Below are 288,358 nucleotides of genomic sequence, written 5' to 3'. Positions count from 1 at the left end.
ATTTTGCCCATAGTTTCCACTTAGAAATCTACACACACACACACACACAGACACAGACACACATACACACACACACACACACACACACACACACACACACACACACACACACACATTCTCTCCTCCCTCCCTCCTTCCTGTCTTTTGCTGCCCTCAAGAATATAACGTGATGTTGCACAGCTATAATCCCAGCACTCGGGAGACAGAAGCAGGTGGGTCTCTGCGAGTTCAAGGCCAGCCTGGTCTACAAAGTGAGTCCAGAACAGCCAGGGCTACACAGGAAAACCCTGTCTTGAAAAACCTAAATAAACAAAAACAAACACAAGAACATATTGTCTACATTAAAGTTAATGGTCTATCACAAGAATATCTTTCTTTCTACAATTAGTCAGCTGCAAACTACTGATTCATGCAACACTACCATAAGAAATTTCCAAATAGCTATAGAAGCTGTAGCAAAGGCTGCCTCCCTAGCCACTAAAGGTATCTTCTCCAACACACAGTTCCATTCTATACTTCAGGCTCCACACAGCTGGAGATTGACTTCTACAAGGCGGATTTCAAACCTGCCCCATAAGAATACCCACCGTCTTCTCTCCAAGGGCTTTTCCTTCAGTTGTGGGGAATGAACAGGCATGGAGGTTTTGGGCAGCATATTTAAAGTGGAGGTGTCACAGTGTCCAGGTGCCCTGGGTCTCACAAGAAAGTTGGTCATGGAATTTGAAACTAGGATATTAAGTATTTCTGAGGCCCAATGTGCTAATAAGCATCCAGGTGTATCTGCAATCGGGGATCCCTGAGCAAAAGTCTGCAGGAGTTCTTTATTACTTGAGAAACTGTTTAGGGTGACAGCATTGAATTAAGACCTAAAAGATACAAATAAAATTGCAAGCAAAGCCAGGAGAGGTGCTTTCCGGGCAGAAGAAATAGGAAATGCATCCCAAAAGAAGATTCCAGCCAAACCAAGTATGGCTTCAGGAGCTGCACACAAACTGCTGGGCTCCCCTGCCCCAGTGACTCACAAAAGAGCAGATTGTCTCTTCATTTCCAAGCCTGTGCTGAGCAGGAGGACTATGGAGAACTGATCAAAGCTTCCATATGACTTCAATTTTGTTAGATCTATTTAAATCCAGAGTCTGGATTCCTTTACACAATCTGTTTCATTTACAACTTAGAAGTCTCAGTGTTTTGGCCTTGTGGGTTCATTTTTTTCTCTCTTCTACCCTTCTCTACCCTGATTTACCCCCCAACACTAGGTAGGATTGGAAAAAGGATAGAGGGGAAATAGGATAGATTTAGAAGATAAATCTAATAAAACTAATTTATAAAAAACTAAATTTCAAATTTTTTAAAAAGTCCCACAAATTTAATAAGTCCTTCAACCTAAAATTGCAAATGAAAAACAGATAAATCAATTTAAAACTTGAATTGACTTTACAGGAGTCTCATTTAACACAACTGTAAATATCTTACACATCAACCTTGTATAAATTCCAGTTAGTAGCCAGTAGGAGATTATTAATACTATAAAATTACATGCTTCACTCTCTCTCTTCCTAATTAGACATACACAATTTTTGTCTAATATAGACTGATATTTCTTCATGATCAGGAGCTTTCTGGTGGGAAACAGACCATTAATATCAAGTGAATGATATCGTCCTATGAATAGGTTTAAATAATATATATAATACATATGTTATATGTAATATGTATAACATTATATATATTATAATGTGTGTGTATGGATGGATGGCTATGTGCTTATGTATATGTATATACATATTTGTTAAAACAAGAGGATTCTCTCCACGTGCTACACTATCATTAACTAAGCAGGCCAGAGCACTGAGACGGTTAGATTTAAGTAGACAAACTTTCTTCTACTCAAAGCCACGCTGGGGTGCATTTTAGGCATGCCATCACTTTATAACACTTCACTGTCTTCCAGCCTAACTTGACAGCACTTGGTAGGCATTCGGTTTTGTTTCCTTTAACCATACCACCTGGTGGTTTTCTGCATTGCTTCCATTTCCCAGATAGGATGCCAACTGTTGAGATGTTTCATTATTTAGTTAAGCTCCATTTCATCCGTGTCTTTTCTTGTCCTGAGGTCACCAATCTGACCAGATGTGGAAGTACTTGTTGTCCTGATGCAACATATTGTTTGGTTTGTGAAGTCTAAACTAGTTCAGATAGCTAATCCCCTGTGGATTTATTATTGATCTGTTCATTCTAGAAACAGACATTGAGAGACTTCTGTGTGGTATGCCACAGGATACAGCAGTGAATAGAACCCAGGCGTTTCACAGACGATTGTTCCTTCTAGTAGGTGGGCCAAGCCTGTGCCTATATAGAAGAGCAAGAAGAAGACAATGCTATAGCAAGTGAAGCAAGTAGACCAAAAACCAAACAGAGGCTGTGGTGTAACTGAGTCAAACATGAATGTTCAGAGCATGTGCCTTCTCCATATGTGTGGGATAGCACATCATCAGGAAAAGAGCAAAGAAAGTACATTTTAAGTAATAGAAAAATTATTTCTTAAGCTAAAAATCCCAACAGGGAAAAATGTAGCAAATCACATAGGAGAAAGTCTGGGAAGATCTACCTCCAAGGATGCTAAAAAAATGTAGACCTGCATGTCTAGCTTACAACATGAATGTTGGGTCAGACTGTGAGGGGCCTTGAAGTCCTTTTTTGCACCAATAATGTACAAAATGTTTCACATTTGGCATGCAAAGAGACAACGTCAACACATACAGGCACACAGGGAATAAACTACTTTTCTCCTAGTAAGAAACAAGTGTCCCAAAGGGCTAGTTGCTATCTATTCCAAAAGTCACTTCTCACAAAAATCAACATACACCCTGATGTATCCACACAAACATGTCTATACACATACATACATGCATGCATATACACATGAGTGTGCACATAAACACATGTACATGTGTACATATTTATGCACATACAAGTATACATACATACCCAGATGTAACACAAACACTCATGTATGCCCTCAGATTCTTCAGAGAGCAAGGGAACCAATATTCTGTCATTCGTTCACCCACACAGGCCATGTTACTTGGGATGCTCTACTGGATGGTGTGGAGTGGTGAATAGATTTAATCTTGAGGAAGATAGGATCTGATTCAATTTTCTTTGAAAAGTAACTCAGAGAGAAAAGGCTTTATGAGGGAAATCTCTGTAAGGAAATGGCACTTTAGATGGAGATTATCCTCAGAAGCACAGAACGAAAAGTAATGAATGATGTGGTTATAAAAAAGAAAGAAGAAAGGAGGAGGAGGAGAAAATGGTGTTTCAAAAGAGAAATGTCTACAATTGTAGAAGCAGATAGTAAAAAGGAATTATAGGGAGACATCAAAGCCAACAAGTATTTGTCACTTGATTTATAGAGCAAAGTAAAACACTGGCTAGTCATAAGCAAGAATGATAAAAATGGATTGGATAAACCTGAGTAACTGTAAGAAAATACTTTACATGGGACAAGAATTCACTTAGAGTTGTTGAGACAAATTCTATGGCTGTTTTCAGCCCTATACCTTTTGGAGCATTATTTTTATTCTTTCAGCCATTCTCTTCTGCTTCATTGACCTCAAAGAGGTTCTAGAATTTATTATCCCATTATTTAAGTATTACACAGTCTTAGGAAATTCTAAAGTGGAAAGAAACTGTCAGCAAAGATTACAAGAAACACTTCATTTCAGAAATCTGAACTCGCAGGGGGAACAAAAGCCAAAAACACAGGCAATAAGAACTCAGAATAGGACAAAAAACACAGACAAGGGAGATTTTTTTTAAACTGTGTTTTGTCTAGACTAATATGTTGCTCCAGATGAGGCCAAGAAAACTGGCCAAGGTCTTTGATCACCAGTGAATATGAACAAACAATAACTAAAATGTTACAAAAGCTCAGAAAGGTACTTCAGTAAAGACACTGTAGTCAGAGGCCCTTGGTAGCCATTCCATCCAGTTATTAAGCAGGTGATGAAAACTAACTGGTGGGATAAAAGCATTTCTAACATTGTGAAACAAATGCAACTAGTGTAGCTTTCAGAACTGAGAAAGTTCAGAAAGAAGAGAATTGCTATTAAAGATGAATGTTGCAAAAGAGAAGAAAAAAAACTTATTAGTAGATAGGATGATGTGTTTTTCTAGTCCCAGCAGTTGGGAGGTAGAGAAAAAAGGTCACCTCCTCAATGTCAACCTCATCTGCATAGGTGAGGTTGGGCTACATAAGATTCATCAGGAAAAAAGAAAGGAAGGAAGGAAAGAAAGAAAATAAAAAGGCAATTGCTCTTTTCTAAATACTAGAAAGTAAACACTCAGAGTGCATGTGTTTGCTTGAGATAAGGGTGGTGTGAGTAGCTGTGTTACTGACATCTTTATAGGGATAAGAGAGCTCTTGCAAAAGCAAAGCCAAGAGTAAAGGCTGAGAATAGTAAATACCATCATCAAAGCACATCACAGGACATTGAGCAGCATCCCAGATGCAAGAAGCAAAGACAACACACTAAATCATTCAAGGTCTAGGGAATCCTTCAGGACTAACTAGAGTAAGCATCTCCCTGCATCTAAAAGAACAACACTGAAAATATTAAGAAAAAATCACTGCTTGTGTATCCCACAAAGAGGACATAGTCATCTGCCAAGTGACCTGTGGAGTGACTAAAAATATGAAGAAAGGCGAAATCTCACCCCTTCAAAGTTCATGGTGCTGGGAAAAATAGAGAGCCGAGACAAACATCAGTGCCAATCAGAAATTAAAGAAAAGGTGAACAAAGCACTCTGGAAGGTCCCACTTTCCTGCTCCCTTATCAGCAGCAGCATCCAGCCAGCCTACGCAGCACCTCCGGGTAATTTGAGGCTGCAAATTCTTCTCCAGTTGAGGTTTTTTTTTTTCCTGAGGAGAGTGTACAAGGGGTGTGCTCAAGAATGATATTGCTGGGATTTTTACAAATGTTCTCATATCACCAAGAGAAAAAAATTCTGAAATATGAAAAATCAATAACTGAAGAAAATACATTATCAAGAAAACCAAAAAGATAGCCACTGTAGCAGTGTTGGGGAACAGGGCATTGAAACTGGGTCTTAAGAGGGGTGAATGTTTTGCTCAAGAAAGAAGACTGCTAGAGAGCAAGCCCACCTCTTCAGGTTTTGGCATCTCTTCCTCATGGCTTTCCCCTAACACAGGACTGATGAAGCAGTACAAAAGCCCTTAGCAGAAGCCTCCAGAACTGTCAACCAAACAAAATTCCATTTCCCTGATTCTCCGATCTTAGGTATTCTGTGATAGCAATAGACAGCCACTGTATGTGTCTAGACTCTGTTTAGGATGCTCTGCATTTGCCTTGAAGGCCATTTCTCTCTTGCCTCCCACCTTGTTGCCCAGCGTAATGAAAACTGAGGGATCCCAGCGAGAGTGGAGCTGCTTTCCAGTTCTCCATATCAAATTGCCACAGACATCAGTTCAACCATATCAGAGCACACACCAGAACCTGAGATGAGGAGGGATGAGATGGAAGTGAAGAATGTCCACTTGGCATGGTTGGCCCAAGTCACAGGAGGTAGTAATGACCACTGGGCTTCTCGCACCCTGTCCTCCACTATTCCAGCTAGTGCTGACATGCTGTGGTGCATTTCATTGGTTCTATATGCTTCCTGTGTTTACTTTTGCCTGCTTGCTGGGAAGCAAAAGGCCAGAAGCATCCTAGAGCCATAACACATGCAAGGGAACAGCCATGAAGATGCCATTATGTCATCTGCTTATTTCAAGCCTTGTGTGTGGGGGGGTGGGGGGGTGGGGGGTCACAATGTTTGTTTAGGCATTGGTAGAACATCTGCCCTTACTGCCTCTGAAATCCTCAATGTGTTAAGTCACTGTCAAGTTCCTTTGCATGGCAGACACAGCATGGTGCCCACAGGCACCCAGGGTGCTGTGAATGCCAAGCACACAACCTTGGTTTAGCACAGCAGGCCATGCCTTCTGAGAGCTCAGATTCCTCTGACAGAAGAAAGGTGGCAAATTAATGGCAATGAGAGTACTGTGTCCCCTACTAATGGAGGAAGAGATGTATTGTCACTTAGTTCTGAAATGACTAGTCTCCCCTAAAGGCCCCTGTTCAAATAGAATGCCGCAATTCTCTTTGAATGAACTGAATGGATATCCAGATTGCTTGTATAGGAATCAACTCATAGAACAAGCAAATTGCCATGCCATTGAGGAATAAGAAGACAAGGTCAGAGTAAATATTCAGGGTCTGGGATATAGCATAGTGACAGAACACTTTTCTAGCATGCAAGAGATTCTGAGTTCCATCTTTGGTGTCACAAAACAAAAGGAATAATAATAATGAATCTAGCAACTGGTCCTCCTCTTCCTGAATTTTCCCTTTTCTCTGAGCTAAACAAACTGTCCATTAGTTCAGTGACAAGACAACAAGCAGTGTGGCTCAATCTGAGATGAAATGTTTACATTCAGATTAAGTACTGGTAAATATACTTAAAACTGTGACACAAAGGACAGCTCTAATAATTTCTAGACATGTCTGCACTTCAGCACTAGGACACATCACAATTCAAGGCTAAACTACAAATCGAGGTATAAGATTTCTTGTCTGACAGCACCATCCATACCTAGAGTTTCTGCTCCCTTCCCTCAAGCCTAGTTAGGCTGACTGACTGGAGTTTAATTGGCATGTGTGACTTTTTGGGCTGTATCATAGGAGATCATACAGATTCTGCTGGGCTCTTTATCTCTGGCTGCTAATCCTTGAAATGAACTACCAAGCTTCAGGGGAGCCCAGGAGAGGCTGCTGTTGGAAGCAACAAGACTTCCTAGCCTCAGCTAAGCCAAGCAAAGTAACAACTTCTCAGCCAGGTGAATAAGACACCTCAGAAGCTGATCCCTTAGCTCCCTGCAAAGAGACCCTGGCTGACAGAGTGGTGCAGAAATGATGCTTTCCTGTTGTTCTAGACTCCAGTTGTCAATCATGAGCAGATGTTTTAAATCAATCCTATTGGGTGTCCCATCACTTGTTAATGCACAACTCCACAAGCCAGCTGCTTATGTTCCTACTGCATGATGAGGTTAAATGATGTACCACAGATCCCAGGCTAGGCACTTGCAAAGTTGGAGTATAAGACAAGGCCTGCATGATAAGTAAAATCAAGTCATGAGGATGGATGCAAGGGTTTTACCTGTATTTGTGACTTCTGGTTCTTAAAATCAAAAGAAATTTGAATAAAATAAATTGAAATGTTCACAGTCTGTTTAATTCTAACAGTAGGAACATAAAAATCTCTTCCTTTATACTAAAATGTTCTGGGCATTGTAAGTATGTTATAATTTATAAATAGATTTTAAAAAATAAAAACAAAGAGAACTTATCGAATTCTTAAATATGCCTAGTTAAAACCAAGCAGGTCTTTTATTAAAACTCAGAGATGATGCTGCAGAGACCAAGATGACCAGGAGACTCTCCAGTTTCCTCAAGAATGCCTAAGGAAGGGAGTTGGTGCTGATCATGCCCTCACTTTAGTCATGTCCTCACTTGGCCTCTACACCAAGCATTCTGTGATGAGTAAGCAAGTCACAACCTACAACTACCCAGTATCTATCTGTTCAATAAGAGAAATGTGCCCAATGTGCCCAGCCTAAGGACCCTAAAGCCAAGCCTGGACTGGCAAAAGAACCTGTGAATGCTTCCACACATGGAAGAGGCTCTCTTTCCTGTGACCCCAATAAAAACAATGAGAGAAACTCATACATGAAAATTGAATTAAAATACAAATTGCCATATTTTATAAACTGAGAAATATGCTTAATGTGATATCTTGGTAATAAAAAAAAAGAAACTTGTTCCTATCTGCCCAATTCTTTTTACATATATTCTACATTTTTGGTTCAAAGGAATTTAGAAAATCCAAAGAGGTACAGATACAGTGGAAAAAATGGATGCCAAACCATAGAGAAGGATCCACATATCAATAACACCAGAAGCTCTTCCATGAAGAATGAGATGGTCAAATTTTGATTGCCCTGGCCTTGCCTCAGCTACTCAAAGGAAGTGAAAGGGTGAAGTAAGTCAGCAGTTGACAGGGTGGCTATAGCTAATCAAGAATTCAGTAAAACCTCGAGGTTCGCTCATCTGTCTCTCAGTCATAGTTCCTGAAAGTATTACTTTAAACAAGCAGTTCTAAGTCCAGAGGTCGCAACCCCTATGGAGGTAGAATAACCGTTTCACAGGGGTCTAGAGTCCAGTGCTCTGTGTGCCTGTATACCTGTTAATAAACTACTGTTGTACAACCAAACCTTAGTTCAGTGGTTCTGACCCTTCCTGATGCTACAATCCTTTAATACAGTTCCTCATGTCCTGGTAACCCCTAAGCATAAAAATTTCTTTTGTTGCTACTTCATGACTGTAATATTGCTACTTTTCTGAACATAATGTAAATATCAATGGTTTTTTTTAATGGTCTTAAGAGATCCCTGTGAAAGGGTTATTTGACCTGCATAGGGTTGGGACCTATGGGTTGAGAAGCACTGGTTTAAAGTAATACTTTCAGTTTAAAAAAAAAAAAGAATAAATTAAAGATTTGAGAGAATTGTATTATAAGGCAAAAGGAAATTATAAGCATGATTATAAAAATTAGCATTTCTCTGGAGACTACAGGCAGATTCCTAGGTGTCCAGAACATGGAAAGTTTCAAAGGTTGTAAGGCAAATGATTATTTATTAGGAATAGCCTGAGGATAGAGGTGTGGAGAAAACTGTGTGATGTCCCAAACGTGTTTTCAATGTGCAGCAAATAGTCCAAAGAAGATAAAACATGGATCTTAGCAACCAAAAGAGAAATGTATTTTGAGATTTAAGGAGACACATTATTTCAAACTTCATAGTATCTCAAATGGTCACATTGTTTTTTTTGTTTGTTTGTTTTGTTTTGTTTTGTTTTTTAACTGAAATCAATAACAACTGTGACTTTTCAGGCTCTAGAAGCTCAGGTTATCTGTCTGCTTAAAATTCCCCTATATTTTTAGGAGCCCTTAAATACTAAATATTCACTTCTCCCACTTTGCAGGAAACAGGTTTTTATGCATATGTAGACTACTTTAAAATTTAGTGTTATGTGCATTTCCATTTACGCACTGATCCAACTTGGGCTGCTGTATTTCAGTTGATTTCATAGGTGGACTAGACGCGCACTCCCACTACCAGGATCATGTTGAGTTAAAGCCTGTTAAACCTGTAAGTAGAGGTGAGAACATGTGCAAAATATTAACCCATCTAACCTGGCCTAAACTAACCAACCCTGAAGTACTTTGGACCTGCTACACATCATTGCTTTAATTTTCACTCATATTAAAACAACCTTTCACGTGTAACCCAATGTCATATTGTTCATTCCAGAAGGGACTTGGTGTAGGTGATGTGGCATGTACTTCTAAAGTGATGTTCTTGTCTAATTTTTCTCATTAGCAGTTGATTTATTGCATTTGGGAAAACACGTTTATTTATTCTACAGAAGTGGAGACTGAAGGAGTCTCTAGGCATCACTGCCGAGTAAAAAGGAGGTGGAGAACGTGGATTAGAGTCTAGGCTTACAGAATACAGGTACCTTGCTCAACTTGTCTGAGACGTACATCATCTGTCATGTGGCTTTGTGAGAGAAGGGTGGGTGGTTGTCGGGAAAGAGATAATCTTCAAAAGCACAGCTCATATTAGCAGTTGCTTCTAATTTTTATTTACAATCAACATTATTTATTTTAAAAACCTCAGGAATAAGTTTTCAATATTTATTCCCCAAGGACATGGAAAAAGTCAACAACAAAGTGACCAGTATAGAACTGTTCCAATTTCAGATTCGGGAAGGAATATTGGTCACTGGATTGATAAAAATCATAGAATATAACAAAAAAAGGCTCCACAATTCCACTGTTGCAAAATTCAAAGTAGAAAATTAACAAGAATATAAAGTAACAGCTGTCCTATGCTAGCTGTGTTGCCTGCATTGTCTCATCTAATTGTAGTGAAAAGGTATATTAATATATATTAATCACTATTCTCATTTTATGAATAAGGAGACTGAAGCTCAGCCAAGAATTAGGGAGCTTTCTCAATACATCTGGCCTCATCTGTAGGTAATGCAGGGTTACTTAGCCTGACTTAATAGACATGTTCAGATGGATTTCCTGTATGTTGTGCACAACCTTACCTAATTCTATGGTAACAGGCACTATCCAGTGAAGCTGTTGGCAGTACACAACCACATAGCAAAGACTTCATGGCTGTCTTATTGGCACTTTGGTTCCCACTCAGATCTGCTGCGCTTTCCTAGCACTTCTGAGGACTGAGGTCCTGAGAACCCTGCAAAGGAGAATTGGAATTGACAGAACTCACACACCATCCATGTTGGCACTGTGCCCATCACATGATAGGTGTTTAAATAAGTTTTGGATTCCTGTGGTAAATGCAAGTGGAAAACATCTGCTCTATTTGATTTTGAATGATCACAAATGAGGTGCCCCCAAAGTTGGTATTTGTGGGTTGAGGAGCTTGGCAGGAGTTATGACAATTACCAGAATGTTAAGTGCACTGGAAACGAAAGAGAACAAAGACAAAGCCTGGTGATGGCTGGAAAAGCCTCCATATATTGGTTACATAAGAGGGTGATTAATGGACTCTTTAATCTTACCATGAAAAAAAAAATAACTCTACAGAGAAATTGCAGTGTGAAAAGCACTGCTGTGTAAGAGAGTATATTAGGAAGGTTATTAAGAACTGTAATTGATTAATGTTGATAATAGGAATCTCCTTCCTCAAGGGACTTTAAAGAATGGATTATTAAATACCTGTGCATCCCTCAAGGTGTGTGTGACTATGTCCTAGGGCAAGTGACTTCCTTTTATGTTCCCTGAAGTCCCTTCATCTCTGGGAATCGAGACCATATAAAGCATCCTCTTAAGATCATCTACCAGGCTTTGATCAAATCCTCTATGTCCTCAAAGGGTTTTCTCACTGTCCCTGTTCACTGCTGAACCTGCACCAGTTCGGTGGGGCATTAGCATAAACCACAGGCTGCAAAAAGCTACAGGACATGACTCTGCTTTGACCCATTATCATGTCATATGAATATGGAGTGGCTTTCAACTATGAAGAGGGTGGAAATTTGACAGATCAAACTAAGCCTGCATTGAAATTATTGTGCATAGGAGAATTTTAAAAGTCACTATCTGTTACTCCCCAGTATGCAAATATTTCAGAATTGATCCAATGGGCATCACTCAGATGCTTGGTTTCTTTACTAAGGCCTTTTATACTAGATTACAATGCATCCAGCTCAGCTCACTGATAATCATATTAAGTACACATGCACACATGTGCATGTACACACACACTCACACACATACACATACACACACACACACACACACACACACACACACACATCAGCTTGGAGAAAACTCTAGCTTTCTGTACTAAATTGATAAAGAGGAGACTGAAAGCTCGGCTGATTTTAAACTTTCATTAAGTCTGTTCAATTTACATGGAGTATAAAGCCAGATTTCATGAGGAAGTGCCTTTATTGAGAAATTCATAAGACTCCTCAGCATATTCCCAGACATGTATACATGAACAGGTGCCTTCCTGTTGAAAAAGAGTTGCAAAAAGCAGACAGCCATTCATAGGTGGCACTGTTCAACTGTATAGGAAGACTCCATACCCATGTATCAGCGTCAACTTATTAATGGTCAAATTGGGTGTCTATATATATATATAGCAGAGCACAGTTGTGATAGTGATGGTGTAGTTCACAGATGAGGCTGGCTTTTTGTTCTTTCTTTCTACAGTAATGATATCAAGCCCCATTGATGAATTATATCATTTTAATTCTATTTATACTCATTAATTGATTGACTGCAATGGTGTGAACCACTCACTCCCTGGGAGCTGGGGGTAAAAAGATAAATAGCAATTCAGTATTGGCCTCTAAAGCTAATCACTCAGGGGGAGTGACCTACATAGAAAGAAACCAAACATAAAATTATATCCCCAAGATAATGTTTTGCCCAAATGAAAATGGCTGTGTTTCCCTTAGTACAGAAAAGCTTCACTGGGAAATGACACTGAGAAGACCATGGCAGTTGACAGTGGCAAGGCCATGTATGAATATGGAAAATCTCTATACCTTCCTTTGAATTTTGTCATGAACCTATGTGGGAAGAAGAGGATAGGGTGGAATAGGAGGGGGAGGACAGAGGGGAGGAGGAGGAGGAAGAAGATGGAGAATGCCCCTCATATAGAAGCTCAGAAGTCCATAAACTTCTAGAGCAGGGATTATATATGCTCAACCATGTTCCTAGCGGCCTTATTCATAATAGCCAGAACATGGAAACAGCCTAAGTGTCCCTTAGTAGAAGAATGTATAAAGAAACTGTGGTACATTTACACTATGGAATACTACTCATCTATTAAAAACAAGAAATTCCCAAAATTTGTGGACAAATGGATTGAACTAGAAATTATCATAATGAGTGAGCTAACCCAGAAGCAGAGAGACTCAAATAGTATATATTGACTTATATCTGGACACTAGGCCAAGGGGTATGTCCCATGAAAGTCTTCACTTACCAGGAAAATGGGATAGTGGTGAGGACATCCTAAGGTGAGAGAAATATAGGAGCTAGGGAAATAGATGGATCCAGAGGGTCCTAGAAACCTACAAGAAGAACACTATGATGGGCAGATCTGGGCCCAGGGGTTCTGCTCGATCTAAGGCACCAACCAAGGACAATACATGCAGTCATCATCAAACCCCTTTCCAGATCTAGCCAAGGGACAGAACATTCTCCACAGTTAAGTGGAGACTGGGGACTGACTTTCACACGAACTCTGGTGCCCCTTATTTGTCCATGTCCCCTTGATGGGGAGGCCCGATGACACTCAGAGGAAAGATAGCAGACTACCAAGAAGAAACTTGATACCCTAACATCATTTCAAGGGGAGGAGGTTCCCCTCAGTCACAGTCATAGGGAAGGGGAATGGGGTGAAAGTGGGAGGGAGGAAGGAATGAGAGGATGCAGAGGATGGGATAGCAATTGAGCTGTAATAAGAATGATTTTATTTTTCAATAAAACGTTTTTATTTTAATAAAAAATATCTATCTAGACCTATACTATACATTCTTGACTCCCAACTTTTTCACTCAAGAAAATTTTTATATGATAACACAGTTTATAGATGGGTATACAATTAAACATTTGCTAACTGATAATAAATTGTAAAACAATTATTTGGCATATGACATTTTACCATTAAAGACAAAACTGTGTATAGCAATGAGAAGGACAGGTCTATTTTTGCATTAATAACTAAATTTTGGATGAATATGTGGGAGCACAGGATATAGAACATCATCACTATTTCCAGAGTTTATCAATGTTTTGGTTTTATTCATTTCTGCTGAGGATACCACTTTGAATAAGTGCATAATAAAATTGTAGAAATATTTTTAGGAACATTTTAGAAATTGCTAGAAGTTCTGTCCTAATCCAAAACCAAAATTTATTTAGTGATCTTTTATAAAACACAAAATGAAATCTTAAACAGCAAATTTTAAAGGTAAACATTCAAATACAGCACCATCAAAGATATGCTAATTTGGCACTCACCTGCTAAAGGGTGGCAGTAGGGAAATACTAAGTCTCTGTGTTCTGTAGTTGGATCATGTGCTTCTGTGACCGCAGAAGACTTGTAGAGTAGAAACACAGTAACTCATGTTGTGCAATCTGCATGTTTTAGGCAGTGGTTGTTGTCATTATGTAGTATGTTTGCTTGTACAATGCAAAGTGTGCTTATTATGTGTTCAGAAGTAGACCACAGTAATACAGCTCAGATGAGTGCTTCCAGAAAAGCTCCATATTTGCATGTTTGATGCTGAATTAAGTTTTGATCATTGCACATTCAGAACGCCTTTACTGTTACCAAATCACTTATGACTCCCAAATCCAGTGATACAACTTCACAATGGATGTAATCCACAGTGTAAGAAGCTGGATTCTAGAAGGCAAGGTCCAAATTCATGACTCTTCAATCCTATATCTGATGTTGTGCTTGCATAAAAATGAGAAAATCTGTAAGAAAGAAGGTGCTAAGGTGGAGCAGGCACCCTGGCAGTTCTTAGTGAAGACACCAAGCAAGAGCAGCCACTCTCATACCACTATCTTCACAGCTCTTTATGCCTACAGATATCATAATGCTTTCAGTAGGGCTTGGAGAAATGCCTTAATCAATAATAAGCATGACACACAAGCATGCATACCTGAGCTTGATACCTAGCATTTATTTAAAATGCTAGCCATGAAAGCATAGCTTATCACTAATCCTAGTGCTTAGAAGGTGGACATAGGGCTAGGGATTGATGGCTAGAAGAGCTCAGTAAATTAGTGGTTGGGGTTCAATGATGGGCATTGTTCTCCAAAACAAGATGGAGACCATGTTCAGTGGCACACACCTTTAATCCCAGCACTAAGGAGTAAGAAGCATAAGTGAAGTGTCTGTGAATTCAAAGTCCAGCCGTGGCTACAGAGTGAAACTATTAAATAAATAGAAAAGTAAGTGAGTAAATAATTAGATAGATCATAAAAAAATAAATGGTAGGTGAATGAGGAAGACATTCAATGTGGACCGGTGATGCCCTGAAACAAATGTACACATATACATGAGCATACACACACACACACACACACACACACACACACACACATCTATTCCTACATGCATCAGATATAGATATAGATATAGATGAAATACTTTGAGCGGTTGTCTTCTGAATATAGCTTGCAAATGTGGAACAAAGGTCAGAATTTGCTTATGCCTGAGTACATCATTTTGCCATAGCTGACGCAGTGGGAGTAACCTCACATTTCCTCCCAGTAGGGACTTTACCGGAACCTCTGTGGCTACTAATCACAAAGGATTCTTCCTCTGCTAAAGGCAAAGAGCAATAACAGCTCTTGCCTAAGAGGACCAAGCCCAGGGTTCTAGAGGCCAGCTGGGTGTTGAAGAAGCATTTACACATTGGAGGCAATAATGACAGCAAGGGAACTGGGACAGCAAAAGCAAATTTACCTTTGAGAAGAAAAATAGTAGGGCATAAAACCGTCTATGACAGTGAAATGCAATTTCAGAGAAAAACATAATGAGCGACTAAATTAAAGTTTGTCAAAATCGTGACTCGTGTATTTTCATTCAAAAGGCAGCATCTGGATAGCAGGAAAATTAAGTTCCATGTAGCAGTAATTCTTCACATAAAAGTAATTAGAGCAAGGCAGTTTATCAAAGAAAGATAGCAGCTGCATTCCAGAACTGTGCTGTACACCAGAAGAGGAGGGCGATCAGATTCTGTTGGAAGCATCCAAGAGGAAGACACCCGTGGCTACAACTTAGAAAGGTTTGATGAGGCTCTTTATTCCAAACTTGCCTGTCACTTAAAAAATTTTTCTAAGACTTCCAAATAAGAACCTGACTTTTCTGTAGTCTCTTGACTTGTCTGATTGCCTTCCTTTGCTGGAGACTAATTTTTCTTCACACACACACACAAAAAAAATGCTACGTGTCATGTGACCACTACTGATTGAGTGTCCACAATTGCCTTTGAGTGCTAAAATGCAGAGGCACCTAATCCCTATTTCAAAACACTATTTCAGCATGCTCTAGATAGGTATCTTTGTTGCCTGATTATTTTTTCCTCCAAGAGTCCAGGCCCACAAAAAGTGCAGGTGTCTATTTGCTCTTCCCTAAGAACATCACTTTTCCATCAGTAGTGGTACCACTGTAAGTTGTCTCCACTCAAGATCACTTTGTATTTAGTGTCTTGATTGAGCTCCAGCTAGTAAGACACAGTCACAGGTGTGCCTGGGTTGGGGGAGGTGGGTAAGAAGGTGGAATAATGGATTTTCACATTCTTATTTTTAAAAAACACCTGTCACCACTCCAGCCAGGAAACCAGGTTGGCTAACATCAGACCTTCCCTTCTGCTTCTGCTCCATCAAATCAAATCCCAAGTCTCATTCCCAGCTCTGTAACACAACATCTGCTTGAGACTCCTTTCCACCTCATTTAAAAGATCCCCACAGATCTTTCCTCCTAGCCTCTGCCCCTCAACTCATTGCTTTGTCCCACCACACAATTCCAGCAGGAACTGCCTGGAAACCCACGGGCCACTCGGCTAGGGAGGCAAGGAAGCAGGTGGGCTGACTGAAGATATTCACCTCTCTCCCTCTGCTCTCAACCTCCCAGTCTCCTCAGCACTGCACCAGAACACCTGCTGCAGCCTTCCTTCCCACTCCTGAATACATCTCCAGTGGATCACACAGAGCGCCCCCTCCAAAATTCCTCCCTGCAACTTATTAGTTTGACCCAGCCACTTCACTTCTCCCTCCATGCCTCTACGTCCAATCCCCCAGTGTCATTCCCAGCTGTTTAGCAAATCTTCTGCAATGGCCTCTCCTTACTCTTTGACTCCATTACCAGGGGACTCACTAAGCAGAAAAACAACACAAGAAATATCATGGAAAATATTTTCAACAAAATTATAAAAGAAAACTTCCCTGACTTAAAGAAGGAGATGAGTAGCAAAATACAAGAAACATACAGAATACCAAATAGAATGGACCAGAAAAGGAAGTCCTCTCAGCACATAACAATCAGCATACTAAATGCACAGGAAAAAAAGAAAGAACATTAAAAGCTTCAATGGAAAAAGAACAAGTAACATATATAGGCAGACCTATTAAAATTATACCTGACCTCTCAATGGAGACTCTAAGCACCAGAGGTGCCTGAAGAGATGGGCTGCATACTCTAAGAGACCATGGATGCAATCCCAGACTACTATACCCAGAAAAACTTTCAATCACCACATATGTATAAAATAAAACATCCATAGTTAAAAATGTAATAATAAGCAAAATCTGTCTACAAAACTAACCCTACAGAAGATACTAGAAGGTAGACACCGACGTTACGAGGTTCACTACATCTAACACAGGGAATAAGCAATCCCAGACTAACAAAATCAAAAGAAGGGAATTTCTTGAGTATACACACACACACACACACACACACACACACACACTCACATACACACACCATCACCATCACCATCACCAACATTACTACCACCACCAAAAAAAAAAATCGCATGGATGAACAAGTATTTGTCATAGATATCTCTCACATCAAGGATCATAATCCTCCAATAAAAAGACATAGAATAACATAATGTTTTCCAAGACAGAATCTATCTTTGACTGCATACCCAAAACATAACTTACCATCAAAGAGAGATATCACCTCAGCTGAAAGGTATGGAAAAAGTATCCAAACAAAGTGACCTAAGAAACAAGATGGTAAAAAATAAAAAAAAATTTAATCAATAAAAATAAAATAAAATACACAAAAAAATGTGTTAGCAAAAAAAGAAACAAGATGGTATAGCCATTTTATTTATTTATTTATTTATTTATTTATTTATTTATTTGCCCATTCATTCATTTACTCACTTTACATGCTGATTGTAGCCCCTTCCTCTTTACCTCTCGGTCCCACCCTTGCTTCCTCTTTCTTCCATCTCCCTTCCCCTACTCCTCTGAAAAGGAAAGCCTTCTCCTATTGATTCATCTGAGCACATCACGTCCCATCAGGACTGAGCATATCTTCTTCCCCTGTGGCCTGGCAAGGCAGCCCCACTGGGAAGTGATTGAAAAGCATACAACAGAGACAGCTCCTGCTCCCCTTACTAGAAGATCTACATGAAAACTGAGCTGCCCATTGGCTACATCTCTGTAAGGGCCTAGGTCCAATCCACTTGGTATAGCCAATTTAATAGCTCACAAAACAGACTTCAAACCAAAACTAATCATAAGAAATAGTAAAAGTACACTACATACTTATCAAAAGAAAATTCCAAAGAGATATTTCAATTATTAGCATTTATGTACCAGACACAAGGGCATTCAAGTTCATAAAAGAAACTATACAACAGCTTAAATCTCATATTGAACTTCATACACTAATGGTAGAAGACTTCATTTCCCCATTTTTACCAGTAGACAGATCATCAAGACAAAAGCTAAACTAAAACTTAATACTGGAGCTAACTGGTGTTATAAAGCAAATGGACCTAACAAATATTTACAGAACATTTCACCCAAAACCAAAACAAAATATCTTCTTCTCAACACCTCACAGTGCTTTATCCAAAATTGGCACAATGCAAATCTCACGAATACAAGAAAATAGAAATAACATCTTGGATCCTATCTAAACACCATGGATTAATGGTGGAGCCTAACAACAACAGAAAACTTCAAATTCATGGAAACTGAACAAATCTGTACTGAATGAAAAATGGGTCAAGATAAAAATGAGGAAAGAAATCAAGACTTTCTAGAATTGAATGAAAACTAATACACAGCTGGGCATGGTGGCGCACACCTTTAATCCCAGCACTCAAAGCCAGAGGCAGGTGGATCTTCTTTAAAAGACTGGTAAACTTCTACTGTAAAATCATCTAGCCCTGGGATTTTTTTATTGGTATGCTTTTAATGTCTGATTTTATTTCATTGATGAATATAGGGCTGTTTAAATTGCTCATTGGAAAGAAAGAAGTCAAAGTATTGCTATTTGCAGATGATATGATAGTGTACATAAGGAAGTTCCACAAGGGAACTCCTACAGCTGATAAACTCTTTAAGCTAAATGTCTGGATACAAAATTAACTCACAAAATCAGTAGTCCTCCTATATACAAACAATGAAGAGTTTTGGAAATAAGTCAGTGAGACAACACCTTTCACAATGGCCTCAAATAATATCAAATATCTTGGAGTATCCTTAACCAAGGAAGAGAAAGACTTGTGTGATTAAAAACTTCAAATTGTTGGAGAAAGAAATTGAGTAGGATATCAGAAAATGGAAAGATTCCCCATGTTTGTGGATTGTTATTATTATCATAGTAATAAAATTACCATTTTAGCAGCAGCAACCTACAGATTCAGTGCAATCCCCATAAAGTCCAACATAACTCTTCATAGATCTTGAAAGGACAGTTTTCAGCTTCATATGAAAACACACACACACACACACACACACACACACACACACACACATGAGAGCTCAAAAAAAATCTTGAATAATAAAAGAACTGCTAGAAGTATGACAATTTGTTTTTAAGTTGTATTATAAAGCTATATTAATAAAAGCCACAAGGTAATGGAACAAAAAACAGACACATCCATCAATGAAACTGAATTGAAGCCTCAGACATAATTCCACATGTTAAATATAAAATATGAGACACAAAACATATATGGTATAAGATTGAATGTAGAATCATGAGGAGAGAAGGGAGGGGTAGAACCCAGGATGACAGAGAGAAAGAAAGAGAGGGGGGATTTTCTCTTTTTATATCCTGGGCAGCTAGCCCATCTAGTGGCAGGCACATAATGATGTCATAGGTTGCTAGACAGACTGGGGGCAGTATACTAACACCACACACCTATGGATACCTGATTTTTTTATATGGAGGCAAGAAATACACACTGAAAAAAAGATAGCATCTTTAACATTGTGCTGGTCAAACCGGGTGGCTGCATATAAGAGATTCCAAATAGACGTATTCTTATCACCTGAACAAAGCTCAACTTTACATCGATCAAAAACATCAAAACAAAACCAGATACAAGACAAAGTAGGGAATAGCCTTAGATTCATTGTCAAAGAAGACTTTCTGAACAGAACACCATTAGCTCAGGTACTAAGATCAACAATTAATAAATGGGAGCTTATGAATCTAAAAAGTTTATGCATGGGAAAAGACAGTGTCATTCAGACAAAGCAGCATCCTACAGAATGGGAAAAGGTTTTCCAACCCCATATGCAATAGAGGACTAATATCCAAAAGATATAAAGAATTCAAAGAACTGGAAATCAAGAAAACAACCCAGCTAAAATGTGGGGTACAGATCTAAACAGAGAATTCTCCCTAGAGAAAACTCAACTGCCCAAAAAACTCTTAAAGAAACATTCAACATCCTTAGCCATTCAGGAAATGCAAATCAAAACTACTTTGAGATTCCATATTATACCTGTCAGGATGACTAAGCTCAATAAAACAAGTGACAACTCATTCCGTCAAAGATATGGAGTAAGAGGAAAACTCTACCCTTCGTGGTAGGAGTGCAAACTTGCACAGTTCTATAGAAATCAGTGTGGCAATTCCTCAGCAAGATCTACCTCAAGATCCAGAAATGTCAGTCTTGGGCATATACCCAAAGGACGCTTCATCCTACCACAATGACACTTACTCAACCATGTTCATTACTTAGAGCAGTGTACCAATTTCATAATACCCAGAAATCAGAAGCAACCTACATGTCCTTCCACAGAAGAATGGATAAGGAAAATGTGGTATAATTACACAATGGGGTATTACTCAGATGTTTAAAAAATGACATCATGCAATTTGTAATCAAATGGATAGAACTAGAAAAAGTCATCCCCAGTGAGATAAGCCAGACACAGAAAGACAAATGTGGTGTGTATTTTTTTTAATATGTGGAAATTAGCTATTGAGTCAGTGATAGCCAAGCCACAATCCAGAGAACCAGAAAAGCTAGGTATAGAGTAAGGGACTAGAGAGAATGAATCAATCTAGTTAGGAAAGAGAAGGTATAATAGACAGATTGGGGCCCAAGGGGGTCCTCTGATGGGAGTGTCAAATGGGGAGGAGGGGAGTTGTGGGAGGGAACAGGTAGAGGAGACATAGGTAAAATTAAGGGGTATTTGAGGTGTAGTATATAAACACAATATAGTAGAAACTTCCTAAAATGTGTACTTATATGAGGGCAGTTTAAATGAAATTGCCTATGAGAGAGACAGAGCTCCAACTGGGTTATTCTTGTCACCAAATGAAGCTTCTGGCATTAGAATTCAGGTACATCTGATTGAGTTGTTCTCCAAAGGGACCCTTCAGGAATTCCCAAACAACCCAGGCTTTTGCCAAGAATGTAGGTTGTTTTCCACAAACTGATAACATAGAGATGTCTACATAGAGCCTTCACAGTGACTTTGGTACAGGAAGGTACTCTGCATGCTATCAAAAAATAAAGGTAAACACCAAGCTAGCCACAAACCCTTTGATCTACAATGGAGTGTCACCTGCTCTAAGATATGCTAGTGCAATGGGAGCACAAACCTTGTGGGAGTAACCAAACAATAACTGATTTGACCCAAGGCCCATTCCACAAGATGGAACCCATACCCAACACTGCTTGGGTGACCAACAGCCAGAGACTAGATAGTCCAGGGACCTAGGGTAATACTAAATAATACAAGTCTACACAAAGAAAATAAATGATTAAATTACTTTTAATGATATTCTGTTATACTCATTGATTAGTGCCTTGTTCATTAATCAGAGAAGCTTCCTCTTGCAGCAGATGTCAACAAGTATACAGACCCATGACAAGACAGTATGCATAGAGTTTTGAACACTCCACCCTAAAGGAGATCCCCTTAGAGCTCAGATGACGCTGTGGAGGAGGAATCACAGAGAATGTAAGAGTCGGAAGGGATAGAGGACACCAAGAAAATAAAGGAGTTCATATGAACTCACAGAGACTGCACCAGCATGCATAACGCATACTTGAGTCTCTACCAGATCCTCTGTGTGGCTTCCAATTTAGTGTTTTTAATGGAATTGTTGTATTGAGTTTTTGTTTGTTTGTGTGAAAAGGAACTTAAAGTTGGGTATGTAGAGAAGAAGAGAGGATCTGGTAGAACTTGAGAGACTGGAAAAAATATGATCAAAATATATTTAAATTTAAAATTGTTTTAAATAGTAAAAATATAATAAAAAAGGAAGAAAAACTTTCAGTAACTAACTATGAACATAGTGGTTAGAATAGACTAAAGATGAATAAATGATAATTATTTTTATGTTCTCTGCATTTGTTCCTGATTGGCTTTCAAAGCTTAATATTTACCCAGAGAGTGTGTTCAGCTATATCAAATCTGCTTGCTCTGTTCCCTGTGGTACACAGAGCACTCTTAACTGAGATCTGCTCATAGGGATTGCTGTCTCACTCTTCCCGTTGCTGAGCATGGAGGCCCTCTCACTGAGAGCCACCATCAGCCCCTGGGAATGGAAGGCACTTTCAGAGATATTAAGCTTTGAGAACTCTCTTGTTTCTTTTCTTTTTTTTTTCAATTTTATTTTTATTTATTCAGTCACTTTATAGCCTGATCCCAGGCTACGCCCTCCTCTCCTCTCAGCCCCACTCTCAACCACACTCCCATCCTATCCTCTTTTTCTTCTCATAGAAGGGGAGGCCCCTAAGAGATACTAACCCACCTAGAACCTCAAGTCACAGCAGGAAGAAGCACATCCTCTCCCACTGAGGCCAGACAAGGCAGCCCAGCTAGGGGGAAAGGCAGGCAACAGAGTCAGAGATAGCCCCTGCTCCAGTTGTTATGGGACCCAAGTGATGACCAAGTTCAACACACTAGAAGGAACACCAAGAAACTTAGAAAACAACTAGAAAAACAAATCACTGAAAGCCTACCTTGAATACATTGGACTAGCATCATTGTCTTCTCATCTGTTTGCTCTCTGCTTTGGATCAGAGTTCATCAGACCTCTGCCTGATGAGCTTTCTGCATGCACCTACTTAAAAGCAAGGGGGCATGGAGAGGCACAGCTTTAAGGATCCAAAGTCAGCACCTAGACCTATTGCGTACTCATAACATTAAAAATGGGACAATGGGATATTCTGTGTTTTTGGATATATCATGTAAGAAATGCATACATACAACCACGTACAAGGTGCCTGTTTGTAAAGTCAAGTGTGACCTTGAACTAGTCTTTTGGTAGAATGAACCAATTCTTGATGTGTATAAGTAAGAAGAAATTTAATTATGGGAAAGTATTCATAATTCAAATAGGTTGAGGAGACATAATGGTCAAATATAATGTAGATTATCATTTCAACAATTCTACTATAATGAGGCATTTCTAGGTAATTGAAGCAATACAGATATGAAATATATTAAATGCTAATAAGAACTGTGGTGGTACAGGAGAAAGCTAACCTCTGACACTATTAACCATAACTGCTATACTTGCAAACTGGAGCCTAGCATAGCTGTCCCCTGAGAGGCTCCAACCAGCCGTGGATGGGAGCAGATGCTGCGACCCACAGGCAACATGTGGCCAAGCAAAGAGAGTCTTGTGGAAAAGTGGGAGTGGAAGAATAGAAGGACCAGGAGGTGACAGGAGCTCCACAAGACCAACAGAGCCAACTAACCAGGGCCCCCAGGGGCTTGCGGAGACTGAAGCACTAACCAAGGACCATGCATAGACTGGACCTAGGCCTCCTTCACAGATGTAGCTGAAGGGCAGCTCAGGCTTCATATGGGTCCCCTAGTAAGGAGAGTGGGGGCTGTCTCTGACATGGATTCTATTGCCAGATTTTTGATCACTCCCCACTGGTGGAGCCGCATCTCAGCACAGGGGAAGAGAAGGAGCTCAGTCCTTGTGAGACTTGATGTGATGGGATGGGTTGGTGAAGGAGGGGTTCCCCTTCTCAGAGGAACAGGAGAGGGGGCATGAGGGAAAGGGAGGGAAAGTGGGACAGGGAGGAGAGGAGGGAACGGGCTGCAATCTGACAATCTGAACGTAAAGTGAATGAATGAATAAATAAATAATAAAATTTTTAATTAAAAAAATCTGTGGTGGTAGAGACTAGGTAAAAGTAAGCACACAAGTAGGTAGATAACTTCTCACAGTCAGGCATGTTGTCCTAGTGTCTACACTTTGGTGTTGGGCCAGGTAATTCTTTGGGGCAGGCCTGTTGGACTGTGGAAGGGTTATCTTGCGGCATCCTTACCTTCCACATAGTAGATACAGTAGAATTCCTGTTTTTATCCACTTCAGCGAGACAAGCTTCTTGTGTTCACAGAAAAATGATCATTAGAATCTGCACTCTTCCTGCTAACTTAATACTGTACAGAACTATAAGAATCCATTTTTATAATCGCATCTCCTTCTCTCCCTGTGGAAAGGGCTGTTAAAATGCAGAGTGAAAGGATTAGACTTAGGGGCTTCCTGTTCAAACTCCAAAGAAACAGAGGCATTGAGTAAATGCTATGGGATGATTCCAGATGACCAGGGGGCCTAGAGAGGTGTGCAGGGGGAAACATCATTTTTAGGGAGAAAAGAGGCACAAAGAAAGAAAGAAAGAAAGAAAGAAAGAAAGAAAGAAAGAAAGACAAAGAAGGAACGAGAGGGAAAGGAGAAAGTTGGAGATATTTAAACTATTTCAAATTATTGCTGAAAAGTCCATTTGAAGTGATAGAGTCAATGACTTGTGCTAGTGGCAGAGAATGTTCTAGACAGGTATGTAAAATTACTGTGTAACAGCCTCCATTGCTGGGATGGGTATGATTATTTTGGAAGGAGACAACTCACGTGACTGAGGGAAACAGGATAGAGTCACCAGTGACAGTAGTGGCCACGTGCTGCACACAGGGAGCTGTAGGGCACCCATGAGTTCTTGTAGCAGGGTGAGACGCAGCATGACTGGGTACCAAGAGAAGTGTTCAGAGGGGCCTGCTGAGAAGGCTCAGCAGTTAAGAGCACTGGCTGTTCTTTCAGAGGTCCTGAGAGGCAGGCGGATGGCTGTGAGCTCGAGGCCAGCCTGGTGTACAAAGCAAGTCAAGATCAGCCAAGGCTACACAGAAAAACCCTGTCTCAAACAAACAAACAAACCAACAAACAGAAGTTTCCAGAGGCCAGTTTCCACTGGGCTGTCAAAGGAGAGTAAGGTTTAGACCAGCTAAGCTTTCACGGGAGAGGGAGAGGGATGGAGAGATCTAACACACGCCCCACGAGCTTTTATTAGATGCTGGCTGCGAAGGTAAGGTTGACTTTGTGCATGCACACGTCGTTCAGATCCTCCCATTCCAAAGGCTGCAAAAGAAGTCACATCTGATCAAGATGTGGACAATGGGACAATTAACGCAGGATGGTTGTGGTACTTCGGGTTTGTCAGAGAAGCAAAATTTACTTTGGTGGTAGTGAGTACGGGCCCTGCTGGAGAGGGCGAGGAAAAAGACAGAGAAGTAGGAAGTCAAACAGGGAGGCGGGGAGGAGAGAGGAGAGAAGTGGGAGAGATGTCAAGAAATTGGCTCTTGCAGTAATTGACCGTGCCAAGTCCACAATCTGCAGATGAGGCTGGCAGACTGGAGAGTAGGGATAAGTCAGTGCTGCAAAGGATCTGGCTGGAGAATCGTCCGTTCCTCTGCGGCGAGGCCTTCAAACGATCCCACGAGGCTCACGTACACTGTGGAGCAAAATACACTTTACTTAGCCTATTGATTTAAAAGCTAATCTCATCTGAAGGACACTGCCAGCGTTTTTTTTTTTTTTTAATTCTTTTCTTTCCTTCCTTCCTTCCTTCCTTCCTCCTTCCTTCTCCTTTCCACCAAATATTTGGCACAGTGGCTAAGGCAAAAGGCCAGGGTAGGCTGTTGGTAAGGGAGTCGGGTCCACGGTTTGTCTCAGACCAAGACCCCTGTTAACAATCTATAAGGAAGAGGTTGGGGCGCGGGGCAGGGTAGTAAATTGAGGACGGTCTACTTTATCCTACAATCTTGTGACTGTCAGCTGTCTCCCTGTCTTGTTTGCCACTGGCTGATCTGGAAAGCCGAGCCTTCTGCCTTCCTAGAGCCTAGTCAGACAGAAGCAGGCCCACCCTAAATTGCTTTGCATTTCAAAAGGCCTGGAGAAAGGGACAGGCTTTTCATTTATCAGCGCTGAAGTTCTTAAAAGCAATTCATATTTTCTTTTTCAGGTCGAAATAAGTAATGACATTGACTCTGAAATGCGGCTCCTGGACTTGAGTTAGGGAACAAAGCACCACTGGCCTCTAGCTCTGGGGATCCTGCAGCGTCACCTTCCTCCTAGACAGCAGGACTGCGCCCCCTGCCGACCAGCGAACACGGAGCTGCGAGGTTTTTTGGTCTCAGCCTGTGTAACAATAGCGTTGTTTGCTAGATGCAGATGCGTTCTGGGTGCTTGGGTGGGTATTTTTTTAGTCATCTTCTTATATGAGCACTTGTAAATTGTAAAAAAAAAAGTAATAATAATAATTTTTAATTTTTTCTTAATTTAACTTGAGGCATGTAAAATGAAAAAATATCTGTGAACATCTCCTCCTAATAATTTCTAAGGGGCCTGTCTGTTGTTGAACTGTGACATCCAGGTTGCAGGCCCCTGAACTCTGCTAGGCTAATGGATTTGTGTAAGCAGACTTTGCCTGTGGGCATGAGACACAAGGGTAGACCCTGTGGCAGATTGCACAAAAACTGGACCCATTTTCAAATGTGTTTGGATCACTGTTTAAACAGCACCAGAAACATGGAGTCATTTGTTCTGAATTTCCAAAGTCTCCACAAAACTGTTATGGCTATTTATATTTTCATATTTATGCATATGTTGTCCTCATAATATTGTAAGATGTGTGTGTGTGTGTGTGTGTGTGTGTGTGTGTGTGTGTGTGTGTGTGTGTGTTTCTATGCATTGTTGAGTACAACAAGAGAGAAATGCTGAGTGGAAGCCTGTGCAGGGAGCTTGGCTGTCTCTGAGGTTCATATTTTCTGCTCTTTGTTTCACTCCCAACCCCAATGTCAGACCTAAAACATACAGCTCAAGGGCTGTGGGACAGAAAGCACAGCCATAAATCTATAGCCGGGAGCTTTTAGGGATATTCAAAGGGAACATTCAAGTGCTGTGGAATTCTCTGCAGAAATCTATAATGAAAATATTTATGTTTGAGTTACATTAGTTTTTCTTCTTTCTCCCACTCATCCTAATAACCAAGAAAATTATGTGGGAAACCTAATTTTCTAAGGGTGAAAAAAAATCCATCTTGAAAAAAACTATCACAATTCTGGGGCCTTTAAATTTTAAATAAAATATACATATGTGAAATGCATAAAGTTAAGGATACAGTGTGACTAATTCTGAGAAATGCATAAACTGAGTAACCAATGCTCCAACCAAAATACAAAACATAACCCTTTAGGAAACTACCTTAGGTCCCCTTTTCCATCAGTCTCCATCTTACCACTGACCCCCAACACATACCACTCTATAAACTGCAGAATGCTTGACTTACTCTGTCAATTTAAATGTTAATCTAATCTGGTTTTGACCAAATATGTGGACACTGGGACATGACCAAATAGATCCATAGAATCTGACTTGCTTCTCACTGCTGAGATGTTCCTGCTCGCCATGTAAGGCGGGTGCTTGTCTCTCATCAGTGTTTTCCTGTCTCTCCATTAGCCCCCATGAGAAAATCATTCTGCTCCTTTTGTGTACACATGAAAATGAAGTTTTTCCTTCATCAAGGTTCTGTCTGTTCACTGTTTGCTCCGGAGATGGTCCAATGTGGCTCGTGCATCTCTAAGGCACCCATAAACCACTGGAATTGGTACAAATTTCTTCATGTTTGTGAAAGCCTCTCTGTGCCCTTTTCTTCCTCTTATGTACATAAATTTTTCATGAGTCTGCTAATAATCAGAATGCAGTGCAATCACCTCTGCACTAATGCTTCTAAGGTCATGTCCTGGGTGGTGTTCGTTCAGTCAGCTGACACTAACTCTGGCTAAAGTGTATCCTTCAGACTAAACCTAGATTCTAAAAGGAAAGGAGCTTTTGGAACCTGAAGGGTGGTGCCATCAAATGCCCATTCTGCAATGGAACAAGCAGGAGCCCTGGGTTGTGGCAGGGAGTGAAAAATGACACAAGCTCAAGTCTTCTCTCCAAATCACCACGGCACCAAGCTCTGTCATTCATGGCCAGCCTGGCCCCATCCTGTTCTTAGGTTTGAGTGATGACTCATCCTTCCTTTAGGGCCTTCTTCTATAGTATGTGGCAACACAGGAAGCTGGGGTGCCACCAGTTTATTTATTGGAACTTCCAATCATGTTTCAAAGTCATCAAAATTTGGCAAAAGAAGGATGAAAGGATTAAAGAACTCTCAGACACAAAATGTCCTGGGCATAGAACATCAGAGAAAAACTGAAAGAGTATGGTTTCCAAGGATCTTAGTCTCATTCCACCCACCATGCAAAGGTAGAAGATGTTTCTCTGAAATAAAACTATGTCTCCATACTTCTCAAAGCCTTGAATGTGGTTGGTTCACTTGTTTAGAAGACAGCTTGGCACCTTGTTCTAGCAAAGTATTGATCCATTTTCTTATTCCTTCTGAAAAACATGTTCTGCTGTTCCCATTGGCCTACATAAGCGAGGCCTCTATCTTTCAGTAGCTGAACTTGACAAGATATGGCAAGGCCGCTGGCTGTTTCATCCAATGAACAGTCTGCTCCTGATAGAGAAATGTGTCTCCATTAGAATCAACTACAATGTATGCTCTGAAGCTGAGGAAAACCATCATGACTGCTAAATCAAGGAACAAATAAAAACCAAAATTTCACTTTCCATCTCTGAAAATTAGAATCTTGCCAAAAATTAACAGACCTTCACTTTATACTTGATACATTTCCATGATGGTCTCACTGTGGGAAACATTCTGGATGAGTGGTTTTTAAAGCAAATACTTATCACTTGTGAGTCACTTTAATAAGGAACTTGGAAAAACTTTACAGTTGGATTAGAACGCACTGTTCTGACTTGACATTTTAGTCCAATACAGTATTTACTTTCTTTCAAGAGTGGATGAATAAAGTAGAAAAAAATAAAAATAACTGATGTGTTGTGGACTGGCCAAGCCCAAGACAGGTATTTATAATCTTGTGTGAATCATGTGGCACCCAGAAAGACAGTGGGTACATTTTAAACATTTGAAGAATACACTTATTGAACTAAAAAAATTCTCAAAGGTGAAGAATTAGAAAGATTCATATTTTTTGTGAGTAGCATCTCTTTTTTTCCTGAAGAAAGTTTAGAGAAAATGCCACTTCTACAAGGTGGATAAATCCTCTTAAATGCTGAGATTTGGGGGCAGGGGTGGTGCCCATGGAGAATTAATCATTTTCTTTGAACTTGCATTTATATAAAGGGCATGAATCCTATTAAATGCTAAATGCTTAAAAAATGAAATATTCAAAGAATCCAAAATATACTTCATCTTGAACTAGAGAGAGAAGTTAAAGAAGAACAAGAAGAGAGGGAAGAGAACAAAAAAGAAAGAGCAGGATAGGAAATGGGATGAAAGAATCAAAGCTGAAGGTTACCTCATTTTGACCTGGACAACACCACTTTTGCTTGTTTGGCCAAATGGCTTTGTTTGTTTTAACTGAGTGAAAACACTGAATTACTATCCACTGAGATCACACTTTCCCCTTCCTCTTCAGAGCTGATAAGAACCAGTCTGAAGAAATTGATAATCTTGGTGGTTTTCCTCATAGAGTCTGCTTTTATGGATAACCACATCAGTCTACTTTAGGATTAAGTTGAACCACAAATGACCTTCACCAACACTAGCAACAGATAGCAGCTTAACTAAGATAGGTGCCTATGCCTCTTCATTTTCTAAAATTCTGGAGACAGTCAGCAGAGATGGGAGCTTCCTAGAGATCTCCGCCTATTGTAGCTTCATCGTTTGTGGCTTCCCACCCAAGATCATAATAATATTCAATATAACTGCAGAATTTTATGTCTTTAGTTTTTCAGTTATAGCCAAGGACAGGGAAAAGGCAGAAAGAATGATTTCTTTCACTTACGGACAAGTTTCAGAAGCTGACTCATAGTATTTCTACTTACATGATTTGCTGAAGTGTGGTCTACCATGAACCTTGCTGCAAAGAGAGCGAGGCGTATTTTAGATGATACTGTAACCATCTAGAACTAAAAATACTAAACATATACAGAAGAATACAAAATTGATGCTTCCATGCCCTTCAAGAACACCATCTTGCTGCAATGGAGGTCTCAATATTTTTAAATTGATATAGACTACACAAAAAAGAGACATATACTTTCCAGTATTATAAAAATTTGTCACTGTCAGCCCCATGAAATTAAATTTTCTCCTTCTTGTTTCTTTATCTGGTTTGAAAGAAACCCTAATGTATGATACTAGATCATTCCGTGTTTCCTTAGTTCTGAAGAACGTATTTTGACTTCCCTCCCCTTGCAAATGATTCTAACTTGAAGAGCCAGTCCAATATAGGGCTCAGTCCATACATAACAGCAAATTCTTCCATACATAACAAGTAAATTCTTCCACTGTAAGACAGCTGAGCTCTACTACACAAGATTTTCTAAACTGATCAATAAGGCCTTTATTTTATTTCTATTTAATTCAAGAAGTACTTAGAGTATATAGTGCTTAGGAAAGTGGGTCAGGACAACTCACTTAGAATACATGATCTTTTGTACAGGTTTACCTTGTTCCTGATTTTAGTGGAATTGCTTTGAGTTTCTCCCCACTTATCTTTGTATTCTGTTATTTTCTCTTTGTTAACATGGAGCTCAGCCAAACATGGTGGCACAGGCCTAATGACCTCTACTATGCTGGAGGTTGAGACTGAGTGAACACAAATACAAGAGCATCCTAGGTGGCATAGTGAGAGTCTGTCACAAAAAGTAAAAGAAGAAAAAAAGAAAGAGGGAAAGGAACAGGAAGAGAGGTGAAGAGGAGGAAGAGGAAGGAGAAGGAGAGGGAAGAAGGAAGAGAGGAGGAGGAGAAAGATGCTGTTGCTTTTGAAGTCTAAGGGTTAAAGGGGGTACTGGAAAGGTATTTCAGTGGTGGAGCACATGACTATCGTTGAACCAGAACCCTAGATTCAGTTACCAGTACTACAAGAATTAAAATGAAAAAGAGTACAATTCTCTCCACTTTTTTCCTGAAAAAAAAAAAAACATTATTCTTGAGAACCTTATAATTGAGGAAAATTTGAATTTTTTTTTTTATTATTAGACTTTATTGTACCTTCCTCCCAGTCTATGTGTTCCAGGTACTATTTATTCAACAACACTCTAGGAAGTGATTTCAATAACTGGAAAGTGCTAGTTATACTCTCCCTGGATATAAAGTGCTTACAAATCCAGCTAACATGACTGATAATTTCAAAATGATTAGGTAAGCTGGGCATGAGTATCAAATATCTGGAGTGTGGCACTCAGGAGGCTGAGGGAGAAGAGTTGCTTGAGCCCAGAAGTATAAGATCAGCCTGAGGAGCAAGATGCCATTAAAAAATATCTAAGCAAGAGGGGCTAAAAAGATGGATCGGATCGTTGATTAAGTGTGTACTGCTTGCCTGCAGCCCTGGCAAAGGACCCTAGTTAAGTTCCCAGCATCCTCGGCGGTCAGCTCACAACTGCTCATAATGCTAATTCCATTGGATCTCATTCCCTCTTTTGGCCTTTGCAGGCACTTGCACTCATGGGCACACACTCACTCATGAGAGTATGCTTTCTCTGCAAGCTAAAATTATAGCACTGTAAAGACCTGTGGTGTTGCACTGTGCCAAGGAGGAGGCCATTGAGGCTGGACATAGCAGTGGCTTCACCTGGTGCCCTGTAAGTCTGTGAATCAGTCTATCTTGCTTCCTCTGAATTCATTCCATGGCTGTCTTCTATAGAGTCCTTGCTAACCAGGCTTTAATTGGCCAGCTGTTCTGAGAGGACGTTTGATGCAGATCTGTATGGTCCTGGGCATTCAGGTTGCAGGCCACCTACAGGAAGACGCACGATACTGGCCTGCTCTGTATCACCTGCCTCTGCTTTTTTTGTAGCAAAGTCAATAGCCAGAGGACATTTGTATTCTCTTGGATTTGTTTTGGTTTTTTTGTTTTGTTTCATTTCTTAGTTTGTTTTCTTGATTTCACATTGTCTTCTCAGGGTGTAGAGGAATTTTAGTGCAGCAACATGGCTGCTGTGATCACATTCAAAGACCTTCTAGGCCTGTGTAATCTTGCTGTAATACAGACACGTCCTTAGGTCACACCTTGAATCCCAAACAATGAAGGTAAAGTGAGTTTATAGAAAGAAGAAGCCATGTTAAAAATTATGTCTAATTGAGGGGCAGACAAAGTGATGAATTGGAGAAAGATTTGACTGAATTGGTCAGAGATAGGATATGTTCAACTTTCATGAGAACAGAGAGGAAAAAGAAGCTACCTGAGAAAGTAGCACAGGAAGAGAGAAGAGAGGCAGTTTTACCAGGACAGTTTTACAGAGACATCTTGTAGAAAAAAAAAATAAGCTAGGCACAGGTGAAGACAGATGAGTGAGAGAATGAGAAGGAGCCAGAAGATTAAAACATATTGCTAGAACTAGTTTGAGGCCAATCAGAGCAGAGAAGCTAGTTTAAATCAGTCATCTTGGAGAGTTTCAGTCAGAACTTCTGAGTTGAACCAGCTAGCCAGAGTTCAGAAAAGAGCTAGAAAGAGTGAGGGGTTTGTTAGCAGTAAGTTTCAGAGGCTGGAAACATTCTAGGCCCATATTAGATGATATGGAGACTAGAAGCTTCCAGTACTAGGCCTATGTTAGCAGGCAGAGGCAGTAAGCCTCCAAGGTAACAATTGGATCACGTGAATAAAAGTTACTTTTACATGTGGTGTAGTCAGATAGAAATGCTCTGGGTTCAGCCCAGGCCATGTATTACTAAAGCTTGGGCACAGCTCTCATCTCATCCCCTACCACCCAAGTTACATTTATGTCAGGAAAAATTTTTAAATCACTGTTTTTCCGCTTTCCTCAAGACAGACCAGCTTGGTCTCACTATTCCTTCTTTGTTCACTTGTAGATTAAACACAATTTTGTGTGCTCTGAACAAACTGCACCCTCTGTTTTACCAGACAGCACACAGATAGTTTACTTTTCAAATGTTGGATGACATGTCCTGGGGAAGTGAATGTGGTAATACATTGCTTAAAGTCCCTTTTTGTACTACTTTACAGTTGCATTCTTCCTAAGCCTCCTTGCTCAAAGGAGATCACTGTTTTCTTTCTGTTGTCTTAAATTTATTCTAAACAAAAAGTATATTCACTGACTGCAGTTTTAAAAAATAGTTTGGAAGAACACCTGCAGTCTCATATGAAAGCCAGAGCTCAATAATCACAGTTATCACTGCTGAATTTAGGTACTGACAACAGGAACATGTATTGTTGTGAATATTAACCAGCTTTGTAGTTCCTTCATCAATACCCATTCTATGGACTTTTCTTCACTTTGCCTGAAGTTATTATTATTATAAACTGTCATTTTAAAAAATCCATTTACTCATCCAATATGGATAGGTATCTAATTGGTTCTCTATAGAGTTTCATCTGTATCATGCTTGTCAGATTACACCACTCCCTGGGTTAGGTCTTACATAAAGTATAGTGTGTGGAGTAGTAAGGCAAATGTCTTATTTGTTTGTTTATTGTTTATATGTCGAGGCAGGGTCTCAATATATATCCCTGAATGACATGAAACCCATGTTCACCCACCCACCTCCCTCGCCTCCTGAGTGCTAGGACTTAAGACAGGCACCACACTTCCCAGCCCGCATGCTAAATATCCTTAATGGTAGAACTCACGTCAAGTCCTGTGGCTCACTTGTTTGTATAGGAGACACAAAACTCATTAGTTCATTTTATTGTCTTTAAACTACATATTTCACTTGATGAATTTAAAATATCAGTTGGTGACTGTTCGATTTTTTTTTTAATAACATAGAGAAAGGTATGGATGACAGACCTAAAACTACATGAAATATGGCCCAGAGATCAAAGTCTCTCCGCTGGCTGTAAAATGCCCTGGTGGTTTTCGGTCCACAGGTCTGCTTTAACTCAACCCTTGTCAAAGTAGCAGGTTTGGGTAGTGATTTCAACAGGCTGTAGGCTAGTTTCTTTATGTCTCGTTGGTTTCAGGGCCTGTGGCCACCTACTTTCCTTGACTTCCTCCATGTAAACCTTGCATTTCCATACCCGTAACTTAGGAGCTGCATAATAATTACACACAACCTTTAAGAAAGTGGAGTTTTCATTAAAGTTCTGCTGCGGATCTGAGCTGCCAGATGACAGATGCTGCTACAAGCCCAGAGTATTATTAGCATCAGTAATAATTGTAATAAAAGCATGCCTCGCTTTCTTTTAAAGATGTAGATGTTACTTTTTTTTTTCATTTCACATAACTCAAGGCAAATGTGGGTGTGAACACTTCAAAACACTTTCACATCCTCAAGGGAAAACCCTGAAGTGAAGAGCATTAAAATTAATATCCACATCAGTTCCTAGAGCAAAATGCCTGACACAGACTAACGAAGCAATTTCTCATCCTCTCCTGTAGCTTGTAAGTGAGAGTTCCCAGTGAGAACCCCTGGGCTGGAAACAATGAGAAATTTCTGACTTTGTAGGATTGTCTAAGACTTCTTACATATGACAAGAGCCCTGCTGCCTAGCAACCTCCTACATACACAGCAGAACCAAGGAGTAAAAGACAGACAAAAAGGTCTCTGTCACTCCCAGTAGGTTTTTTATATTCCACATTCTGAAATTCTTAAGTTCTCTTCTTAGGGAAGCTCTCCAACCTAGCATTTATTATTCTTCATTAAAACACAACTCGGCCTCATCTTAGTAAAATAATTTTCAAGCACCCAACAAAGTGCAGGAAAGATAAGAGGGAACTATTGCATAAACTACATAAGAATCCTGGCAACTATTTCAAACATGGTCTCTGAAAGAACACGAGGAAGAAACTAACGTAATAACCCGAACTCTGGTATATGGACACATGTGAGGTTAAAACTGCTGTAACATCGACTAAAGGTAATAGTGCACAGCTCTACAAAGCAGTGTTTTATTCCTACTATGGTAAACCCAGATGTTGGTTAAAATCATGTCTGGGTGTTCCTTAGTTCTCTTTCACCAGTCTTACAATTATAATCATTATTGCTTTTATCTGAATAAGATGCACTACTTTTGGCTGTGGGTTTTTTTTTTCTGATGATTACACAGACCTTCATTGTCTATGTTTCTTAAATGTACCATTGCTGTTTGTAGCATGCAGTGGTCCCACTGTCATGAGCATCTCTGATACAGTTAGGTTGATATAAATCTTGCTTGGTCATAATCCTCTCCAGAATGGCAAAGCTAAAGACACTTAGGGTAAAATACAAGGCATAATTAATATCCAGACATGCTCCCCCATCAGAGCCACAGCTTGGTAAGAAATTATCTGGGATGGAGGAGGATTTAATTTTCAATATTCAACTTCCTAATAATAGTTTCTGAGAATTATCCCCTGTGATAAATTTTCCTTTACCTTGTAATCACCAAACTGTCATCTTGGGTGTTACAGCATAGTTTTCTTAGGCACAGACTTCTCAAAGTCCTGAGATATTTCACAGAAAAGGTGAGGGTTCCCCCCAAGCATGCCACATTGCTCTGGCATGCTCTATCCCTGCTATTCAAGAGTCTGGCTTACACCTTGCTTCCGGTATATTTTCACTCTAACAGTAATTGGTAAAAGAAAATCCATTGACAGCTGCCCACTGATGCATGGCTTCTCATTCCTGGATTAGTCAGATTCGCACTTTGGTGTATAAAGCTGACCACCCAGGAACAACTACTGATAGTAAAATTGTATTGCAGGTTACTGCTATACTTAGCACTTTTTTCAATCCACCAGCATACCCCAAGGAACAGGAGGTTCTATGCACTCTTTCAAGCCACACCATGCAAATTGTGGTGGCAAGCTGTGACTGCTGGCTTTCTCTCAAACGCTCCTGCAGAGAATTTCACATGAGTGAGACACTGTCCATGTATTCGAGAAATAAAGCAAAATAACAGCAGAGAGTCTGTTATTATAGCACACAGTCTAACAGTGATGAGATATATTAATTCACAAAGTCTCAAGAAAAGAACATTCTGGAACATCTGGGCCCTGGAAGAAGGTGTGGGGAACTTCCCTCCTGATATATTCTGAACTCTGGTGGCCAAGGAAGATGGTCAGCCTAAATGCAGCCTTCCTTCACTGCCTTGGGATGCTTTCAATAAGCACTTGGCAGGAATATGCTTATGAAAGAAGCCTCCAGCCCATGTGGTGGGATGGGACAATGAAAACTAAACAAATGACTGAATTTTTTTGAGAAGCTAATCATAGGCATCCTCATAGCTTTGGGAAGGCTTCTTCCTTCACAGAGCTCAGCCTTTGACACCACCTATTTATTCTGTGATGCTCAAGACACTGATGTCTGAGCCACCTGTACATTTGAGCATGAGTGCACCACATTTGAAAATAGGTGCCCTATCACTCAGGACCCGACAGACAAATCTGAGGACCAGTCAACTGCATCACACAAGCCAGAGCCAGCCAGCCCACCATACTCCTGAGTTCTCATTAATGTAGGCCGTTCTTCAGCCTCTGCCAGTCTAAACAACTATGCTTGCATCAGCCACACACAGATACACTCTAGTTACCTCTGTGGTCATCTGAGAGTGCTGCCACAGGGCCTGGTCTGATTGGATATGAAAGAAGCCCAGCAGAGGCAACTACACATAAGAGAACTGCCTGGGGAGCAAAAGCAGTGCTCAGGGAGAGTCCCCAGAGGACCCTGGTATACTTGGAGGTTTGCACATAGCTGTTGCTTTGATGTTATTTCTGACAAACTACGGACTATTAGTACTATCATTGAATTAAGATGGAAATATTGAAATGTCAAGAATGATGCTTAAGTCTTCTTTTGTTGCCTTGACAACACAATGAGTATGTTCTCTCCTTTGTAACGCCAACTCTGTCATCTTATAGAAAGGAGTGGAAGCACCCAGAGGCTCTTGCTCCAAGTCTACTACTAAAATGACAGCTCACAGCACCTTCGGTCTACTTCCAGTTGCTTTTAAACCATCTACATTTTTACCAGCAGAAGTATTTGTAAACAAAAAACACCTGTCGTTAATAAATTCTCAGATTGCTTGCTGCCCAAGATGTCTCTCAAACTTGGCACTGGAACTCTATGTAAAAACCTCAAGTGATATTTTGTATTAATATGAGTTTCTACTGTCACATAACACTGTGAAGTGACTTCTCTGTATACTAGAGACTTTTTCTATCATTTCTTGAGCTACCAGGTGAATTAAATGAAAATAAGTGAACTCTATTAAGAACTGCCCTGTATTTGGTAGCCTGTGGGAAAATGTGTCTTTTTTTCTTATACATACTGGTAACACGACTTGTTTTTACAATATTACTTTTTACATAACTGTGCTGATACCTGTATATTATATTCTACAGTCATCAAAACATGTCATTTAATGTTAATTTCTCTCTGAACACTTTGATTCTGAATAAGTTTACAAGTTATATGTAATAAGTTATTATTTTCAACCGTGAATAAAGGTGTACATTGAAATAGAAGGTGAATGCCATTTTTAATGATTCTCTTTGTAAAATGGTTTCATCTTTAGGAATCCCCAAGTCCAAAGTCCAACACATTTTTAGCACTGACATGATGCCCTCCAGACCACAAAGTTTTGGTTCACACGCAAAATTAGCAAAATAAGTAATATGCATATGTATAAGATTACTTTCAGAGGCATAGAAATCAAAGGATTTTGTGTTTAGTCTTACAGTTTATCCATAATTTCACTGTGAAAATATGAATATTCCAAAATTTAAGACCTGTGCTCCTGGGCACTTCAGAGAGGGGTGGCTCCCCTGTCTTGTGTGTTTGTAAAAGAAGTTTGGACAAGTGTGCATCCTCAGTGTTCCTGTATTCTTCCGATTTCAATCGCTTACACTTCATACTTCTCTCTCACAAGTGATGAAAGCCACCGGCTTTTGCGACTAGAGGAAACCCGTCCCTTTTCCAAGATGCCCTGGAAAACCTGAAGCCCTGTAAGCCCACTCTGCTGACTTGCCACTGGATGTGGCTAAGCTGGATTCTCAGCTCATACCTCTGCAGTTCAGCCTAGCCAGCCTCCTCCAAAGCAGGAAACAGGCTCTCATCTTGGTTTCCATGCAAAGTGAACACAAAGCCCTATCAATAACTATACCGAGGTTTGATGATGACTGTATAACTACTTAGAGTACAGACCAGGGAAGAAATGCTTAAAAAGTAGGCCTCGGGGCCCAGTGTGCTGATCGTCACACTGAGTTCTCCCTCTTAGCAAAGCCTCTCTTCCCTTCCCCTCGTCTGTTACCATGTCGCTACCAGGAAACCTACTCTTTCTAATTTCTTCACCTGTCTTTGAGTCAAGTCACACATGATCCCCTCCAACCAACCTATCCAGGGACCAATAACCCCTTAACACCAGCATAATTTCCCAGGTGTAAAAGAGTGTTAAATAGCTGATCTGAGACACTTCACTCTGTGATTCCATTCCTGGGCACAGTGAATGAATTATCCTTGCAGTGGCAACCACTCTTCACCCTGAGGTCACCATCATCAGATAAAAGGAAGGCGGGGATTGCACACTGCATGGGAAATCTCTGCGTTACTTTCATGGTATTCCTCTGGTTCTGTAACTTATTTAAAATGGAGAAACTTGCTTTAGTAACGCTATGGTATGGATCTTAAATGTCCCCTTAAGTCTGTCCAGTGTACTGTGGGAAGATGGTAGAGCCTGTAGGAGATGAAGCCTGCTGTGCTGTGGGGAGGTGAGTCTTAGGTCACTGGAATAGTCCCCTTGAAGGAGATAACATGACTCCAACCCCCCTCTTCTTTCTCCTTGCTTTACTACAAGCTGCTGGCTTTTCCCTTCAGCACCTGCTCTCACCCCGATGCCTTGCCTCATCATGAGCACAGAGTTAACGGGGACAATGAGCACCACAACTGCGAGCCAAAGGAACCTTCCTTTCCCTGTCACTGATTTGTTCTAGCTGTTTGTCACAATAGCAGAAGGATGACTAGCGCAGCGACATTTCCTTAGCAACATAAATATGACACTAAAAAGCATATGTCCCTATCTCTGTTGATCAAAGACTAAAATACATTCTAATCTCAAAGCGCCAATCCAGTTCAAGTCAAAATAAAAACCAAAAGTATCATGTTGGGTTTCCCTTGGCTAGATATTTAAATTCTTACGTTTAGTTGGGCAAATGGCAATGACACATCTGTTCCCATACTTCACCAAGGGTGTGGATTTAAACCACAAATTCTCACATATAGTCCACTCTCTCTTCTTTGTTTTTTTTCTTCTCTTTTCTTTTTCTTTTCTTTCCTTCTTTCTTTTTTTTTTTCCATAAGTCAAAGTAGCTTTAACAATATCTCTCATTTCCTAGCTCCTATTCCCCAACTCCACCACCTCTTCTTCTGTTATGGGTCTCATTAAATGCCTTTCTAATGGAGAATTGAGTGTGCCAAATTCATTCCTCCCTCGCCTCCATTTCTCCTCTCCTCCTCCTTCCTCTCTCTCTCTCTCCTCCTCCCCTTCCTCCCTCCCCCTTTCTGTCTCTCTTTCTCTCCCTCCCTCCCTCTTTCTTCTTCTTTCTCTCTCTCCCTCCCTCTCCCTCCTTTCCTCTCCTCCCTCCCCCTCTGGTCTGACCTTCTTCTATCTCACACTTCTGAGGGTGGGAAGAAAGGTGCATGCTTCTGCACCTGGCAAGGCAATGCTGTATTTCTAAAATAACAAATCTGAGCTTTGTTTGCTTAAAATGTTGTAATAGATGCTCAGTATGGAGGCACATACCTGTGATCACAGCCCTTGGGAAGGTAGGGCAGAAGGATCCACATGAGGTCAAGGTCACCTGAGCTACACATCAAAGGCTTAGGAAAGTCCCAATGGAGTTAAAATATAGAAACAGAGATAAGAACCAGATGGAAGAGCTTCATCTTGGTGTTCGAGATCTTCCTTGGCCTGACACAACCTGTATTATTAGCCCCTTATCTTACTGTCTCCCTATTCCAGCATGAGTCCCTGTCTGGCTTTTGTCAGACAGACACCCTCCTCTTCTCTCACCTTTCCATGACTCTGCATATATAATTCTTCCCATCACTTGAGTTGCCCCCTGAAAGTCATGTAATCTAAAGTCAACCTCTAAGGTAAATATTGAAAGGTGGTTCTCCTGTGCAATGGTCAGGTCAGGAGAGGTCTGCCTTCACTAATATGAAGTAGATCTGTTATAAGGGCAATACTGGAGGATAATAGGGGGCCTAAATATCAGGATATACATGTATGAAAATAATGTAATGAAACCTATTATTTTGTACAGTTAATATAAGCCAATACAAAATCGCAAAAATATGTTATTCAGGTATGAACATGCCCTCAGCAAGTGACACCTCAGCAAGAAGTTTTCACAGCTACTACCCTCAAGAAATATCTACAAGAACTGTAAGAAATAAGTCTCAGTGCTTTATAAATTCCATAGTCTGTGACACTCTGTTAAAGTAGCACAAAAGAGATAAAAATAATGAAACAACCTAAAACCTGAACAAATATATCTAAATACTGATTTCTAAAAAAAATAAACAACAACAACAACTTACCAATTATTATACTCAGGTTTATATGATATGGAAATTTTTCAAGATTTTATATCTCAAAAAGATTAACAAATAATTATTACCAAATTATCACATAAATAACATCAGACAAGGCCCAGTGAGTCCTCAGAATAAGGGTCTAGACAGCATTAGGTCAAGAGCCCTTCTGAAGCACAGGCTCTTTATCTATCTGCTTTCTCTAGTGGAGGCTGATATATTAATGCTATGAAAATGCTACTTTTCTGATCTAAGATGTTCTGTGTTCTGTCATAGTAGCTCCAAAGTCTATCATTGATTTTGTAAGATATTACAAATTATATGTTAACATCTTTCTTGAGATTTTCACTAAATTTATAGTTGATGGTTTATAAAATCTGCTTACTTTTGCTTTTATAATAATTCATTTTGTCTTCTGGTACCTGTCTCTTCCTCTAATATTCTCCAACTTCACTAAGAACACTGGTTTTACCTGCACAACTAGGCATTCAACACTTTAAATAGTAGTCATTGAATCTTCAGAATGTTCTGGGCACCACACTGGGCCAGAGGTTCCTTTAGTCACTCAGACAGACCATATTGTAATTTTCTGTGCATTAAAAGATAAAACATCAGGAAATCAGCTACATATTTATTCTTCAATTTAAACTTGAAGCAAACTAGTAAATGCCAAAAAAATATTCTTAGCTCACCTCAGCAGGTCAGATTTAAAAACTGGGAAAATATAGGATGGTGCCTGTGTAGGAATAACGTGTTGCTCCCCTAACATATCTCATGCTTTAAAAATATAAATAGGATCGAATTGTGATGATAATGAGTGCCATTAAAATTAAAGGAATTATATGATAAAAGTTAAATGGATATTAATTACAAGAAAAATGTAAACTTGGAACAAATTAGTAAGCACATTAAAATTAACTCCTTTTAGACTGCTCATATCACCCTTCCAAGTCTCATAAAAAACATCATGAAAGAAGGGTGGAAACCATGATTCATTGTATTATGGGCATGGCATGGTCAAGGCACTTGTGAGCTCACAGTAGCTGTGATGGCCTGCATGGGATCTTCAGGAAACTGAGCCCATCTAGGCTCAGTGATAGCTGCAGAGGCATTCTAAGAGCCCAGCCCTGCCCTGGAGAGATATTGGCAACTGAGGGCTACTGAGGGAAAGACAGTCACTGTTTTCAGTAATGTAGCTACTGGTGAACCACCCATGCCTGCTAGGTAGATATACACCAATGCTCATATGTTCAGCCTTAGTGAAAATTAATGGGTCATAAATCAAAAGCAATAACCAAAAAAAAAAAAAAGGCATTAAACTGGGATGGGAACCTTGCAGGAGAAAAGGAGGTTGTGAGGCTGGTGATGACATAAGATAGGGTAGAGAAATAAGTGTGGCTAGAATCTATTACTTTATACATGTATGAAATTGTCAAAGAATAGATTAATTTTTAAAAACCTGTTCACAGTGCTGTCAAAAGTGAAGTGAATGGTGTGACAGACAGGAAATGGATATGGTAAGATGGAGGACAGGCCTTGGCTTCCAGAGTGCCTTCTAGGCCATATAACTCTTCTCTGTGAGTGGGCCACTGAGCTAAAACCTAAAGAAGGAGCAATCTGCAATGCAGATAACCTTAGAAGTTGCCTTTGGACTTGAGAGAGGAGCAAATATGAAATATGAGGCTATATGGTGCAAAAATAGGAGGGAATATCTCAGGAACTGAAAAGGGTCTTCTGTGTTCAGAAGCCTTAGAGGTGGCAAAGTCAAGGGTTGTTCCTCAGAAATCACTAGCCTATGTTTGTTTTTTGTCATTAATTTTTAAAGTTAGTATACAAAGTAATGGGTATCTTTATGGCATTTTCACGCATCTGTGCTCATTATACTTTGCCCTAATTTGTCCTCTCCTATGTTCCATGTTGCACTCTTACGGGTTCGCTTCCCTCAAATAGACAAACCCCTTCTGCTTTCATGCCACATGGATCCTATTTCTGCTCTCTTCCCTGACACCAAACATTACGTCTTATCACCACTGGGTAAATTTAGTGGCCTGAGATGATGCCTATTTGTTAATAAGGTAAAAGAACAACAACAACAAAAAAAACCTAGTAACTACCAAGACTTGGATGTATTTCATGTTTGTTGTTGTTTGTTTGTTTTGAAGACATGTTTCCATCTATAGCTCATGAAGCCTTGAACTTGGGTCTTCCTGTTTCAGCCTCCCCAGAGCGGTAACAATAAGCTAGTACCACTTCACCCTATTGCATGTACCTTTAAGAGCCAGAATACTTGGCAACAAATACAGAGACTGCATTCTTCCTCTTACTAAAGCAGAAATTAAATTTATTTTTTTCCTTCATGTAAGGCATTCAAACTGATACCGTGGTACCAACACACAACAAAGGACACTCTTGGTCATCTCACAGTGAGGCGTAAGAATTTGACATTCGTCGATATGGAAATTCAATCACAAAAGACGTTTCTGCCTGCAGACTGTGTCAAAGTGACTTCATTAAATGAGCTTTCACAATGCAGCTCCCCTAAAGCTGCCATCTCCTGTAAGAGTTGTGTTAAAGGTCTTTAGCGAGGAAGCCTAGCATTAGTGATGCTTGATTCTGGTTTTGTCATTTTGTTGATGAGAAACAGAAGGTGATGGCACATCTCCAGTTAATGCAATCCATTTAGAACTCTGAATACATCTTTAAGGACAGTATGTCCTGGGGAATAAAAACTGCTGGCAGTGGTTTTCTTCGTTTGCAGTCCTGGTTGCAAAGTGTACAAAGGAAAAGAGTGGTGCTCTGTCACAGCCCACACCTTCACTCCCCTCTCTCCTTTCTGTCCTTTGCTTTTCTCTCAAATCTGTGCTTTCTGCATTAAGTGGTCATCATTCTCAATTACCCCATATTATCCTAGTACCGAGCCCCGCTAATCGTTAGTTTTTCACTTGCGTCATTGACACCATTTATAAATAATTGACTTTTATTAATCTGAAATTTCTGATAGATAATAGAACTGACCCCCCCCCCACTTTATTACAAAGAGGGAAAACACACAGAAAGCAGATAAGACAGACCCTCACATCGGAAGAAGACTTCCACAGATCTTAGTGTTTCAGCAACCACCCCATCCTTCAAACGTCCCTTTCTTCTCTTCACCTGCCGTGCCACAGGGCAGCATGCTTCTCCCCCCACTGCCTGCCCCCAAACACATCTCAGTTTGGCATCCAAGGGCTGGAAGCTGCAAGCAAAGAATTCACTGCACTTAGAAGCATATTCTAGCAAGCAAAGGATCTATTTTAGTTTTTATTTCATAGGCATTAAGGGGTTTTAAGGAGATTATCAATCTAGCCAATGAACAGGACATTCTCCACAGTTGAGTGGAGAGCGGGGACTGACTTTCACAAGAACTCTGGTGCCCCATATTTGACCACATCCCCTTGATGGGGAGACCTGGTGGCACTCAGAGGAAGGACAGCAGGTTACCAAGAAGAGACTTAATACTCTATTAGCATATACAGGGGGAGGAAGGCCCCCACAGTCACAGTCATAGGGGAGGGGAGTAAGGGGAAAATGAGAGGGAGGGAAGAATGGGAGGATACAAGGAATAAGATAACAATTGAGATGTAATATGAATAAATTAATAAAAAAAGAGATTATCAGACTCCCTCCACTGATGAAGTAATAACATTTTTTAAAAGGCGAGTGAAGCTACCTACAATGAAACTGAATCCCGAGCACATGTTTATGTCTTTGACCTGCCAGTAAAGATAAAGCCAAAGCACACATGTGCTTAGCTGGGCCATGAAGTACGCTTCTCCCAGTACCTTCCCAGCAAAGCTCAGGCACCAGCCTTTATTGCATGGCTGGCTTTGCCTTCATGGAGGATCTTGGAGTCTTTTGCATCCAGGGGTTGGAAGGTGGTGGAGTGGTTGCTGAGGCACTTGGATCTGGACCAGGCTGGAGATGAACTGCATCGCTGTGCCCACACATTGCCACAGCCATGCCAGATAGCAAGGAAAGGAAAACACAAAATGTCGATAGGGTCCTGAAAGAAAAGTAAATCGAATAGAGTCACTCAATTACTTTGCCTCAGCAATCGTATATAAAAGCATTTCAATTAAGTATATTTTCCTTTGTAATTATTATGGTTAATATTGGGAGTTTAGTGATAGTTACAAAACTTAGAAGAGTTTGAAAGAAATAAATTGTCCTGAAATGTTAAGATTCCACAGAACAGTAGAGACTTTTAAGCATATCTCAGAGATAACTACACATTCATGCTTATTGCTGCACTAATAACAGCAATGATACAGAACCAGCTGAGCGGCCCGTCTAGATTTTCATACATGTCCATACATATGGCATAAAAGCAAGGACGGCTATTTGAAGGGAGAAAGGTGATCTGTAAAAAGAGGAGGAAGGATGGGCTGGATGATAGGAGGCAAAACTAAACAAAAGATAATATGTAAAAAAAAAAAACATAAACTATTGAAAAAGCAATGATGGTGAGGGTCTTACTATAAACCTTTCTATACATTCTACAAGATCAAACAGGTCACTAAGAAAGGGACGAACTCGGTGCACAATGCTTTCTAGGGCAGTTTCTCAACTAGTGAGTTGTCAGCCATAAAGGACCAAATGATCCTTTCACAGGAGTCGCCTAAAATATCAGAAAACACAGATATTTATACTATAATTCATAACATTAGCAAGATTACAATTAAGAAATGGCGACAAAAATTAAAAATAATTGCATGATTGGGTGTCACCACAACATGAGAAATTGTATTAAAGGGACGCAGCACTAGGAAGGTTGAGAACTACTGCTCTAGAGGAACCAGCAGCCCCCTCTGCAACCAGGAGAGAAATCTGTCACCCTTTTCCATCTTTCCATATCCCCTCAGTCTGTCTACACAGTCATTCAGCTACTCAGTCATCCCTCATGTGTGGCCTTTGGTATCATGTCTGCTTGGACCAGAGGTTAGAGTGAGAGGCTGCAGGGGAGGAAATATGCCAGAAGATATTCCAGATTATTTTTCCTTTAAAAAAGTGTTTCTAGGACACTTTTGGCAGTGAGAAGGGAAAAACCAACGCCCTTCCTCATCACCATCACTTACGCTCTGTACCAAGTCCTGATAGCAAGCATTTCTCTAATAGAACGACAAACAAGCGTCAGCCAGAGCTCAGAAACACACTGCCTAGCTTCATGTTGCTTTGTCTCTTTGTCATCCCAGACATTTTTTTTTTGTAAACTCTCCTTTCAGTGCATTCATGACATGGGGTTAGCTGCAGATTGCAATATTCGTGTAAGTTTAGAATGGTGTGTTGACCTAAATAAATAAATAAACAAACAAACAAAAATGCAGGCCCCTCTGCTTCAGCAATACTTTGACAGACATCTCACAGATGTAGTCACACATATATAAAACAAGTGATTTATTGTTTTGCTTGAAATCTTGGTAGTAAGAGAAAATTAGAAACAATGCAAATGCCTATGCAGGGAACCGCCCAGCTAGTCATAAGCAGCACGGACCTGGCCATTACGCGATATTAGAAGCAGGGGAGGAGGAGCTAGCTCTGTGCACTAGGTGACTGTGACTCCTGAAACAGATGATGGGAAGCCTATGAGCAGCAGGATATGCAGTGTACATGATCATGGTTTACATCCTAATCTCTCCTCAGCGACTCGGATGCATGCTAAAGCTCATCTGCAGGCTATGGGGAGTATTGGCTGATAGCAGCAGCTTTAATAGATGGAGCAAGGTAGAAGGAAGTGGGGTTTTTGGACCGTGCCTTTGAAAGAGATGTTGTAATTCATTGCTCTTCCATGAAGTGAGTGTCTTCCCTGCATGGGCTCCTGCCAGAACATTCAATGCCACCAAAGGCCCTAAACCAATAGGGCCAAGTTCTAGACGGAGGATTACATGGTTGAGGCTACAGACGAAGGAAGCAGACAATTTGGACTTTTCTTACAATCCAATTCAGAAAAAAAAAAAAGCAAAATAACAATAAAATAATTATTATATTTGAAGGTACTCTGGCCACTGTGAGCATGGCAAACATGGCTTTGGCAAGCCCTGCCCTTCTCCCCCATTCCTTCTGCATTGCTAAAAAAAAAAACATGAGGTTACATTCTTAAAGCTATCAACCACGGTCTATTCTTTTATTTGGCCACTTCCTCCTCCTGAGGCTTACTGACAAACTCCAGCTACCAAAGTATTAAAGCTCAGCAATCAAAACCCCCTTTGGTTCGCCTAATTCATAGCCAATTAAAATTAAACAACTCAAGATAATATGGGGTTTCCCATTTTACCTTTATGAACTGCCATTTGCCTATGGGCCACATCTGTCTCCTCTCTATCCAGAGGCAGTTCTTTGCCCCCAGCCCTTACCCAAGGCAAATGCCCCTGCTCCCTTTCTCTTGTTCCCTTTCCTTTCTCTCCTATCCTCTATCTCTTGTCTTGGGCCCTCATTTTTTGACCCTTTGTCCCTCTGGGGCAAATAAATCTCCTTTGTGCTAAGAACTTCCCCTCTTATACCAGCAGTTCTGTAAGCTATGGAGAGGAGCCACAGCTCATACTTTGAGCTAATGCATTTTGGGAAAGGGTTATGATCTTGAAGCTAGTTTGTGTACAGCACTACCCAGAAAAATTGTGTGAGCCACATGATCCATCCTCCCTTCAGCCTCAAGTGGAGAGTCTTTACTAGGTGCTCACTTGAAAAGAAAATTGAGATTTTTCTTTTACTAATAAGGTATAAGAATGTTTTTCATGGACAAACATTACTTTCTTATGTTTTTTTTCCAGCTTGTCTATAGCTCAGGAAAACAAAAAGCAAAAGTAAGCGAAATACAAAATTAAGTCAATGGCATTGGGGTATTAACTTTGCTATTAAAGCCATTAACTTGCTACTCCGGATCTAAATATTGACCTAAGACTTCGATGATTCTGTGAAGTTTTTACCTCAAGTAGACAAATCCAGAATAAGATCATGTTTGACAAATGTCAGAAACTGCTCCCAACTGGCATTTTCATGAGTACATCTTTATCCTTAATAACATGAAAGGAAGTAGTTTCATAGATGCTTAGGGATGTATCAGGGCTCAGGGAAAAGCTGTTGGTTACGTAACTCTACAATTAAACCAATAACCCTCAATTAGATGGGTGTAGCTGAGGCATCTGTTGCATGCTTAACCTTAGTGGATATTTCAGACGTCCCCTGTCCTCCTCAGGACTTTATTACAAATAGCTGCAGAGTGTGGGCTGGGTAAGTTAAAGCTAAGAAGACGAACAGCAGTGTAGGATCCACCCTATGTCCCACACCTGCAAGGAATGCTATTACAGAGGCTGCCAGCAAAAGGGAAAGGGGACCTCATTCACATGGCCTGGCTTCTGAAGCCTCAGTGTGGACCAGAATCTGAGCATGATCAGAAAACTGGCGGAGGCTTTCCTGATCCACATGAGAAATCTCTTGGAGTACAAGGTAGAAATGAGACTAGGCCCATAGAAAAGTCACGGAGAAGAGATGGGTAAAAGCAGTATGAAATTGGAACAGAAATTGGGAGAATGATCATTTCACAGTGTGTGAATGCATGAAAACCTCAGGCTAACGATGTTTTTCAGTGGTTAAAGCATTTACCTGGCATGCACCAGACCCTGGAGTCAATGCCTAGTACCCCCACAACATGTGTGTGTGTGTGTGTGTGTGTGTGTGTGTGTTATATATATATATATATATATATATATATATATATATATATATATATATATATACCTTATATATGTACAATGTTCATTTGTCAGTTATCCATCAATAAGGCTGATTTAAAGATCAGAGTAAATCTAACAGGGTTGCGAAGACTAGTCCCAAGCCAGCAACTTCAGAGGCTCTGGGGAGTTGTTGAGAGTAAGCCCATTTTGCCTCCTATTGATGAATGGGAAACTTGGGTGCCCCAGTGGCCCACAGGGTAAAACCATCCTTTCCAGGGGAATCAGTCTCCACCAGCCTTCCCAGCCCCTTGTGGGGGACCCCTGGAGACACCTTCTGCTTGTTGCCCTGTTGAAGTCCACCTGTGTTAGACACCCCAGCAGCACAAAAACCTATGTAGAACTGCTAGAAGCTGTCTTCTGGGTAGTCGTAAGACACACCTGTTTACTGAAAGAAATGCTAATAAGACATCGCTCCATTTAAAGAAGGGTATGGGAAGGAAGTGTTTCTAGAAATTAAGCTCAAAATGGAATTTGAAAATTGCCATAAAGAAAGGGGTGGGGCTAGGCAGGAGACATAAATTCAGATTCAGTTCTGAGGGAAATATATGACTTGGGATATTGAGATGTATCCGTGGATAAGAATGGAGTAGAGAGCAAAATTCACCCCCTTCTGAAAGATCTGGGGCTCAAGAAGGAAAGGAAAACTAATTGGGGGGGTGGGGTTCATCTGATGCTTCCTGAGGCTGTGTCGGGTCACGGGTGGTCAGATCCCTTGCCTTTGCACCTACAGCCATATCTACGTGTCACCATCTTAGATAATCCACTGGGTATAAGAGCTTATCTGAAAGTCTCCTGGCTTCCATTCATGCTTCCTTTATTGTGCGAGTACATGTGAGATATGAATGTACTATAAATAAAAAGTGTTTACCTATACCTGGTATATTTTCAACTTATCACATAAATAGGATCTTTTCTTTATTTTTTATTTTATTAATTTATTCATATTATATCTCAATTGTTATCCTCCCATTCCTGCCTCCCTCCCATTTTCCCCTCCCTTATGACTGTGACTGAGGGGAACCTCCTCCCCCTGTATATACTCATAGGAATAGGATCTTTTTTTTATAAAAAGGAAAGTGGGGTAGAGGAGAAGGAAAAGAATCTTTGAAGTGTAGATTACAAAATCCAAGTGTATTTTTTTTTTACAGTGAAAGAACCCCCCTGCTTAACATTATAAAATTAAAATGAAAATAGCATCTAATGGCCTACATTAATTTTTTTGGTGCTTTTTAAAAACTCAGACTTAAGGTTTTCCCTGCATGTGCTAATGGATTTGTATGATTGTGGTAGAATTGTTAGAAATGAGACCATGAGCCCAGTACACTTTTCAGTATGCCTGATGTCCAGAGCCACTGACCTCAGCACTTACCTACTGTATATTATGAGAAGCTTTAAACGCCTTCGGGTTACCAGGTTCTTGTCATTCATTTTATGAAAGAGTCCATCTGGAAGCCATCTGTGGAAGGGGGTCAAATTCCTCCCAAGGTTAAGAGTAAAGTGAGTGCGCAAGGCAAACGTTAAAAGTAGGCAAATTTTCCTTTAAAGATACTGTAATTCAACCCTGTAGCCCAGTGCTCAGGAATCTGATGGTTCACGCATATTCAGCCCCGTCGGGAGTTTTGCTGGCATTGAGCACGTAGCTCTCCCTTTATTTATGAGCCACCAGACATATGCAGACAGTGATATAGGACAAAATAAAGTTCTTGTCTTCATACAAATTGCATTCCAGGTAAGGAGGCAGAAAATAATTACATGAACAAGTAAATAAAATTATATTAGAAGGTTTTATATACTGTGAAGACAAATGAAGCCCAGGCAGGAGCAACAGTGCCAAGAAAAGATGCTACACAGTGTTCAGGAAAGATGCCCAAAGCAGGCAGGAAGGAAGCAGAAATCAGATTTGGGGGCTGAGCAGTGTTGGAGGAAGGTCAATGTTCAGGTACAAAGTGAGGAAGAATGTGGTGGCTGGAGACAAGATCCTGTGACCTCACAGGCCAATCTACAAATCAGGTATCACTCTGAGTGAGCTAGGAATCAGTCACAGAGCTCATACTACAGGGTAGGAGGAAAGGAGGATTTTTTATTTTTGCTAATAAGAGGCTAGTGAAGGAAGTCAGTATTGGGTGAGGAAGCTGAGGCAGTACTCTCTCCACAAAAAGATGAAGGTGGCTTTCCTCTCACAGCAGCGGCCACAGTGATAAGAGATGACTGATGATCTAGCCAATGGACAGGACATTCTCCAACAGTTATGTGGAGAGTGGGGACTGACTCTCACATGAACTCTGGTGCCCCACTTCCCCTTGGTGGAGAGGCCTGGTGGCACTCGGAGAAAGAATAAGCAGGCTACCATGGTACCATGATGAGACTTGATAGCCTATGACCATATAGTAGGGGAGGAGATCCCTCTTGGTTACAGACCTAGGGGAGGGGAATAGGGTGAAAGAGGGAGGGAGGGAAGAATGGGAGGATACAAGTGATCGGATAACAATTGAGCTGTAATCTGAATAAATTAATTAAATAAAAAAAATTTTAAAGAAGAGATGACTGAATTCTCCACTCACCAGATATTCTAGCTTACTTTCCGTTGCTCAGATAAAACACTGACCCAAAACAACTTAGGGTACGTGAGAGTTTGTTTGGCTTACACTTCCAGATCATAGTTCATTTTTCAGGGAAGTTGGGGCAGGAAGAGTGGCAGGAACCGTGGGAGAAAGCTGCTTACTGCCTTGCTCCTGACTCTTTCTGATCTGTGGACATTTTTCTTTATCAGTTGCACTTTGGAGGTACCCTAGTCATCAAGTCATTCGCATGCCTATACATTCACTTGGGTCCTACGCAGTGTGGAACCCAGGTGTTGGGTGACATTTGTGGTTCTTCATCCTGTAGTACGCTTCATGTCTACTTTTCTTTGTTCTACCATTCCCACCATCAACTGTTGGTCCCTGATCCAGTTCTCTTGCTGGGAGGAACTGTGGGTGGTAATGCTTGAGTTGGACTTTCTGCCACTCAGCTTTCTCAAGAATGTTTTTCATGGCTATTAGTTTCTTGTCACTACGCTGGTTCACTTATTTGGTTTCTAATGAGAATCTGAAGATGTTTGGACACTACCTCCACATTATAATCCAACAACCTCAAGGAAATGTAGTTAATCAACCCACTAATGAGATGGACCATTTACGCTCCTAACATGGTATTTAGTAAGGTCAGATGACAGTAACAGGGTTGATGGGATATTCTGTTTTCATTTTAAGGTAGATGTTTCTAATTATCAGTAATGTTACTATCTTTTCAGAGACTGTTGACCTTTTCTGTGTCACCTTTTGAGAAAGACTTGCTCAAGTCTGTTGTGCAGCTATTTCCTCCAAGGCAAAACTCATATGTTGGCAAAACTTACAAGAATCTGGAAGTTCAGAAACTTATAAGATTCACAAGGCCCCTCCCCAATGTCATACAAGCAGAGGACAATTGCTTGGGGGGAAAAAAACCCGATTCTCATGAGAGGAGCTGCCTGCAACTTGGACAGGAAGCTTTAAAAATCTTCTGAATTGTCCTTCGCACTGGAGTGAGATTTTCAGCTATGCAGCTGCCTTTGGGTCACCTACGTTTCTATAGGTAACCCCAATAAACTCCCAGAAGTTCTGTAACCCCTCACCCAAGCAGCTAAAAAAATAACATTAATAAACCTTGGTTCTCCAAGCTTGACTTGGGTGAAATTCTTTCTTTTTTTTTCTTTTATTGAAAATAGATTATTTCCATACAATATATTCTGATTACGGTTTCTCCTACTCATACTCCTTCTAGTGAGGCCACCTCACCTCCAATCCAGGTCCATTCCATTTCTGTCTCTCATAGAAAACAAACAGGCATCTAAAGAATAATAAAACAAAATAAAGTAAAGTAAGAGAGATTAAAAACAAACAAATCATACTATGACAAAGCAACAAGAAGAATCTAAGAAAAACCATAAAAAATGCACATATACATAGATACACACATGTTCACCCACATAGAAGATCCCCTCCCCAACAAAGGAAAACTCAAAACCATAATGCAATGAAAAAACTAAAACAACAATAAAAACCAATGCCCTGACTTAACGTTATGAGACAAAGAACCTCCAAACATGCCATTGTGCTTGTGTGTTGACCAGCCACTCCTGGCCATGAGTCTGACACTTCAGAGTGGCTAGTTTCCTGAGTAAGACTCCCCTGGAAAAAGACAATTTGTCATTTATAAGAGCCTTTCAGATGGAGATGGCTTCTGAGGTGGGAATGGGGCATGCATCCATTTCTCCTTTCAGCTCTAGGAAGAACTCCTCTGGTGCAGACCTGCGCAGGCCCTGTGCATGCTGCTTCAGTCTCTCTGAATTCATATGGAAATCAGCCCTGCCATGTTGTGTTGAGAAGGTGTTGATTCCTTGGTCCTCCCTTTTCCCTGGCTCTTACACTCTCTGCTGTCTCTTCAGCAGGATTTCCTAAACTCAGAGGGGAGAGATTATTTTTTAGTGCTGAGTGCTCCAAGGTCTCTCATTCTCTGCTAGTGCCTGGCTGTGGGTCTCTGTATTGTTCCCATCTGCATAGGGAGGAAGTTCTCTAATGATGGCTGATCTGGGCACTGATATATTAACATAGCAGATTGTCATTAGGAGCCATTTTATTGCTATGTTCCTTTAGCATTGTGGTTCTCAGCCTTCATAATGCTGTGGCCCTAGAATATAGTTCCTCATGCTGTGGTGACCCCCCACACCCATAAAATTATTTTTATTGCTATATCATAACTGCAATTTGTTACTATTATGAATCATAATGTAAATATCTGATATACAGTATATCTGATATGAGACCCCTGTGAAAGGGTTGTTCGTCTCCCCCCAAGAGAGATTGCATCCTATAGGTTGAGAATGGTTGCTTTAGCAGAACAGTAGTGTTTGGTTTTTACCTAGATCCCTGGCCTATGTAGTCTTATATTCTTGGTCGCCCAAGCAATATTATGTATGGGGTCTATCTGATAGAGTGAACCTTAATTCGAATAAGCTACTGGTTAATTACTCTAACAAGCTTTGTGCCATAGTTGTCACAGTAAATCTTGCTGGCAGGTCACTGTTGTAGATTAAAGAGTTTGTAGCTGAGTTGCTGTTTTGCTTTCTCCTTTGGTAGCATGCAGAGTAGCTTTCAGTACCATGAACACTAACTAGTCCGTAAGGGGGAAGGCTCTAGGGAAGTGCTAGCTCTGTCTCTCTGTGTTCAATGAGTTGTGTAGGCATTGCCTTCAGCAATAAGAGCTCACCATTAGTTTGAGGAATGCCACCAATAGCCTGTGTTGTGTGTGGCTTCCCATGGGACCCCTTTGGCCTACAACTCAATTACTTGTAACAGAATCTTAGTCCTGGAAGATTCCTTTGGTGTCATGAGAAGAGCAGTTGGGAATCAATCTCCTCCATTTTTTGAAAATTTCATTTGATCACCTTTGTATATGTATGTGTTTTAGGAAGCTTCTACACTATTGTTTCTATACTACCTCTTCAATGACTTTTAGTTTTAGTTGTCCCCCCATATTCTCTCTCTTGCTCCCCTTTTCCCTCTGCCTCTGTTTGACCTTCTCATTCCAGTCCTTCCCTTTGTTCCTCCATCACTATCCATATTTCCCAAATCTCTTATTGTCTACCTAGCCTTGTGGTTACAGATTGTAGCTTGCTTATAATGACTTAAGAGCAAACATCTACATATAATCAAATGCACATCATATTCTTCTTTCTGCAAGTTACCTCACATAGCGTGATTTTTTTTTTTCTAGTTCTATCCGTTTACCCATGAATTTCATTTTTGTTTAAGCAGCTGAGTAATACTCCATTGTAAAAATGTACATTTTCTTTATCTATTCTTCTGTTTAGGGGCATCTAGGTTGTTTCTGATTTCTGGGTATTATTTATAGATGAACAACAAACATGTTTTGGGCAAATGTGTTTGTGATAGAATAAAGTGTCTTATATGTGTATTCCCAAAAGTGATCTAGCTGGATCTTGGAGTAGATTGATTTTTATCTTGCTGAGGAACCACCACACTGATTTCCATAGTGGTTGTACCAGTTTGCCCTCCCATCAGCAATGGATAGGTGTTTCTCTTGCTCCACCTCCTCTCCAGCATGACTCATCACTTTTTAAAATTAATTTATTCAGATTACATCTCAACTGTTATCCAATCCCTTGTATCCTTCCATTCCTCCCTTGCTCCTGCTTTTACCCTGTTCCCCTCCTCTATGTCTGTGACTGAGGGGGACCTCTTCCCCCATTATATGGTCATAGGCTATCAAGTCTCATCTTGGTAGCCTACTATCCTTTCTCTGAGTGCCACCAGGCCTCCCCACTAAGGGGAAGCGGTCAAATATGGAGCACCAGAGTTCATGTCAGAGTCAGTCCCTGCTCTCCATTTTTTTTTTTGTATTGATCTTAGCCACCCTGATAGGTTTAAGATGAAATCTCAATGTAGTTTTGATTTGCATTTCCCTGGCGACTAAGGATATATTGAGCATTTCTTTCTTTTTTAATTTGTTATAATTTATTTATATTACATTCCGATTGTTATCCTCCTAATTGTATTTTTCTGTTCTACTTTCCCTCCCTCTTCTGACCTATTTCCTTCTCCTAGACTTCTGATAAGGAAGCCCTCCTCCCCCGCTGCTGTCTGACCCCAGCTTAGCAGGTGGCATCTGGATAGCCTGCATTCCTCTCCTCTGCATAGTCTCCTCGAGTAGGGGAGGTGACCAAATCAGGAGCACCAGAGTTCATGTCAGAAGCAGTTCCTCACTCCCAACAACTGTGGAGAATGAGCTGGCCATTGCATTTCTTTAAGTGTTTCTCATGTGTTTGAGTTTCTTTCTTTCTTATTGTTTTTTTTTTTTTAAAGAATTCTCTATTTAGATCTGTACCCCATTTTTCAATTGTGTTATTTGTTTTCTTGGTATCTAGGTGAGTTCTTCATATATTTTGTATCTTAACCCTTTATTGGATATGGAGTTGGTAAATATTTTTTTTCCATTCTGTAGGTTGACACTTTGTCCCAATAGAAGCTTTTCAGTTTCATGAGTTCCCATTAATTAGTTTTTTTTATTAGTGCCTGTGCTAACAGTGTTCTTTTCAAAAAGTCTACTCTTGTGCCAATGAACTCAAGACTACTCACCACATTCTCTTCTATCAGGTTCAATATATCTATATTTGATCCATCTGGAGTTGAATTTTAGGCAGAGTGATAATATGGGTTTACCAAAATTATTTTTTGATTTGTTATCATTTCCCTACCAGAGGTAAATACATATTTCTTATCATCTCAGAAGAAGAAGTAACATAGCAACGCCCTTTGTTTACTCTTTAATTGGATCTTTCTCTCCTGTTGTTACTAGGTCAGTTGGCGTCCTCATATACTTAGTGTATTCTCTCCCTACCATGTGCATGGCATTCAAATACTTTCTTCCATTTTGTGGGCTTTCTTTTTACTTTACTGAATATTTCTTTCTCTTTGTTGGAGCTTTTTTGTGTGATACAGTCCCTCATCTAGCTCTGCCTCTTTTGTTTGGTTTTTCCATTGAGCTTATCTATGCCAAGTTCAGTGTCAAGAAGCTTTCTCACCACATGTTTTCTTTAAATAGTTTTAAAGTCTCAAGTTTTTAATTTTTCTTGAGTTGATGTTTATATGGTATGAAGTGGAGATCCATTTTTATTCTTCCATAGATTGATACCCAATTGTACCAACACCCTACCTTGTAGCATTTGTTTTTTATCCATGTGTGTTCTTCAGTATCTTCATCGAAATTCACTGATTGTAAATGCATGGACTTATTTCTGATCTTGGCAAGAGTGCAAAGAAAAAAAAACTCACTCATATATTATCTGTGTAAATAACAGTTAATTTAGCCATTATGGAGAAAAATGTGGAGCTTCCTCAAAAATTAAAAATAAAAATACTATACGAGTCAGCAATCTTACATCTTGGAACTTATCCAAAATAATTAAAATTAATGTCAAAATCCCTGTGCTCTGTGAAGTTACTGCAGCACAGTTCCCAGGAGCCAACATATGGCATCAGCCCAAGTGTTGATCAGGACATAAATAAATACACAAAATTTAGTATAATTGAAAAATGGAATAATATTCCGTTATTGAAAAATGAAATCCAGTCACTTGTGACAATGTCCTGAAGGATGTTATGCTAACTATAAAAAGCCAGATGCGAAATACAAAGACACGGGCAGTCTCAGGAATGGCATGATGGACAAGTTCTCTAGAAGAATGAAATTGATAGAATGTGTGCATAATTTATAAAAGAGGATTTAGTAGAATGACATTCAGCTAACAGAGAGGGACTGCAGAGTGGCTTACTGTAGGGTTTGGGAGCCCAGTAGTTACTCAGTCCACAAAGTTGAATGTCTCAGCTATTCTAAAAGGCTTAAGTGATTCCTGGAAAGCTGCTAGACTGTGGCCTGTGTTGGAAAGGTACAGAAGTTAAGAGTTTGATGCCAGTACGGGACAGACATGCTCATAGAAGGAAGTGAGAGCAGACAGGTAAGCACACAGCTTCTTCCTTAGACCCCTTTTAACTGGGCCATGTGCCAGTAGGTACCAACTAGTGTGGGAGAGTCTCTTCAGTAAATCAATCTTTCCTGGAAACACCCTCGTGAACCCACCTAGAGGTGTATCTCTCAATTGATACCAGATCATGTCAAGTGGCAATCAAGATTAATGTTAGTGAAATCTTTAAAATGTCAAACTCACAAAAGCAGAAACTAGAATATGGATTACAAGAAGTAGAGATTCAGAGCAGAAAATGTGGAGATTTCTTTTAAATGGTAGAAAGTGTATCTCAGGAAGGAGAAATACATTTTTAAGATTTATTGTATGGCTGAGTGACTACAGATAACAATAATATGTATTTTGAAAGAGCTAAAAGAGTGAATATTAAACTGCATGCCACAGACAGGTAAATGAAGGATGTAAGTAATTAATTTGACTTAGTTATTCCATATTTTATACATATATGAAAAATTACATTGTATTTCTGTCTTAGTGTACTATGGCTGACCGTAACCATGGCAACTCTTATAAATGAAGGTATTTAATTGAGGCTGGTGTAAAGGATCAGAGGTTGAGTCCATTATCTTCATGGCTGGGAGGATGGCAGAATGGAAGCAGACGTGGTGCTGGAGAAGTAGCTGAGGCTTCTACACTTCTATCTATAGGGAGCAGGATAAGAGAGAACCACTTGACCTGGATCGAGCTTTTGAAATCTCAAAGCCCGCCCCCCAGTGACAAGCTTCCTCCAACAAAGCTACACCTACCCCAACAGAGACAAACCTCCTAATGCTTCCAAATAGTGCCATTCTCCAATAAATAAGCATTAAAATATATGGGCCGATAGGGACCATTCTTATTTAAACCACTACATAATCCATATAGACTCCATAAATGATAGAATTATCATTTGCAAGTTAGAATTGATAGTAATAATTTTTAAAAAGAGTTTATTTTGATACCTTGTGAAAATGGTGCCTTCCAAAGAAGAAAACCACACCAAATGCAATCAGAATAGTTACAGAAGGACTTAAGATCACACACAACTCTTGTGAAAACTATTGGTAACCTTGAAAATGAGGTATAGGAGGTAAAAACCATCTAAGTCCAATGAAATATATCTGCAAGAATATGGTGGTAGTAAATTTTCAAATAATATGTATAATAACACTTTCAAAAGTTTACGTGTAAAACAGAGAGAATGTAGGCAACAGGATTTGGCTTTGGTTTAGTTTGGTTAGTTAATTAGTTGGTTAGTTAGTTAGTTATGTAGACCTGGCTGGCCTCAAACTCAGATATCCACCTGCCTCTGCCTCCCTAGTGCTGGAATTAAAGGCATAAACCACCACCACCCAGCAGTCAACAGGATTCTTAACAGCTGGAGATGATGGCTGTGTGAAGTGGCAGAAGCCTGTAATCCCAGCACTGGGGGAGGCAGTGGCAGGTAGATCTGTGAGTTCGAGGCCAGCCTGATCTATAATGGGAGTCCAGGAAAGCCAAGGCTACACAGAGAAACTTTATCTCGAAAAACAAACAAACAAACAAATAAACACAAAGTTGGAGATGATACACTAAATATAATGGATCACAATGATTCTGCATCTAAGGAGAGATGGTAGTGCAGGAAAATCACAAGCTAGTGTGATGCTGTATGTTGCAGCATATGAAAGCTGAGAGGAAAGGCAGGGAATGCAGTGAGTGTGCAGGTAAAGGCTTGCAGGCATTTCCTAGAAACCTACAAGAAGACCATTAAGGCTGGCAGATCTGGACCCAGGGGGCTCTGCTCAAACTACTGTACCAACCAAGGACAATGGATGCAGTAAACCTAGAACCCCTATTTAGGTCTAGCCAACAGACAACACATTCTCTACAGTTGTGTGGTGTGGAGAGTAGGGACTGACTCTGACATGAACTATGGTGCCACCTATTTGACCATTTCTTCTTGGTGGGGAGGCCTAGTGGCACTCAGAAGAAGGGTAAGCAGACAACCAGGATGAGACCTGACAGGCTGTGATCATATGGTGGAAGAAGAAGTCCCCTTCTGTCACAGACCTTGGAGAAGGGAATAGGGTGAAAAAGGGAAGGAGGGGGAATGGGAAGATACAAGTGAGAGGATAACAATTGAGATGTAATCTGAATAAATTACTTAAATAAAAAATAAAAGTAAAAAGAATTTTTTGTGTGATATCTCTAATTTCTCTATCAAATAAAATTATCTTAAAATAAAATGTTTAATTTTTTATAAAAAGTAAAATAAATAAATTTCATGTCATAATGTTAAGAAATAGTACAGCAAAAAAAAAAATCAATATAATCAATATTAGCTGTCAGGCTTTGGAATGTAAACACGTTCAAATGCCCCAGCCAGAGGCCTGGAAAGATCTGGAGGTTTCTTGAGGCCCTAGTTAGAAGGCATGAGGCCTGCACTAGTGAGACCTTGAGATTTTCTCATTACCTCAGCATCAATTCTTTCTCTGAGGTACTCTTCAACAGTAGGGCACCTTTCACACTTTGCTGGGTACCTGGAGGCTCTAAGGAACTTTCCAGGCCTTCCTGTCTGGAAGCAAAAACAAAGGCCCAGGTCAAGTGCACTAGCAGAGCAGCAACTCTCCCCAGCACCTGAGGCCATAGTTAAGTCGCTGCTCTGAGAAGACACACACCGAAAACTGAGAGCCCGCAACCCTAAGTCAGTTCATTACATCATGTCGGTATGCAAATGACTCAGTGCCCCCTTAATAAAACCTGAATTCCTTATTTGTGCTAAAGACTCAGCACACAAGTTTATTATACTATAACATATAACAAATAATAATAGATTATGTATATGTGCATGTACACGCATGTGCATTGTGACAATAAGATGATAATTACAATAAAGGATATTATATATTTATGTATAAAATGAATATATGATAAAAGACCAGTCCTTTGACATCATAAATAGCTCAACAAAATGAACAAGTATAAAATCCACAGACAGAAATCAATAGAATGCTGGTAAGACAACTCCTAGCCCTCTATTCTGAATAAAACCTGTTGTAAATGTCTTGAGAGGTCTCATTTTCATGAGCTCAAGGAAAGTAATTTAAAACTTTATGTTGAGTAAAGTAAGTAAGTTTCATTGAGAAATAGCATTGATAATAAAATAACCAGTTGCAGTGAAATACAGATATGAGATGCCTTATAAAATTAAAAGTATAAAAGTTATATATTGTCCTATCAAAAAGATACATTTGTTTTGTGGGTATGGCAGCAGGCATGGACCCCGGAAGTACTCAGGAAACTGAGGCAGGTAGGCTGAATATTTGCAGTCAACCTGACTATAGGGGAAGACTCAACCAGGCACAAAACTACGAATAAATCATAAAAATGTGAGTTTTTTCTCAGCTTAAAGTATAAGTCCATTGAATTTCTATTAAAATCCTTTCCGCCTTTAGAGACTTGGAAAGGGTGGAGTTTGATAAAACCATTGGAAACCTGACCGTACCATATCACAACAGGTTTCCTTACTCTTATTCTGCTTTGTTGTGTTTGGGGTGTGTTAAGCTGATTCTTGCTTCATATTCATAACCCATTTCTCTAGTGTCAATATAACATATTCTTCCCTTCCTTAATTATACACAAATGCTTCCCCAAGAATGAACTAAATTATTTTAAGTAATTACAATATTTTAGTTTGTTTTTATTTTAATTTGTGCTTAATCATATGTTAGTATAGTATCTTTATAATACAGACTCCATTTTTATTATTCATATATATATATATATATGCATCTGCATCCAGATGGGCAAGTTTATGGTAGTTCTGTCTCGACATTTTGAGGGGGACATAGCCTTCAAAAGACCTAATAGTGACACAGAGGCAGTTCATTGGTACAAAATAGAACAGTTGCCTTGATATATATATATGTATATATATATATATATATATATATATATATATATATATATATATATATATATATAAATTTTGAGACACTCAAAACACCACAAGCTATTGATACTGTTCCTGGATGTTTACCATGACTAGATGGTAAGATCTTATTGCCAAGACACCATTCACCTTGGACTTGGAATGTAAAAAAATAAACCATGACCAACCAGGAAACTCTCCTCTGCTGAGGAACATACACAATTACCAGAAAGTGCTAAGGAGGAACTCTGCTCCCTGGCCTGCATGGCTTCCTTTCTTATATAATTCAGAACCACTAGCCCAGGGATCAAGCACTAATCTATAAGTTCCTCATAGACATGGACAAAGGCCGATCTTGGCAAATCTGATGTAAGCAGTTTCTAAACTGTGATCACCCCATCCTAGGTGACTATAGTTTGTGTCAAGTTGACAAAACTAACCACCAATGTATATTTATAGGGGAAGAAGAGATGAACTTGAGAGGAGGCTGTGGGAGGCATGGGATGGATATGTTGAAAATGCATTGTATTTATGTATGAAATTCTCAAAAAGGCATTAAAAATAATTTTAGAAGCACAACACTACAAGAGAGTAAAAGGTCTCACTTCAGTTCTGCTCATTGTCTGCCTAGTGTCCTCCCTGATGACCTGGCTCCACCCCGCCACCAACACTGAGAGGAACTGCAGCATGTTTCTCTCATGTTGAGAGCTGCAAATAAGGTAACTTTAAATGAAATTATTTTTTTCTATCTACTGTTCTTTGCTTACCTAAATAAAAGTAGAAATTTTTATTTACTTAATTTATTCAGATTACATCTCAACTGTTATCCCATCCCTTGTATCCTCCCATTCCTCCATCCCTCCTGCTTTCACCCTATTCCTCTCCCCTATGTCTGTGACTGAGGGGGACCTCCTCCCCATCTATATGATCATAGGGTATCAAGTCTTATCTTGGTAGCCTGCTATCCTTCCTCTGAGTGTCACTGGGCCTCCCCATCCAGGGGACGTGGTCAAATATGGGGCACCAGAGTTGGTGTGATAAAAGTAGAATTTACATTAAAACAATAGCTGGTGGGCAGAGAGTCTGCATCCAGATGGACAAGTTTATGGTAGTTCTGTCTCGACATTTTGAGGGGGACATAGCCTTCAAAAGATCTAACAGTGACACAACAGAGGCAGTTCATTGGTACAAAATAGAACAGTTGCCTTGAGTGGCCAAAGTTCCTGTGGGCTTGCTCTGGGAGGACCTGGGTCTCAGGCTAGGCACACATATGAGTATGTGCCTGCAGCATAGAGGCCAGGCCTGCCAAGCTCATTCACAGTAGCAGGAGTCTCTAAAGGATGGCCTGAAACATTGGAGCAGGAAAGAGTCCTGATATCACAAAAGCTTCTGTAATGCTCGCTGACACTCTGGAGGTGAGCACTCCCAGGAGAGGAAGCATTGCAGATCTTGTCGTTAAGAGTGAGGTCCTTCCATCTGGAAAGCATGTGCAGGTGTATCAGGGCATCCTGAGGTTGTCAAAGAGGCTCCACCCAAGAAGATGCAATGGCAGCAGTGCGTAACAGATCTCACCTTGCAAATGGCTCTAACAGAGCCATGATGAATAGAAGATGCAAAGACGTTTGCTCTTATAGGCATTTACATCCCTAAGAAAGTGTCATTATTCTACCATCCTTCCCATACACATATGAGGGGACTAAAGCCCAATCGTGGTTGAATTGCTTGTCAAAACTCCTTTTCCTCCCTTCCTCCAAGTCTAACCCCCAGGCTCATCAGCAGCTCTATAGAAGACGATCTATTTGCCTTCTCTTTCTCTCATATCCCCATCTCCAATGGTGATACAAAGCTGACTTTCCAACCTTCCTTCCCCCAATTCATCCATTATCCCAGCGTCCAAAACCAGCAGGCATTCCTTAAAAGCATGGCTGCATAAAAGCAACACAGGAGGAGTTGTTTTGTATCTATATTTCAGAGGTTACAAGGATAAAAAGAAAGAAAAGCATCATCAGAATGAAACCTATGTTGGGTGAGGTGGCACATACATGGATCTCAGCAAGGGCAGGCAGGCCTCAGTGAGTGCCACACCAGCTGAAGCTACACAGCAAGACCTTATCTCAAAAAGACAAAACAAACAAATATACAAGGTAACATTTCTTGTGTGCTTTATACATGTGTCTTGGTAAATTATCATCCTACGAGGCCTTGACACTTGGATGTATTTGTTTCATATTTTGTATACATAGAAAAATGTTTAAACAAATAATGTCCAAAGTGCCTTTAAGTCCCTGGCCTTCAAGGAGAGGGAAACAGATAGGCTTACTGCCTAAGTTTTTCCTCTCCCTCCTCTCCTCCAATTCCAATCCCCTAGTCTCATCCTTTCGTGGTAGTAGGCCACTTGCTGTGGACTCACCTCCCTACCTGCTTCTTCTCCTGTGGGTCACACAGATCTTCCCCTCCAATCTTTGTCCCCCATACTCCTTGCTTCATCCCAGTCCCCATCTCCAGGCAGCATTCTCTGGGAACCCAAAGGCCACTGGCTAGGGGAAACTGCAGATCTTCTCCAAATCTAAATCCCTGAGTCTCAGTCAACCCATCTCCACTGCAGACCAGCTGCTGTGGCTTCACCTCTTTGCCCCATCTCCAGAAAATCAGGTAGGTATTCTCTTTGAGCCTTCCTCCCAACTCCCAACCATCCCATTACCCAACCCCAGCAGGCATTTTCTAGAAACTCACCAGCCAAGCCTGCCAGAGAAGCAAGGAAGCCAGCAAAGCAGCTAGGCTAGTTTCAGACCTTTACTCTTCCTTTTCGTGTCCATATCCAGTGCCCCCATTCAATCCCCACTACCTGCTGGGGGCTTGCCTCATTATCTGCACCCTGCCCCCCACTTCTTAGGGTACTGAGCAGATCCTGGTAGAATACCTTGCTTTCCTCCCTCCTGTGGATCACCTCGGCCCACCCCCATTCTTAAGTATCAGGTCCCAATACCTGGAAACACACTTGACCCAGAAACCCTAATGGCCAACCTATCAGGATACCAGAAGAATGCCATGCCAGGCAAGGCACAGTCACCATACTTTCCTAAAACCAGAGAGGTCAACAGAAACCAAGGAAGAAAACGTCCACCAGACAAGAAAAAGCCAAGGTATCAGCAACTAGAATTACAATCTTCTGAAACCCAAATGACAATGTAAAACCTCAATCAATGACAATTATAAAAATATGTCTCTGGTAGGAGTCGTGTTGCATCTCCTAGAAAAAGTGCATGTGCATGAGTGTTCTGTGAGTGACCTCCTCGAGGCAGGGCCCTTGGGGAAGACCAGCCAAGTACCAGAGGGAATGATAGCCAGAACAACTGAATCAATCCTCAGGAGATGGGTCTATGAGTCCTGCTTACTTAAAGGTTAAGTAAAGCTATGATTGAGCAAGACCTTTGAAAAAGATCCCTTAGTAGGTGGCCTTAAAAACTGGTAGGAACATAGGATGGAAAAAGAAAGGGCTTAAGAATGTCAACTACTTCTTCTGAGGACATAAGTATGCCAATTCATTGGACTAAGGGAAAGTTCAAAAACAGCTAAGAGGGGGGATTCCAAGATGGCGCCGACCAGTAGGCACCATAGCTGATCTTCTCTGAGGAGACCAGGGACTTGAATGGAACCACAGACTGCTGGATTTTGAGAACTGTAGGTGAGTGGGACCCCAAACTCCGCAGACCACCAGGGGGTCCAACCCCGGGACAAGCGACAGCCCCGAGGGCTAAACGCACTCCCCAAACTCTGAAAAGGAATCCACAATCAAGCTGTAGCCAGCACAAAAAACCCAAATTCGCCATTTGGGGAGGAGATTTTCCGGAGCCCCAAGCCTGAGGAGTCTCAGCGAATAGGGTGAAACTACCATTGATCCTGTACATCCACACCGCGCCGAACTGCGGACGTCACCTGCCTAACCCGGGTGGAAACACAGGTGGCGAGTCTCACCAAAACCAACTAGATCTGGGGACCGCGTCCGCGTCCTGCGCTCAAGCTGAAGCCAGACACAAAGGTTTGACCCTGCAAACTGGGGCAGTTAGCAACCGGCGTGGTCTGCTCCCACAGCCCAGTGGGTCCGCCCACGTTATAGGGAGCCGAGGGTCACGCTTGCAGGGACTAACTACTGCCCTAAAGGGAACTGGCAGTACTCCGCCAGGAGATTCACGCCAGCGGTCTGAACTGCCTTTGGCGCCAGCTGCGTGGCCCGACTGCCGGCAATCCCCAAACAACTGAACTAACTGGGCCCATCTTTGTGGGCCCGCGACAGATCCACCCAGGTTATCGGGAGCTGTGGGTCTTACTGGCAGGGAATAACTGCTGCCCTAAGGCGACGCACGCTGCCTTTCTCTAGCAGAAAGGGAAAATATAGGAGATTTGTCGCCAGCCGAGGGGAGGGGCTGCTGGCTCTGACTGGGCTCTACCTGATCAATAGACCTAGCAGGGGTCATTCTTGCGCACCCTCGTTAGGACCGCCCACTTTATCCGGAGCTGTGGGCCCTGCTGGCAGGGAATAACTGCTGCCTTAAAGCGTCTGGGAGCGGTCTAACCTGCTTTTGTCCCCAGCCACGGGGACGAGCTGCTGGCTCTGACTGGGCTCTACCTGATCAATAGACCTAGCAGGGGTCATTCTTGCGCGCCCTCGTTAGGACCGCCCACTTTATCCGGAGCTGTGGGCCTTGCTGGCAGGGAATAACTGCTGCCTTAAAGCGTCTGGGAGCGGTCTAACCTGCTTTTGTCCCCAGCCACGGGGACGAGCTGCTGGCTCTGACTGGGCTCTACCTGATCAATAGACCTAGCAGGGGTCATTCTTGCGCGCCCTCGATAGGACCGCCCACTTTATCCGGAGCTGTGGGCCTTGCTGGCAGGGAATAACTGCTGCCTTAAAGCGTCTGGGAGCGGTCTAACCTGCTTTTGTCCCCAGCCACGGGGACGAGCTGCTGGCTCTGACTGGGCTCTACCTGATCAATAGACCTAGCAGGGGTCATTCTTGCGCGCCCTCGTTAGGACCGCCCACTTTATCCGGAGCTGTGGGCCTTGCTGGCAGGGAATAACTGCTGCCTTAAAGCGTCTGGGAGCGGTCTAACCTGCTTTTGTCCCCAGCCACGGGGACGAGCTGCTGGCTCTGACTGGGCTCTACCTGATCAATAGACCTAGCAGGGGTCATTCTTGCGCGCCCTCGTTAGGACCGCCCACTTTATCCGGAGCTGTGGGCCTTGCTGGCAGGGAATAACTGCTGCCTTAAAGCGTCTGGGAGCGGGCTAACCTGCTTTTGTCCCCAGCCACGGGGACGAGCTGCTGGCTCTGACTGGGCTCTACCTGATCAATAGACCTAGCAGGGGTCATTCTTGCGCGCCCTCGTTAGGACCGCCCACTTTATCCGGAGCTGTGGGCCTTGCTGGCAGGGAATAACTGCTGCCTTAAAGCGTCTGGGAGCGATCTAACCTGCTTTTGTCCCCAGCCACGGGGACGAACTGCTGGCTCTGACTGGGCTCTCCCTAGCTGTATCCCACAATATAGGGAGCTGAGGCTCATATGTGCAGGGTATAACCGCTAATTTATAGCAAGCTGGGAGTGGCCTGGCATACAGGGGCGTGGAAACTGCTACCTCCTCAGATACTGCCAGTGGCCTGAAACCGTATGGTTACAGGCACAGATCCTGTAATCTCCAACAGGCAGATCCTAGCTGTGTCAGCTCCTGCAGACCCAGCAAGAACTCCCAAATTCATGGGAAAGGCTGAACGCTCCTAAGACAGCTACAACCCAGAAGATCTGATCCACCTGGGGTCTTGGCTACAAAGCAACAGGAAAGACAGACAGCTGGGATCAACCTACACAACCAGAGAGCTTGTGTGCTGACCTTACTCTAGATCCCAATACTGCTGACTTGAGATACAGCAGTAAGGGGAAAAGGCCCAAACAGAAACCTACTTCGCGGGACTCAGCCTCGAGCCTAAGGTGTTGAGAAAAATCTACAGGAGTAGAATCTGAATCACCAGCCTGGTCCAGGGAAGTACTCCCTGTTCCCCACAGATAAGGGCACCCTACCTATAAGCAGACATCAACTATCCACTCCCAAACAGGGAAGGTCACTACAAACCACCTCCCAACATTAGAGTCACCAAAATGACAAGGGGACAACGAAAGAATGCTAACAAAAACCAAAACAGGATGGCATCTCCAGATCCCAGCAATCCTAATGAAAACAACCTGGAGAACCCAACAACAATGGATATAAATGAAAACCACCTCAAATCCTTAGTAAGTAAGATGATATTGGAAGAATCAAATAAATTTTGTAAACAAATGCAGGAGGAAGCAAACAAGAGGGCTGATGACTTAAAAGAGTCATATAAAGAGGCATTTGAAGAATTTCAGAAAAACACAAATAACCAGATGAAGGAAATTATTAAAACAGTTCAAGACCTGAAGATAAAAATGGAAGAAATCATAAAAGAACGCACGGAAGAAAAACGCGATCGAGAAGCATCAGAAAAGAAAGCAAACATCTCAGAGGTGGCCTTATCTAACAGATTGCAAGAAATGGAAGAACGAATATCAGGACTTGAAGATACAATCGCACAATTGGAAACAATCATCCAGGATAATGCTAAATCTGAAAAGTTCCTGACACAAAGCGTTCATGAAATAAAAGACAACATGAAAAGACGAAACTTGAGAATAATAGGGATAGAGGAAAGAGAAGGTAACCGACTCCACAGCCCAGAAAATATCTTTAACCGAATAATAGAAGAAAATTTCCCCAATTTGAAGAAGGAGATGCATACGAACATACAAGAGGCCTACAGAACACCAAATAGAATAGACCCAAAAAGAAAATCTTCCCGCCACATAATAATAACAACACAAAATATACAGAACAAGGAAAAAATATTAAAAGCGGCAAGAGAAAAAGGACGAGTAACATATGAAGGCAAACCTATCAGAATCACTCCTGACTTCTCAGCAGAGACCATGAAAGCCAGAAGGGCCTGGACAGAGGTTCTGCAAACGCTAAGAGAACACAGATACCAGGCAAGACTACTATATCCAGCAAAATTATCAATAACCATTGGAGGTGAAGACAAGATATTCCATGACAAAAACAAATTCACACAATACCTAGCAACAAATCCGGCTTTACAGAAGTTACTAGAAGGAAAACTCCACCCCAACCGGTCAAACTACAACCAAAAATACATAAGAAATAAATAACTACACCATTGCAAAATCACAACTTCACAAAAACTCGATTGTTATAAATACCAAAAATGAAGGGACTTACCAATCACTGGTCATTAATATCTCTCAACATTAATGGTCTCAACTCTCCAATAAAAAGACACAGACTAACAGAGTGGATGCATAAACACGACCCAACATTCTTCTGCATTCAAGAAACACATCTCAACCACAAGGACAGACATTGCCTCAGAGTGAAAGGTTGGGGAAAAATATTCCAAGCAAATGGTCACAAGAAACAAGCTGGGGTAGCTATTCTAATATCTAATAAAATAGACTTTCAACCAAAATTAGTCAAAAGGGACAAGGATGGTCACTTCATACTTGTCAAAGGTAAAGTCAACCAGGAAAACATCACGATTTTGAACATCTATGCTCCGAATACAAGGGCTCCGACATTTGTAAAAGAGTTATTAACAAAGCTTGCCCCATTCATCGATACCCACACATTAATAGTGGGAGACTTCAACACCCCACTTTCACTCAAGGATAGGACTTTGATTTCAAAACTAAGCCGGGAAATAACTTCATTAACCAATGTCATGAATCAAATGGATCTAACAGATATCTACAGAACTTTCCACCCAAACGCAAAGGAGTATACCTTTTTCTCAGCACCCCATGGAACGTTCTCTAAAATTGATCACATAGTTGGTCACGAAGCAAACCTCAACAGATACAAGAAGATTGAAATAATACCTTGTATCTTATCAGATCACCATGGTCTAAGGCTGGACTTCAACAACAATAGAAATAACAAAAAGCATACCAACACGTGGAAACTAAACAACTTTCTACTTAATGACACATGGGTCACGGAAGAAATAAGGGAAGAAATAAAAGACTTCCTGAAATTCAATGAAAATGATGGAACAACATACCCAAATTTGGGACACATTGAAAGCAGTGCTAAGAGGAAAATTCATAGCACTAAGTGCCTTTAAAAAGAAAATGGAGTCATCCCACATAAACAACCTAACAACACATCTGGAAGCCCTAGAAAAAAAAGAAGCAGAAACACCCAAGAGGAGTAGACGCCTGGAAATAATCAAACTCAGAGCTGAAATCAATAAATTAGAAACAAAGACAACAATCCAAAGAATCAACAAAACCAAGAGCTGGTTCTTTGAGAAAATTAACAAGATAGACAAACCGTTAGCCAATCTAACTAAAAGACAAAGAAAAGCTATCCAAATTAACAAAATCAGAAATGAAAAGGGAGACATAACAACAGACACCGAAGAAATACAAAGAATCGTAAGGACCTACTTCAAAGACATTTATGCCACAAAATTTGAAAATTTAAGGGAAATGGACAAATTTCTCGACCGATTCCATTTACCAAAATTGAACCAAGACCAGATAAACAAATTAAATAGCCCTATTTCGCCTATAGAAATAGAAGCAACCATTGATAGTCTTCCAACCAAAAAAAGCCCAGGGCCAGATGGTTTCAGCGCAGAATTCTACCAGTCCTTCAAAGAGGAGCTAATACCGATACTATTCAAGCTATTCCGAAAGATAGAAATGGATGGAATATTACCAAACTCCTTTTATGAGGCCACAGTCACATTGATACCTAAACCCCACAAAGACCCAACAAAAAAAGAGAATTTCAGACCAATTTCTCTTATGAACATTGATGCAAAAATACTCAACAAAATACTCGCAAAGCGAATACAACAGCATATCAAAGACATCATTCACCATGACCAGGTAGGCTTCATTCCAGGAATGCAGGGATGGTTTAACATACGGAAATCCATCAATGTAATCCACCATATAAACAAACTGAAAGAGAAAAACCATATGATCATCTCTTTAGATGCAGAAAAAGCATTTGACAAAATCCAACACCCATTTATGTTTAAAGTTCTGGAGAGATCGGGAATACAAGGCACTTTCCTAAACACAATAAAGGCTATATATAGCAAACCAATAGCCAACATTAAATTAAATGGAGAGATACTCAAGGAAATCCCTCTAAAATCAGGGACCAGACAAGGCTGCCCACTTTCCCCATACCTCTTTAATATAGTTCTTGAAGTTCTAGCCAGAGCAATAAGACATCAAAAGGAGATCAAGGGGATCCAAATGGGAAAGGAAGAAGTAAAATTATCCCTATTTGCAGATGATATGATAGTGTATATAAGTGACCCCCAAAATTCCACCAGAGAACTCCTACAGCTGATAAACACCTTCAGCAAATTGGCAGGATACAAAATAAACTCAAAAAAGTCAGTAGCTTTCCTATATACAAATGACAAACAGGCAGAGGAAGAAATTAGAAAAATTACTCCCTTCACGATAGCCACAAGCAATATAAAATATCTAGGAATAACCCTAACCAAGCAAGTGAAGGATTTATTTGAAAAAAACTTTAAACCTCTGAAGAAAGAGATTGAAAATGACATCAGAAGATGGCGGGATCTACCATGTTCGTGGATTGGAAGAATCAACATAGTAAAAATGGCCATCTTACCAAAAGCAATTTACAGATTCAATGCAATCCCTATCAGAATACCTACTAAATATTTTGTAGATATTGAAAGAACAATTCTCAACTTCATATGGAGAAACAAAAAGCCCAGAATAGCAAAAACAATCCTTTACAATAAAAGATCCGCTGGAGGAATCTCCATACCTGATCTCAAGCTGTACTATAGAGCAACAGTAATTAAAACAGCATGGTACTGGCACAGCAATAGGCTAGTGGATCAATGGAATCGAACTGAAGACCCAGAGATGAATCCACACACATTTGCTCACCTGATTTTCGACAAAGAAGCCAAATCCATTCAATGGAAAAACGACAGCATCTTCAACAAATGGTGCTGGTCTAACTGGATGTCTACATGTAGAAAAATGCAATTAGACCCCTATTTGTCACCATGCACAAAACTCAAGTCCAAGTGGATTAAAGACCTCAACTTAAAACCACAGACATTAACCCAGTTAGAGGAAAAAGTGGGGAAGAGTCTGGAACTCATAGGCACAGGAGACAACTTCCTGAACAGAACACCAACAGCCCAGGCCTTAACATCAACAATTAATAAATGGGACCTCATGAGGCTGAGAAGCTTCTGTAAGGCTGGTGACACTGTCAAGAGAACAAAGCGACAGCCTACAGACTGGGAAAAGATCATCACCGACTCTTCATCTGACAAAGGTCTAATATCCAAAATATATAAAGAACTTAAGAAATTAAACACCACCAAACCAAATAACCCAATAGAGAAATGGAGCGCAGAGCTAAACAGAGAATTCTCAACAGAGGAATTTCAAATGGCTGAGAAACACTTAAAGAAATGCTCGACCTCCTTAGTCATCAGAGAAATGCAAATCAAAACGACACTGAGATTCCATCTTACACCCATCAGAATGGCTAAGATCAATAACTCAACTGACACCTCATGCTGGCGAGGGTGTGGAGAAAGAGGAACACTCCTGCATTGCTGGTGGGAATGCAAACTAGTACAACCACTTTGGAAAGCTATCTGGTGCTTTCTCAGAAAAATGGGAATAGGGTTCCCTCAAGACCCAGCTATTCCACTCCTTGGAATATACCCAGAGGATGTACTACCACACAACAGGGACATATGCTCAACCATGTTCATAGCTGCCTTATTCATAATAGCCAGAACTTGGAAACAACCTACGTGTCCCTCAACAGAAGAATGGATAAAGAAACTGTGGTACATTTACACTATGGAATACTACTCAGCTATTAAAAACAAGGAATTTCCAAAATTTGTGGACAAATGGATTGATCTAGAAATTGTCATAATGAGTGAGTTCACACAGAAGCAAAAAGAGCTAAATGGTATATACTCACTTATATCGAGACACTAGCCCAAGGTGTACGTCCCCATGAAAAACTGTACCTACCAGAATAATGGGTAAGAGGGGAGGACATCCTATTGAATCTTTAGGTGTGAGAAGCCTGGGAGAAAGAGGAAATGGAAGGATCCAGTGGGTCCTGGAAAACTACAGGCGAGTCTGGGCCCTGGGGTCCTCCGCAAACTGTGGCAACAGCCAAGGAAAAAATAGGCAGTAAAAACCTTGAACCCCTACCCGGACTAGCCGATGGACATTCTCCACTGTTGAGTGGAGAAGAAGATCTAACTCTCACACAAACTCTGGTGCCCCATATTTGATCATGTCCCTTGGATGGAGATGCCTGGTGGCACTCAGAGGAAAGATAATAGGTCACCAAGGAGAGACTTGATACCGTATGAGCATATTCAGGGGGAGGAGATCCCCCTCAGACACAGACATAGGGGAGGGGAGTAGGGGGGGGAAGTGGGAGGAAGGGAGGGATGGGAGGATACATGGGATGGGCTAACAACTGAGATGTAATATGTATAATTTAATAAAAATGTATTAAAAAAAAAAAAAAAAAAAAAAAAAAAAAAAACAGCTAAGAGAAGATAGGGCCTAAAGAGAGAGGGCCTATAGGTCAACAGTAAAGAGTTCATCCTCAGGATAAGTTAGTTTATTTTTAGGACAAACTAGTAAGTAAATTTCCTGTGCTCTTAAAAAGAAATATAAGTTGGATAAATTCATGCTTGCTTTAAATAAGAGCTTATATGTAAAAGGGAAAAATGGTATGGATTGATTAAAAAATGTTAACTGTTCATTTTTGTTTGATGAAAAAGCTTTATAGGGTAAGACCATACTGTAAATTAGACAGCTAAAAATGGTGTATAAGACAACTTAAAACCTATTGTGAGCATATCAAATTAGACTGTGATAACATACAAATATTATATTGCTGTTAAAGTTTTCACTTGGATTTTAATTGCTTTTACTTTGAAACAGCATGTCTGCTACCAGCCTGCACACAAATCAGACTGATTGTGCCTGGTGAGATATTATCATTTGGCTTGATAATTTAGGTATGCCTATATCTGACATAATCATTTGTATTATAATACTATACTACCTAGATATGAGTAAAGTTTAATCCCTGACAACAAAGGAAAAAGAGAAACTTAAAAGTGTTTATTGAAAGTTTGGATAGTGATTAAAGGTAAATCTGATACTGCATATGTTTGACTGCTTTAAAATTCTGTATAAATAAAGAGGGTTCAAGCTATTTGGGGCCTACTGGCTTGAACTTCATCTTGGTCTGAGTCTTCCTTTCTGCCAACTCCACATCTCCATCTCAGGTTACTGAACTGGCCTGATACAGACTCCAGCATGTCTCCACTAGAGCCCAACAATAGTCAAAGCAGTTGAAGCACAAGAAAAAGATTGTAAGACAGTCTTTATGGATATGATACAAGTCCTCAGAGAGGAAATTACTATATCCTTTAGAGAAGTCTATCAGAACACATACAAAGAGTGGAAGGAAATGAATAAAATGTTGCAAGGCCTGAAAGTGAAAATAGTATCAATAAATACAAACTTAAGGAAATTTGGAAATGAAAAATCTAGGAACTTGAACAGCAATCTCAGAGACCAGTCTCACTAACAGAATACAGGAGATGGAAGAAAGAACCTCAGGAATGACAGAAGAAATGGACACCTTAGGTAAAGAAAATCTTAACTCTACAACTATCCTTGCAAAAAAACAACCAGAAAATCTGAGACACTATTAAAAGACAAAAATCTAAGAATAATAAGAATAGAGAAATGAAAAGAAACAAAGGTCAAGGATTTAGAAAATCATGGAAGAAAATTTCCCTAACATAAAGAAGGAGATGCCTATCAAGGTACATGAGCATACAGAACACCAAATAGACTCAACCAGAAAAGAAAGTCCCCTGGATACATAATAATCAATGCACTGAGCATACAGAACAAAGAAAGAGTATCAAAAGCTGTAAGGAGAAAAGACAAAGCAACATACAAAGGCTGACTTATTAGACTAACACTGGACTTCTAAATGGAGACTTTAGGGAATAGGGTGAAAGTGGGAGGGAGGGAGGGAGAAATGGAAGGATACAAGGAATGGGATAATAATTGAGATGTAATCTGAATAAATTAATTAAATAAAAAAATTTTAAAAGAAAGAAAAATAAATTAAACAAAACAAAATAAAAAAAGAAGACAGAAGGACCATGATACATATTCTATAGATCCTAATGTTCTGGTTCAGAAATAGTCAAATACTGAATACCATTCAAACACCAGACTCAGATTGATGGATGTTTATTCGAATGCTGAACAAGAAATGACCAGTCACGGCCACAGCCTGTAAACTCAGACTATGACATTGGAAACAAGAACTGACCAGTCAGGGCCGTGATCACAACTCAGATTTTAGACTGTGAAATTGGTCGATCTGCTTCTAAGGAAGGCTTTTTATAAGAAAAACTGTAACCAGGTAACCAGGTGTGAAGCAAGGAGCAGGGCAGCATTGCATCATTTTGATTAGCTAAACACAAGAAGAATCGATTTTGTTCTGAGCACAATGTGCCCAGGTGGCTAGACAAAGCATTTTAAGCTGATTGGCTTTAGGGCAGGGGAGCACTTGGGGCTTTCCAGCTCTCTGGGAATAAGAAACATAGGAGGATGAGTAAGGAAACCTGAAGGATGTTGCAGCCTTAACTCTAATGTAATATCATTTATCTTTAATCCCAGTAGAACATGCATTTATCATCTATTGTTTTCTTCTAAGCATCAAGCATTGAGCACTCCTGGTTTAAGGTACTTAGGCACTGAGAACTTGAACTTAATTTCACCTTATAATCAAAATGGAGACTTGGAGTAAAAATGATTTCTAATATGTTAAGAGCTGGTGTTGGCAAAGGAGCTACAGTCATGCTAGGAACTAAAGTAGATCTTAATGGAGGAGCTATAGAGTTTAAGCAGGTTACAACACCAAGAGAACACTAAGATGCCAGCCCAGTCTACTATACCCAGCAAAACTTTCTATCACCATAGATAGATAAAAATAAGACATTCCACGATAAACCCAATTTTAAGCAACATCTGTCTACAGTTCTGGACATCCAGAAGATAGTAGACCTAAAGAGGTGAACGACACCCAAGAAAATACAGTAAATATCCCCAGACCAACAAACCAAAAGAGAGGAAACACACACACACACACACACACACACACACACACACAGAGAGAGAGAGAGAGAGAGAGAGAGAGAGAGAGAGAGAGAGAGACAGAGACAGAGACAGAGACAGAGAGACAGAGAGACAAAGAGAGACAGAGAGACACAGAGACACAGAGACACAGAGAGAGAGAGCAACAACAAAATAACAAAAATCAACAACACTGCTCATTAATACTTCTCATTATCAACTATGTCAATTCCCCAATAAAAAGACCCAGACTAACAGAATGGAAATGAAAATAGTATCCAGCATTCTGTTGCATAAAAAAACCACACTACAACATCAAGAATTACCATCACTACAGGTGAAAGGATGGAAAATGGTATTCTGGGTAAATCAACCCAAGAAGGAAGCTACTATGGCCATTTTAATATCTGAAAAAAAAAATAGCCTTCAAACCAAAACTATTAAAAAAATTAGTGAAGGACAACAAATACTCACAAAAAGAAAAATCTACCAAGAAGGCATTGCAATTCTTAATACCTATACACCAAACACAAGGGTACCTAAATTCATAGAAGAAACAACTATTAGTTTTACTCACATGTTGACCTTCACATCCTAGAAGGAAAGACTTCAACATCACACTTTTACCAATAAACAGGTCATCCAAAAACTAAAGAGAGAAATGCTGGAGCTACTTGATGTTATAAACAAAATGGACAAGGCTCCCTGCCAGAAGAGTGAGGGGAGGATAGAAGAACCTGGAGGGGACAGGAACTCCACAAGAAAACCAACAGAGGCAACTAACCTGGGCCCAGAGAGGTTTGTAGAGACTGAAGCACCAAGCAAAGACCATGCATGGGCTGGACCTAGGCCCCCTACACATATATAGCTGGTGGGCAGCTCAGTATCCATGTGGGTCTCCTAGTAAGGGGAGCAGGGGTTGTCTCTGACATGGACCCTGTTGCATACTTTTTGACTACTTACCTCTGGCGACGCTACCTTGCCAGGCCACGATGGAAGAGGATGTGCTCAGTCCTGATGAGACTTGATGTGCTGAGGTGGGTTAGTCAGAGGGATGGGGGGACTCCTCTATTCTGGGGTGTAAAGGAGGGGTATAGGGGGAAGAAGAAGGGAGGGGACTATAATTGGGATGTTAAGTGAATAACTAAATAAATAAATTAAAAAGTAAACCAATGTACCTAACATATTTACAGAACATTTCAAACAAACACAAAAGAGTATACCTTCTCTGAACCTCATAGAATTTTCTTCAAAAGTGAGCAGATACTTGGATACAAAAGCAAGTCTCGACAGGTACAAGAAAATTGAAATAACTCCCTGCATCTTATCTGACCACCATGGTTGAGTTAAAGCTGAAAATAAACAACAGGAGGCTTGCAAATTCATGGAAATGAAATGGGTGGGTAAAGATAGAAAATAACAGAGAGATCAAAGACTTTCTAGAATTGAATGATATTGAAATAAAAACAATATGCCCAAACTTAGTTCATAGCACAAAGTTCTTATTCAAAATTTGGAGAGATCTCATACTAGTAACTTAACAGCATACCAAAAATCTTTAGAAGAACAAGAAGAAATCACACCCCAAAGTGGTAAATGCCAAGAAATAATCAAACTTGGGAGAAGCTTTTTTTTTTAAATAGAACACTTTTAGAACAGGCACTAGTAATAACAATTAATACATGGGAACTCATGAAACTGAAAAGTTTCTCTATGTAAAACAACACTGTTATTTGGACAAAAATGGGGTACAGATATAAACAGAGAATTCTCAAGAGGGGAATCACAAATGGCTGAGAAGCCCTTAAAGAAATGGTCAACATCCTTAGCCATCAAGCACCTGCAAAACAAAAGTGCTTTGAGATTGATTTTGTCTTACACCTCTCAAAACAGTGTAATTGTGTCAGATCAATAACACATATGCCAGAAAAATCAATAAAAACCATGTGCTGGTGAGGATGTGGAACAAAGGGAACATTCCTCTGTTGCTGGTGGGAGTGCAAATCAGTACAGCCACTGTGGAAATCTATGTGGTGGCTCCACAGCAAGTGGAAGTCAATCTACCTCAAGACTCAGCTAGACTACTCTTGGAGATAGACCCCAAATCAGCTTCTACCTACTACAGAGACACGTATGCAACCATGATCATTGCTACACTGTTCACAACACCCAGAAATCTGAAACAACCTAGATGTCTCTCAACAGAAGAATGATAAAGAAAATATGGTACATTTTTTATAATGAAATATTACCAGGCTGCTAAAAATAATTAAATTTACAAGTAAATATATAGAACTAGAGGAAAAAAAAAAACCTCATCCTGAGTGAGAGAACCCAAACCCAGAAAGACAAATATGATATGAATTTGCTTATATGTGGATATTAGCTTTAAGTCCATGATAACTATGCTACAATCCATCTATCCACAGAGGTTAGGTATAGAGTAAGGGACTGTGGGGGAGTAGCATATACATCTCCCTAGGAAAGAGAAATAGAATAGATAGTTACACATAGATATGCTGGGCTGGAAAAGGAGAATCAAGTGGCAGGGGGATGGGAGAGGGTGAACAGGCAGGGGATCTGGGGAGAGACAGCTCAATTGAAGGGCCATTTGAGAGGTAATATAGGAACAATACAGTAGAAGTTTCCTAAAATATACACATATATGATGGCAATCTAAGTGATATTGCCAAATAATTGGTCAGACAGAACACCAACTGGCCATCTTTTGTCACTGAAGGAAGCTTTCAGTGCCAGGATTCTGTCACATATAGTTGAGTTCTTAGCCAAAGTTGAAATCCCCAAACAACCCAGGCTGTTGCCAAGACTATAAAATTGCTCTCCACAAACTGATGGCAAGGCCCCACTGATGAAGACAACATGTATACAAGGCATTGAACACAGAGAAGACAAGCTGGTATCTAAATAGAGCCTTCACCACTCTGCTACTCTCTTTGGTGCACTAAGGTACTCTGTAAACTACCAAAGTAAAAATGTCAACACCAACCCAGCCACAAACCCAGTGATCTATAAGGTTGCCTGCAAGATATGACAGTGCAATGGTGGCATAAAGACTGCCAGAGTAACCAACCAATATCTGATTTGACTTAAGGCTCACACCCTGAGACTGAAGCCACACCCAACACTGCTGGGATGAGCAAGAATCTGAGAATAGTTAATCCAGGACCTAAAGTAAAGCCAAATACTGCTGTTCTAAATATATATATATGTATGTATGTATGTATGCATATATATATATGTGTGTGTATGTATGTATATATGTGTGTATGTACATATATGTATATATACATATATTATAGATAATATAATATATAATAACTACTAATGACATTTCCTCATATAACAGTGAGTGCTTTGCTCATCCATAATCAGAGAAGCTTTCTCCTGCAGCAGATGGGGGGAAATATAGAGATCCACAACCAGAAATTATGCAGAGAATGAGAAACACAGGAACATTCAGACCTAAATGAGATGTATCCATCAAATCTCTCCTCTCAGATCTATGTGAGCCCTGCAGAAGAGGAGACAGAGAGAAAGGACGAGCCAGAGAGGGTGGAGGACACCAGGACAACAAGGTCCTCCAAGTCTACAGGATCAAGGCACATATGAACTCACAGGGACTTAGGCAATACACACAGGGCCTCTGTGAGACGGAGCCCTAGACACAAGCCCCCATCCCTCACCCAAAAGCCAGCTCCAATTGATAACTACTTGTAGATGAAAATTTCATTTTTTTTTTTGGAAGGAATCATACTGGGGAAACAAACTACTCTGAAGTGTACGCACATGCCCAGCAGTAGATGGCCAATGGAAAAGGAACCCAATGGAATCTTTGGAAGTTCTGTGTCTCATAATGTTATGTTAAGGCTTTTCCTTTTAAAAAAATCTGTCTCTGTCTCTCTGTCTCTGTCTCTCTGTCTCTGTCTCTCTGTCTCTGTCTGTCTCTCTGTGTCTCTGTCTCTGTCTCTGTCTCTGTCTCTGTCTCTGTCTCTCTCTCTCTCTCTCTGTCTCTCTGTCTCTCTGTCTCTCTCTCTCTCTCTCTGCTTTACTCTACAGGTCCTTTGTTCCTTTACATATTTATTATGGCTTTCAGTTTAGTATTTTGGGGAGATTTCTAAGTGGGAAAATGCATTGTCCTTGTCCTTGTCCTGTCCACCTATATTTGTTTCTCGTACCTTTTCTTGGGCTCTTTACCTTTTGTTTATTTGTTTTGTCCTATCCTGATATGTTAGCTTTCACTTTATCTTATCATTTACTCTATATTATTATATTTATTGCCTTATGTTATACTCTCTCAGCATTCTGTTTATTTTCTAATGAGAAACAGAAAGTTGATGTGTCTGGGTGGGAGGGAAGTTGGGGAGGGATGGAAAACCAGGACATATTATGTAAGAAAAAACTACTTTCAACAGAAGGAAATAAAAACTTCATTGAGGGTCATACATAGTATAAGCACACTGCCTAAATGGGTGCCGTCCCTCTTCGTGTGCCAGGTGAATGCTGGCTTGGGCAATCTTCTTTGATTATGAGGATATTCAGCACCATGCTGGCTGAAATGCAGCAGTGGCTGGCCCCAAGGAAGCAAGGCTGGTGGTGGAACTTGATCTCTACAGCCTTCAGTGAGCACAAAGCTAGAGTAGCCCAAAGACTACTTCACCCAGAAGAAAATGTATGAAAAGAATAAGCCACCCAGGTTATCAGCTCCTTCTGAAAGCAAGAAAGACAAGAGAAGAGCGTAGAGCAACTGGCAGCCCACAGCAGTATAATACTGACTCAGAAGATTTGTACAGGGAACCCACACCAGGATGCGAGGGAGGGCTTGAAATGTCAACCTGTATTTTTTTTTGTTTGTTTGTCTGTTTTGTTTTTGTTGTTGTTAAGATATGTTTATTTTCATTAGTGTTTTGCCTGCACGGATATTTCTGTGTTCGGATGTCACAGCCCCAAGAATTGGAGCTACAGGCAGTTGTGAGCCACCATGTGGGTGTTGGGAATTGAAACTGGGTCCTCTGGAAGAGAAGCCACTGCTCTTAACCACTGGGCAATCCCTCCAGCCCCAAATGCTCTTTTTGTTTTGGTATTTTTGAGAGAGAGTTCCTCTGTGTAATATGTTTTGTAGGCCAGGTTGGCTTCAAACTCACAGAGATCTCCCTGCCACTGCCTCCCGAGTGCTGATATTAAAGGGATATGCTACCGTGCCCAGCTGTACTGGTTTTATTTTTTTATTTAATTAATTTATTCAGATTACAACTCAATTGCTATCCCATCACTTGTATCCTCCCATTCTTCCTTCCCTCCCGTTTTCACCCTATTCCCCTCTCCTAGGTCTAAGACCAAGGGGGACCTCCTCCCCCACTATGTGGTCATAGGCTATCAAGTCTCATCTTAGTAGCCTGCTTATTCTTTCTTTGAGTGCCCCAGGCCTCCCCAAAGCGATCAACTTCTATATCCAAAGTGGACAAATTCTGGTAGCTTTTTCAAGTGAATTATTTTGTAGTTATTGAAAATAAACTAGTCTAACGAACGCTTTGTGACTTTACCTCCAGAAGAAGGGATGTGCCCCTGTGATGGTTAATGTTAACTGGTAACCTTTCAGAACCAAGAATCACCTGGGGAAAAGGCCTCTGGGCATGCCTATAGTAAGTTACCTTGATTTCTTTAACTGCTGTGGAAAGACTCCACGGACTATTGGTAGTCCCTCTGCAGAGTAGCCAAACTATGAAATACGGAGAAAGCGGGCTGAGCACTAGCAAGCATCCACTGCTCGGTTCTTTTTCTTTTTCTTTTCTTTTTTTTTTTTTCTTTTTCGGATTATGGGAGCTATTGTTGGCATGGGCACCTCTGCGTTGTGAGAACCTGGTTGCACTTTAAGCTGTCTCTACTTTTTGTTTGTTTGATTGATTTTTAAATTTTTCTTAAATATATTTTTATTCTTACATATTCATTTATATTATTACACATATATACAATAAACTACCTACAGCAAGAAGAACCATAACACAATCTGGAATTATATAAATGTTACATTCTCAGTGCTTTGGCTATTTGCTGTCTCTACTTTAACTCTTCAGTTTCTGGTTCTGACGTGCACTTAATTTGACGGGTCCTTTTTGCACTTGAACTTTGGATTCCACATGTGTGCTTTGGCTTTGGATCTGCCTCACTCCTCAACTATGAACCACGGAAATGAGAATCCCTGCCCTGGCTGAACCCCTCCACCTCCTACACTGGCCAATCCCAACCTGCTGAGCCCAGCCTGCATAGCTCAGTGCTCAAGTCATCCCAAAGAACAGCTAGGCTGGCAGTGTGGCAACACCAAAACATGATTTTGTTGTTGTTCCACTAACAGCAATAGAAATGGCATAAATTGTATGCACAACTGTGTGTAAACATGTCAAGGGGAAGAGACAGAAGGGTGCTTTCAATTCGGTTTTTAAAAATTATCATTATTGTATCGGTACTGTTCTAAAAGTCTATTTTAAAATAGTTCAAAATGTTTTACGTAACTATTTTCACTCAAAATTGGGGTCAATCCTTATCTTTAATTATACTGATGGATTTGCATAAGCTCCTTTTGCCTTGTAAAGAGCAAGTTAGATTCCTTTGAGTAGAGAAGAAAAAGAATGCAAATGGCCCTCCTCACTTGAACTTCGAAAAATTGAAGGAGAAATAACAGGTTCTTCTGTGGTCAAAGTCAAATGGCTATTCTGATGCAAGATGAAAACTTTTATCCTCCTGCTTGGCTTTATAGAATGTGTACTTTTCCTGGATTGTCAGACACGATGAACGTATCTATTTGGGATTTAAGCCCTACGCTCTGAGCCAAACAACTGCTATCTTTGTAACACCAGCAGCATCTACTTGCAAAGCACCATTATAGATGAGCTTGCTGCCCCACATTCCCTGCTACAAGGAGAGGTGGATAGTGCTTTAAAAAAAACGCCCAGCGGAGTATCCAGTCACACCTGCTGACAGTGTGTGACAGTAACCGTCTTAACTTGCATGGCCTTGGAGTCTTGAGAAGGGAAGACAGGGAGAAGAGGACTTTATCTTCTCTACCATGGGGATAGCACCTCTGCTAGGTACAGCTTTTCAGTGGGGCTATTTTGGGGGTCCCTCTTTCTGCTGCCCATAACCTTTCCCCTATGTTCTGTAAGTAGCCCAATAAGCACAATGGTCCCCCAGGGTGAACTTCGGTGGAATTGAACTTTGGTTTCATTGAGTCCTTCGGAAGAGGTGTAGGTGTGGATTAGTTTCCCTGACCAGGACAAATTAGTCAGGTCAAGGCTTTTGAAACCTGTAGGACAATTTTAAAGGAGCAAAGGTTCTCAGAGTATGAAGGGTTTTATTTTGTTTTTGTTGTTACTGTTGTTCTCTGTGTGTGGTGTTTTGGAACAGGGTTTCTCTGTGTACTCATTGCTGTCCTAGACTAGCTTTGTAGACCAGGCTGGCCTCAAACTCATAAAAATCCACCCTCACCTCAGAGTATAAAGGTTAAGGGTAAGGCTATGGTTAGAAAGAGTGGAAATAGAACATGATCTATCTATCCAGGCTCCAGAGAACTTTCTTTCCTTCTTACCCTCTGGGAAGCTACAAAGTTAGCTTGAATAAGACCTGAATAAGACAGAATTGTCACCTGTAGTCTGTGAGTGTTTCATTGTAACCCAGAGCTAATGTGGTTAAATGGGCACATACTGTTTAGGTGTTATTGGTGGGAATTGCATGTCCCAATTGCTCTCTGAGACAATCTATTTTCTCTTCCATTTTGAGATTTTTTTTTTCCCCCAATCTTTCTGGGTTTCTTCCTGAATAGCTTTCAGAAGAAATCAGCTTGAATTAACTCCAAAACAAGGCATTTTAGAGTAACACTGCAATTTCTAAAGATCAATTTCATTATGAAACAGGCTGGCTCTAAATTGAAGTTAATGAGAATTATTACAAATGTCAGAGAAGTGGGGGCCTAAAATCCTGCCAGTTTTACTCATAGGGAACAGGCCACAAGGAACAAGAAGCAGTAAAAGCTTTGCCATAAACTTGACATGACAACTTCTGATGATAAGTTTTACTCTCTAGGGAAACTAATACAAACAAGTGCCCAAGCTTGCTTAAAGTGTCACCCCTACATCTTTATAGGAGATGAAGGGGTATTCTCTGGCTGACTTTGAGCCCTCCCTGCAGGCCTCTACTTCCCCAAGAGCACACTGCATAAGAGCAGCCACCTTGTACTACCCAGAAAAACAACTCTGGTCTATATTTTGCCTGGGGAAAGAGAACATTTTATTTTGTTCTGCTTCTTCGGTTGATTGGTTTGAAAGGGGTCTTGTTATAGAGACCTGGTTAGCCGAGAACTCACTGTATAGCCAAAGCCAACCTTGAAATGGTAGCAATGCTTTTGCTTCTGCCTCCTGAATGCTAGGATTACAGCCATGTACCACTCCTCCAAGGTGAAGATTTAACTGTATATACACAGCCATGTGTGTAAAAGCCCTGTCCCTTAACAAATGGTTTAATTGTTTTGTTTTGACTTTAGCTTAGTCAGAGCTCCCTCATAGCTCAGATAGGAAAGTTCCCAGTAAAGATGTAAATCTATGTGTATTCAGCTATAAGTAGCTAAAGAATCATAATTGTGCAGTAGCTATTCCTTGAGTTCTAGCAGTTTCTCCACATCTACAACTGGTTAAATTCCAGAGGAGCTGGTTCTCTCATGACATCTAGTGTTTCTTGTGTATTCCTACAAGATATCAGTTAAACTAGTCATTATGAAAATTGTATATGAAATAAACACTGTATACTCTATAGTATAAAATGATTTCAATAAGACAAACACAACTCCAAGTTAAGATAGTCACAAAGTTGCTGGTTCTAAGGAACAAAGGACCTTCCTTCCTTCTTTTCTTTTATTCTTTCTTAACATTCTTTTTAATATAATTCCTTAAATTTTTGAAATTTTCATATATATATATATATGAATATATTTCATATATATATATATATATATGATCATATTTTGATCATATTTACCTTCCACTCTCTGCCTTTAATTCCTCCTAGACAACCACCCCACATCTCCCTCTGTCCTAGTTAGGGTTACTACTGCTGTAACAAACACCATTACCAAAGAAACTTGGCTTACTCTTCCACATAATTGTTCATTATGGAAGGAAGTCAGGGCAGGAGCTTAAACAAGTCAGCAACCTGAAGGCAAGAGCTGATACAGAGGCCATGGAGGAGTGCTGCTTACTTGCTTGCTCTCCCATAGCTTGTTCAGCCTGTTTCTTTATAGAACCCAGGACCATTTGCCCAGGGGTGACCCCCCACACACACACACAAGGGGCCTTCCCGCATCAGTCACCAATTAAGAAAATGCCCTAGAGGCTTGCCTGCAGCCTGATCTTACGAAGAAATATTTTCTTAGTTAAGGCTCCATCTTCTTCAATGATTTGTATTAAGTTGACATAAAACTAGCCAGCATACCCTCCCTTCCAATATCTCCCCCTCCTCCTCCTCCTCCTCCTCCTCCTCCTCCTCCTCTTTGTTTAAACATACTGAGTCTAATTATATATACTTGGGCTATTAGGCCATCCGCTAGAGCATGGTCAACCTACCAAGAGCCACACCTTAATGAAAATTGACTCTCCTCAAACGCAGCCATCTACTAGGGATGAGAGCTTGTTCTAATTTCCTTTCTGTTGGTGTGACAAACACTACGACCAAAGCAACTTAGGGGAGGAAAGGATTTATTTGGCTTACAGGTTATAGTCTAATTTTTTAAGAATGAAAATATTAATATTTTATTTACTTCTTGTATATGGATTGATGTTTAAACTGTGTCTTGAGGTTAATAGTGCTGTAATGAAATATCATGGCCACAAACAGTTGGGGAGGAAAGAATTTATTACAGTTATCCTGCCAGGTAACAGTCCATCACTGAGGGACATAAAGGAAGGAACTCAAACAGGGAAGGAGCGTGAAGGCAGGAGCTGATACAGGGGCGTGGTCCTCACGGCTTGCTCAGCTTTTTTTTTTTTAATAGAATCCAGAACTACCAGCCCAGGAGTGGCCCTACCCACAATGGACTGGACTCTCCCACATCAATCACTAATTATAAAAATTCCTTAAAGACTTGCCTATAGCGCTATCTTATGGAGACATTTCTCAATAGAAATTACCTCCTTTCAGATTACTTTGTGTCAAATTCACATAAAATCTAGTCAGGACAGCCTGCATGTATGTTGGTGTGGTGCCTATGTACCTGGTACTCACAGAGGCCAGAGGAGGGCATGTGATCCATTAGGATTGGAATTGCAGATGGCTGTGAGCTGCAGTGAGAATGCTAGAACTCAGATCTTGGCCTCTGGAAGGAAATCCAGTGTTCTTAACCACTGAGCCATCTCTCCAGCCCCACCAGTCTATTACTGAGGAAAACAAGAGCAGTGACTCAAGCAGGAGCCTGGCAGGAACCACAGAGAAGCAGCTTATTCAGTGGCTCTTGCCTAGTTAGCTTTCTTATAGCCCAGCCCAGAGAACAGCACTGCCCACAGTGAGCTTCCTACATCAATTAAGAATCAAAGTTCCCCCCAGACAAGCCCACAGACCAATCTGATCTGGGAAACCCCTCAGTTGGGACTTCTCCTATTACTGTAAGCCGTGTCACTTTGACAATTAAAGGAACAAGGACATGGCTCACGTGCCTCTCCCTCAACCCAGGTAGAATGTTGACTGGCTTGGTCTTATACAGCTCTTGGGTAGGCAATTATGACTACTGTTAGCTCATCAGTGCAACAATCCTGTCATGCAAAGAAGACACTACTTCACCCTAGTGCTTCCCACCTATGTTTCAAATGTTTCAGGATGTGTATGGGACGAGAAGTGGTTGAAGAGAGTAGTTCAAGCAAAGGAATATATCAGAATACATCAGAAATAAGTGTTAAAATGCTTTTCAATTATTTTCCATGGGGAAAAATGCTCATTTTACAAATAGCCACATGTATTTCTTGAGAGTTTACTGTTATATTGGCAGATAAAAAGTGAAATACACAGACTTTGATTTCATAATATCAACTACTAACCACAGGCTAAAACAAAGCAGAAAAACATCTGTGCATCTTTCTACACACACACACACACACACACACACTCCTACTCCTAACACCCATATAGGGAAGACATCATAAGGACATGGAGGTATAACTCAAGAAGACTTTTGCAAAAATAAATTAAGTAAATTTGAGGTAGCATTTCCTCCTGGAATCAATAATAAATGACTGAAAATGTATATTTTCAAAAATTATATTTTAATAATCTTTAGGCATAAAAAGACTTTTTTCATGAAAAACACTATGATTGTTTATATTTTTCACTGTCAAGTTATCAAATCTGATAAAAATAATCATGTACTAAGTGAAGAATCAAAATGAGGCACACAGCAAAGGCATCTGTGTGGCTTTCTCATATTACCATGAGCAGTGTTAGCAAAATCATAGAATTCCTCAAAGTTGCTCTGTTGCCATATTGAAGACTTTCAGTGAAACATGTAACATTGCTGAAATGAAGAAATATTTCCAGTATAAATTGGATGGGTCTGATAAATCAAGGATTCCATCTCCTCAAATACGTTCTCAAAGTGGTGATCATTTTTCCGAGCTGCAAGAGAAAATAATGTTCATTTTTAAAGACTGGTTGATGAGTTTTCTAAGAGACGACTTTATGATCATTCTTCCTGTGAGCAGAATTATTCACTGGGGAGGCATGGGCAAAAGAGAAGTGCCTCAGAGAATCCCCTACAACAGTGCCAGTGAAAGAACAGGTGCTATGGTTATAGCAGCTACTCACTCGCAGTATTATTCATTACAAGGCTAAGTGTGCACAAGACTTGAGGACTTAGAGCCAGGACATGGACCCATCCCTGGAGAAGTGGATCCTAGCAGACAAGCAGATTAAGGTGAACTATCTTCATAGGACACCCACACCGGGATGGTGCATGAGTTAAAAGGTGGAGACACTAAAGTGGATGACAGTGGAGGAAACAGGGCAGGAGGAAACAACCCAGGAGGCCAATGAGAAGGCTATACATGGGCGAGGACTAAGGTTTGAGACTGATGTCCAAGGAAGGCTCTCTGACATTTTGATGAAGAATGTTGGCAGGTAAAGAGCCAACTACCACAAGATGAAAGCTGTAGCAAAGCCTGCCCTGCCCACTGCAGCTACTCACTCCCACCCAGAGGGAAAGTGCTTCTTAGGACCACCACTGCATATGGGATGGCTTTGCTCTGTAAAAAATCTTTTGTTTTTGGCTATTTTTTTTTCAGGAATTCCTCCATTCTGTCCCTTGCACACTGCCTCTACTGCTCCCACCCATATCACTCAACTAAGATACAAACACCTGCCCAAACTATGTAACCACAAGTGCAAAATAGGATGAAAGTCTATGTTCTTGTCATCAAATAGACAAAATGTAGTAACTTTTCTCCAGTATCTCAATGTCTACAGACAGACAACCATAAATTCACAGACTGTGAAAAGATATAACTCAATTTACATCATTGCCTTGAAAAACAAACATATAATGCTCAAAGGTTGTTCTTGTACATCAGTCAAATTGCTGATCAAGAATTTGGTCTATTGGCTCATGGATGACTGTTAAAATAACTACTTTGATCTTTCTTGAATACTAATATACTCAATTTCAAGGATTTAACGTTGTTTAGAATTTTCTAGTTAAATCTATAGACCTTATGGAACAGTTGTAGAATAAAAAGGTGTACAAGAGCCAAGAGAAGGGCATACACTCTCCTCCAAAAGTTATGACAGAGCAATGAGATTATATACCCATATATTACCTTCAGAAACAAAAAACTGTGCTAAGTAAAATGCAGTCTTCACAGCATTTGGTGCATGGGAAATGCCGTTCAATGACTTCCACTCATACGGGGCTTTCTCAGGATGCCACTGCACACCATATATTGGATACTTACGTCCTGTATGGAAAGCACACACCAGTAAGCACAGAGAGTGGCTAACCATGATGTTCCTACATTGTTTTATGCCACACAGGTGTCACATAAAACATGTTGCAACTCACCAAAATCAGAAAATGTAAAAGTTGTACATATTCTCTCACACAAAGACCTGTTTATAGTCAGGGTTATAGTGTATCTCATTGACGTGCACTCTCTCACAATTAGAATGTGAGTTGATTTTTTCTAGGAAGCCAAAGTTAAAACAAACAAACAAAAAGTTTGGCCTTGGAATATGTTCCAGCACAAGAGCCAAATGAGTAGTTTCTTTGGGCTGTGAATCTACCCTAAGGCCACACCCATGCTATGTATACATTCCATCACAAAATGCACACTTAGCTGTTGACACAAATTTCTATAACTGTATCTTGTGTCTCTTAATACGTGTTCTCACCACACTATGACTTATAAAAATGAAAACAAATCATGTGAGCATTTTTATATTCACCAATGTGCCTCAGCCTATGCAATGATTCGTGATTTTGGAGCAAAATCTGTTAAAATAAACTTTAGTAGTTTAAAAACATTTGTATTCTTGGCGATTATAATTAAATCATTTTTAGAATTCAGATATTATACATACTCTCAGATAGATAAAATTATTTAATCCCTAAGGTTGGATTGAAAAATAATTCAGTATGGGGAGAAAGTTATATAAAAGAATTTCCATTGCATGATGACTGGTTAGGATTTTTTCATATATTATTCTTATTTTTCCCATATGCTTTAAAAGTTTCACAACTTTTTTAAGAAGTGAAAATATAATCTCTGAAAATTATTAAGCCTTCTCTTGTATTCACAAGTGAATTTCCTCATTTTAATAGAAAGCACCCCCTCCCTTCCATGTTTTGGAATGGAGACCATGATGGCTCCCAGAAAGTGCTTGGCGAGCAGGCCACCCAGGAGGAGTGCTGTTCTCGCCACCTACTCACAAGTCTCCCCCACTTGCACAGCATTGCCAGAGAGCAGACACTTCATCCCAATCTTCCTGCAGGCCACAGAAGCAAAGCCTACCAGAAAGCAGCTCTAGACAGAGCCCTTCTCTCTTGATGATCTTGTTCTAAGTTCATGTTATAATTTCTACAGTTGTAAAGAAATGTCACTGGCTCTTTAATAATGGTGTTCTAAAGAGCAATCCTTACTTGTTTCTGAACATCAGTATTTGTATTTATTTGTGTGTGATTATCAGATAAATCCTCACTTAGGCATTTTTATCCTCAGCCATACTTTTGCCTGTGGGTCATCCCAAGATGGGAAAAAGACAGTGCCAAGAGGGAGGCTGCTGAAGTTCCTTTGGATTGGGTTAGTCTGCAATAGGTAGCAACGTTGAGAGGGGACGGGTGTCATTATGACCTGCTCTAGGGCTCTGCAACTTGACTCCTATGGTGCTAATCAACAAATTTTCCACCAGTGAATCCACAAGGATCTCTGGGCATATAACTAGGTCCTGGTCCACCTGACTGCTGTCTTCAGAGAAGGCTCCTGGCAGGGGCATGGCAACACCTCCATAGGAGGGGTATCCAGGCAGCAGCTGCATGGCCCTTCCAGCAGGCACATCTCGTCATCTAAAGGCATGGTGTAAAGGCAGTCCTGAGACTTAAGTCTGGTAACTACAGGCATATGTTCCTCCAGGTGGAGGCACAGGTCCCTGAGTGAGCAGGGCCTGCAGAAGCTCACTGGGCTGCAGGTCTTTGAGCATATGGCTGACTGGGTCTGGGCTAGCAGCATGCACCAGCATCTTCACCCACATCTCCATCTTGATGCAGGTCTCCTCCAAGTTGGTGGTACGTGAGGCCACTAAGCACCGAAGGCAAGGAGAAGGTGTCCTCATCTGTCGGCACCGTGCCACCCTTACCCTTCTGCTTGGCGGACAACTGCCTAGTCAAGGTGTCCATCAGGCTCTAGCTTTTGGACCTGTTCTTCCCTTTCTCATCCTCACTGTCACTGGCGCAGCTGGCCATGTCTCTGCCATGGTACCTTCCAAGCAAAGAGTCATCTTTCACAAAGTCACCTGCGAAGGACTGGAGCTGAACCACCATGGACTCAGTTTCACCTTTGCTTTTATTTGGGTGGAAAGATTTCCTGAAGGTTTTCAGGCTGGTTTTCTTCATTCTGACCAGTTACCTAATCCAAATGGGTTGATTCTCTCTGGAGCAGCTGTCCCCAAACATCAGGAGGGACCGTGTGCCTTATGGGTGAACCCTGCCAGGCTTCATTTAAACCTCTGGAGCTACAGCAAATCGTATGGAAGCATTTTCTCAATGGAGTTCTTCTTCCCAAATAACTAGTTTGTATCCAGTTGACAAAAATCTGACCAGCATACTACTATTCCCTATACAAAATGAAAACCTCTGCCTTTGTAAGGAGATAGTTTAAACACAAGTTCAGACATTACATACAACCTCGTGCTGTCATTAAGCTTCTGTATAGAGATGCATGAACCTACAAGAGGCACAATGCGACCAAGTTCACCTGTTGAAAAATGTCAAGATGGCACTGGTACCCTTAGGGTCTACTGATAATGTTACTATTCGCCACTAAGTTCTTGAGTGACATCTTATATTCCACCAGCTCGTTCTTTTCTTCTCTAAAGCCCAACAGTTGGCCCATGGCCACTGGCTACTCCTTCCCTCCCTTCTCCTCCCCTTCCTCTCTGAATGGAGCACTCTGCCAAGGCCCAGGCACAGTGGAGCTGCTGCCCTTCTCTTGTTTTAATATAACTTACTAATTCAGTTGAATTCCTCAATCTTTTCACTTATGGATTATGTTTCTTCAGGTCTTGAAAACTCCCTTTACACAAGATTACAGAGACTTTCTCCTTTATTTCTCTAATTTACCTTTCCAGTTAGGCATTTGATCCACCTGAATATGTGTAGCCTTGGCTGTTCTGGACTCACTTTGTAGACCAGGCTGGTCTTGAACTCACAGCAATCCACCTACCTCTGCCTCTCTGAGCACTGGGATCACAGGTGTGTGCCACCACACCCAGCTCAAAGTATCTGCTTTAACATTAAAAAATAATCTCTGCCCCTCTTTCTGTTCCCAAAGCCCAGTCTAGTGTTGGAATGCCTTACCTCTGGCCTCCAGATCCCCCTCTCTGTGACAACACATTTCACAGCCATCGAAGATGGATTCCAAATGCTTCCTTTACATCTCCCTTCTATTCTAGTTCATTTTCTAGCATTAACCTCTCTTTGAGACTTCATTTGAACTTCTTTCGTTTTTAATAAAAGTTAGTTTTTTTAAAATCTCTCTTATGCGTCCCCCCGACCAGGCATGTTTTCTTTGTGTAGGCAAAGCTGTATCCAGGCCAGCCTTGAATTCAAGAGATCCGCCTGGCTCTGCCTACAGATTAAAGGTGTTTGCTACTATACCTCGGCATGTATTTTCAAATGTTCCTTATTTCTTTAAAACAAGGTATTCTACTGAACATTATAATCCATAATAGCTGAGGTCTGTGCATGGCTGACTATCTGCTGTTTCTCCAAGTTCACACTCATTATACTCTGTTTTCTTGTGTGTTAGTTATCTGGGACATAAATCATTCATACTCCATCAAATCTCATCTGTAGAAAAATCCTGAAACATGGAATGAATGAATCTTGACCATTCCAAGACAAGTATTTTGATTTGCTTCTGCCATGCACATGTGGACTACCAGAAGACACCGATAACTAAACATTGCAACCTGCTGCCCTCTGTCTACATTCCTAGCTAGTATAATGTAGGTGACACTCAACCATTCAGTCCCTGTGAATGCTGAAGGCTCATTTGCCTCATCTTTTGTGCCTGGCAAGCATATAGTATTCTTTCCATATACAGGCTTTGTCTCTGTACATGCTCCTTTCTAATACTCTCAGAATTACAAGCTTTAATGCACTTCTTTTCTTGCCACCCAGTAACATACTTAGAAAGCTGCTTTCCTCCATCAACCTGTTTTTCACATTTGTCAGAAAAACTAGTCAAGGTGTTTAACGTGGGAAAACTCTAGACGCTGAGTGGCCTTCTCCACCTAGTTCGTCATCATAACCTGTCCTCCCTAGGACTAAAAACTACCCAGGTAAGCCTAATCTGATTTGGAACGTGTCACCTGTTTTCGAAAACAATCCTACTTCTGTTTTTGAGCTCCAAAGTCACATGACTTCACTCAGAAGAAAAGAGGCCTATAAAATTAAAATGAAAAGAAATTAATTTTAGATACTCTAAAGCTGTACATACCTTCCATGGTTGAGATGAACTCAATATTGCCATCTGTGTTTGTTGTTAATATTTTGAAAAACTTCCTTAAGTGTTCATTTTCTGTAAAGTTCTAAAATAAGAAAATAAAACAGGGCTCAGCTCTGCAGTTATCCTAAATGTCTTCATCTTGTTAAGGAGATACTGTTTGTGTAACCATGTGATACCTTCACAGAGAGGCTCCACTTGTGAAAATTTGCAGTCAGAGGTTCTAATGCTAATGACATCAATAAGTCAGCAGGAAAATTCTGGAACATTCTGCTCTGTAATACACCTAAAATAATTTAAGAACAGATAAATGACTTAGATATATGAAAAAAAAAGCCACTAAGTCACTTACCTTCAGCCAAACAAGAGCCATTATTAAGATATGACCAAGATGAGTAAATGGTGAGCAAAGCGCACAAAAGTGCCAATAGTCAGGCCAAGGTGTGTCTAACAGAGGTGCAAATATGCTCCAGATGTAATTCCTTTTTTAAGATTTTCAGTATGAATAACTACAAATAGACTATTCAGAGAAGAGCAGATAATCTTAACTCTGGCTCCTCAGAAACCTCCGAAAAATAAGAATTCCCAAATATATATGTTTGTGTTCCCAGAAAAGGACCTAATATTTCCAATGTATTTTCAAAGGTATATAGGAGAGGGCATTGAGTGGAGATTACCCAAAATAAAAGGCCATATGGGAGCCTACTACTTTATAAGCTAATTAAAACCTAAAAATTAAGGGTCTGGAAAGATGGCTCAGCAGTTAAGAGTACTTGCTGCTCTTAAAGAGGACGTAAGTTCAATTCCCAACATCCATGTACAGGAGCTCACAAACACTTGTAACTCCAGCTCCAGGGGATCCTACTCCCTTTTTTGGTGGGGGGGGTATACACAGAGATAAAAAGAGACAAATCTTCTTTAAAATATGTACATTAAAAATAGAGAGAGATAGTCTGCATGACTAGGTAATGCTGTCTCTACAAATCCGTGCTGGTGTGGGACACAGCCTTATGAGCCTGATGCACAGCTGGTCAGGGAGGCCAGTGAGACTCCTACAACAATATAAACTCTTGCTATTCCTCCTGCTTGCCCACCAGAACTAGATGACAAAAACCTATGGCAGAGGATGCTGCACAGCTTGGTGTCAAGATCTAAAATCTAAAGAACTCAAGCTGGAGCTGATATGCTGGATAGCTTGCATGTTGCTAGAAAGTGCTATTCAAGTTGCTGAGGGAGAAGAGGCAACAATGGTTTCACCTAGGTGTGAACACTAGATACTATAATGCCGATCTGGGCAGTGTGATGGGCACTGTGGTCCAACAGTAGCATGAGTGTTATGGGAGTAAAGCAACTCCTCTCAGATTAGATTTTAGGCTCTCTTCACATGAGAATATATGCCTGGGACTATGAAACCAATAAAAAGTCCATGCACCTAGAATAATTTAAGCACAGAGAAATGAATTCAACACCTGAAAAAATAAAGCCCACAAAGACACTTTGCTGCAGCCAAAGAGCAGGTATTATTAAGACATAATCAGGGTAAGTAAATGGCAAGCAAAGCGTACTTCTACAGAGATGCCTGTGGCTGGCCAATGCATGTCTAATATGGATGCTGGGAAGGTCAAAGGCCATAAAATGGAAAGATCATCATGGGCCCTAAAGTGGGACAAACCACTGTTGTTTAGCTAAATGGACATGATGCCAAACCTCATTCTACATATTTGTGTTTACACCCATAGACAAATGTCAGTCCCTCCTAGTTAGAAGTTCCTCTTGCAATGAACAGCAGTGAATGTAGACCCACGGCTCATCAGAGTCATAAGAATAAGTGATGCTTGAGTGCTCAGCCCTAAACAGGGCATATATACCACTCTAACTAAAGCTCAAGGAACATGGTGGAAGGAAAAGGGAAAGATGTAAAAACCCAACAACAGAAGGGATATGAAATGTCTTTCAATATCCATGGTCACACACAGAGACCTAGTGAAGACCAGTGAGTCACAAAACAAAAGTCAAAAAGACATAAATGAGGGAAAGGCACATGTAAGGAGGAGGGTAGTTAATGCATAAGAAGGTGAAGAGAGAGATAAAAGAGTTTGTAAGAGTAAACACACTGTATCCATGTGTGAAACCAACAAAATAAATGTAATCAATTGAAGGTTAAATGTACCAACTAAGTAAGCTTTAAAAAGATCTACGCAGCAAACAGAGGAAGGAAGCAGTGTTGCTCCACGGATTACCTCAGAATGGGGCTGACTACCAGAAAAACTAATCACATGATAAGAGAGTTTTGAAATAGCCCAGTGTCTGGGCATGGAAGAGGCACAGGCGACCACAGTCAGGCACACAGAGTGGAGTATTGACGCTGGAGTGAAGACACAGTCCTCATGTGTTCCAGCCTCTGATGCTAAGCCAGGCCTCTCATTCTTGCTAATGGCTTCAGTGAGAACTCGAGTACCACAAATAATTGCTTTGTTGTACAAACTGGGCTTTTGTTATATTGTAACCCCAAAAGCCTAACCTAAAGTGTATCCTTCCGGTAAAGTTCTTGCAGTGACTGAGGTCATGAAAACAAGCCTTTTGAAGGTCTGGCACCACCTGTGAATTCTATCTGTGACGACCATTTTTCCCTCCCAGAATCTTTAATGAGAACACCGATAGTTGGTAGCACTTGGTTGCTACCAGAAGTTATACAGAATTGGTTTTAGATTTCTAACTAAAGGCTTCTTAAACCACTGAAAGGTCTTGAGTGATGAGAGCACATTATGGTAATGAGCTGATTCCTTGTTACCCTCAGAATTCCTCAGGATGGGCTGATCACCAGAAAGACTCATCACCTGATCAGAAGGTGTAGAAGCAGTGCAACCTCTGGGAATGGGAGGGGCAAAGGAGACAGCAGTCATCCCTATAAGCAACAATTCAATCATGCTTTGCAAGGAAATGCCAACAAAAATTCTGAAACTCTAGAAACCCAAACTCACGGGAGTTCCAAAATGGGAAACAAATACAAGTACTTTCCTGAGCTCTGTGAACTCAGAACATGACAGCCATGTCTTAGGGATCCCCAAAGCTCTAGAAGCTAACATGAGAGTGGATGAGGCTTGGTAACTTGCATGTCTTTAAGTAGCACATGAATACAATGGTCTTGTTCGGCACCAAGCCCTTTTAATTTGTGAGGTCTTGTTATTTCCAAGTGTTTAGTGCCAGACTAAAACCGCAACCTCATACACTCAAGACAGAAGCAATATATGTAGACAAAGAGGGAATGCAGGCATGATAGCAATGATGTCTATTTATAAGATCAGTATTTAAAAATACTACACATACAAACTAGAAATCATCATCTTGATTAATTATCAGAAAGAATTCTCCGAGGTAGAAATGTTTACTGTGAAAATATATGAGGCTAAGAGACACTGAATGCTTCTCAAAGACCAATGTGGAAAAGCTAGAACTCAAAACCAGAGCTGGTTTCAGAATTCTTAATCACATGATCCTGAGACCACTAAAAGTAATGCTTTATCAAATATAAATATTGTCATCCTCACAAATGAACACCAGAGGGCTTTGTTATTCATAGTTTTAGTCTTCAAATAACTCAAAGACTATTTCTGGCTTGATATTTAGTGTTCACTAATGCTGTTGAGAAATATGTTTAGAAGAATTGGGGCTTATTCTTACCTGCAGTGAAGTTCAAGGGCAATGGCACTGAGACAGTGTCTGTGAGCGTTAGTAAGTTCTTTCCACTAACCAAAAACGAAAGCTGCTCAAATCCAAGACATGTTCCCCACACAGGAAAATAGTCTCCATTATCATAACTCTGCAGGATGATGAAAAAGAAAATTAAGTTGATTCAAACTTCAACACACACACACACACACACACACACACACACACACACACACACACACACAGCTTATTATTACAGCTACACAGATGTCTATAGAATTCTCCAGGATTCCTAAGTAGGCTACAACTTAAGCTGTATTCAGAAAACGTGGAAAGTGGAATTGTGGTCACATTATGTCTTGACCTAAAGACTGATTAGATTTTTTTAGTCTGGCTATTAAACGTTATTAAGCAGGAATCTCAAGAAAGTAGTTATTGAGGAAAATGTTTAAAGGAGGCTGGCAAGATCTGAGTGCCAGCAACAATAAACAAAAAATTGCTGACAGTATTTCAGGGGAGAAACAGGGATCTAAGAAGCCATGGTGGAATTGCAGAATTTCTGCAAGGTCCAAGCTGAAGTATCGTGTAGTAGCTAGACACTGTGCGTGGTAAACAGACAAGGCCTAGAGTATGTGTTTGGAAGTTTCCTGAAGAAGCTACTGACTGACTGACTGATTAGAACCGTGTGCCCGTGAAGGGACATCATGCTACAGATATGAGCTATCTTCCGTCTGTTTTAATAGCCATTTATTACCAACCTCTGTGTCTGACCTGATATCTTTATTAGTACTAGATACAACCTTTTAAATGCATTGCTGAGCTTAGCAAACATCTGGCTTCCCCCAACCCTAAATCTAAAAAATTTGAACAGCTAGCACCTGAAACTCACACAAAAGACCTGCCCACTCTACCATAGTGTGTCACCTGATGGCCTCATCAACTTGGTAAAGCAGTTTTAAACTTCCTTTTGTTCTGTAACTCATATCTTTCACTTGTATTTGGATGAGAATAAAATCTTTCTAGCAAGAACTGTGCCTGGTGTCAACAAGTAGCTGGAAGAAGAATGCGGTTGGATGGAACAACTAAGAACAAGAGAGTCAGCAGCACAGGGATGCTACCCAGCTCATGACGGGCCAGAGGGAGGCAGCAGCTCTGCTAAGCTATGATGAGGGTGTGCTCCACACCTAAATCCCCAAGTTACATCCGACAAAAGACAACCAGTGGGAACAGACACTTGACTCCTGGAGCGCAGATGTCTGACTGTTAAGGTGAATAAAACTGGGGTTACAGTGAAGGAAGCAATAGTAGACTTTAAAAGAGAGAACTGAAGGCTGGTCGTGGTGGCGCATACCTTTAATCAGGAGGTAGAGGCAGGTGGATCTGAGTTAGAAGCCATCCTTGTCTACAAAGCAAGTCCGGGCCCTGTTACATAGAGGAACCCTGTCTCAAAAATCAGGGGAGGGTGGAGAATGGTCCTTGTGGAAACAGAAAAACCCATTTGGAGTAATAAGCAATAGCAGATATTTACCTCTATGGCTTTGTGGTAAAATATTTTGGCCACGTGGGAATAATCTGAATGTACTATGCTAACACCTCCTCCAGGAAAAAGGATTCTGAAATAAAATCAATTAAGATGTAACATGTATTTTCTCCTTTAACAAGTAAATTGACACTCTTCGTTTAAAGAATAATTTCATTATATAAGTATGATGTGTACATTTATAATATTCAAAATCCTAGACATATATAATATTCATGTTATATGTGAATACATAAAATATTCATACATATGAATATGTAATGTATAATATATGTGAATATATAATATTCATAACCCAGACAATCAGAAATTACTGTGGTTAATAATTTTGCACATATTCTCTTAAAACTTATTTAAAAAAAAACAAGCTTTAAAGATTTAAAGAGCTATCTGCTAAAACAGCTACCACAAAGTCACAGCAGAAAGCGATAGGTTCCTGAAGGAGACCAATTAGCAGGTCTCTGCCCACTGACTCAGTACTTCAAAGCCCACCTATGACCAAATCTGGTCTATGGAATCCTACAGTTCCGTTACACGGTAAAAGTGGCCTCATACTCTCAGATGACAGTCTCTAGTAGGTGCCACAGTCCCAGATGACCATTCACTTGGTGGGGGTTCTGCCATAAAACAGTGTGGGGTCCTCTTCACTGTACCGCAGCGAAGCTACTTTTTGAACTTATATTATTGTACTTTTTTTTTTCCTGTTTCCATTCAGAAACAATAAATTCCAACTCTGATTTTCACCAATTCAGAGCCCCACTCTCAGCGCCTGTGCTGTGGAGAGAGTGTGCCGGTCTCTGAGAGGAGGTCAGTGTCAGGGAAGATACGGGAAGATTCAAAAAGGACTCTCCGGTCAATTTAAGAGTCATTGCTGGTGTGTCTCCATGGTGACACACTGGGCATCTAGACAAGCTGCACTGAACTATTCACACCTGTCTACGTGACATTCAGACTCTCTGACATCAGTGCTACTGGGAGAGGGATCAGAGGGGTGAAGTAATTCAAAACATGCATGTGAAGGCTTCTTTCATTATACTTTGGCCTGGACTTACTTATCCTCATCTTTACCAAATACTTTGAATCTCTAGATATGGTAAAAGTTTTACTAAACTCACCCAATCTTACAAGCAATAGTTATTGATCCAAACTAACCAATACCAATTTATCTTTGAACATCACTGACTTCTATCCCGCTTCCACTCAGAAGCAGCTACTACTAACATCCACTGTGCTAAGAACAGAAACACACCAGCACACAGCAGGGCACCACTGGTGCCACTGTGTCCCTGCACACCAGCAAACAGCAGGTTTTCCTTTTGTTTTTGTGCGTTGTCTTCTCATATAGCACTGTTATCACAAGAGCAGTGTTTCAAACCATCTACAAACGTCGTCGGTTGGAAACTCCTGCAGAAGGTTCTGTTGAGCACATGTGAAGATCCCACTGGGCTCACTCCCACCTGCACCTCCAGAGCAGCCGCAACACTCTGGGGCTTCTGGCAATGCTCGTGTTTGGGGCCAAGGCTGCATATGTGCATGGTAAGATTTCAAGCCCCCAGTCAAAGAGTATGTCTGTTTCTAAGTTCAATAAGTTACTGAAGAATCTCCCCCCACAGACTGACTTCGCACTAGCACCCTCCACGGGAACCCTTGTTTGCCCTCCTCTTCACAGTGTATTAGCAAGTGTTCTCACTTCCGCCAGCTTGGTTCTTGATTTCTATAATTAACTGTGCTTTCTTTTTTTTTTTTTACAAAATAATTTTTTTATTAATTTATTCTTGTTACATCTCAATGGTTATCCCATCCCTTGTATCCTCCCATTCTTCCCTCCCTCCCATTTTCCCCTTATTCCCCTCCCCTATGACTGTTCCTGAGGGGAATTACCTCCCCCTGTAGATGCTCATAGGGTATCAAGTCTCTTCTTGGTAACCTGCTGTCCTTCCTCTGAGTGCCACCAGGTCTCCCCCTCCAGGGGACATGGTCAAAGATGAGGCACCAGAGTAGAAGGATCCAGAGGGTCCTAACTGTGCTTTCTTAAGCGACGAGCAATAATGGGTTTTTGTCATGTGAATTCAAATCCTGATCCACGATTTAACTTCTCACATACTTTATGGTGAAACAGAGCAGAAATTTTTTCTAAGTTCTATTCAAATTACCCCCTGAAAGAAAAACAATCTGTAGCTTCAGACATAGGACTTGGAAACTTCAAAATATTTAAGCATTTAAACTAAGATTAAGTTAAGAGATAATGGGCCTATGACATAGCAGTTACATATTTCCTAGCTTGGTTCCTATTCAGTTCTAGGACTGAGCGTCGAGCCAGGCTCGACCACTCTCGGTTCTGCTTCTTTCCTTCTCAGGCTGGTGCACATTCTGCTCTCTTCCCCTCCGCATCCTACGGAACTGGAGCTACAGTGTGGGCTTGAGCTCCGAGGCCTCGCCCAGCCTCCCACTCTCTACTGGAGGTTTACATCTCCTTTCAAAAGATTTCAACAAAAGCACTTGGGAAATTATTATCAGACAACCTTTAAGAGAGATCTACAGAAACATACAGTATTTACATGTATATTTTGCAAAATTTTGATAGGTACACACAGATATGCTGTAGTAAGACTGATAAAATGTCAAGCCAACTTACCCATTAATAGATCTGAAAAGTTCTGCATACTCAATATGTGTAAGATCAAGCCTGAAAACAATTAAAAAAATTTTTTTACCAAAAAAATCAGTTCTGAAGCATAAGGAAAAAGCTAATATTCAAAAGAAGTCACCAGATTATTTTTTAAACATTAAATGGAAAATAAGTTGTTTGAGGTGCTGCATATTGAATCCAAGGCTTTGCACATGCAGGGCAAGTGCTACAGCGCTTTTGCCTAAAATCAGAGAATACCACACCTCTACCTTAGAGGTATCCTTGTCAAACTATGAAAATCACAAAATCATATCATGTTTAGCTGATCATAAAGGTAAGTCTATTTTTTCTGGGATTTAACGAAATTCAGTATTTTAAAGTAGATGCTTATATAGCAAACCCTGGCAACTAGTAATATGCTAGCCGAGAAACCTAAAAAAATTAGCCATTTTATAGAAAGAGACGTCTTTCTAAAAGCTTTGTAGGACTGAGGAGATGATGGTTCAACAGTTCAAAGTTCCAGCTTCTCCTCCAAAGTTGTCCACACGGGCTCTGTGCAACTCCAGCTCCAGGGCTCTTCCGCCCTCTTGTGGCCTCTGTGGGTACTGGCACACACACAGGCACACCCATCGCTCTAAACCACTTTACTACCAGCTGACCTACTGGGAATTTGGTAAAATAGAAACAATAGGAATGGATACCACACCTCAACATCTCATCCTTCCAAGCAGCTGCAAAGGTCTGACTCCCGTACTTGAAATCCAGAAGAATACAGATGTAATGACAGACTCCTTATGGACCACTCAGACTGGCTCAGTTATCTCAAGCATCCTTGATCAAGCACCCTTACAAGCATTTCCTAGCAATCCCCACGGTACCCAGCAATTACCCAGAAAACCCAAAGAAACTAACCCATGACGACTGGCAGGAACCTTTAATTCATAGTGATGTCTGTAAAAAGTGTGTATGAAATCCTTCAACCACTCTCCTGCTGAGCAGCCCTCTATTTCCACAAGACAACAGCAAGGCACGTACACCCTCTCCATACATACAACCATAAAAGTTCACAGTCTTTAGTAGAATATACACATATCTGGCCCAGGTGGACCCCAGTCAGTTTAGATCATGGCTCCTGTTGCTGCTAAGCAAGCTCCAATCCCTAGCCCTTGCCTATGATCTGCCTGTGAACCTCTCCAGCTCTCCTCTAAGTCCCAGGAAGCTTGGAAATCCACATGGGCTGTACAGAAATTCTAGGTAAACTTTTGGGCTCAGAGCCAAAAGCAGTCAGCGAGATGTCTACAGAAGGACTAGCCTGATAGGTGACTGTGCTCAGAGTATTAAGGTGGAATGGGAGTACACATGTTCTTGGCACCCTGCCAATCTAATCTCTTCAGGTTGTGCCAGCCATCTCAAAATCTTCCTCACAGACCAGGAGAGGCTGCACACCACTACCCGCGCACCAGCTAAACAAATAGGCTCTACAGCATTTGTGACTGTAGGTTTTAACCCCATCTCTCACTACTAGTAGGCCACATAATTGCTGACTGTGACCTGAAGATTCCTGTCTCAAGAAAATACCGGAAAAACAACCCATGATAATGAACACAGAGGGCATCTGCTTATTGTCAGATGTTTCTTAACACAAAAACTCGTCTCAGGCTGCCCACTGGAACCACATGGATAAACACCCTGTTGCTGAAGACACCATACACTTAATTGCAGGACACAGAGAAATCAAGATAGAACTTAGCTGAATGCTTATCCCCTGCTGGTTAGATTTCATACTGGCAAAAAGTAGATACAGGTAGCTAGAGAGGAAACATCATACCCAGCTGAGAATCTTACATACTACAATACCAGCCTGCCAGGCAGTATGTGTCAACTGGTGCAATCATGGTGTGGCTGTTTTGGAGATAGCCAAATGCTTTCTAATTAGATATGATACATTTTGTTTGTTTGTTTATTTTTGTTTTTCAAAACAGGGTTTCTCTGTGTAGGCTTGGCTGTCCTGGACTCACTTTGTAGACCAGGCTGGCCTCGAACTCACAAAGACCCACCTGCCTCTGCTTCCCAGCATGATAGGATTACAGGCTTGCACTATTATGCCTGACTGACATTCTTTTCTAAAATAAGTTCATCCTTGGTACTACAGATGTGACCAAAGACCCATGGCTGGGGAGATCATAGGCCCTAGGGGTAAACCTACTTCTTTTGTTTGACTAAATGGGCATGTAGCCAAACTGTCCCCTAAATATTTATGTTTGTACCTATAGACCAGTGCTTCTCTCAGTCTTGGCCAAAGAAGCTTGATTTTTATAGCAAATGGTAATTAATGAAGAGACTCATGACCAACCAAGGTAATGAGAATAAGCGAGTGTTGAACACCCAGCTCTAAACAAGATATTGGTATCACTTCCCCACACCTCCTGAACTCAGGGAATATTGCAGAAGAAGACTTCTAAACTGGTGCCTTCTGGGAAGGACATGGCCTCGGTACCCATGAGTCCACAGCAGCTGCAGCTGTGTGCTCAGATCCTGCACAAGATTGGGCTAATGAACACTCAGCTAAGTATGGAAAAGGGGCTCATAGGGCCTCATCCTTTCCCCGGGAACTACTGGCAGTTATGGTTGCCTAGGGAAGGGAAGTCACTGTTGTCAGTGCTGTAGCTACTATCGAGTTGTCCAGTCTCTAGGGGCAAGCTCCACACAATGTCCACTGGTTAAAACCAGAGGGTTACAAAACAAAACAGACATGAAGATGGGAGGTGGGGTTCTCTGGGATGAAAGGGTAGTTGGCGAGGGTGAAGGGGATAGGAACGGATAAGGCTGCTTCAGACATTACATACATCCATTGCAGGACACAAAGACACCAGTCTTGAGCTAACCCCAGGAAAGCTCTCCGGCTGGCTGGCTTTGCAGCTAGAAATGCTAGAAGATGCTATGCAGGCTGCTGGGGAAGAAAAGACACCAAAGGCATCACCTAGCACTAGACCCTCCATGGTGCAATACAGACCTGCCGTGATAGATTTGCAGTAGAGGCAGGGCTGTCTGTAAGAATAGCCAACCATTCCCCCCGATGAAATGTGAAGGCTGTTCTGCAAGAGGGATTTCATGCCTGGTGCTGTAAACATAGATAAGACCCATGGCTGAACGCAGAGTAGCTGTGGTTATCTGAACAAAGCTTGCACAAAACCAAGCCAGTTTAAAAACAAACAAACAAACAAAAACCTCTGGCAGATAATGGGGGGCCACCCCTAGCTGAGGAGTTACTGGCAGTTGATGGGGGCTGGAGAGGGACAGTCATCTTTCTTCTGGGGTACAGGCACTGGTAGGTTGCCTGTGCCCAGTGGATACGGATATGTGCAGCTAACTGGATGCACTGGCTGAAAAATATGTATTTTTTAATGGACATTAAGTTGAAAGGGAGATGTGTTTGGGGTGGAGTGGGAGTACTAGAGGGACCTGGAGCAGTGAATAAGAGCAAGATACATTGTATATATGTAGGGAATTTTCAGAGAATACATTAAGAATACTACTTTTAAAAAGTGTAGGAATGAATGTGATCATAATTGATTGTATACATGTAGGAGACTGTCAAACTTCAGTCTTCTACAAACTCTTCTGGCTTTGGAATGTTCAAAAATATTTTAAAGGTTTTGTAAATGAACTGAACTTATTCTTAAAATAGACGCTGGCAGCTCGGGCTGCTGTATTCCGCCTTTCAGCACGCTGTGTTTTCTAAAGTCCACCAGCAGGGGATGGCAACCTGAAAGCACCAAGTCCTGAGAAAGAAGGTAACCAGAAAAGACAGGATGAAACCAAAGTCAGGTGTCACCCACAGCACAGTCCTACCCAGGTCTCTCACCTACCTCCTCCTCCTCTCTGAGCCAGAAAGTGGCCCAGCAACCAACCTACTAGGAATGCTGCAAGTCTCATTTTACAGGTAGAATTTATATAGATTACTAAGTTTCTACAGGATCACATGATTCCAATTTCAAGCAGTAAGTCTCAAAATGAACTTTGATACCAAAGTTGGAGTTTAGCCTACTTGCTGTCAATCAGGTTTTCAGCATCATGTCATAAATGCTAATAATATTCCACAAGTCACTTGGTTTCAAAACTCCTCAGGTTTCCAAACGTGCACCTACGTATTCCCACCTATTTCCTCTTCTGCAACCTCGAATTTGATGAGTCGTTGTTTTTACAGATGTTTTAAAGGACATTATTCACAACTGCTCTCTCTTTCATTTCAAGCCAGAACTCTCCAGAAGCCTCTGAACTGGGCTGCCCACTGTGGTGGCTCTACAATGTCTTACCTACATTTGCAGTAACCTAATAAACAGCTTGCATTTAAAAACTTCCATCACCAAAACTTTGAAACACTGTGGTGGAGGCTCCTAAGAGTCTCTTCCTCAGATCTAATACTGTCACATGAGATTAAATTTACTACTAAGAAATTAAACACTAATCTTATGGCTACAGACAGTGAAAGGCACAACAAGACAATCTTTATTAATCTAAACATCAAGATTATGTTTTCACCAGACTCTAAATCATACTTACATTTTAATCATTATAATATTATATAGAGTATAAGAAAGTCTTTGTAATTATTTGCAAAGTAGGTTGTAATAGTTGCGTTTTATCTATAAAATTACATAATAGACTAGATGAGAGTTCTAGGTTATTCCCATTAACCAATTTTAGCTGACAACGTGTTTAAAAGACTTTGTTCAAGTGAAAAGGTATGATGAAATTACTCCCTTCAAATTGATAGTATGAGATTAATCAGATTATTTTACTGAGCTGTAGTATCATTTAAAAATGTTAGCACCTTTATAAAGGTCTCTCTCTCTCTCTCTCTCTCTCTCTCTCTCTCTCTCTCTGTGTGTGTGTGTGTGTGTGTGTGTATGTGTGCATTACATGTGTGTTGGGTCCCACAGAGCTTACAAGTAGTTGTGAGCTGCGCTACATGGGTGTAGGGAAGCAAACCTTGGACCTCTGGAAGAACATCAAGTGTATTTAATCAGTGAGCCATGTCTCTAATCCCAAACTTAACACCTATAAAACTGCAATACCTATCATTCATGCTAAAGTAATACTAATACAGTCACTAGATGTGCACGTGCGTCTTCAGTCATCTTCAAAACCGCCTCCCTCATTCCCTACGTGTTCCCTTCTGACAGCACTAGGCGGAAAGCCAGCTAAACTGGATTCTCTGTTACAACGTTCTTCTGGCGTCTGAGAGGAGTGTCTCTCTGGGGTGAGGGAAGCAATCATGTCCTTGATGTTAACACACATAATCACACTTTCAGTGACATTACCGACACACAGCTTCACGGAGTCCGTAGACAATAGGGTTTGTGGCTGATGTTGGATGCAATATCCCTACTTTTCATGATGTGCACATAGGAAAGGAGGCATTCATTTTAGAGACAAAGCACCAGTCTTTGCATCCTAGGCGAAACTCACTGGAGCTTCCATACCTTATGGGTACGACTCTTGCACCAGCAGACTCGATGTACTTCACATAGGATGAAGCAATGTAGTACTTTCCCAACCTTTTCATTTCCTTTTTTTGACATTTTTGCATTAATATTCCTAAATGAGGGGAAAAAGAAAAGAAAAGAAAAGAAAGAAAACCTTTAGCTTCAAGAAAATCCATTCCTTTCTGACTGAAAGCTGAATCACAGCACAGTACAAAATGTCCCAAGTTTGGCTTTTCAGTTCCCAGGCCTGCATTTTCTGCAAGTCTACCCACAGACATTGGGAACACAGTAGAGAAGGATGATCTTTTGAGTTTTCCCACACCAAGTAGGTTTGGAATGGCCCCATATTTCTTGATACAACCTTAGACTATTCATATACAACTCACTAAGTGTAGAAGGTGCAAAAACCCCTTTCCCCACAAAGAAACAGTTGAATCCCTGTCTGCAAAGCCAGAGTAGAAATAACTTCCATCTCCACCTTACCTAAAAACATCATAATTTAAGTAGTCAGCATTCACCAAACCTACCCCAGACTATTAAAATTGTCTATCCTTTCTTAAGACACCTTCTGCCTCCAGTTTGTCCACAGAAATAACGTTGGCTACATCACCATTCCCTCATTCATCCAATATTGTTTAATCATACTGCCTGCCAGGCACTGAACTACGTGCTGAGAACACAGCAATAAAGGGGAAAAAATCCCCACCTTGTAGTTTTTAATGCTAGTGGGTGGGAGAGGAAAGAGGGAAGACAAACAACAGAGATTTATTTTTAGGGCCAATTATGATGACGTGTGTGTGTGTGTGTGTGTGTTAAGAAGTCAATGAAATAGGTGTGTTGCATTTATAATGTCCCTAAACAGGGTGGGAAGTCTCCCTGGGAAGGTAGAACAAGACTTCAGAGAGGTGAGCAAGTTCAACTTGGCAAGGTATAATGTGACACTTAAGCGAAGGTATCAGTGAGGTGGGGCAGTGAGCCACACACCTACACCTGGAAGAAGAGCAATTCAGAGCAAAGGGGCAGTACCATGCAAAGGTTAGGAGCCAGCCTGTCACTCTGCAAGAAGTCCATCAGACTGCAAATGTAAGAGAACGCAAGAAGGCAAGAGTTAATGGAACAGAGAACTGCAAACACGCAGAGGCGACCATCTGCACTACATACCTCAGTGGTTGTACATAAGCTCTGTGACTTCATGTTCTGTCCCACTCATCTCTCTCATCTCCTCTTATCAATGCAACCCAAGTCTACTTATACCCAACATACATCAAAGCACGTCAGCATACGCTCAGCATGTAAAGCACCAACAAATAGCAAACTGTCATGTCTGCTCATTGACTATCTGTGCCACCGTGAGTGGGTATGTCACTTTAACTGTCTCAGTGGGATACGGTCCCATCTATAATAATCACATCTGAATTCTCAGCTTCTTACAATAGTTGACATGAATCACTACTGAACATCAAATGTCAAAATCTACCTAGTAAAAAAGAATCTCTCTCTCCTCCCCATTAGATAAGATGGTCTTCACAATGAAAAATGAAATTTGAACAAGAAAAGTACACAGGGGTATCGTAAGAAACAGAGTGATACAACGGCAGGAGAGGTGGTGCCCAGCCCATTCATTCTTTTTCCCCCTCATCCTTAGGCAAAAATCTCAGATTGCATGCCCTGTCCCTCAATACCTGCCCCAAATGATGATGGCATTTGCACTTTATGGTATCTCACAACTTCTGTGGCTTGTCTTTGAATACTTGGTGATCCTAAAGTAATAGTATGTGCTCAGTCAACTATGTTAGCTTAGTTAGACTAAGCTTCAAGAAGGCTTAGTAGTAGGTAAAAGCACTTGCTGCTGAGTCTGAGGACCTGAGTTCGATCCCCAGGACCGACATGGAGAAAGAGAACTGAAGTTGTCTTTTGACCTCCATAGGTGTATGTGACAAACATGCACATGCATGTGCACAGGCATGTGTGCAGGTATGCACAAGTACACACACGTCATAATTCTACATATGTCTACCCATAAATTTCTTTTGCCAAATTTTAACTACAGGCTGGTTTCTCCTTGGTAGCATTTCAAATGTTTGGCATGGATACAAACCAATTTTACCCTGTTTGAGGCACACATATGTCAGAAAGATCACATGTTTTATTTGAAACAGAATTGACATTCATATTCTCAGAGCCACTGTTGTCACTTGATGCTAAAAACTGCAAAGACTAAGACGCACTTTAATTTCTTACCTACTTCATTTTTATATTTAATGTATTGTATCATCAAGTACGTCTTTGACCAAAGAATTTTAAGTTTAAACCATGTGCAGAATTTCTGGGGCAGGAACGTTGGAGGGGACATGGGACATGAAAAGTACCCCTCACGGGGAAGTATGATTGAATCCTCTCACCAGCTAATACTCAAGAGTAAATTAACATTTTTAAAGGACTTTCTCCCTTCTCTGCAATTTTGTAGGCGTTTCACTGGACATTTCATTTAAAGTAAAAGACACATCCTAATGCCATGTGCATCCCTAGCAGCTACTGGTTTTATCTTACCCAAGGTGCCTTTGCGTCCTCCCCATAACCTTAATTATCATGATGGAATAAGAAAACAGGAATAGCGCCTGAGATCCTGTTGAACTATGAAACTGACAACTAGGACATTAGGAGGTGGGCTATTCTGAGAACCCTACACCATGCCTTCTCCTGTGCTTCCTTCTTAAGCCAAGCGCCTCTCCTCTAACGTTTGCTAAATCCCAGCTCTTTCACATGGGCTCTCCCTGAAATTCTTTTTCCCGCTTGGAAGCTTCAAATGCTGGGTCTGCCTGAAACTGTGGCTCCTGAAAACTACGGGACCGCCTCAAGCTGCTTCGGGTGCCAGGTAGTAGCGTGGAGCTGAACTTTTATCCCGACACCGGGGACGCAGACGTCTCTAGACGGCAACCAATACAAAGTCCCTCTGATGAGCGGCGTGACACGGGCATCGTAAAGTCCGCACGCCTGCGAAACGGTGAGAGCCTCGCGGGCTACCCCTCCTCGACACCTGCCCCTAGCCTGAGCGCGGCGTCGCCACGGTCCCGGGCCTCCTTACCGATGATGGGTTTCCTGGGGTGGTGCCTGTGGAATGCCGACAGCCGGTGGTGACTCGCGGGGTTGCACAGAGGCAAACCTAGCACGCACAGCAGCAAACCCAGCAGGCACTGCAGACGGCCCAGGCTCGCCATCGCGCCCGGGCCCGCGCCTCCTGACGCCGCTCAAAAAGGCAGAAGCGCGGCGCGCGCGCGAGGGTTCCGGGGGCGGGGGCGCGGCCCCGGGGCCTGGGCGGTGCTTGGGCCTCGAGGGCGCGCACGGCCGCGCCGCTCGGGCCTATGGGAAATGCAGTCCGGGCGCGCGCGTGCGGCGGCCGCGGGGCGGGGGCGGGCGGCTCAGGGAGCGTGGTTGGCGCCGCCCCATCGCCCTGCGCGCGACCCGCGACCCGCGGCCCCGCGAGTGGCACGCGCCCGAAGGCCGCTGCTGAGACTCTGGAGATGCGGCGGGTGGACCCCCGCTGGCCTCCGAGTGCTGTGAGTTCTCCCTGTGAACTATTATGTCGCCTGGCGAGGTCACCCACACTGGGCCAAGGCGGCCAGCCCAGGACCTGATGGCGAGCTCGGATCCCGCCTGGCCCTGTGCGGTAACAAAGCAGCAGAGGCCCTCGAGGTTCTAGAAGTCGCCAGAGAACTCTGCTACATAAAAGCGTAGTTCCCTAGCTGTGATATGCGGACAGCATTCGATGTTAGGACTCGGGGTGACTTCCGAAGACATTTCACTGATCTCTATTTATTTGGGCACACGGATTTACGCAGGGAGTGAAAGGCACAGAGGACACCTTCGCGCGCGAGGGTCCCCTAGCCTTAGAATAAGGGTCAAGCAAAGGGGCTGATTCCTGACACCTAGCCCAAAAGGGCAAGACCAGGCCACACTCAAACAATAGATAATCCTTGAAATGAGTCGCTCTTAGCACCAACACCAGAGAAAACACTAGTTATCTTAGAAAATGATGACAAGGGCTCATAGCCTGCACACAGGCTCAGCCAAACCAGATTAAAACTGAATATCTGTTGAAGATGAAAAGGTGTATCGAATGGTGTCATTTCTATAAAAAGTTTACAATTTAGAAAATAAATGCAGAGCGTGACTTGGGGTGGGAACAATAGCATTTCTGGCATGTGCCAAGAAAAAGAAATGCAACACGTTGCTTAGTTTAGTAAGAGTACTGTAAAAGGGTGTGGTGAGAGATACTAAGAAAATGTCAAACAGGATTTAAGCCTACCTGAGTTGATACAGATCTATTGCAAGAATGCATCTGTGCTTCTGGAGCAATTGACTTACCATTACACACAACAATAAACTCCAGATGGAGAAAAGATGTACATGAGAAAGGTGAAGAAAGACAAAATACTGGGCTTTGGTATATGTATATATGTATTCGTAACTTTGATGGTCAGATGTGTTCATAAGATAACTGGATTTATGAACATAAAACGTTAAAAAATAAAATATTAATGAAAAATGAATGGATCTTGGCCATGTTAAAGTTTGATATTTCTGTTAGATTGTCAATCATTTAAATTGTTTCAGGAAGCTATTAGGCAATTATCTGACGGAGGTGGATAGCCGCATATTCTGTAATCTGCCATTTCTCGGATGTAAGTATAGTACCTGCCTACTACATTGTATCACTGAACTAGGTCATGGGGACTCCACCCGCAGAAATAGATTGATGCTATCTCACAGGCGTTGATCAGGTGTGGTAGAGTGGATAATTCCCTTGAGGGGGAGGGGTTGCTGTACATGGAACAGGACTAGCCCCCTTTGTCCTCTTGTACCACGTGAACTCACCCACTTTCTCACTTCCATGTGTCATGAGGCTCTCACCAGAGACCACCGAATGCTAGTGCCTGTTAGAACAGAGACCTAAGATGCCAGACCCCGCAGCCTAAAGAAACCAGACTTGCACCCTTTAGCTCTCTCCTTGGGACAAAGTCAAGAAGTTAGTCTGTGCTGTGGACCAGCAGCAGTCACTAACCTGTGTTCCTAACCTCTTCCTCGCTCCTCCATGCTCTTTGTCACATATCTTGTCCCAGATTAATGTGATATACAACTTTCTACCACCCATCAAAGTTTAATTCCAGCACCCAAGAAGCAGAAGCAGGCGGATCTCTGTGAGTTCAAGGCTAGCAGAGGCAACACAATGAAATGCTGTATGTGTGTCTCTTAAGTATGAAAGGCACATATTGCCCTTTGTTCAGTGGATTTCTTTGAAAGCTCCTCTGGCTTCTGCTGTCATCATTTCTTAACAGCTAGCATGCTCTCTCTCTCTCTCTCTCTCTCTCTCTCTCTCTCTCTCTCTCTCTCTCTCTCTCTCTCTCTCTCCCTCTCCCTCTCCCTCTCCCTCTCCCTCTCCCTCTCCCTCTCCCTCTCCCTCTCCCTCTCCCTCTCCCTCTCTTTCCCTCTGACTGAAGCACCTGCCTAGGAATTAAAGGAAATCTTATCACTTTGTGGCCCTGTTATGCTGTCATTTGGCCACTTGCCTGGAAGTTATAGAGATCTATCTGCCTCTCCAGGGCCAGGATGAAAAGCATGTACCACCATTTCTGGCTCCATGGTAACTTTAAATTCCATCAAGTTGGATATTAAGATTGAACATCAGAAGACTTGATGAAATTCCAAAGTTCCTGAGAACAATAGAAACTGCTGATCACGCAAAGAGATGGCCTACAGAATGGGATAAAGTTTTGCCCAGCTATATATCTCAAAGGACTAATACCTAGGATAAAACAAAAACTCAAAAAAAAAATATACCACCAAAACCAAACAACCTAATCAACAACTTCAGTAATAAAATAGATAATTCTCAAAAGATGAAATACAGATAGCTAATAAATACAAGAAAAAATTCAGCCCCAATAGCTATCAGAGAAATATGGATTAAAACTACATTGACATGCCATCTCACCCCAGTATGAATGTGAGGCTTTAAGAAATAACAAGTCATAGGGGAGGGGAATAAGGGGAAAATGGGAGGGAGGATACAAGGGATGGGATAACCATCGAGATGTAACAAGAATAAATTAATTAAAAAATAAAATAAAATAAAAAAGAAATAACAAGTGCCAATGAGATATGGGCAAAGGGGGACTCAGACACTGCTGAGTGTAAACTAGTCCATCTACTACACAGATCAGTGTGAAATTAAGGATTAGAAAGATGGCTCAGTAGATAAAGGTGCCTTTCAGCACCTGTGCTGATCTAAGTTCAATTCCCAGTACTTGCATGATGAAAAGAAGACATCAACCCACTCAACTTACCATCCAAATATATACGCATTGTGGCATTGGCATGCTCATTTCTCACACAGAGAATACGTAAAATGTAATAATAATTCATTTAAGACCAGGATGAAAATAAATCTGTCATACAATGCAGCTGCAGCACTTCTGAGTATATACCCAAAAGACGACTGCCATCAACATATCACAGAGATTCTTGCACGCTGATGTTTATTGCAACACTGTTTACAACTGGTATGTTGCATAGCCAACCTACAGAGGTGGCAGGAAAAGAATAGATACAGAAAACATAGTGTATATACGCAATGGAATTTTTAAGCCATAAGGAACAAAGTTGTGTCACTTTCAGGAAAATGCATCAATGGAAAATAATCATATTAAGTGAAGTGAGCCAGTCAGAAAAATAAATATTGTATGATTTCTCTCATGTATGGTTTCTAATCTTTATAAAGATAAAATCATGTGTCCATATGGTATAAAATATGAATGCAATTTTCTAGAGGAACAAAAAGAACTTAAGAGATAGGAGGGGGAACGGAAGGATTGGGAGTAGGGTGGGGAATACATTGAACATGCAATGTCCACTTGTATGAAAATGTCCTTACGTAATGCAGAAATGTGAGCTACCACTGCCCAAGTCATAAAATACTTAAATGGAAATTTAGTAAATACCAGTGGAAATGTAAAAAGGAAACAAACCAGGGAATTAAAATAACATGAAAATGTTAGAAACAAGTGTGAGAGAAAGTGCAGGATATGGGTGACAGCACAAGATGCCCATTGCATGTGCATTATTATAATCTAGAAAGAATAAGACAAAGCTTAGAGCAGGAGGAACGCCATACTCCAGCAACATCTGCACATGACAGAGTACTGGAAGAAACTGACTCAGTGTCTACAAATATAATAACTCTGTAATATTTAGTGTTGGTATCCAAGGCCTCCCATATTAGGACTTGCATGGACTTCCAAGGGACTGAACCATCACTCTCTCTAACGTCCCTCTTGAAAAAAAAGGTGTGGCTGTTTCTCAAAAATGCCCTTCTTGTTCACACCCCCAGGCTTTTGCCCATGTTACCTTTTTAAAAAAATAACATTTGTCGTACATTAAATGAGAATGTTCCACACAGGTTCATATGTTATAATACTTATTCCCCAGTTGCTGGGGAAATATTTAGGAAGAATTAGGAGGTGCTGTCTGCTGGAGGAGGCGTATCACTAGGGCTAGGCTTTTGGTTTTCAAAAGACTCGACCATTCCCTGTATGTTCTCTGCCCCCTCTTTACTGTTCAAGATGTGTACTCTCAGCTGTTCTTGCTGCCTTGCCTTTGCTATGCCATCATGGACTCTAGCCCTCTGAAACTATAAGTCCATGTGTATGCTTCATTTTGTAAGTTGTCTTAACTTAAGACAGCTTCCTATTTCCTCTGAGTTGTCATTGCTCCTTAGGAAAGTTAGTTCTCCTTGGGGGCTGCCTTTGATAGTGCCTCATCTAAGAATGCCCTTCTCCGTTACCCCTAGTGGAAACTCTCTTTCCTTTAGTTAAATCTCAAAGTCTTTATTGGAACTAACTCAAATTTCCTTTACTGTATAATGAACTATTTCCTGGCAACTTTTGATGTGCTGATTTCCCTCTTTAAGTAGTATCTGTATAATATTTGTAGTAGTTTGAATGACAATCGTCCCATTGGGCTCATATCTTTAAATGATTGGTCACCAGACGTGAAACTGTTTAAGAGGATTAGAAGATTAAGAAATGTGTCCTTGTTAGAGGAAGTGTGTCACTGGGGGAGAGGGGTAGGCTTTGAGTCCTCTGTCTGTCTATCATCTATCTATCTATCCCTCCCTCTCCCCTCTTCCTAGTCCTGTTCCTCCTCTCTGCCTGCTACCTGTAGATCAGTATACAGCTTCCAGCTACTTCTTCAGTATCTTGCCTGCCTGACTGCTGCCATGTCCCCCACCATAATGATAATAGACTCGTCTCTGAAACTTGCCCCCAATTAAATGCTTTACAAGACTTGCCTTGGTCATGATGTATCTTCATAGCAATAAAACAGTGAGTAAGACAGAAGCTGGTACGAGGGAGTGGTGTATAGCTGTGATATCCGTGACCATGATATTTGTTGAAGGAATATGAAAGACTTTGGAAGTTTAGACTATAAAACAAGTTTAACATTTTAACCAGGGCTTCATAGGCCATAACAGTAAAAGCATGAAAAACAGTGGTGCGGAGGGCAATTTGGACTGTAGGGGCCCAACTCAAAAGGTTTCACAGGGAAGAATATTATTGGCTGACATGGAGACTATTCTTGTGCTATTTTTGGCAAAGAATGGTTGCTTTTTGCCCTTGTCCTAAAAATCTGCCTGAGACTAAATGGAAGAATTTTGAATTAATGGCATTGGCAGAGGAGATTTCAAGACAGCCTATTATTGACTGTGTCATATGATTATTAGTGATCACTCTTATGCAGACCTACAATGCGTGATGGCTAAGAAAACGCCATTCTGTACCAGGAACCCTACTTAGCAGCTGTTGCCCTTGCCCTGAATTCCTAAAAGATGAGCTCACAGCAGCCTGAACACTCCCCAGAATGGTGTTGCTACTGTTAGGTAATTAACCACTTACTCTGAATTTTTTATAAACCTGCTTATCTATATATATCCAGGCTTGAGACAGCTCTTTCATCACCGTGTAACAGGGAGTAAAAGGAACAGCCTTGAAAGCTAAGGGGAATGAAGCAATTTCTCAAACATCAGCAAATTTCACCTTAAAAAAAAAAAACCTTTATATAACACCTTCTGTGTGGCAAGCCTTCCATATAGCAATAAGTTCACTTAATAATTATTTGGATTGAGTCTGTAGGGTTTTCTTGCCATCTCAAAGTTCAAAACAAATGAAAAAGAATAAGCAGGGCAAAAAGAAATACAATATGTACATTTTAAGGAGAAAAGGAACACCAGGAAATGTTTTGTTGGAGCCAAGTCCAGTGCTCAAGGACGTAAAATTTTAAAGAAAAACCTGACCTAAATGGAATAAAGGAAGTAGTAGCATCAAGTGAAGAGCTCATCCAGCCCCAGGGGATCTGGCATCCTGCCCTACTCATGACCTATCCAGGCACCATGAACACATGCAGTACACAGAAGTACATGGAAGCAAAACATCATTCACATAAAAATAAAAGTAATAGTTAAAAAGTGAGGGAGCCTTGTTAAATAAGCCTAACCGACTGCATGACAGGCTTCATTTTCTTACTGAGCCAGCCTAGGCCTCAGTTTCTGTTTCTCAGAAATAGAGACTTCAGGTATAGGAAAAAAACACAGAAAATGGGCAACCAATCAGAACAAGCTAAGATATCTGGCCAGAGCAGATAAAGTTGCTCAACTGCCAGTTTAAGCAGGCCACTAACTCATGACTAACTCCTGACTTGGTGCCAGCCAAGCCCCTAACTCATGACTAACTCCTTGACTTGGCAACAGCCAAAGCCTAATGCACCTGTATCCATGCTTCTAGCTTACACCAATGGAAATAAAGATGACTTAACTATATCTACAATTCCCCTAACTGGCTTTTAGAAATAGCCTGCATGTTCTCATGGTTGCCATTCGACCTGAGTGGTGACTCCTTCATGCTGGACTTCTGCAGAAATAAACACTCTTTGGTATTTGCATACTATTTGAGTCTTGGGTCTTTCCTTCAGCGAGTTTCAGACCCTAACAAAAGTAGACAATTAATCTGATAGACTTGAATAGATAGAGCAATCAGTCAAGTGCTAATGACTCACTGGGAGTAGGACAGAGTTTGTCTTGCCTGATCAGTGTTCTCCACCAGACTTAACATTATTGGCTTTATTTCTGGCTCCACTTCTGTAACTCCCAATTCCTTATGCTTTGCCATGTAACAAAGGCAAAACACAGCAAATACATACTGTATGGAGTGTTCCCGAACATACAGGGTCACTCATTGGCTGGGTTAGTTTCTTTCTATACTTTAATGTTTTTGTTTTAGTATAAGTTGGTAGTAAAATTAATATTTCAAAAGTACCTTAATGCTATTTCCATAAGTAAAATCTAGTTTAACAAATAAAATCATAATGTAGGTTGGTAGAAAATTGTTCTAAAATTAGATTATCTTTCATTTTGTTTTATAAAATGCTGGAAATAGAACCCATGTCTCCAGACAGATAGGTAAAAGGGGCCACAAAGCTACTTGTATAAAGCTAAGTCATGTATATTTAAGTTGAAACTCTAAGCAAAATGAAAATAAAAGTAAAACTCACAGTGTGCTACTTAACCAAATAATTGGTTTCTTTTATAGATTTTTATGTCTTAGGGATAGTTTACTTTCCAAATAAAACTAAACATGAATTCCAAAGACCGGAACTACATCTTATGATGCAGTGTCTGTCCTTGATGTAGCACAGGACACTAAAGCAAGCTTAGCAGTAGAATAAGTGGCCTGCACCTAAAATGAAAGGAACCAACATTCATATAATGGATAATGAGACAAAGTATGTTTTGTGTACTTTTTTCTGAATAAAAATGTTTTTTGTTTTGGTAAAAGAATCCCTTCTTTACATTTTAAATGAAAAAAAATATTAACACCATGGTTTATAAGAAAGATATTTATTTTTAACAATATTAAAGCAAATTATTGTGAAGCTCAACAACACAGTGAGCACCTATGGAATCCACCTTTCAGAAAGTGCTTCTGGCACAAGTGTGGTGAAGCCACCTGGAGAATTTCATGATTCTTTGCCCAGAACTCTTCAAAACTGTCTACTCACATTGTTCATCAATGTTCTTCATACGATTGCTTCATTTTATAAACATTTGAAAGCCCCATCATAGAATGTACTTACATTGATTGACATTTTAAATTTTAGTTTATTGTTAATCACTTCACTAATACACACATTTAAAAGACATTTAAAACATGTGCCTTTATTGTAATATGCTATTCCTTCAGAGTCATGGCAAGTGATTTAATAGTCACATGTAAATAAGGTGGCATCTGAGTTTCTTTCTATGATTAAAAGCTTAATAAGCCAGAGGCATTTTATTAGTTTATTACTTTAATTGATTTTTTATTTTTTATTTATATAATTAAAATTTTATGATTTAATAAAGAAAACTAATTTTTAAGAAAAAAAGGCAAGATATTTTTAGTAAAATTAAATAGTAAAGTTAGCATCTAGTTGCTAATCAAAATTAAATGCGTTCTCTTAAGAACATCTTCACCTCCTTTCACTTTTGTCAGAGGTATATGTACAGAGAGTTGTAAGTATTGGCTCATCTGATTAGACTTATTTTCTTATAAAGAAAAACACCTTTGTGCAATGAAAAATATCCTGCTCAAAGATACTCTGATATGATTAATGTTGAAGCCTATGTAGTTGAACAAAAATTCAACAGATTCTTTACCTTGCATTCTTCCAAGTTCAAAATAAAATTAATTATAAAACGTTAAGTATAAAAATTATGTCAGAAATGGAAGGCTGTACTGAATATGGGATTAGAGTACAATCTTTCTCAAGGAATAAAAGTCTTAGAAATGAGCTTCACTGTGGTACAGACAGCATACCCTCGCTACTGACTGTTTAAACATGAATCATGGAACTTAGAATATTCTGAGATAATAGTAAAGCTCAAAATGTTATGAATGATCTGGAAAAATGCTAGCTATAACTACTGGTGGTTAAGAATGTAAACACTTACTTTCATTTGTGTAGTTTTGTTAGGTTTTCAAGTATGAATTGTCTATTTAAAAGACATGTACCCCTACTTCCCTGACTAAACCATAAAGAGGAGCCACAGTTGTATCCTCTACTTATTTGTAAATACAAGACTGTACAAGAAACAATCAGTTGTGCTAAGAATATTTTCTAAAGTTTTAAATAATTTTATCAACCATAGTGATTTTGTTGGTTACAATAGTCTGGCAAGTGACATATATTCAAAGGTTTCTGTTGTGCTTTTCCTAAAGTAGGATTTTCCTGAGATGAGCTATCCTGCCAGCATAAAGCTGTATTCAAGTTGCAATCTGAAATGTAATCACTGGGATGTACTGTGTTCACTATGGGTTGTTATGCACAGTACTTTCCAGTGCACTAGTCATCGATCTAGTATTAAACAATGTGACCATAAAAGTTTTCTTAAGATGAAATTTCCTGAACCATACAAAGATATACTGGAACAAGTACTTCAGACATAGCTATGTTTGCCCTTCACCAGCAATCAGGAATCTTTGTAACATTTAATTGATTTAAAAGAAACAGAGCATTGTAAATGTTAAACCATTCCCCAAATATCCATGTTGCATGTTAAACGATCAGATAAGCATCAATTCAGTTAGAAGGTTTGCTCCTGAATTTAGTGACCAGAGCGGATCCCATCCTTGAATTTTGAATGAGGAAGAAAATCACCGGAAATAACTTCTCATTGGATGGTCTCAGAAATGCTGCTCAGATAATCTTCAGACTTCATTATAAAATTTGTCCACTCCTGACAAATATCCTCCATGGAGAACTCGTCACCACCGTATTCCAGAGGAAGAATGCCTGGAAAGTGCTGACATATGCTTGTTTTGTAATTGTTCCCATGCAGATGGATCTGAAATAGCCACAAAGTTTTAGAAGGTGTTGTCTCTGACATGACCATGCTAGAAGCATTTCCAGTGAAAAACTAACCTCACAAAACAGGATACACTGAGGCAAGCACATAGGTATTCCTGTCCTTTAGAATCTAAGAATGTCACTTAGATTTAGATTGTGCTGCTGTGAGTCATATAATTGTATTGCTTTCTTAGATTTGCATTCTTGTAACTGTATGTCTAAAAACATGATAAAAATGTACTACCTGATATTAATTCATAGTAAATAGAAGCATATATTTTGCATCCACAATTAGGTTCATGAGGAGTATTTTATATGGGTATAGTTAATGGTTACAACACTATCAAAACATGACAGTTGTAAGCTCTAAATTTTCATATATTTAAAAATTTTTAAAGTTACTGTAGAATGCAAGTAAAGGCAGGATAAAACAAGCCATAGAAATCAAAAGTGGATCTTGCTAGAGTTAGTAAAAGTGTCTTTCCCACGAAAAGAATCTTGTGTTGAAGGACACAAAGTCTGCGAGTTTACAGATAACACTAGAGAAACCAGAATTGTTAAACGCACAGGCATTTTTCTTCAATAGAAGAAATGAGCACCTGTTCACATGGGAGGCTGGAGTAGATGCTGTTTAATTACATGGTGATCTTATGCTATTCTGTGGAGCCAGCCCTTACCCAAATCCTCCAGACTTCTGAGCATTGTTTCTCAGTCAATATAGCTCATTCTTATGAAACAAATCATAGATATTTTGCAAACTTTTTTTGCTATTATGCTTATTACAAATCCTTTATCCTTAAACTCTTGTCTTTAGCACTGTTTCTCAAGTTTTTTTGTTTGCTTGTTTTTGGTTTTGGCTTTTCAAGAACAGAACCCATGGCTACTTTCCAAAATAGATGTACTTTGTGAAGACGTTTCAATGTAGCCATGCCTGAAGCTTTATTGTAACAGCTGACAAGAGGAACCCCACCTCAAGTTTTATTGTGTTTAATTATGTAAAAGGTAAACCACTTGGGGTCAAACTCCAGAAGCTTGAGCCAGTCTGGCTAACTAAAGTCTTACTAAACCAAAAGTCATTCTTGCCTCTCTTTGCATCGTTTCTCTGCCCGGGGAAGAGCTTGCAGGCATACTCACATAGAGGAACATGCTTAGCAATGCTTTCAGCAAACATTGATTAGAACCTGTGTGTGCTAGGAAACGAGGGTTGGAATGGAGAGATAGCTCCGTGGACCTTATTTAGTTCCCAGCACCTGTACTGAGAAGTTTGTAACGTTACTTCCACGGGATCTGATGCCCTCTTCTGATCTCCTTTGGCATCTTGGGTGTATGTGCATGCACGCGCGCACGCGCGCGCGCGCGCGCACACACACACACACACACACACAGGTGCACGCACTTTACAAAATTAATTTTTTTTAAAGAAAAGAAATGAGGGATGATGAATAAATATCTATACGTAAGAACCACAGGTCTCAACCCATGACTTTTTGGATGAAGTTCCTACCAGTTAGCTCGGAAGAAATTCTGTTTTCTCAGGAAAGGATAGATATAGAAATGTATAGTGCTGCCAAGAAGCTGAGAAGGAAAAGCTTCCTGAGCTTGTTTACTCGTTTTGGCTAGTCTGCTGTGAGTTAACTTTCCCTGGTCCGCTTCATTTAACATCTCAGTTTTTAATGTTTCCCCTTTTTCATTCATATTTCCCTTTTTATTAGACTCAGTTATTCTCACCTTTCTCTTTAGTTGTTCAAACTATAACCCAGAATAGATGTGTCTATTTTTAGAACTTTAAGAGTTAATCAGATGGTATCCAATGTTACTAAGTCACCATAGATGGAAAACAAACTGGCCTATATAAAACACTAGAATGCAGAGTAGCCAGAAATGCCCAGCTTCACTAGGGCTGACAGTTTAGGGATGGTTCCTCTGAAATAAAGAAAGAAATTGGCCCAGAGAGATATGGTGGCTTGCTGCTTTTCCAGAGGATCATTGTTCAGTTCTCAACACCTGTATCTCCTGGTGCCAACCACTTGTAACTCTAGCTCAAGAGATCTGACACTCTCTTCTGGCCTCCAAGGGCACCTGCACTTAGAGGCACATACCTCCACACAGACATTCATATAATTAAAAAATAGAACAAATCTTTTTTTAAAGACAGAAATAACTACTGGGAGTCACAAATATCAACAAAAATATGTGAAAGAAAGGGAAGAACTAGTTGAGAAGGAATTCACTGGGAGTGGAAGAGAGAAAAAAGGGTTGGGGTAAGAAAAATGCATTAGATCCATGCTTGGAACTGTCAAAGAATAAAGACATAAATTTAAGGAAAATGAAGAGAAATAAATACCAACTGGATCACCTCATCTGTAAAGAATCTTTCTAGGGTCGCTATACTCTGACCAAGCATAAAGTGTTCTGCTTTCTTAAGATGGAAGAATGGTTTCTAAACATCCAAGTATCTCATTATAATCAACAGCATCATTACTTATAGTTTTGAGGTTTAACTAGCAAGATTTTTACAAACCTAATTGCAGCAGGCAAATGGTGTGCCCCCGTGCACCCGCAGCTGCCCAGAAAGCTGATTTGAGGGTCAGTTGAACCTGGAAGTTGGATGCAAGCTGGACAACGTAACAACGCCCAGAATGAAGGCTGTAAGAACGCTCCTCTGTGGATTTTAGCAGGGAAGAAGTGGCTATTCTGGATAGCAGATTATTGTCAACCTTTCAAAACTTCTAAACAACAAAATGTGAACTAAAGAACTTGTATGTGAAGTGAAGCTGAAGCAGATAGGTTAGTGAACATCAAGGACTCCTTTGCTGTAGCTGCAAGGCATGAAGTCATATACCCCAGGCATGATATGTTTCAGTTACATATGTTTAATACTTAAGGCAGTATGTGTTCCTATTTGTATAAATAACACATCCATATAAGTTAGAAATCAAAACAACATTTAAAACAAACAAAACACAGATTTTGCTGCAAACTCTCCCCTACCATCACTGGATAGTTTGGCAATCACTCATATTTCTGTCTGTCCTGGCAAAACAAGTTTTTGTGCAACCTTAATTGTATGTTCTGATTCTCCCTTTAGACAGCAAAGGTGGCATGCCATCAACACTGCTCTGCACGGTATGTATTTTACCGTGAAACATACCCTCAGTCTTGTGTGCATTTGTCAGTTTTCTCCCCAGCCCTCTAGTGGTGAATGCTTGATGATTTTAATCTTTTTCACTATATATACTTTTATTGTTATGCAGCTATATCTATCTGATGAATTTCCAGAAGTGCTGACATAGTTTGTCATAACTATTACCACACTGCCCTCTAGAGGGATTGGAAAATATTGTACACTTCAGTGATTCAGTTTCCCTAATTTCCCAGCCAGTGATGCTAGATTTTTCAAAAGTTAAAGTTTTAATTTATAAGAATAATTGACATGTTTGATAATTATTTGAAATATCTTTCCAATGGTTTAGCATCCAAGGAATGTGGGAATATAGTAAAGCTGTCTCTAAATGAAAAGAGGTAAGAATGTTCTCAGGAAATACAGTCACTTGAATATTTTGTACTCACCCGGCCCTTAATCTTTTCAGTCAGAAATGGTTTAATCATGGAGAAGACAGCATGGAAAATGACTGGCTCATTTATCAAGTGGATGCCACGAACTTTCAATGGAAAGGAATCCTTTTAAAAGTAAAGAAAAATAAGAACATTAATAACAAAATATAATGCTGCAGTTACATTTCCAAAGACATCTTTTCTGGGAACACATTGTAATTTTATGGTAATGATCTCAAAGATGGTTCCTTGGACAAAGTGCTTGAGACCAGAATTCAGGCCACAAGCACCCATGTACCCATGGCTGTGGCTGTCCCCAGTAACCGAGGCAGGCAGATCCCCCTCTTAGCCAGCCCAGCAGAAACAATGAGTTCTACATTGAGTTCAAGATCCTATTTCAAAAGCTGGAGTGGATAGCAATGAAAACACCAGACATTGACCTCTGTCCTCCATGCACACGTGCGTGCACACACACACACACACACACACACACACACACACACACACACCGGAATCTAAAGTGTGACTTCATTTTAAAAATGATTTGTTCTGTCAACACAAAAGCCTAGTTTATATATCATTGTCAGTGCTCACAGAAAAGACCTTTAGAAATTTTTTTCCTCATAGCATAGGCCAAGTAATTTAAGAGCCATCTACCCACTTTCAGAAGAAAATCTACTCCCTAGTCACACATAAAGCTTCTACTAGGGAAAAAACAATAATTGGGACATTTTAAATTCATATTTTTACCAAAAATATTTTTTAGAGAAAAAAATCAAACATCCATGAAAATTGAAAAAATATAACAATAGGCACCCGGTTTTAAACTTTTACATTGTATATATCTTTAGTATCAAAGTCATATGGACTATGTAAAAGGTTAAGACCTGAAAGAAAATCAAACTCATCAATAGTTTCCTTATCCAAAAGTTTTTTTTCATTAATGTTATTGAAGACTTTTTCCTCCCTCTTTTATGAAGAATTTTCCTTCATCTTGCCATTTAAACATGTATTAATTAGGATTTTTTTTACAGATTCTATGTATAATTTTATTTCAATTTAATTGCCAATATGCTCTTTAAACATCTTGCATCCCATTCTGTCACATTGTTGCAGTATGGTTTGTGGTAACATTGTTGTAACATTGTTGAGATGGTCCATCAAATAGATATGTCATCATTTAAGTGATCATTTTCCTATTTCTAGGCAAGCAAATTGTATCTAAGTTTCTTCTATTAGAAGTTGTCCTCCAGGCACTGTCTGTGGTTAGGAAGAGAGGTGACTGTAGAACAGCTTTCACATTCAGCTGACCTGGACTAGGACCGTTATGTCACTGTTGATTTGAAATGGTCATTGTATGCCTTCAGCTAGTACACTATAATGCACAGAGTCCTTACTGTATATTCACGAGGTAGGGGAACTGAGCATGCTAATTATGCTTATAGACCTAGCACCAGGGTGGTGGAGACAGGCCCTGGAGGTTCATTGGCCAGAAATCAGCCTAATCAGTGAAGGCCAGTGAGAGACTGTGTCTCAAAGTAGAGTAAGTAGGAAATGGCATCTGATGAATGACACCTCAGATTGTCCTCCTGCTTCCTTACCTACATTCACACATGTGTAGCTACACACACACACACACACACACACACACACACACACACACACACACACACAAAACAAAAAAAACCCCTAGATTTCTGAAGAAAGGCATATCAATTTAAAGCTGGCAAGACATGTGACATCCTATTGCATCATTATTAAAAATATGTTTTAATCAGATTTCTTGTTAGGGTTGTTATTAGGTCTCATATATCCCAACCTAGCCTCCTGATCCTCCTGCATGTACCAGCTAAGTGCCAGGACTACAGATGTGTTCTACCATGCCTGCCTTGAGCCAATTTTTTACGTTAAGAAGAAAACTTAAATGACAAAAACAGTAAATTGCTTTATTATTTAAATGTATAAATTCTGTGGCTACTTATTTTGAATATATTATTTTAAGTTAACTATATTAACTGTTAACTTCATTTAAATATAGACCTGCCATTTCTAATATTTAAGTTTCTAAAAGTATACAAACACAGTTGACACTATTATATACTTAATTCCTAATAGTTGAGAAAGATACTCACTGTAAGTACAGAAGCAATATTCTTGGCCACAGATGGGGTTATTTGGAAAGCATGAGAAATCTGCCAGCCCTCCAGGTCAAATATAGCCTTTATTCCATTCCGCTGAGTTTCCACCTCCTGTACAATGAGCTCTGATGTGATCAGACTTACTCGAAATACATCATAGGCTGTAAAAACTTTTGGGTCCCAGTATGCTACAATAAATAAATAAAAAGACATCACAGCTTAGCATTGGGTGAAGAATCAGAAAAATTCTTAAAGGGGACAGGTTATTTTAAGGCCTAAAGGATGGGTAGAAATAAAATCATTAACAAGAGATCATGAATTAAGTAGTTGAATTGAGATCCGAATATTTGTCTGCCCCCCCCCCCGCCCCTTCTTTAAACTTCTGGCAATTAATAGATGTTTAATAGTATAGGGTAGTGATAAATACAGATCAAATTTGATTGATAATTGAAGGCACATCACAACCTCAAGAGAAGGCTATGCTAGAAATGGAAACCTTTAATGCCTCTATGCTCCAAGCTCAGAAATAGCAGCAAGGATCATAGCAGCTTGTGGTTTGGATCTGAAGTGTACCGACATGCTCATGTGCTGCAGGCTTGGTTCCTAGTGCATCAGTGTTCAGAGACAGTGCTTTCTGGAAGGAACTAGCTCATGAGAGCTCTACACTCATCAGTTAGTGGACTGAGGCATCTATGGATTCGTAACTTAATGGACTGTTGGATGGTACTGAGAACTTTGGAAGTAGAGCCTGCTTGGAGGAAGTAGGTTTTTAGGGCTGTGCACTTGAAGTGGATGTTTGGTCTCTTATTCTCACTTGTTGCCTCCTGAACACCAAATCTTGTCAGCTTTCCTCTGACCTGCTCTCCCTGTTAGGTTAAGCTGCATCAACACAAGCTTACAGCAATGAAACCAAACAGTGATGGGATTAGACCTGCAGAACCAATCTTTCCTTCTTTCACATTGATTTCCTCAGGAACCCTGACACAATGATGGATAGATGACTAACACAGCAACCAAACAGGCTTCCAAGGGGAAAGCCTTAGATCAGATAGACAGACTGGTCATTTGCCAGATCTCAGGGACCAGCAGGATAGAGCAGTCATGTCCCTACAGGCTTGAGCAGGAAGCTTGTCTTGGGAATGCTGCTGTACAAGCCCAGAGAAAACAAAGAGTATGGTAAGATGAGGTATTGATATTCTTGTCTACACAACCTGTCCCACCCCACCATCTGTAAGACAGGCCATGGCAGGCAGAGGGATAATAGTAATGGACCAGTAGACAGGTGGTCTTTAAAAATAATGTATTAAAATTTGTCATATGATTCACAAAGAAGACAGGAGCCAAACTCCATAGACAAAGCAAAATAAATAAATAAATAAATAAATAAATAAATAAATCAAAGAAACAGGAGAGAAAAGTGAATTAAAAGAAGTAATAGTTTCAACAGATTAAGAGGAGACTAGAATCTATTTATAAGAATAGATAAGCTCAGAAAGATGGTTCTATGGGTAGAGGCTCTTGCCACCAAGCCTGACCACATGAGCTCAGTATGAGGAACCAGCATGGTAGAAGCACTTGGAAGGTAGAACCCAGAGAATCCGGGGTTCAAGGACATCTTCAGCTCTACAGTGAGTTCAAAGCCAACTTGGGCTCTATGAGTTCCTGTCAAAAGAGGGGAGGGAGGAAAGGAGGGAGGGAGGGGGAGAGAGAGAGAGAGAGAGAGAGAGAGAGAGAGAGAGAGAGAGAGAGAGAGAGAGAGAGAGAAGAAATAAAATAAAGAAAATGATTAATAACTAATAAATTGTAAAAGCTCAGAAACTCAAAGATCTTTGCTAAGGCCTCCAAGTAAGTGGAATGTGCTATTTATTGAGATGGTGTTTGGGGGTGGAAAGTTCATATATACACATTTCACAGTGGTAACCAAGAATGCTGACTGGAATGCAGGTAGAATGGAGAAACAGTTGTATTGATATGAATCTCAAAGAATAAAGCAATGTGAAGACACAATTCTGGTAGTTATTTGTGTTTATATGGTACCTGTGAAAAGGACTATCTAGAATAGGTCTAGTTTTCTCTGTTATAGGAGGGAGAGGTAAATATACATATTAGGAGCTAATTGTCTGGAACCTGGCTCAGCAATTATGACTATTCTCTTCTCCCAGAGGACCTGAGTTTTCATTGCCATCACTCACTTTGCTTGCAAGCAGCTCACAACCTCTTGTAGCTCAGCTCCAGGGGACCCACCCTGTCTCTGGCTTCTGTGGGCATCTTTACTCATGTTCGTTCCCTTCACAGATGTTCATAAATGTGTGTTTCTTTAGCTTTAAAAAATGTGATCCATATGAAATGAAGGCTGAGGCCAGTGTCCTGTCAAATTTCAGAACTTAAAGGCCCATAAGAACAGGTGAATCCTGTGGTAGAAATGAAGAATGCCAGGTTGGTTACAGGAAAAACTCTTGGAGTGCAGGTCAACAGAGAACAGTGTAGTTCATAAGAGAGAAGTGTGGGCTCTCTGGTGAGGTCAAATAGAATGTGGTTTGTTTCTCAAATTTGCTTGAAAGAGGGATGCTCACCACAGTTGCCTCAGGTCCTTTCAGTGGTGGTCGGAATGGAACAGGTGAGAATTATGAGAGCTGTGGATGGTGAACTGCAGGCACACAAGGAGTCTAGCTAGGGACAGAAAAGGTAAGACCAGAAGTAGCTGGGTAGAGGCTGGAATATGTGGGGTTGAGGAGGAGTTTGTTTTCAGGGGATGAGCCTTTCCAGGTCTAGCTCTTACTGGTATTGTATAGCCTTGAGGAAAAGATGAAGATCTAGACAGGGAAACAGTGGCCATGGGAGTTATAGGAATTGATGGTGGAACATCCCTTTGCTTTACAGGTCTCACAGGTAAGAGTATGGAAACTAGTTATCCAGCTCCAAATTGTGACACAACTTCAGCTGAATGCTACAGTGATGAAACATGAGCTCAACAAAGAAAATGTGCAGACCATGAAACAGTTTCTGTCCAATTTCTGACTTGTCTGAGCTGCGTTCACTTTCTGTGAGTTTAAATTAAAAGTTCAATTCCTCATCCCAGTAGCTAGAGTTCAAATTCTCACTAGTCATGTAGGCTAGCAGCTACTGTAAAACGAGGTCATCACAGAAGATTCTATTGCACAGTCCTGGCTAACTAAGCTCCATAAAGAAAGACAGGAGAAATCAGAATTTTAATTTCTTCCCTACCATCTACCTAGCATTTATTTATTGTGTGTCAAATAATGTTGTTATACTGTGTGTGAGAGTGCGTGCATGTGTTATATAAAACAAGATGTAGTTTTCCCAGCAACTGTGTTACAGGTTTTTTCTATATACATTTTACAGATTTCAATAAAGTCAACATGCCCCACGGCTTCAACTCATAATATCTCAAGTATGGTTAAAACTAAATCTTCATTGTTACAATTTGCTTTTGCAGCTGTAGTATTGTAGTTGGTCTCAAAGGCCTTAGCTTACATCCTCTGTCATAGGGCTGGTAAAGGTCCACTTAAAGGGAAGGCTCTTGACTTTCTCATGGCATTTACTGCACAGGCATGGTACAGAGGGGGCATGGCTGCACTGCACTTCTGTGGAAAAAATCTATCACAGATGCAGCTACTTCATTAGTTCAATTAAATTGAGAAGGCTTATAACATCTTATCCTGTCCTTTTATTTTATTCACAAAATCCTAAATCTTTTTCTTTTCATTCTAGAATACCATAGCACATAGGAGGAGACTTGCTACATACCTTTCTGTTCTGACCTTCCTTAAACCTACGTTATCTTTTGAGTTAAACAACACATCTCTCTCTCTCTCTCTCTCTCTCTCTCTCTCTCTCTCTCTCTCTCTCTCTCTCTCTCTCTCTCTCTGTGTGTGTGTGTGTGTGTGTGTGTGTGTGTAACATGGAGGTCAGATATCAGTGTTGGGTGTCTTTACCATTCTATACCTTAAGTTTGAGCCTTAGAACTCACTGACTGAGCTGGACTAAGGACTAAGCCAGCAAGCCCTGGGGATACTGCTCCCCATCACTAGGATGACAGACATGCACTGTAACATGTGCTAGCTTTTCACATGAGCTCTGGGGATCTGAGCTCAGGTCTTCATGCTTACATAGCAAGCTTTTTACCAACTGAGCCATCCTTCCAGCTCCTAAATAACACACTTTTGAATAACTATACTCCCAGAGGCCCAGGCTACGCAATAGATCTGTTAGTTGGCTGCTGTGATATTTGTGGTTTAAAAGCCACATTGGGTTTCTTACTATAAATATGTTGTTTTATTTTGTTTTAGTTACTTTCTATGGTAGAATCACAAAATAAATAATAACTATCCAGCCAGGTACTCCAAAGCCTGATACTTTAAAATGTTGGGAGAAGAGGGGACACAGAAAGAAATAAAATAAAACACCTGTATGTTTTAGTTTTATGCTCTTGAAACTTAAGCACAGTTGTCATGTAAAATATACACACCACTTAAAGATGAATTCCAGATAAATTTGGTACAAGAATTAGCATAAGTAAAACTTATTTGTGGTTTATCTGAAATTTGAATTCAACTGGTAACCCTAAATTCTTTGAATATATTGGTTCCTTTGCTGATTCAAATGTATATGCTGGCCAGTCCATCCCTAAGAAGGTTCCTTTGACAAGGTGGAGCAGCAGGAGGACACAAAGGCCAGTGCTGAGCTCTGTGGGTGAGGACTTCATGACTAGTTCATTTTTATGTGATATGTAATCTGGGGTCAAGAAATACAAATTTATCTAAGGCTTTCCAGGGTTAAAAACAACATCTTCTCCTTAACAACACACAAAGCAGTCCAGGTAAAGGCAGAGATCATATACATTGGCAAGCAGTGAACACTAATATATGAACACTTAAATCTTTAAAGAAGAAGAAATTAGCTGGGCTGGGGCAGGGTGATCGCTTGAGCCCAGAAGTTCAAAGTCAGCATGAACAATATTTGGAGACTCCATTGAGAGAGACAAACAGACTTAGAGACAAATATTTGTAATTATAATTCAAAGAAATTCTGTTCCTGAAATGTTGATTAAAAATGCTCTTTCAACAGGCTATGAGAGAATTCTGGGAAACAGTGATTCTTTTCTTTCACCAGGAAGTTCTTTTTGTTTTTTAGGCTTGGTTTTGTTGTTGTTTGCTTTTTCCAATGCAACACTTTTACTAAATATTTGGGAATTTCACATCATGTACCCCATTACATTCACATACCAGTCCTCCCTAGTCCTCCTCCACTCCTGTGACCCCTGCTCCAAAAAAGAAAAAAAATCAATTTGTGTTGCCCTTATACTCACTGGAGCATGGCCAAACTCCCAGTGGCCAGCCTCTTAAAGAAAACTGAGTCCTTTCCCCACTCAAACTCCAGCCAAACGCTGTCAAATGTGGAGAGCTACATACACCTCAGCATCCCCACTATAATTTTTAATGGCTTTCTGTCTAGACTGTCACTTTTTTGAGGGGAGGGGTTGTCACAGAAGCCTTTTATGTCCCTCTTTCTCAACCGTGAGTCTTCAATCATCAATATCACTGCAAAAGTAGGTCCTTGCCCTTTACTGCCATGGGAGCTTGGATCATGGACATCCACATGGTCTCTGGCATCAGCATGTTCCAGAGACATCATCATGGTCTTTGTTGGGAGTACACAGCACAGACAGCAGCCTCTGCTGCAGCACGGGCCACCAACGCCATCATAGCCCTCAGCAGCAGCACAATCAAGGACATCCACATGGCCTTTGTGGCAACATGGGCCACTGACATCAATATGGTTCCCCAGCAGCAACCTCACTCATGGACATCAACATGACTTCAGGTTGCAGCACAGACCTCAGAAACTCACATGACCTCCTGTGGTAACGTGGGTCTTGGACATCAACAGAGCCCCTGGCTGTCCAGTCATGTTGATGTCCATGGCCCATGTTACCACTGATGGCCATGCAATGCCTGTGGTCTGTGCTGTCACCTGAAAGTTTTAGCTACATAAAACTAAAGATGTGGCAGAGATTATGGGTCACCAGTTATGGATATGAATGTTCATATCTCCTTCAAATTCATATGCTAGAATTCTACCTGCAAGTATGTGGTATTACTCTGTGTGCACTCAACCCCAAAACACATACACATAGTAGTGCATGCCATGCTGCACATGGAGAAATCAAAGGATAATTTTTCTCTTTCATTATGGGTTCCAAAGTTTGAACTCAGGCAATCAGACTTTTGTAGCATGTACGTATATCTGCTGGGCTATCTTAATAATGTATTAGGAAGTATGTATAAATAAGGAGTATAATATCTTGGTATTAGGGAGTAGATTTGGTAAGGTCTTAAGTTATAATGATAGGATCCTCAGAGGTCAGTGCCTTTTAAGAGGCTCCAAGGGATACTCTGTTCCTTAGACTATGTGAGGTCAACGTGAGAAGATCTCTGAGAACCAGAACATAGGCCCTCATCAGAACAAAAATCACTGGGGCTTTGATGTTGGACTTCAGCACTATGAACTAAATTTCAATTTTTCTAAGCAACCAGTCTATGTGATTGTGCCATAGCTGCCTGATCAGATAAGACATTAGCCAAAAGAAACACTAGAATACTCAGTAATGAACAGAAATGAAAATAGACTAAGAGGGAGGAGAATGACTGTGTATGACTCACCAATTCTGTAAATAAGAACTCTACTGCCAGTGGGATCCCTGGACCTCAACACTCCATGGTAGCCAGCCTTCAAAAGTCCAAGGATGCTCTGAGGGTGTAGATCTGCACTTAACTCTGGACATTCTGCTCGCCATTTATAATAGTTTTTCATTAACTGAAAAATAAAATTAAATATGTCCATAAATAGCATGCATGGTAGGCATTCTGTAGAGCAGTTGAAAGGCTTGATGTTGTGTATGAAGCTTGCCATCTCTCATGCCAAAATCCAGAAGAGCTTTTGACCTATAAAAGCCAAAGTCTCTTCCATTAAGTATTTGACAGCCCTATCTTACTTGAGATAACAGTTGGTCCTGAATTCAAGACTCAGTTACTTTTAGTTGCCATTCATAACAGTCTCACAAAGCAGTCACTAACAAGTCCACATCTGTACCTGCCAGAAAGAGGTGGAATTGGCTTTGGATGTGAGCTGGTCTTACACTCTACTTTAACAAAAAGTGTAGTTGTGGAAATGACACTACACTAGATCTAAAAAGCCTGGTGCCTTGTGAGTTTTCTTTTTGGGATCCAGATATATGTCAGATTACTGGATGGTAACAGTCCAGGTGGGGAAGGCCAAGACGTTGAGAGACTATCCTAAATAGTCTAACTTTGCTCATGATCTCACTGGATACCATGATGAGCCAAAATACATCATTCCACTGAGCCTCGGCCAACCCAGATCACAGGGAAATGAGGAGTCATGCTGTAGGTCAAAAGCTTTAAAAGGTATTTCCTATTTAGCAATAGTACTTTTGAAACAAGGAACGAAAGTCAGTCAAATAAATTGAAAATAAATTGAAAGCAAAGAAACCATATAACTAAACAATAGATCTTGACAAAATATGGTTTAAAGGAACCACATTGCCCCACCCCCATTGACGGACCACCATGATTAGCTGGTCAACAAAAAGTTACTATCATTTAATTTTCTTTGTAATTTTTTTGTATTCTTGTTTTCCCTAAATTTACATTGTATATGTTATATGCTACTATGCATGTTGAGCCACAATTAGGTGAAAGGCAAATATGTTGGAAGCATTTGGAAACACCAGAAAGATACTGTATGTGAACCTCATCCTTCATTAAGTTAGGGTCTTACTCTGGCAAAGCTTCATCAAGGGAACTTCATATTTATTTATTATAAACATGGTAACTGTAGCCACAAAATGGTAATAATACAGAGGAGACCCTACAAATAGCTTATACACAGGGTGAATTCTCAGCTATGGAAGAATTCCCTGGCAAGGACTGGCTTGGAGAAGAGCCAGTTGGACTGTGAGAGACACATCACCATGGAATCCTCTAGGACAGAGCTTTTGTGGTCCTCCACTTTCTCTCTTCCTTGGCCTAATCTTATGTTGTCATTTTCTCTTTCTGTCTGTCTCTCTCATCTCTGCATCTTATTATCTCTTTAGCTTAAATATGAAAGACTCACTAAGACACACTTGCAGCAAAGTAAGAAAGAAGAAAGTCAGTCACTTTGCCAGCAAAAGTAATTGGTGACCTAAATAGCGATTTTCAATGGCAGCAAGAACAAGAGGCTCATTGTAGTTCTGACACAGTCGTTCTGCCGATACTATGAATTTAACTTCTTCCTCCTGTCCTAGGTGGCGTTGGAATCAGTGTCAGTAACAGTTATGATGCCCACTTACTTTTTGGTGGTTTCTCCAGACAAAAACAAGCCTTTAAATCTTGATTCAGTGTAAATGTTGAAAGCAGAACTTTGTGACTATATAGAATAGTGGCTCTATTGTCCTGGGAATGTAAAAGTGTGTCTCACTAGAGAGGATCCTTGAGCTAATGGAGGCACCACACTCAGCACATCTCTGAAATTTTCGGCTCTTGGGAGATAGAAACATGCAGAATGAGAGAATGCACCAATACAGGAATCACTCTATCCACACTTGGAAAAAATCACTGCTGTAAATATGAACAATTACTGCATTCATCTTGATACTTTCATATCCCAAAGGTTTAGAATCCAAATATTTGGTCATTTATTCTATGATGATAAACAAATGTACAAGTCCAATTGACATAATGTTAATAGTAAAAGTAAATTGCCAAACTCAAGTCCAGAACAACAACAACAAAACTGACTGCAAATAAATATTTGTTACCAAAGGCTGCCTATGTTCAGTCAAAAATTAGAAATATCTACTTAAATTTTTATATTTAATGTAAGTTCTTTCTTACATTTTCCATTTGTTTTCAGAACATCATCACCACCACCACTACCACCACTACCATCACCACAATCACTACCAATACCAACACCAGCACCACCAGCACTACCACCAGCACCAGCACCACTACCATCACCATAACCACCAGCACTAACACCAACACCAAAACCAACACTACTACATCACCATAACCACCACCACCACTACCATCACCATAAACACCACGACCAACACCAGCACCAACACCAGCACCAACACCAGCACCACCACAATCACAACAAAATATTTGTGCCAAAATATTCAGTGCAATACCATCAGTTGTGTCTTATAATGACCCTTGGAGGTACTACTGTTATCCCATTGATAGATAACAAATCTATGAGAAATTATGTTTATCCACTAAGCAGAGTGAAGATTGAAATTTATATATGGTATGACAAATTTCATACAAAAAAAGCCACAGTTTGATGGAAATTGTCAGGAACAGACCATAGAATTTGAAAAGTGTTGAAATCTTAGTAGAAACCATAAAGATAAAGTACTGAAAACACTGTATATGTCTTGGGTTATTTTGTTGTTAATACTATGATAATAAATGATATGACTTCTAAAGAGATGAAGTCTGTTTGGCTCACAGTTCTAGGTTCACAGTTCTAGTGGACCATTTATGCTGTTAGCCTTCTTGCTGGTAGAGTCCTCAGAGAACATAAGGCAATATATGGCAAGAGTCTCCCGCTCCCTCCCTCTCTCTCTCTCTCTCTCTCTCTCTCTCTCTCTCTCTCTGTGTGTGTGTGTGTGTGGGTGTGTGTGTGTGTGTGTGTGTGTGTGTGTGTGTATTTGCTCTCATAAAAACTATCATTATTCTATCATGCATGCTCTACACTGACTAACTCTTGCCAGAAAGCCCACTCCATATACAGCAGTCGGATTACTTTTCTGCCTCCTTTTCTGGCGGGGAAAGGAAGGTTTGGAACATGGTTTCAGTGTGTATTTCTGGCTGTCCTGTAACTTACTCTGTAGATCAGCTTGGCCTTGAACGCACAGAAATCTACCTGCCTCTGCCTCTTGAGTGCTGTATATAAAAGCGTGTCACCACAACTTGCTTTTCATTTCTTCCCTCACCATAGGGATTAACCTTTAGTAAGAGTCTTGAGGGAGCAAACCATATCCAAACCATCACAGCTTCAGACAGAAACGTAGGAACAAGGTAGTTTGCTTGTTGCACAGATGGTGGCTATTTCATGCTCACTGTTGTGATCTGTCTTCCAGCAGCACAGACTCTCCTGAGCCTCAACCAAGTCCAAATCTCTACACCACAGCTTAACAGCTATGTGGGTTACTCTATATCTCAATATCTTGTAAAATTAAAGAATACATAATTCTTACAAATCATTCAGAAAAGTGCCTAGCATTCCCTAAACATATTGGCTATTAAGACTAGAAAATATTAATTTATCATATTTTCAAAATCAGAATGATGAGAAATTCCATTAAAATTGAGGGGCTTGTTGAGTTTTGGGGCTTACATACCATGAGCAAGAGTGTTGGCACTAACTACCACTGCAGAAAAAAAATAAAAAGAAAGTGGCACAGCTTTCCCCTTTCCCCTTTCCTTTCCAGTTGGCAGATAAGACAGAGAGGTCACAAACAGAAACTTGGCTTCTGTCCAGTGGACTCACACACAGTCCTGCTAGGCAACTCATCAAGGGTCTGTGGAATGGAAACCATTTGGCAAAAGCAAGGGTACAGGAAATGGGCAGATTCTATATCTTCATCTGCTTACACACAGCTGCTTAAAAAAACAGCTAAAACCGGTAGATTTTATTATTTGGTGCCTCTACGCAGATTTTAAGATCTCATTTAAACTCTAGGGACTGCATTTTCATATTCAGTAGCCGCAAAGTGCACACTAGTACATTCATTTATCACAGTGTTAAGACAGTTTATAACTAGTGTACGCAGGGAAAGAAGTGGATCTGTACTGCAATTTAATCCCCAACATCAAAATGATCTCAATACATTGCCATCAACATTAAAAAAAAAAAAAAAAAAGACAACCAATTCACTTGTAAAGAAAATTTTGGATAGAAGCAATTCTACTTTCCTATTTATTTTTATTAATTTATGTATTTATTCACTTCGCATCCCAGTAAAAGCCTCCTCCCAGCCCCACCCTCCCTCCCTCATCCCCCCCTCCCCTATACCTCAGAAAAGGAGAGGCCCCACCCACCCGGGGAGCCCCTACCCACCCCAGCTCATCAAATCCCATCAGGACTCAGTTAGTCCCCTTCCCCTGTGCTCTGGCAAGGCAGTTGCGTCAGGGGACATAATCAAACAGCAGGCAACAGAGTCCAGCCACGCATTAGGTGAAGCATAGGGAGGCTAATGGAAGGGGGCTATAAAAGGATGTGGATGTGACAAGAGCTCCACAAGAAGACCAACAAAGCCAATGAGCCAGGGCCCAGGGCGGCCTGTGGAGTCACTGGATACTGAGTGTTTGTCCAGGAAAACTAGGGTTCAGTTACACAAGAGAAAAACACTGATCCTAGGAAAGACAAATCACCACAGGAGTGGCAGCATTTGTCTAAAACCATGAGACTCATCGGAGGGGAAAGGAACATTGAAAAGGAGAAAGCTCATTCCACAAGTTTCATGGCTGTGGTACATATGGCAAGACAGAGTCTTGATGAAGACACAGTTAACTGACTAGGCTTCTTCTCATACACTCCTCGTTGTCACCAGAAAACAAAACAAAATGAACCCTGAGAGCAAAGCATAGTCTATGTGTTTATCTAAACATTCTAGTTCTGTTGGAGAGTGCATGGTTTAAGTATTAGATAGCCTATAAGCTAGGACCGACCTAATTTCTTTTATTTAGATTTTTTTCAAAAGTGAAGGAAAAAAAGTGGCAAAAAAAAAAAAGATAACTGGAAAATTAGTTTTAGATGACCTAAAATATGGCTAACATCACCTATAACAAAATTAGTGTATATTATGATGATAATTAAAAACTATTATTTTTTTGTTTTTTCGAGACAAGGTGTCTTTGTGTAACCTTGGCTGTCCTGGACTCGCTTTGTAGACCAGGCTGGCCTTGAACTCACAGTGATCCGCTCGCCTCTGTCTCCCAAGTGCTGGGATTAAAGTCGTGTGCCACCACACCCAGCCTTAAAAGCCATTTTTCATCTAGCAGGCATAAAACATATTTGGTAAGGCAGTATACATAATAATATGGAGAAAAAGACACCATTATGCAGTGCACGTTTTGTCAGAGTAGCAAACATAGTGAAAACTGCCTGAGAAGCTGCTGCATTCCACAAGACTAAAAATATGAACATTGTACTTCAGCAACTGGTGAATGTGTAGAGTACAGATACATAAGGACATGTTCCTATTTATGTAGGAAGATGAAATATAAAGATAAGACAGAATGCACTCAGTAAAAGAAGAGAAGATCCCCTGATGAAGGTATTTTTTGTACTACTAGGCAGAATGTGGAGGTAACAAAAGAAAGAAAAATGCTAAATGAAGGAATGAATGGTGAACATGGAGACACTGAGTGCGGGCTTGAGCAGTGAGCATGGAGACACTGGGGTCCATCACTGAGTGCGGGCTTCAGCAGTGAGCATGGGGACACTGGGGTCCATCACTGAGTGCGGGCTTGAGCAGTGAGCATGGGGACACTGGGGCCCATCACTGAGTGCGGGCTTGAGCAGTGAGCATGGACACACTGGGGTCCATCACTGAGTGCGGGCTTGAGCAGTGAGCATGGGGACACTGGGGTCCATCACTGAGTGCGGGCTTGAGCAGTGAGCATGGGGACACTGGGGCCCATCACTGAGTGCGGGCTTGAGCAGTGAGCATGGGGACACTGGGGTCCATCACTGAGTGCGGGCTTGAGCAGTGAGCATGGGGACACTGGGGCCCATCACTGAGTGCGGGCTTGAGCAGTGAGCATGGGGACACTGGGGCCCATCACTGAGTGCGGGCTTGAGCAGTGAGCATGGACACACTGGGGTCCATCACTGAGTGCGGGCTTGAGCAGTGAGCATGGGGACACTGGGGCCCATCACTGAGTGCGGGCTTGAGCAGTGAGCATGGGGACACTGGGGTCCATCACTGAGTGCGGGCTTGAGCAGTGAGCATGGACACACTGGGGCCCATCACTGAGTGCGGGCTTGAGCAGTGAGCATGGGGACACTGGGGTCCATCACTGAGTGCGGGCTTCATCAGTGTGCATGGGGACACTGGGGTCCATCACTGAGTGCGGGCTTCATCAGTGTGCATGGGGACACTGGGGTCCATCACTGAGTGCGGGCTTGAGCAGTGAGCATGGGGACACTGGGGTCCATCACTGAGTGCGGGCTTGAGCAGTGTGCATGGGGACACTGGGGTCCATCACTGAGTGCGGGCTTCATCAGTGTGCATGGGGACACTGGGGTCCATCACTGAGTGCGGGCTTGAGCAGTGAGCATGGGGACACTGGGGTCCATCACTGAGTGCGGGCTTCATCAGTGTGCATGGGGACACTGGGGTCCATCACTGAGTGCGGGCTTCATCAGTGTGCATGGGGACACTGGGGTCCATCACTGAGTGCGGGCTTGAGCAGTGAGCATGGGGACACTGGGGTCCATCACTGAGTGCGGGCTTGAGCAGTGTGCATGGGGACACTGGGGCCCATCACTGAGTGCGGGCTTGAGCAGTGAGCATGGACACACTGGGGCCCATCACTGAGTGCGGGCTTGAGCAGTGAGCATGGGGACACTGGGGTCCATCACTGAGTGCGGGCTTGAGCAGTGAGCATGGGGACACTGGAGTCCATCACTGAGTGCGGGCTTGAGCAGTGAGCATGGGGACACTGGGGCCCATCACTGAGTGCGGGCTTGAGCAGTGAGCATGGGGACACTGGGGTCCATCACTGAGTGCGGGCTTCATCAGTGTGCATGGGGACACTGGGGTCCATCACTGAGTGCGGGCTTCATCAGTGTGCATGGGGACACTGGGGTCCATCACTGAGTGCGGGCTTGAGCAGTGAGCATGGCGACACTGGGGTCCATCACTGAGTGCGGGCTTCATCAGTGTGCATGGGGACACTGGGGTCCATCACTGAGTGCGGGCTTCATCAGTGTGCATGGGGACACTGGGGTCCATCACTGAGTGCGGGCTTGAGCAGTGAGCATGGGGACACTGGGGTCCATCACTGAGTGCGGGCTTCATCAGTGTGCATGGGGACACTGGGGTCCATCACTGAGTGCGGGCTTCATCAGTGTGCATGGGGACACTGGGGTCCATCACTGAGTGCGGGCTTGAGCAGTGAGCATGGGGACACTGGGGTCCATCACTGAGTGCGGGCTTGAGCAGTGTGCATGGGGACACTGGGGCCCATCACTGAGTGCGGGCTTGAGCAGTGAGCATGGACACACTGGGGCCCATCACTGAGTGCGGGCTTGAGCAGTGAGCATGGGGACACTGGGGTCCATCACTGAGTGCGGGCTTGAGCAGTGAGCATGGGGACACTGGAGTCCATCACTGAGTGCGGACTTGAGCAGTGAGCATGGGGACACTGGGGCCCATCACTGAGTGCGGGCTTGAGCAGTGAGCATGGGGACACTGGGGTCCATCACTGAGTGCGGGCTTCATCAGTGTGCATGGGGACACTGGGGTCCATCACTGAGTGCGGGCTTCATCAGTGTGCATGGGGACACTGGGGTCCATCACTGAGTGCGGGCTTGAGCAGTGAGCATGGGGACACTGGGGCCCATCACTGAGTGCGGGCTTGAGCAGTGAGCATGGGACACTGGGGCCCATCACTGAGTGCAGGCTTGAGCAGTGAGCATGGGGACACTGGGGCCCATCACTGAGTGCGGGCTTGAGCAGTGAGCATGGGGACACTGGGGCCCATCACTGAGTGCGGGCTTGAGCAGTGAGCATGGGGACACTGGGGTACATCACTGAGTGCGGGCTTCATCAGTGTGCATGGGGACACTGGGGCCCATCACTGAGTGCGGGCTTGAGCAGTGAGCATGGGGACACTGGGGCCCATCACTGAGTGCGGGCTTGAGCAGTGAGCATGGGGACACTGGGGTCCATCACTGAGTGCGGGCTTGAGCAGTGAGCATGGACACACTGGAGCCCATCACTGAGTGCGGGCTTGAGCAGTGAGCATGGGGACACTGGGGTCCATCACTGAGTGCGGGCTTGAGCAGTGAGCATGGGGACACTGGGGTCCATCACTGAGTGCGGGCTTGAGCAGTGAGCATGGGGACACTGGGGTCCATCACTGAGTGCGGGCTTGAGCAGTGAGCATGGGGACACTGGAGTCCATCACTGAGTGCGGGCTTGAGCAGTGAGCATGGGGACACTGGGGCCCATCACTGAGTGCGGGCTTGAGCAGTGAGCATGGGGACACTGGGGTCCATCACTGAGTGCAGGCTTGAGCAGTGAGCATGGGGACACTGGGGCCCATCACTGAATGCGGGCTTGAGCAGTGAGCATGGGGACACTGGGGTCCATCACTGAGTGCGGGCTTGAGCAGTGAGCATGGACACACTGGAGCCCATCACTGAGTGCGGGCTTGAGCAGTGAGCATGGACACACTGGAGCCCATCACTGAGTGCGGGCTTGAGCAGTGAGCATGGACACACTGGAGCCCATCACTGAGTGCGGGCTTGAGCAGTGAGCATGGGGACACTGGGGTCCATCACTGAGTGCGGGCTTGAGCAGTGAGCATGGGGACACTGGGGTCCATCACTGAGTGCGGGCTTGAGCAGTGAGCATGGGGACACTGGGGTCCATCACTGAGTGCGGGCTTGAGCAGTGAGCATGGGGACACTGGAGTCCATCACTGAGTGCGGGCTTGAGCAGTGAGCATGGGGACACTGGGGCCCATCACTGAGTGCGGGCTTGAGCAGTGAGCATGGGGACACTGGGGTCCATCACTGAGTGCAGGCTTGAGCAGTGAGCATGGGGACACTGGGGCCCATCACTGAATGCGGGCTTGAGCAGTGAGCATGGGGACACTGGGGTCCATCACTGAGTGCGGGCTTGAGCAGTGAGCATGGGGACACTGGGGTCCATCACTGAGTGCGGGCTTGAGCAGTGAGCATGGGGACACTGGGGCCCATCACTGAGTGCGGGCTTGAGCAGTGAGCATGGGGACACTGGGGCCCATCACTGAGTGCGGGCTTGAGCAGTGAGCATGGGGACACTGGGGCCCATCACTGAGTGCGGGCTTGAGCAGTGAGCATGGGGACACTGGGGCCCATCACTGAGTGCGGGCTTGAGCAGTGTGCATGGGGACACTGGGGCCCATCACTGAGTGCGGGCTTGAGCAGTGAGCATGGGGACACTGGGGCCCATCACTGAGTGCGGGCTTGAGCAGTGAGCATGGGGACACTGGGGTCCATCACTGAGTGCGGGCTTGAGCAGTGAGCATGGGGACACTGGGGTCCATCACTGAGTGCGGGCTTGAGCAGTGAGCATGCGGACACTGGGGCCCATCACTGAGTGCGGGCTTGAGCAGTGAGCATGGGGACACTGGGGTCCTTCACTGAGTGCGGGCTTGAGCAGTGAGCATGGGGACACTGGGGTCCATCACTGAGTGCGGGCTTGAGCAGTGAGCATGGGGACACTGGGGTCCATCACTGAGTGCGGGCTTGAGCAGTGAGCATGGGGACACTGGGGTCCATCACTGAGTGCGGGCTTGAGCAGTGAGCATGCGGACACTGGGGCCCATCACTGAGTGCGGGCTTGAGCAGTGAGCATGGCAGCCTAACACTACCTGGTAAAAATCTCTACAGCTACAAACAAGGAACTGATTAGATACATTTAATGTAGTATCCCCATCTTATGGGATAATAATAGCATTTCAAAAAACACTAGCTTGTGTGTGCACAGGGCATGGTCTCTACAATAAGCGGTTGAGAAAGAAAGAAGGAAGGAAAGAAAAAAAGCAGCAAAGCCATGGGCACCTCTTCGCGTGACCACAGACTACAAGGGTCAACGTAACAGGCAAAGCCACACGTCTGGTTACTCAACTGCTAACCGATTTGTAGTGGGATTTTTTATTTCCTTGTAGGATATTCCTTTGAACTTTTTGTTTGTTTGGTTTGTTTTGTTTCGAGATAGGGTTTCTCTGTGTATCCTTGGTTGGTCTGTACTCTTTGCAGACCAGACTGGCCTTGAACTCACAGAGATCTGCCTACCACTGCCTCCAGAGTGCTGGGATTAAAGGCATGCACCACCACACCCGGCTTCCTTTGAACCTTTAAATTTATTTTGTATTGTTTGTGTTGCTTTTGCCATACTCAGCATTTACCCAATAAAATGAGTTCCACTAATTCAGACACGGTGGAATTCTGCACCCTAGCTTTTTCCCTTGGAGAAAGGTCTAGGTCAGGTCTCCAGCTGACCCGCTGACTGCTTACTCAGTGCCAGGCACAGGACTGTACACATCTTGTTCTAACGGTTACAGGTTAATGTGCAGTTCTCGAAACTACTGTCATGCCCTGACAGTTGACACCAAACAGATGAGGCCCTGACCCCAAGAGGGACAAACTCAAGTTCGTACCTCTCTGGCCCCAGGGCTCTATCTCAGTGTGCTGTGGATACCTGAAACTCAAAATAATAGTCCATCCAGCCCCGGATTTCAAACACACCGAACTGACTGGCGTTTAGCTCTATTAACTTTTCTATTCATTTTTCAAGGTGCCTTTAGAAGTCTATTTTGTCCTTCTCAGACCACACTTGGAGTTACCTACTCAGGTGTGTAATACAGCTGAGCTCCAGGCAACTCCACTTTGTTTAATCTCTGGAACCATACTGGTCCTCGCAAGGTTCAGCGCGAGTTACTGGGACCACAGCCTCAAAGGAGCTGACTCTGGGACCCGGGAGCACTTATAGCCACTTTGCCACGCTCTGCAGGCGTGGATCCCGCTCTCACCGAGGTCTGCGAGGCCCCAGTGCACGCTTACCCGCCAGGCCAGGTCCAGGTCGAAGTCCCGGGCGCGCAGGAAGCGCAGCAAGAAGGCGTCTGTGAGCGGCTGTGGGGTCTGCGGGACGCATGCCTCCAGCGCCCGGCGCCTCAGCTCGGCCAGGCCAGGCTGCACTAACGGCGAGTGGTCGGGCAGATCATTGAGCTGTTTCCCGACCGCTGGCCCGGACCTCATCTCTGCCATGCCCGCCGCTCCCTGCGGCTGCTGTGCTGTCCCGGTGGCTCGGGGAAAATCGTGGGCCCAGAGCCACCCTCCGCCCCCGCCGTGGCCGCCGCCCCACGCACACTCACACACTCACCGGGGCAGCCTGGATTTCCCGCACCCCACCGGTGCAAGGGCCACTGGCGCCCTCTTAAAGGAGCCTACGTGGTGCCCTCCGGTGCTGATCAAGGTAGCTGGAGCCAGTCCCAGTTAAAGAAAGTCACTGGGGTTGAACGTCAAGAATGTGAAGTCAGAAAGTTACTTGAAATGTTTATAAGCAGGCTCCCAGAGGACCTTTCTCACCCATTCCTCGTTGCCTTTCCTCCTCTATTTCGGTTTGGAATCAGGAAGCTGTAAAGTGCCTTTAAACAGTTATTAACAGCTTGCTTGCAGACACTTTAGGAGCCAACCCTCCTCCCTACTGCTTTTCTTAAACTGAGCTTAGGCCATCTCTAGTATTCTAAGTAATTTCCAAAATGCAACTCAAGGAAGACACCTTTGGCAGTCTCACTGCTCCTCCCCTTCCTCACTTCCATCCAGGAAAATGCTTCCCAGATCTCGGCATCTAGCTCTGTTAGAGCCATATACAAATAGAAGGGGGGAGGGGAGGGCGCTTTTTAAACACCGTAAATGTGTGTGTTTAGAACCTGATGCAAAAAAAAAACTTGAAACAAGGCAAAGCTGTCAGAGAATCTCCTGTGAAGTGCTGTGAACTCCCGAGTCACAAAGAGAGTTGACCTGGGGGTGTTTGGGGTTAAGGGGCTGCAAGCTTTGACTTCTCTGCTGAGAGAGACACAGGATAGAACAGCGTTAATTAATAAGAATACAACCAGGAAGCTGTTAAGTCTCAAAGCTTGGGACAAAGGGCTGAGGTGCCTATTTTAATGTATCAAAGTGGACCTGGTCCCCAGGTTCACAGCCCTACCTGTTCCTGGGTATAGTTGGTATGCCCTGCCCTCTACACTGCCCCCTTCCCCTACTCTCCACCACAGGGGCTGGGCTGCCCTACCCCAGAGGCTGGTTACCTGCCCGCCTCCCTTTTTTCTCTTTACCTTTTGCTTTCTAGGTTGCTGCACCTGGTTCCCCTCCCTCCTCTCTCTCTTCCTCCACCCGGCTCACATGACTCAGGTCCCTGTCCACTCTGGACTCTCCCAGATGTCTCTACCTCTGGCTACCCTCTCCCTCTTATCTGCAATAAGCTTTCTCTTCTACCATACCTAGGAGCAGCCACAGCTTTTCCTTTTTATTTCTTCTTTATTCAGAAACCAGAATAACTGAGGACTGGAGAGTCTAAACTTTTGCTGATACTTGTAATGAGATGGGAAACTAATGGAATAAAAGCTGACAGATCAACATGAGAACAGTGAGAGAACACTGAGACACAGAGCACTAGGCTACAAGAGCCCTGGGAAGAGAAGGCAGTTTTCCAGACTTTTGTGGCTACACAGGGAGTACTCCCCAGGCAAAGGAGGGAAAGCAGAGCAGGAAGTAAGGTACCAGATGGGAGAATAAACTGCAAGTCCTACTTGGAGTTCTGAGATATTAGAAGACAGAGGAAGCAGGTGTTCCCTTGCAGTGTCAGATGTTTGAAAATATACTAACAAGGGTGCTGGTTAGTTTCTTTGTCAACATGATGCAAGCTAGGGTGACCTGGGCAGTTGAGGATTGTCTCCATCAGGCATGTGGGTAATGTCTATGGAACGTTTTCCTGATTAATGACTTATGGAGGGTATAGGGAGGCAGAATGCTGTATTTTTGTATCTTGAATCTATATAAAAACTTGAGAATTCTCATGTGTTATTCGACTTTTGGTTGTTGCTGCTGCGATTGTTTTGGCTTTTTGAGGTACAGGTCTCATTTTGTAGTCTAGGCTAGCCTGAAATTTGGCATCCTCCTTTTAAATACCATGAGATATGAAATATGCACCGCACAACAGGTATTATATGGGGAAGTTTATTATATGAGCATGGGAAGAGAAGGAAGTGGAGGCACCCCAGAGAGAGAGAGAGAGAGAGAGAGAGAGAGAGAGAGAGAGAGAGAGCGCGCAAGAGCAAGAGGTAGGTGGGATTGTCCTTTTATATACTCCTGGGCAGGGGCACACCCAGTGGCAAGTAGGCAATGACATCACAGGTTGCTAGGCAGACTGGAGCAGAATCCTAACAATCTCTCTCTTGGCATCCTTTCTGGCATGACAGGTATGCTCAGCTCAATACTTAGAAATTGTTGGTGTATTTTTTAAAGTGAATTCTTAAGGTTTTTTTTTTACTGAAATACTTCTAAATGTGTGGTGCTTATAGTACATAGAACACAGACAAGTTTTCAATATTACTGGAATGCAGTCAGGCCTCTGCCACAGAGCTTCCACACTTTCTGGAACCAGAGGCATATAACTTGGCCTTCTGTATGGGAAAGAGCCACTCAAATACACCTATCATTGTGAGGGTATTATCAGATTGGCTCAAATGGCCAAAAGTTGCATAGGCCCACAATGCCTGTCCAGGAGGAGACCTGGAGAAAGCAGTACCTGCTGCATGCGTGAATCTGGGAACCTCTGAACAACAATGCAACCTCTATACAAATCAAACAGTCTGGAAGCCCTCTGGAGAGTGACAAGAACAGTAACCCTCACAGCTGGTAAAGACATGCCATGCTTGTGTGTAAACTTGGCCCTCTTCAGCTTTTGTCCCTGTCTAAGCCTCTAGACTGCCAGATAATACCATACATTCAAGCCTTCTCTTCTCAGTTCCTGAATACACATTCCAGTCATCTCTGGAGAGTCCCTCAAAGGTTTCCCAATTTTCTAGGAATCTCTCAATCCAAGTTTAACAACCAAGAAAGCGTGTTAAAAACAGTATGATGAAATAAAAAGGAAGGGGAAGTAAAAATTAATATTTATACAACTAATATTTTATTATTAAAATTATTTCCTAGTTAGGAGCTAGCAAGGTGGTTCAGCAGATAAAAAAAACTTGCTCTTCTTCCCCAGAAGACTCAATCTTTTTTTTTTTTCTCAAGACAGGATTTCTCTGTGCAGCCTTAGTTGCCCTAGCCTGGTTTTGTAGATCAGGCTGGCCTTGAACCCACAGTGATCACCCTGCCTCTGTCCTCCAGAGTGTTAGGATTATAGGCGTGCACTATCACGCTCAACTAAATTTTTATTTTTATTTTTATTTTTATTTTATTATAAATGTATATCTGTGTAGGCCCAGGGCCTAGGGACAGAGACAAGTAGATCTTGGACTCTTGCTGGCTATCCAGTCTAGGCAAAATGAGAATTTCCCAGGTTCTGTGAGATATAATGCCTCAAGAAAAATAAGGAGCAGAATGATAAAGGAATGCTCCCAACATCAACCTCTGGCCTGCACATGCATCCAAGGAAGTGTACACACACACACACACACACACACACACACACACACACACACACACACGGGGAGAGAGAGAGAGAGAGAGAGAGAGAGAGAGAAACACATTTTATTACACAAAATATGTAACTATTGTAGACACAGCAATAATGAGTATAAATATGCCTACTAAATCAGTGCTGGCTTTGAAATCATGTTGGATCAATCTCTTCTGTTTTAAAGAGAATACCACATACACCATATTTTCTGGAATGTACTACAGAAATCATTTGGTACACCACCAAAATACGCTTTTCAATCCTTGACAAACAGCAATGATTCTCCAGTGGTGTACTATCATAATGTATAAAATCTACAGTACAATGTTGCTATCTCATAATCCTTTAAGCTGTGCAGATTAGGAATCTCATACAGTCTACACTGTAGAACTTGTCTGTACCTAAAGCATCTAGAAGGAAAGAAAAAAAAAGGAGACCACTTTCCTTTTTAATCTTATCTGTGTATTTGAGTGGGCGTTCCAGTCTTCTTAGGCCTTACTCCATTCTGGATTCTTCTGATTGCTTCTTACTCATGTTGTTAAAGTGCTCCTTTTTTTTCCTGCATTTCCAGGAAGTAGTAGTTTAGATCCAGAAGTTTGATTTAGTCTCAATTTTACTTTTATAGGAACAAGCGAAGGGAGGATTTCTCTTTGTATCACAAGGAGGTTCATAGTGTCTGTGCTGTCCTACTATTTGGTATAGTTATCTCTACCTTATTCTATCCATCTGAAACTTTCCAGATCCTTCACCAAAGTGCAGACTTATTTCTTTACTAGTGATTACAAATGGTCAACTTCTGACTCATTATTTTCTTACTATTGTAAAAAAAAAAGCTTTATTCATTAAAAAAAACTTTTTTTATTAACTAGTTTGTTAACCTAGGATTCTGTTTTATAAAAAACATTAAATAAACATGACTATTTTCCTGAACTAGCTGGCATTAGTTACTAAAGTTGGTATTTATTCCCACCTATACACACATGTACTATCTATTTACCAAACTCTGCTTTAGACATTTGTTCCACAAAAGACACTCAGAGGAAATTTGATTGTTAGATCCAAAGATGAAAGTACCCATTGATATTGGGAGAGGTTAAAGAAACTGTGGTATTTTTCATATAGTAAAGCAGTATATGTAAAGCAGCAAAATGCTGCAATGTGGCCACATCTCACAAATGGAAAGTCCGTGAAGAAGGTGGTCATCATTTCATCTAAACCAAAACAGGCAGAACTATTGTGTATTAGAAGCCTGCATAGTGGTGACTCTAGGGTGTAGGTAGTCACCTGAAGGGGCCAAAGGAGGCTCCTTTTTCTTCTCATTCCTGCTGACTTGTCAGAGTTCATGGCAGAAATATAAATAGAACTTACTCATGGGAAAATTCACTATGAGTCCATAATAATTTAATGGAAAATTTCCACATCAGACTTAAGATTGTGGCATTTTAATTTATCACAAACTTTAGATGTGATCATTTAAAAGTCATAGTAGCAATAATCCAATTAAAAAGATGACAGAATACTGTCTGAGGACTTTTTGTGCCACACTCTTTCCCCTTGGAATTCATGAAGATAAATTACTGATTTCCCTGGAGTGCCTAACATTTCAGTAAAACTCACCAGCCTTGGAAGCCCATCTTCACCAACACTAATGGTCTGGCCTGTAGTTATATGTCAAGTTACTGCTCCTCACCGGAGAGAACACTGCACATCTTCCTGGCTCCTGGAAACAGCCAAGTGTTTGAAATTCCTGGGTTAACCTCACTCACAACAGGATGTCTAGAGTGATGATTCTTGCAACTAGCATTTCATAGGAGGAGTTCTGAGAATCAGACTGAGGATGCATGAAGAAGCTGAGAGCCAAAAGTAGGTAAGGGAGTGTGCACAGGGAGATTTTACTAACACGCCAAAGCCATAAAGAAAAGCAAGGGGGAAACGTTTTTAGGAAAAGAAGGGGACAAGTGCCTCTTACTCTTTCACACACACATAAAAAGAATAATTTTTTTCCCAACCCTTCCACTGCCATACTCAGCCCTAGGGAAGCTTTGCCTGGGCAAAATCAAGTCACCCTGGGGTCTACAGCAAGTAAGTGAAAGAAGTCAGTCCACTTTTTAAGCACTGCCTTGCATTTGTCTCTGATCCAAAACACCTAGCAAATATATTCAGCATAAAATGAATAAAAGTGAATAGTGGAGAGAAAGTACAGGTAGGCTTCCTGCCTATCCACAGAACTCCCCGACTCTTTGGGGTCCTAAACAATGAATTTGCTTCCATCTCTTTTTGTCTCCCACCAACCATCCCCCCATCCTCCAGTACTCCATGCCCCCACCCCAAATCTGGCAGATATCTACTTCTCAAATGCAGGCTATGCCAGGCAGAAGAACAGACTACACAAGCCAGCAGAACAGGTAGGCAAACTCAGACAGAGACTTGGTGCTGGAGCAGAGGATATGCAAGCTACCAGAACTCCAGCCCCCTGCTCAGTGGGAGATTCCCTACTGGACCAAAGTCCAGAACTCCAGAGAAGTGGCCCATGTGTGCACCCTCTTCACTCTCTCAGTGCCACCTCACATGCTATCTCCACTCCTCATCACCATGCCCCAGCCTCCAACTCAGGCTGAGACCCCCCCCCCTTTTTGACCAAAGGCTACACTAGCCACTGGAACTGCTGCCCCAACTACCTACCAGCTGCCAGAATTCTAAGCCACAAAGGCCAGAAGGCAAAAGGAATAAAAAAAACAAGGAACAAAATACACCCAAAGAACAAAGAGAAACTCAGAAATCAGCACCAACAATCCTCCCAATCACAGAAGCTTAGATACAAGCATAAAAACACAATCAACAGCAGCCAGGGCATTATGTCCCTGCCCAGAACACAGCAATCGTACTACAGCAAGCCCTGAAAATTCCAATATAGCTGAAGCACAAGGAAACAAGCTTAATGCCAACTTTATGAAGATGTTAAGGTCCTTAAAGAGGAAGTGAACAATTCCCTTAAAGAAATCCAAGAAAGCTAAGGAAAAAAAAACTGTTGAAGGAAATGAATAAAGCTGTTCAAGACCTGAAAATGGAAATAGAAGCAATAAAGAAAACACAAACTGAGATACTTCTGGATATGGAAATCTAGGTAAGTGAACAGGAATTACAACTGCAAGGATAACCAGCAGAATACAAGAGATGGAAGAGAGAGTCTCAGGCATTGAAGATGTGATAGAAGAAACTGATACATCTGTCAAAGAAAACGTTAAATCTAAACAAAATTTCCAAGACAAAACATCCAGGAAACTTGGAACACTATGAAAAATAACCAAATTTAAGTATAATAAGAATAAAAGAAGGAAAAGAATCCAGCTCAGAGACCCAGAAAATAATTTCAACAAAATTATAGATGGAAAATTTCCTAACCTACATGCCTATAAAGGTACAAGTAGCTTAGAGAATATAAAATAGATTGGATTAGTAAAGAAAGTTCCCTTGCCACATAATGATCAAAGCACAAAATATACAGAGAAGGAATATTAAATAAAGAAAGAATATTAAAAGTTGCAAGGGAAAAAGTCCAAGGAACATATAAAAACAGACCTATTAAAACCATACCTGACCTACCAATGGAGACTAAAAGCCAGAAAAGCCTGTACAGATGTCCTGAAGAGTCTAAGAGACCACAGATGGCAGTCTAGAGTACTATACCCAGCAAAACTTTGAATTACAGTAGGTGGAGAAAACAAGATATTCCATGATAAAGTCACATTCAAACAATATCTACTTTCAAATCCAGCCATAAAGATGATATTAGAAAACACAGGAAGTAAGTAATCCCATACCAGCCAAACCAAAAGAAGGGGAACACACACACACACACACACACACACACACACACACACACACACAACACCACCAACACCACCACCACCACCACCAAAAACAACAACAACACTAACACCAACCAGAATTTAATCATTGGTCATTAATATCTGTCAATATCAATGGACTCAATTCCACAATAAAAAGACACAGACTAAAAGAATGGATGTGGAAATATGACACATCCTTCTGCTACATTCAAGAAATGCTCCTTAACATTAAAGATAGATATTATCTCAGAGTAAAGGGCTGGAAAAAGGCTTTCCAAGAAAATGAACCCAAAAAGTAAACTGGATTAGCCATTCTAATGTTTAACTAACTAAACATTCAACCAAAAGTTATAAAAAGACATGGTGAAGGACACTTCACATTCATCAAAGGAAAAATCCACCAAGATAACATCTCAATCTGAATATCTATGCCCCAAATGCAAGGGCATCCACATTTGTAAAAGAACATTAGTAAAGTTTAAATCACAGATTGAGCCACATACATTAATTTTGGGAGACTTCAATACCAGCTTTTACCAATAGACAGGTCATCCAGACAGAAACTAGATACAGAAATAGTGGAACTATTTATTTATTATGAACCAAAGGGAGCTAACAAACATCTATAAAACATTTTACCCAAACACAAAATAATATACATTTTTTCAGCTCCTCATGGAACTTTCCCCAAAATTGACCACATAGTCACAAAGCAAGTCTCAACAGATACAAGAAAATTAAAATAGCCCCTGTTGTCCTACCATACCACCATGGATTTCAACAACAACAGAAAGCCTACAAACTCATAGAAACTGACTAGCTCTCTATAGAATGACTACCAAGCAAGTGAAGGACATGTATTACAAGAACTTCATATCATTGAGTAAAGAAACGGGTGAATATACCGAGTGGTGGAAAGATCTCCCATCCTCATGGATCAATAGGACTGACAGCAACAATGTCGATCCTACCAAAAGCCATCTACAGATTCAATGCAATCCCCATCAAAATTCCAACACAACTCTTTACGGAGCACAAAATAACAATGCTCAGCTTCATTTGGAAGACGAAAAATTTCAGAAAAGCTAAAACAATCCTGAACAATAAAAAACTTCATGAGGAATCATCATTCCTGGTTTCAAGCTCTACTGCAGAGCTATAGTAACAAAAACCACATGGTATTGGCATAAAAACAGCCAGACTGATAAATGGAATCTAATCAGAGACCCAGATATAAATCCACACACCTAAGGACAGATGGTTTTTTATAAAGAAGCCAAAAATATACAAGGAAATAAGAAAGCGTTTTCAAAAAATTATGCTGGTATAACTGATTGTCTGTATGTAGAAGGATGTATATAAATCTATATCTGTCACCATGCACAAAAACAAGTTCAAGTAGACCAAAGACCTCAACATAAAACTAGATACAATGAGCCAGATAGGCACAGGTGATCAGCTCCTGAACAGAATACCAATAATACAGGCACTAAAATCAACAATTAATAAATGGGATCTCATGAAACTGAAAAGCTTCTGTAAGACAAAGGACACCATCAATTGGACGAAACTGCAGCCTACAGAATGGGAAAATATATTCACCAACTTCTGAAAGCAACTAATATCCAAAATATAAGGAATTCAAGAAACTAGACATAACAAAACCAAATAACCAAATTTAAAAATTGGGTATAGAACTAAACAGAGAATTCTCAACAGAGAAATCTCAAATGGCTGAGAAATGCTTAAAAAAATGTTCAACATTTTTTGCCATTGGGCAAATGCTACTCAAAATGTCTTTGAGATTATAGCAGTCAGAATGACTACACTCAAAAACTCAAGTGACAATGTATGTTTGTGAGTAATATATAGCAAGGGGAACATACCTCCATGGCTGGTGGAAGTGCAAACTTGTACAACCCCTTTGGAAATCAATATGGCAGTTCCTTGGGAAACTGGAAATTGATCTACCTCAAGACACAGCTATATCACTCCTGAGTATATACTCAAAGATTGTTCCATCCTACCACAAGACACTTGCTCAACTATATTCATAGCAGCTTTGTTCATAATAGCCAGAAACTGAAAACAACCTAGATGACCCTCAACTGAAGAGTGGACAAGGAAGATGTGGTACATTTACACAGTGGGGCAATACTCAGCTGTTAAAAGAATAATCATCCTGAGTGGAGTAACCCAAATCCAGAAAGACAAAATGGGATGAGCTCACTTGTAAGTGGAAATTAGCTTTAAAAGGGAAAATCATGCTACAATTCACAGATCCAGGGATCTATATAACAAGGAGAGCTCAAGGAGGGACACATAGATCTCCCTGGGAAGGGGAAATAGAATATATTTCATAAGAGGTCTGGAAGTGGATTTAAAGGGATCAGGGGCTATCTCTGACATGGACACTGGTGCCTGCTATTTGATCACTTCCCCATGGTTGAGCAGAGCCACAGAGGATGAGCAGGCAGCTAGTCCTAATAAGGGGTCAGATGGTAGAGGAGGAGGGCTCCCTCTTTCGGAGGACTAGGGAGGGAGACAGTGGGAAAGATGGAGGGTGGGTGGGAACAGGCAGAGATAGGAGAGGGGGTTACAACCAGGATGTACTGTGAATAAATTATAAAAATAAGAATAAAAAATAACATAAAGTGGGCTGTGAGGCCTAAAAAATAAAAGAGGGGGGAAGGGAGGGAGAGAGGGAGAGAGAGAGAGAGAGACAGAGACAGAGAGACAGAGACAGAGACAGAGAGAGAAACAGAGAGAGAGAGAGGTGGGGGAGGGGGTGGAAGATTAGTCCTAGTGTGCAGGAGGCAAAGGCAGAAGGAGCACTCTGAGTTCAAGGCCAGCCTGATCTATATAACCAGTTCCAGGCCAGCCATGGATTCATGATGAATCCTTATCTAAAAGAAGAAATGACAAGGATATTTTCAGAGAAGAGCTTGTTTATTTTGTTTTGCTTTGGTTTTTTGCTTTGTTCTATTTTGTTTTAACATTTTATTTCTTTTTGTTTTTAGTGTCAAAATGTATCATTTTTTATTGGAAATATTTTCTTCTTGCATAATATATCTTAGCTAAGGTTTTCCCTCCCTCTGCTCCTCCTTTCCCCTTCCATCTGGACCCACCCTCTTCTGTTTCTTATTAGAAAATAAACGTGTTGTAGGTGATAGTAATATAATCAGATAAAACAAAAATTAACAGAATAAGACAAAACAAACAATCAAAAAGAAAAGGCACAAGAAACAGAACTCACTTAATATACATGGAAGAATCCCATGGCAACATTAAACTTGAAGCCATAATATATACGCAAAGAACCTTTTTCTTTTCTTTTCTTTTCTTTCTTTCTTTCTTTCTTTCTTTCTTTCTTTCTTTCTTTTTTTCTGAAAAGTAAAAGTTCTGACAGGGTGTGACAGGAACCTCCAAAGCTATTATTGAGTTCATTTTCTGCTACCTCTCTACTGCTGTGCTTATGGCTGTTCTGAACTGCCTTTTCAACTCCCTGAGCGAGATGCTGAGGGAAAATGTAGAAAAAAGAGCCGTGCTGGAGAACATGGAGGGGCTCTTCATGGCTGTGGATAAAACTGTAGAAGGAGCGTGGTCCTAGAGAGCGACCCCCAGCAAAGGTCCCCGAGTAGCTTCGAGGGATGAAGATGCCCCTGTTGCCGAGCAGACTGTGTCCCTTGGGAGATGAGACTGCAATGAGAACTGCTCCTCACTTGAAGAAGAAGAGAGGTGACTGTGTAAGCCAGTGACACTCAGAGCTTTGGGGGAGCACTGTCCCGTCTCCAATTATAGCCTACGCTCTCCATCTCGTCCTGACTCTACGCTTTTCACTATATGAACTATCCACTACTCTCATAAAGCAGGCCAGGTCTTCGTCTCTTCTTTGACCTGTGCTTGTCAATACAGAGGAGGAGTAAGTTTGCCATGCTATCCTGAGCAGAGCCTTAAAATGCCCTTTGGCTCTCCACTTGCATTTCTCATGTCATTATGAGAATGTGCCCATGTCGCCCCTTGCAGGGTGATACCTGCTGCGAAGCCAAGTGCCCCAACGGAAGCTATTCCAGTTAAGGACAGGTGATTCATAGTCCTGGGAATGAGCCAGAGCAAATCAGCAGAGCCTTTTAGCCAAACCTTAGCTGAGCTCAGGAAAGCAAGCAGTAAACTATTGAAACTGACTCTTTTGCAACATCATGTTGGTAATAGGTAATGAATTCATTTGATCTAAGTTAATATTCATGGCCTCCTTCATCTGTTATCCATCCCAACACATCCATCACAACATTCTTCCACTGTGGAGACCTCCAAGCCTTTGTTTCTACAGGCTCCAGGCATGAGGTGGTCCTGACGTTAGTGGGTGGAGCTTCAGTTGATTGCTACCACAGATCACAGGGCTCCTGAGTGACCTTTCTAGGTCACAAAAAGTCCCTTGTCCCTGTTGCGTAACAAAAACCCTTTCCTTTGGTAATTTCAAACAATCACTCCCCTGTTCTAATGATTGATTCGGAAACTTCGACTGACTATTGGAAATTTCATTTACTTATTGTGATAATAGATATGTGCCTGCATTCCCTAGTGAAATAATTTTTCCTCTAGGGATTCAGGATCTCCAAACATTCACAGCCAAGACTTGTGAGTTTACTAAGAGAAAACATTTCTTTAGCAGGTTATTAGACGTCACAGTAAGAAGAATATGGATAAATGGTGGATCCTGAGGCAGCCTGCGTTGACCATGTTTAAGTTATTTTGATATTAGACCTTTGTCAGATGTAGGGTTGGTGAAGATCTTTTCCCAGTCTGTAGGCTGTCGCTTTGTTCTCTTGACAGTGTCTCCTGCCTTACAGAAGCTTCTCAGCCTCATGAGGTCCCATTTATTAATTGTTGACATTATGGCCTGGGCCGTTGGTGTTCTGTTCAGGAAGTTGTCTCCTGTACCAATATGTTCCAGGCTCTTCCCCACTTTTTCTTCTAAGTGACTTAGGGTCTCTGGTTTTATGTTGAGGTCTTTAATGCACTTGGACTTGAGTTTTGTGCAAGGTGACAAATATGGGTCCAGTTGCATTTTTTTACACATAGACATCCAGTTAGACCAGCACCATTTGTTGAAGATGCTATCCTTTTTCCATTGAATGGATTTGGCTTCTTAGTTGAAAATCAAGTGAGCATATGTGTGTGAATTCATATCTGGGTCTTCGATTCGATTCCACTGATCAACCAGCCTGTTGCAGTGCCAGTACCATGCTGTTTTAATTACTATTGCTTTATAGTACAGTATGAGATCAGGTATGGAGATTCCTCCGGAGCACCTTTTATTATACAAGATTGTTTTAGCTACTCTGGGTTTTTTGTTTTTCCATATGAAGTTCAGAATTGAACTTTCAATGTCTTAAAAAATTGTGTAGGTGTTTTGATAGGGATTGCATTGAATCTGTAGATTGCTTTTGGTAGGATGGCCATTTTTATTATGTTAATTCTCCCGATCCATGAGCAAGGAAGATCATTCCATCTGCTCATGTCATCTTCAATCTCTTTCTTCAGAGTTTTGAAAATGTTTTCAAACAAGTCCTTCTCTTGCTTCGTTAGAGTAACTCCTAAATATTTTATATTGCTTGTGGCTAATGTGAAGGGTGTGGCTTTCCAAAATATATAAAGAACTCAAGAAATTAAACACCACCAAACCAAATAAACCAATTGAGAAATGGGGCTTGGAACTAAACAGAGATTCTCAACAGAGGAATATCAAATGGCTGAGAAACACTTAAAGAAATGCTCAACCTCCTTAGTCATCAGGGAAATGCAAATCAAAACAACTCTGAGATTCCATCTTACACTCATCAGAATGGCTAAGATCAAAAATTCAAGTGACACCACATGCTGGAGAGGATGTGGGGAGAGAGGAACACTCCTTCATTGCTGGTGGGAATGCAAACTAGTACAGCCACTTTGGAAATCTATCTGGTGCTATCTCAGAAAAATGGGAATAGGGCTTCCTCAAAACCCAGCTATTCCACTCCTTGGAATATACCCAGAAGATGCTCCAGCACACAACAAGAAAATTTGCTCAACTATGTTCATAGCAGCCTTATTCATAATAGCCAGATCATGGAAACAGCCTAAGTGTCCCTCAGTAAAAGAATGGATAAAGAAACTGTGGTACATATACACTATGGAATACTATTCAGCTATTAAAAACAAGGAATTCCCGAAATTTGTGGATAAATGGATTGAGCTAGAAATGATCATAATGAGTGAGTTAACCCAGAAGCAGAAAGAGTCAAATGGTATATACTCACTTATATCTGCATATTAGCCCAAGGGGCATGTCCCACGAAAGCCTTCACTTACCAGGAAACTGAGACAGAGGGGAGGACATTCTATTGGGACTCTAGATGAGAGAAACATGGGAGAATGGCAAAGCAGAAGGATCCAGAGGGTCCTAGAAACCTACAAGTAGAACATTATGATAGGCAGATTTGGACCCAGGGGTCCTGCTCAAACTAAGGCACCAGCCAAGGGCAATACAGGCTGTAAACTTTAAACCTCTACCCAGATCTAGCCAATGGTCAGAACATTCTCCACAGTAGAGTGGAGAGTGGGATATTACTTTCTCACATACTCTGGTGCCTCACATTTGACCATGTCCCCTGGAGGGAGAGACCTGGTGACACTCAGAGGAAGGACAGCAGGTTACCAAGAAGAGATTTGATACTCTATGAGCATATACAGGGGGAGGTAATCCCCCTCAGGAACAGTCATAGGGGTGGGGAGTAAGGGGAAAATGGGAGGGAGGGATGAATGGGAGGATACAAGGGATAGGATAACCATTGAGATGTAACAAGAATAAATTAATAAAAAAAAGTTATTTTGAGCTCTCTGGGACAACTTAACAACCAGCATTCTGTTCCTTCAAGGAGAGATGTAACTGAACATTAGGTTGCTACATAGGCTGGTCTCAAACTCATGAACTCAAGTAATCATCTTGCCTCATTTTCCCAAATAGCTGGATTATGGGTGTCTGTCAGGCATGTCTCACAGAAAGCTGCAGGTATAAAAGAACTGTTATGAATAGGACACCACCTGAAGTGAGTCAGAAGGCCAGATAGCAGGACACCTAGTGTTAGAGCCTGGATCTACAATGAAGCCTGTTCTTATCCCAGGCTCTTTTGAAACCTGCAGCCTAAAAACTATGTGACAAATGGGTTGTGTGAAACATATAGGATCAAGAAGTGGTTCTGGATTTTGAGTTTGCACATTTTTTCTGTATTTGCCTACTCCATGTTAATACAACAAAAATATTAGAGGCAGCCAACTTCCCAGATAAAAAGGGTTTATTTAGCTCACAGTTTTGAAGGACCAAAGTCTGAGTATGAGTATGGGTGACTCCTAACCACTTCCACTAACTTGGCCTCAGCAGAGGGCAGCAGATGGTACCACACAATAGCAGGAAAAACATAAGGGTAATGTGTTATAACTCTGACAGGAGCAGAAAGAGGAAGAAGAGCTGGTTAGGACAGCCTTGATCTTTGCCCAGTACTGCTCTCATGAGGAGTCAGTGGTTGCTGAAGATCTCTCTTGAAACCTTTCCACCATACACAGTGCCAGCCCTTTCACCACAAGTCCCTGGCAGGAATAGGGCATTCATGAAACACCAAACATCTGAGATATTTCAGGGATAAAATCCAAAAGTAAACATGAAATCTGTGTCTTTATTTTCTTTCTGTGCCCTGGAGTCCAGAGGCACCCGATCCCCCTGGAACTGGTGTGACAGACAGTTATAAGCTGCTTGCTGTGGCTACTGCGAACTAAAGGTGGACCGTGTGCAAAAGTAGCATGCACTTTTAGCAGCCCTGAGGCTCATGTGCTCTTCATATAACAAACACGGTGAGTCAGGAGTATCTCACCAGGTGCCAGAATGGAAATGTCACTAGTATGTCAAGCATCTGAGCTAACTGGATTCACCTATCCCCTGACATGCATTATCTTGTTGAAGTATCTTGTTAGGTGAACAGCATCTGGCCACCAATTAACATGTAGGAGTGTGTAACTGAGTGCTTCCATTTTCACCTCAGATACACTGTGCACTCTGTCTGGCTGTGATGTGGTTGACATATCCAGCATAAGCATACATGCTTATAAGTGTGTGTGTGTGTGTGTGTGTGTGTGTGTGTGTGTGTGTGTGTGTGTGTGTGTTATGCATGTGTGTGTATGCATGTGTGTATGGGCGTACTTGTCCGTATGTGCATATGTAGGCCAGAGGTAAGAATCACATATCTCCCCTAATTGATCCCCATCATATATTTTTTTTTTGAGGCAAGGACTTTCATGAACCTGGAGCTCAGCATTTTGGCAAGGCTTGATGGCCATTAAGATCTCTTGGACCTACTTGTCTCCTTACCTGCTACCACTGGGGCTAGAGGCATGTGCCTGACATTTTATGTGAGGGTCAAGTATCTGAATTCAGATTCTCATGCTTGCATAGTAAACATTGTACCCACCGAGCCATCTCTCCAAGCCCTGAAGTTGACCTCTATTGATTTTCTCAATGTGTTCTCCTACTCTCTGGCTCCTAGCTGTGTTTGATAAACAGAGAGAGAGTACTGGCTGGATAATTTGAAATCAGAGTCATTCTCTTGCCTCTCTTCCACTAGATCACAGATTGGATTACTCCAATGTTGAATACCACAATAATTCAAATTTTATAGCCATGACCTTGCTTCTTCTTGGCTTCTGCTCCTTCACAGGGTGTTTGGTGTCCCTTGACACACACCAATTTCTGTGAGAATTGTGATATGGTGTTACAATCTATGTATGTTTCTACCTGTCTATTTTCTGGTCTTAGAAGGACACCAACCATGATGAATTAAGGCTCATTTCATAAAGTATGACTTCAGCTTAATTTAAGCACATTTATAAATAGGACCACATTCTTAGGTTCTAGGAAGGACAATTACCTCAGTAGTGTACTATGTGACCTAGGACAAGGCTTCCAGGTACTAATGGTTTTGGATTCCACATCTTTTTGGTGCCATATCCATTTCCTTTGTTAAACCACCCTAATGATCCAATCTGATTACCTGCTAGTTCTGTCCAGAACTAGTAGAGGGCTATTAAGATTACCAAGGTCACAAGCTTCCAAAAGAGGGAAGCAACGAAACATTCCTACATATCTATAACACCAAGAACCATGGCAATTACCAGTGTGGCTAGCTATGCATAAAAGTGCAATCAGTGTCACTCACATGTCAGTGGCAACCTGCAGCTGCCCAACTTATAACCCATTCAAAAGGAGAAAAGTCATGCCTGCTATCGGGGAAAACTTAGGCAGATTCCCAGGGCTAGTGAGGTCAGGGAGGTTAGAAAAATAATTTACTACTGTTACTTTGATAAATCAGTATAATTCTTAACAACATTCTAAATTGTATCCTCACCATGTACACACAGCTACTCTACTGATCAAAGAAACCACTCTTCACAGCAAACAAAAACCATCATAGAAAGCCACAAGTGAACACAATACAAAGATCAACAGGTCTTCAGGATCCCAGCCCCAGTGGATTCATCTACACCACAGTTCCTTAATCTGTGGTTCAGGGAACACTATAGAAGAGTGGAGTGGAAGGATTGTAAGAGCCAGAGTACAGAAGTCTTATGTGAAACTGTCTCTTCTAGAAATAGCTGCAGAAACAAGACTGGAACATTGTCAAAGGTAGTGGATGTGTTAATGTAGAAGGGGGGCTATTTCCCAGGGTTCCACCCATAAACAAAGAATTACAGGCAACTAAAGACAACTAGGAGAATAAATTTAGCCTCTCTCATGGATGAGCCCCTTTATTGGTTGTCCAATGTACAGAGGTCAGCCTCAAGAACATATGCACACCAATAAAAATGAAGTCAACAGATTTATATATATATATATATATATATGTACTTATATGTATGATTGTATATAGCAATAATTTTTTTAAATTTTTTTTATTATTATTAATTTATTCTTGTTACATCTCAATGGTTATCCCCTCCCTTGTATCCTCCCATTCTTCTCTCCCTCCCATTTTCCCCTTACTCCCCTCCCCTATGACTGTTCCTGAGGGGGATTACCTCCCCCTCTATATGTTCATAGGGTATCAAGTCTCCTCTTGGTAACCTGCTGTCCTTCCTCTGAGTGCCATCAGGTCTCCCCCTCCAGGGGACATGGTCAAAGGTGAGGCACCAGAGTATGTGAGAAAGTATATCCCACTCTCCACTCTACTGTGGAGAGTGTTCCGTCCATTGGCTAGATCTGGGTAGGGGTTTAAGGTTTACCGCCTGTATTGTCCTTGGCTGGTGCCTTAGTTTGAGCGGGACCTCTGGGACCAAATCTGCCTATCATAATGTTCTACTTGTAGGCTTCTAGGACCCTCTAGGTCCTTCTACTTTGCCTTTCTCCCATGATTCTCTCATCTAGAATCCCACTAGAATGTCCTCTCCTCTGTCTCAGTTTCCTGGTAAGTGAAGGCTTTCGTGGGACATGCCCCTTGGGCTAATATGCAGATATAAGTGAGTATATACCATTTGAGTCTTTCTGCTTCTGGGTTAACTCACTCATTATGATCATTTCTAGCTCAATCCATTTATCCACAAATTTCGGGAATTCCTTGTTTTTAATAGCTGAATAGTATTCCATAGTGTATATGTACCACAGTTTCTTTATCCATTCTTCTATTGAGGGACACTTCGGCTGTTTCCATGATCTGGCTATTATGAATAAGGCTGCTATGAACATGGTTGAGCAAATTTTCTTGTTGTGTGCTGGAGCATTTTCTGGATATATTCCAGGAAGTGGAATAGCTGGGTCTTGAGGAAGCCCTATTCCCATTTTTCTGAGATAGCACCAGATAGATTTCCAAAGTGGTTGTACTAGTTTGCATTCCCACCAGCAATGAAGGAGTGTTCCTCTCTCCCCACATCCTCTCCAGCATGTGGTGTCGCTTGAATTTTTGATCTTAGCCATTCTGATGGGTGTAAGATGGAATCTCAGCATTGTTTTGATTTGCATTTCCCTGATGATTAAGGAGGCTGAGCATTTCTTTAAGTGTTTCTCAGCCATTTGATATTCCTCTGTTGAGAATTCTCTGTTTAGTTCCATGCCCCATTTCTCGATTGGGTTATTTGGTTTGGTGGTATTTAATTTCTTGAGTTCTTTATATATTTTGGATATTAGACCTTTGTCAGACGTAGGGTTGGTGAAGATCTTTTCCCAGTCTGTAGACTGTCGCTTTGTTCTCTTGACAGTGTCTCCTGCCTTACAGAAGCTTCTCAGCCTCATGAGGTCCCATTTATTAATTGTTGACATTAATGCCTGTGCTGTTGGTGTTCTGTTCAGGAAGTTGTCTCCTGTGCCAATATGTTCCAAGCTCTTTCCAGAAATAACAAAAAGCCTACACGTATAGCAATAATTTTAAAAGATGCTATCAACTCGAGATTTGGGTGTGTGACATGAAAGAGGCTGGAGACTGGACAGAGAGGTAGAAAGGGATGTAATTCTATTTCAATTAAATATAATATAAAAAGTAACATTAAAAATATTATTAATGTCTAGGAGCTGGAGGAATAGCTAAACAAATTGTTTGGGTCCCTGTCTGGGTGAGTGTAGGAGGAATAGCAAAACAGCTTTAGAACTTATGGAACACAGCCCATCAGTTAGCACAACCTCTATGTGTTTGTCTTAGGAGGCAGAGCCCCAGGGACTACATGTCCTGAGGACTTCATGCTGTTATGGAGCATCACTGTGCTTTGTTGCCCTTGGCGTCATCATATCCCTCATAATATATGAGTTGCATAAGAACTCTAAGGGGCCTTCCAGTTCCTCACTGGGCAGTATTATTGGCACTTACAATAATAGTATTTGGTCTGTTTTTAAAGTATTACTCCTGGAGCAGATTAATGATTCAATTACCACCCTCAGAAAGAATCTAGAGATGTAGACTGTTAGCAATGACCACCACTTTATAAAGAATTCGAAGAAGTAGATTGTTTAGTAAGGTCAGCTTAAGATCTTTTTGCTAAACAATCTTAGGGAACAATTTGAAGTTCATTAGAACTGACTGATGTGACTCTCTCTATGAAGCCGGGCAGGTGATCAAGGTGATGATTAATTTCTTGTACCCATTTTTGCCCTCAGCTTCCTGATATGATTAAGTAAAAATTGTTAATGAGTAAATGTGCACCTTGAGGATTTAAAGTAGAAATGGCTGATTGGTTTTTACCATATAAGTTTAGATTTGTGACTTTTAAAGATTTTTTTATAATATACTTTTTAACATAATTGATTCTTTCTCTGTAGCCACAAATTGAAGCCTGCCAGTAAAGGGAAACTGACTGAAAAAATTACCTTGTTTTCTTGTACTTTGTTAATCTATAACAAGTTGCTTAGCTACAAATATATGTAGGTTCTTGTTAATAACTTGTTTTTCACCCATAATAGATAAAACATTTGATCATGTGAGATTATTGGGGAATATGTTTTTCTATACATACTCATTGTAATAATTCACTTAAAGAAAAATAGAATGTAACCACACTGTGATTTTTGTACTGTTTGAAAATTTTTTCTGGGATATATAAGCTGTGGGAGAAAAATCAAAATTGTTGAAGCCTGTTGGAGTTTGCTCCATGCACTCTATATGCATGAGTATATATGTGTATGTGTGTAAAGTTGGTTGGAACTTGAATTTTGGAGTTTGTTCCATCCACCCAATGTGTATGTATGTATGTATGTATGTATGTATGTATGTTGTATGTGTGAAATTGTTGATGCTTGTTGAAGCTTATTGAAACTTGCTCATTGGAGCTTTTCTTGCTTCATCCATCTAGTGTGCATATATGGGTGTGTGATTTCCCCCTTTCCTTTCTTTTTCTTTGCTGACTACAAGTAGTACGAGCCCAGAGAATCAAACTTTGTAACCTCCAGAAAAAAAAGTCTGCTGAGTGATCAGTCACTGACTCTACATACACCTCCTCAGTCCACCCTGAGCTGACTAAAGCTGGTCTTGGTCTTCAGCAGGTTCCCTAGCAATCATGTATAAATCTGGGTGTAGCAGTGCAGACCTGTAGTCTTAGTGCTAGGTAGACAGAATAGGATTGCTGGAGCTTGCTGGCCAGATAGTTGAGCAGAATGAGTGAGCTCCAGGTTCAGAGACTCTGTCTCCAAAGTTAAGATGAAGAGTGATTGAAGAAGATGCTTGATGCCAACCATTGATGTTCAAATTCAATTCATGTACCCTGTACACACACACACACACACACACACACACACACACACACACACACACACACACACACAAAACCAGAGATGCTGTCAGCATGCATAGGGCCTACACAGACTTAAGCCAGACAGGTTCTCAGTGCAGAAAAGGGGAAATGGATATAGGTTCCCATCTCTAAGCAAGAACCTATCTCCAACTGATATCACTTGCAAAGGAAAAATTAGTTTTCTCCAATGGAGTCTCACAGTTAAGTGAGGCCCCATGCCCAGAAGTAGATGTCTAACACAAAATGAACTCAATAGTATTTTTGTATACTTTTTTATCTCATATTAATTTGTTTGGGTATTTTTTCTCTTACTGGTCTTTTACCCATATATTATGGTTTCTGATTTTGTATTTCAAAATCTGTGTGTATCTGTGTGTTTCTGTTAATTATTTTTATTGTTTTTTTGTTTGTTTGTTTACTTTTTGCCTTTTAATTGTTTTACAAAGAGAAAAAAATACATGGAGTTGTGTGGGCAGGAGATAAGAAGGATGTGAGGGATGGGTGAAGGGCAAACAACAATCTGAATATATTGTATAGAAAATGTTTTCAATTTAAAAAAGAAAGTAAAAAAGAACCCAAAACTACATATTAAGTAACTAGAAATTTATTGAGATATGTAAACCCGACACTTACTTGTCCAGCTTTGAGCATTTCAGATCATCCAATAACTCGACAGTAACAATCATCCAGGCCACTAATAATAAAAGTTCACCCTAAATGCTGAGGTCTGAATGTTGCTATCCCCAAATACAAGTACTGACACCTAACTCCTCATAAACAACAGTGAGAGGTAAGGCCTCTAAGAAATGAGTGAATCATGAAGGCCCTATCCTGCTAAATTGGAATTGCTGCCTTTAAAAGATTTTTAATATTTTATTAATTTATTCATATTACATATCAATTGTTAGCCCATCCCTTGTATCCTCCCATTCCTCCCTCCCTCCCATTTCCCCCCACTCCCCTCCCCTCCCCTATGTCTGTGACTGAGGGGGACTCCCCCCCCTCCCCGTATATGCTCATAAGGTATCGAGTCTTTTCTTGGTGACCTGATATCCTTCCTCTGAGTGTCACTAGGCCTCCCCATCAAGGGGACGTGGTCAAAAATGGGACACCAGAGTTTGTGTGAAAGTCAGACCCCACTCTCCACTCAATGGTGGAGAATGTCCTGTCCATCGGCTAGGTCTGGGTAGGGGTTCAAAGTTTACTGCCTATATTTTCCTTGGCTGGTGCCATAGTTTGAGCAGGACCCCAGGACCCAGATCCGCCCATCATAATGTTCTTCTTGTAGGTTTCCAGGACCCTCTGGATCCTTCTATTTCCCCATTCTCCCATGCTTCTCTCACTTAAAGTCCCAATAGGATGTCCTCCCCTCTGACCTTTAAAAGATCTTAAGTGACACATTTGTGCCTTCTGTGAAAGAATAGAGTGAAAGGCACCATTTGTTTAAAAGTTTTATTGTTTTACTCTATTTTCTATTTTATTTATATGTGTGTGGGTAGATGCGTATAGAAGCCAGAAGAGGGAGTCTAATCCCTGAAGCTAGAGGTACCTTGGACTTTTAGCCACTTTGTATGGATGTTTGGAATTGACCTCAGGTCCTCGGCAAGAGCAGGAAGAGCTATTAACTACTGTGCCATTTTTCCAACACACAACACCAATTTGGAGGTGAAGCTCAGCCCTCCTCAGACACTGAATCTGCCAGAAGGCTTGTTCTTGCACTGAAGGAATGTGAGAAATAGGCTGCTTTTTTTTTTTCAGCTTATTTCCAAGTCTCAGTTATTTCACTATTGCAGCAAAGACAGACTAAGAAGCTATTAGAAATATTATCTCCAGCTGAGTGTGATGGTGCACCCCTGTTATCTCAGTACTCACAAGGCAGAGGCAGACAAGATCTCTGTGAGTTTCTAGGCCAGCCTGGTCTACAAAGCAAGTCCAGGACAGCCAAGGCTACACAGAGAGACCTTGTCTTGAAAAACAAAAAACAAATAAAAAGTTAACAAAAAGAAATATTATCTCATATATCACTTCTTAAGAATCCATCTGAAAGCAATGTGTGCTAAAATTATATATGAAAAATATATTTACCTAAACAAAGACTTACACATCTATACTAACTGCTGAGCAAGATGATATGCTCTTCACAAACGTAAAATCATTTCATTTTCACTGCAATCCTACAGAGGAGACTCTATTATTCACATGTTTAAAGGAAACTGATGAAGAGTGGCTAAGGAACTTTCTTCAACTCAGACAGTCAGAAATCTGCCCAATTAAGATTAAGATCAGCTAGGCCTAGTGGCTCATGCCTGAAATCTCAGCATGTGGACAACAGAGACATGAAAACACTTTAGATATCAGCAGGACTACAGAGCAAGACCCCGATATGGAACCCCAGACTAAGTACTGTTCATATAAATTTAAGCTATAGAAACCAAACTATTAACAATATAGAATTGGGTAGATATAGCCATTATTATGAGGAAAAACATTGACTGAACATATTAAAAGTTATTATTAGCTACTGTTTTGTGAACTATTGTGCTGGATATTTTATACACATTAACATTAATTCATAGCAATGCTATGGTATAAGTAATACCATCCTTATTTAGAAATGAGATTATAAAGTTTTAAGTCCTATAAAATACAGTGTCAGGTTAGAGTGTTGCGGTGTAACTCATTGTTATGTTAGCACAGAGGCGTAGTACATTTCAGGTCTGGGATTCTGTCCTTGGAAACACACACACACACACTCAGCATGTGACTGTATGCTTACATACATGCACATGAAAGAGAAGCCCTGTGTTGGCCAGTTTAAAGCTGGTTCCTGGGACTGAGCACCTGCCTGCATGAACCGCTACCACTTGGGAATAGTGCAGTGGTCTGAGAACTGCATCTGAGAGATGAATGTTTGACCCGGATTACATCAAACTCTCGAGCCAAAAATGAATCCTAGAATGCTCTACTTACCCATTCTTGGCTCATCTGACACAGAATCCAGACTCAAATGGCTTCATATACATCACAAATTAGGCAAAACTATCTTTCCTGCAGTGAAGCCCAAAGGACCTTTGTTTAGAATCTAAAGATGAGGGCCATAGCCAGTGTCTGCTTCACATAGATGAGAGACTAAGGAAGTCATGCAGCGACTTGGTGTCTGTTCTGCATGGTATGTCTCCTGTCCTCTCATGAAGATGCTTTAGTCAATAAATGAGATCATAAATATAAACTTATTTGAAGGCAAATCCAAATTTACTACATGAAATGTACTTTTCTGTTTTTCAAGAGCTTTTCCTTATGTTATATAGATGCATAACATGTATTTTACTTCAACACATCTGAATGCTCACACTCGATTTGTAATTGTTTGACTAATAACTTAAATTTTCTGCTCACTGCCTGCTGTTTTGTTATGAATGTCTGTATATGGTTTTTCTCATTATTTATTTGGGAAATCTATTCTGATTTCTGTCTTTGCTTGTACTAACAATCAAGTCTACCCCAAGTCCTTGAACTTCATGGCTTCTGAGGAACACACTGTCTCCACTCCAGATATCAATAGCCTTAACAGCTACTGTCAGTCAAGCCACAGTTGTTACATCATTAATGTGCTCAAGCACATAAGAAAACCAGACACAGTGGCATATCTCTCAAATAGCAGTATGCAGAAGGCTAACCAGGTTCCAAAGTTCAAGTTCAGCCATGGTTAAAAAAATGAGGAAAAAAGGAGAGGTGTTGCACATCTTTAATCCCAGGCCTAGAGAATCAAAAGTGGGTAGCTATCAAAGTGTTCCATGTTAGCCTGGTCTAGACAGCAAGTGCATGCATGCCAAGACTACATAGTGGAACCCTGTTGACATCAATAACAACAGGAAGGAAGGGAGGAAGGAAGAAACAAAGAAACAAAGAAAGGAAGAAACAAAGATGGAGGGAGGGAAAAAATAGGAAAGTAGACATGAAGGCTGGCAGAGGAAATATAAGGGATGTAGAAGTAAAGCTAGAGATATAATCACTTATATATTTATTTTTGGTGGTAAAATATAAGCTACATAATATTTATCACCTCAATTGCTCATAAGTAGATAATTGAGATAAAATACATTTATCCACAATGTACTCAACACCACTTATACTAACATATTTTACCATCTGTAACAAAAATTTTGCACCCCTGAAGCAGCTGCTAGGACTTCCCATTCTCGTTTCTGTCTCTATGAATTTGCCTATTCTGAGTGCCTATTCTGAGAAATAAAGCAATGTTTGTCCTTCTGTGTGAGACTTACAATCCTTAATACAATTTTTGATATCTATAAATGTGACAGATACAAAATTACATCATTTATATGGTTGGCGTGGTTTCAGCTGTCAATCTGCCACACTTGAGAAGAGGGAGCCTCAGCTGAGGAATCATTTCCATTGGATTGGCCTGTGGGCATGTTTGTGGGGCACTTTCCTGGCTTCTATGCACAAGGGCCAAGCCTACAGTGGGCAGTACAATCCCTAGGCAGGTGGGCCTGGAGCTATATGAGAAAAATAGCTTACAACAAGCCAGGAAGAAAGCTAATGAGCATCATTCCCCTGTGGTTCCTTGGCTTTAGGTTCCTGCCTTGAGTTCTTGGTGAGAAACCCTTCTGCTAAGGTTGTAGTCCACCTTGACTGAAAAACGCTAGTGAGATGGGTCTGTCCTTTTATGTACTGGGCAGGGCCATGCCCAGTGGCAGGTAGGCAATAACATCACAGGTAGCAGGCTATGCCATAATCCTAACACTAAGGATGGCAGAATTAAAGGGTGATCCAAAAGAAAGGGAATCTGTGTATGAAGAAATTAGAAAGATGTTAAGTAAAAGAGTGAATCTAGATTGCCACACATTGTAAAAATATTTTTTGTGTGTTATGAAAATAAAACCTGTTGAAGCAAAAAGAGCTAAATGGTATATACTCACTTATATCGAGACACTAGCCCAAGGTGTACATCCCCATGAAAAACTGTACCTACCAGGATAGTGGGTAAGAGGGGAGGACATCCTATTGAAACTTTAGGCGTGAGAAGCCTGGGAGAAAGAGAAAATAGAAGGATCCAGCGGGTCCTGGAAAACTACAGGCGAGTCTGGGCCCTGGGGTCCTCCGTAAACTATGGCAACAGCCAAGGAAAAAATAGGCAGTAAACCTCGAACCCCTACCTGGACTAGCCGATGGACAGGACATTCTCCACTGGTGAGTGGAGAAGGAGATCTAACTTTCACACAAACTCTGGTGCCCCATATTTGAACATGTCCCTTGGATGGAGATGCCTGGTGGCACTCAGAGGAAAGATAATAGGTCACCAAGGAGAGACTTAATACCCTAGGAGCATATACAGGGGGAGGAGGTCCCCCTCAGACACAGACTTAGGGGAGGGGAGGGGAGCAGGGGGGAAGTGGGAGGAAGGGAGGAATGGGAGGATACATGGGATGGGCTAACAACTGAGATGTAATATGAATAAATTAAGAAAAAAAAAAGAAAAAAAAAAGAAAAGAAAACCTTTGCCAACTAAGCTATGATGTCACATATCGGCAGTATTCACTACATAAAACATCATGCTTTCAGCAATATGAATTCGAAAGCAATCCATACCAGACTTAAAATAACATTTTCTTTGTGTGTGGTCCTGAGAGTTATTGAGTTTAGCATAATAAGAAATCTTAATATAATTAAGTTTCAAAAACCCTTGCTGTATGTAATCAAACACTGAAGACATTTGAAAGAACTGTGTCATCATATTTTTTTTTCCTATCTGGAACATAAAACGATGGTGTGGTTTGCTGTGGATAGCGTCTTAGGTTTGTTTAAAGTCAGCTTTATCTGTGCTGTGTGTTCTGTTCACTTCCTAGTTGGCTTTTAAATTATAATGTTAAACCTTGTTTGCTTATACCCCTCTATTGTTCTTCTAATTAAGAGTCACACTATCAAGTTCTGACAGGTGGAACTCAATATTTTCTATTTTTATCTTATGTGTATGAATGTTTGACTGCACTATGTGTGGCATCTCTGTGCCTAGAACCCTTGGAGGCCAGAAGATGGCATCAGTCTTGTGGAACTCAAATTACAGAAAGCTGCGAACCACCAAATTGGTCCTGGGAAGTACAACTGCCAACGGCATCCTCTGCAAGAGCAGTAATCACCATTAACTGCTAAGTCTTCTCTTTAGCCCCGCATCTAAGTCTTTCTTTTGAACTTTGTCAGAATGAGTGGCAATGGAACTTCTGGATTTTACTCTTGAGTTTCAGGTATGAGTTAAGTTTTGCAAACCCACATGATTTCTAATCAGTTCATGAGAATTTGCCCAGCTTTTTTCAACTATTAATGATAAATATTTCCCAATCACAGACAAACATTGAAGTGATCTGCCTGGTGTTTTGTTAAAGACAGAGATTTCAAGCCCCATTCAGATCTCTGTGGAACAAGTCTAGAAATAGGGATTTTTTAAAAGATAGTTTGCCAGATTGTTTTCTAATACACTAAATTTGAGAACTTTCAACTGCATGTAATCTAGTTTAGCTCCCTTACCTGCAAATTTCAATCCCATAGGTCTGGAACACTGTCTGAGGAATGGATATTGGCCAAAAAGACACTATGGCATTTTGAATAAAATAGTTCATCCATATGTTACCCCAGATATTTCTTTTTGTTTGTTTGTTTGTTTTGTTTTTGTTTTTCAAGACAGGATTTCTCTGTGTAGCCTTCGCTGTCCTGGACTAACTTTGTAGACCAGGCCAGCCCTAAACTCACAGCGATCCACCTGCATCTGTCTCCTGGGTGCTGGGATTAAAGGCATGCACCACCACCGCCTGGCTCTAGATATTTCATTTTTAATAAAAATAAATGTTAAATAAAAATAAATACAGTGGTGCCATACGCCTTTAATCTCAGCACTTGGGAGGCAGAGGCAGAAGCAGAGGCAGGAAGATCTCTGAATATGAGGCGAGACAGGGCTACAGAGAAACCCTGTCTCAAAAGAACAAACAAACAAACAAACAAATAAATAAATGCTAGGTTTTCTGAACTCCACTTAGCTGAGATCTGGAAATCCATATGCTCAGTGGGTAGTTTTTACTCTTTCCCACTAAGCTAAAGAAGTGATTAAAGAGTAACCTGTTATGGGTGTATCTCTAAATATAATGTCTGTAGCCTCAATACTGTTCATACAGGCACATATATCTGTTTTGGAATATGTTAGATACGTATAATTGGATTTGGCATGGGGGGCATGCTGTTGAGATTTTTTAAAAATTGCTCTAAACCTCATCAAAAATATCAACAAACAAGTATTTCTCAATCACAACAGATTGGAGGAAATAGCAAAGTCTTCTCGGAACTCTTATTGATAACATGGGCCCATAGTTTAAATCACCACATTACAGAGCACAGATTATGAGTTACAAACACTAAGAGCCTAAGTTCAGTCAATGTAATGCCTTTGGAAATCAGCTGCACTGCAGTTCAACACCAGTGCACCGCAGAACATGGCAGAGCCATGTAGCTCAAGGCCCAATGACAGGTGAACCGCTGTTTTACCCTGCAAGTGCACATGCATACCAATTATGCTCAAAGGAGGGCACTGAAAGCCTCATGTGTCCTGTGAGTTTCAGATTGGCCTTTTAATTTAAGGGAAGTCAGACTTCTCCATCACAGATCACACAACAAATTAAACACTGAACATCTGTAGTGATCAATAATTTATTTTATAAATATTTGTATAGTGTCAGCTCTGTGCTAGGCCTGTGTAAGACTGTATGGAACTTTTATTTTGTAATATCAAACTAAAACAACTTATTTCAGGGCTTAAATGATCTTAAATAGGTACAAGAGAGGAGAATTCTAAGTTTGAAGACAGACTGAGTTACACAGTCAGAACTCATCTCAAAAGCAAGTGAACAAACAACAATAAAATAACACATAGTTTTTCTCTTACATGAAAAGCATTTATTGTCATATTTCAGAATAGCAAAAGTGTATGTACACAGTTTGGGGGATGGATGTGACAGCTGTAGTCTGTTAGTTCATCTGTGGCCTTTCATCCACTTTCTGCTGCTGTAAATATCCAAAGAGCAACTCTGGCACGTGTTTACTCAGCTATTGCCCTTTCAGTCAATTCTGGAGAGCAGTTATGAAAATTAACTTCTGTCCTCTTACCCAAGTTTTAACAATTCTTTAAAATAGCACTTGGTCTATGGGTCTTTTAGATATTTCAAAAAAGCATTTTATGCCATTTTTATTTTCATTTGCCTCAATGAAGCTTGTATAAGCTGTAACGAAAGAAATATAGTGGTGGCATGCTATTTGTAGAACATCAAATTACAACTGGTCAAAGGAGAGCTCTCACAGGATGGCTGACAGAAGCATTAGGAAACCAATGCTCTCACAGACTGAAGTAAGCAGAGCCAATCTGAGTTATTTGGTAATGTGAACCAAGGGCTCTCACAAGGATATGCAACAGACCCAGACACTTACCCAGGGGAGATCAAACCTGAATAGAAAGGTCTGCATTCAAGGAAGTTCTTTGCTCAGCTCACTAAATATTTGAAGAGAAATTAAAGCCTGGAGTTCCTGTGGGAACTCCCTAACAGAACATAGCAAAAGGCATCTTCCTGTTAGAGCTGGCCAAGCTGTGTCAACATGAGTAGCATAGGACTGAGGCTGGGGAGAAAGTCTAGTGTGGAATATCTCTTCAGGGGACTCTACAACAGACTGAACATAGTTCAAGTTACTTTTTGTATGTTTGATTCCAATCATTGACTCATGGTGATCCATGTGATAAAAGATTTTGTTTTGTTTTGTTTTGTTTTTTTGTTGTTTTGTTTTGTTTTCTTTGTGGGGGAGGGAGCAATTCAGGATTAGTAACTTCAGAAAGCATCTAACACCTCTGCATCTGCCACTATAATGCAAAGGAGTCCTCAGACACCAGAACTGTGCTGGAAGAGTCCCTAGGCTGCTGCTGGGACCACGGAAGTCCCTAGAGGAGACTGCATGCCACTGGATATACTACCCACAAAGTGCCACTCAGGTGTTTTTCCTAGACTGTATACTATATGCATGAGCTGTAAAACAGAAAATAAAAATACCCATACATGAAAATAAAATGAAACATAGTCTTATTCACATGTTCTTTTTGGGGGTGGGGAGAGGCAGTGTCTCACTATGTGCCCCTGGCTAGCGTAGAACTCACTACATAGTCTAAGATGGGCTTGAGTTCACAGAGATTCACTTGTTTCTGCCACTCAAGTGGGGTTGGAGGTGTCCACCAATCATACCTGGCATAAATATATTCTTAATATTAAAATCCCAAGGAAATGTTATGTGCAGTTCAACAACTAGCATATTCTGGAAACATTTCTGGATAGGCTAGTGCTTAATGGTTTCATAATGTCAAATGAAGTTCACTATAAGTAAGTTAACCCTTTGTAGGACTAAGAGTTAGAAAAAAAATACCCGAGTGAGTTAACCCAGAAGCAGAAAGACTCAAATGGTATATACCCACTTATAATTGGACACTAGCCCAAGGGGCATGTCTCGTGAAAGACTTCACTTACCAGGAAATTGGGATCAATGTGAGGACATCCTATTGGGACTCTAGGTGAGAGAAGTATGGGAGAATGGGGAAATAGAAGGATGCAGAGGGTTCTAGGAACCTACAAGAAGAACATCATGACGGGTGGATCTGGGCCCAGGGGTTCTGATCAAACTACTGCACCCCTCCCAGCCACAATAAAGTATCAACAATTCCACAACATGGGGTAGGAGTTTATATACATTATTCCTCCCATGCTAGGATTTTGCATGGCTTGATCTTGTGCAGCCCTTGAGCATGTTGTCACAATGACTGTGAGCTGATATGTGCATCTGCCTTGTTGTGTCTGAGAACACTGTTTCCATCTGTTTTATGTCATCCACCGTCTCTAGCTATTACAATATTTCCAACACTTTTACAGAGATCCCTAAGCTGGGAGAGTAGAAATGTGATGTAGACACTCCATTTAGGTCTGAGCACTCTGGCATCTCTTATTCTCTATACATTGACCAGTTGTGAGTTTCTGTGTTAATTGTCACCTACTGCAAAGGTGATGCTTCTCTGATGGGGGCTGAATGATCCACTGGTCTATGTATATAGCAAAAAAAGTCTTAGGAGTTATTTTATCACTATGTCGGTTCTGTAGAACAATAGTTGTTCCCCTGGGGCCTATGACCTCTCTAACCACAGATTCTTGGCCCTGTTGATAGTGTCAGGTATGGGTTCCACCCCATGTAGATGCCCTAAAAGCAATGAAAAAACCTAAAGCAGCAGTTAACTTACTGTATTTTTTCAGACCGGTGCATTGGTTTAACAAAATCCATGCTCTTCTAAAAGTATCACAGTTTGCCCTCCAGCTTTAACTAATCCACTTATGTAATGTCTATGCACTCAAGTCAGGAATGTACACACTGCTCTTCTGGTGCAAGCTACTGGAGTTTTCAGAGGGAAATTAGCCATGGGGTTGTAATTGAGATGGAGTTCTCACTGTGGTCCAATTGCATTGGTTTTTGAAAGTGTGCCACCTTGTTATGGTCTAGTCAACTGTGAGTTCTGGGCTGCTAAAGTTACAGAAACGTATACCCTTTCCTCATATGCCTTTCTCGTTTTAACCCTAACCAGGACACTCCCTGAAACTTGAATGCCCTTCTGAATACAGGATTTATTTTTCCGACAGTAGAGGGATATTACAAATATGCCACTGTTCGATGCTTTAGTCACTGTGTGTGTGTGTTTTAAAGATCAACTGTGTACTGATCTTGTTACAGATGTTCGTAATCTGCCCTTTGCATGCTATTCTTCTGTGAAGCCGAACCGTAAAGCTCATGTCCTTGTGCAGCACTGCAGTACACAATTCATCTGCCCTGCTATCTTGTGATCAGTCATAACTTCTCTTACAGTAGTTTCAGCTCAATGAATTGGTTTTACAAAGCGCTGGCTGCTGTAAGGGCAGCCGTTCTTCACTGAGTTCTCAGCCCACTGCTTTACCGAAGAATGTGCACACTACTCTTCTGACACAAACGACTTCAGAGTTGTTAAAAGCAAGACCGCTGGCCTTGCTGTAACCGGGATTCAGCTTTTACTATTGTGAAAGTACATTGGTTTTTGCAAACATGCCATTGTGCAATGTTGTGGTCACTTGGGCACACGTTTTCTAAAGAAGATAGTGTGAGTTGCTAACATTACAGACATTCATACTCTGCCCTCCCATTCCTTTCTTGTATAATGTTAACCGGAGCTCTAACTCAAGTCGCCTTGTGCGATGCTACAGTAATAAGCTCATCTCTGCAGCTTTCTTACACTAAAGCACCACTTTCCATATGTATTATTGGCTTAACAAAGTTGATGCTGTTGTAAAAGTACTGCAATTAGCACTGTATCCTTGTTTTTTTGTTTTGTTTTGTTTTGGTTTGGTTTTTTGAGACGGGGTTTCTCTGTGTATCCCTGGCTGTCCTGTACTCACTTTTGTAGAACAGTCTGGCCTCAAACTCACAGAGATCTACCTGCCTCTGTTTTGTGAGTGCTGGGATTAAAGGTGTGCACCACCACATCTGCCTTGCACTGTCTTCTTAACAAACGCACTTTACCTAGGAATATGCACACTGCTATTCTGATATAAGCAACTTCAGAGTTTTAAGAGGAAAACTGTCCACATTGTTGTAACCAGGACTGAATTTTCCCATCAAGAAAAGCACATTGTTTCTTTCTTTCTTTCTTTCTTTCTTTTTTCTTTTTTTTTTCTTTTCTTTTCTTTTTTTTTTTTTTGAAATTTGTCACCTTGGGATGTCTGAGTCAGTTGTGCCTGTGGTTTCTAAAGAGCTCTCATGTTTGTTTAAGTTACAGACACTTACATTCTTCCCTCATATTCTTTTCTAACCCTAGAAAATATTGTTACCTAACCCTGATGTCCTTATGCAGAATAACAATAGTACTAGGGAATTACTCTTGTGCTGTGCTTTCTTGTAAATAATCACCATTTCCCATATAGTATTTCTCTCTGTAAGGTGCACTGTAATAATGAATCTTTCTGTTGTAAAAGTACCTCCCTACCCAGTCTTCTTTTGTAAAAACTCGCTTTACTTAGCAATGTATGCTCTAGTCTTCTGATGCAAGCAACTTCAGACATGCATGAGTAATTCTCACCAAACTATTGTAAATGGGATTTAGTTTTTGCTACAGTAGGAGTACAGAGGCTTTAAAAAATACACCATTATGTGGTGTTTTAGTCAACTGGGCCTGTGTTTTCTTTTGTGGGCATGGGGTTCAAGACAGGGTTTCTCTGTGTGCAGGTTGGCCTCAAACTCACAGAAATCTGCCTGCCTCTGCCTTCATGAGTACTGGGATTACAGGCATGTGCTACCGCACCCAGCTGGGCCTGTGTTTTCTAAAGATGATAGTGTGCACTGCTAATGTTACACATACTTATACTCTTCTTGTGTTCCTTTCTAGTTCTAACCCTAATGCTATGCTCACCTAAAGTCCTTATGAAGGGCAACAACACTAAACTCATGTGTTCTGCTTTCTTCTAAATAGCTACCACTCCCCTTATAGGACTTCTCTGGGGAGTGCTTTGTTACAACACAGCTCCTGCTGTTGTAAAAGTACTACCAGTTTCATCCTTAAAAAAAAAAAACTGGGGGATAGAGAGATGGCTTAGGGGTTAAGAGCACTGGCTGTTCTTCCAAAGGTCATGAGTTCAATTCCTAGCAACTCCATGGTGGCTCACAACCATCTGTAATGAGATCTGGTGCCCTCTTCTGGAATGCAGGCACACATGTGGGCAGAATACTTTATAAATAATAAATATATAAATCTTTAAAAATTAAATTAATTAAAAATCACGTTGGTATGATCTGCTCTTCTGAAAGAAGCAACTTCAGAGATGAGTAAATCTTTGCAATTGATATTCTTGCTATAATGTTAGTTATAGCTCTGCCTCCAATTTCCTCGTGAAGTACCACAATAAGAGTTTCATTTGCCCTGTTTCCTTATAATCAATCACAACTTTCTTTACAGTACTTTTGGTGCAGTTATTTTATTTAATAAAGTACTCAGTGTTATAAAAGAAGCTGTGTCTTCATTATGTTCTTGTGATTTTTTTTCAAGTTTTGTTTCATTTTGTTTTTGACACAGAGTTTATCTGTATCACTGCTCTGTGTGTCCTGGAACTCATTCTGTAGACCAGTCTTGCCTCGAACTCAGAGATTCCCCTGCCTCTGCCCCCCGAGCGCTGGGATTAAAGGGGTATGTCTGGCTCCTCTTGTTCCTAACCAAGCCGCTTTACCAAGGAATCTGTGCACTGCTCTTCCAATGCAAACAACTTCAGAGACGTTAGAGTAAGACTGCCCACATTGCTGGGCCTGTGTTTTCTAAAGATGACAGTGTGTACTGCTAATGCTACACTTGTGTTTTCTAAAGATAACATGTTGTACTGTTCACTTCACAGATCTCACACTTGACTTTCACATTCCTTTCTTGTTACAATGGCAACCATAACACTAGCTCAGATATTCTGGTGCGGTGTTACAATAATAAACCTAGGTCTCCTCCTGTCTTATACCAAAGCACCATTTCCCTTAATATATATTTCTCATGGTACATTGGTATAAAAATTTTTTTATGTAAAAGTGTTAATGCTTTCAGTCTGTGTTTTACAAACTCACTTTATTTAGCAATGCGTGCTCAGCTCTTCTAATGCAAACCCCATCAGAGATATATGAGTAATTCTTCCCAAAGGGTTGTAAGTGGAATTTAGCTTTCTATATAATAGAAGTACATTGGTTTTTTACAAATAAGCCACTGGGCAATGTTTTAGTTACTAGAGTGTGTGTTTTCTTTTTCTTTTCCCTTCCTCCCTCCCTCCCTTCCTTCCTTTTCTGTTTGTTTGTTTTTGTTTTTGTTTTGTTTTTCAAGACAGGGTTTCTCTATGTACCCTTGGGTGTCCTGCACTCACTTTGTAGACCCACCTCCCTCTGCCTCCTTGATTGGTGGGATTATACTCATGCACCATCATGTCCGGATGGTGGTGTGTTGCTTTTTTAAATTTATCTTTTAAATAATTTATTCAGATTACATCCCTGTTGTTACTCCCTCACTTATGGGTGTGTGTTTTCCAAGATGATACTGTGTGATGCTAAAGTGAGAGCTACTGATACTCGTCTCTCATGCTTGTTTCTTGTTTTAACCCTAATACTAGGCTAGCCCAAACCATAATGTCCTTATGAAGTACAACAACAACAGGAGCTCAACATGTGCTGCTTTCTTATAAATAATCACCACTCCTTTTTTTTTAATTATCATTTTCCATTTATTTATCTATTTAATCACTTTACAGCCTGATCCCAACGCCCTCCCTCCTCTCCTCTCAGTCCCATCCTCACAGTGTCCTCCCCCATCCCACTTTGCTTCTCAGAGAAGGGGCAGCCCGAAGAGGTACCAACCTACCCTGCCATCTCCAGTAGCAGGAAGGCTAAGCAAATCCTCTCCCATTGGGACATGACAAGGCAGGCCAGCTAGGGGCAAGCAACAGAGTCAAAGATAGCCTCTACTCCCGTTGTTAGGAGACCCACTTAACCAAGCTGCACATCTGTTGCGTATGTATAAGACATCTAGGTCCAGCCCACGCATGCTCTTTGGTTGGTGGTTCAGTCTCTGTGAGTACCCATGGGCCCAGGTTAGTTTACTCTACAGGTCTTTCTGTGGTGTCCTTGACCCCCATCTGGCTCCCTCAACCTTTCCTCCCACTCTTACACAAAGATCCCAGAGCTTGGCCTCTTGTTTGGCTGTGGGACTCTGCATTTGTTTCTGCTGGATGAAGCTCTCTCAGAAGACAGTTATGCTACCCTGTCTGCAAGCATAGCCGAGTATCATTAATAGTGACAGGGTTTGGCTCTCTTCCATGGGGTAAGTCTCAATTTGGGCCAGTCATTCATTGGCCATTCCGTCAATCTCTGTTGCAAGTTTATCCCTACACTTTTTATTGGCAAGACAAATTTTGGGTCAAAGGTTTTATGGGTGGGGTGCTGTCCCCTCTCCCTCCACTAAAAGCCCCACATAGCTACAGGAGGTGGCAACTCAGGCTCCATATCACCCACTACTAAGAGTCTCAGCTAGGGTCACCCCCATTACTCCTGAGAGCCTTCCCTGTACCAGAGGTGTCCCCCACCAATTTCCATTCTCTCTCCCAGGCCCCCCTCGCCTTAATTTCCACACATTTGATTCCCACCCTCCTCTCCCTCCCCACCAGGTCTCCCATCCACTTCCCTCCCTCCATCTATTCAGATGATTATTTTATTTCTCTTCCTGAGTGAGATTCAAGCATCCTCCCTTTGTCTTTTGATTCTGGCATGGTTATCCTGTACTTTATGCCTAATATCCACTTATAAGTGAGTGCATACCATGGCTGTCTTTCAGTGTCTGGCTTACCTCATTCAAGATGATCTTTTCTAGCTCTCTTACAGTACTGTTTGTGAGGTGCACTGTTACAACAGAATTCTTGCTGTTGTACAAGCACTACAGCATTTACTCTGATTTTTAAAGACCCGCATTTTTGGAAATGTGTTGTCTGCTGTTTCAATGCAAGTAACTTCAGAGATGTATGAGTAAATTCCTACGAACTTATGTATGTGGGACTTACTTTTCCCTACAATAGAAGGACACTTCTTTTTTTTTTTTTTTTACAAATATGCCACTGCGTAATGTTTTAATCACTTGTGTATATGGTTTCTAAAGATCAACTGTGCCCCAATATTGTTAGTTATTCATGCTCTCCTTTTGCATGCATTCTTGTGTAAAGTCTAACCCTAACCCTCATGGCCTTGTGCAGTGCTAACCATATAAAATTTGTTAGCCCTGCTTTCTTATGATCAACCACAAGTCCCCTTATAGTAATTTCAGTGTGATTTAGCAAAATACTTGCTGTTATAAAAGTAGCATACTCTTCGCTGTGTTTTCAAGCAATCAGCTTTGCCGAAGAATGTGCACACTGCTCTTGTGGTGCAAAAGTGATTATCTTGTTGCAAGTGGCATAGAGCTTTCCCATCAGTAGAAGTACATTGCTTTTCTCAAATGTGCCACCTTGTGATGCCTTATTCCATGGCGCCTGTGTTTCCTAAAGCAGCCACTGTGTTGCTAAAGCTACAGGCACTTCTACCTTTCCTTTATATTTCTTTTTTCCCTAACCCTTATCATAACACTCACTCTAACACTAATCTCATTTTACAGCGCACTAATATTACTATTGTATTACCCATGTGCTGTGCTTTCTTGTAAATAATCACCACTCCTCTTATAGTGCTTCTCTGTGGGGTGCCCTGTGATAACAGAGCTCTTTCTGTTGTAAAATGATACGTTTTTCAGCCTGCTTTTTGAAACCCTCAGTTTACTTCGCAGTGCATGCTCTGTCTTCTGATGCAAGCAACTTCAGAGACATAAAATTAAGACTATCAATGTTGTTACAATCCAGATTTAGTTTCTTCTACAGTAACAGTACCTTGTTTTTTTCCAAATACACCATTGAACATGTTTATTCAAGTGGTCAGGTGTTTTCCGAAAATGATACTTCGTCCTGTTAGCTTTGCACACACTCATACTCAGCTCTCGCATTCCTTTCTAATTGTAATGTTAACCGTAACTCCGATTTGAATATCCTTGTGCAGGGCTACAATAATAAAGTCATGTACCTTGATTTCTTATCCTAAAGCACCATTTCACTTAATATATCTTTCTCAGTGGTGCATTAGTATTCCAAAGCTATTTCTAATGTAAAAATACTACTGTTACCAGTCTTTTTCTTTTTTAAAGCTCACTTTACTTAGCAATTTATGCTGGGCTCTTCTGATGCAAGCAACATCTGAGATGTATGAGTCATTCTTTTTCTCTTTCATTTTTATTCTTGAGTACATTACATCCTGACTGCAGTTTCCCCTCCCTCCACTACTCCCAGACCCTCTCCTCACCTCCCTTCTCCTCCCACGCTGCCCCTATTTACTCCTCCATTTTCCTTCAAAGATAAAAGAGCAAGCCTCCTAGGCACATCAATAGCACATGGCCTAACACGTTACAATAAGACTAGGTGCAAATACTCATATCAAGGCTGAACAAGGCAACCCAGTAGAGGGAATAGGGTCCCACATGCAGCCACAGAGTGAGACACAAGCACCACTCCCACTGTTAGGAGTCCCATAAGAAAGTTAAAGCCACACAACAGAAAAAATATATAGAGAACCTAGCTCAGACCCATACAAGGTATGTGTTTGTTGCTTCAGTCTCTGCGAGCCCTGCTTGGTTGATTCTGTGGGCCATGTTCTCCTGGTGTCCTGGACCCCTTTGGCTACTACAATCCTTACTCTCCCTCTTCTGCAGTGTTTTCCTGTATCTGCCTAGTGTTTGGCTGTGGGACTCTGCATTTGTCCCTATCAATTGCTATATGACACCTCTCTGATGACAATTGGGCTAGGCTCTGATCTATGAGTCAAGCAGAACATCATTAGGAATAATTTCATTGACCTTTTGTTTTTGTTTTAGTTTTTTGTGTTTTTGTTTTTGGTTTTCTTTTTTGTTTGGTGTGGTGTGTGTGTGTGTGTGTGTGTGTGTGTGTGTGTGTGTTTGTTTGTTTGTTTTTTGACAGTCAGGTTTGGTTCTATCTTTGGTTTCTAGGCTGTCCTGCCTCTGGTTCCTGGCCATGCAGGAAGTGTCAGGCATGGGCTCCCTCTTGTGGCGTGGGCCTCAAGTTGAACCAGTCATTGGTCACTTCCACAAGTTTCGTGCCACCATTACCCCAGCAATATCTGCAGGCAAGACAGATTAGATGGAAGGCTTTATGGTTAAGTTGGTGTCCCAGTCCTGCTGCTGGGAGCCTTGCCTGGTTACAGAAAATGTCCAGTTCAGGATCCATATTCCTCCCCACCAGAAGTTTTGCTACAGTCTCTCTCATAGTTTCCAGTGACTTTTCATGGCACTATGTTTTTACATTGGCCCCCAAATGCCCCTCAATTTCTGTTGTCTCTCCCAGTATCTTCTCCTTCTCTCCCTCCCACTCAACCCCCATACCTTATGTTCCCATCAGCACCTGCCCCCAGTCCAACCACAAAATCTGTTTTATTTCCCCTTCCCAGGGAGATCTATGCATACCACCTTAAGCCTTCCTTGTGTCTGGGTATGTGGGTTATAGCATGATTCTCCTTTACTGTATAGCTAATATCCATTTATAAGTGAGTTTATACCATGTTTCTCTTTCCTGCCTGGGTTAGGTTAACATGTTTCTGATTTGACTGATGATTATATAACAGTACACTTAATTCCTACAACTAGATATATCAGTTAACTACTATTGAAAATGTAGCAGGTAGCCAATCACCATAAAGCCTTGCGCACATGACCATAAGCATTTATTTAACTCAAGCAATTATGAATAGCTCCTTGGAATCGCATGTTCTTGACTGTGAGAGCTGGCTATGTTGGTCAGATCTGTGAATGTCTCAGCCTCTATTTGCAATTAGCAAGGCTTCCTAAGCATGTTTTTATTTTTTATTTTTTGCAATATGAATGTAGGACAGAACGAATGAAAATACTCATATTTATTCACTTTTAAAACATTTTCACTTTTATTTTATGTGAGTGTGTGTGTGTGTGTGTGTGTGTGAATGCTGTGTATGTGTGAATGCTGTGTGTGTGTGTGTGTGTGTGTGTGTGTGTGTGACTGCTGTGTTTGTGTGTGTGTGTGTGTGTGTGTGTGTGTGTGTGTGTGTGTGTGTGTTTGCACATGAGCCCTTTAGGACTAAAAGAGAGCATCTGATCTCCTGGACTCAAGTTACAGGCAGCTGTGGCCCACCTCTTGTGGATGTTGGGAATTGAACTGAGGTCCTCGTAAAAGCAGCATATGCTCTTAACTGCTGAGCCATCTCTCTAGCTTCTCAGCTGTGCTTTTGAGACCTAAGTTCAGAAATGCATACTGTCCTTTTTAAAACGTCACTTAAGGCAAAGTCAAGAACTGGACACATCATTTTAGTGGGAAAACCTTAAAATCATGTGTCAAAAGCTTAGATCCAGACAGGAGACTGAAAAATTAATCCTGTCACAAGTTATTTGATAGCATCAATTTCTTTTGTACTTTTGTTCTTTGAAAATACGTTTTATCAAGATGTGATTGATACATAATGTTGGGCCCCAGCCTTCTGGAAAAATTGAATCAGGGTTCACCTGAAAGATGGAGTGGAGATTGAAAGTACAATACGGGAGAGGCGAGAAATAATGAATCAAGTCAGGAAATTTCTGATCAAGATTCACTTTATTGCCAACTAGTAGGAACATATATAGGGCAAGGTCAATAGTATCTATTCTAATCTCACTCACCCTAGCCCCCGGGGCAAGAATACAATAGCCTAAATTGCTCTCTGTAGAACTTCTAGTTCTCTGAGTAGTTCCTTGTAAGAACTTCCTAGATCCTCTGGGTGGTTCCAAGTTGAGACTTCCCTACTTCTTTCAAAGGTAAATAGTCCAAGGATAGCCTGGAACACAAGATCTTATGAGGCAAAGGTCAGCAACTCGAAGGTCACAGCATACAGCCTAAGCACAGGATTTCTGACATGGCAGAATTTGGCATGGCTTCTTCCCACACATAAGGTGTGCATATTCCACATGCCTAATTTGGTGAATGTGCACATAAGTACATACTCATGAAACATCAGTATATCTATAACCTTCTTATCACTTTAAAAACATCCTACTGCTGTTTATTATTATTGATAATAGTAATAATAATGTTATTATTAATATTACTACTACTACTACTATTATTCTCATAAAAATATTAAACAAAGATCTACATTCTTAACAAAAATTAGCTAGGGGTGATAGTGCATGCCTTTGATTAAAGCATTTGGGAATCAGAGACAGGAGGATCAGAAATTTATGATTAGCCTGGACTACATAAAATCCTGTCTTAAAAAAAAAAGGAAAGAAAAAAAGAAGAAAGGAAGGAAAGAAGGAAGGAAGGAAGGAAAGAAGGAAGCGATTAACAACCAAACAAGCCCACTAACTAAAACAAAGCAGATTTTGGAGTCTAGTGCTGTGACAATCTATAGGAGGATTACAAATAAAGATACTTTGACTTCTCTTTTCCAATTGTATCCCTTTGATTTCCTTATTGTCCCAGCTAAGACTTCAAGCATTATATTGAATAGATATATAGAGACATCCCTCTCTTGTTTCTGATTTTAGTGGAATTGCTTTGACTTTCTATTCATTTAATTTAATGTTGGCTATGGGCTTGCTGTGAGCTACCTTTATTAGACTGAGGTATGTCTCTTATATCCCTAATCTCTCCAGGACTTTTATCATGCATGAATGCTGGATTTTGTCAAAGGCTTTTCTGCATCTAATGAGATGTTCATTGGTTTTTCTCTCAGTTTGTTTATATGGTTGATTACCTTCATCAATTGGCATTTGTTCAACCATTCCTGATCTATGAAATGAAGCCTACTTGATCATGGTGGATGACGGGTTTGTCAATTTTATTGACTTTTTCAATGAACCAACTCTTTATTTAATCTATTATTTGTTTCTATTGTAAAGATTTAAGCCCTGAGCTTGATTATTTCTTGCCATCTCCTTCTTTGGGCATGTTATTTCTTCTTTTAGTCCAGAGCATTAAGATGTACTATTAAGCTGCTTGTATAATCTCTCTCTCTCTCTCTCTCTCTCTCTCTCTCTCTCTCTCTCTCTCTCTCTCTCTCTCTCTCCCTTAATGTAGGCACTTAGTGCTAAGAACTTCCATCTTAGAACCACTTTTATTATGTTCAGTAAGTTTTGGGTATGTGGTATATTCATTTTCCTTAAATTCTAGAAACTCTTTGATTTATGTTTTGATTTTGGTTTTGACCCATTTTTGGAATGAAATACTGAATGGTAGAGAGTTGTTCAGTTTCCATGAGTTTGTAAGATATCTATTATTTCTGTTGTTGTTGCTATCCAGCTTTAATCCATAGTGGCCAGATAGGTTCTATCTCTGTTTTCTGAATATTTTTTCTACTTCTGTCTTCTTAAATCTCTGATGGGCTCTCCAATGAACCTCTAATTACCATACTCTTCAATTCTCAAATATTGATTTGTTTCCTTCTTATCATTTTCTCAGCCATTTAGTGCTCTTAATTTGCTTTTATGTTTCAATTTCTCCTTTGTTAGTTTAGTATTTTGTTTATATCTTCCTTTATCCCTCTGCATGTTTAGGACAGGTGCTACACAGTCTTGACCCAATAGCTCAGCACTGTATAACATGGCATAGGCCCAATGCATCACAAGGGTCCACACAAGACTGAGTCAGAGACAGAGATGGATGTGCAATGGAGGAGAAGCACAGTATGATGTGAGAAAGAACATGAAGGACAGAACCACCAAGAAATTTCTCAAGTACACAAGACAAGGAGTAATTCTTTCTGGAGGGTACAGTGGAGTGTCCTGGATAATGGTTAATGAGACCAAATATAGATTTCAAACTCCAAATCCATGAAACAACAAATGTACGTTGTGTCAACATATGCTGTGTTAATGTGATTTGCCACATTAACATTAGGAATTTAAAGTATGGATAGAGTAGATGAAAATCCTGCCAACTGAAGCCAATGTTCTATTTTTCAGTTAAGGAGTGTGTTACATAGGTAGGGTGTTTCTAAAGGTCTGTGTGTCATTATCACTCCAATGAGCTGTGGGGCTTTGTGGGTCAGGGAAGCTGACCTAGGGTCTCTGGCAATCGTATCCAAGTCCCATTGACTGTATTTTGAATTTTTGTTTGTGTTTTAGTATTGTAAAAAAAAATTACAGGACTTTATCACCAACTTGAGAAGCCTGTGGGTTCCCATCGGGATGAGCACTAACTGATACTTCCTGCAGAAACAACTACACAGCAGATTCCGAAATTGATTCATCCTGAGAAATCAGTTTCTGTATGTTGAGAGTCACCTACTCTGAATGGCACCCAACCTTCCTACTCCCTGTGGAGCCCATGGAGTTGTTTACGGGCCTAGGGCAAGTCAAAACACAGGACACAGCTCCCCAAATTCACAAATGCTTCAGATGTTCCAAAGAGAAACAACCTAGACTTTCCCATCTGCATCAGTAAGGCCATACCTGCTGACCCTGGTGCCTACTACTGTGGGAAGTTTCAGAAAGATCATTCTAACATAGAGATTCAGCATGGGGGAGGGGGGGAGGCACTGAGTTCTCTATGTAAGGTGAATATAGCATTACCCTCCTTCCTCTAAGTAATCTTAGTGGCCTTTCTGTGAGTGACAGATAAGAAGCAGGTTCTATATTTTTGGTTGTGAGCCTAGCCTTTAATGGCTAAGCCATTGGAGGATGGAGTGCCTGCAGAGAGAAGAAACAGTGGGTGAGGGCATCTCTGTGACAAGCAGGAAGCCTAAGTCAGAATAAGTGTCTGGGTGTGTATGAGGAGGAATATAGCTGAGATTTCTAGTAGAGGGGAACCATGGAAACTGACGAGGACACCCTATATAAGTAAACAAGACTCTAAGTGGAAGAAGGAGAATAGCAACTCACCCACAGAAACTTTGATCCAGACCTTACTCTGCCTACGAGATGCGCAGGGATAAAGATAGAACAGATAGAGCAGAGATTGAGGGACTGTCCAACCAATGCCTGGTGCAGCTCAAGACTCACCCCATGGAAGGGAGCCAACCACTGACACTTAATGATACTCTGCTATGCTTGCAGACAGGAACCTAGCAGAGTTGTCCTTTGAAAGGCTCCACCCAGCAGCAGTTCAAAACAGATGCTGAGAGTCACAGACAAACATTGGGTGAAACATAGGGAGTCTAGTGGGAAAGTGGGGCAGGGGAGAAGGACCTGGAGGTGACAAGAGCGCTACAAGAAAACCAACAAAGCCAACTAACCAGGGCCCAGAGGGCCCAGTGTGGACTGAACCTAAGTCTTCTACACAGATGTAGCCGATGGGCAGCTCAGGAGTCATGTAGGTCTACTAGTAAGGAAAGCATAGGCTGTCTCTGACATGGACTCTGTTGTTTGCTTTCTATCACTTCCCTCTGATGGGATTGCCTTACTGGGCTACAAGGGAAGAGGAAGAGGAAAAACTCAGTCATGATGCAACTTGATGAGCTTGGGTGCATGGGTAAGGGAGGCTTCCCTTTTCTGAGGAATAGAGGAGGGGGAGGGAGAGATAGAATGGGACTGGGAGGAAAGAAGGGAGGTGACTATGACTGGGACATAAAATTAATAAATTGATTAATTAATAAAAAAGAGAAAAATGAAATTACCAAAGAAGAGGAGGAAGAAGAGAAAGGGTAAGAACTGTGGGAGGGGGAGGAAGGAAGGAGGGGGAAAAGGACAAGAAGGAGGAGGAGTAGGAGGAGAAAGCAGGTGCTATAGTCATGCTAACACTCAAGATCTGATATCACCTCTCCTATGCACAGGAAACCTGAAGAGAACAAAGACATGCCATCTGCAGAGATTCCTCATCAAGTTGGGGTGGGGAACAGCAACACCCCTTATCTGCCGGCTCTAGAGCCTTCTTCCTTCCCAATCTACTCCATCCCTCTAACCATACAGATGAGGACTCTAAGACTTCTGTCATTTGGCCAGTGACAAAGGGAGACTTGGTGCCTCCAGGTAGCTCCATTGCTGAGTTTTCTATTTACTCCACAAGCATTGAGGGCCTGTGTGGCCATTGAGATGGCAGGGAGAAGCCCAGGTAAGATTTCTTCTCCCTGAGTGTTGTCACCTCCCTCCCATTAGGATCCACATGTCAGGAAAGTGGAAAGTCTGGACATGGCTTTCACAGTTTCTCTTTATCCCCAAGACAAAGGGAGACTTCCCAACATGGCTAGGTTCCCTGTCAGATCCTTTAGCCCTGATGGAAGAGCTATTGAGGAGTTGAGTCTTTATGCTGGATCTATCTGAAATGCTGTCTATTAAGAACCATCTTTCACAGACTCTGAACTCTCTAAATTAGACTTCACCAATGTGGGATATGTACTAACCTTAGGAGATACAGCAAGGCACTTATTTTAGATTTCCTGATATAGACTGTGATTCCCTCATACCTTTATTCTGAGACTGTCAACTCATCAAGGAGATTGGAGCATCCAGCACAACTCTGACAGTTACAAGATTTGTTTACATGCCCAGGATTATGCCCACAGACACAGAATCAATCATTGCTGTGATGTGACCCCAGATCTGACTCCAGGTCAGTCTCTTGCCATTCCAACAAGGCAGTATTAACTCCACTAAAAACTCAGGTGCCCACGAACTACTGAATCCAGCCACTACCTGGTTCCACTTTTCTTTCCCAGGGCTTCAGAATACTCTTAAATTCATCCAAGTACTGATTAGAAAAGGCTCGGTTTCAAGCCAATGAGAAACAAGGAGGCCACTGCACATTTGGCTCCAAGCTTCAGAGAGAGTGGCTGTTGCGTTCACTTCCCTGGTTCTAGAGGATGGACAAGAGCAACCCAGAGCTGACCAGTGGGGCCTTCAGAACCAGTCTCTCTGGGTACTTTTCATCATCGCCCTCCAGACAGTGCAGCCCTTCTGCCGTGACTTCTGCAGGAAGGTGCTCGCTGAGCTGCTGTGACACCAAAGTTCTACTTCCACACTAGAAACTGGTTGGCTCACCGGTGACTGAGAACAGTTTGTACTCTCCATGCGTTTCTCTGTTGAGATGATCAGCACTCACAGTAGAAGGTACAGCCCCTACTCCACCCCACCTGTCCACAGTACCCATCAACGTTCAAGGCCTTGTAAAGGTCTGTGATACCTACGCATAGCTGAGAAGCAAACACAATCAAAGTAGGAAGCCTTCTTGTAAGTCTAATGTCTGTTAGGGGCATGAATCCCACTGGTTTACACGTAATAGAGATTAATAAACTTTTGTCATTGTGGATCAGTTCATGAAGCTCACATCATAAAGGACTTCATGATTTTAAATGGGTCGTTCCTATCTCCTTTAAATGATATTAGGTGCTTTCCCCTGCTGCCTTGGAATCCACTTTGTTGTTCTGCAAGCTAACTAGTTTGGGTCTCTTCCCTTCCTCCAGTCTTGATGGTAGCCCAAGAATCTGAGTGTGGCTGCATTAGCAGTGTGGATCCACATTGCGTGTATTTGATATTGGGCAGATATGGGCTGCAGACCCTTCACTCTTTCCTTCTTCTTTCCTAAATAAAATCCATATGGTTGTGTTTCCCTGAAAAAAGAAAAAGAAAAAAGAAAAGAGAAAATGTCTGATGTCAGTCATATCCTTACTCTGGTAGGAAATGGCTGCCACCATTAAGAGCTGTGTCACTCAAAGGCCACATGACTTCAGATCTTTTGCTTTCCCTTTGCAAACCTCATGCTTTGGCTGGGTGGGGTTGTTGTCATGAGGTGTATAAGAAATAGGGCTTACTAAGCCATGGAGACAAGCCAGTAATCAGCATACCTGGCTTACCTCTACTTAAGTTTCTGCCTCCAGGTTCCTGCTCCAACTACCTCCCTGGCTTTCCTCAGTAATGAACTATTAGAACACTGTCAAAAGAATGATGCGTAGTGAACAATGCCTTGGGTAATTGTGAGAAAGGCTTCAGGGAAAAGGCAGAGGGCCTTTTACCTCAGGTGCATTTTGTTTCCTAGATTGTTCTTGGATGTTATTTTTGTAGCTCCTGTGGCAAATTTATATTCAAGACATATTTACTCTTGTTTAATGTCAGAACACAGCTATAGAACACAATATGGTCAGTGTACCCTGAATCTGGATATGGCCTTCTGCTTTGCTTTTGTGCTTCCAAGATATAATCTATAGTACATGCCAGCCACTTGTGTTCAAGTTGGTCTATCCTGGGAAAGTTCATTAAAAAGGCTGCTTTAGTATGCACTTACTGGCATTTATTTACACGTTTTTCTGGCCATATAATTTTTTAACTCAAACAACCGTACTTGGACCATTGCTTTCTTTGTTAGAGTCTTGTATAAAAGTCCACTGTCACTGAAGTAAGGTTGTCTCACAGCATCAGACTGTAGTCTGCTCCATTCTTTCAGGTCCTTAGATCCCAGGTGCAGCAGACAACATCCATATAGGGCCATGAAAGGCAATAGTGGGCTTATAAGCTCTAAGGCAAACTAACCTTTCATCACCAAGTTGCTTTTGGTCATGATGTTTTATCACAGCAATAGAAATCCTAACTAAGACAGTGGCAGAAGCAGGCAGATCTCTATGAATTCCAGATCAGCCTGCTCTACATACTATAGAGTTCCAGGGCAACCAGGGACACATGGAAACACCCTGTCTAAAACAAACAAACAAACAAACAAACAAACAGAAATACCTAATTACAGTTCTAATGTAGAAGCAATGAAGGTAACTCCTTGCTTATCAAGCCACCACAGATTTACCTGGGTTATTCCCTATGGCGGAGCTGTCTACCTATGGAGCTGGGGGGTGAGAACCCTCAATGCTCCAGAACAGCAGTTTCCAGGCATAATTCCCTAAAGCAGGAAGTAGGCCCAGGACACTGCTGATTGTGAGTTCCAGGTCCTTCAGGACTCACCTGGATAGAGCCATGCTCAACCTCAAACTCAAGGCGGGGCCTTTCTGTCTTGACAGGTCTTCAAAGAACAGTGGCTAGTGAATCCTCTGTCTATCCTTCTTCCCTTCCCAGAGTTCCCAGTTGTCTGTACAAAACACCCTTGGAGGAAAACACCTGTGAGTCTGTTCGGATTGTGTAAGCCATTGCTCAATCTCGGGTCCCAGGAGGAATTACTAACAACAGGGATGTTGTGACAGTGTGTGCCATGGTTTCTGCACAGTTTTATTTTCACAATGGTGGAAGAAACGGGGCCAGGGGTGGGGGTGGGGGATGAATGCTTCCCGGTGTCTCCATATAACATTAGATATACCTTCTGCTGCCTGAAGCAAAGGTGGACACTCCGGACTACTAGCTGCAGCCATGCCTGGTGCTTGTTAAGTGCTTAGAATGTGACAAGCACCATGTTCCGTCTTCCAGATCATCTTTCCAGGGTCCTGCTTCTATGCAGTTCTATCAAAGGGGACACTGGAGCACAGAAGATAAACACACATATTCACTGAAGAGGACAAGATGTGTTCTACCCTTTACCTTGTATAACTTAGCTAACCACACCCTCTCTGATCCTAATGTCGTTAAGGGGATCACACTCCCCAAGTCTGAGGAGTCATCAGAAGCAGGACAATGCCGGAATACCTAGAAGTTCCCCAAATGGTCCCTGACTCCAGTACCTCATTCCTTTAGGGATGTCAAGTCTGCTCATGTTCAAACAACTGGATTTCTTCAAGGGAACTTTTTTTACTTTTTTTTTTTTTATTCTGCCGTCAAAGGTTTGATGGGTATTAGGGGAAAGTTCCACATTTACAAATATAAATGTGTATGAGCTGCACACAGACTGTCACACCTATACTCAGTAATAATTAACAAGCACAAGACAACTTTTGGAACATCTCAGAGCTCACTGCACCATTCCACACATGTGTATGCTTCCAGGGACAAGAGATACTTTTGTCTTCTCAGTAGAGCTGTGCCTGTTTCTTTTTCTGACTCCTTGACAGTTTGGGAGTTAACCATCTCTGGATTCCTAGGCACAAGGTGATCATTGTTTTCAAACACAAACTAAATCTATTAAGTCTTGACTCAGAAAAACTGCCACCTGGTCTCTCTCTTTTGAATTCAGGACTTGGCATAGTTTATACCTACTAGTGTGTGGGTATAGATTTAAACAACCATATGGAGGTAACAAGCTGGCTTCTAGGTTAACAGAATTTCTCTGGTATCACCCATTTCCTGGGTTACATTTATAAACACTTTCCCTAGGTTGCAAGGCTTCCAAGTAGGCCAGCAGGAGCAACTGATAGAAAGTACCAGGCAGGTTAGTGATTTCCTTACTTCTACCCTGGCCTGGAATTTCATGTGGGACAGCAGGTCCTCTCTTTCTGCTGTGCAAGTGTGCTCACGTCTGCAGGAACGTATAAGAATAAGGAATAAGGACATCACAGAAGGAGGAGAGCATAACTCTCCCTACAACATTAAATGTGGCTGAAGCCCTAGCATTGATTTCAAGTACCATCATCTATGTGGTGATAATGGTGGTGGTGGTGGTGGTGGTGGTGGTGGTGGTGGTGGTAAATAGGAAGGTTCTTCACAGTCATCAGTGGTGGCTGTCACAACCATGTCTTTTGTCTATATGCTCCTTTAGAGTCAGACCGTCTCCTCCTGCAATATGGGGGTGGGCTGGAGGAGGGGAGCTGCCACCAGGGCCATGCCTGAGCAGACAACAAGCTTCGCTTGCAAGTCTCATGACTTCTTTTCATTTAACATTACTCTGAAGTGGTTCAAAGTGAAGAATGGACTCTCACTCCTGTGCCATTGTGAAGCCTATAGAAGACTGCTTCTTCTTTTGTGTCTCTGGCATTGACTGGGGGTGCTGAACCCTAGAGATATATACTCTCAGATAATCTGTGTGGTGGCCCAAAGTATCTTTGTAAACAAGTCTTCTTCATAGGAGTGTCAATTTGTCTGATGCCATTCGAGGTATATGTCTCTGACTCTCAGTTCAGTGTCACACCTAGCTACCAGCTTGCTCTTCCCTGAGGCTAGAATGGATTGAAATTCATCTGGCCATACATAATATGTGCTTGCTTTAGTTCCCAGTGGATTTTTAAGACCTTAATGCTGAAGGGATCACATTCTGTGATCATCACTTTAACTCAAGATTTTATTTCTAACTTTGCCAGTAGAAACTATAATTATATAGATTTGAGCCAGCCCACTCCCATGCCTATTGCTTTCCATTTATTGTGCTGTGGTTATTGCTCTCCCCAACAGCCATGTATTGTGATTATTGAACTCTCTCTGACCTCATACCACCAGTCCCTGATCATTTCCTGTGTGCTAAGAGATATGCCTAGTGGCTCCACTCCATCAGAAGCCCTTAGTCTTGTCCCTATGGTGCACTTGATATGGAGAGTGGGTCATTACCACTCCGTCCCATTCTCTGGATTCTATGTGCCTCAAGGTCATAGATTCTGCTTCTATTATTTCAGCCCTACACACCTTGAAGAGCATCCAACAGCCAACTGAAGGAGAGAAACCTGTTCTTTAGGATCCCAAGTGTGGGATCAGAACAGTCTCTTGAGAGAACAGGTAATGTTAATTCACTAGAAGAGCAACCACCTCACGGAGACTTGGGATAGATTTGGCTGTTCTTCACTGCTGTTCAAGATGCTCCTAGAGAAAACCGCTTGAAGGAAGGCTTCAGAGCTCTGGCTCCTGCTGAGGCTCTGGGGTCTGGTTACCCCAGGTTCCAGTGGAAGAAATCCTGCGGCTCCCGACCAGAGAATTAAATGTTCCTCGGAACTGATATCCTTAAGGTTTTGTTATTGTGTCCATTAATCCTCATTTCCTACAGTTTTGGTTAATCAGGTTATAATTGATGTAGGCTCAGTCACTAAGGTGTTAATAAAATATTCTGATTAGGAAAATTGAGTCTACAGTCAACGATGGTATGGACTCTGATAAATGTCATTTGCCAAGTGAAGAAATTTTTCCTTTAATCCTTCAGTTGATTTTGTTAGAGAATGGAAATATTTCCAAGACAGAAGTGGCTTCTACATTCATAGTGAACAAGGATGAAACCCAAAACTAGACCTGCTGACTGTTGGTGAATGTATCTGCCCATGAGGTGGACATGGTACTCACCTGACAGGTGGGACATGATCGACAGTCACCTGTCGTTCTATGATGGCTGGAGCAGGATATTGACACCACCCCTGGTGAGCCCAGAACTTCAGTTGCTTGTGTGTTTGTAGATTTTTTTTTCAAATTATGGAACACTTCATGAATTTACATGTCATTCTTCTCAGGGGCCATACTAATCTTCACTGCATTGTTCCTATTTTAGTATATGTGCTGCTGAAGCAAGCATGTGTTTTGTAGATTTTATCTCTTTTTAAAATGTAGGTAGCTTTTATACTTATTGTAGCATAATCCTGGAGTCTATAAAAAATAGGAATTTTAGAGTAAGCTCTCCTCCTCAACTTCCTATACCCTAGCATCACTGAAGATGAGAGTCTTACTCATTTCTGTAGTGATGTATTGACATACACAGACATTAAAGAGAGAAGAAATAAAGAAAAATCATCCTACCTTAGCACCCTCACTCTCACCCTATTTTGTTATTGTTCATTCTAAAAGGTCTATATTAAAACCTCACAAAGCAGATTCTCATAATTATAAGAAAGGTCTTCCTAATTCTATTCAGAGAGGTTATTGGGAGACATCTTGCACATGAATTCTACACTACTTTCTGAATTATAAGCATTTACTTTTGCTGATGAATGCTGTGTATTCATGATGACAAAAATAAATAAATAAATAAATAAAAATAAATTTTAAAAAAGCCAGTAGATCCCTTGAAAAACCAAGCAGTTCTGAAACCACAGTGTGCTTCCTTCCTTGACCCCTAGGGTCTCTTGGAACATCAGAGATAGAACTCCCAATAATTTTTACATTTTCAGATTCCTTGCAACATGGCCTAGCCTCATCCATTGGTGAACCCTGGGTCACCCACTTATTTCCGTATATGCCAATTAAAGGCATAAACATTAAAAACATGGTCTCTCCTAGGGTAAGAGCTATATAGTTGCTGTATTATTATGCTCATTGAGCACTCTGCCATATATTCTCCTCCAGTGAAAATGAAGTCCATAGTGGATGCACAGATGATGAAAGACATCTTCAATTAAAATCAAAATTATCATCACATTCAATGAAATTAATCATCATTCCCAACAATGATGTCAAATGGAACTATATTAAGTTTTTTCAAAAATTATTTTGTAGGTGTAAGTGTGTACCAAAATTAGCCATTAATTCATCCTTAAATACCTGTCATATTTTCTGAAAGTTCCTGTGCCTCAAGAAATCTACTCTGATGTGTTAAATAATGAGCTAATTTCCTTCAAGGTCCAGGAATAGTCACACTACTTATTTCAGATTGAGTCTGTTCTGGATGCCTTGGATAGGCACTTTGCTCATTTTATCTGACTTTTAAAGTGTCTGCTGCAGGGTTGCTCAGAATATCTTTTTATTGTCATTTTTAGGTCTAGGATCTATGGTGATGCTTCTGTCTCAATGTAGACATAGAAAATGTGCAGCTTCTCTTTTACTGCATCATTCTTTCATGTGGATTTATGATATTTTCCAAAGATAGAAACGTCTCCTTCATCCTACCCCTACTATCCTGTTTCTTGTTTCTTTATTTTCTACTGTTTTCTCTTTGAAAATATTTCACTCATTCTTTTGCTCATGGTTTGCTTTTGTCTTGTTGAAAAAAAAAAGAACTCATTTCAATATCTGATGTTAAATGAATTAAATTCCTACTGGTAGCCATCACTCTAAATTAAATTGCTTAATTTAAACAGTTATATCCCATCACAAACCAGTGCCTGTCTTGAAACCAGTGACCATTAATGTCAAGGTCTTAATTGCCACACAGATTAGCTAACAGGTTTCAAATTCTCAGTTTAGATTCTGCTCTCAGGACTTCTCCAGGCCTGTCTACTGAGGAGGCACACTCTAGAATTCTGGGTATATGGTCTTGTTGCCAGTATACACACCAGCAGAACAGCAAGCCTGCAAGAGGGAGCAGTGACCACAGTTAGGGGCAGCAAAAAGACACAGCAACTCTTTAGAGAGCTGAAACATGGAATGGCCATTCAAGGTAAGGAATAAAGGGTAGGCATTTTGAGGAAAGAATAGAATTTACATTCCCAACTCAGCTACAAAACACAGGTTTTCAATTCTTCCTAAAGACTCATTAACATTATTTCTGTTCCTGTTTATTTGGTTAGTTTTGAGACAGTCTCTCATGAGGCCCAGCCCATGTTTATATGCTTAAAGACAAAATCAAATGTTTCTTTTATTTAAACAAATAATAATAACTTTTTCTAAAACTACAAAGGCCAAATGATCATTTCCCAAATCTGACTGTTAGCATCCAAAGGAGTTCTTATGGCATCTGCACTGAAGAAGAAATGGGCAAGATGATGTTTAAGGCTTTCAAAATGATTACACTTATCTCTTGATTCACCTGGAGATTTCTAGAAAGAAGTTGTATTGACACATCTACCAGTCATAGGATTCTCCCAGTTCCTGAAAACCAGGAGTTATCTAAGAAGCCTTTATCACTGCAAAGTAGCCTTTCTTCTATATCTGTTCATCATCCTGACTCATGGGTATGCCATAGTCACAGCTGTACCATTGGGTTCTGAGAGGCAGAAAGGACTTCTCTTTCTAATGAACCCAGCCTCAAATATGGTCCCAGAGGACACCAGTGGATCTTACTAACCTAAGATCCTTCATAAACTATCAAGGCCTCAGTTTCCCTAACAACATGGAAATAATGATTTATTGCACACAGGATTGTAAGGATGGAACAGGAAACCAAGTGTCCCATATCCTTGAGCATAAATTCTTACCTGGTAACCTTAGTCAGATCTGAGGAATGAAAAAAAGCTCTTTGCTGTGACCTTTGCTTTGAAAAAGGAAATCCAGAACAGAACATAGAGTAAAATCATCAGACCTTCTATGAGCTTGGGAAGCATCAGATAAGGCACAAAGATGCACCATGGAAGAAGGTCCTGGTGACTTCTCTAATCTCCTGCCCCTTCATTGGATTGAATACATCACTTATTGTTGTACTTGTGGCAGTATTTGTCATGTTTAATATGCTGCTGATAGTTGGTATTTCTGTTGTCTACATCCACAGGATTCAGAAAGCCTGACTATAAGTTGTGAGGGACACTGAGAAGGATAGAGGTCCATGGACTGACATATACAAGACAGGGTCAGTAGAAGGGAGGTCACCTGTTATATATCATTATGGTCCGTGGGACCCATAGATGATGATATATTACTTAGGATCCTTGGGCATCTCTTAGAACCATTTAAGAGGTTAAGAACTCTTAACCCCTTTAGGAAGGGTTAGGTCAAGGATCAGCAACAGTGCCCAGAGAGTCCAAGAGAATGAAGAGAAAGTGAACCAAAAGGTAGTATGAAGGGTATTGGCAAGGGCGCACCACCTGGAAACCATATCTAAGGCTGGTGAAAGATTAAGGTCCCAAGATGCAAGAATCCACATTGTGGAACAATTTTTAGAGATTTCACAAAGGTAGTTCTCAATGCTATTTCTGCTTTGGTCTTCTCTATGACTATGGAAAAGGGACAAGGAAAGAGAGTCATGACTCTAGAAGATGGCTAACATGACATTTTTATGACATGAGCATCCCATGCATTTAGAACATGTACATAGGGAGAACAAGTCAGGGTTATTGTAGCACCAAGAGATCATTCACAAGCAACAAGGGGAGTATTGAATAAGATGTGATGCCCTCACAGTTCTCTCCCTGCCTGGTCACAGGGAGCATTAAGTCTCTGTAATCTCCTTGTATGGGGTAACTCCATCTGCAGGAAGCCACTGCTAAGATTTGGAAGACTTATTCCAATGCCTCCCATCTAAGGACATCTAATGACTCACTATCCTCTGTTGCTCCTCTAACATAGGCATCCATATCCCAGAGCTGAGCCTTGTCCATGGTCTTTAGCAGTGGTCTCGGAACAGGCTCTGAGAACCTCCCTGGAATGTGAGAAATGGCCCATTCTGAACACACCAAGGTGTCTCTATTCTATTATCATAGACTTGATCATTACTAAACAGCCCAGTACAAGCTTTCTGGTGCTCATCATTCTTTTGCGTCCCACTCTACCTCAACTCACTACTTCTTGGCATTCTCCAATTAGCCACATGCTGATTTTTACGTATAAAAATTATTCTCATTTCTCTTTATCCAAGTATCCAATTCATCCAATTACCTTCAACAAAAACTATCTCCCCTCTGTAATAAAAGCACAAGTCAAGTGCTGTGTAATCTTTGTTTCCAGCCTTGTTGCTAAAGGTCAAATGCTATGAAAATTCCAAAGTTTAATTCATTCTGGCTTTCTCTTCTTCTCTCGCCCAAATACAATGACTTCCAAATGTTTTGTCCACTCTTGGTACTGCAATTATTCAAAAATTTACTCTAAAAAGAACATAGAAGGCTGATTTATAGTTCTTGGATTTTTCTATCATACGATGTCTCTCACTGTGGTTGATTTCAGGCTGCAGTTTCATCTCCAGATAGCACACCTCTGATGATTTATCAGATGTAACCTGGCAGGCTCCAACATGCCACAGCATTATGTCCGCAGTCTGCCTATTACTCAGGTCCCCTGTACCCTGGCCTCGGCCATATTGTCTCCTGTGAAAGAAGCTACAGTGTCAATCATCTCTCCACTTCAGTGACCAGAGTACTTTGTGGAAATGAGTTAAATAACTTCAGCCCTGTTTCTTCTCAGTGTGCCTTTATAGCTCACTGTCTTCTTTCCCATCTATGCCTCATGTCACTTTATCAATATACCTTTTCTTACATGGACAACAAGAAAACAACATGCTATGTGTGTGGAAACTGAGAAAAGCACTGTCCAAGTTACTTTTCTTGTTGTTGTGATAAAATACACTGGCAAAAATAATTTTAAAGAATTACGGTTTGTTATGGCTCACATTCAGAAGCTCAGTCTATCATGGCCAGGAAGTCAAGACTACAAGTACCTGAGACAGGCAGCCATATTGCAGCTGCAGTCCAAAGGTAGAACGCAATGGACACTCAGCTAGCTCCTTCCTTTTGTTCAGGACCCAAGCCCGGGGCATGATGTCAACCAATTTTAGAATAGATCTTTTAATGTTAATCCAATCAAGATAATCTATTGTAGTCATAAGAAGCCATTTCTGGTAAGGTGGGCATTGTAAACATCTTAAGAAAAAGCATATTATGAATACTTACATAAACATCTAGTAATTCATGTACAATGTTGCAAACCAACAAGATTCGAGAATTTTAGGAAACCTTGATCTTATGTATTGAACCAAATAAGTGTCAGAAACCGACCATATGGTAATAAATGTGAATGAGTGAGCTCTCAGAAAAATATTTCCTCTCATTTTTTATTGAAAATATATTTTCATACCATATATTCTGAATGTCTTCTACTCCTTCATCTCCTCCCACATGTCCCCCTTCTCCTTACTTTCCCAACCATACAAATTTAGAGGGCTTGGAATGTGATGAATCATGTCTCTAGACTGCTTTCAGTCTCTCTCTCTCTTTCTTCAGAAAACAAACATACCAATTTTAAAAAGCAGAACAAAAATAACATACAAAAAGAAAGGGAAAATAAGAAAGAAAAATCACAAGAAATAAATCCACATTCAGGGACACAAAACCCATAAAAATCCATTCAAGATAAGCAAAAGACAAGTAAAGTCACAAATGCTCAAACAAAGCATTACAAAATAAAACATCTACAAAAGTACCACTAAGTTTACTCTGTGCTGTCTGTCTACTACAGAGCAAGGGGCTTTTCATTAGTATGGTTTGTATACTCAGTGAGACTCTATTGAAGAAATGTTTTCTTTGTGAGCAGTTAATTGGAGATAGCATCAGAAAGAGATGTTAAAAACAGCTGTTGTTGTAACATTTAATGAACAAAAAGATACAATCAATATTTTATAAGATATATTTAACACAGAAATAAAAGAAATCTCAAAAAAGCAAACTCTTATGAATGCACTAAGTGAAACTTTATGAGATGTGATTGATAGGAGACATCTGTAAACAGATGAAACAGAAGAATTAAATAGTTCAAGGGCTGACCACCACAAAATAGATGGAGAAGAAAATGACTGTGAAAAGAACAAAAGAATGTATGCAGACTTTGGCACAGCATTAAAAGAGCATAGATCTGATTTATTGGGTTTGAGGAGACACATGAAAATGCCAAAGAGATAGAAAGATTATCCAAAGAGATAACAGAAATTTTCTTACATCTAGAGAAAACCACAAATAGTCAGGTAGGAGACGAACTGTGGTTACCAAGTCGCTTCATCTCACCCAGTCTACCTCAATGTACTGCAAGCACTCAAGGTTAACTACCAGGTAGGGTTATCAAGCTACGAGATAAAATAAAAACTATGTAAGACTGTTCCATTCCTGATAACAGATGTCTGGGTGGAAACTTTATAAATGAGGAGAGAGTAGGATGAGATTTTCATAGTTCTAAAGTGATGGGCTAGGAGCTCAAGCAAGCTGGCAAAGCATTTGGAGGCAAATCACCAGAAGCAGGATAGTAGTGTGTTTTACCTCTACAGGGGTATGATGTCACCAAAAGAAAGAAATTCATCAGACTTCTCTCTTGACAGTTCCTCCATAAACTGTGCAAGGGAAAGACAGAAATATAAAATCAGTGAGTGAAGCTAACTGGGTAGATGAAGTCAGTACACACAGGAGGGGGTGCAGGAAGGAGAGTAAGATGCAGAGGCAGGCAGGAAGTGCTCTGCAGTTGTTAGGTAGGTGTTTATGGCCTGCCCATGATCATCCATTCTCCTGTGCTTTGTTCAGAGCAATCAGGTCCTATCTCTGACATCCCCTTAGGAGTTGAGAGCAGTAGGGTAACTCAGTGTCACAGGGCCTAGAAGTGAAGAGCTCGAGGTTGAGAGGCCCTGGACACAGCTGTATGTGCCAGTATTTCTGCACAGGAGAAAGGAAATGCATCCTTGGTGAGACTGTCTTTCCTTTTCCTCCACTCTCTCACCTCAAAGGTGGCCCCAGACATAAACAGTCAGGAAAAGCAACCCCTTCTCTATGCAACTGGTTTCGGATGCAGAAGGCGTATCCCCTATGAGGCTTCTTCCATATGCTAGAACTTAAAACCTTCTCTCCTTCCCAAAGGCTGGCTTCCCATTCACCCAAAACGATGCTCTGTATTAGAATATTCTCCAAATCCAGGAGGCCTCATCTAACCAGGCAGTAGGCTTTCTCTACACCACCAATGCTTTTGGAAAGGGTGTACAGGCCCCAGCCCCCAAGTGCTCAGTCCCAGGAGCTCTCTTCCTTATTCCAGCTGTGCAGTCCACTTGAGCCTGGGTGTCGGACAGGACCACTAGCACGAGTAAACTCTCTTCCATGATAGACCATATCTCCAGATTCCTGCATGAAGAGTGGCTACTGGTATCCTAGCATGGAGCTGGCAAGAGGGCAGAGCCTAGACACTAAGGCAGTCATCCAGGGCTTCTGCAAGTGCCTTGATCCCCTTACATTAGTAACTTCTAAGCATATATTTAACTACCAATTCACAGTCTAGAAGCAGGAACTGTTACAGTAACAGTTGTGTCTTCCCAGTGTAGTCACTTACATCACAGGAGACAGAGCACTGACTGTCTCCACAGCAATATTTTTCAGTCTGATAGGTAAAAAATAATACTATCACAGCCCAGTGAGGTGACTTGGTGGGTAAAGATACCTCCAGCCTGAAGCCTGAAGGATGACAGATTCCACTCCTTGTCCTCTGACTATTACATACACACGCATGCCCACAGATACACACACACACAAAAAAAAAAAAAAAAAAAAAAAAGAGAGAGAGAGAAACTTATCACTTTGTTATCTAAGTTTCATTTCATTTATTGTAAAGCTCACCTTGGTGGTGCCCCTATGATAAGAAAGCTGGCCGACTCACCAACCCATGTACCACCCAGGCCCAGATCCAGGCCTTTGAGTTGGCCCATCTCAGCACCTCTGAACTTCTGAAGCATGTGAAGGGGCCTGTCCTGCAAATCCAAAGCTGAAGAATCTCCGTGACAACAGGAAACAACAGGATACCTAAGAGTAGTCCCACTGAGGAGCCAGTATTAATAGTATAGCAGAAGCCAAAGGCTTTGAACGACACCAATGACTCATTGCAATCAACATTTGCAAGTAAAGATGTGGGAAGAAAAGAGCGCACTGTGGGACACACTGTGACGTGGCACACTACAGCTTCCACAACTAGATTTTTTTTATCGTTTATTTATTCATTTATTCATTTATCTTGTTATTTTATTTTGGAGAGAGGTTGCAAGGCAACTTGATTTTAGACTTCTGGATTCCAGCCTGTGAAACAGTACGTTTCAGGTCCAAGACACGAACTTTGCCATACTTTGTTACAGCAACTGTGGAGACACAGACACACGTACATGTGTGCACTCACATGCACAAATAAAAACAGATGGAAAAGATCCAATAGATGAAGCAAAGTGATGGTGATCAAAATGCAGAAATAATGTTCTTTGAGTAAAGAAGAGCATTAAACAAATGTGAGCCCTTGTTTCAGACTGTCCCAAAAGTATTACAAAAGAGCAAAGGTGTGAGCTATTGCACAAAGCCCAGAGGTAAAGAAGAAGAGGAAGAGGAGGGGGAGGGGCAGAGGGGGAGAGGGGAGGGGAAGAAAAGTGAGGAGGAGGGGAAGAAAACAAGTTTGCTCTCATGAAACTGATGTAAACATAAAAACAATAAATCCATGCAGTGTATATTTGTATTAAGAAGAAAATTGTGACATATTTACACATTATGACATTTAACCACTTTATGCCCATGGTGACAACAAAGATTCAGTAGATATACCCGAGGCAGCCATCACACCACAGGCATGCTCACCACAGCACAGGTGAATAGACCATTTTCTAACTTAGACTCTCTGTGGCTGTCTTTACCGGCAGATGTATTTTTTGAAAGCAATAAATGGCTGAAGCTGGGTTTTAATGCTTTGAGCTGCTCTGCATGCCTTTACCGGTAAGTTGAGGTCATTTTCATATGAGGTTATTATTGATATATATTTACCAATTCCTATAGTTTAGTTGTTTTTTTTTAACCTGTTCAGCTGAGCTACTGTTTATTCTTTACTTTCCACTCTGTCAGTATTATGGTTTTCTGGTTTAGTGTGTTGTGTTGCATGTGATGGATTATCTCTTAGCTCTTTGCTTAATATATATTATGCTCATAACATTTGTTCCTTTCCGCTGCTCAAATGGCTGAGACTTTCTTTCTCTGTGGATAGTATTCCTTCACATATCTTCTGCAGCATTGGCTCTTTGACCATGAGTTCCCTTTGCCTTGTACTTATCTTAAAAGGTTCTTATTTCCCTGTTAAATTTTAAATGTGACTTTTTTGGCTATAGCAATTTTGGTTATTAGTTACATAAATTCAGAGCTGGAAACCACGTTTTCCTTGATTTTAGGACTTCTGATGAGAGACCTGGTGTTGTTAGGATGTCTCGGCCTTTGTATGGAAGTTGACATTTTTAGGTTACAGCTTTTAATACGGTGTCTTTGCTTTGAGTTTTAGACAGCTTGACTAAAATATGTCATGAAGAGATTCTAGTATGTTCATGTCTGTTTGTGACTTCAAGTGACTTTTGTGTTTGGGTACCTTCAGTTCTCTAGCTTTGAAGAATTTTTTTTTCTAGAATTTTGTACAATAGAATTTCTATGGCTCATGTGTTTATCTAAGCTCTTTATTTCTTAGATCTTAGGTTTTGTCTTTTGATTGTTCTTGGATCATTTATATTTCAATATGCACATGTTAATTTATATTTTTCCTTCTTGATACTTACCAGACTGATATTCTTTTTTATTATGTTTTTAATCTCTTGTCCTTCATTGGAGAAAATTTTTTCGCAGTAGATTGCTATCAATAACCCTTTTTCTTTACTCAAAAAACATTATCTCTGCATTTTAATCCTTTCTATTTTTCTTTCTATTGGGTTTTTCTGTTTTTATATGTGCATGTGAGTGCACACATGTATGTTTATCTGTGTTTCCACAGGTGCTGTAACAAAGTATGGCAAACTTCATAACTTGAACCTGAAATCTACTGTTTCGCAGGTCTGGAAGCCAGAAGGATAAAATGAAGGTGTTGATGAGAATAGTCTCTTTGGAGACTCTTAGGCAGATTACATGCTTCCTATACCAAGCCCTAGAACCTTTGTGGTCTCATTATTTCTTCCTCTTGTATTTCAGAAATCTCTTTAGCTATTGAGAACCATGATGCTAAGTTAGGCTGTTCACTTATAACCCCATGCCTTCTAATTTGTTACAATGTGCCACCCACTATATCCTTAGAAACAATTATTTCCATTGAATGATATAATAATCTGGAGGTTGAAATATAAGTCTTTGGTTATTATAATTTGGATTATTGCTTAACATTTTAAGTCTAGGCCAATACCCACACAAAAGTGGCAGTTCTGTCACTGAACACGTCAGGTGTAAGGGTGACAAGGCAGTAGAACTGACCATTTACATGGTGTCTCAAGTGTGATTTCACTTCCTTAATACTCTCTAAGTTTGCCATCATATAGTGAAGATTTTTTAAAGTACAATTTATAATAAACTATATTGTTTAAATAAATGAACATTTGAATTTATTCATGTGTGTGTGCAGCCTTATGACAGGGCAGAGGTCAAAAGACAGCTTGCAGGAGCCAGCTCCCTTGAGTGTGTCCCAAGTAGTCCGCCTTGACAGATGAAATTCACTGGCAAAGATTCTGAAGACTGAAGTGTGAACTCTTGTGGAATTGCATGAGATCTAGAGGTTACATCATTCAGAGGTTCTGCTGTAGGAAGTTACAACAAACTAAGTACAGTAGAACCGGATTCTATTACTTCTGTGCAACTGGGACTGAGCTTCATTGGTTGGGGTGAGGGGTGCGGAGGGGCAAGGAGGGGATGACAGAGAGTCTAAATGCTCTCTCCTTGCTTCTAGATGTTGCTGACAAACTTTGGCACCTTTTAACTTACAGCCTTCAGATTTCTGCCTCAGTCCTCAGTTTACCTTCCTTTCTGGGTGTTCTTGTACTCCTCTTCCCCTTTTATTCTCAGTACTCAAGATCAACCACAGGTCTGTGTGCATGGTTAAGTAATTACTCTACCACTGAACTGCACACCCAGCGTTCTCCCCACCCCTATCTTTCATAAGAATTCTTGCCATTGAATTCAAGGGTGATTTTAATTCTAAACAGTCTTATCTGTACATCTCTACTTTTACCACATTTGGAGGAGGGATCACCTTATTCAAAAGAAAAAAAAAGAACACAAGTTCTGTTTGGACATATCTTTCAAATCATAATGCAAGTGTTTTTCTTTGACTACGGTAACAGTCAGACACAGGTGAAGGCAGGAAGGGCTCAATGTCACAGTTTGCTAAGGCAGGAAGAGTGTGGTTGAGCAGCTTAGTTCACAGCAGCAGGGGCAGGTGACAGAGAGTGTTCACGTCATTGCAGGCTGTAAAGCACGGAGCCATGCAGGATCCTGGGGCCTCACTCTACTGTTAGAAGCTTGGCTTTCACTATCTACTTCTTCCAGCTAGACTCACCTGCTGATGACACCTATTGATGACAGTATTCCAAAATGCCAGCTGAGGATCAAACAAGCTATGAAACAGCTAGAGACTCCAGATTCAAACTGTAATAGCAATTCAATACCGATGGGAACTGTCACCTATGTTTGTAGATCTGCAGAAAATACTTGATACCTTGCATTTGAACTAGCTTCTCATATCACTGTCTTCCTTGTTTTGTCAACTTTGGCACTGGCTTTAGGAACCCCATTGCGATTTTATTCAGCAGAATAATACTTTTATTATTAATTAGTGGATCTCTTTAGGAGAGTATTGTACAAAATAGTTTCGATTATACAGTTATGCCATGGCTTAGTTACTTTTCTATTGCTGTGATAAGACACCATAGACAAGGCAACTTACAGAAGAAAGGTTACTTGGTGATTACAGTTTCAGAGAGTTAGTCCCTAACCATCATCCTGGGAGCATGGCAACAGGCAGGCAAGCTTGGCTGGAGCAGTAGCTGAGAGTGTACGTCTCATCTGCCAGTAGGAGGCAGAAAACACCAAGTGTGAATGACACAGTCTTTTGAAACCCCAAAGCCGTCCCTAGTAACACCCCTCCTCCAACAAGGCCACACATGGGAGCTCATGACAGCCATTCTCTCTCAAATCAACACGTTCTGTTTCTTACACCAACCCAGGAAAAGAATTTAATTTGTTTCTTATAATTATTTTTTTTACTTCTGTGCTTAATTTTTTTGTTTTTTTTTCACTTTTTAAAATTAATTTATTCATATTACATCTCAATAGTTATCCCATCCCTTGTATCTTCCCATTCCTCCCTCCCTCCTGTTTTCCCCCTACTCCCTTCCTCTATAACTGTGACTGAGGGGACCCCCTCACCCTGTATATACTCATAGGGTATCAAGTCTCTTCTTGGTAGCCTACTATCCTTCCTCTGAGTGCCACCAGGCACCCCCTCAAGGGGACGTGGTTGAATATGGGGCACCAGAGTTCATGTGAAAGATAAAGCCCATATTTGACTCCTAGTTTTCTAGCAGTTTATTTTAAAAAGTAACAATTTTGTTTTTAAAGAATAAGAGTTTTACTTTGTATATTTATAAAATAACCATATCCCTGGCTCATTCTTTTTTAAAAAATATTTTATTTAATTTTAATTTATGTGCATGTGTTGATGTAGGGGTATCAGATCTTGTAGTTACAGACAGTTCGGAGCTGCCATGTGGGTGCTGGGAATTGAACCAGGGTCCTTTGGAAGAGCAGGCAGTGCTCTTAACCACTGAGCCATCTCTCCAGCCCTCTCTGGCTCATTCTAAGCCCTTCTATTTTCATTTTTTTCTTGCATTCCTTGTCCACTAATTTGTACATATAAGATGTTTTATTTTGTTTTTGTTTTGTTTTTGTTTTTTCAAGACAGGATTTCTCTGTATCACCATAGCTGTCCTAGACTCACTTTATAGACCAGGCTGGCCTCGAACTTAGGGTGATCTGCCGCCTTTGCCTCCCAAGTGTTGGCATTAAAGGAGTGTGCCACTATGCCCAACGTATAAGATGTTTTAAAACCTTGATAATAAGAAAAGGAAGGAAGAAGACTGAAAGAAAAAGCAATATCAAATCCCTTAAAATAATTATATGAAACAGACTTACATGCCTTTCAGTGAATATTACAAAATACTGTTGATCAGTGATGCCTATCAGGACACCAGAAAGTTTTTGAGATCTTCTGGAACTGCCTATAACTCTTTTTTTTTTTTTAAACAGACTCTTCACATGCCTTTCTTGTTCATAACAGTTTGAAATCAGTAGTCTTTGGTTCCTTAAGGCGGTTTCACAGTGTTTTTTTTTTTTTTCAGAGAAATGGTATTGGTGAGGATAAGAGGCCTCCATATACACTGACAGACATGAAAGCATAACGAAAGAGAGCATGTTAAGATAAGAAATTCAGGATTGATAACAAAACAGGACAAAGTGTAAATGATGTTAGCGATAAATGAAGTTGTATTATCATTCAGGACAAATCCTTTTCTCCTTATTAGAAATAAATAGAAATTATGCCATTAAAAAAACTCATAAAGTGAAAATGTTTACTGTGCTTCTTAGTCTGGGTGCTGTTTTCACTAAACCTGTTAACCAATCATCTAAGGAAATCCAGTGTTTAGAAATTGATTTGCAATCTTCAATTTCACCAGAAGATGGTAGAGTGGCGTCAAAATTCCAACATGAGCTACAGTGTTCCCCTGGGTTCCCAGCACTACTGAGCGGTATGTCTAACTAACTGTTCATTAGAACTGTTGTGCTTCTCAAACTTCCTAAAGCTCCAATGCTTTAGTACAGACTCCCATCTTTTGGTGACCTCCAACAATAAAATTATTTTGTTGCTACTGTTATGGATTGTAACGTAAATATCTGATATGCAGGACATCTGTTATGCCACCCCTGTGGGGGTCCTAAGGCACAAGCTGAGAACTGCAAAAATCTCTTTATTTAAAAAAATATATAGAGAGGATGAAGAGATGGCTCAGCAGTTAAGAGGGCTTGCTGCTGGGCTGTTCAATGAAAAACGGAATTTCAATTCCAGCATCCACACTCACAGCACTGTAATTACCACTCCAAAGGACCTATGCCACCTTCTACCAGCACCTGTGAACACACACACACACACACACACACACACACACACACACACACACACACACACGAACATTTTAAAAACTTAGATGATATAATTAGCGAGTTGATCTCCGTGGGGTAGAGAAAGCCATACTCCAGTCAGAGCTGCTGAGAGCCCGTGTGTGCAATGGTTCAGTCATGTCCTGCAAACCCTGTCTCACTGCAGATGCCCACTGCTTCTGATTGTGCACCCTGCAGGTTTTCTCGCTAATGAGCTCCCAGGTACCACTATAACTGAGAGAACCTCTGGCACAGGGCCACGCCCTCTACCGAAAAATGACTTCCTGTATCTCTCTTACTGTGGTCGTGATCCATCTTGTCTTGAACACGTTTATCCTGGGCCCTTCTTCCCCCGAGAGCATCCCTAAATTCAAAACTCCCAGCACTGAAATACGACATTTGACAGAAATTCTAACCCAGTTACAGCTCTCCAAGATCATGTTCTCTAACTGCACGGATTACTGTACATTGACCAAGCATAATAATGGAGTCCTACCTTTGGACTGTTGGACACTTGCTAGTAGGGTTGTTAATACTGCGGGTGAAAAAAGAGCAGGCCAGTGAAGTGCAAACAAAGGAAAGGGGGAGTTGGTTAGCGGTAGAAATGACTAATATTTATGGTAATACTTTGCATAATGTTGTACCTTATATTGTTTCTCTGTGGCACGCAATAAATTAAAAGCATCCAAAGCCTATTTGTTGCAATCTTTATTAATTTATGTTTTTAAATTTTTCATTGTTCATATTTATTACATGAAAACATTTTCATGCTCGTGTACGATGTGCACAGAAAAAAGGCCCATCCGCTTGTTTGCGTTCTTACTTCTTGGAAACATCCGCACAGAAGTCAAAGACTTAATCCCAAGTTTCTGACTCCAGATCTTCTGCGTGCCACCTGGTGATCTTGAGTAAGTTATTTCATGTCTAAGCTTTAGAAGTTTCCTCACATAAGTACTCAGGAAATGTTCGGATAAAAATCACATGACTATTCGCTGTGGTTTGTTTGAGTCACAATCTTGCCATATACCTCAGGCTTGTGTCAAAGTCACGTCCTTCCTGCCTCCGATTCCCAAGAGCTGGTCTTACAGGCACAAGTTCAATTTGCTTCTTTTTAAAACTTTTTCAGCAGCTGGGGATATGGTTCAGTTGGTACTATCCTTGCCCTGCAGCCATGAAGTCCTGAGTGGCACATGCTTGTAATTCCACCACTGGAGAGAGGCAGACAGCCAGGTTCTCTGGGGCTGACTGCTCAATCAGCATTGCCTAATATGTAAGATCCAAGCCGAAGGAAGAACTTGTCTCAAAAAGCAAAACAATCACTCACAGACACACACACATATACCCACAGGCACCGACACATAAACACATAGACACACACACACACACACACACACACACATATAACACATATATACACAGGCACCAACACATAAACATATAGACACACACACACACACACACACACACACACACACACACCATTTTTAAATTGACTGAGGAAACGAGATCATCTTAGCAGGATAAACTTTAGTTGCTTTTTGTACCTTCAGTGATGAAGATGAGCGCTGTCCCTCAGGACCCTAGATGCTGTTTATTGGGTTTGTGCCTTTGTCCCTTCTCTTCTGGCACTTGCAGGGTTTGATTGTTCTTCCTTTTTACTGTAGATTTAAAGCAAATAGCTCAATTAAACATTTTCCAAGCTAGTGGAAAAATAAAAGTAAACCTTTCCCTTCCACCCCACATTTCCTAGTTTTCTCTAAAAGTAATCACTGGTTTATATTAGAGTCTTATCAGTCTTTCCAGTTTCTGAGCACATGATTGTCACACTCGGCACGCCATAGTGCAGTGTTTTTCTACATCTTGGATTTTTTAACTTAGAGCAATCATCTATTATACAACATAACACGTGCGTTCATTCTATCGTTTTAACATTTCATAAATGGTAGGCATTTCATAAATGGCTGTAGCACTTCTGTGAGGCCTGTTTAAAACTATTCATTTATGACTCCTGTTATAATGTTTTATAGATTCTTGGGCATTTGTCAGGATTGTATAGGAGTAAATTTTAGAAATACTACTATGAAGTTAGAAGTCAAAGCATTACCAATTTAGTGGACGCTGATGCCAAACTGGGCCCCCATTTCTATAGGTAGTACTATCAAATATCTACTAGGCTGCCACCTCCCACCGACTGCATTGTCCAAGACAGCAATGTTTTTCAGTCTGATAGGTTAAAAAATACTATCACAGCCCAGTGAGGTGACTTGGTGGGTAAAGATACCTCCAGCCTGAAGCCTGAAGGATAACAGATTCCATCATTGTCCTCTGACTATTACATACACACGCATGCCCACACATGCACACAAAAGAGAGAGAAAAACTTATCACTTTGTTATCCAAGTTTCATTTCATATATTGTTCATTAAAATGAACATTTTGTGCACTTATTAGCCATCTGTCTTTTTATCAACTGCTTGTCAAAATGTTTGCCTGTTTTGATATTATTTGTCTGACTAATATATGTGCTCTTTCTATATTAAAGGATTTAACACATAGTCTAGTGTAGAAGACACAGACAGCATTGCTTTTTAATGTATTTGACGTTCCTTATAGATACATATGAGATTGTTATAACAGCTCCTACAGTTGCACATGGTTCAGTGATTCCCAAACACATAACCTATCACTCAGATTAACAAGGAGACTGATAAGGAATTACTAGTTTAAAAAAAAAAAAACAAGATTAACTAAAAAAGACAAAATAGAAAAAAAAATGGCTTATGTCTCCTGCTAAAAGCTGGTGCCCAGCAAGTGCCATAATAAAAAGTTGCTTTCACTGCTGGTGTATGGGCGTTCTGCCGCTCAGGTGTCTTTTTTTTTTTTTTTTTTTTTTTTAAAGCACAGTGAGATACAAAAGCAAAAATTTCAGTTAAAAAATATTTCTGGGGGGCACAATGGTATAGTATGGCATGGCACATGCAAGACCCTGGAATCAGTCTCCAGAACCATGAAATAATAAAAGTATTTATGGCATTATTTATTCATTCATTTCTAGATATTACAGAGGAAATTATTTCATGTGTAACTATATGCATCTATATCTAATCTTAGATAATATGTAAAAAGCCTGTGACAGAAAATTAGGATGACTTGGTGGATCTTGTCATTGTCACCTAGCATTCTACATCATCATCATAATAATATTAATAAATAGATCATTTATTTACTATATTTATCCATCTATAGGACTGATCAACAGATAAAATCATAATGTTACAGTCTATAGTTTTTTAAGATTTTAAGTTTAATTATGTTATGTGGCAGGGCTCGGGGTTATATTCACATGAGTGAAGATGTTCTCTGAAGCCAGAGGCATAGAATTCCCTGAAATTAGTGTTATGGGCCAATCCTGAGCCACCTGACAGGGATGTTGGGAACCAGACTCAGGCCTTCTGCAAAAGCAGCAGGATTTCATAACCACTGAGCCATCCCTCCACCACCAGTCTACACAATTTTCTAAAAATTTAGAAAATACCAGACCTTAGCTTACATAAAGAATTGCATTGGAATTTACCACTTTTAACTTTAGCTTTAGTTGAAAATTTTAAGATAGTGCTCAGTATACAGCAATCTTACCCAGCAGTTATTTACTTTCACATCATGAAATCTATTAGTCCATGGCCTGTTTTCTAAGGTTGCTGATATGTGGTTCATGTTACTGAAACATTGCCTGTCTCGGGTGAGTTGAGGTTTTTGCTGTCAGTGCTTAACATTGTGTCCTTGCTTTGTGTTTTTGACACTTTACTCTAAAACTTCATGAACAGATCCTTGCAAGTGACTATCTATTTCTTGATCTAGATTTTTGGCACTTTCTGCTGTAATGCTGTTGAATATATTTGTGTGTGTGTGTGTGTGTGTGTGTGTGTGTGTGTGTGTGTGTGTGTGTGTACATCTTTAGATTTTTATCCTAGCTTCTTATACCCCAAGAACTTTTAGGTTTAGTCTCTTTAGCAAACTTACAGATTTCTGAAATTAAAAGGCTTCTAATGAATTTATCAAAGAACATAATAAATTATTCTGTTCTGGTAATTATATTATTATTTGTTCTTGTCTTCTTCAGAGTTTTGCTGGCTAACTCTACAAGACACCATGGGTTCTTTCTATCTTCATGGTTTATTTATTGTCTCATAAAAACTTTTTCCTGTACTTATGTGATTGAGGCCATCTTTCTTCCTCTTCTGCAAATTGTGGCCCTCATTTTCTGTTGTGCTTCTTCTTTTTCTATTTTCTTTATCTATGTCTGGGTGTATCATTGCCTTTGACTTGCCCTGCATGGATGATATTACTGCACATTAGGGCTATTCTGTTTATTATACTTTCCAATACTTAAAAAAAAAACCATATTATTAGTGATGTAGGTGAAGACCAACCCTTGAAAATTGGTTCTCTCCTTTTATCTTTATATACACTTATGCTGGTTAGGATTTTGACAACTGTATTCAAGCTATGGTCATTTTGGAAAAAGGATCCTCAAAGGAGAAAATGTTTTCCATAAGTCTGTAGGATTTTTTAAATTACAAATCACTGATGTAGGGGAGCCCAGCCCATTGTTGTTGGTGACCTCCCTGGGCAGGTGGTCCCAGGTGACATAATAAGTAAGTAAGTCGAGCATGGGAGCAAACTACAAGCAGCACTCCTCCATCTTCTCTTCCTCAGTACCTCACTCCAGGATCCCACCTGAGTCCCTGCTTTAGCCGTCCTCAGTGATGGACGGTGATTTCCCAGCTGAAATCATTGTAATTGCTAGCTTATTGTCAATGTGACACATTCTAGCGTTATTTCCGAAAAGGGAACTTCAATTGAGGAAATATCCTCACCAGATTGTCCTGTGCGAAAGCCATATTACAAGAAAGGAAAGCCATTCTTGATTGATGATTAATATTGGAGGTTTCCACCTCACTGTGAGCAAAGTCATCATCCCTGATTTGATGGTTTTGGTCCGATAAGAAAGCAGGCTGAGCAAGCCATGAGGCACAAGCCCTGAGAAACAAGCCTATAATAAACAACACTATTCCCTGGCCCCTTCATCAGGAGCCTACTTCTTAGATCCTGTTCTTCCCCTTGGTAAGGAGGCCCAGTGGCACACAGAGGATGGGGAAGCAGACTATCTGGTATGACCTGACAGGCTGTAGTCATGTGGTGAGGAAAGAGGTCCCCTTCTGTCAAAGGTCTAGGGGAGGGGAATAGGGCAGAAGAGCAAGGAAGAGAAGATGAGAATGTGAAGATACAAGCTAGGGGATAAAAGTTGAGATGTAATCTGAATAAATTATAATAACTTTTTTAAAAAGAAAGAAAGGAAGGAAGGAAGAAACCAAGTCTGTGTTTTAAAAGTTGTATATCCCAGGAAAGATAAGATGCCAGTCTACTGTCTTTGTCCTTGGATCAGGAAAAATCAAACCACATAGACAGGCAACATGCAATTCATTATTAGGATGCTATTAACCTAGAATTTGAATAACAGAATGCTAGTGGAGAGGTCATTCTTCCCCCCTCTATTTGTTTAGGTAAATGAGTTATTAAAATATTTATTGGAAAAAGGCAGGTCATAAAACAAATGGGCATATTTGTTAACTACTTAAGCATGAAAGTCTAGACAATGCACAGCTGGGGCTAACACATGACATGTCCTCAGATTTCGGCTAGACATCTATTTGACTCTGGATCCAGACACACTTATCTGAGATCAAGACTGTTTAAATGAAGGGTAAATCAGACATCTCAAAGAGAACATTAGAGAAAGCAACTGAATCTTTCTGCAAAGAACATAAAATCTGTGCAGTAAGGTTTAAGGAGAGCTCATTAAAATGTCCACAATGAATGTACATTAAAAATGCACTTCCAAAAAAACAAGGTAACTAGAACACTGGAAAAAAATTACTCAGCCACAACTTATTATTCTAACATGAGTTACAAGTTACAGACTTCCTGATCCATAGAGAACAGTCAGAGAGTACCTATGAGTCAGTGTTGTTTTACACACTAGAAAGAGGCAAGCAAGGGAAGGAAATGAACTTCTATTCTATTTTTACCTTCTCGATTACAAAGCTATTTTGTCTATACTTAATAAACTAAAATTAAACTAACAGCTAATATACTTGCATGAATGAATTCTATAAGTTAATAGAATTTAATGATATTCTATGTATGTAAGTTTTGAACTCAAAACAAAAACATGTTTATATCCACTATTTATGTCTGCTCAAATTTTTTAACTACTAGAACTATAAGACCAGAAACTTCACAGGAACCATACATTGAATCAAGGCCTACTTGGAACCAACTCTAACCTGTAGACATCATCGTCAATGCAGCCATCAGTTTTTCATCCATTCAGTGTCAAGTAAAGCTTTCCCCATTGTTGTAGTGTCAATGGAAAGTGTCCCCACCAGGTCCAGGGTTTGAACACTTGGTCCCCAGGTGATAATGTGGTGATGAATTCAATGTGGAATCCTTAAGAGGTGAGGGCTGGTTGGTGCAAGTGTGATACTAGAAATAAACCTTGGGGAGGGAATACCTGCTTCTGGTACTAGTCTGAACCCTCTGCTTCCTCGGTAGCCAAGAGCTGCATGAGAGCCTCCCATAGTCACAGGTTTTAGCTGTTCTAGCTGCCCCCTGCTCTGAGGGACCACCTCCGTTGAAACAGTGAGCTGAAATCAACCTTTTCCCACTCTTTTATATTTTGTCACAGAATGAGAACAGCAACTAACACACCCATAGTTTCTCCTTGATGGTACCCACCTTTTGTTTCAAAAATTGCTCAAATTTGGTTTCTTTCAGCAGTCTGGAGAAGACACTGCCCTCAGCCAGCCTATCAACATGTCATAAAGAGACTGGAAATGAGGTGAGTGGATCTGGACTACACAGAGCGTCTGGACACAAACAACTCTGAAATCTTAGCATGTCTGGTTCCTTAGAAAAATTCGCATCTGCATATTACTATTAGGACCAAATCAAGTCAACATTACAGAATGGTTTTGAAAGGATAAAATATTGTTCAGAGTTTTATTATTACTATGAAATGCACACAGTTTAATTCCCTCCCTGGTATTTTGTGGACATCTCAGCTGACTTTATTTAGAGGAATGGAATATGAAGATGAGTAAAGGAACGGGGGCTGCAGCTCAGTGTTATACTACATGTAAAGGGTGATCTGATCATCTGCAGCAAAAACCAAAACCAAAGCAGAACAGAGCAATGGGAAACTAGCCAATAGTTCTCAAGATAACTGGATTCGTTCTTGAGAAATGTGTGCCCTAAAACCAAACCAAGTTCTCAATCCAAGTGCTTAAGTGGTTATAATAAACCACATAAAAATTGTAGCATTTTATTTTCTTCAAAGAATATTCAATTGAGTTAATTGCAAGTAAATTATAATATTTGTGGAAATTTTGGGCTTTTAAATTTTTTGCCTTTCCTACTTTTGTTATATTGTTTTTATTTTCTTTTCCTGTATTTCCCAATAAATTAGCTAAACCATATAAAACAATCATAACCAAAGAATGGAAACTATATAACAAAAATTCAATACTTAGTATGAATGACATCCTAGGGTCAGTTGCCATCCACACATACACATACACACACCTCTAGCAATTGCAATACTTGTTAGAGCTGAAGAAAAAAAGTAAATTTACAAGAATAGTATCATAACATAAATACATATATACATATATGTAGGGAGTTTTTACATTGCTTTTTAAGACAGAGCCTCACTATATTGCCCATTCTAGCCTAAAACTCCTGATTCATCTACCGAAGTCTACAAGTGCTGGGCCTACAGTTGTGTACCACTATACTTGTATGGCCCTTCAATTTATTTTTAAATTTATTTTTTACATTAATGCACAATTTTAAAGTTTATTTTTTAAATTAATGCACAATGTAATAGATATGATTATGTCATTTTCACAACTAGTTTTGTTGATCCTCTATTTCCTTTTTCACTAGTAGACCATTGATGCTGGTCAGTAGGGTGGCTATAGTGGACACAGACGCTAGAAAGTAGGAATGGTGAATACCCAGGGCCATTAAGAGGGTTCACGAAGGTGTATAGCAAACTCTCGTTGGAGAGTTAGAGAGCACCTCCTTAATTTCCTGATGAACACTTTTCAAATGTTTTCCCTACTCTGTGTCCTTTAAGCGAACATGGCTAAATCCTCCCCCAGGACCTGAGACTACCCAGATAAAAGTCTTGCCATTATATTCCCAGCCTGGTCTTCTAGGTGGCTCCTGGTCTATCTCCATCTGGCTCTGTCCTCCATTTCCATGGTCTTTCCTATTTCCTTCCTCCTTTCTTTCTTCTTCCTAGTGCTCTTACTCGCTCTTCTCCCCCCAGCTCTCCTTTCCTCTCCCTCCTTGGATGGTGCTGATGTTAGAGATAAAATTCAGATCCTCATGAATGCCAGGGAAGTGCTGCATCATAAAGCTATGCCATAAGCTCCAGGGCTTTTTTTGTTTTTTTGTTTTGTTTTGTTTTTTAAGACAAGGTTTCATGTTTTTCAAGCTGTCTTCAAACCCTCAATATAGATAAGATGACCTTGAACTTCCAATCCTCCTCCTGTCTGCACTTCCTACCAAATCTACTTCTTTATGAGGTGCTAGTGATGATGACTTGAGGTCTCTCTATTTATGCTAGTATCCTTGTTATCTAGAGGCTGCCTGCAGCTTTGCACACCATGGTCCCGGTCTCTCTTCTTTTCACCCAGACCCAGAAGTTGCCCATGCAGATTCCTGCCATTCCTTCTAGAAAACAAGACCAGATAGCCAAGATTTTATATGTTCATTCTCTTTGTTTTATAAATATAACTTCATGAGCTGGAGAGATGGCTCAGCCATTAAAGGATAGGCTCACAACCAAAAATATAAATATAACTTCATAGGGCTAAAGAGAACATACAATTGGTAAATGAGGGGACTGCTTTAAAGATTCCCTCTGTATCCTGAGTGTTACCAAACCTAGTGAAAATGCTTTAGTTTAAAGAAGATTCAGTAGATTTTACATTTTACCTACCATTTATTGAAGCACCAACATTTGTTGTTGTTGTTGTTGTTGTAATGTGTCTGTGAGTTCTGCCCCAGGTACAAAGCATCCACAGCATATTGTAACACAGAAGAGTATGACAGCAGAATAGCATATCTATGCTATTATAATAGCAAGCCTCATATTTGATGGGGCCCACATATTTTGGTGGGGCCAGCCTGCAGCTTTAGCATGTACACCTCTATCCCATCCTCTGCACTTATCTAAGCAAGATAAAGTTCTCACAATGATGCAAAAACTAATTATCTTACCCAATAGCTAAGAAGTAGGCTTAGATTCTAAAGGCTAAGTTTGTTAAATTTGAATTTTTTTAATTTTTCAAAATTTATTTTTGTTTTTTTATTAGAAATTTATTTACAATGTCCACTTACATTTTGAAATTCTCTCACAGTTGCTTCTCTGTGATTGTTGGTGAATTGTCAAGAACATTTTAGACTTAAAATTCTTTAATTTACAGGGAGGATATATTTATATTAGTTACTTTTATTATTGCTACAACAAATACCTGACTAAAGCAACTTACTGCGGTAAGGGTTTTGGGTTATGTTTAGAGGGCAGAGCATGATTCATCGAGGCAGGAAAGGCATGGCAGCAGGTGTGTGAAGCAGCTGTAGCAGCTAGACTGTGAGACAGCTGTGGGAGCAGGCCTGTGAGGCAGCTGTGACAGCAGGTGTGTGAGGCAGCTGTGGCAGCAGGCCTGTGAGGCAGCTGTGGCAGAGCCCATGTGAGGCAGCTGTGGCAGCAGGCCTGTGAAGCAGCTGTGGCAGCAGGTGTGTGAGGCAGCTGGCTACTCTGTCCACAGTCAGAAAGCAGGGAGGCAGGTGGATACTCAGCTCACCTTCCCTTTTATTGAGGCCAGAATGCCAACAGTGTTGAATAAAGCTCTTATTATTTGAGAAAAATTGTGTGTTTCTCAGAAGCACTAGTTTCTTTGATATTTGATGACTAATTCCGTGAGCCTAGTGCTCTCAATATTCTTGAGTCCTTCCTTAGATAAACCTTCCTGGAAACACTCTCATAAACACCCAGAGGTGTGTTCCCACAACGATCCTAAAGCCAGTCAAGTTGACAATGAAGATTCACCATCACGGCATTGGAGGACCTTCCCCCCAAATCCATCACTGTACAGATGAGGAAATTTTAAAATCAGGTAAGACAACTTGTTGTTTAAACCATAGAATTGGGGTTGGAGCCTAGATGTCCTTACTTGCATCATAATTTAATGTTTTATGCTTTATTGAAAACTTTTCCAATGAACTGAGTTTGATATATGATCTGTAATCTTATCACTCAGGAGACTGAGGCAGAGCAATTCTGAGACCCGTCTAGACCGCATAGTGAGTTCAAGGCCAGCCCGCCTTGGCTATGTTATAATGTCATCTACCTCTCCCACTCCCTCAAAAAAGAAAACATCAGCCAGGGAAGTAGAACAAAGGATCAAATGGCAAATGGCAAGGTAATTGGTTACGTCACATGCACAATGCCTAAGTTTCTTACGCGAAGATCACGGTGTTTCAAATAGTCTTTCTTTCTGCACAGTTTATACTTACAATTTTTTATGTCTATTTATCTGTTCCTTGTATTCCAGTACTCTGTGAATAAAATTGATGTTCGGCTCTGTGTGTTTAGAGAAAATAGCTCTGTTCTACACAGTGCATTGAACTTTCTGGCTAACTGCCCTATCAAAACAGACAACAACTTAGCAATGCTATAAGCTCCTTCTCCATTGTCCCACGCTGCCTCTTGCTCGCCTGCTTGGTGTCCCAGGGCGGTGCTGAGAACAGTCACGAGCGCTGCAAATCTTCCCGCTTTTCAGGCTAGGTTCCCTATTATCTTTAATGTGGATGAAAGCACATTGCTAATACTAATTTATTACTCTCTTCCGAAAACAGCGAACAAGCTCCTTGGCTCACGAAATTAGTCATAAAATATCAAAGAAACTAGTGCTTCTGAGAAACACATTATTTTGCTCAAATAATAGGAGCTTTATTCAACACTGTTAAGTGGGGCTTCGTGTACCAAATAGCTGAAAAATTTTCTAGTCATTTGACAGTAGAGGAGATAATAGGCTTTAAGACAAGATTTGGAGGAGGGAAAATAAACAGCCTTACAGTGATAAACAAGCCTAAGCTATGTCTCATAACACGTTTCTGTGAATTGGGTTGCCTGTCCACCCAATGGGATGCTGACTACCCAGGACCAGGACCTTGTGTGGAGCACAGCACATGCAAGCAGCAGCAAACTTTTAATGAGAGAATCACTTTCTGAATACATACTTTTCCTGAGACATCACAGGTTATTTGAAGACACTGAGTGGGAATGGAGTCCAACAGTGGAGAATAAGTTACAGCTTCTTTCCAGTTCTTCCATCCCCATCTCCCACAAATCAGCCTCAAAGCCAGCTTTGAAATGGCACACTTTCATCATCCCAGAGTTTCTATAAAATCTGAACTGTTATCATTTCAGCTGCTATAAGCAGAGACTTCCTCAACATAGTACAATATCCCTTCCTGTTTGACAAAAGCAATTGAAACAAGTTCCCTAGAATAAAAATGAATAAGTCAGGTTTACATTCTGTCTTCAGGCTAGTGATAGTATGTGTGAAGCTCTGAGTCTGATCTCTAGTAACACACACACACATACACACACACACACACACACATACACATATACACACAACCCACACACACACACACACACACACACACACACACACCACAGAGAGAGAGACAGAGAGAGAGACAGAGAGAGAGAGAGAGAGAGAGAGAGAGAGAGAGAGAGAGAGAGAGGGAGAGAGGGAGAGACAGAGACAGAGACACAGAGACAGAGACAGAGATACAGAGACACAGAGACAGAGATTCTATTGTCCCTTCTCACCAGCACTATAATGCAATCACAACAGGAAAGATGGGTGTGTTCTAAGATGCAATTTGGCCACAAACTCGGCAAGTTGCTTAAGCTTTGGGCACTCAACTGTCTATAGTTTAAGGGCAAACTTTAGTTAGTTTCTGAAGCATTTACTCTGTTGAAATCCCTTTACAGTATGAGGGGTTGGCATTAAACAGGTAGATATCCCCAAAGTAGAATGCCCTCCCTCCTTAAAGATAACCAGAGAGACCATTTTGCTAACTCACTCTTTACATGACTTCATGCCTGCTGATCCAATTCCAGTCCTGTTTATCCCCATCACTCCTCTCTAAGCTTAGGGGCTTCTGGACTTAATGTCCTTCCATCATCATTGTACCAAAATACTTTAGGAAGCAAGAAAATGGTTCTGCATAGACTCTGGGAAGAGGACTGTGATGGAGGAAAGTTCTAGGACCAGAATTACCATTCACTGCATCCCATCAAATACTGAGGAAGGGAAGGGAATTTCACTTTCTCTGTCATCATGCCCAGCATTTTACATGCTGATGGATTCTTGTGCTCACTGAGCTACAGTCATGCTATACAGGGCAGCCAGAACTGGCTTCTATTCAGTGAAGACAATGACAAGCATTGCATTGATAACTAAATGAGGACTTGCGGTATGCTCAGTACAGCTCAACTCACATATGTTGCTTTGGTTATGGTTATAACCATTACAAGCTACTGTTGGTACTTTACAGAAACAGAAGTGTGGGAAGAAAAAGGGCTAAGGAACATTGCACATGGCACAAGATAGAAGAGATGGAAATGGATATTGGCTAGATACCCAAACCAAAGGTCTGACTAGGCCCAGCCCACAAGTGGCAGTTCCCTTTACCTATATGAAGCCTGTAGGAAGGGGAAGGCTATCTCCTTTCAACTCTAAGGACAGGCTCTCCCACCCTTTCATCATTGATTTTTTGCTCTCTTTTCCTTTATCACTGCTTAAAGACATTATTGATAATTATGTGGTGAACGCTAAAAACAGCAAGAAGGCCTGTATCTATATTATCCCAACAGCATTAAGACAATTCCAGTAAGAAAAAGAGAGAAATCTAACTCCATTCAGACAAAAGGCAAGAGTGAGTTCAGTTGCTGGAGTGAGCCAAGGAAAAGCTCTGGAAGTCACATGAGGAAGGATGCCCCCTCTCAACTATGTCATCAATGCTTGCTAATCAATCTTCCAGATGCTTGACTCCTCTTCTCCCATAGACACTGGAAGTTAGCATCAAATGTTTCTTGATCATTCAAAAGATTTGTATTCAGTAAGAGAAAAGACAAGACAGAGAATTTAGGGGCTTCTAAAATCTACAATCTCCAAGAAAGTCATTCAATATTTAGGCAAGTTAAAAGGGACATTGACGCTATCTTTGTCACCCAGTTTATCTTTCTTAAGTCCCAGTCTACCCATGGCACTTTATCTGGCAAGGATCTGAGAGTCTACCTTGATTCCATAGTCTAACCTGCATCTTTCAGGACACTTGGGTCTCCAATACCAACTCAGGCGTTGCTATCCCTGTAGTGTCTTGGCTTTGACTCTGAAGCTTGACTAAACCCTTTTCCCTCCAACTTGACTTTGATCATGGTGTTTATCACATCAACAGAAGACAAAGAAGAGCATGTGCATTGATACAGTGGGATACTTAGGCTGAAGTGTGTGGATCATGAGTTTGAGGAGAACCTGGGTAGCATAAAGAGACCCTAATTAAAATTTGGCTATTTGAAGTTTGCCAGTTATCCTGGACATTTGGGAGAGCAGATGCTGATTTGCCTTTCCCCACCTCATGACAATATTTTGTCTTATGTCAATTTTTTCCTTCATAATTTGTTATTTTCTTCTTCTTCAGTAGCTCTTATTTAATTTTTAAATTTTGATTTGAAACATTATTTAGCCAAGCCTGGCCTGAATCTTACTTTGTAGATGAGATTGGACTTGAACTTTCAGTGATCCTCCTGCCTCAGCCTCCCCAGTACGGGAATGACAAACTATCACACCCAGCTAACTTGTTCTTGGAATAGGGTTTTTGGTTACTACAAGCTTTCATAGGAGCTCTTTTCATAGCTAATGATGACCTTGAACCTACAATCTTACTGCCTTTCTTTCCTGAATGCTGGACTTAGAAGGCATGTGAAACCCTACCTGGCTTATGTAGTTCTAGGGGATCAAATCTAGGGCTTCCTGAAAGAAAACTGGGCAAGCATACTACTAACTGGGCTGCAGGCCCAAATTTTACATTATAAAAAATATTCCATTTTTGCCTGACATGCTCATGCATACCCATTGTCATATTTCTTTCTTAGCAGACAAAGTAGTCTATGGAATGAAAGCTATTATTACTCTTACCTTTCCATTCGGCTTACAGTTATTAAACACCAGTATCCTAACTTTATGTATAAGTCATCCCTTCATTTCCTCCATTGTTTCTGCCTTTTGTTTAGTACCCGGAATGGCTTTCTGATGCCCAGATGCACTGTGTACTGTCTGAGTTCTTTTGGCAAAACATTTTCTCATTTTGTGCTTCCCTCACTGTTGTGAGAATCACACATTTTATACCACAGGGCTCAAAAGTCATTAAACTGATTCTCAGTGCTTTTAATCATGTGGACTAGGAAAGCGATGAGCTCACTCACCCAAGTCTTTATAGTCTGTCCCTACTACTTTGCATCTTACCATCCACGCACTCATCCACCCTGCATGCACACTATTCACTGTTGTTCTCTATGGAGAAATACACCCTCCGCCTACAAGAGTAGCCTCATTTCCGAAAACAATAAGCGTAGCTCTAAGTCAAACTGAGTCACACTTCTTTAAAATTGCATAAACTTTATGAATCACTTCTAGGTAATGGAATTAATCAGAAGCTTTTAATAATAACATCTTTGTTTTGTTCACATTTCTGCCACTTATCAATCTGTGATACTGTTTTTTTTTCCTTATTTCTTAGAACATGGGCTTCCTTTTTTAAAATAAGAAGGCTAGTTTTTCCTATGCTATCCTAAGTTCTCCATCATTTCCTGTATGTTCAAAACTTCTAGTTATGTGGTATTAGAATACTCATAAGCCCAGAAAATTGTTTCCAGCAAAAGAAAAATCATTTCAAATATCTTAAGAGAAATTGGCTAACCAAATATTAAATAAATAAAAATGTCACATGCTAAAGAGTAGAGCCATGAAACACTAAGTTCCATGGGAAAGCCTATTCTTTTGACAAGAAACAGATAATTCCTGTGCTTGAAGTGTCTGAAAACATGACAAGCTCAAAGGAACCACAGCTCCTTCCTACTCCTATACTTAGTGTGACATCATATCACATGACTCCTAAGGGCTCATCCTATGCAATAACTATAGGATTGTTAGTATAAAACCTTCTGCCTACAAATCTTACCTATATGACATGTTTTCTAGCTTTACAATATAAAATAATGACCCTCCTACTTATAATAAATCATTTTAGTTCACATTTCTTTGTAAAGAATACTCTTGTCATAATAATGCTGTTTATTTTTCCCACAGGTGAATTTTTTACCACTAGTTCACTATACTACTTATTCCTCTAGCAAGACAGGTGCTGGGATCACTGCCAACGAAGCAGCAGACGATAAAAGAAAACATATTTTTTAGGTTATTAAATTTTAAAGCACAAGTGAATTAAAAATGTAATTTAAGATAAAAATTAATTGAATATTTATGAAATAGCGTGATATGAAAGTTGAAAAGAAACTGAGAAGGGAAGAGGAGACCTAACCAAAAGAGGACCAGCAACATGAGCTTCGTGGGACACAAAGGTCATGAGGAGGAGACCTGAGGCAGGAAACTGACCAGCAAGGCAGGGAGAAGGGGGATGAGAACGGGTTATTTGGGAGAGTTGAATAAAAACAAAATATAATGAACCCTAGAAGTGGAAATGTTACGCTGAAATCTATTTCTTTGTATGTCAACCTCAACTGCCAAATAATACAGTTAAATGAAATAGATGCATTTTAACACTTTAAAAATAACTGTTACATATCAGAATTCTTAAGTCAATTTCCAAAGAATAATACTTTTTTTTTTTTTTCAGATTTTCAAGGTGCCACTTGTCCACAGAAAGGGACTATAACCAATCATATGTTTGGAGAAATATTGAGTTAAATTTAGGCAGTTTGATTAAAGAAACATTCCTGAGAGCACATTGGCTGGCTGGCTCTCAGAGATCCTGAACACAAGATGGGTCCCTGTAACAGTGCCACAGAAGCCAGACTGCAAAGCAACAGGGAAGAGGTGGAGATGATGTCTCTTTTCACCCCACCCTTCAATCGGGCCCTGGGCTTCGCTGTGGTGGTGAATAGTCACCTGTTAATTTTGGATAAAATAAAAGTTTACAGATTAGGTGAAGCAAATGAAAAGACTCACCTGCTCCAATGGTCTGATGATTTCTTGTGGTACAAAGCAACATGGCCCCCTGAGAAACTACCTCTGACACCCTGGACAGAAAGAAATAATTTAGTGTTTCGGTAGCTATATTCCATGTCCCCTAACTTATTGTTAGAAGTCTATTTCTGGCGAGCTTGTTACAAAGCTCTTACCTCATATATTTCTTGTAGTGATTCAACTACAAAGAAAAAAATGTATTTATTGCTCCTGTGGATAAAAAAAAGGGGGGGGGGAGAGGAAGTGTGGTTGCACAACCTTCAGTCCCAGCACTCAGGATGTAGAGTCAGGAAATGAATAAGTTTGAAGCCAGGCTGGGTAAAAACCAGAGTAAAACAAACTGTCCTAGAAGGGGAACATCTTTCTCAGGTAACTCATTTCTCTGCTACTCCAAGAATATAGACTCTGGCTAAAATCAAACAGAAATGTCCTTATGTATTTGAGGTAAACAGATACATCAAGATTTTGAACACTTTGCTTTTGCTTTGTACTTGTACCTATGTAAGTATTTAATCTCTTAAGTGTATCTCTCCTTTTCTCACCAGATTGAGATGTCTTGCAGGAAATATGTCTTCCAATAAGTTATGAAATAGTCTCACTGACGAGCACTCAGTGACCATGAGAGAAGGCCTGAACTAACTCAGGCCCAGCTTTAATTAACATACAAACAAAAAAATAATATTTTGTTCAAGTACAAAAGGTGAACATTAAGTCAAGTATCCCTGTAATCACTAACAGGACAGGTTTAACAACTAACCCACATGAAAGTCTTTAATCTTCAGAAGAAATCATTAAAGCACAGAGAACTTCAGCTTTGTAGGGAATTAGCCACAAATACTGCTTGATCTCATTTATATGTAGCATCTGAAAAGCTGAATTCTTTAGAAACAAGAGGTAGAACCACCAGGGATGGGGGTTTGGAGGAGAGGCTGGTCACTGGGGACACATTTTTAGTCATAAGGTAAATGAGTTCTGGGGTGCTCGTGTATAATGTGATGATTGCAGTTAACAATAGTGTGTACTTGAAATAAACCTAGAATGACAGCCTATGTCTGATCTTCATTTGCTCCACAGAATGTGAATATTTTTGTGGTTGTTTTCGTTTTGTTGTTTTGCTTTTCTGATTCAGATAGAAGCTTGTAGATGCGGTGACTGCAGGGGAGGCTAGAGTTTAAGCACATATCCTACTCTGGCACAGGACTAGGCTTCAGGTCCCTGCATCCACATCATGTGGCTCCCAGCTGCCTGTAGGTTCTAGCTCTAGCAGATCTGATGTCTCTCCTGGCCAACTCAGGCACCTGCATGCACTCACCAGATGTGCATACATACATGTGTATGTCTTCATGTGAATAGGAATATATTCATACATATATACATATAATTCCTTTTTAAGTTTTTAAACGCTAAAACAAGATGTCTATTTTTTTTTCTATTTTCATGGGATAAATGCTCCTAAGCAGAGGAGACCAAGAAGAGATACTGTCAGATGGAATGTTTCCCTGTTGGGTCGATGGAGTAGCTCATTGGTATAGTTTCCCCAGCAAGTTCCAGGGCCTGATAAAAAGAATTTATACAGAAGAATTACCATACAGATAAAATAGATATAATAACCTCAAGCAAAATGAAACATAATAAAATGACAAAAACTTTGTTCTCATATATTATTTGTAAATTCCCATCCATTTTAACTATATAAGATGACAACATACATGCAACTTTAGACCTATGAGAATGATAGATAAGCTCACATGATTCATGATAAAACACATTGAGGAAGTTTTCAGATGGTGGAATTGTGAGAGAGCTGACTGTGGCGATGTAATAAGAACCTTGATGTCCAATCAGTTGCAGGCAATCAGACATGGGCACTGTGTAAAGCTAAGTTTGATTCTCTGTGGTTTAAAAAAAATAGAGCAGATTTTACATCAATTGGATTTTCAACTCCTGGTCAGTTTGGAAATATTGAGGAATCCTGGAGAAGTTCTGAAACCTTAAATCACTGTGAGCAATTGACAGAATATATAGAAAAACCTACCCAAGAAAGTCATGCTGAAGGCACTTGATAAGTTTGTGAACTAAGTATATTGGGAGAACAAGTAATGCTTTTGGAGCATGAAACTCAGCCATTAAGGGCCCACGTCATTAGTATATTCTGCGATGCCAACTGTGCTTTCTGAGCTGCCTCATGGCTTTTGAAATCTGATTCATTATCTGTGACTTGGGAGCCATAGCATCTGTCTCAAAGTAACCAAAGAAAAAAGAAAATAAATAGGGCGATAACATCTGCCAAATTGTACAAAGGTGGTGGTTTATTATTATGTAATTGTGAGCCTGTGCTTCTAGACTGGTTAAGAATTAGATGGCAAATGGACATGGTGGCGCACACCTTTAATCCCAGGACTCAGGAGGCAGAGGCAGGTGGATCTCTGTGAGTTCGAGGCCAGCCTGCTCTACAAAGCAAGTCCAGGACATCCATGCCTACACGGAGAAACCTTGACTCACAAAAAAAGAAAGGAAGGAAGGAAGGAGGGAAGGAGGGAAGGAAGGAAGGAAGAGCAAAGAAGGAAAAAAGAAAGAAAGAGCAAACTGCAGCCCTTGACAATTTCAAGAAATTACTATTTTGTTTAACAAATTCACTAGGGTACAGAATTATCTCCTCTGTCTGCAAACATTTGGTTTTGTTTGTTTGTTTGTTTGTTTTAAGGCTTTTTGCTTATTATACTTTTGAAACAAGAGCTTCACTCTGGGACACAAGCTGTCCTCAAAAATCATGGCAAATCTCCTGCTTCAGTCTCTCAAGTGCTAAGATCAAAGGCATGAGCCATCCCACCCAGTCTTTTTCAATGGTTTAAAAAAGAAACTTTTGTTCACATTAACAGTCCTCAAAAAAAATGAAGAGATGTAACTTATAATTAAAGTTCAGAGGTGGAGAAGGTATATTTACACAGTATTCTGGTGTCAGAAGTCCCTCATTGGCAAAATTGGACATGACCTTGGATTGTAGAAGGGAAGAGACGCCAGAGCCCTCCTCTCACCTCCTCTACTCCCAGTATTGAACACCCACCCTCCACCAGGGTGCACTTAGACCACTTTGCTGACTCACTGTTGCTGTAAAAACAAGGCTCGCTCCTGTCTTGACCATCTCTGAAACTGGAGCAAACTAGTCAGTAGCACCCTGACTATCAGCTGAGCAACTGCAACACCCACACTTTCCAAGACCAGGGCCAGTGTTTTATTTCTGCCTAGACTGAGAGCCGCTTCAGCCCGAGCAATATGCTTGAGACTGCAGAGCTGCACTTCAATGTGGATCATGGCTACCTGGAGGGCCTGGTGCGAGGATGTAAAGCCAGCCTCCTGACTCAGCAGGACTACGTCAACCTAGTGCAGTGCGAGACCCTGGAAGGTAAGCTGCTCACCCACCCCATTAAAAGAAACAAACCTAAATGATGTTGCTCTCTGGAAGAAAGGAAATGGGGCTGTGATCTCCTGGGCAGGACTCCTGAAGAGGTTCTTAGTCCTGGAATTCAGATGCCCAGAGGCCTGTGCTTTCGAGACTTCGGATAGGAGGGGGAAAGGTCTCTGTTTTTCCATATTGTGTAGATGGGATTTAACATTTCCGTCCATTATGAGTGCAGGGGATAAACCATGGCGGTTGGTATAAGCATAACCTGCAACTCTGACACCCAGAACCCCAAAGATGTCCCCTGAAGTTCTCACAGACGTTTTCAAGTATATTAGTGTTCCTACGGTTTGCAATGGGAGGAAATACTGCATTCACCCTTTAACTTGACTTGTAATGTCTCAATAAAAAGCACTTTGTACACACTTTTAAGATACTGTAGTAACTATGCTTTAAAGTACTGTGTTTTCTTTGTCACCCTATTTTTAGCCACATAATTATAAGTAATATTTGGCTAGAGCCTTCACCACCCTGCTTAGAGTCTATGGAGAAAGAAAGAAACAGTTAATATTTGGGGCTGAGAGAGATTTTGTCTAGCTCCAGTTTTTCAGTATTGATTTGAGAATTTGTTTGCGATTTGCCTTTAACTGAAGGGCAAGTGAAAAAGAAAAGCCAGGAGGACATCGGACCCACTGTGGGTTAAAATCACTTTGACCTCTGCTACTTCTAAGTTGGTGACCTGGTGTCTCAAAATCTCAGAGCCTTGGACATCCTCCCATCCACACGTTAAGAATTCCTACTTAGTTACTAAGGAGAAAAAAATACCTAAGCACTCAGTAAATGATAAGTTCCCCTAGTTCAAATCATTTTCAAACCTTAACAAAGAATGCACGTCTGTAACCACTTTTATTATTAAAAACACGTTTGCTTATTCATTTTGAGAAGCTTCCAGATTATTCTAGAAGAAGGAAGTAAGCACTATGGAAAAATCCTTTGGAAAATGAATTCATTTGTGGAGGGAAAACAAACCATATTTAAAAAACAATCTTTTGAAGGTGACTTTGCAGACTTCCTTGTAAGGCTGAAGGGAGCTGGGATCACTGTTGCATAGCTGTGACTAGTTACAGCCAGAGTTCAGTGGCCCAGGAGGGATCAGCCTTCCTCTGCCCTTTGGTTTATTTACAAACTTATCTTTCAGATGATAAGTAATTCTATTGACTGCAAACAGTGATACATAATTCTTAGGAGAGCATATTCAGTTAGGAGTTTGGTGATTAAAGAATGTTAATTGCTTATAGAAATGTCTGTATATATTAAAGTGAAGGGGGGGGGGAACCTTAGCACAGGGAAGAAAACTTCCTTCACAGAGAAGTCAGCCATTTGGATAAATTCAGTTTGAGTCAAGCCTCTACAAACAATAAAAACATGCTAATTTAAATGCAAGCAACAATGAACATATCTTTGATACCAAAGGCATACTGCTCACAAAGGAACTCAGAGAGAAACCAAAGAAGTTGTATCAAAAGTCGGAGAAATAAATATAGGATTTTAAAAGTATAGAGGCTACAAATCAAGAATTAGAAGTTAGCCCCACAGAGATGGCTCAGCGGCTAAGAGTAAGTATGGCTCTTGCAGAGGACCTGAATTCAGGTTTCAGCACCTACACTAGGCAGACAGTTCACAGCCATCTAATAATGCTGGCTCCAGGGCATCTGATGCCTCAGGCTTCTAATAGTACATGCATTCACATACAGATACCCATGCCTCTCACACACATGTATACATAATTTAAAATGAAATAAATTTGTTTTTTTTTCTTTTTAACCAAAATATTTTATTGAAAGAGGAAAGGGAAGAGAAGAAAGAAATTTATATAATATATATCTAGCCAAAATAGTCACCTAGAATAATTTGGTTTCTTTCTTTCTTTTTTCTTTTTTTTGTTGTTTTTGTTTTTGTTTTTCAAGACAGGGTTTCTGTGTATCCTTGCCTATCCTGGACTCACTTTGTAGACCAAGCTGGCCTCAAACTGACAGTAATCCACCTGCCTCTGCTTCCCAAGGATTAAAGGTGTGCAATACCACACCCCATTCAGACCCTTTTGGAGACCTCATGGATGATGGTTCTTGGGAGACTATACATGTGCCCACACACATAACCTCCCAAACAATGCTAAGTCATAGTGAACCACCTGAAAGCATCCCTATATCCTACTTAAGAAACTCTGCTTCATGGATCATTGCTTTATAATCATCACACTTCATGATTTCCTACCTTTCTTTTAGATATGTATTTTCTTCAATTATTCAGATCCCAGATCTATAGACTCAGAACTCAGAAGGATGGGCTGACCCAACAGAACCTCAGGAGAGTTTATAAGGATTGCCTTCAACCATAAGTGAATCTGTATGCCAGATGGCTATTTGGAAATACCCAGAAAAAATATCCAAATGTGTTTGTGTGTGTGTATGTGTGTGTGTTTGTGTGTGTGTGTGTGTGTGTGTGCGCGCGCGCGCGCGCAGCATGTCTGTCTGTGTTCACAGAGGTCAAAAGGGAGCACAGGATGCCTGGTTGCTGCCATTATAGAGGGTTGTACACCACCTGATATGGTGAGAACCAACATATAGCCATCTTCAAGAGCAGAAAGCGCTCTTAACCTCTGAACCATACCTCCAGCTCCTTAAGAGCTTTTTATCCTAATATAGCTGAGGACACTGAGTCCTAGAATGACTATTAGCAACCACAGGCTACCAACAACAGCAAACAGAGGTCTTGGTGTCTGTTTGTTCACAAAATTTCTGCTTAGAGGTATATAGTGTATACTGGAAGGCATGGCTCAGTGGGAGAGCGCTTGCCACTTGCCTACCATGCATGAGGCTCTGGGTAACATTGCCAGCAACACACACTCACACAGATCCATGGATAGAGCCATGCTGTTTTGATGCTAGCTCTGTTTTGCTAATAGAAATAATTACTATAGGTTGCCCTACTTAGTCCATTTCTAGGATGTTAAGAAGTAAAGAGCTCTGAGAAGCAATGTATGTGGCATTAATGTAAATATATAAGTACCTTGTGCACTAACTCAGGCTTAAGAATCAATCAAGGGCATTTGCTGGGACAGAAGGACTTAAGGGCTTCTACTTACTTTTGCATAGTATGCTCTATAGAAATTGAGGACGAAGGGGAGTAGGTAAAACTATGCTGTCGCAGCACTACATTGAAGCAGGTGCAGCTTGCAAAAAAAAAAAAAAGCAAACTTGGCAAAGATTGGCTTTTCTTTCACTGTTTTAAAGCCTGTCATTTTTTAACATCTCCTGCAGCAGACTGTTATAGAATCACTTACAAAGAGCACGTTGTATTGAGAGTACATTTAGAAGGAAGAAAATATAACTGTCTAGGAAAACATGAGGACGTCTTCATATTGAGGACTGTGCTGGCTTATGAGGGCCACTGGGCAAATGTGGTCAGAAACACTCAACTGTTCCAAGTCTGACCCTGACTAATGCAAGCATGAACTGGTCATGGCACCGCCGTGAGTCAGGCTTTCCTGGGAACAAAACAAGGAAGCTGTTACTATTTTTAAATCCAACACATTATTTTCAGAACTTCAATTATAAATAATTGTGCAAATATTACCTCTTAGAAAACAGCAAGGTGGAGACAGTAGTACCTGAAGTTTAGTAATAAATAAGCTTTGCTGAACATAATGAAAGTGTGAGCTGACACTCTAGATTGGATTTTCACACTGTTCTCCTAGACACAAGAAAGGACTGCAAGACACCCATTTTATATTCCTAACAATTATGTTTCTTTAAAAGAATTTGAACTCAAGTCTTTCTCCAACTGTGCCTTCGAGTAGGAACTAATTCAGCCAATATATATTAAACACTTTCTGGCCAAGACCAAAGAAGTAATATGGGTAAGACACAGTTCCTACCTTTAAAAGACTCTCATTCTAGAAAATGAAATGACTAGACAAATAAGACAGAGTAGTTGAGCAGAGCCCACCAAAATTCCAAATACATAAAAACGTTGCCTAGAAAGTCAACATCCTATCAAAAGGCTTGCGCACATGAAAGGATATGTATATAAATGGTCTTCACTGTACTATTGTTTGGAACAGCAAAATATGGAAGCTGTGGTAAATTTTCTACAGCTGTGATAAAATGCCATGACCAGGGCAAATTACAGAAGGAAGGGTTTATTTTACCCTATAATTCCAGAGAAATGAGTCCATGATAGCAGAGTAGAGGCATGACAGCTAGAATAGAAATGGAGAACTTACATTTTGAACACCAAACAGGAAGCACCAAGGCTTTGAACTCTAAAGTCCATCAACAGTGAAGTACTTCCTTCAGCAAGGACACGTCTCCTTAGCTCCCTATAACAATGCCACCCGCCATCTTGGGGACCAGTTATTCATATGCCAGGGCCCACAAGGAACATTCTCATCTAAGGCAATCAAATATCTGTCTGTAGGAAAGGTAAAACAAAAAATTTAAGATTGGGAACATTCTTATTATTGACTATTCTATAGCTGAAAAAAAAAATGAAAACCAAAGTCATAAACTCCGAGACAGTGGAAGTGAGAAGATCAGCAAGGCACATGAAGTGGGTTAAGCAAGGAGACAGCTGTGTAGAGCACGATATGCCTCAGCCTCTTCAAAGGTGACAGATTTTGTGAAATGTGTTTATATGATTATCTAGATGCAAATAAGGTCTAAGGATTTAAAAGGAACTAAATACAATTATTATACTTTGCAGACAAGAGTAAGTGGCAGGGTATGTGCACATGGTAGACAAGAAATATTAAAGGGTTTCCCTACACACACACACACACACACACACACACACACACACACTTAAAGAATAAATTCTGTAAAAGGAGTGAAAATGCATAAAGGATTTTTATTCCAAAGACTTTTTCTCTGAATTATTCCACATGATTTGTGCTTCGCATTTTAGCATTTACATTTGTTTTGTATTTAGAAAATATACCCAATCTTGTCGCTGTTCTGAAGTACACCAGTGGTTTCTTTTTTTTTTTCTTTTTTTTTTTTCTGGGTATTTCTTTTTTTTAAATTTTATTAATTTATTCATATTACATCTCAATGGTTATCCCCTCCCTTGTATCCTCCCATTCCTCCCTCCCTCCCATTTTCCCCTTACTCCCCTCCCCTATGACTGTGACTGAGGGGGACCTCCTCCCCCTGTATATGCTCATAAAGTATCAAGTCTCTTCTTGGTAGCCTGCTATCCTTCCTCTGAGTGCCACCAGGTCTCCCCATTCAGGGGACATGGTCAAATATGAGGCACCAGAGTATGTGTGAAAGTCAGACCCCACTCTCCATTCAACTGTGAAGAATGTCCTGTCCATTGGCTAGATCTGGGTAGGGGTTTAAGGTTTACCGCCTGTATTGTCCTTGGCTGGTGCCATAGTTTGAGCGGGACCCCTGTGCCCAAATCTGCCTATCATAATGTTCTTCTTGTAGGTACACCAGTGGTTTCTACTAGACCAAAACAATGTCAGCTGACCTCTGGCTGTCCATCTTTCAAGCTTCGATCAGAAACATTTTAACTATTTTAGATATATCCCTTTAATCACAAGTTTCCTTCATCTGATTTTCCTGGAAAATGTCTGCTTCTTTTTGAGTCCTCATTTCAAATCATTGCTACTCCTGTCCCTGGCTACACAGAATTGGCAAATTTCAGCTTTGTGATCCATAACTTGCAGTAGACCTAATCCTGTGCAGCATCTATGACATTTGCATATATCACCCTGCCAAAGGACATTGACCTCACTTCCCTTTCCTCCTGTACAGAACAAAGTGTTAACTCATGAAGAAATAAGACACCAGTGTGTAAGTTATTTTATGCTCTCTGTGTGTGTGTGTGTGTGTGTGTGTGTGTGTGTGTGTGTGTGTGTGTGTATGTGTGTGTGTATGTGTGTGTGTGTTTAACAATACTAGGACTTGAGTCCAAGGCCTGCAATATACTAAAACATGCCAGGCAAGCACTTTACTTCTAAGCTACCTTCTTATCTCTAGCATACGCTTCTTATGGGCAGGAAGTGCACCTTATGCGATTCCCTCTCCAGCCTCCTGGAGCCTAAGGCTGCCTGTAATACTTCCTGGCTCTAGGCATTAAAGTAAGCTGTAGAGTCTTCCACTTTGGAACTTCCTCATGTGATACGTACAGTTTATCTCTCACGTTCATCTCCAGCTCAAGGAAGGATCTGAAATACCTGGAGACATTTTCTGAATCTGTCTCTGAACTGCTTTGCCTACACAATAAGACTCAGATTTCCTTCTTCCCTAAACCAGAAGTCCTGAAATGGCATTCATTTCCAGTTTTTGGGTTCTTGGAATTTGGCATATGACTATTGGTTCTTTTCTACTTCAGATAGAACTGACTTTGGAAACACACACTCCTGAGAATAAGAAAGTAAACAGGCTGCATGGTGCGACATGTCTGCATTTCTGGCACTTGGGTGGCTGAGGCAAGAGATTGGAAAGTTTAAAGGCAGCCTAGGCAAGTTCCTTTTTCAAAATAAAAAGTAATTTGAACCCTTCATAATGAACCCTTCATAATGAACACTTCATAATGGAGCACTGTACACTGATCTTCTGGTGCCAGATTTTAATCACAAATTAAATTTAATGTTTGAGTGTTAGACGTGTGATGAAATTTGAATTAAATGCCATGAAGAATAAGAAGAATGGTATGACTATTTGGTATCTAAGTGACTATCTAGCTCAGGATGTCATTGGTAAGGAAAAAAATCACTAAAAATTAAAAATATAAAAAGATTACAATCTACACATGAAAGGTAACGAGGCTTGAAAAATAGTAGTGAGGAATACTCATTGAGATGGCTTTGGATGAAGACTTAAAACAGATAAACATTCTGGGTAGTCGGGGAAGCCAGTGACTTCCAAGAAAGCAAAGGGCAAGAGAAACAGTCTGGCAGTAGCATTGCAATCACTGGACGTGAGGTGAAGTGCGGTTGAAGAGAATGTCGAGGTGCCTTGAAAGTCTGATTCTGAAGGTCAGGATGCTAAACAGGATGCTGGGTGAGGACCAGAATCATGCGACAGACCTGCTGCCATGGAAACCATGAACATATTACCTCTCTGGGCCTCAGTTTCTTCATCTATAAAATAAAGGGTCGATGAAAAGCCAAAAGATGATGTACTTTAAAATCATCTTACTAGCAGCAAAACACTCTACACATCCTATAAATCTTGTTTTAAATTACTTATAACACCAAGCGGCTCTTATAAGCCACTTGTAAGAACATGACAAGATTAAAACAAAGAGTAAACTTTACACCAAAAGCTCATTAACAGTGAAGAGCCTAGAAAAATCAATTAATAGATTGACACAAGAATCTGAGTGTCAGGTGAGTCTCCTACACAAGGAAAGGTAGGAGTAGAAGTCTGTGAAGAGAGACGGGAAATGCCTAATTCCAGCGACTGGGAGGCTGAGGCAGAAGGATCTTGAGTTCAAAGCTAGCCTGATGTATACTTGCAAATCCCTAAGACCCTAGAAAAGGAGGAAGGAGGAAGCAAAAGAGGGACAGTGGGAGAGAGGAGTAGGAGGGAGAAAGAGAGAGTAGGGGAGAGAAAGTAAAGAAGGAATAGAGGAGGAAGAGCAAGAGGGTACATGTGACATACTAAAGCACCAAAAAAGAATTATGAAGTTTTAATACCATATGAATAATATTAAGTTAGCAAACTAGAGGAAGAATTGCCTGATTTTATACATATATATATATATATATATATATATATTAATTACCTTTCTAATTTTTGACAAAATGTCTAACATACACTGGGTATATTTTCTTAACCAAAATATTTTATTAACAACTTAGTGACTGAGCCTACGTCAATTATAACCCAACTAACCAAAACAGGAAATGTGGATTAATGGACACAATAACAAAGCTTTAAGGATATCAGTTCCAAGGAACAATCTCCGGTCGAGAGCCACAGGATTTCTTCCACTGGAACCTGGGGTAACCAGACCCCAGAGCCTCAGCAGGAGCCGGAGCTCTGAAGCCTTCCCTCTAGCGGTTTCTCTAGGAGAGTCTTGAAGGGCAGCGAGGAACAACCAAATCTATCCAGAGTCTCAAATCGGCCCTGCTGCCAGTTCTGGGCTCATTTATATAGCTCGTCCCAGAGTCTGTTCACAGGATCTTTTCAGCTGGCAGCAATTAAGATCCTGCACAAGGTGGTTGCTCTTCTTGTGAATTAACATCACCTGTTCTTTCGCAAGACCATTCTGATCCCACACTTGCAATCCTAAAGAACAGGTTTCTCTTCTTCAATACACACCTTAAAGAAAGAAGTCTTGTCTTCAGGTCTTGAACTGTTTTACTAATTTCCTTCATCTGGTTATTTGTGTTTTTCTGAAATTCTTCAAATGCCTCTTTATATGACTCTTTTAAGTCATCAGCCCTCTTGTTTGCTTCCTCCTGCATTTGTTTACAAAATTTATTTGTTTCTTCCAATATCATCTTACTTAATAAGGATTTGAGGTGGTTTTCATGTATATCCATTGTTGTTGGGTTCTCCAGGTTGTTTTCATTAGGATTGCTGGGATCTGGAGATGCCGTCCTGTTTTGGTTTTTGTTAGCATTCTTTCGTTGTCCCCTTGTCATTTTGGTGACTCTAATGTTGGGAGGTGGTTTGTAGTGACCTTCCCTGTTTGGGAGTGGATAGTTGATGTCTGATTATAGGTAGGCTGCCCTTACCTGTGGGGAACAGGGAGTACTTCCCTGGACCAGGCTGGTGATTCAGTTTCTACTCCTGTAGATTTTTCTCAACACCTTGGGCTCCAGGCTGAGTCCTGCGAAGTAGGTTTCTGTTTGGGCCTTTTCCCCTTACTGCTGTATCTCAAGTCAGCAGTATTGGGATCTAGAGTAAGGTCAGCACACAGGCTCTCTGGTTGTGTAGGTTGGTCCCAGCTGTCTGTCTTTCCTGTTGCTTTGTAGCCAAGACCCCCGGTGGATCAGATCTTCTGGGTTGTAGCTGTCTTTTAGCTCTGCCTCTACACTGTGTAGGTGCGTCCAGCCTTTCCCATGAATTTGGGAGTTCTTGCTGGGTCTGCAGGAGCTGACACAGCTAGGATCCGCCTGTTGGAGATTACAGGATCTGTGCCTGTAACCATATGGCTTCAGGCCACTGGCAGTATCTGAGGAGGTAGCAGTTTCCACGCCCCTGTATGCCAGGCCACTCCCAGCTTGCTATAAATTAGCAGTTATACCCTGCCCGCATGAGCCACAGCTCCCTATATTGTGGGATACAGCTAGGGAGAGCCCAGTCAGAGCCAGCAGATCGTCCAGTGGCTGGGGCCAAAAGCTGCTTAGACCGCTCCCAGACGCTTTAAGGCAACAGTTATTCCCTGCCAGCAAGGCCCACAGCTCCGGATAAAGTGGGCGGTCCTAGCGAGGGCGCGCAAGAATGACCCCTGCTAGGTCTATTTTTCAGGGAGAGCCCAGTCAGAGCCAGCAGCTCGTCCTGGTGGCTGGCGACATAAGTGGAGAAGGAGATCTAACTTTCACACAAACTCTAGTGCCCCATATTTGAACATGTCCCGTGGACGGAGATGCCTGGTGGCACTCAGAGGAAAGATAATAGGTCACCAAGGAGAGACTTGATACCATATGAGCATATTCAGGGGGAGGAGGTCCCCCTCAGACACAGACTTAGGGGAGGGGAGGGGAGTAGTAGGGGGGAAGTGGGAGGAAGGGAGGAATGGGAGGATACATGGGATGGGCTAACAACTGAGATGTAATATGTATAAATTAATAAAAATGTATTAAAAAAAAAAAAAAAAAAAAAGAAAAAGTCCAAATCAAAACTGCAAAAAAAAAAAAAAAAAAAAAAAAAGAAAATACATTAAATAACTTCTCATTTTGAGTCTATTCAAGGTGTGGAATATTGAACTCTATAATGCCATTCAGTGAAATTTTCTGAATAAATGAGATCTTGTGCTCCAAAAAAAAAAAAAAAAAAAAAAAAAAAAAAAAAAAAAAAGAAAGAAGTCTTAGTGAATCTCACAGTTACAAGGACTACCAGCCTATCTTGGCATAGAAGACACAATGGCTCAGTGCATGCTACATGAGCTTGGCTGTGGTCTCCTCCCATCTTTATGGCTTAGAAGCAGTGTGAGTGCATGTGTGCATGAGTACGTGCATTTGTGGCTGTGTGTGCTCAAGTCATGCAAGCTTTCTAGTATTTTCTGGATCAGGAAACAGAATTGAGAAAGATCAACATGTCTCCTTAAGATCATCACTGAGCAGAGTTGGAAAATGCAAAGTGTCCAATTGTAACAGCAGGACCCTGGGTGACAGGTGTGTCTAAAGGTGCCTCCTTGGATAACCTCCAGGCGAGAAGAGAGATGTTCCTTTTTGTTTGTTCTTTGAGTCAGAATCTCCCTCAGTACCCAAGTTGGTCCCAAGCTCTTGATCTCTCAGCCTCAGCCTCAGCCTCCAGAGTACTGGGATTATAGGCATGTACCAGCACACCCAGCTCTCAATTTTGAATTTTAGAAGCAGGTCCAAACAGCAAGCTCCACAAAAATAAAATGAATTTCCAGAAATATGGGCCAATCAAAGAACAGAAGGTAATGGTGAGGGTACTACCTCATTCACTAACCACTTGGCTTTGAATCACCCCCTTTATTGAGGCAGCTTCAACCTCAATAGAAGTGTTTTACAGTCTGACCACAAAGACACACTCAGGCATACCTAGAGACACGCCACTCTGTGTGGCACTCTTCCATTATTCACTCAAACAACCTAGCAGATTTCCTTTATTCTGTTACTGTTTAGAGACTATCACATCGACTTAGTATGTAGTGATAGCACATTCTGTCAAACATCCTATTTCCTCATTTAATGAAGAACAGGCTTCTTGGCATACCACCTCTGCTAATAAAATGGCAATATGCTGTTGGGTCATGTCTGTTGGATAATGTTGGTGCTAGGGAAAGATAAGGGTCTTGTATTCCATTTCCCAGGGCTTCAATGTTCCAAGATTCCTCCAAAGTCTGGAAGAAAGATGTTTTACTGCAACCTCTCATTGGCAGAGAAAAGGTTTGAACGTTATTTAGCTTAGAACAAACATATGTCACTGAGCAAAATATCATGGTTTTCAAAGAAATAGCATCACTTGTGTCGCTTCTGTTGGCAAATAATCTTTGGTAGTGAAAATACAAACTGCAAAATTATAGGAAAATCTGCACCGCCAAAATGACAGCCAAACAAGGCATGGCATGGAATGTACTCGCTTAAAATTGAGTTTAAAAGTTAAAAACGTTAATTGATTCAATAAAAAGTGTCTTTGATGCAAAAGCTACTCAAAACACTGAAGAAGAAGAATTCCATGCCCTGTGTCTCAACCCATCAAGCACCACATCTTCCCTCAGCTGTGAGAGCCATGCTTTCCTGGCTCAGATTGGCTCCCTGTTAGCCTCAGGGTAAAGGTAACAAGCCTTTTCTATGCCTATTTCTTCAGCTTCAATTCTTCTGGTCTCCTACAACCTTTTTTTTTTAGTTACACATTGAAACTTGTAATTATGATGTACATATTTTATATAAGTTAAGTTTGATTTGAACTGATACATAAAAATGTAAGTATTATGAGTATTTACAGGTTGCTATTTGTAGACTATATATCTATCTCCTTATGATGCTTTAATCATCAATGTCAAATTGGCAGGACTTGAAGTCAGTTGAAAGATATAGGAAAGTGTATTTAAGGGGGTTTCCGGGAAGGTGTAGGTGAGGAGGGAAGACCCACTCTTCATGGGCGTAGTATTGTCCACTGAGTGGATCCCAGACAGAATAAAAGACGGTGAGTGGAAGAAGCCAACTGAATACAGCATCTCTCTCTAACACCTAACCAGAGATGCAGTTTAAAGCAGATGTCTCACCCTGCTTGCCTCCGTCATTGCTTCCCTATCATATGGATGCTATTGCTCCTTTTAAAAACATTTATACATTTTGCTTTATGTTGATAGGTGATATATATATATTCATGCTTGCTGAACACGGAAGTCCTCAGAGCCTCTGAAACTGGAGTAAGGGACCACTGTAAGCCCTCATGAGGGCACTGGGAGTTGAATCCTGGTTCTGAGCAAGAACAACAAAAGCTCTTAACTGCTGAGCCATTGTTCAGCTCTCTATCCCTTTTTAAACCATGAGCCAAAATAAACCATTTTTTCTTCAAGTTGTTTTTGTCAGATATTTTGTCATAGTTTCAAGCAAAGTAACTGACATAAACTCAGACACTTATATTGTTATTTATTTAGTTAATTAATTTAGTTAATTATGCAGTGTCTTGCTATGTAGCCGAGACTGTCATCAGTCCCCTAAATGCCAAGCGTATAGACATGCAGACATAATAGAATTATACTATCACCATTCACAATCCTTCTAGACTTTTTAAATCTATGGCACATAGATTTTTTTTTCAAAACAGGATTTATCTGTGTAACTCTGGCTGTCCTGGACTTGCTTTGTAGCCAAGGCTGACTTTGAACTCACAGAGATCTGCCTACCTCTTCCTCCCTGAGCACTGGGATTACAGGTAAGCACCACCATGACTGGCTATTGAGCACAGATTTGGTCTGTGATCAGTGTACTGTGATAAAAAAAAACAAACATTAAAACTTCTTACTCCTGTCTGTAAGGTCAATCCAGAGGACATAATGTTTATTGAAACAAGCCAGGCACAACAGGGCAGGTTAAACATTATCTCACTCACATGTGAAACCTGAAAATGGAGCATATAATAGAAGTAGAGAATAGAAGGGTGTTTACCAGGGATAGGAGTGTTTTTAATGGAATTTTTTTTTGTTTGAGACAGGTTCCCACTGTGTAGCCTTGGCTGGCCTGGACCTCACTATGAGACCAAGCTTCACAAACTCAGAGATCGCTCTGCCTCTGCCTCCCCTCCTCAGCTCTGGGATTAAAGACATGTACCATCACACCCAATTTACCATGATGTTCTGAAAATTGTGCTTACATATTATGGAGTGGTCCGTTTAAGCAAATTAACATAAGTATTTCCTCACATACTTTTTGTTGTGAAAGCTTTTAAAACATATTCTGTTAATGATATGAGTTATAGAATCTGTCATTATTTACTAGTTACCTTGTCCTGCAACCGCTATCTTACATGTTCCTCTACCAGATACGTTGTATCTTTTAACCAATACCACGTCAACACCAACACCCTCCACTCCTGTCCCTGCAGTCACCATTTTAGTCTTTACCTCTCAAGCTTCACATCTGAGCGAGATAATGTCAAACCTGCCCTGCTATGCCTAGCTTATTTCACTTAACAGTCTGTCCTCTGGGTTGATCTGTATTTTCGTAAGTAACAGTATTCCCTTCATTTTAAGGCTGAATGATGTTTCACGTGTGTTCAGCCAACAAGTTCTTTGTCCGTACATCTGTTGATGGACATCTGAGTTGCTCCTCTAACTTCAATATTGTGTTTAATATTGCAATAGGGGAGACATGCAAATATCTCACCGATGTGCTGATTTCAGTTCCTTTGAGTATGCGCCCAGTAGTTGGGTTACTGAATCATATGGTAGGTGTATTTTTTTTATTTCCACATCTCTCACTTAACTGTTCAGTAGACCATAATGAAGAAAGCAGTTTAGACACAGCCCCTCGTACTTGTGTCATGGCTTGTTCATATTTTGGTGGGTCAGGAAGCAGAGACCAGAACCAGAGATGGATATCAACTTCAAGGCCCACTCCCAGCATCCTTCATCTGTTAAAAAAAAGACCACAGTCCCGGCCTCTGAAAACAGCACTGCCAGCTGAGGACCCAGTGTTCAGATAGATGAGTCTATAGGAAACACCCAAAACACAGCAGGTGCTAATGCCAGAAATATTAGTAAAGTGTTCTCAAATTTTGTCTCAGAATATCGAGGTTTTACAGAGTATGTGGTAATGATTGCATTGATTGACAGCAACAGCTTTAGATGGCTTTAAAGTCTCTATTAAACATGGCTTTGAATCCCAGTTTACTCATGACATTCTAGAAAGCAGGGTGGGATCAGCAGTAACAAAAACGTGGCACATGGATTTTTGAGGAAGAACAATAAAATGAAGCTGGAATTGAGTGGTAATTGTCTGTCAACACAAACCACTGACACTTAAGGAATAAATGGTGCAGAAATGATGCTCGGTTCTTAGAGTCTTCTCTTCCACTTTCAGTACAACCTCCAAATAACTGCATCATTCCCCCCCCCCCCACACACACACCTTGGACTTCACCTTCTTCATCTGTAACTAATGAGCCATCAAGCCATGATGGCTGCCCATCCCACCCTGTATCCATGTCAGCTGTTACCGGTCTCTCTTTTCCTCAAGTTGGATAGAACTTCAGCATTTCAAAATTTCCCAAACAACTGTTTGCAAAAGATTAAAACTGGCCAACAGAAAGCTATCTTCAGAGAGGGCTGTGTAGAAGGAGACAACTAACAGAATGATTATATATTGTAATAGGGTTTTACTAGAATGTCTTATACCCCAGGTGGTCTGGGTGCTCCAACAATGGCCATCTGCATGACAGAAAGGCTGACTACCCCGATGCTGCGCTGTCCATCCATGAAACTGGATGCAACAGCAGTCCCACCATGGTGCTTAAGAAGAGTCCCCTGATCCTGAGTTGGCAGGATGACAACAGTGGTGCTCAACAGCAGCAACAGAATAGACACTTCTCCAGTATAAAGTGAAGCTGTCAAGCAAGGGACAGTTTTCTTCAGACCTCTGTGTATTTGGGCCTTGGCCAGAAGGTGCAGTGTGCTCTGGGAGAGAGCCTTCTCTCCCTGGCTAACTCTTCTTAGAATGACCAGCCCAGTGGACTTTCATTTGATTCCAGATCCTCTTAAATTGACAGTCAAGATTAAGGGCTCTGGTCTAAAAGTTTGGTTTCCTAGGTAATTTGAAATATCAGAGTTCACACTGACTTTTTCATTTCTTTAGAGATTGGCATTCTAGTCTAATAATGTGTGCACTCATGTTAAAATCTAAGAAGATGGGAAATATGTCTTTACCTTACAGTTGCCACAAACACATCTCCACATTTAACCTCACTTGGGGGCCCTATGCCTTTCAGATCTGAAAATCCACCTCCAGACCACTGAGTATGGCAACTTCCTGGCGAATGAAACAAACCCTCTCACTGTTTCCAAAATCGACACTGAGATGAGGAAGAAGCTCTGCAGGGAGTTTGAATACTTCCACAATCATTCCTTGGAGCCTCTGAGCACATTTTTAACCTACATGACGTGAGTGGAGTTCTGCTAAGCCCCAGTGTGATGGGTGACAGCCCCTGAGTTATAAGTGGGACAGTGGGCCTACAAGAGTGTCTGTGTTATACCTTCTCTTGCCTGTAATTTTTAAATTTATAAGATTTTAGCAACTGGTGAATTCACAACCTATTCTCATAATTGAGAAGACTTCATGAATACAAAGCTAGTTGTGCAGGTGGTGATTAATCTCCATGTACAGTGTTTTTTATTTTAATGAATACTGAGTGAGGATAATCTGTGAAGTATTAGTTCTGAGGAAAACCTAGGTGACTCATATCATTTGCAAGGTGAGAGAAAACATCACAACTTGTTCTAAAGGCCAGGTTTCCTGGCCCCCTTTTCACAGTATTATTGCCTCCTGTCATAGCTGCACATATTTTATTTTTGTCCCTCATCAGTGGTTTCAACCTTTCAGTGTGTGTACTCCTCTTTCGAAAGTCCAGTGCTCACATAGTAATAAATGGCACTTAATATATACCAGATCTTACATGAGCCATTTGATATAACTTTGTACCACTGTAGCTATCCTAACTAAAAACAAATACAATAGAGATGCTGTGTATTACACACAAGCCAAATTTAATTATAAAGTACAAAGTTATAACTAACAGACCCAAATTCTACAGAAGTACCTGGCACTCGGGCATGCAATGCACTCATAGACTGATGATGCTAATGCTGGATCATATGGGTCTAAAAGTAGAAAGTGAAACAAAAGAACAGGACTTTATATAGAACGTTGTGTTCGGCGATGGAAAGAAATCAGGGAGTGTTAATGAATAAAATAAGGTGGGCATTGGAGTGTGTTCAAGAAGGACCTGGGAGAAAACTGTGGGGTGTAGAGACAGGGTACACCTGTTTTAAAATTTTTGCCATCTGATAGATTAAAAGCTAGCAACTTTACCCTTCGATTTTCAGCTAGTTATGAGTAAAACTGATTCTCCCATACTTTTTATTATTAGACAAAATTCATTACCTATTTTATTAGAGTTCATAGATGTATTTAATTGATATGAATTATTTATAATTCAATACATAGTCTTTTTTAGGAATAATGGTTACAAAGCTATTTTCTTGGATTGCTGTGCTGTAATTTTATAGTATTGATTGTCAGTGATATATGTTCTTGGTGCTAAACATCAAATTCAGGACCTTCACATAGTAGACAAGTGCTTTGCTGCTGACTATACCCCAGATAGGATATTCTATGAGTTTGATTGGTTGGTTGGTTGGTTCGTTTAGTTTGTGTTTTTGAGACAGGATCTCATGTAGCCCAGTCTGGTGTAGGACTCAGTATATAACCAAAGCCAACCTTGATCACTTACTCTCCTGTCTCTACTTTCCAGTTGCTTGGATTACAGGCATGTGCCACCATTCATTGCTTTGTCTTTGTTTTTTGTTTGCTCCTTGAGATGGTCTACCACATAGCTCAAGCTGACCTTGAATCTGTGTCCTTCCTTACTGTGCCTTCTAATGGTAGGTTTACAGACATTCAACACTGCAGCCCGATACAAATCTGTAGGACCCATTCTAAAAAGAGAGAAAGATCTGTCCTGGAAATTCCAAGCATAGTTTTCTACCACTTTACTTTTTATTTTCACACAGAGTGGCTTATCTAATCTGCCTGATTGATCCAGAATTTACAGTCCTCTTGACACAACTTCCCAAGTATCCAGGATGACAGGAATGTACAACGAGTTCTTATGACAGTTGACCTTTTAGGGATTGAACCAGCACCACAGGTGTCATAGGCAAAAACTCTACCACTGAGCTCCATCCCCAGCCCTTAATATTTTGAGACTAGGTCAAATCATGTAGCTCAGCCTGTCTCTATCCTAGTTATACAGCCATAGCTGGCTCTGATCTCTTTGCTTACCTAGCATTGCAGATGTGCACCACTGCATCTGGCTCCTACAGAGCCATAAGTTTTCTCCCATAGCATCATCCTCTAGTGTGACCTGTCAGTTCTGGCAGAAACCTGCCACCTATTATAGAGCTTAGAGGTTTATGTCAATAACCAACTGTGTACAAATGAGGAATGTTGTCTCACAGTTCTGAAATATTGTTTTTCTAATAATTTCTCCAAAATGTTGTGTGAAGTCAAGTGCCTCTAGCCCTCATGAAATTCCAACCGTCAAAATTCTATCTTGCCCTAGTAGGAAATCTTCTGTGGCAATACTATACCACTGTCAAAGTCAACCCTAGGAGGGACAGTCTAAATTTAAATTGATTATCTTAAGCTTTGCACATTTTATATGAGATAATTACTGTACATGAGAAACTTATTTTGAAAATGTGGAGCAGATATTTTTAAATCCTTCGTAGGAAGACTATGTAAAGGTTTTGCATGCTATAATTATGTGTAGTTTATGAAACAAAGGAACAGATCCAGCAGCGTGTTTGTGAAGACTGTTTAATATAGGCTAAGATTGTTTTGTTTTTCTTCCTTCCTACCCAGCACTTTCCAGAAGCATTTCAACTGCTCATCTCTTTCGCTGCTATCTTTTTAAAAAACAATTGCTCAAGCATTCAAAGTATTCTACTACCAAGTCAATAAAAGATTTTAATACAGTGACCAGAAAAATACCCTTTAAGATCTAAACATCAGTCCTAATCTCTGCCAAGTGTAAAGCAAGACTATTTTGATAAACACTGTACCTATTGTACTGAACATAAACAGACTTTTGTCATTACAGCTTTAAACCATAACAATTATTTAGATAGCATTTATATCATATCAGCTGATGAAAGTAATCTAAAATTTATCGTAAATATATAGGACAATGCATGCAGGTTACATACAAATACTGTGCCATTTTACCTGCTTGAACATCTGAAAATTTGGGTGTTTGGAGGGGGAGGTCCAAAATAGTCTTCATCATGGACACGGGGATGAAGGAAGTGAAGAAAATCTTAGATTAGAGATGAAACATACTGAAAATCTCAGGTTAGTCTGAAGTAATCATTAAAGATTCATCTATAAGGATAAACCTGCATTCTTAACTATCTAGCTATGGCCCACAGCTCATCTGTAGGACTTGCCTTACACTGTGCATTCAAGATCTACAGACTCCGGCCTTGCAGTACTAAAACCAGGCAAGTCCTCAGCAGTTGAAACAGGACATGAGTATCTTGACTCAGGTTCACTAGGAACTCCTATCTGAATGAAGCAAGCAAATGCGTCCTCGAATGGTGAAAAACCAAGCTAGGATTAAGCAGCCACTGTGACAGACTAGACAAGTCAATCAGTCAGGGACACCTACGGGCTTGGAACAGTAGCTTTGACACTAAAGGACCTGCAGAGAAGGCAGAACATGGCCAGTATTTAAAATGTGCATACATTTCTAGTCCCATGCATTTGCCAGGAAATTTCAAGGTTTCCTTGTTTTTAGTAGCTGAGTAATATTCCAGTGTGTAAATGTACCACAGTTTCACTGTTTCTTTATCCATTCTTCAGTTGAGGGACATCTAGGTTGTTCCTAGGTTCAATGATCATCCTGAGTGAGGTAACTCATACACAGAAAAACACACATGGTATATATTCACTTATTAGTGGATATTAGCCCAATATTGATGTCCTCTGAGAGACTCCACTCAGTAGGGGATGGGGACAGATACAGGGAATTGTTGCTGGTCTCAAGGTGAGAGTGGTATTGAAAAATGGAAGGATGGAAGCACCCAGAGGGTTCAGGAGCCCCGAAAGGAGATCATCAAGGCTGGTGTATCTGGACCCAGGGGGTCTATACAAACTGTTGTACCAACCAAGGACAATCCATGCAGTAAACCTAGCCCGGCTGTTCAGATCCATCCAAAGGACAGCTCATTCTCCACAGTTGTGGGGAGAGCAGGAACTGCCTCTGACATGAACTCTGGTGCCCCCAATTTGATCATTTCCCCTTGGTGGGAAGGCCTGGCACACACAGAGGAAGGGGAAGTAGGTTATCCAGATGAGACCCGATAGGCTGTGGTCATAGGGTAGGGGAGGAGGTCACCTTCTGTCAGAGGCCTAGGAGAGGGGAATAGGGTGAAAGAGGGAGAGAGGGTAGGAACAGGAAGATACAAGTAAGAGGACAACAATCAAGTTGTAGCATGAATAAATTATAATTTTTTTAAAGGAAAAAGAAAAGAAATAAAAATGTATACATTGAAGGAATAACTGAGACATGGAAAAAGTCTGTGCTTAGAAATAGGAATTCATTTCATATGGGCCTTGGCCTAGACATAAGAAGACAAAGAATAGAAAGAAGCAGTGGGATTTAAGAAAAGAACCTGGCCAGGTTCAGGGCTTTGATCCAAGTAAAAAAACCTAAGAAATAAGGGCGTCCACAAAGATGTTCAAGTACGCGTACTTCTCATGTGCTGATCTGTACACTTGATGGTCCCCACCCTATAGGATAAGGAGTATTTTCCTGCAGTGAAACCTTAAGACAGAATGATTGAAGGCCTCTGGCTCAGCTGGCTGGAGACCTGAACAGTTTAATGTCTATGACTCTATGCTGTTTTCTCATCTATCTAGTGGGGAGTCCTTTGGACTGGTGTGCACCCAGTGCTACTTCAATAACTGTCAATGCTGTTGTCATACTTACTTACTGGGGCTTCAGCAAATAATTAGCCTATGTCTGCATGGCTGGTAGCTAAGCACCCAAGTACTGTACTCCAAGCGGCCATATTCCAGCAGTGCAGTGTTCCTTCTTTTTATTTGTTCATTTATTTGACTTTATCTGCTCATCCTTCCTATGTCACAAAGTGAACAGTATGGCATATTTAGGGAGATAATTCTGTTGGTGTTATAAAAGATGTGTTTAGGAGATGAGACTTAAAGTATAGACCATGTAGGAGAGGTTATTTTTTTTAAAGCTTGTACTAGAAATCTTTACAGCCCACATACGAAAGAGGAGATGGTGGCTAGGGATTTTAAGAGTTGGATTTCTTTGAACTTAGTGTCCAAAAGGAAGGGATAATTTGTAAGAATTTAATTTTTATCTGTAGTTGGAAAAATTTCAAAATCCGATGTGAATTAAAGTATACAATGCAAATAAGTTACCGTTCATCTCAGCATTACTTGACATCTTTCTACATATCTTTCTATTTATTTTTAAAGAACTAAAATCACCGTTAATTTGGAATGTTAGTTTTTCTATATTCACTGTCAGTTTTCACCCAACAAAAATTATTTTCTAACATATTTTTAAATATGATTGAATAGCCTTCTCTCTGGTTCCAGGCACTTTAGACATGTTAGGCTTTATGTTTCCCTTTCCCAAACTCTGCGTAGAACATATTATGTTCTTATTTTCACAATCAAATTTCCAACAACATTTTGAGACTGACTGACAATAGTGGCAATTGATCTTGACTATCAATTAACTGGATTGAAAGATAAGTAAAGCACACCTGTAGATGTGTCTGTGAGATTTTTTTCCCCATCAATGACTAGAACTTAAGGGCTCTGATCAAATCAATAGTGCAATCCATGGATGGATTAGTATTTTCAATAAACATTGGAGGGTGATGGATCTGGCCCTTGATTGGAGGAAGTGGGAGTCATGTCTCTAAGGGCATGCCTTTCCTGGCCCTGTCACAGCTTTCACCTGATGTGCTATGACGATCAGAAGACTACCAGTCAGATACAGATAGACCAAGCTCTACTTCTGTTGAGCTTTTCTCTGTTCACAAAGGGCTTGAGAGGTCTGAGTTGAGCCTGTGTGAACAACTGCAGCTGATCCAGCTCCCCGGCTAGTGTGAGTGGAAAGGCTCTGCTCTGCTACTGCCCTCCCACTGTGGTGGGGTAAAACCTCTGATATGGTGAGCCAGTCAGGCTTTCCTTTGAGGTGTTTTTGATGGCAGATTCTGCTGCAGTAATGCATAGTCACTTACCTCACCACTGTTCATCCCTAAATCTGTGAGTTTCTATCCAGAAAAGTCCTTCCAACAGTCTTACAATGGCTCTGCCTCAAATCTTTTACTGTCTCCAGAAATTCCATGGGAGGCATGGAGGTGGCTAAATAGTCTCAGCTGCTGTTACTGATAAGGCCTTATCATTTAAAGCTCCCCAGCCCTTCAAGAAGTGAACAACACCGGCACTATTCTGCAGAATCAGAATCTGGTCTACCCAAACTGTGTGATCATCACAGCATGTATGTTAAGCAAGTACTGCAGGGGAAGACTTGTCCAAGATTCTAAATTTACAATTGTTTTCAAACTGTGGAAGAATTACTTAAGATGTAGAATCCAAGATTGTGCTTCCAAAAGGTATGGTTTAGTGAGTCCTGGAACATATCTACATATCTGCATTTTATTTAATAAGCCTTGCAGGTGACCCTGATGTAGGACGGGAAATTCTCACAACCCACTGGCTCCAACATGAATCTAAACTATGCTACTTTGGGACCCAAGAAAAAGTCGTCTAGTCACTCAAAGCCTTGGTTTCCATCTGATGAAGAAATATCGTTTTATGCAATACAGATTTTTAAGTTTAATTGTAAAAGGGGATCAGCTATGTATTTTGTGACAGAAACTGCAAGTAAAGCACAGGATGTTAGGTTTAAAAATGTTTAATAATTTCAAGAAAAAAAAATGAGATGTGGTTAAACCAAATGTGGGTCTGTGGGGTGTTACATAAATCACAGATGTGTGAAAATCACCTGTAAATATTTGTGCTTGCACAATAAATAAATGTGTCCATTGTACCTTCACTCAAAAATGTACACTCATGCTGCAGCTAAGGACTGTATTGATGTTTGCAGTCCTTTTTATCACCAAAGGCTGTGGGGATGTCTGGAGTCTGTGCGGCCACCTGAAGCCATGTGGATGTCTGTGGCCTGTGCTGTAGCCAGAAACCAGGTAGAAGTCCATGATCTATACTGCCACTGACCATACTGCGACTGACCATAAAGGGCAATGAAGCTACATTTGCAGCAGGGTCATGACTGCAGACTCAAATTGAGAATGAGAGACATAGAAGGCTTTGGTGACAACCTCTCCCAACCCCACCCCATCCTCAAAAAAGAAATAATCTAGACAGGAAGCCATTGAAGAGAATGCTTAAAAATTATGATGGGGATACTGACGTGTAGCTCTTCATGGTTGATGGCTTCTAGAAGGAACGCAAGTGGGAAGGATTTAGCTATCATTAAGGGGCTGGCCACTGGGAGCTGACCATGCTTCAGTATATGGGCAACATGGATTGGACTTGAGGTTTTCTCTCTCTGTTTTTTCTTATTCTTCTTTTGTTTTGGAAGCGGTAACGAGGAGAGGGGATGGACCTGGGAGGACTGGGAAGTGGATGGGATCCAGGTGTATTATGTGAAATTTACAACTAATCAACAGAAATATTATGTTTTTAAAAATGTTCAGGGCTTGGAGATTTAGCTCAGTGGTAGAGCACTTGCCTGGCAAGTGCAAGGTCTTGGGTTTGGGCCTCAACTCTGGCGGGGGGTGGGGTGGGGGGAGGAGACAAAATAAAAATGTTCAAATGTGCTTTTTTAAATGTAGCAAATTTTACTTGCAAATGCCAACACAATGTTCACCTGGAAGACTGGGGAAAGGATAAGCAAAGGTGGCAGATGCCCAAGGCCAGGCTTGTAGGATGGGGATACATTTCTATGCAGAAGTAGCTAGAGTCAGGTGAATCCAACAACGAAAATAGAAACCAATTGAACTAATACTGCTGCTGAGCTGCTGATGCCAACTGAAAATTATCACCTGAGGATTAAGGTGTTAAGGTAGCGGATGCGGAGGAGTTTAGGATGTCATCTTGCTACAGGTCTTCAAGTGGGATACAAATCTGGGCCAAAGGCACGGTCTTTCCTTTGGGCTTTGTCCATGAGCAGCCTAACAACCAACTATCCACCAGGGGGCGGGGTCGATCCTGGTAACCTAATTTCGAAAGTATTTCTTCTTCCAAGCATTTGCTCAAAGAGATTTGAGGCTGTTTCATAAGCTTGGCTCTCAGGGTACTGACTGACATCTACCTTGGTAGTGATCCAGATATCTGTTGCCCTACTTTTACTTTTTCTTCCTTTTTTTTTTTAATTTCAAAGAAGCAGTGTGTTTTTAAGAATTAGTCTTTAATTAGAATTTAATACTCACCACATGGTGGAGCATTCATAGACATTGGGATCATTTAATATCCACAATGACCATATTGAGTGGCACTAACATTATTAGGTTTTTACAAATAGAGTAACATACAAAGTCCTTGGGGTTTGATCATATTTTTTCTATATCCTCCACGTAAAAAGTTTCATATATATATATATATACACATTTACTTATAAGCACAAACATATAATTAGCTTAATTTTTTGTTTAGGCAATAGTACTACATAATAGACATTGTCTATAAGTTGCCTATTTCATACTTACTATGAACTTTCCAAATAAATATATATAAATGTATTTTATACAAAGAATATAGTATATCCTATTATGTTGGGTGCATCGTAATGTGTTTAATCATTCCTTTTTGCCTATCTGGATTGGTTGGTTGGTTGGTTGGTTGGTTGGTTGGTTGGCTGGTTGGCTGAGTCTAAAATGTATCTCTGTAAACATCAGTTAACCATAAGTTTTCTGTCCTCCTCCCTCGGCCTGGTATGACAGGCCTGTGCCACCACCCCAGCTTGTTTCATTTTGTTGGCATTTCAAGTGGTTCTGTAACCAATCTCACTGCATCTACACCTGTTCTTTCATGTGACACAATTTCTTTGGAATAGATTCTCAGAAGTGGAATTGCTTTGTCAAAATGATATTCGATTTCTATATTTTAATATTAGCAGATTATGCCTCTATCAGATCCCCTCCTATCCACTAGAACAGTTTCTTTTCTGTTTCAGAAAGAAAAAAGAATAAGAATCTACAAGATCTGCTCTGAGTGATAACTGAATATACTAAAGATGAGACGACATGTTTTTTTGTTTGTTTGTTTGTTTGTTTGTTTTTGGTTTTTTTTGTTGTTGTTTGTTTTTTTTTACTGTGGGGAGCCAGTTATGGTAGATGCTCCCAGTATCTTTAACTGATTATCTAACTGGGGAGAAAAAAACAACACTGGCACCATCTCTTTAATATTATGATCATCCCGTGGATAGAAAAGTTACGGAAAATACAGGAAATGGGCAATTATCATTCTTAGAGAGGGAACTCCAGATAAGGTACAAGGCAGCCAGTTATTTCCTTTACTTTTGTTAACATTATCACTTCACACACTTGTGGTGAACACAGGGGGAGGGGGGAAAGTTCATTGTATCCCTGCGCTCTAAACCCAGAACAGTAAAGGAAAGAAGAAAACATACTTGATAAAGTCCTTGTCCTCACACATGTGTAAGAATATGGATAACTATATTTCAAATGAACACATTGATCAACTTGCCCAAGGGCACACAGTTGGAAGTGGCAGAATTAGTAGTGGACTCCAGATCATTTGCTCAATAAATATGTGATGACATATTGTGAATGAACGAGCTGAGTATTCTTTATATTCATCACTCTTTCTGCCAGTGTATGTGCATAGAAACCAAGAGACAGAGAATAAACAGACAGTCAGATAGACAGACAGATAGACAGACAGACAGACAGACAGACAGACAGACAGACAGAGATCTCTTCTAGCTGGAGACATTGTAAAGATTTATTCTTGCTTTATGTGGATGTGTGAGCGCCTGCAGTTATATGTACGCACTGAGTGCACACCTGGTTCCCAAGGATGCTGGAAGAGGTTGTCAGATCTCCGTGGAGTGGGAGTTACAGGAAGTTGTGAGCTACCTAATGTGGGTGCTGGGAACTGAACCTCAATCCTTTTTAAGAGCAGTAAGTTCTCTTAACCATTAAACCCTCTCTAGCCCTGAGTTGGAAACATTTAAAAAGCTAAAGTGAAAACTTATCTAACTGTAGGCTAAAAGGATGAGATGTATTCAAACCTTTAGCATCTCTATATGTCTAAAAAAGGTAAAGAACACAACACCAGTGTAAAGGAATTTTCACCAAGACTGGGCACTATCTTAAATGCTAAAGATGTTAGCAGTTCTAGAGTTTGGACAATACACAGTTAGCAGCATTCTTGCCTACTATTGTGAGCAGTGCCAAATCAGAGTATCTTTTCCCGATTTTATCTTGCTAGAAGGAAAAAAGAATGTGACAACAAAATTAAATAGCTCTGAAAATTAATTTTCACTTCCTCTATTTTAAAAACGAGAAGCTTCAGAGAAATAAAATCTGCTACCGAAAATGCAGAGGGAGCAGAATGTCTGTGAGTGCTGAATCTCAGCCGTGTATTTGCCGATCATAAAGAACATTAGGACTTCCCCCATGGACACATCTGGCTAGCTCTGGATTGAGCAATTCCATGACTTAAATATTTATCAAGTCGAACCTCCACTTGAAAATTAAGCTAGAAATACAACATGGCCCTTACTGTTTGTGTCATCATGCATCACAGGTCAGCCTGTTATGAGTGAACTAGTACCTTTCACTGAGGAGTTTTACTGGGGAATTAAATAAATTGATTTTAAAGGGTATCAAACATAATGTGTGTGCACGCACACACACACACACACACATACACCACGCATGCAGGTACACACCTCCATTAGTGATCAGCTATACTTGAAAATGTATGTTGTTTCTTTCTTTATCTCCCATAGGTGCAAACAGGACGTAGGCAGCATATGAAAGAGCTCTGATCATCTGAGACAATTGCTGTCTCTGAGTATACAATGCATTATATGTCCCAGATAGAAGGGTAGAAGAGAACTACAGCAATGAGGCTCGATGGGAAGGTGTGACTTTCCGGTTGGTGAGCGGGCTCAGTGGGTACAGACACTCGTCTACCACGCCTGAAAACCCAGGTTCCATCCCCAGAACCCACACAGTGGAAGGAGAGAACGAATACCCTCACAATGTCCTCTCTCCTCCACACACACACACATCATAGTATGCACACACCCCCATCCACAAAATAAATCAATGTAATAAAGGCATGACTTCCAGGACCAAACCACACCATAGTCACATGCCTTTAGACCATGTATCTAGTATAATCACCAAGTTACACACTGTTCGGTTTGAGACCAAAGGATGGAGTTCAGACAGTCTTGAAGGGCTTCCATCTAAAAAGCTGAACCCAAGTCTTTTTATGTACAAAAGTGATTGTCATTGAAGATGGCCACTAGCAAGCACTGTTTTCATTTTGGGTTTGTGGGTTTTATTTTAGCATATATTAATTACACAAAACAGTGAGTTCATTGTAGCATTTTCATACATGCATATAATATTCTTTAATAATTTCTCAAGGTTAATAATTTCTTTGCCAAAGAGACAGATAACACTGAACTTTTTATTTAAAGAAAATGTCGCCTAGATCAATGACCACCCAAAGACATATAGAGTTCAAAGGTGCAGAAGTGGCCGGGAGACAGAGACAGACACATAGACCAAGAGAGGAGAGACAGAGATTAAAAGTGGTAATAGGTTTTTCAAAATGCTTATAAATCAAGGACTTGAAACTATTCTCTCAAAACATAACTGGCTCATGCCCTTTTTGAATTATAGTTTTCTTTATTATTAGAGTTTGCATGTGTGAAAATAGGCACATTCATGTAGACGTCAAATAATAACTTTGCGGAGTTGGTTTTCTCCTACCACTGTGGGCTCTAGGGATTAAACTCAGGTTTTAAAACAAAAAACAAAAAACAAAAACAACTTAACTATTTCAGCACCAATGGCTCATGATCTTTTGGGTGTCTCAGCCTTCTGCATAGCTCTCAGCTTCTTAACCCCATCCCTGCTATCCAAGAGAAAGGGCGAATTTTGAAAGGGCTCTTTTAGTTAGAAGTAAATGTAAAACCACACATGAGGAAACTTCAAGCTTAATAAAAAGATATAAACATTGTAAACTTTTTTACATTAAATATGGGGATTTTCACTTTTTACTTCCATGCCTACAGAGGCCAATTTGTGGGAAAATCTCTTTACAGAGTACAAAGCCTTCTTTTATGTAAGGCGTTCTCCTGTGTTTTCTTATTATTAGTAATCCTGAGGCTAATCATTCAAAATTGAATAAATATTTCTGTTCTTAAGCCAAGGAGAAGGAGTGCTTGTGGACTGGCCTTTAAGTGGTAGAACTGGCCTTGGGGTCATGTTTATCTATTCCCAGGCCTTAGTTCCTTCTAATGAGTGACAATCTTGTTATGATTTACAAATTGCTTTGATATGCATGGTTTACTTTAATTTGCTCAGTGACTCTACCAAGGCTGACCCTTCTTGTGCTGTGGTGCCAAATTTGTTTAAAAGAATGCTCCATTTCCTTCTGTTTGGACACTTATTTACACACCCCCTTCAGTCTTGCACTTTACTCTATTGTGCCATCCAAAGCCTGTGGGTTGCTGAGCCCCACCCACCTTACCCAGGCATTTGCAGCTGCCATCCTCACCCACTCAATCTGGTGACAATCTTCCTTTTAGCACTCCTACCCCTTCAGTCTACTCTACTAAGTCTCATTTCTGCCCCCAAGAACATCCTTCAGAAGTCTGTCCTATTCTCTCTTCTAAAATTTGTGCCTTTTCCCCCCTTCAGTACTGTGGGTCACATTCCAGACTTCAGTACATGCCAGGCAAGCATTCCAGCACTGGATTATTTCCTCATGTCTGAAAATACAAACTTTCTTTTAATTTATCTTATCTTCTGCTGAAGAGGTAATCAAAGACCAATTTGGGAATGCAAATGTATGTTTGACCTTGAAGGCAGAAGGAGGTCACTGTTACTTTAAGAGTGAAAGTAGTAGTGCTGCTGATTAAAAAAGAGAGAGAGAGAGAGAGAGAGAGATTCTAAAGAGAGGAGAAACATATCCAAGGCATTTGGATTGTGTGCTGCTGTGGTTCGTGTGATTGTGGTGCCTGTGGGAAAGGGAGCGATCATATGCACCAAAAAGAAGTACTTTGAGAGTTTGGCTCATAGCTGAGAGCATGGCTCAGTGACAGGAGACTGCTATGGCATCTCTGAAGCCTGGTTCAATCTCTAGAACAGCAATATATAAATTAAAAACATGAATCCATTTTATTTTACATTATAGACCCATAATAAAATTATTTGTGTTTAAAAGAAGCAAGGAACATATTCTCAGATCCATAGATTTCGCTAGAACTAAAAAGTTGCTAGCACTCTGTTTCTACACCAGAAAAAAAAATATGGCCATGGATGACATCACTGAGTTGTGAGTACCAAATGAGAATTACAGTAGGGTAGAGCTTTGGGTTAGAACACCCGTAGGTGCTTCACTCTCTCAGCCGAGGTCTAACAGAAACAGTATTTTCTTAGCAAACCCAACTAGCACCCAGACGAGGGCACTAGCAGTATTGCTCAAAAAGAGGATCAAAATGTTTCCTCAGACAAATAGCTGATTCCAGGGCTGGGACAGGAAATGTGCAGAATTAGCCCAAACTACCTTACAGTGCCAGAAATGGAGGAAGTGCTAGAATCAAACCACAATGATACGGGCATGTGAAAGGAATGTCAGGGCAACCGAATGAGCTCACAGTAGCCAACACTGGAACAATCTGAGCAACAAAATAACGGAAGTAGCAGGGAACTACCATTCCAGGTATAAACTAAATACCATGCATTAATATTGGTGCAAATGATTAAATTAATTAATAAATAAAGGAGAAAGAATAAATCTCCCTTGTAGAATGATTCTTGTAGCTATTGTAGATAGTCTGTGCTAAAGGGAGATAAGCAACATTGCTACCTCTTAGGACACTGCACATGGAGACTTTCAAAAGGTGCTACATGCAAAGAGTGGATGGAGCAATTGTTCTTTGGAGAAACCTGTCATATGCTACCTCAGCCAAGGTCGAGGTCAACATAAAGATGAAAAATTATGTTAACATTTATTTACCCTTGATAGGATAGAAAGGAAATGACACTTCATGGGTATTCCTCTTGGTCACCCATAATCTGAGCCTTCTGCTAAGACAGATTCTAGCAGTGAAACCTCCTGTTCCACGCCTGATCAGTACTCCTGAAATTGTCAATGTAATAGGCACTGGAGATCATCACTGACGTGTTTTCCTTATAAATCATTCACCATTCCCATACACACACACCCACATAACATTTTTATTAATTCTCGGGTAGTTTAAAATTAGGCACTGATAACAATCCCTTCCCAATCCTTTCTGAAAACATTTGTCTTTTCTACCTCACAACTATGATGCTGGGCAAATGATGGCCATTTCACAGTTTCTGTTAGTGATGCTGACATACTAATACTTTATCCACAAAAGAAAGTTTCACTAACTCAGTAAATTATGACTCTCAGCTGACCTTCAGCAACTCAGAATCTGGTCGTTATTGTACAAAAATGCATGTTAGGTATTTTCCAGACTCTTAAAGATCAAGAGGAGAGAATAAGTCTGAGACGGAAGGAAACACTGGAACGCTGGCTTGAGCTGGTCGTTTTATCTGAACCGGATAAAGGAATTGAAGCTTTGGCTCTGAGCACAGTTGTTTATTTACCCCAGGAGGCACTGTGTAGGCCTTTTACACAACCTGAGGAAGTGGTGGATACTTGGAATGGAAAAGAGGTTTCACAGAGAGGCAGGCAGACATTACTGCCAACAAGTTGCTGCCAGATTGGAGCAGGATAACCTGAAGCCCCAGCCCTGACACCCTGAGCTGTGAGGTCTCTGCAGTAGGGGTAAATACATGTAAGTGCTTGCCACATACTAGAAACTCTGGGATGACTAATGTTTACCTACAATTTTTCAAGTGGGGTCTCATTATAAGGCTCAATTTACCCTCAAACTTATGGTCATTTGCCTCATCTAAGCACATTACAGATGTGCTCTACCATGCTCAGCCTAAAAAAAAATGTACTTTTAAGTACTTACAGTAGTTTTGAAATTGATTGGCAATAACATAACTTTAGGTGTTTTCATGAGTTTCCCAGGTGCCAATATCAGAGAAAGGGGCTAAAACCAGGGATGTTGGTGTAGACCATGAGCCATAGTGAATATGACCCTGCCTAAGTACTGATCCTGCCTTTGACTCTACCTGTGAACAAAATTATCTAAGGCAAGAGTTTGAGGGAGGTAGATGAACAGGGGTCTTGAAGCTAGCCACTGTATCCATGGCCGAGGAGATGCATGGATATTGTAGCTAGAGAAAGTAACCTGTCTTCTGATCAGTGTCCCATCTCCAGCAGTTGATGGTGTTGATGTACCTGGTATATATGTGTCATGGCAACAAAGAGGGAAGGAGGGACAGGGTGGAGGTATCTCCTAATCACCGTTTCCCAGATGACACCATGAGAGCTGGTGTGATTGTCCCAGCTCAGAAACAAGTCTACTCAAAGAATGAGCTGAAGTACAGTTCAATCCAGTCTGCACCACCCTTGCCCTTTTGGATAGGAAGCCAACTTCTGCATTAGCAAAAGCATGAACACATGCAATACGCACAGGTCTGCATCATCTGCAGACCATTACATGTGGGCAAATCCTCCTCATAGATTGACCTGAAGTGCAGAAAGTCAGCAGTACATATGCCATTACATTCCAGAGGTGCTGTGGGGAACATCACAGTGCCTGAAGCTTACCAAGTGCTATTAAGTGCTAGCAAATCCTTTGTCAGATAATTTCCTTTGAGCCCAAAGGGACGGTTGAATAAATAATACTACACTAGCATCATTTTCAACAGATAAAGTGCATTCTAACATTTCACAAAGTCTAAACTTGGTAAGCTGTTTGGAAAGGTGAGAACCTGTATAGTCAAGTGGGTTTTTTGTTTTGTTTTGTTGTTTTTTATGAAGGGATAATCGTCTGCTTCAAGAATGCTAGTTAGAATTCTCCATGGGGTAGACTATAGACTTTCCACAGCAAAGAAGAACTGCTTTTCCATCTCGAAATGCATTGGTGTTCATTAAGCATGTAATCCACGCATCAGGACACAGCAATAGCATTTCCAAGTGTCCAAAGTCACTGCAAGACATCACTTTTCAAGTCTATATTGTCATGGCGGTGCAGTATTCCACCATGGTTAAATTTGTGAAACTAGATGGCTTCTGTCCATTCATCAGTGGGCTGTCCCTTCCCCCCTCCAATCTTCAACCTCACTTTCTCCACTGCTTCTTCTGCCTTGGCACCTCACATTCCCTCTTCTCTCTCACCTAAATCTAAATCACAAGGTTCCTGTCCCCACCAATGCCATTTCCCCCTTACATTGAGGTCAGCTTGTGGTATGAGCTCTCTCTCGCTCTCTCTTTGGCCTTCTCTTTTCTCATCCATTAAGACATACACTGACCAGGCTCTGTCTTTCTCTCTTCCTTTAACTCTCCCACAGGCATACTCCACTGAGTGCTTTTACTATCTCAGATGGTCTGTTAGTTGCTACTGCCTATGGATGCCTATGCCACTGTCTACCTTAATGTACCTGTGTCATTGACACTCTATAACATTTCCTTATAACATTCTAGAACTTTTTGGAGTTCACTGCCCTGGCTTTCTTCCCATTGAGCCATTCTCCAGATCCTTCATCCTTTAAATGCTGAGGTTTCTCCTATGGTTGTACAGAGTGGGCACTTTGCATACTGTCTTAGTTAGGGTTTCTATTGCTGTGATAAAACACCATGATCAAAAGCAAAGGAGGTAGGAAAGGGTTTATTTGCCTTATACACCCTGAATGTGAGTCCATGAAGGAAGATAATGCAGGAACTCAAACTGAGCAGGATCTTGGAGGCAGAAGCTGATGAAGAGGCCATGGAGGATTGCTGCTTACTTGTTTGCTCAACCTGCTTTCTAACAGAACCCAGGACCACCAGCACAGGGATAGCCCTCCCACACCAATAAGTAATTAACACAATATCCTACAGGCTTGCCTACAGCCCAGTCTTATAGAGGTGTTTTTCTCAGTTGAGGTTCCTTACTCTCTGATGACTCTAGATTGTGCCACGTGGACGTAAAACTAGCAGAACACATACTCTCTAGGGCTCCATCTTCTATCTTTAAACTGCCCTCTTCAAGCCGATATGTTTAGGTTACACTTCTGAGGCTTCCAAGAGCATCTTCTTGCGTGTCTCTTGTGCACCTTGAGCTCATTCTGTCTAAATATCTGCACATGATGAAAATGTCTTCCTCCCACATTGTCTCTTCACGACCAAGAGCTCCCCAATCTACTTGTGGTCCTAAACACTAAAGGCAGAATAATACGGTGATTAAAAGTAATGTCCTAGAAGCATATAGCTGGAGTTTGGATCTCAGCTGCCCTACTTGTTAGCTAGAGCTGCTAACATGGGCTATATATGCATGAGCCACCTTGGGCCTACCCCAGTAATCCAGAAGAAGATGATAGATAGATAGATAGACAGACAGATAGATGATAGCTAGATAGAGAGATATAGGTTTGTATATATATATATACATATATATATATGTATATATATATATACAGAGAGAGAGAAAGAGAGAGAGAGAGAGAGAGAGAGAGAGAGAGAGAGAGAGGTATACCTGTGTGTGTGAGAGAGACAGACAGAGAGACAGAGAGACAGAGGAGAGAAACAATTATTATTTTTTCAAATCGTCTTGCTTCTGTCTTAAAACATTTTCTTCCTCGGGTCTCAATCATTTATGTAAAAAAAAGAAAGAAATCCACACATTCTTCAAATTTCAGCCTGAATGTCATCTCCCAAGGAGTCTGACCTATGGATATCTTCAGGGCCCAGCTACAAATCGCCACACCACCCAGTTAATGTGTTTTCTAATGCTTGAGTATTATTGCAGATGCAGCTATATGATAGACAACATAATTCTACTGATGAATGGGGCACTGCAGAAGAAATCTGTGAAAGAAGTACTAGCCAAGTGTCACCCTTTGGGCCGTTTCACAGAGATGGAAGCTGTCAACATTGCAGAAACCCCCTCAGATCTCTTCAAGGCTGTGCTGGTTGAAACACCATTAGGTATGAATACTTATTTGTGAAATGGCCTGTGAATTTTAGCAGAGTCATTAGAAAATGCACTTCCAAGATGCAACATTTTTATGTATGTAGTTTTATATACAGATCCATAGCTGTGTACAGGAGGTCTAAGCTGGACATAGTGGCACATACATACATATGTAGATGTATGAGGTTGAAAGCTGGGAAAGCTGAGGTCAGTCCGGGTACACAGAAAGACCCTAGTTTATGAAAACAAACACCACCAAAAAATCATCTAGGCCTGGGGAAATGGCTCAAATGGTAAAGCACTTGTCTTGCAGACATAAGGACTTGAGTTTGAGCCTCAGAACCCTATTGAAAAAGCCAAGTGCTGTGGCACAGTCGATAAATGCCATCACTGAGGAGGTAAAGATCCACAGGACTTGCTAGAGCCCCCTAGCCTAGCCTACTTGGCAAGCTTCAAGCCACCAAGAGAGACCCTATCTCAAAAGCAAGGTGGGCAGCCCTTAAGGAATGGCACCTAAGTGTCCTTTGGCTTCTCCTTGTATGCATAAGACATGTGTATGGGCACCCATGCATATAGAAACATGTACAGAAATATACATAGACACACATGCAGAAAAATCTTCTAACCTTGATTTCTTATTTCTCAGATGAAGACAAGTCAGGCACTCTGATCTTGGTCATTTTTATCCATTCAGATTAGAGAAAGGGTCTGGAGCTTGTATCCCAACCTGAAAATCCTTCTGCTTTCTACTCGGTCATAGAAATTAAATGATGAATTTAGTAATTCTCAAACTATGGGTTTCCTTTCTATGTTTTATACAATTAGTTCTTTATCCTTTCATATTAAACTCTTATGAAAGTCAGGTCATATCTAAAGAGTATTTTGTTTTTAAGAAATTTAGAAATGTCATCTCTAAGAGCTACTCGGGAGCCTCCATGAAATTATCTAGATTAATTATGAAATGACTATTTCATTATAATTTAGCACTGATAATAATGTCATTGTTCAAATCATTATAGGGAATATGTTCAAGCATTATCTAGATGGTAGCAAGTCACTGTTGATCATGGGGAAAGTAGCTTTCATTTTAATTTAGGGAGCAAGGGATGGAAAGGTGTCTCAGTGGTTAGTACTAGCAGCTATTCTGGGGGACCTGAGTTCAATCTCTAGCACTTACAGGGTGCCTCAAACTATCTGTAACTCCAGTTCTGAGGGAGGCAACAACCTCTTCTGGTCTCTACAGGCACTGTGCATATACATTATGTACAGACATACGTATAGGCAAAATACCCATATATAAAAATATAAAAACAAAATAAAATAATTAATTTGGAGAGAATATGTTAAACATAGGGTATTTTGCATGATAAGAACATATCCTGTGCATTCGCCAACACTCTGAGCCAAACAAGTTACCCTTCAAGCAGATATTTTTAGAAGGCAAGGGCATGCTAGGTCACCTTTGAGGCTAAGGTGGAGACAAGGTGAGGCTGGAGTGAGTGAGCTGTGAATATGAATATGAAGGGAAGCTCAGTTTGAGAGTAAATTTAAATATAGTTTTAGTAAAGATGTTTTAGTAAGTTGTGAAGTTTAAATAAGGTAATATGCACCTACTGTTTGCTACAGCAAGCAGTGCCTAGGGTTCATGCACAGTAAATGCTCAAAGTTTGTAATCTGGTTTGTGATTTATATCCTTTGGCTTTCAGCTCCTTTCTTTCAGGATTGTATGTCTGAAAGTACTCTCGATGAACTGAATATTGAATTACTACGCAATAAACTATACAAGGTAATGGCTTTTCCAAGTGTATTTTTCTTGTTTGCACAATATAACATAATTGGAGCTCTTTATTAAAAATGTTGCTTTGCCCGTTGACCAACTTCTGCAATTATTAAGTGATGTATGTTTGCTATATAACTTTTATTGTTCTGGCTTGGTTTTAGTTATATGTATAAACATCAGTCTCTCCTATCCACCAAGATTTCTAAGAATAAATAGTATACACTATTCTTATGTACCCTTTGTTCCTTGTCCCAATGTCTTGAGTGCAAAAAGTGTCAGTTAGATGATGGTAAAAGGGTAAATAAATGTGTGAGGAAAACTACATCAAGGGCAACAGGGAGACACAGTAGGCATTCTGTTTTATGTTGTCCATCTCTGCTGTGGATCTTGTTATAGATCTCTGATTCTTATAATTAATCTGTCCATGCAATTTGAAACCCATGTCAGTATTACCAACTGGTAGACACTATGTCAAACATAACACTGCATGGTCTGACTGTCTGGACCATGTTGCCACCTTTAGAGTAGACTGTGTACTATAAGCCAAGCAAAATCTGCTAGTGTACCGTGCCATGAAGTAAATTAACATACACTACTGTGGTATGTAAATAAGCTTAAATACATGGTCCTCTCAATAGTATTATGTTACACACAGCTTCCTGTTTTATTAAGAGACACTTGAACTGTAAAGGGGCACATCTGAGATGTAACTAACAGGACATCATGTTATAAGCACTTACTTCATAGTCTTAATGCACTCAATCCAGTAGCAAAGCTATATGATTGTCTAATTCTTATTCTTCATATAAACCTGAGGGATGCAGAGAGATTAGGCTTCCTTCAGCAGAAACAACTTAGTATTGAGTTAGTGAAGTAGTAGAGCTGGAATGCAAGTGCAGGCAGTCAAAACTTACAACCCAGGCGATGCTTTTCCAATATATTCCCACAGTCAAAGCCAGTGTGTCTTAGGAGACTCACTACCAGGGTTCCTAAATCATTTGCAGAGCTCAGAGAAGGATTTGGCACTCTTGTTAGAATAGCTGGAATTAACTATATAAAATAACCCAAGAATAGTGCAAAAATGCTTGTTAAGTAATTAGACATTGTGATAAGAGCAATTTTGTTCTTTTATGGAGTTCTTTTTCAGTCTGGGCCACAGCCATATTAAATCTCTTTTAAATTTACTACAGAATACCCTCCTATGGTAGAAACAATTCAGTTTCCATTAAAACATTTCATAAGCTATGAAAAGATGACCTAGAAGGAAAATTACTCATTTCATTGTTTAAAAATCTTTCTTCTTTCTAAGTCTTACCTTGAAGCATTCTACAAGTTCTGTAAGGATCACGGTGATGTTACAGCAGAAATTATGTGTCCCATTCTTGAGGTAAGAAGGAGCCTTTGGCTCCATCTTTGCCAAATAATGAGTTTGCATACTTGTCCTTACTTTGACTAAGCTGTATTTCTTTATCTTAGAAATTACCTGACAATTCAATAAGCAATGTCAACTGATATCTCAAGAGCAGTGGTTTTTATTTGTTTGTTTGTTTGTTTGTTTGGTTGGTTGGTTGGTTTTGGGGGGGTTGTTTTTTGTTTTGTTTTGTTTTGTTTTAACCCAGAATTGTAGCTCAGCAGTTGAACACTTGCCTAACACTACACCTTATAATATTCCAAATATATGTTTTTTAATTCAATTGATGGGAGAGAGACCTCAAAAGACTTACTGTAGTAGAAGAGAGCATTGAAGGGTTGGCAATGTAGCTCAGAGGGAGAGTATTTATCTAGAATGCACAAGCCCCCAGGCTTCAAACCCAGCCCTGCCAGGGAGAAAAGGAGGGGAGAAGGAGATATAAAGACAGAGGAAGAAGGAAGAGGGAGGAGAAATAGGAGAGTCCCCTATACTCTCATGCTGTGTCAGACTGTGTTTATGGGTGATCAAAGAACAATATTTTTAAACTTTTTAAATGATAGTAGTTTTCACTATGAAGCTGCACAGCCATGCCAAAAACTTGCAAACTAAAGGAATAAAGAACATTAAAGTATAAAAAAAATCAAATAGAAAACATACCCAAGTAGGCAGGAAAGCACTCCTTATAAAAAAAGAAAGCTCTTGATGGGTACAGCCCTTCCCACACTGCAGGTAGTACTTCAGCCTGCAGAGGTGTGCAATGGAACGTGTGCTTACAACCTAAGGAATAAGCTAAAAACAAAGACAAGGCCTGGGAAATGAATAGATAACTTGGATGATCCATTATGTTCAGGTAGAGTCTTCTCTTCTTAACCTGGCATTCAAAGTGCTTCCTGATTTCTCCTCATCTCCCTGTCCTTCCCTAAGTTTAAGTTGTGACAATCCTCTGAATACCACATGATCCCTCCCTCATGCATCAACCTCCCCTGCCACAGCGTTTGCTGCCTGCAACGCTGCCTGCCCTCCCATATTTCCCTCTTTAAAATTCTAACGTCTTACAACTAGAAAGAATATCTTGGATGGCTACCCGCGTGTTGTTTATTTCAAGGATTCTTCTTGCCTTGAGAAATCCCACTCACATTTCCTCTCTTATTCCTGCAAGTTCTAAAATGATTTACAAGACTGGTTATATGCAGGAGGCAGAATGGAACTGCTTTTGCTTCTAAATAAGGCTACCTTGCTTCTGAGCCACCCATAATTTCCACGAGAGTAATCAAAGGGACCAGTGGAAAGACTCACTCTCCAATGATAAGAAACACTTGTTCTAACAAAAGCGTTCCATTAGAGCTGTTGCAAGCCTGTCTTTGTTACTAGCTAGTAAGTGTGGAAAGTAATGAATGACAGTGCACAGCCATTCTTTTCAGATTTCTTGTGCTAGTGAACAGCTGTGGACTCTTGTTAAAAGGCAGAGAGTGGTTCAGTTGATTTGCCTTAGACTGTGGTTTGAGATTCTGCATTTTTAGTAAGCTTCCATCAGTGTCAAAGCTACTAAGCCATGACTTCAAGTAGCATCAGTGTTGAAAATATTGTACAAAAATAAAAAATGATGAAATCAACAGACTGCTCTGTTAGATTCAGTAGGTAGTTAGAATACTCCTATGTGACAGGCACTGGGTCCAGAAATGAACAACAAATAAAAAAGAGATGGTTCTTCCAAGTGTTAAAAGTGTTAAAAGTAGGTAGTGGGAAATTTCAAGGACAGACTTCAAACTGAGATGATAACTGTAAAGTCTGAAGGCCAATACCCAGAGGAAGAGGAGGAGGGGCCCTTGAGGGAGCGGACAGAGGCATGGGAGGAAAGATGATAAGAGCCAGTGGCTGGGGAGCAGGCTGGGACAAGACGTAGCTGTTGCACCCATGAACTCACAGCAGTTGTGGTTACCTATACAAGACCTGCATAAGATAATCTCAGATCCAATCCCAGGAGAGAGTGAAGAAGAGGCCCTGAGGCACAAGCCCTAGCTGCTAAGCTGTGGGCAGTCGATGTGGCTGCTTGAGAAGAAAGAGTTACTTTTCTCTCTGAGTGTGGCGTGGCCATTGGTAGGCTCCCCAGGACTTGCTGGATGACCCTACACCATTCATGTATGCTAGCACACACTGGACTCAGTGGGTTAAAAGGTTTTGTGGGGGGGTGGGGCATGCAAAAAGGAATGGAGGAAGATGGGATTCTTAACTGAGAGACAGCAGAAACATGGGGAAAAAAGAAAGAGGAAAGAAATCTCTAGAAAGACAGCATGATTACAGGAAGCAGGATTGATAGAGCTCAGTGGCCTGTGCTGTTCAGTACAGTCCAGAGCACACATTGACCTACTTAAGGATCATAAGGAATCAGGCCTTGCAGGGAAGATAAATCACCCCCAAGCTGCACGGTTCTTAGCTACAGAATCAGAGATGGCAGGTCATTAAAAAAATCCAAACCATGAAAGTACAGATGGCATACAGTATAAAGTTTAATTATATAAAGTAACGGGGCTAGGGAATGTGGCTTGATGGTAGAGCTAGTGTGACTTGCATGAGGCCCTAGATTGGATCCCCAGCATGACAAGGAATAACGGTAATACCAACAATAGTGACAGTGGCAATTAGGAGTAGTTAGTAACATGTAGAGATGCACACTCCTGTTGTTCAGACACCCCCAGCAGACATTTTTACTTACATTGTTTTTCCCTCCATGCTGCACTATAGTGGCATTTTTCTCACCTTTATGGAACATAGATTTATGACACTGGTGCCATATATGAAAGCAACATGTAAGTAACTCATTTCAGGGAACCTGGGAAATAGAGCTTTGGTAGCATTTCGATAGCCATAGCTCATGGCAGGCTTGCACAACTTTCCCCAGCAAACAAATTTCTCCCTTTCAAGAGGAGACTAAAGAGCCATTAGGAGCACATGCCTACTTTGTAATTCAACATGGGAAGTAGATCGCTTCAGAAGTGCAATTCCGCACGTAGCTTGTTGTGTAAAAGACTATTAGATTTGCTGCTTTTCTGTCTTTCCCCTTCAGTTTGAGGCCGACAGACGTGCTTTAATCATCACTCTGAACTCATTTGGCACTGAGTTGAGCAAAGAAGACAGGGAGACCCTGTTCCCCACCTGCGGCAAGCTCTTTCCTGAGGGGCTGCGTTTGTTAGCTCAAGCTGAAGACTTCGAGCAGGTGAAGAGAGTAGCGGACAATTACGGGGTAAGTGGTTTCACCAGCACGCTGAGTGCCTTGCATCACTTCAGCATGGGGGCGGTTGAGAAGTGCACACACCCATTTAGACACCTCAGCCAGAGTAACATCCAGACGGTGGCAAGCGGTGCCCCTTACAATAATTATGCCTCCCAGAGAAACACTTCAACTCCCAGTGCAAGCTGGTGTCTTTAAAGAGTCCTGCCAAGAAAGCCCTTGTTTAAATCTCCAAGGAGTGGTTCTCTGAGCACTTCAAGAAGTACCTTTTAAAGCAAGTCCCCCAAGAGGCTGGGGCAAGCTCCTGGAGGTGGCAGTTCATGTCAAAATTACATAAAAGAACCTGAGCCCAGTGTTCCTTTTCAGGACCCACAGGAGAAACAGACTGTCTAGAGGGACTACAGGGGAAATGGGATACGCGTGGGGTTTCCCACTCCCTTTGCTTCATGGCAGAAACTGGGAGAGGAACAGAACCATTTATTCGCTTCTCCTCCCTCTGTGTCCAGCTCTCTAAGCCAGGCTGGAGCTCCTCATACATGATTCTCCTCCTCACCCAGATCCCACTTCCTCAGGCTTGTGGGTAGTCACATGTATTATCCTGCACTTCACCTCCTTGGCTTAAGAATGACACTGGTGTTTCCTCGTGGGTGTCTGAATCTTTCTAGGGGGCATCCAGCAAACAATATACATAACCCCCGTAGTAACCCATCTGTAATTGAGAGCAACTCTTCAGTATAATATTAACATTTGAGCTTCTCCCCTGTTTCCACTCCTTGTGCTCTTGAAATTCCATGAGGTGAGTCAGTTGTCATCTCAAGAAACCCAGAAACCTATACCAGTCAGACTATAAGAGTTCACTGAGTCCAGTGTATTTATGTGTGACAATGACGATGTACATCGAGAAAAATGGAGCTTTTGGCCCGTGCTTGTAGCCCTGAGTAAGCCCACAAATGAGAAAGTGAGAATTTCAACTACCTCTTTGGTTGTTTGGTTTTGGGGGAGGAAAGTGGGTGCGGTGTCAGAAAATCAAAGGCCTGATCAAAAACATTCAGGCCTTCAGTTACAAATTTTCTTTAAAGCACACACACACACACACACACGCACACGCACACGCACACGCACACACACACACACATGCATACACACATTCACTCACACCTGCACACAAACATGCACATGTGCAATATCAATATCTATTTCCTAAGAAAATATATTTATATGCATATGTAAAAATTGGTAAGTCTGTTACATTTAAGCTCTTGTCTTTGTTTTTAAGGTTTACAAGCCTCTGTTTGATGCTGTAGGTAGCAGCGGGGGAAAGACCCTGGAAGATGTTTTTTATGAGCGAGAGGTATGGCAGAAGTGGAAATACCATTTATACACTGTTGTTGTTTGCATGCGATTTAAATGTTTTCTCACTTGTAGTTTCTTTTTATAGTTCATCAGGACAATTGATGCTTTTCCGTAAACATTGTGTATTATCACTTCCTTAGAGTGCCAGAGCCCTGCCGCTGCACATAATTTCACATCAATTGTCCTATGAAGAATGTGTATTTAGTAGGAGCTGTAGAAGTGGCTTTTCCATAGTTAGAAAACTGGAAAAGGAAAGCCAGTGTGTCCTCACAGATACTAACTCTTGTCAGTTTGGTCCCTCTAACTCCCTGATCCATGCCACCTACAGGAAGTGTTTTCCCATAGTTTAAACGCAGGTCCATGTGTGAAGTTGCCTATGCTCCCAGTGTTGGTCCAACTTGCTCACTTCTTAAGAACAAATAAGCACTATACAAGCTGAAGCCATTTCTAGCTTATTACATCACAACTGTAGTATTTTCTAGACAAGCTAATGGTCCATGTCATCTCTTTCTTTCCTTAGGTGCAAATGAATGTGCTGGCATTCAACAGGCAGTTCCACTATGGTGTGTTTTATGCATACGTAAAGTTGAAGGAGCAAGAGATGAGAAACATTGTGTGGATAGCAGAATGCATCTCGCAGAGACATCGAGCTAAAATCAACAGTTACATTCCCATTTTATAAGCCAGAGGGGAGGCCTCAAATGCAGAAAAACATACACGGAGAAAGGAAATTATTGGGGAAAGAAAAGGGCTATCTCATTATCTAGATTAGATAAAGGTAGGTCATACGTCATTTCCATAAATTGCATGTCCACTAGAAGCCCAGTAAACTGAACTTGAAGCAAAGTATTACTTTCTTGTTTTTAGAAACCCTTAATCATTTCTTTCATGTTTATGTCTTGTTGCGCACTCGCCTTACACAATCATTTTAATGGACCCTATAATACTTTTCCTACTCTCATTTAGTCATGATAAATCATACCTAATCAGGTATTTCACTCTTCCTTTTCCATTCTTCTTCCCAAGCTCAAACACTGAGTCTCTGCTTTATCTTCTGCCTGTTTCTTCCATGCATTCACAAAAGTGCAAAGCCATGTGTAGCCAACACACACCACATTTGGTGAATGATGCTACCTTCTTTTCCCCCATGACTGTCTGACAGGTAAGCCTGAGGAAGATATACTCCAAAGATGCAAGTGTAAATTTGTCAATAAATTAGATTCTCATGTATATACATATATATGGAAAGAAAGAGAAACAGAAAGAGAGAAAAATGAAGAATTTATATAGATTTCTTTACCTGTGCTTCTGTCAATTTATTCAAGAAGAAAATCCCAGTAATTGTACTTGTTCCTTCAGAAGAAACGAGTCGCAAATTTAGTGTGTTTTTTTCATAAAGCCTGGAACCAGTGCAGAAGCTGCTCAGAAAAGTGAAATAGCAAAATATGTCTCCAATCTTTTCTCTAAATAGAAAAGGTGTTCTTAGATATAATCTGTATTTGCTCTGCTTCAAGATTCACATGTGTGCAGTCAACATGATGACTCAGCAGGTAAGAGCTTGCTGTCAATTCTAAATACATGACTTCAATCCCTGGGAGCTCACAGGGTAGAATGAGGGAACTATGTAACCCTTTAACCTTTTCATATGCACACACACATAGGGGGGGGGTGGAGGGAGAAGGAGAGGAACATTCTATATATAAGCATACTTATCAAATTACATAAACACACTGTCTAGAATAGTATGCATCAACTAAGGGGCACAACATTTTTATGTAGAAAAATCATTTCTAAATATAAGAAAAATAATGATCTGCTGAACTAATAGGAAAGCCAAGTGCCTGCTCCGTGATGCAGATACAATGTTCTCAGTTGCCTTGTGCTCATGCCACCACACCTTCTCAATCGTGGTGGACTGTACTCTCAAACTGTAAGCCAAAATAAACCACCTCCTCTCTGAGTTATTTCATCAGATATTTTGTTATAGCAACACAACAAAGGAACTAATACAGAAAACTGATGCTGAAATTGTTATGCGAAACTTAATTATATGATTCATAGATCTTTGGGGTTGATTTGTGTGAGAACCACAGAGGATTTGGGAGGTACAGATTAGGAAAGCGCTAGAATGTTCTAAGCAGTGTTTAACAGGCCAGGCTGATATGAGTTTGGAAAAGCTGAATGCTAGGAGAAATGCAGAGATGGGAGCCCATCTCCGGTGAGCACTCCGATAGAAACTGTCTCTGTGAGGTTCTGCTTGTAACATCAAAACCTGACAGAAGCTGAGTTCCAAGGGAATTGGCTGTGTTCTTGGTAGAAAAAATTTCAGGACAGGTTAACATTCAGGCCATGTCATGGTTACTGCTCACTGCCTTTATCAAGGTCTACAGGGAGAGAAAGCAACAAAGACAGAAAGCCATGAAAACATGCATTTACGGTAAGAAGGCATGTGATCAAGTTTGAAATTACACACAAGGTAGGTGTAGACAAAGGAGCTCTATTTGCTAAAAGGATTAGCACCATTAAAGAGAGAACTCTCTGGCTCTGCACCAGGGCAGTTAGAAAGGTGTCCTGAGGGCAAGACCCAGCTGGTCAAAGGATCCAATCTATGATGTGAAAGTTAATTTGAAAGGCACATGCTTGAACTGAGAATGCCAGGAGAACTGAAGGGACTCTATGCTGAAAACCAAGTCCCTGGGGAACTTGTTGTTGTTGTTGTGCTGTTGTTGATGGTGGTGGTGGTGTTATTGCTTATAGGTTCAGTCTCAAAAGTACAGAGAGACTACAGCAACCATGGACCAGAGTTTGGGAGACAGGATACTTCTTAAGCTGGCAGAAATTAGTTTTTGCAGATAAAAAGTTAAGAATGAGGAAGCCAGGCAGTCTTGCACCAAGAATCTAGAAACCTACTGAGGCCAAGCAATTCCTGGAAGAGTTATATTCCCCATAATCAGGTTTGGAAAGAACACTTTGAGTGGAAGGTAAACGCCAAGTTCCGATGGAAACTCTAGAATGTTGTAGGTGACCATTGTGGGATGTCTGCTGAAGAAAGTTATAGACCCAGAGGGGAACCAGTCCAAGACAGAGATCAGAGGTGATGGATGCAGCAGAGCTAGAGAGGCAGGGATGCATAAAGGAGGGAAAAGTATTCCAGCACAAGCCCCAGATGCTAGATATGAGAAAATGATGCTTGGCATTTTTCTTTCTGGGTTTCCATATTTCTTTGATATTCTTCTGTTCTTCATTTTTTTAAATGGAAGTATTTATTCTATGCCATTAGATATTGGAAATGTGTAATTGGGTTTTTAATTTTATTTTATAGTGGTTTATAAGTGGCACATTTTCTTGAGTCTTCCGAAGAGACTTTGAACCACAGCAAACAAGGAGAGAAGAATTCATTTCATAATCTAAGTGAGGGGTTTTGGTTGGCTGGGTGAGCTTTCTGTTTCCATTTTTTGTTGTTTTATTGAGCGTGTTTTGATCTGTGGCCAAGGCTTGCCCTTGATCTGCGCAACTTTGCCTCGTAGGACTCAGATTACAGACATATGCCACTACCCCTGATTCGTGCTGTTTTTGAAGATGAGACCTCCACCATTCTTTTCCTCACCCTTCTCCCAATGCTTCATTAACCTCTCAGTTGCCATCTGCATCATCTGTAGGTCATCTTGGAGCAGGATAGCCTAGTAAATTCCACAGCCTTGGTTCCTTCCAGTCAGCAGTCCGTCCCACCTGCTGATTTACACCTTCCGCGGACGACTCACACCCTAGCCCTCCTCATTCCTTTTACCGTTGCCACCACTTTTTCTCCACTTCAGCAAGGAGAAGCACACACACACACACACACACACACACACACACACACACACACACACACTCACCTAAAAAGTATATACTACCTTATCAGAGGGCATCATTCTTGGTGTTTTCACCCTTTATACTTTACAACAGTTGAATCCAGGAGTTTTTATGTCATTTTGGATGATAATATCGTCATAAAATATGTCTTATGTATACACACACACACAAAAAGAAATGCAAAAGTTATACTAAGGGCCAAATCTCCACTCCTAATAATTTCTTCTTAAGGTCTTCGTTATTCCACTTGAGCTCTCATCAATTATTCCCCACCTGCTCCTCTGTCCTCAGTCACCTAGTGATGTAGTTTCCAGTTTCTACCACTTACTAAGGGCATGACTGCTAAGAGAAGTCCAACCCACTAGAGAGTGGTTCAACAGGGATGATGCGTGAGTGCTTATGCTAGGAAAGTGAATCGGCACTACTTTTAGGGAGTAAAAAGAATAAGCAAGCATATCCATGGAAGACCAGATTCACAGGTGCCACTTAAACCTGTAGTCATTGACCACATAGAAAGTGCAGAAGGTGCTCTACAAGCGTGGCTGACACCAGCACCTACAGGGCTACATGTACTAGTGCTTAGCCTGTCTTTCTAATAAACTGTAACATGTACATGGTTTCCTGCAAGCAACAGTAACACAGCACACGGCTTTCTCACTAACAGTAACATGATAGCAGCAGAACCACCAATATTAATTTTGTTCTTCAGCGGTGAAAGTCATATCATTTATTCTGTAAGGCCAGGCTGCACTGGAACCCCTATATTATTATACTTATCAGATCCTTTCTTCCTATACCTTTATCTCGAACATGACTTCTAAATCAATAGAGACCATACTTAGGGGAGATGTCACATGTACATTATACCTTGGTGACCTCTATGCTATCTGGAAGACCACGACCACAACAGATCTTCCCCTAGACCTCAAGCTATAGAACCTGTCTTTATGGAAGAGGTCATATGTGCTTCACAAAAATGTTTCGATGAAGTCACATGTTCAGCTTTATTGTGCATATGGGATTGACATCATTGTCACCAGGAACCTTTTTTCCCCCAAAATTGCACTGTTCCTAAATATGTGTAAAATAAACTGCATGGCTGAAGACGTTTGAGCCAACAATAGCTAACTAAGTCCTGTTGAACTGGATTCCTTTCTTGCCTCATTTGGATCATTATTGTACTAGCCATGACATTTGTGGAGAGTCCTGTAACACACACACACACACACACACACACACACACACACACACACACACACACGATTTGCTTTTGTAGGTTTTCTAAAGTTAAAGCATCCAATTATCCAACTTGAACTTGGCTATTAAAGCTGAGATCATGACTCACTGTATAATATACTGTCTGCTTTACATTTGGGGTGGTTTCCACTTAGACTTTAAGATGATTTTGTTTCTTAAGAGAGGTTGCTAATGTCTTTTGGGTTATCTCTGTAGTATCATCATGGACTGTCCATTAGGTCACTGGGACAAAAGATATTTTAAAGTGGAAACAGACCTGAGGCTTGTTTTATTTAATTTTATTATTTTATTTTTTGTCTGTTTGCTTTGTTTTGTCTTGTTTCTGCCCTGCTGGAGACCAAACTGGCTTTATGCATGCTAGGTGACCACAATGGCACTATGGCACTACACCACATCCACAGCTAAGACTTTAGTAATATTCATGATTAGCTTTTACAATTCATTAGCATATTTCATACATTTGAGAGACCAGGAAGCTAAAGGGCCACAAATCTCCCTCCAACAGTCTAGATTCTGTGAGTATGCATGGGGTTTACCCTGGTGGTGTGATATCTGTAGTTCATGCTGAATAAATCATTCAGAGCCTTAGAAACCTGTCAGCAGAAACTTGTCAGGGGGACAACAGGCAAAATCATGCATACAAATATAAAGTGCTATAAGAAATTAACACCGCAGTTTATTCCCCATGCTGGGTGTAATTTATGAGCTACTAGCCTTACGTTAGTTAACATTGGACACTTAACGTCAGTCCTTTGAATAAATTTAAGAATTTGGATTCACATGTTAGTTTAGGAATCTGATGACGTTCTCTTAGAATAATGAGTATCTTCATAGCTAAAGAATTTTGCCTAAAATCTGTGACCTATCTGTGGTCTCTAGGGTAGACAACTCAATGACAGAAGCTGAGAAAGGGAGAAAATCTCAGGTTAGGGAAGGGTGGATGGAAAGGATTTTAATTTTTAAAATAATTGGCCTGTGAGATAAAGCTAAAAGGTTGGGTTGACTCCCCAGGCCACTGGGCCGTAGCAAAGAACGGACTCCACACGTTGGCCTCTGTCCGCCCCACCTGCACTCTGGCACCTTCACTCACCCCAAAATAAATAAAAGGCAAGTGCTTCTTATACCTCTCTTACCCAAGGGCACTCTAGTGAGCAGAGCAAGCAGGCTCCAAGGAGGGGCTCCTGGTTTAGGAGGAAAAGTACTCCACACTTGGCCAACAAAGTAATGCATGTCAGTCATGAGGGGGGCATATGCACTGAGGTCACAACCATTTTGAGGTCCAACCAAATTGAAATTATAATCCAAAGTGCCTATAAACTGCTTCTTAAAATTGATACCTACAGTGGTCCTGGTTTTTTTGCAATATTTTTTTTCAACAATAGATAAAATGTTATGAATTGGTTAAGCTAAATGCTGATAAACCATTGAGATGTAACAAGAATAAATTAATAAAAAATTTCATTTGTTCAAAAAAAAATTAAAAGAGAGAGAGAGATCTCCTGAAGCCTAACTCGAGAATGAAATTGGAAGATAAGTAAAATGACTCTTGAGACTTTACTGTCAGAGAAAAAAGAATGTTGTTTCCCCTACTCCTTCATTTTAACCTGGAGATGAACCAGTTCTATCTTATAGTCATCTATCTGCTTAACACTGAGTAAAATGAGTCAAGGGGGTGACTAAGAGTGGCCACAGTCATGGGACTATGTCACTAAATGCTAGAGATGCTAGAAATCTAGGTAAGACAGGCAGACACTTCAGTCTATCCATTTCCAAAGGGCAGCACAAGCCCCTGTGTTGAGGAAGTGGCCTCTGCTGTTCTGGGTGAGGTCATTTTCAGGAAAGACTGTGGTGAGAGTAAATTGGCTTAAATCGGTAGCAGCTGACACTACTGACCCAAGCCTGAGCCCCACAGAGAGCCTGCACTATGCACAGAAGTGGTTTAAAATGTGGGAAAGCAGCAGGAAGGAAAAAAGGGAAGCCTCTGTAAAAACAAAACTGGAGAGCTCACTTCAGAAGAAACCTCAGTAGAGCATGATTTAAAAAAAAAAAAAAAAAAATATATATATATATATATATATATATATATATATATATATATATATTACCTCCAGCTTAGAATCATGAGAACTGCCCACTTAGAGAGATAGTTTAGTAAAAATAGACAAAAATCTCTCACTTATGCCAAATGAATAGCAAACTGTCTTTTGTCTCCTTTTAAGTCAACTTAATGTTTGAGCAAATTTTGCCTCCTTTCCCTCCTTCTTTTTCTCACAGTTTTCAGCTTTCCCTACACTTTTCTTTTCCAATTAGGAAAGTACAGGGAAAGCACATAATACTACTAGAGACGAATAGACCCTGAACAAGAAAAGAAGTGCTACCTTTACATGTAACTCAGAGGCACTGTGAAAACAACAAGGTTCAGCCTCTGAGGAGCCAAGAACGCCAGTGCCAAAGCTGTGGCTCAGCATCAAAGGCCCTGAAGCAAGGTCTTGAGCACTCCACTGGGACTTTAAGAGGGCTCAGCTCAGAGTCTAAGGGTTAACAGAGACTGATTCCTACCTCTGTGGAGGTGAATACAGGCATAACAGAACAGCACTCCATTAAGTGGAAAGTATCTACCTATTGCATGAACTTATATAAACTGAGACTATTTTTTAGACACCTCCATCCCTAAAAAAAAGTGAAAACAGCCCCATTCACTTTTACGAATCAAATAATACTGTCAACTGTAATCCCAAAGTCAGAATTTAAGAAAAAGATTTTTTAAAAATATTCACTTGGGGGAAAAAAACACTAACGGGAAAATACATGACACGTTTATTTTTAAATCCACAGTCTCTCAGCTACTGTGTCAAAGCACACAGCTGTGCCCACTATGTGATGCAGAGTAGAGATGCTCATCTCACAGCCTTCAGGGTACCACCACGCTAATACCCTCTCACTGGAATTACCTTTTCCGCCTACCACAGGGTGCTGTACCAATATTATCATTGGATCCATGTGCAGTGATGTGGAAAACAGCTAAGCAGTGTTAACCAAGCAAATTAGAAAATGAGTAACAAGGCTTTTCCCCAGAGATTGATATCCGGGCCAGCTGAAGACATTTCTATGTGGCTGTTATACCCTCTGTGGACTTCAAAACACCTGTTCTTCACAATTGGGTTCTTAGGTTCTTGAGAGACTAGCATTCATTACATTATCTGCATCGGGATGAGGTATTCTTTGGCTTGTAGCAAAATCTGTTGTTTTTAAACAAAATCCCAAACATTCTATTTTACCAGTAAAGACTCAGGAGTCAGATGCTGGGGTTAAAACCTGCTAGCTCAGAGAGGCAGGGAAAGCACCCAGCTGACCTTCCTACTCAGTCAACATCCCAGAAAGAAAAGCCCTTTCTCCTTCTCTACACTGGCTTAAAAACCACTCAAACTGAATGGCCCTCTTTTCTACTTCCTCTACATCCTTCTATCCATCCTCCTGACTTCCTCTCACTCTTTTTTCCTATGTTCACACCCTGTCAACAGGTTGCTTGCTCCCCCTCTTGACCTATGGCTGACTTTATTTAATCCTGTTTACAGAAACCTCTTGGATTAAAGGTGTGTGCTAGGGCCGAGCCACACCACAACTAGAAACATATTTTTCCAGTCCACAATCTCAGGGTTTACACTGTGATTAAATATCTTGCAACAAAAATCCAAACTGAAAACCAACAAAATATCTCCATGAATAAACTAACATATATGATTTTTCTTTAAAACCAGCTTGTTTATTTATTATTTATTTAATTCTGAAAATAGTAATGTGTTAATGACTTTAAAAGCTAATGAGCTATAGCAACCAGGTTTGTCAGTCCTCCTAGCAGAGAGAGGAAAAAAAAAAAACAAGAGATTCATTAGATTTCAGGGCTTATTAAGTCTATGGCAGGAAATCACTCAGGGAGTTTCTGAGATTTTGTTCGGCAAGTATTTCATAAGATGGTCTATTTTCACCAGAATACTGCTTCTTCTACATCTGTTTCCTGATTCACTTCCCAGGGAAATGTCTCAGCTTAACTGGGCACTGGGGTTTCCCACCAGGATCCTTAGAGCAGACGCCCCACATCATCCTGTTATAGTAAGTTTGTGACATATTTTCCCTCCTCCAACTGTTGCAGGTTAGCAATTTTCAGGGTTAGGAGTGTGTGTGTGTGTGTGTGTGTGTGTGTGTGTGTGTGTGTGTGTGTGTGGACAGGCCCCAAGTCAATGTCAATTCCTCTATTACTCTCCTAGTTTTTAAAACAAGGTCTTTTCCTGAACCTGGGGCTTGCTGTTTTGGCTGGACTTCCTAGCCAATGAGGTCCCAGGATTGGCATATCCCTCTCCTTTCACATATGCACAATTATTTTTTTGTTTGTTTGTTTGTTTGTTTTTGGGGTTTTTTTGTTTTTGTTTTTTGTTTTTTAGGGTGTCTGAGATCTTTTATTATGTATTTTCATTTTCTTTCTTTTTTAAAAATTAATTTATTCATATTACATTTCAGTTGTTAGCCCATCCCTTGTATCCTCCCATTCCTCCCTTCCTCCCACTTCCCCTCTACTCCCCTCCCCTATGTCTGTGTCTGAGGGGGACCTCCTCCCCCTGTATATGCTCATAGGGTATCAAGTCTCTCCTTGGTGACCTATTATTCTTCCTCTGAGTGCCACCAGGCATCTCCATCCAAGAGACATGTTCAAATATGGGACACCATAGTTTGTGTGAAAGTTAGATCTCCTTCTCCACTCAACAGTGAAGAATGTCCTGTCCATCGGCTAGTCTGGGTAGGGGTTCGAGATTTACTGCCTATTTTTTCCTTGGCTGTTGCCATAGTTTGCGGAAGACCCCAGGGCCCAGACTGGCCTGTAGTTTTCCAGGACCCGCTGGATCCTTCTATTTCCTCATGCACAACTCTTAAGCAGGTGCTAGGAATCCAAACTTAGGTGTTTGTGCTTTCACAGTAAGTACTTTACACACTGGCCATCTCCCAACTTATGACTAAGAAATAGGTTTCTTTATTTTACGCTTTTTAAAAATTATTTTAGTCTTGTGTGTGTGTGTGTGTGTGTGTGTGTGTGTGTGTGTGTATACACACACATACACACAATAGATTATCTATGGCAAGAAGAACTGTGAGACAATCAGGAATTACATAAATATTACATTCTTAGTGTTCTGGGTAACTGTATTTGACAGCCTTGAAGAAGATATCTTTCCAATCTTGGTGCATCTGAATTTCTGAATGTAAATAATCAATCTCCATCACATATTGTCATTATCAACTTAAAACACCTATCTAGACCTAAAAACATCTTAAGCCCTAAACAATTAAGCTTCATTGTAAAACTAAGCTACCTGGTCTACTTTTATCACAAAAATATACATCTTAGGTATAGCAGATAGATATGACTCTATAGAAAGACAAGGTCTTCAAAAACCCCAGAGACATTTAGAATATGGCATTTTAAAAGGCTTTTATTACTTTAAAGATTCACTGACAATGAGACAGGCTAACTCTTGGCAACACCCAGCCTACCTCAAAGATGATGAACATCAAAGAACCTCCTTATGGAGATGGCTTTAAATGTGGCAAACAAGTCACTGGGCAAAACGACTTCATTTCTACCACAGACAGAATTCTGCCTAAAAACAGGCAAGTTTGGATGCAGGCAGAGTCGATGGTCAAACTCTGCCAAGACAGAGTAAGCAAGTCCTCAATAGTTCCTGCCTTACAAATATGTCGGTCAGATATATTGGGCCAGAAGGCTGAAGAAGATGCTCCAATGTTATAGAGAGTTTTGGGTGACTATTTAGGTAGAAAACTGTCTCTGTCATCTTTTTATTTGGAAAGCTTCTAACCTGCAGTCCCAGCATACTCAGATAATCAACTTTACTCCTTCTCAAGTCTCTGGGGGAGTTGAAGACTAGGAAATAGCTTTAATTAGAGAATTACATAGAATGGTCTACTCTGTGGTGTAATGCTGTGGCCACACAGATCCACTCTACATCCACAACAGCCTGCTTATGTCTGGCTGTGGTCATCTTTGTTCGGGCTTTACCCAACCCTAGGAAACTGGGGAGATGTCTCAGCAATTAAAAACACTTTGTGGGATAGCAGGTTACCAAGAAGAGACTTGATACCCTATGAGCATATACAGGAGGAGGAAATCCCCCTCAGGAAAAGTCATAGGGGAGGGGAATAAGGGGAAAATGGGAGGGAGGGAAGAATGGGAGGATACAAGGCATGGGATAACCATTGAGATGTAACAAGAATAAATTAATAAAGGAAAAAAAAGATTTCCTCTTCCCAGAGGACAGTATCTTGTACCAAGTTCACAAAACAACAATAACAAATGTACCATATAAAGTTCAACAAGTTCTCAGCTCTACTAACAAAAAAAATATTTAGGGTGATTATTATTATTATTATTATTATTATTATTATTATTATTATTATTATTATTATTATTATTATTATTTTATGTGTATGGATGTTTTGCCTGAGTGTATAGGTGTGTACTGTGTGCTTAGTGGCTTCAAGCCAAGAAGAGTACATCAAGCCACCTGGGACTGCATTATAAATGGTTGTGGCCCACCCTGTAGGTTCTGGGAACCACGCCTGGGTCCTCTGCAAGAGCAGTCGCTACTGAGCCATCTTTCCAGCCTTCAAAATATTTATATAATCTATCGCCTAAATCCAATATTTTATCATCTTTTGCCTAAATCAGGGCCACAGAATTCTAGCTTGTATCTATTCTTTCTCTTTAACACACTGTCCTCTCGACAATTGAGAGAACTTTTAAAACCAAAATCCTGTAAGTGCCTTATTTAAAATTCTTCCATGGTTTCCCATTTTATTCAACATCAAATCAGATATTTATCATGATGAACAAGGTGGAGAATAATCAGGTCTTTGCCTGCCTTTTTGTTCTTTTCTCCAGCTGGCATCCACATGTCCACACCTTCACTCTCACTTCCCTTTTCTGGGATCACCAAACCCCTGAGCTCTGACACACATTTTGTGGCCATCATACAGATTCTTCATTATTTCAGAATTTCTTATCCTGGATTCTCCCTACTTTTAAGAGTGTTGTTGTTATTGTTGTTGTTGTTGGTGGTGGTGGTGGTGGTGGTGATGTGTGTGTGTGTGTGTGTGTGTTATGGGGGTGTATCCTTGTTTGTGTGTGGGAGTGTACATCCATGTGCATAGATGGATGGGTATGTATACCATGGGAATTGTGTGGAGATCAGAGAACAACTTTAGGGAATTCTTTCTCTCCTTTGAGCTTTCCACAGATTTTAGTGGTCGTACACCTTTACCTGCTGCACTCTCTCTCCAGTCCTTCCCTTAGGCTGGAGTGTCTCTGTGTTGCCATGCTGCCCAACCTCAGTGGATACCATTCATATCTTCAGAATTGTGCAAGTCTCCATTACACAACAACACTGCATAATGCCTACTTAAAACCTCCTCCAAACATAAGGAGGTACTTTGTAGTCCCCCTTCTCAGAACACTCTGTCTTTGCCTAATAGCTACAATCACAATTTATAACAAATACTCTTTTTGTTTTATAATGTTGGTCTTTCTTGCTCATCTAACTGTGTTATTTGAAGGAAGATAACTTATCTTTTAGATGACTGCTCTATATTCAGTATTTGGCCCGTAGCCTGGTGTCTAGTAACATTTAAGAATATATTTTAATGAACAATGAACAGATTATTCCCACTATAAAGTTTAAGTCATAGAAGAAGGGGTAAAACAGTAGCTAAGCAAATGGACCTATAATTTCTAGTTGCATACAAACATTTGGCTACCCACATGTAGGGAAGGCAAAGGAACCGAAACCCAAAGACGACCATTCCCCAGAATAATTGTTTAAAAATGCACTGTGGTCTGTCTCAGCACGTGTCTGCATTAGAGCAACATAGTCTTTAAACCCTGCATGGCAATACCTGAGGCCCCACCCAGCGAAGGCAGAGTGACCAACTTCTCCCTTAAGATAATCCAATTGTTGGTAGAATATCCAAAATGCTCCATTGTGGGATCAGACAATGTGGGCTCCAAGCAGATCAGCATGTCCCTGGGAGGGAAGGCCATCATACTGATGGGCAGGAACACCATGATGTGCAAGGCCATCAGGGGCCACCTGGAAAACAACCCAGCTCAAGAGAATCTGCTGCCTTACATCTGGGCGAATATGGGCTTTGTGTGCACCAAGGAGGACCTCACTGAGATTAGGGACATGCTGCTGGCCAGTAAGGTTCCAGCTGTTGTTCCTGTTGGCTCCATCGCCCCATGTGAGGTCACTGTGCCAGCTCTGAACTCTGGTCTGGGGCCTGAGAAGACCTTGTTCTTCTAGGGTTTGGGCATCATCAGTAGAATCTCCAGAGGCACCATTGAAATGCTGAGCAATGTGCAGCTGATCAGAACTGGAGATAAAGTAGGAGCCAGCGAGGCCACACTGCTGCGCATGCTCAACATCTCACCTTTCTCCTTTGGGCTGATCATCCAGCAGGTGTTTGACAATGGCAGCATTTATAACCCTGAAGTGCTTGACATCACTGAGCAGACTCTGCACTCTCTTTTCCTAGAGGGTGTCCGAAATGTTGCCAGTGTCTGTCTGCAGATTGGTTACCCAACTGTTGCCTTGGTGCCACACTCTATCATCAATGGGTACAAGAGGGTCCTGGCTTTGTCTGTGGAGACTGACTACACCCTCCCTCTCGCTGAGAAGGTCAAGGCCTTCCTGGCTGATCCATCTGCATCTGTGGTTGCTGCCCCTGTGGCTGCAGCCACCACTGCTGCCCCTGCTGCTGTAGCCTCAGCCAAGGCTGAAGCCAAGGAAGAGGCAGAGGTATCAGATGAGGATCTGTGATTTGGTCTCTTTAACCTCTCAAAGCAACCAATTCAACCAGCTTAATTTGAGAAACATGGAAATAAAGGCTTACTTCTCTTTTTTAAAATGCACTGGGGAACAAGAGGTAACTAGACTGTGGTGGTTTGAACAGCAATGCCTTTCATAGGCTCATACACTTGAATGCTTGGTTATTGCAGAACTACTTTACAGGGATTAGGAGGTGTGGCCTTTTGTGTAACCTTGTTAAAGGAAGTGAATCACTAGGGATGGGCTTTGAGCCTTGGAGTCAGGCTCTAAAGTCTTCAGGCCTAAAGCCAGGCCCAAAGTCTTTCCCTCTTCCTGTAGCGCTCACCCCACGATGAGATCATAATTTTTACAGTGCCTGCATAATCTGAATCAATTACACTGGGATGAATAATAAGGCCTTGCAATGTAGTAGAACTACGGCCAATTAGTAGTCCCACTGTGTCTTTTGGTAGAGGGCCAGTGAAATCAGTGGCCACCAACTGAGGCCCCATTTGTGGGGTCAGTAGTGGAGTCTGGTGGTGGAACAGAGATCGAGGCCTGCCCTCTCTCTAGTGGCTCTCTGGGGCGTTGCCATTCTACGGGAGAACGCAGACGCGGCCACTGTTCTGGAGCTCTGGTCTCCTCCGTTGCCCCATATATTTGAGGGCCCTGAGGATGAGGGCCCCGTGTCCCGTTTTTTGGCCATGCTCCCCTAAATCCTGCTGCTAGTGTTTGACCATTAATGTCTTTTTCTGACTGGCATTCATTAGCCCAATGATTTCCTTTACTGCATTTGGGACAGAGGCCAGGCCTACATGGAGGAGGATTTTGACTAGTCTGATTAATCCCCCTGGGACACTGGCATCTGAAATGTCCTTCTTTGCTGCACTTGAAGCAATTTTGAGGACCAGTAATTCCATTTCTATTCCTTCTTTGGGCTGCCTGCATCACGGCTGCAGCCAATCCTGCATTTGATAATGGTCCTCCTATCTCTCTGCAGATCTTTAACCACACATCTAAAGATTTATGTTTGTATGGATTTATAGCTTGTCTACACTCCTTGGTACACTGCTCAAAAATAAGTTGTTTTATCAAAGGCATTGCAGTATCTGGGTCACCGAAGATCTTTCCAGCAGCATCAACTAATCTGGCCACAAAGTCGGCAAATATTTCATTGCCTCCTTGAATAATTTTTGTGAGATTTCCAGATACTTCCCCTCATTTAGGAAGGGCTTTCCATGCCCTTGTGCCAATAAAATTAATTTGCTCAAAAACTTGCACCGGATATCCTGTCTGATGGTTAGCGAAACATCCCTGCCCCATAAGCATATCCTGGTCCCATGCCGGTTGTCCATTAGCTGCATTGGCAGTTGCCTGCTCAGCTGAGAACTCAATGTAATAAGCTTTCCAATCTAAATAGGCGCCAGGTGAAAGGCAGGCTCGTGCTAAATTTTGCCAATCTGAGGGTGTCATGCAATATCTCCCTAGGGATTCCAACTGTGCCATAACAAAGGCTGTGGTCGTGCCATAAGCATGAACAGACTCAGCCAGTCTTTGGACAATTTTAAAATCCAAGGGTTCGTGATAACGATTCCCTTGTGCATTCTGAAAAACTGGGTAACAATGAGGGGCATTTTGCAAATGAAATTGCCTCCATACCTCAGGACAGGCAGACCTACCTCCCCCTGGTATATGGGGCAGGGGTCTTATTCCACCTGGAGATTTAGGTGGTTCTAGTTCAGGAGCTGAAGGCTGCGTAATCATGATCCCCTTCTTTTTTTGGTATAATGCTATCTAGCTGTTCAGCCAACTCCTCTAATTCTTCGTCCTCGGGGCCAGAATCGTCCCCTTCAAACCGTTCCTCTTTCACTTTCCCCAAAATATAATTCCCCATTTTGTCTGAGTCCCGGAACTTTATTGTCTCAAAGCCTGAGAACTTAACAATTATGTCCCACTGACCGGGACCTTACCAGCTAGCTGCCCTGGCTGCTGCGAGTTCTGAGATTCCCCATACGGGCCACCAAAATGTCGATGCCGCCCCCAACCAGCAGGAAAGACACCAACACCAGGAACTCTTCTTGCTGCAGTTTTACTCAGGATCCTGGACTACCGGAGTGACCCTGGGAAAAGCTCCCACAGAACCTTTATAGTGTGCCTGGTCCTATCAGAGACTGCCATGTTGTCGCTCCTGGTTGGTGCATTCGGATCACGACACCTCACGCTATGCCTTCAGGCATGCGCATAAGGGGCTTGCTCACTGCGCATGCGCATAAGGTTTACTCACTGCGCGTGTGCATAAAGGGGTGCACTGCGCATGTGCAAAAGGGGTGCATTGCACCGGGGAAGCAGCAGGAGGCGCTGCTATCTGTGGCTCTCCACAAAACTCTTGTTAGTAGATGGCCTGCTTTGGATATTTTAGCACAGTAATAAAAACTGGAATAACACAATGTCAATACAAATTCATTGTATCCCACTTTGTATTCAAAGCTCAAATATCACAATAATACATACTTGACATGCCAGTGGGATGGTTGGTCAGGAAGATAGTGAGTCTGAGAGTAGCCTAGACTAAAAGGTAAGACACTGTTTCAGGAACACACACACACACACACACACACACACACACACACACACACACCTTGAATAAGTTTTAACATCTTAACAGTTTTCCAATTAACTGGTGATATAAGCACATTCTTTAATTGTAGATTGGTGGAAATTTAAGATTTTTTCCTTTTTTAACTTTTGCTTTATGTATTGTATATGGGATGTTAATGGAAACTTAAATTGTATATTGCATGTTGGTAGAAACTTAAGATCATTTTGTTTGACATTTATTTAATGTATTATACATGTACAACTTATTTGAAAAGGTGAAAAATAGCTGTTATCACTTGTTCAGGATAGTCAGAGATAGAAATTGGTAGTTGGTCACTTATAAATCTTACTAGATACTAAATTACTTAATTATATGATAAGCTTTAGTTTTTTGTATGTTTTCAAAGGAATAGATAGATGATGGGTAGACTAGATAGAATAATCTTCAAACACTTTAGAGATCCACAGAAAATGGCATTTAATAATAAACAACTTTTATGACAGACACATCCGTTCCTTGCAGCACCTCCAGTCCAATTACACAGGCATCAAGAAATGATAGTTGCAGATAGCCACTGGTCTGAGGAACTTTGCTTATCTCTACTGCTGATGACAGAATGACCATCTACTATAATCAAGGCTGACACTGAGAAATTGGCTGCCCAGCCTTGCAGAGATTAGGTGGGCCAGTCCTTCAGGATTTCTGCTTTAGAGCAGTCTGTGAAATGCTTCAGCCTGGCTGGCTGAAGGCAGGATGCACCTATGATGGAGAGAAACTTATGACAGTCCAGAAGCAGTCTGTCAGATGCTTTGGTCTGGCTGGCTGAAGACTGGACGCCCCAACTATGGAGAGGAATTTGTGACTGTCCAGACAGTCAACTCTCTGTCCTGTCAATACTTTTGGATGTTGCTTGCCTACACCTCTTTCATGTTAGATAGTTTTTCATTCTGGAGTCTCTGATGAGGTTTAAGACTAGATAGCCATAGTATTAATATAAGTTTAATTAAAAAAAGAAAAAACTTTAGACATTAGGATAAGAAACAGTAGCATAGGGGAGATAGTGAAATAATGTCTTAAAAATTGTTAACTACAAATGGACTGGTCCTTATAAATGTGACTTAACGGATAATTCTTATTTTGTTGTATATAGTATATTTTATTTAATAAAAGGGGCAGATGAAGAAGAGATAAAAATGTTTTTGTTTAGATCACAATTGAGGGATGAGAAAAAGACTTGTGAGAGAGCAGGTGATGTTTATCCCCTTAGAAGTCAAACCATTGTGTGTGGGAGATTGGTTGTTAACCAGCTGAAAAACATCCTTGAACCAATTCTGAGAGGAGGTATAAACGTGAGCAAAAGCAAGAGGTGGGGCCTTTTCGAGACTTGGGATAATTTTGGCTGTTCATTGTTCTACTTTGAGATGCTCCTAGAGAGAACCTCTCGAGGGAAGGCTTTGGGGGCTCCGGGTTCCAGCTGAGGTTCCAGGTTCTCATTGCTCCAGGTTCCAGCAGAAGAAATCCTGCTAATTATGCCAGGAGAATCAATGCTCAGAACTGATATCCTTTCGGTTTTGTTATTGTATTCTTTAACCTCCTTTTCCTATTGTTTAGGTTAGTTGGGTTATAAGTGAGATGCTCTCAGTTAATAAGTTTGTAATAAAATATATTTGTTGAGAAAATTGAGCCTACATTTAATACACATTCATTTTACATATGTGTAAATTTCATAGTTTCGCCATTTTGAAAACTATGCTTTCTTAACAAAATGTATCTCTTCGTTTTAGAATCTTGCAATCATAAATAAGAAGATGGATGCATGTGCCATATATATTTCCATGTTTGGGCTGAGTCATGTTGCAACTGGACTGAGTTTATTAGACTGGCTTACTACAGCTTAGAGAATATATTTCAAGAAAGGACTCCAGTGACCACCCTTTTGGGAGCAGACAGAGCATTCCAGGTGGCAAGTTACAAACAAATATATGAGACAGAGCACTTAGTCACAATATGGTGATACATACATACATTACATACATACACACATACATATATGCTGTCAAATTTCAGACCAGGAAAGAAGACAGTGTTGTGCATCAGAACAGGACACAAGATGAGTGAGTAATAGTTTTCTCAGACAGTTTCACAACTTACTTTATAATTTATCTTTTTGCTTATTTTTTGCTGCAGACAGTGAGAGTGGATAGACAAGGAATTAGATACAAGACACTGAGGAAAACTACAGCTTTATCTTGGATGCTTTGTCTCTTGGATAGAATGCATCTTTGTGGTTAAACATCCTTGACATTGCAGGTACATCTTTCTAAATGCCATATATGCAAATGAAGGGTCTGCTTCATAAGAAGACCTGTCCGAATTGTGACATCAAGTGCCTTGTGGTTGTGATTCCAAACTGTGGACTTTTCAAGAAGATTGTGGGGAGAAATTCCTCAAAAATGAGATTTAAACCACTGTGATTTGAGAGGTAGAGTGGGACATTTTGCCCCTGTGAATTTATCAATCTTATAAGCACTTATAAAATTTTATTTAAAATAAACAGCATATTGAATAAGTGGAGAGAGTGGGCACCCTTGTCTTCTGCCATATGACCCTGGGCAACATAGCAAGGTCCTTCTCTGAGACAGAGGGAGAGAGAGAGAGAGAGAGAGAGAGAGAGAGAGAGAGAGAGAGAGAGAGAGAGAGAGAGAGAGAGAGAGGAGAAATTCCTGGTATACGTCACAGTGTAGAAAAACCTCAAAGTCCCTTAGGACTCTTGGTACTCAATGACTGTGTCTTGTCTTTTCTATTTTTTAATTTTTAATTAATTTATTTATTCACTTTGTATTCCAATCATAACCCCCTCTATATTATCCTTCCAATCCCACTTTCTCTCCCTCTTCCTTGTACTTCCCCTTCCCTAGCCGTCAGAAAAGGGGAGCCTCCCACCACTACCACCTACCTATACCAGCACATGAAATTACATCAGAACTGAATTTACCCTCTACCATGGTGGCCTGACAATGCAGTGCCATCAGGGGAAAGTGAAAGAAAAGCATGCAAGAAAGTCCTTGTCAGATATAGACCCTGCACCTCTTACTAGAGGACAAACATGAAGCCTGAGCTGCCCACTGAGTACATATGTGTAGGGGGCCTAGGTCTAGTCCATACATAATCCTTGGTTGATATTTCAGTCTCTGCCAAGGCCCCCTGGGCTCAGGGTAGTTGGCTCAGTTGGACTTCTGGTGGAGCTCCTGTTCCCTCTAGCTCCTTTTATCCTTCCTCCCAGTCTTCTACAAGTCTTCATGTATTCCCCCTAATGCTGGCTGGGAATCTTAGCATCTGTTTCAATCTGTTGCTAGGTGGGGCCTCTCAGAGGACAGCTATGCTAGGCTCCCATCTGCAAGCATACCAGAGTGTCATTAACAATGTGACTGTGCCTTTTCAATAGTATTGTTTCATGAACAGCGTTTCCCCTCAACCAGAGTTAAATGCCCTTAATCTTTCAAGTTTTCCTGAGGAGCAATGAAAGGAGCTACAATGTTAATTCCTTCAAAGCCCCATTTCTAAGATCCAGCCTTCAGCTAACAATATTTAAACAGAACTCATCTACTCCTTTCCAGAGGGCTTTGCACAGGTACAGTAATTGCTTTATGTCACTTTAAGTAACTTTCTGCTGACTAAGCATCAAAAACATCACAAAGACTCCAGCTACAGATTGTTTTTAATAAAATATAATTGTATGATTTCCCCTTCCCTTTCATCCTTTTAATCCCTCCAATATGCCCCTGCCGCTTCATCTCAAAATCATGGCCCCTCTTGTTTACAAAAGGATAAGTAGACAGATGATGGATGAATACATGACAGATAGATGATAAATAAATAGACGTATGATAGATAGATGATAAATAGACAGATGGGAGAGAGAGACAGAGAGACAGAGACAGA

General features: G+C 40.9%; 4 protein-coding genes, 2 long non-coding RNA genes and 1 pseudogene across 16 annotated transcripts in view; 4 read left to right on the top strand and 3 right to left on the bottom strand.

Moving 5' to 3' along the window:
- Positions 1-26,193, top strand: part of NKAIN3 (sodium/potassium transporting ATPase interacting 3) — a 564,680-nt gene extending 538,487 nt beyond the window's left edge. The window contains exons 6-7 of one of the 2 annotated variants that reach the window (XM_084796630.1): positions 9,201-9,271; positions 25,941-26,193. In XM_084796630.1, the coding sequence (XP_084652756.1) occupies positions 9,201-9,271; positions 25,941-25,994 (125 nt within the window). In that variant the 3' untranslated portion in view covers positions 25,995-26,193. The remainder of the gene's footprint in view (positions 1-9,200; positions 9,272-25,940) is intronic. The other variant, XM_084796631.1, reaches the window with a different exon arrangement.
- A 60,179-nt stretch (positions 26,194-86,372) lies between these two features.
- Positions 86,373-109,268, bottom strand: GGH (gamma-glutamyl hydrolase). 2 transcript variants are annotated; one of them, XM_084793857.1, is made up of 9 exons: positions 108,752-109,262; positions 105,664-105,778; positions 100,184-100,234; positions 97,537-97,621; positions 96,021-96,159; positions 92,519-92,625; positions 92,334-92,424; positions 87,939-88,076; positions 86,373-86,742 (listed from the first exon to the last, which is right to left on the bottom strand). In XM_084793857.1, the coding sequence occupies exons 1-9, from the start codon at positions 108,882-108,884 to the stop codon at positions 86,621-86,623; spliced, it is 981 nt and encodes a 326-aa protein (XP_084649983.1). In that variant the 5' UTR covers positions 108,885-109,262; the 3' UTR covers positions 86,373-86,620. The 2 variants fall into 2 exon arrangements, with proteins under 2 accessions (XP_084649983.1, XP_084649984.1); XM_084793858.1 differs by lacking the exon at positions 100,184-100,234 and having other exon boundaries at positions 108,752-109,268.
- A 7,336-nt stretch (positions 109,269-116,604) lies between these two features.
- On the bottom strand, positions 116,605-207,522 carry TTPA (alpha tocopherol transfer protein). Of its 4 annotated transcripts, none has more exons than XM_084764726.1 (5): positions 207,466-207,522; positions 130,979-131,132; positions 124,290-124,483; positions 122,173-122,283; positions 116,605-118,600 (listed from the first exon to the last, which is right to left on the bottom strand). In XM_084764726.1, the coding sequence occupies exons 2-5, from the start codon at positions 131,127-131,129 to the stop codon at positions 118,427-118,429; spliced, it is 630 nt and encodes a 209-aa protein (XP_084620852.1). In that variant the 5' UTR covers positions 131,130-131,132; positions 207,466-207,522; the 3' UTR covers positions 116,605-118,426. The 4 variants fall into 4 exon arrangements, with proteins under 4 accessions (XP_084620852.1, XP_084620853.1, XP_084620851.1 ...); XM_084764727.1 differs by lacking the exon at positions 207,466-207,522 and adding an exon at positions 142,495-142,717; XM_084764725.1 differs by lacking the exon at positions 207,466-207,522 and adding an exon at positions 142,176-142,483.
- A 142-nt stretch (positions 207,523-207,664) lies between these two features.
- On the bottom strand, positions 207,665-262,822 carry LOC311587844. 3 transcript variants are annotated; one of them, XR_014775984.1, is made up of 4 exons: positions 262,583-262,822; positions 223,370-223,440; positions 208,514-208,627; positions 207,665-208,132 (listed from the first exon to the last, which is right to left on the bottom strand). It is a non-coding gene; the product is annotated as an uncharacterized lncRNA (long non-coding RNA). The 3 variants fall into 3 exon arrangements; XR_014775985.1 differs by lacking the exon at positions 262,583-262,822 and adding an exon at positions 223,930-224,201; XR_014775986.1 differs by lacking the exon at positions 262,583-262,822 and adding an exon at positions 223,543-223,918.
- Positions 217,064-222,874, top strand: LOC311587918. Its single transcript, XR_014776008.1, has 3 exons — positions 217,064-217,219; positions 217,364-217,525; positions 222,491-222,874. It is a non-coding gene; the product is annotated as an uncharacterized lncRNA (long non-coding RNA).
- LOC311587522 (V-type proton ATPase subunit d 2) lies at positions 226,485-271,390 on the top strand. 3 transcript variants are annotated; one of them, XM_084764454.1, is made up of 8 exons: positions 226,488-226,790; positions 241,937-242,108; positions 259,898-260,076; positions 261,769-261,848; positions 263,152-263,229; positions 266,318-266,467; positions 267,759-267,833; positions 268,356-271,390. In XM_084764454.1, exons 1-8 carry the CDS (start codon positions 226,661-226,663, stop codon positions 268,515-268,517), a joined length of 1,026 nt encoding a protein of 341 aa, XP_084620580.1. In that variant the 5' UTR covers positions 226,488-226,660; the 3' UTR covers positions 268,518-271,390. The 3 variants fall into 3 exon arrangements, with proteins under 3 accessions (XP_084620581.1, XP_084620580.1, XP_084620579.1); XM_084764453.1 differs by having other exon boundaries at positions 226,489-226,790; positions 266,318-266,494; XM_084764455.1 differs by lacking the exon at positions 263,152-263,229 and having other exon boundaries at positions 226,485-226,790; positions 266,318-266,494.
- A 9,506-nt stretch (positions 271,391-280,896) lies between these two features.
- LOC311606731 (large ribosomal subunit protein uL10-like) lies at positions 280,897-281,874 on the top strand (annotated as a pseudogene). The gene has a single exon. The product of its transcript is annotated as a large ribosomal subunit protein uL10-like (transcript).
- Positions 281,875-288,358: the final 6,484 nt, after the last annotated feature.

This window comes from Acomys minous, assembly GCF_964271855.1.
Source record: "Acomys minous genome assembly, chromosome: 1".
Taxonomy (NCBI): Eukaryota; Metazoa; Chordata; class Mammalia; order Rodentia; family Muridae; genus Acomys; species Acomys minous.
This window is presented reverse-complemented; position numbering and strand designations above follow the sequence as displayed.

Excerpts from the sequence above, each read along its gene's own strand:
- GGH (XM_084793857.1), bottom strand. The coding sequence starts at position 108,884 with ATGGCGAGCCTGGGCCGTCTGCAGTGCCTGCTGGGTTTGCTGCTGTGC. Across the intron at positions 105,779-108,751 it reads CCCCAGGAAACCCATCATCG|GAATATTAATGCAAAAATGT; the intron begins GTAAGGAGGCCC and ends CCCCTCATTTAG. Across the intron at positions 92,626-96,020 it reads GCCCTTGAACTTCACTGCAG|GTGTATTACAGAGCAGAATG; the intron begins GTAAGAATAAGC and ends AAATTATTTTAG.
- TTPA (XM_084764725.1), bottom strand. The coding sequence starts at position 142,379 with ATGGCAGAGATGAGGTCCGGGCCAGCGGTCGGGAAACAGCTCAATGAT. Across the intron at positions 124,484-130,978 it reads AGTTCTTATTTACAGAATTG|CATACTGGGACCCAAAAGTT; the intron begins GTGAGTCATACA and ends TATTTATTGTAG. Across the intron at positions 118,601-122,172 it reads CTGAAAAGATTAAGGGCCGG|ATCCATCTGCATGGGAACAA; the intron begins GTGAGTACAAAA and ends TGGCTATTTCAG.
- LOC311587522 (XM_084764453.1), top strand. The coding sequence starts at position 226,661 with ATGCTTGAGACTGCAGAGCTGCACTTCAATGTGGATCATGGCTACCTG. Across the intron at positions 260,077-261,768 it reads GCTGGTTGAAACACCATTAG|CTCCTTTCTTTCAGGATTGT; the intron begins GTATGAATACTT and ends TTTGGCTTTCAG. Across the intron at positions 266,495-267,758 it reads GAGTAGCGGACAATTACGGG|GTTTACAAGCCTCTGTTTGA; the intron begins GTAAGTGGTTTC and ends TTTGTTTTTAAG.